This window comes from Phyllopteryx taeniolatus, chromosome 2 (assembly GCF_024500385.1).
Source record: "Phyllopteryx taeniolatus isolate TA_2022b chromosome 2, UOR_Ptae_1.2, whole genome shotgun sequence".
NCBI classification, from domain to species: domain Eukaryota; kingdom Metazoa; phylum Chordata; class Actinopteri; order Syngnathiformes; family Syngnathidae; genus Phyllopteryx; species Phyllopteryx taeniolatus.
The window spans coordinates 26,821,360-27,109,717 of record NC_084503.1 but is presented as its reverse complement, the minus strand read 5'-3'; the positions used below and the strand labels follow the sequence as shown (position 1 = coordinate 27,109,717).

The 288,358-nt window shown below is 40.9% G+C and overlaps 2 protein-coding genes and 2 long non-coding RNA genes across 5 annotated transcripts; 3 read left to right on the top strand and 1 right to left on the bottom strand.

Moving 5' to 3' along the window:
* Positions 1-69,171: 69,171 nt before the first annotated feature.
* tox3 (TOX high mobility group box family member 3) lies at positions 69,172-167,742 on the top strand. Of its 2 annotated transcripts, XM_061765568.1 has the most exons (7): positions 69,173-69,826; positions 132,777-132,842; positions 150,609-150,860; positions 161,837-162,100; positions 162,200-162,430; positions 163,128-163,208; positions 163,294-167,742. In XM_061765568.1, exons 1-7 carry the CDS (start codon positions 69,725-69,727, stop codon positions 164,050-164,052), a joined length of 1,755 nt encoding a protein of 584 aa, XP_061621552.1. In that variant the 5' UTR covers positions 69,173-69,724; the 3' UTR covers positions 164,053-167,742. The 2 variants fall into 2 exon arrangements, with proteins under 2 accessions (XP_061621553.1, XP_061621552.1); XM_061765569.1 differs by lacking the exon at positions 132,777-132,842 and having other exon boundaries at positions 69,172-69,826.
* On the bottom strand, positions 122,160-171,254 carry LOC133474165 (uncharacterized). The gene is made up of 3 exons (XR_009787378.1): positions 170,950-171,254; positions 122,393-122,504; positions 122,160-122,261 (listed from the first exon to the last, which is right to left on the bottom strand). It is a non-coding gene; the product is annotated as an uncharacterized LOC133474165 (long non-coding RNA).
* Positions 171,255-189,263: 18,009 nt separating this feature from the next.
* On the top strand, positions 189,264-202,153 carry LOC133466129 (uncharacterized). The gene is made up of 3 exons (XR_009784852.1): positions 189,264-189,546; positions 201,391-201,466; positions 201,670-202,153. It is a non-coding gene; the product is annotated as an uncharacterized LOC133466129 (long non-coding RNA).
* A 25,423-nt stretch (positions 202,154-227,576) lies between these two features.
* LOC133466125 (profilin-2-like) lies at positions 227,577-227,996 on the top strand. Its single transcript, XM_061749516.1, has one exon. The coding sequence runs from the start codon at positions 227,577-227,579 to the stop codon at positions 227,994-227,996; it is 420 nt and encodes a 139-aa protein (XP_061605500.1).
* The last annotated feature ends 60,362 nt before the right edge of the window (positions 227,997-288,358 follow it).

The window sequence follows — 288,358 nt, the reverse complement described above, 5'->3', positions numbered from 1 at the left end:
GATGTGAGAAAACATTTAAATGATTTGAAAGAAGCTGGAATAATTTCAGAGTCTAGAAGCCCCTATGCGTCACCTATCGTTGTGGTCTGCAAGAAAAATGGGACCATACGTATGTGCGTGGATTACAGGACATTAAATAGGAGAACAATTCCTGACCAGTATACAGTCCCACGTGTGGAGGATGCCCTGACATGCCTGAGTGGTAGCAAATGGTTCAGCGTGCTTGATCTCCGAAGTGGCTACTATCAGATCCCTTTATGTGATGCTGACAAAGAAAAAACGGCATTTACCTGTCCGGCAGGATTTTATCAATTTGAGAGAATGCCACAAGGCATCTGCGGAGCACCAGCCACGTTTCAGCGTATCATGGAAAGGACGGTTGGTGATATGAATCTGCTGGAAGTGTTAGTGTACCTTGATGATGTCATTGTTTTCGGGAGAACAATGGAGGAACATGAGCAGCGCCTTCTTAAAGTGCTTGACAGATTAAAGAAAGAAGGACTTAAATTATCTTTGGATAAATGTCAGTTCTGCTGTCCCTCTGTAACCTATCTTGGGCATGTCGTTTCTAGCAATGGCATTGCTACTGATCCTTCAAAGATCGAAGCTGTGAAGTCGTGGCCACGCCCAGAGAACATCACTGCTCTCCGTTCTTTTCTTGGGTTTTGCGGATACTACCGACGGTTTGTGAAAGATTTTTCCAGAGTCTGTCATCCGCTCAATCAGCTACTGCAGGGCTGCATTGTGACTGGAAGGCCAGGAGGAAAGACTAAAATGGAAAAGAACAACAAAGAGAAAGAGAACTCAAAAACAGAGTGGTACCACCCCTCAGAGCCGTTTGGGGCAAGGTGGAATGAAGACTGTGAGAAAGCTTTTGAGAAATTAAAGGTCAGTCTTACAGAATCACCTGTCCTAGCAATCGCAAACCCAAATCTGGCTTACGTTCTGCATGTTGATGCAAGTAGAGAAGGCTTAGGAGGTGTCCTCTATCAGGACCAAGGAGAAGGTTTGCGCCCGGTTGCATTTGTAAGTAGGAGCCTCTCTCCGTCAGAAAAAAATTATCCCACGCATAAACTTGAATTTCTGGCTTTAAAATGGGCTGTCACTACCAAGCTGCATGATTATCTCTACGGAGTCAAGTTTGAGGTTCACACAGACAACAACCCGTTAACATATGTCTTAACCACTGCTAAGTTGGACGCAACAGGACATAGATGGTTAGCGGAGCTATCAATGTATGATTTCAGCCTGAAATATCGCTCTGGAAAACAAAACATTGATGCAGATGCATTGTCACAGCGTCCTCATGCTGACAGCGATGTGTCTGGTGAAGAGGAAGTGTCCATGTCTCCTACCAGCGTCCAAGCTGTCTGTCACATGTCGTCAATTAGAACACCTCATCCTCACCGTTGCAGAGCTGTGGATCTCCTGGGCTCATCCAAGCATGCTGTACCCAGAGCTTATTGTAGTGTGTTATCTGTAAGCACTCAGCCACTGCCCCAAATGTCTTTAGCTGACATCTCACATTCTCAGCAGGAAGACCCATGCATCGGAGAAGTGTGGTGTGCTGTTGTGCAGAACTTTGCGGACCGGGCTAACAAACGAAAACATCCGGATGTGTCATTGTTGTTAAAAGAGTGGGAAAAGTTAAAGGTCAAGGACTCTGTACTGTACCGAATCAGTAAGCCTCCCAACAAACCAGTTCGACAACAACTCTTACTCCCACAGAAGTTCAGAGAAACTGTTCTTCAGTCTTTGCATGACCAGTCAGGTCACCTTGGGTTTGACAAAACCTATGGGTTGGTGCGAGAGAGATTTTACTGGCCTCGTATGAAAACACAGGTTGAGACGTATTGTAAAAATTGTCCAAGGTGTATTCAGAGAAAAACGCTGCCCAAGAGAGCTGCTGAGTTGTCACATCTTACCAGTGAGGGGCCGATGGATCTTGTCTGTATGGATTTCTTGACAATTGAGCCTGACTCCAGAAACATTTGTAATGTGCTTGTAGTTACAGATCACTACACACGTTATGCTCAAGCTTTTGCGACTAAGGATCAAAAGGCGTCAACAGTTGCTAAGGTCCTGTGGGAACAATATTTTGTCCACTATGGTCTACTGAAGCGAGTACACTCGGATCAAGGCAGAGATTTCGAGAGCAGCCTCATTCATGAACTGTTGAGTATGCTTGGTATAAAGAAGTCTAGAACCACACCCTACCACCCGCAGGGTTACCCGCAACCTGAGCGTTTCAATAGAACTCTTCTCAACATGCTCGATACTCTTGATGCACAGGACAAAAGTAAATGGAGTAAATAAATCAGTCAGCTGGTGCATGCATACAACTGCACGCTAAATGAGTCAACAGGCCACTCGCCATATTTTCTCAGGTTCGATCGAGAGGCTAGACTGCCAGTAGATGTGGCATTTGGAGTCTCAAGTGATGGTACATCCACCAAGTCCTATCTGAAATAAGTCAAAAACATGAAACGAGAATTACAGACTGCCTACCAGCTCGCCGAGAGCATGGCTAGAAAAAAAAATGAAGGGAACAAACAACGCTACGATCAGAGAGTTCGTTTCTGTCCATTAGTCTCTGGTGACAGGGTGTTAATCAGAAATCTTGGACTGCAAGGAAAACACAAGCTAGCTGATCGTTGGAAAGCTACACCATACGTTGTGGAGAGTCAACTCCCTGGTTTCCCTGTGTTCAAGTTGAAGCCAGAGAACGGACAAGGCTCTAACAAAGTATTGCACCGAAATCACATTCTGCCCATTGGACAGGAAGTGAAATTGAATGTGGAAAAGAACGAAGATACACTTCAACGCAAAAGGAGAGCCAGCAAAAGACTCAAAGCAAAGAGGGCTGAAAACTGTAATCTTTCTGGTGTACCAGCGCTTGATCATGTTGAAAAGATTGAGTCTGCATCTGACTCAGAAGAGGGTGAAATGGGTGTGTGGTATGATTATCACTCCATATGTGAGTCAAGACAACCGGAAGCTCAGGAAACTGTTCAATCAGAACCTGTCAGCATGGATTTGGATCAAGTTGTCCCTCCAATTAACCAAGAGATGGATGAGGTTGCAGTTGAGGCATCTGCTGCAACAGATGACGATGGATCCGTAGTGCAAGATGAGACTTTTGAAAGTACTGTTGATACTGGAAGGGACACTGAAGCACAGACATTCGATGTAACGACTGCGAGACAAGACAGTGTTACAGAGAGTTCAGACGAGGCACGACGGCCTCAAAGACTGAAAAGGGTTCCTACCCGACTAACCTATGACTTATTAGGGAGTCCAAGCTCTGTGGCAGTTAGTACTCATACTGTCTCTCTAGCTAAGGTTGATGATAAGACAGATGGCTTATCTCCATCACCTTTGAGGCACAAGAGCACTTTTTATAAGTGGATTGGTTTGAGAGGGGAGTGTTTATCCTGTTCATAAAAGGTTATGTTGTTATACATGTCATGAGGGCATGACAATTTTTTTTTGTGGGGGGAGAGTGTAGTGTACTGACTAAAATGTGTTGACAGTTCAACACATTTTGTTTGAATTGCTGTTGTGAAAACTAGTTAAAAGTTTGTTTGGTTCTTTGTGTGGATGGATACTGGGGTTTCCTGCGTTCCGAGGGGTCTGTGAACATTTCAGGGTTTTTTTTGTTTTAATGATTGATTGAAGGGGTGGTGCGTCCAATGGGATTGGGGGAAGGAGGTGGGTCGTGAGGAGGAAGAGCGGGAGATGCGGCGGGGAAAGAAGATTTTTTTTTGGGCGTCTGGACCTGGTTTTTCGACGCGAACGGATTTTTGACTGTTTTCAACGCGAACGGATTTACTCTTTCAAAGCCACGGGTCCTGCCTGCTCAATGCCACGGGTCCTGCCTGCTCAACGCCACCGGGCTGCCGCTTCGACGCTACGGGATCCAGTCGCTGTGCCTACTGAAGCGTTTTGAGGGCACGTTCCTACGACAATCGGTTTGGGTTTCTTTTCCCCAGTGAACTGAGGGTTCAACGGTTTTGTGAGTACTGCCTTTGAGGGCTACACATGTTCCAATAGTAGCCTCACGACTCACTCACGTAATCCTCATAATTGTAGTTCTATTTATTTCCACCATCCTAAATAATATCCATCCATCCATCCATTTTCTGAGCCGCTTCTCCTCACTAGGGTCACGGGCGTGCTGGAGCCTATCCCAGCTGTCATCGGGCAGGAAGCGGGGGACAGCCTGAACTGGTTGCCAGCAAATCGCAGGGCACATACAAACAAACAACCATTTGCACTCACAGTCACACCTATGGGCAATTTAGAGTCTCCAATTAATGCATGCTTTTGGAATGTGGGAGGAAACCGGAGTGCCCGGAGAAAACCCACGCAGGCACGGGGAGAACCCCGCTCCTCATAACTGTGAGGCTGACGCTCTAACCAGTCGTCCACCATGCCGCCTCTTAAATAATAACCAAACAATAATTTTAATTTATCAATTAATAATGTTCCAGTTGTTTTAATACATTGTTGTGACCAAAATAACTAGCACTTAAATTCTTTACCACTGTTGTTGTACGTGACCCCCCAAATCAAACTGTAAACATCCAATCAGGGATCTCGTTTGATGTGCATCCCATGTCTGAGACGCAAAAACAAACAAAAAAAAGACACCAAAGGCATGAAAAAGGTGACCCAAAAAAAAAAAAAAAAAACATTGTAGGGGGTGTCTGGAGGGATCCAGACATAAATAACAATTTGGAAGACTCTGAAGAGTACAATAAGGCAAAATAAACAAATGTTCTTCACGCAGAAAAACATTTATTTACAACACTCAAGTACATGTTGATGTACAAATCCATCCATCCATCCATTTTCTGAGCCGCTTCTCCTCACTAGGGTCGCGGGCGTGCTGGAGCCTATCCCAGCTGTCATCGGGCAGGAGGCGGGGTACACCCTGAACTGGTTGCCAGCCAATCGCAGGGCACATACAAACAAACAACCATTCGCACTAACAGTCATGCCTACGGGCAATTTAGAGTCTCCAATTAATGCATGTTTTTGGGTTGTGGGATGAAACCGGAGTGCCCGGAGAAAACCCACACAGGCACGGGGAGAACATGCAAACTCCACACAGGCGGGGCCGGGGATTGAACCCGGGTCCTTAGAACTGTGAGGCTGACGCTCTAACCAGATTGTAAGATTCTAACCAAATGTAAGATTAAAATAAAATTTGCCTCATTTCTTTGCTTTTTTGTTTTGGCCTCCAACTTGAGCCAGGCCCATCTCCACCTGCACCTGATGCCTGCTTCACCCTGTGCCACATGAATAGCATCCTCCTCTTTAAGCACTCATTCTGGAAAAGAATTGACTAAAATCATTGTCTGTTTCACTTCATTTTTCTCTATTACCAACTTCAAATCCCAAATCCATCCTCCAGGAAAATATGAAATACAATATTTTTCAGTTTTTATTGGCCATTGCTGAATTTGAAGTTAGTTCATTCTGTGTTGGGACATAATCCTTAACATCGCTCTTTCGCTTAATACATTTAACATTAACATCCGTAAACTAATTAGATAATTCTCGACGCGTTTTCTAATTAATACAAGATGTAGTAGCGGATCAACTCTTGTCGCCGATGTTACGTGTGCTTCACGGTTCCGCAGGGACCACAACCAGGGCCACGACCCGCAGCACCTCAACGCGAAAATACAAAAGACCAGTGCAACAAATACAACACTGGCTGATCTGATGACCAGAAATGTTGCTTAAACGTAAGAGTAGCAACAGAGGATGTCCACTCCAGAGGTCAGTAGAGTAGCCAAACATTGTACTCAAGTAAGAGTACTGTTACTTGACAATAATGTGTCTCAAGTAAAAGTAAAAGTAATCCTCCAAAAAATTACTTGAGTAAGAGTAAAAAGTACACAGTGAAATAATTACCCACGTACTGAGTAAATACTGAGTAACCACAGCATGAACATCAATAAAAAAATAAAATGTGAATGTGCAAATTCTGATGTTGCTGTGTGTCTGAGTGCGCGCGCGCGTGTGTGTGTGTGCACAGTAAAAACTAAAAAAAAAACATCTGCAATTTACTGCACAGTCTTTTCTCAAGTGAGAAGTGAGGTGAAATATCCACGTTTGGTCAGACAGTGCCAGAAAAATACTACAATACATGAAAGCTCTTGGTTTTGTTCGTCTAAATGTAAACACGAGTAAATGTAAACACGAGTAGCGTGTGAGGTCATGTGACTTTCTTGTGTCGTTTGATTGGTGAACTAGACTTAAACGTCAAATTGGATTGGCGCAAACAGCGCCTGACGCGGAAGTTAAAGTTGGAGTCTTGCGCACAAAATAGTTGATAAATCAGCAATAATTGATTAATAAAAGTTGCAAGCGACATTTAGATCATTGTAACGGAGTAAAAGTACCGTTACTTCTTAAAGCAGAAGCGGCGCAAGTGTTTTTTTCTGGTCTTGTCAACTCGTGTGACTTGTCCGAAGCAGGTCCCGAGGCAGAACCTTGCATATTAGTCCGCCGCAGAGTAATATTCACAATTACATCTGTGTGTGGATGGTGGATGTGTGGAATGGATCTAGCTGCCAGCGTTCAAGGAGTACGAAATAGCCTATGACCGTCAAAGACTTTTTTTCTGACGCTAAATTTTTATTGTTGTGGTAACACCTGGCGCGTCACTCACGACACAGCGAGTCCTTCCAGTCCATGCAGCCCTTTTTTATTTAGTAAATGAGACAACATTCCACAGTTGTGCTCATATGTTTGATTACCAGGCCAGAATTAGTAAGATGTGTACAATTCTTTATTATGCTCTAATATTATTGTATCAGTGGCATTAAAAAAAAACCTTCAGCGATACTATCGTTTATTTAAAGTTTTTGCGAAAATATATTGTTCTAAAAAAATTGCTATCGTGACAAGCAAGACAGATGGATAACAAAAATATTGTACAAACAGTATAAAAGATAGTGTAATGAAAATCAGCAATATAGTGTGACCGTGAAGCAAGTAACTTGATGTTGCGGAGGATTACTGTGTCTGCGTTCTGTGATGATAAATTGCAGGGACTCTGTTCCAGGGCTGGGACTCATTGTTTCCAATGTGCATGTGCATCCCGGGACTCACATCGTCTCAAGTGTAAAATGATCTATGCCAATAACTAGTTCTTTTTGTAATTGTGTTACGCTTTGGATTATGAGACATTCCAATTTTGTGTACTTCACCTTCATAACTGAAATAACCAGCTCTCTAAAGCTGCAACACTACGGCTTTACTTTTTCCACTAAAGCCAAGAACACTCTAAAAAAAATTCTCTTTTTTTTTTTTTGTGTGCTTTCGATCATGAGAAGCTCCAGTTAAAATATTTACTTTGTAATGTGACAGTAATGATTTGCATGTACAAACATTAACTGAAATCATGGGCAATCGCTGGTGCTGCTATAATGACTGAGGTGAGGCCTCCAAAGGCATTTATGACGAACAAAACTACTACTAGAAAGGCGGTACCTATATAGAGGTGCAAGCTGGGGCACAATACATGCTGACTGAAATATCCCCAAAATGTTTGTTATTCGTCATTTCCTCAGACTTGTTTTTCAATCATGTTTATTAAATAGAAACAATTGTCGACCGGGGTTATAAAATTGCTCAGGATTCTATTTCCCAGATCAGCATGTATTCTTCTGCTAGGTTATGACTTGGATTTCTGTTAAAGCCCCTGCACGCTTTGACAGTACAGTCATTGACGATGCTTTTTGAAGTACGCCATAAAAGTTTGTTAGCCAACATTTATTCTTACATTTTTAAATGAAGTTAAAGGCGTTTATACCTGTACATAGTCAAATCCGTAGGCATTTGGGTGCTGGCGTTGACATTCCTTAAGGGGGAGGCCTTTATTGGTAAAAATACATCTTTGGAATAATATTAAATGTTACATGACAGACATGAAAGACGACTTTAAAATAAAAAGAATTATTATAGGGAAATAGTGAAACAACAGCACACAAATGGACGCACACTACATTATGGAGTGACCACACGTTAGTCTACTGGAACACCAATCGCCACGTCGATGCCATCGACATGTAACACAGGGTATTTTTAATGCTGCGTTTAAGTCTCTATTTGATTCATCTGAGATTGTTTTAGTGTTGTTTTTGGTTAGCAAGAGGGTTGAAATGGGCTCCGCAGTTAACTCTTAAATGTGTGAATGATGAACTGAGATCTTAACCCCTTTTTTTGTCCCCCTGATCAGCGAAAAAGGGAGGGGTTTATGGGAGGGAAGTGTTTATTCGTCTTATGTGAAGCGAGTCATTGAGTCATGGCCCATTAGAGTAGGGGCTACTATCTGAGGAAATACCGTAATAAATTATTAATGAACCATTGACAGCCAATATAAGTAAGTTGATGTTGGCTAACGCATCATGTAATCAAGTACAGTAAAACGCATCGTATAGTCTTGGTTAAAAAGAAAAAAAAAGATATATATGCCAAATGTATTCGCTCACCTGCCTTGACTCAGATATGAACTTAAGTGACATCCCATTTCTAATTCATTGGGTTCAATATGACGTCAGCCCACCCTTTGCAGCTATAAGAGCTTCAACTCTTCTGGGAAGGCTGTCCACAAGATTTAGGAGTGTGTTTATGGGAATTTTTTACCATTCTTCCAGAAGCGCATTTGTGAGGTTACACACTGATGTTGGACGAGAAGGCCTGCCTCTCAGTCTCCGCTCTAATTCATCCCAAAGGTGTTATATCAGGTTGAGGTCCGGAGTCTGTGCAGGCCTGTCAATTTCACCAGACTAGTCTCTGTCATCCATGTCTTTATGGACCTTGCTTTGTGCACATGTTGGAAGAGGAAGAGGCCAGCTCCAAACTGTTCCCACAAAGTTGGGAGCATGGAATTGTCCAAAATCTCTTGGTATGCTGAAGCGTTCAGAGTTCCTTTTACTGGAACTAAAGGGAGTCCAGCTCCTGAAAATCAAACCCACACCATGAACCCCCCTCCACCAAACTTTACACTGCGCACAATGCAGTCAGACATGTATCGTTCTCCTGGCAACCGTCGAACCCAGACTCGGCCATCAGATTGCCAGATAGAGAAGCGTGATTCGTCACTCCAGAGAACACGCCTCCACTGCTCTAGTGTCCAGTGGAGGTGTGCTTTACACCACTGCATCACTACTTGGTGATGTATGGCTTGGATGCAGTTGCTCGGCAGTAGAAACCCATTCCATGAAGCTCTCTGGATACTCTTCTAGAGCTAATCTGAAGGTCACATGAAGTTTGGAGGTCGGTAGTGATTGACTCTGCAGAAAGTTGGCAACCTCTTCGTACTATGCGCCTCAGCATCCGCTGACCCCACTCCGTCAGTTTACGTGGCTTACCACTTCCTGGCTGAGTTGCTGTCATTCCCAAACCCTTCCACGTTCTTATAATACAGCTGACCGTCGACTGTGGAATATTTAGGAGAGAGGAAATTTCACAACTGGACTTGTTGCACAGATGGCATCCTATAAAACCGTTCTACGCTGGAATTCACTGAGCTCCAGAGAACAACTCATTCTTTCACAAATGTTTGTAAAAGCAATCTGCATACCTAGGTGGTTGATTTTATACACCTGTGGCCATGGAAGTGATTGCAACAGCTGATTCTGATTATTTGGATGGGTGAGTGAATACCTTTGGCAATATTGTACAAGTATCAGCCACTTATCAAGGGGCTAAGTGATGTATTAAAGTGACGTTCAACACCTCACTGTCGCCTTGTGACAAACACTTCACATTCGCTTTGTTACAACACGCCTTTTGCCAGCACTGAACTCATTTCCCTGGCACTTTCATAGGAGATTAATGAACCTCAGCTTCCTTGATATCGTCCACCTCTGATCACAGGATATAAAAGAAAGGTGCCTAAGAGCCAGTCGGTCATCAGGTTAAATTGATACGCTCACTGGCCAGAGATTAGACAAGATGTGAATTAAAGCAATTGATAGATTTATGCAAGATTCAAATTAACTGCTGCCTGAAAGGAGAATGTTTAATGACATCCAATTGTGGTGTTTTTCATGTACAATGCTTAACAAGTGTATTAGACCAGCACATAATATCAGGTTAATGGCACAGGTGATGGAAATTAACAGCTTTTAATGGCGTTTTAATTACTGTGATTATCATTCCTATGTCAAATGTATTAATTAACTTTTTGGAGAGGGCCTCATTATAACCGAAATCACATCACTTTTGCAAGTGTATGTATCCTAGTAAAGATGTATGTTATTTTGGGGGTCCTAAACACGACCCTGCAAAACTCAGTCAATAGCACCAGTAGCAATGTTAGAACAAAACAGCCCCAACACAAATTTCACCAATCAGCACTGAATAGGGTGGAGATGTCTATCATACCAGGATGCACGAAAACGCCTCAAAGACCCAAGCCCTTAGTGGAACATGAAGTCGTTCATTTTCTTTTGAAACAGCCATTTTGTGAGAATTCCAGGGCTTGTACTCGGGCAAACTCCAATTAGGGAATTCAGCCAAATAATCCCTAATCGGAATCAGGTGGAAGACAGATGGGCAACGCTAAATCGACATGATTTTTGCCTATTGCATTGAAATTGGGCGGAGCATTCCAACAAAGTTGAATTATAGTAATGAAAATTCTCAGACATTTTGAAAATATTTACCCCGACACCAGTTTCACCGATCAACACAAATCAGGGTGGATGTCTATCATAACAGGACACACGAAAACGCCTACAGGACCCATTTATGAAATTGAACAGGAAGTCAGCTATTTTGACACAGCCATTTTGGGCAAATGCCAGGGCTCACACTTTGGCGAATTCTTCGAGAATTCACCCAGGAGCTCTAATGGTAAGCAGGTATCCTAGACAGATGGGAGACACACGATAACAGCTTTTTAAAATTGTATTTATTTATTTATTTTTCCTACACCATCTAAGAAGAATGGATCTTGGCATCAAAGTTTAATGATCATTTTGAGGATTCTCAGAAAGGTTGAAAAGAAAGCCCCAGTTTCAACGATCAACAGGAAATTGGGTAGACGTGTATCAGAATAGGCATGAATTGTACTTCACAATGATAGTTGGACATCGGAGGATGCGACGTTGTGAATTCATGTTGCACGACCTATCTCTGAATCTGTTCTCAACCTTAGCATTAGCCCAAACATTGACTTTAAAACAGACCCCCTCACCCCTGCCCTTACTCTTGCTTTTGAGATGAATTCTCAGAATTTATTGCTGACTTGGTGTCCCACGTAGACAATATACAGCATTAATCAAGAGTTAACCTCTTAGTGCATTTCAGATAATAATGGATACCTTTGGTTTTGTGCAATTAATACATGAACCGACCCATAATTAAGGTAATACTTTAGATTTGGTCTTTACCCGGGGCATTGCAACGTAAAATGTAATGGTACTTCCCTAATACCGCTGCTTATAACAAGATGGCGCCGACCAGTGTGGTCGCCTCGGTCTCTCTAGTATTGTTTTTGTGTTTTTCGTTCGTCTTTGGAGACATTACACGACTCACCTACACAAGGGGAGACTTGCTAACCATCAAGGAGGCTACTCCGGACTTTCATTCACCAACTTTCGCAAATCCGCTCAGTTTTTCCCCCAAGTTACTCACCGGAGCAGCGACCGCGGTCCTCGGCCCACAGATGGAAGCGAGCCGGCATCCAGGTGAAACTCCGCAAGAGAGGATACAGATTGGCATTTCCGTCCATTCACCTCGAGAATGTACGCACCCTGCAGCCCGCATTTGGAGTCGCTGTTTTTGAACTGTAAGCCATTCTACTCGCCACGTGAGTTCGCATCATTCATTCTCGCTGGCGCCTATATTCCGCCACACTGCTGATTCTCGCCGAACAAGTCAACGAAAAACACCCGGACTCACCCCTCATTATTCTCAGGGACTTTAACAAACCTAAACTCAACCACGAACTCCCTAAATACAAGCAGCACATCGACTGTCCTACCAGGGAAAATAACATTTTGGGCCACTGCTATACTACGCTAAAAAACGCATACCGTCCCATTCCTCGTGCAGCTCTGAGCTCGTCTGATCACTACTTAATTCACTTAATACCAACATATAGGCAATAAATTAAATGCGCGAAGCCTATGGTGAAAACAGTGAAAAAGTGGACCAATGAAGCAAAGATGGAACTTCAAAGCTGTTGAGACGGCACAGACTGGAGTGTCTTTGAAAATTCAGTTGCCAGCCTGGATGAATATACGGACACTGTCACATCCTATATCAGTTTCTGTGACGAGGTATGTGTACCAACAAAGTCATTTCGCACATTCAACAAACAGCAAGCCGTGGTTCACTGCCAAACTTAAGCAGCTTCACCAAGCCAAGGAGGACGCATATCAAAGCGGGGACAGGGCCCTGTATAATCGCACTAGAAACCAGCTGACTAAAGAAATTAACATTGCAAAGAGGAACTATGCAGCAAAGTTGGAAAAACAGTTCAGCGCTAACGACTCTAAATCAGTCTGGCATGCATTCCAATCGCTGACAAATTACAAGCGACGATCCCCGCAAGCTGAGAACAATAGCACACTCGCCAACGACTTGAACACCTTCAACTGTAGATTTTAAAAGGACACTTTCACACCCCACTCCCACCCAGCCGCACCACCGACAACTATCACTCCACCGACTTCTGCGTTAACCATCCGTGAACAGGATGTGAGACAAAACAACAAAAGATTAACAAAGCGGGAGGTCCAGACCATGTGACCCCATCCTGCCTCAAAGTCTGCGTGGACCAGCTCGCTCCAGTCTTCACACAAATATTCAATAGATCTCTGGAACTGTGCGAAGTACCATCCTGTTTCAAACGCTCCACCATCATTCCAGTCCCCAAGAAACCTACAATCTCGCGTCTAAATGACTACAGGCCTGTCGCCTTGACATCTATGGTCATGAAGTCCTTTGAATGTCTTGTGCTGGACCACCTCAAGAGCGTCACAGGTCCCCTGCTGGACCCCCTGCAGTTTGCCTACCGAGCGAACAGGTCTGCGGATGATGCAGTCAACATGGGACTGCACTTCATCCTAGAACACCTCGACAGTGCAGGGACCTACGCGAGGATCCTGTTCGTGGACTTCAGCTCAGCGTTCAACACCATCATCCCTGAACTCCTTTCCTCCAAGCTTCTCCAGCTCAGCGTCTCACCTGCCATCTGCCAGTGGATTTACAGCTTCCTGACGGGCAGGACACAGCAGGTGAGGCTGGGGGAGGCCCTCTGCTCCAGTGTGTTCCACTAACGTGTATGTGTTCACTGTGAAGGGTTAAATCCAGCGAACAAATTTCGTGTACATGCACGATGGACGACTGGTTAGAGCATCTGCCTCACAGTTCTGAGGACCGGAGTTCAATCCCCGGCCCCGCTTGTGTGGAGTTTCCATGTTCTCCCCCTGCCTGCGTGGGTGTTCTCTGGGCGCTCCGGTTTCCTCCCACATCCCAAAAACATGCATGCGAGGTTAATTGACAACTCTAAATTGCGCATAGGTGTGAATGTGAGTGCGAATGGTTGTTTGTTTGTATGTGCCCTGCGATTGGCTAGCAACCAGTTCAGGGTGTACCCCGCCTCCTGCCCGATGATAGCTGGGATAGGTTCCAGCACGCCCGCGACCCTAGTGAGGAGAAGCGGCTCAGAAAATGGATGGATGGATGCATGTTCATGACAATAAAAGGTGATTCTTCTTCTTCTTCTAGAGCGGCTCCAACTACTGGAGACAAATTCCTTGTGTGTTTTTTTGGACATACTTGGCAAATAAAGATGATTCTGATTCTGAAAGGGAACCTTTCATCAATTCCAAATTCAATAGCGACACTACACTATGCAGTTAGTAAATCGTCTTTGCCGTCACAATTCACTGACCTTTTTTTTTTTTTTCAATGAGCATACACACACACAGGAGCTGCTGTCAATCAGAGCTCACAACCAAATACTCACAAGCAGCCCCGCCGATGTCAAATGCTACCTTATTAGGCCCAGCCTAATAAAGGCACATATCTAACACGCAGACACTACAATACATACAGTATTTTCTATCCATTATATGTTTGTATGTTTTCAAATATGTTTATAATGTCTTTAAAAAGTGCATTGAAACGTTTGAAATGCATTTAAAACATCGAGGAGGGTTAAAACTAGATAAAAAAAAGTGTTTCTATATATTTCTCTATTCACCTATGTTCACCACCTGGTTCTCTAACGTATTGTCGTGATGAACGGGTGTTCACTGTACTATTAATTACTGCTTAAGGTATCAGCATGAATGTCTGCATCATTCAGATGTAATATTGTCAAGTTGAGATGAGAACTGAGAAATGGTGCATAAAAGATTTCATCTTTTTCTGCATTCCGTGGTGATGTACTGTAAAGAGGCTTTAATGGCATCATCATGATATTCATGATGGGGAGAGTAATTAGGATGTGAAAGGGAGGCAAATGTAATAAGAAGACTGATTTAGACACATTCGTCATCGACAGCTGCTGTAATCACGCCGCCATGTTGGTGTGGGCCACGTCGTTATTAGATCCCTGTCGTGATAAATGTTATTTATTGTCGGTGTGAATGTTTCATTCCGAGGTTGTGCGGCACCGGCGAGCGGTCGCTTTGTGGCCAAAGGAATGAGAGTGAGTGGGCGCTGTCCAGTGTAACAGGTAGATGGGGATAATGTTTGTAATTTGCATGGGTTTTAAAAGCCTAATGAAGTAGTATGATGTGTATCTTTTGTGATGACTTTAATTTCTGCTTGGCAGGCACACATATTGCGGTCAAGAAAAGCTTTCCATTAAGCACAGACCTCCACCAAGGACAAACAATCCTAATTTGGATCAGCACCAAAACTGTAGACACCCTACTCCACACATGCCTGCATTTTGTAATGATAATTAATATATTATTGACAGAGTAATGAAAGAGAATGCGTGATCATCACCCCAATAAAGCTTTTATTCATTATCAGACTTCGTCTTGATTTATGAAAAAATACATACGATGACTGGAATAAGTGGAGAAATAAAAACAAATGCACGATTGTAAAAGTGAGTCAAACCATTCCAGCTTCAAACTGATCAACATTCTCAAACTGTCCTAATTTTTTTTAAAGAATTCCACATTTTTTAAAATTAATCTAATTATTAAATTGGCTCAATTTTGCCATTGCAGAAGCTAATCAAACTTCAAAATGTTCAACTTCCCAAAATCTTAATGTTTGAAAAGTTACACATTTTTTCATAACAATTTAATGGAAACCTTTTACAAATTGAGCTCATAAATCTCCATTTCCCAACTGATTTAAACAATTTCAACATCCCACAACCCCCCCCCAAATAAAGGATAAATTAAAAGGAAAATCACCTCAAATTCACCAACTGATACAAATCATTCTAACTTTAATGTTCAACATTAAAAGTAATCCTACTTTTGGAAGAATTACGCATTTTTATAATAAAATTCCAGAATTAATGGAGAATAAAAAAAAGAATCACCTCAAATGTACCATTGCTCAACCGATTCAAATTATTTTCATCCACTTAAAATTTTTTTTAAAAAATACTACTTTTGGGGAGGAAAAAAATCCCCAAATAATTTGACAATTACAACCAATACACCATTAATACTGCTATTTTCCCAAGCTAATAAAAAAACAGTTATTAAAAACTCAACCTGGACCCTTCAGCGCTAACCTAAGACACTTAAACTAATCAGATCGTCTTCAATCTCTGCACAAAGCAGGGCCCTCGCCATTTGTTGTTTGGTGACATGCTAAGCTAAAATTTCTTTACTTGTGCCCAAGATCCTGAAATAAAATAATGATGTAAAGAAGAATCAGCATAGTAATCTTTAATCCCAGAGTGAAGGCCTCATTCATTATGCAACACACTGCATTCATTTGAATTCAGGCCACAGTATACTGTATATGTGTATATATATATATATATATATATATATATACATTCGTACACAATCATTCTTCATGCAGACATTGGTCAGTCTACATGTCACTCAATCCACACCTCTGCGTTACCGTCTTCAATGTATTTCTTTTACTGGGTATTTTTGCTTATTGACAGTATCTCTCAGTACTCAAAGGCAATTGCCATTTCAGGTTTGTCTTGTTCACATGTTATAATTCCCCCCCTCGCCCCCCAAATCTTTACGCTGTCATTTATTCATAACATCACACGTGTAAACAAACCTTTACCAAAACACTTCCATAATCCCCTGTGTATCACAAAGGAGAAAAAGGAAAAGATGCTCCGTGCAAATACATCCAAACAGCAGCTCTCCAGAGGCAAATTACACATTGCTTCTTTAATTGACTTGGTTGGGGGGTAGAAGACAGCACCAGTCAAATGAACTGTGTGAATTTATATCGAGCCATACTGCATGCTTAAGATAAAATCAGTGCTGCACGAAGAAGAAGACAAAACTCCTCTTTTCTCCTCTTTCCACGTTGCTTTGATAAAGGTGCCTGACATCATCTACGCACAGTGAAGCCCATTTGTAACCAGGTTACTGGCTATCTCTCATCTGTAATTGAGAGCATGCATCTTGAGTCAGAAGTGTATCAACAATATAAAATGTTGTTAGCCTTCCATCAAGCAGCCTCTGAGGAGAATTAATAGCTATGGTCTGAGAGAGAGAGTGAGGGGAAAAGGGGGTCTGATATAGACTCGGAATGGAGGCTGCAGTGACAGTGAACGATGTTGTGCTGCATTCAGTTATTGTTATCGTCGCACCACAGTGAAGAAAATGTGAGAGTGCACACACACATGCGCAAAAGCAATTCATGTGCATAGACTGAAATTCAAAGATAGTGTATTTCTCCCCTGTTTATAATATATAAACAGTGTTTTGTTTAAATCCTTCTTTTCTAGGACATCCTCGCTTTTTGTAATCTCTTTGTGGCCATTTTTTTAATCACTGCTTTTTCCAATGTTGGCGGCTTTACAGTTGTAACGTCCCTCAATTTAAATGCAGACATTTGTTCGTCCACGTCAATCACTATATGATGCTAAATATTTTGAGCAGAATGGACAGATATTCTATTTTCTGAGGCCATGTCCTCCTTTTGTGGCTGGAAATAAGTGTCCCGATTTGAATTTTCAAATCCAGGATTTCATTACCCCAGTTACAGTATCATTCTGTGGCTTGGGTTTCTCGTTAGGTCTTTCCTTCCTGTACTCATTCACTGTCTGACTCTCTATCTATCTGTGAGCCTGCATGTCAATCATTACACACAGCAAATGCAATTGGTTGTGAACGGACTCAGATTTAATACAGACATTTGTCAGCGTACATGTCAGTCATTACAAGCAGTACTGGCTATTAGTCGTAAAGTCACTTGGGGCCCGATTTATTAAATTGATTTAAAAATGTATTATTAGGTAAAACGGGTTCAAATGTTCTTGCACATGCAAACAGATGTGGAAGCCGATCTACTAACTGGGCACAACCAGGACTGCGTGTGCCAAACATGCTAAATTGCCAAGTAGTTCATTTTACATGTTGTGGGAGGAGTATATGCAAATGCATGTATCCAGCATGAGCAATGTGATTTGTCAAACCTTAGCCATATTGCATTTGCTGTTTTTGCTTCTTAAAATAGCGCAGCTGAAAGGCAGGTGCAAACCAGTGCGCAATTTATGAAATGCCAGCAAAAATTATGGCGACACAATGTCTATTCACCAATACAATTTGGGTGATTGTGAATGGCTGACTTGGAGTCTAAAAATTGTACTGTCCCAAGTTTGAAATGCTGTGTTACACAGGGTGGGCGCAAACCTGCTACATCCAACTGCCATGCACCTGGGATGAGTTAAACAAAATATAGATTTCATGCGGTTTCTGGGTTCCACAAATTTATCAAAGCAGTTGATTTATTTTCTCTAACTCAGTAATATGTCTGTTTGCCTCTTCCACTTCCAATTATATGCGGAGCGTCACGTGACCAATGCAGAACACGGAATAGCTAACTTCCTGTGTATGCTTTGCTGACGATCAAAACTCGGATTGATTGCTTTAAGCCGAACTTCCTAAAATGTTGTTTTCTTTATGGCTGAAGTCTTTCAACAAAAGTTGAATACATGTATATGATTTATTTATACAAATATGATATCATACATGTACACATGAAAGAAGCCCTAACACCGTGTGCTGTCATCTTTGGTGGTTTTGTAGCAATATCTGTGTTTAAAAAAAAAAAGACATTGTAGACATTAAAGTTCCTACTGGTGCTTTGAAACGGTCCCCTTCCCTATTCATCCGAGCGAGGCGGAAGCGCTTTTACCTGGTTTGCCGAATGCGTAAGTAGTTTGCGCATATACCAGATTCCATCACTTCAAACACTTCACTTGCAGTGCTTTCCAAATTTTCCATGGTGAAAATCTGACTTAAATCCAAAACCTTCTTGTAAATCCGCCATCAGCATGAAATCCAACCTTGGTTTCTTCTCAGACAATATCACTCACACAGGGAGAAACCTCGGAGTCACTTTTGATTCAGATTTCACCCTCACAAGCCATATCAATAAAGTCGTCCATTCATGCTTCTTCCATATACGCACAATAGCCCCCCCAAAAAAAATCAATAATCACAAAACCAGATTGTGAGCGTTTAATCCATGGACTGATCTTCTCCAGGCTAAACTATTGCAATTAGTAAGAAATCACTCTCTCCCCTCCAGCTAGTTCAGAATCCAGCAGCTAGGCTACTCGTGGCATCGTAAAAGCACGCATGGCCCTGACTCCGAGCTACAGTATGTTACAGTATGTTTTAACCCCGCATGAGCCAGCTCGCAGTCTCAGCTCTTCGGGTGAGGGCCTTCTGGTTGTTCCAAAGTCGAGGCTTAAAACCAAAGATGATCGAGCATTCTCCATCAGAGTGCCTCGACTTTGAAGCGACCTGCCTGAGGACCTAGGGTCCTAGGGTCGCGGGCGTGCTGGAGCCTAATCCCAGCTATCTTTGGGCAGGAGACGGGGTACACCCTGAACTGGTCGCCAGCCAATCGCAGGGCACATAGAAACAAACAACCATTCGCACACACATTCACACCTATGGGCAATTTAGAGTCATCAATCAACCCACCATGCATGTTTTTGGGATGTGGGTGGAAACCGCAGTGCCCGGAGAAAACCCACGCAGGCACGGGGAGAACATGCAAACTCCACACTGGCGGGGCCTGTCTTAAGGTAGAGATTGGTCCGTGTACATGTCAGTCATTATACCCTGCACCATTTATTGATCAGTCATGTGACTAATTCATGGAGATATTGGTCAGCACTGAATATTTGCCATGAAGTCACTCAATTTGAAGATATTAGTCAGATATTAGTCAGTGTACATGTCAATCATTACACACTTCACCATATATACGGTATGTCAGTGACGTGACTCTTTCTTTTGTTTCGTTCAAGGTCTTCCATGTATCATTGGTGGATTTAGCAGTAATTAAGTCATAACTCTTTCTCTACACAGTCTATTTTATTACATAATGTACTGGAATACTCACAAATTTGAGAAGGTGTGGGACACATTTTTAGATCCACAAGCTTGCATTTCCCGTGATCTTTGGTTAGTATGAAAACATGTACAGTATGAACCACACAAGCATTGTAGTCCATGTATATTCACATACTGTGAAACATGTTTGCCATTTCTGCACACTTTGTTTTTGCAGGGGGCTTGAAATGAGATCCTGCCATGCTGTAAAGCTAAACAAATGGATTAGAATGTACTGTATGAAATGTTGCTTGCTGAAGGCAGTGGAGTGATTGTGTGCGTGTGTGTGTGTGTGTGCGCGCGTTTGCTGAAGGCACTCAGCACTTTGTCCTAATGGGAATTTCACTCCGGTCTTGTTTGCCTGCGAGTGGTCTCGCTGCTTGTGTGTGCTCTAATTACAGACAAGATTAGGGGGTAGGCAAATGAAAGTGCTCGCAGCCACTCCTTTGTAATTGCCACAAGCAAACGTTTGTAATTATGAACAGATTGCTTTACTATTGACAATTAAAACAACAGCGCAACTTATTTAACGACTGTTGGGAGAGTCTCTGAAGGTGCGGCGAAAAAATTACTTTCTCCAGCAGGGCTTCTGTTGACGCAAAGAAGCAAACAACCACTATAAAATGCAATTTTTATTTTGAAATTTAAAAAAGAGGGGGAATTCTCAAATATATGACAGCAGTAAATAAGTAAAATTTCTCCATTTGGGAATTTTCTGATGGAATTCTATCAAAAAGTAGGATTTTTATAAATGAATTTTTGAATTGAATTTTTAAGTTGGATATGTTTGACTCTGGTAAGAATTGGGAAATTGAAAAACTCTATTTTAGGAAGCTTCTCATGGATATCTTGGAATTCTTTAAAAACTGTTTTGGGGGACTGTTAAATATTTAAGTTCAAATGGTTTGAATTGATTGTGAAATTTCGATTATTTTTTTTTTACTTTTGTCTTTTAATTTCAATATTTTCTTTTTCAGTAAAATTAGGAATCATCGGGAAGTGAAAATCTGAGTAATATGAAAAATTAGTGGGACGGATGCTCTAAATGAGCTGAACATTTTGACTTTGGAATGGCTTGAATCAATTGAGAAGTGCTGCATTTGCTAAATTTCTCCACTGAATTAGGGATTTTTTTTAATGGAAAATGTGGAAGTTTCCAAAAAAAGTTTTGTCAATGCTGACCATGTTGCAACTGAAACAGTTTGAGTCAGTTCAGTGATGGTGAATTTGAGGTAATTAAAAAAAAAAAAAGTCACCAAAATGTCTTGTGGAAATGGGGAATTCTTGAAAAAATATGATTTTTGCAGGGAATGTTGAAGATTCTGAAGTTGGAAAGATTTGAATCAGTTGTGCAATTGTAAATCAGAGGGGATTTTTTTTTTTACATTTCTCCATTAAATTGGGAATATTTTCATGGAAAATGTGTCATTCTTCAAAAAGTATGATTTATTGGAATATTGAGTTTTTCGAGTTACAAACCCCAATTTCCGCTGAAATTGGGACGTTGAGTAAAATGAAAATAAAAACAATACAATGATTTGCAAATCCTTTTCAACCTATGTCACTTTGGATACACTACAAAGAGAAGATATTTAATGTTCAAAATGAATGAAAGATTTTATTGTTTTTTGCAAATATTCTCTCATTTTGAATTTGCTCCCTGCAAGACATTTGAACAAACTGCAATTCTTCCAAAAGTAGGGCTTTTTGGGAATACGGATCATTTTGAAGTTAGAATGGTTTTAATGGGTTGAGAAATGTGTGGTCAATTATTGAAAATTCTACGTTAATTCATGAATTTTCTCTTGTACAATGCGGTATACTTCAAAAAGCAGTAAATTAAGAATGTTTGGAATCTGATTAGAAATAGTGAATTTGTTAATTGTATGTTGTTGTTTTTATTTTACTTGTGGCGAATGTGGAATTATGGGAAAATCGAGCATTTGTTGTATGTGAAAAATAGTAGCAGGGATGTTTTAAACAAGCTGAACATTTTGATATAGGAATGGTTGGCATCGTTTTAGAAATGTGTTAAGAATAACATGCTCTTTAGCATTCACACAGCAAAACCAACGATGACAATAGTACTATGATTGTCCATTGTGTTTTGTGGTAAGTGATAAGCGTACGGCGTCAGTATTATTAGTAGCACAGCCATGACGGTAATCCCCTCACCTGTTGCCTATTGCCATTCGATACTGACACACGATATCAAAGTGAGGTGAGTGACCATGTTGCTATGCCGCTTACTAATGAGCTGCGTTATGAGGCAGCTGGGAGCAAGCTACGTTGTATTTCAGTGGAATGATGACAGTGTAACTGGCGTGGCCATTAACTCTTGACACTTGTCTACTGTTCGTTTGAAGACTGCATACAGTATGTGGATAGAATGTCCCTTTTGTCCAAGGATATGTCCTTTGTTTGTGGCTGAAATGAAACGTCCAATTTAAAATTGGACAATTAAATTCAATAATGAAAAAAAATACATCAGTCCTCATGCTTTTTCTGTGGCTTGAGTGGCACTGTCTTAATGGTCTGACTCACAACCATCCGTCCTATTTAGTCCCTGTTAAAGGAAGCCCTCTGTTCGTAACCAAATGAAGTCTCCAATTTGAACTGTAGTCATCATGCATTTTTCTGTGGTTTGAATTTCTCTTTAGTCCCGCCTTCGTGCACCATTTGCGACTGTCAGTCGCTACCATTCATCTTTAGCGTTTCTAGTCGTTGTTCACGCAGGTCCTTTGTTTGTGGCCTAAATAGTGTCCAGTACAAATTTAAGTCACCATGCATTTTTCCATGGCTTGAGTTTCTCTTTAGCCATCTCACACTGTCCCTGACTGACTCGCTACCATCCACTACTGGCTTTTGAGTCACTGTCCATGTTTGCATGCACACGCATAGTCCACAACTTGTGACCCAAATGAGACGTCCCATATGAACTTTAGTCCCGATACATTCTTCCGCGGCTTGAGTTTCTCTTTAGGTTCCATCTTCTTGCACTATCCCTGATTGTTTGACTCTCCACTGTCCACAATTAGCTTTGTAGTCATCGTTCACGCAAGTCCTCTGTTTGTGCCCCAAAGAAAGTATCCAAATTGAATTTCAATCAACATGCATTTATCCGTGGCTTGGGTTTCCCTTTACGTCCCGCTTTCTTGCACTCTTCTTGATTTTATTGCTGAAATTGGTTGGGCTATAGGTCAATTATTACATACTGCATTTTAACCAGGGTGACAAGATTCCTCTGTTACTGAATCTCGTTATTTTTTGTGACCCGAGAGAAACATCTAACTTAACTATAAAATTCACTATTTAGTCAGTACTCTGAGATTGGCTGGAGACCAATTTAGGGTCTACACCGCCTCTCGCCCGAAGATAGCTGGGATAGGCTCACCCTTGTGAGGAAAAGCGGAACAGAAAATGGATGGATGGATAGTCAGTACTCGAGCATTCTTCTGTTGCTTGGGTTTCTGTTTATGTCCTGCCTTCTGGCACCCGTCTGATTGTCTACCATTCTTCATTGTAATATTACAACTTCATCTTTACTTCTGGTGATTACAACTTTATTCTCATAATTTAGAATTTATTTTCATAATACGACTAGTACGATTTTACTTGGCAGGTTTTTTTTTTCAAGTTTTTCTCATAGTTTTACATTATTCTTGTTTTTACAACTTTTTTCTTAGATTCTTTTGATATTTCGCATCATATCACAACTATACAAGACATTTATGACTTTTCCCTTATATTATACATTAACTTTAATAATATTATTTTTAACAAATAATCATTAACTTTTCATTTTATGGCTGAAACACGTTCCCAAAAATCTGGTACAGGGTCATGTTTACCACTGTGTTACATCACCTTTTCTTTTAACAACATTCAATAAACGTTTGGGAACTGAGGACACTAATTGTTGAAGCTTTGTAGGTGGAATTCTTTCCCATTCTTGCTTGATGTAGAGCTTCAGCTCTTCAACAGTCCGGGCTCTCCATTGTCGTATTTTACGCTTCATAATGCGCCACACATTTTCAATGGGAGACAGGTCTGGACTGCAGGCAAGCCAGTCTAGTATCCACACTCTTTTACTACAAAGCCACGCTGTTGTAACACTTGCAGAATGTGGTTTGGCATTGTCTTGCTGAAATAAGCAGGGGCATCCATGAAAAAGACGTTGCTTGGATGGCAGCATATGTTTCTCCAAAACCTGTATGTACCTTTCAGCATCAATGGTGCCTGCACAGATGTGTAAGTTACCCATGCCATCGGCACTAACACAGCCCCATACCATCACAGATGCTGGCTTTTGAACTTTGCGTCCATAACAGTCCGGATGTTTCTTTTCCTCTTTGGCCCGGGGGACACGACGTCCACAATTTCAAGAAACAATTTGAATTGTGGACTCGTCGGACCACAGAAAACTTTTCCACTTTTCATCAGTCCATCTTAGATGAGCTCGGGCCCAGAGAAGCCGGGGGGCGTTTCTGGGTGTTGTTGATAAATGGCTTTTGCTTTGCATAGAGTTTCAAGTTGCACTTAGGGATGTAGCGTCAAACTCTATTTACTGACATTGGTTTTCTGAAGTGTTCCTGAGACCATGTGGTGATATCCTTTACACATTGATGTCGTTTTTTGATGCAGTGCCGCCTGAGGGTTCGAAGGTCACGGGCATTCAATGTTAGTTTTTCGGCCTTGCTTAAATGCAGTCATTTCTCCAGATTCTCTGAACCTTTTGATGATATTATGGTACGTAGACGATGAAATCCCTAAATTCCTTGCAATTGTACATCGAGGAACATTGTCCTTATACTGTTCGACTATTTTTTTCACGCACTTGTTCACAAAGAGGTGAACCTCGCCCCATCTTTGCTAGTGAATGACTGAGCAATTCAGGAAGCTCCTTTTATACCCAATCATGGCACCCACCTGTTCCCAATTAGCCTGTCCAAACAGGTGTTTAATGAGCATTCCTCAACTTTCTCAGTCTTTTTTGCCACCTGTCCCAGCTTTTTTGGAACGTGTTGCAACCATAAAATTCTAAGTTAATGATTATTTGCTAAAAACAATAAAGTTTATCAGTTTAAACATTAAATATCTTGTCTTTATAGTATATTCAATTAAATATAGGTTGAACATGATTTACAAATCATTGTATTCTGTTTTTATTTATGTTTAACACAACGTCCCAACTTCATTGGAATTGGGGTTGTACATATTTTTTTAGAATATTTAGGAATATGCAACTACTGAACTGTAGCACATCTGCAAGTGCTACTCAAACAGTTGTACTTCATCATACAGTACCTAATTAAAGTATAAAAATCACACAGTTACTGTATACAGTACTATTTTCGTTCAAACTTTAAATAAAAATGAAATGCAAGAAGATTTAATGGCATCATGGAAATACAATTAAAGGGAAAATTGTAAATCACATTTTAATAAAATGTAATCATATACCAACAATATTGGTCTTTTGTCAACACTAGTCTCAATTTACTCCACTTGAGTGACTAGAATGCTGATGAAACAATCATATCCCTTTTACACCACACTCCCCATTACCTCCCATTACCAAGAATATTTATTATGACTGTCCATTCATTCCCCTTATTTTATTCTGCTTGTGTGCTGGATCTTTATATCCTCATAGGGTGCTCTCGATGCCATAACAGATGGTGTTTCATTTTGTGGTCAAAGAGTGCCAGGAGTTGTGTTTGATTTTATTAGTAACTAGATTTAGCACATACATGCTACATTACAGCACAACACAAGTCCCATTTCTCATCTGCGGGAGAAAATGAAAGTGTGATGAAATGTAATACTGCAGGGACTGGGATTGCGGCACAATAAATCTAATGGCTATTACTGCACTCCAACACCATCCCCACTAGGTCTCTCCTTTATAATCACTCTCACTATGCCAAGGTTACCTTCCTTTATTCTCCGTACAATGTACATGTTTGCATCCCTCCTTTCTAACACTTAGCTTTCTCATCAGATCTGTTTTGCATGCACCTAATGGATTTCAACAAGAGACGGCAATGTGTGGCAATGTGAGCCTGGCAGCGTTTTAAAGCCAATGGAGGCGTACATATAAAAAGTCATTATGGAAGCACGTGATCATGACATAAAATGGAACGGTGGCTTCTTCGTTATTGTAACAATAGAAGCAGTCACCAAGCTTTATATATGCAGGACGCCAACATTTTTACTTTTTACAGTATAGCATAATCATGCAAAACTAGTTAAATCTAACCATGTGCTGTTTCAATTCATCAGGAGTGTGAGGGAAAATATACACTACGAGATAGTCATGCTCTTACTGCCATGAACTATCCTTGTAGTTCCTGTTTTGGAGCTTGGGTGGCGCTTTGCTTCCCTCTCTCTCACTCTCACTCTCTCTCTCTCTCTCTCTCTCTCTCTCTCTCCCTTCCCTGTAATCAGCACCACCTTGGCTGCGCACCTGTTTTCAATCAGCGGTCATCATCTGTGCCTGCATAAAAGCCTGCCAGATCCTGGAAATCCTCGCCAGAGTATTAACGTTCCACTGTGGTACACCGGCCTTGCACATTCACGTAAGCTACGCCTTATATGTATGATTCTGACCTCCATGTTCATCCTCGTCCTCAGTGCTCCTTTCCGTGTTCCCCACCTTGCTGACTTCTTCCACCACGCCGCCAAGCCATCCACCTGCTCACGCCACCGCCTGCCGCATGTTCCCCGTCTCGACGACCCGCCATTACACCTCAGAGATCCAATTCCCACTTCCTTTTCAATAAATTATTCACCACAAACTTCTCAGCCTCCGCTCGCTACTGGGTCCAGTGAAAAGAAATACCGTTGTATCGTGATACTTACATCAACCTTGTTTTTTAAAAAAATATTCACCACAAACTTCTCAGCCTCCGCTCGCTACTGGGTCCAGTGAAAAGAAATACCGTTGTATCGTGATACTTACAACATCAACCTTGTTTTTTAAAAAATCTATTTTCGATGAAAAGTCACAATTATTTTAAAAAAATGGACATATATTTTGAAGGAAAAATGTGTACAATTTCAAGAAAATTTTTTTTTGGTTTTAAGTTTTATACTGTATGTAAGAGGGAACTTTTATCATTTTGAGAAAAAAGTAACATTTTTAAGAAAAATTTAATAATTTTAGGAGTATGAAGTTCACACTGACAAGAATGAAAAAAATCACTTCAAGATTAAAGTCATAATGAGAAACAGTGTACATTTCTTTGGGGGGGAAAAATAATTATATGTTCAAAAAACGTTTTTGGAGAAAAGTACGTTGAATTTTTTTTCTGACAGTGTAGCATATCATGTAAAGCTCTTGCGATGAGCTAAATCCAACCATGTCTGTAAAAATGTCAACGAAAAAAGTTCAATATGACAGAAAAAAAATACTTATTCAGAACAAAAATTGGTTGTATATTTTTGAGAAAACATGCATATTTGAAAAAAAAAAATTATTTTCAGAAAAAAGTTTTTAAACAAAAAAAAAAATATATTTTGAGAAGACATTTTATATATTTCTGAGAAAGCATTACATATATATTTGGAAAGAAAAGGGTGTTTCTCTTAAATAAAAAGTTATATTTTGAGAAAAAAATTGTCTATATTTCAGAAAAAAGTTTGATATTTTCAAAATAAGATATATATTTTTGAGGAAAGAAATGTACATTTTCAAGAAAAAATGCATCTACACACACACCTATACTTATGTGTGTGTGTGTGTGTGAGTGTGAAATATTATAATAAGGTTTTACATTAACAACATATTACAACGGAAAGAGTTATGCTATGTGAACTGTTCAAAGCCTTAGTTTCAGGCACAAATTAAGCCAATTACATGAAATGTATTTCTATTTGTCTGCATTCAAAGGTCAAGATTTGCATCACAATAAATAGGATTTGCATAACAATGAAGAGTAAAGCAAGGATATGTAGACAAAACAAGAATAGTATGTATAGAAAGAAAACTAATAGGATTGAGTGTTGTCTCTATGGGTTTACAAACAAACATGTTGACCATTGGCAGTGACATGTCACACAAAAAAAAACTGTTATTAGTATTTAAGGTTGTGTGCAAAATGCATTTAGTAGTTATCTAAATGTGAGATTCTTTCTGAAGGACACTGCCCGATTAAGATTGGAGTGACATGAGCCAGTAGTGGAATACTGGACAAACCTCTTAGAATGATGTAACTGAACCATGCATATATGTTGTACATAAAATGTATTTAAATACTTTTAGTTATATATTTCTTGTTTTAAATATACATACCATGAACAAGCGTTATATAGGGAATTGATGTTTATGAACTGGAAGGAGAGCCGAAATGTAATACTTTGTTTTCTGAGTGGCAATTGTGAAGAAGGAACCATTCATTTTCAGTTCTTTATTTATAACAACTGAACAATATCAAAATGGTGGTATAATTTTTAAAAATAAGGTGTAAATGGATCTAAAAATATTTGTAAAGTAATATAACATGCCCATTTCTACTGAAGCAATGCTTTGAAAAATATTAAATGTGATTTTTCATTGTCTGCTGTCTACTGTATATAATGTCCTTGGGTATTTTCCACATTGCGTAGTGGCGATAGACGCCCTTGGCGAAATTGTTTGTTGTTCTCTCTAGGGTCATTCCACATGTGTCTGGCTCTGCGTAAAACTCCCTCGTTCAAGATTGTGTCCATGAGGTTTGTCATGTACCTACAGTTATGGCAGACACCAATCCATTGATCAAGGGTTGAAGAGTCGGAGGAGCTTCCCAAGGTGTCTCGTGTTGCACGGCAATACATGGAGCTGGGCTCACGTCGCAGAAATGTCTTTATCACAATATGTGATTACTATAAACTCAGTCTGTCAACTCTCTCCTGTAAAGCAAGACATCATGGTGATAAAATGTTGTGTTTGTGAAATTGGCTTTCCATTGTTACAAATATTGCATCTATTCTTTCTGACTTCCACTAATGCCATTTAAGCAAGTATTTAAAAAATTCCCTCATACCCCTCCCATCAACAAAAATTAATGATACAATACGGTACCACCTCACACAGGGGTGTTGAACAAATGTTTGCCACAGACCACATTGTAGTTACAATTTCCCTCAGATGGCCATTATGACTGGAAATATGTGTTTAATTGGCTCATCATATTGTCGATACATACACAACAAATTGATGGATAACTCGTTTTGAAAGCAGACGTCAAGGATAATAATTTGTTCAGCTATTTTTCAAGCTACTATAAGAATGGGTTTGGTAACAAAAAATGCTTTTGCAACATCTCAACATTTTTTATGCGACAATTTGCACGTTTTGGTATAAATCTTAACAAGAATCACGTTAGTTGAGACTATTTGCTTTAACCGGTGATTTACAGTTTCTAAAAACTACATGTGACTACAGTGTATAGCGTACCTCCAGAGATGTACTCGGCCACGGGTTGTAGGGAGTAGTGAATTGAGGCTACATTCAAATCTTGCTAGCAGTTTCAACACTACACATTTCCCCTTTAAAGGTCAGATGACAAAGATGTTATCGGGTCAGTTAAAATTCATATTTGCATTGCATATGTTATGTAATACATGCATGTAACTTCCAGCAAGTTTTCAACCACAGTTTAGCTAAAAATATGGTTTTTATGACGCATATTGAGTCCTCCCCGAACATACCGGGGTGTGGTTACTCTATCCACCACAAGGGCTACCAGAAGTGACGTTGCAATTGACAAACACAGCGCGCTACACACTATATATGGCGAGCAACGTGTGGGAATATGAGGAGGAGGAGGATTTCGACATACAGGAGCACCCAACTGAACTTGGCATCGTCAAACCATACATGTTTGAGTCGATCTGGAGGTCGGAACAGAGACGACAATGAGCAGCCAAGTAGAAGCTGTACAACAGAATAAGAGAGTGGCCACTGGCTCGATGTGACGGTATGTCAAAAGCATGTCTTTTTATACAGTCATGGCTTGAAATAATGGCACCCCAGGGTTGTCAATATTTTTAAGCACGACTATACGTATTATATATTCATATATGTTTCAGTGACACGGCACAAGCTTTTACATAGTATGCAGTATTGTGTGCCCCTCGCTCGAGTACCATTACAACACACCGCACAGAAAGTCTTTGCCGTGTGTCTGTTAGCTTGTCATATAGGCAAAAGTACAGACGACAGTACCGAAAAGTACTGCGTGGTTCTTTTTTTCCAACTCCCCAGTGCAAAGTAACCACAATAGTGTCGTAGGTATATACAAGGAAATCCTCACCTCTTGTCTGCGCCGCTTCGCTGCTGCACCATGGCGGCTGCGAGATTTAGTTCTCTTGCTGGCGGTTGAGGTCTCGATGGTCTTTGGAAAAATAGTTGGCCCCGCAGCTGATTTCAGCCTCTACCTCTGTATGCAATGCTTTCTGCTAAGTCTTTCTCAAAACACGCCGGTTCGAAGTGATCAGCACAGAGTTTGGAATGCTTGCTATGCACCCATAGCTGACCACGTTTCTTCTCCTGTCGATTGACTTTCACTATCCACTGGTCACGTATTCCTTTTTCACTTGGAAGACCAAAAAAAACCTCTTGCCACTGCTTGAACCATTTGTACAACCAAATGCCACACAATAAACCATCGTGACATCGTTAAATCATACGACAACAGCTATACGAGAACGGGAACAACAGCATGGAAAAATAGCATACAACGTCGAATGAACAGGCTGTTTGACTCGTGTGACGTCACAGCGCCGGATAGAGCCGAAGACCGTAATGCGCTAGATACAAAAAGCAGAAGGCACATTCTGCATCATATTTATCAATTTAACTGCTGTATATCCTACTATATAATCACTACGAAATGGCAGATGTGGTTTATAAAGGGGTTCTAGAGTTATCAAGAAGACATTTTAAATCTTTGTACTCTGACCTTTAATCAGCCTTTTTTATTGTCACATTTCTTTTTTCTCTCTCAATAGCATGACTTTATTTTCATAAAATGATGCATTTTTATGTAAATTACGTCTTTATTTTTGTAATATTATGATTCTTGTTAGAATTAATCTTAGAATTAAGAATATTATGATTCTTGTTAGAATTAATCTTGCAAAATTTCCGTTTTTTTTAAATAATACGACTTTCCGAACATTCTTTGGGGTAAAAAAACAGTTTTCAGACTTTTATTGACATATACTGTACTTTCTTTGCAGTGTGGTTGTACTTGTATCTCTACCATTAGCTATAATGCAGAAATTGTTTTTGATGTGTGTTTTGCCTGTGCATGGGGGCGGGCCTATGATGGAAAGGTTAATTGCCCGTTTGAAAAAAAAAACAAAAAGAAAACAGCCAAAAGTCGACAAACAAAAAGCCTTGAAAGATCCTTTCCTACGTTTCCCCCCATTAAAATAGTCAGATTCTCCTGTCAGCGTGCTTTTTGAAGTGAGTGCTGAGTGTACAGTTCTGAGTGACACCACCTCCTCCGTCTTTTGTGCTCGTCTTCATTGTTCATCGCTTTGCTGACCCCCGGTGCTTTCTGCCATAGAGCAACAACCCACACCTCCGATTAATGCCTCATTAGGCGCGACACTGGCTATGAGCAAAGGGCGGCATTTGGAGCGCCACTCCCACACCCGAGAATTGGAGAAATAATACCAATCCCTCCAACCCCAAAAAAGGCCTGCGGTTATCCTCAGTCTCTCCAAACTGCTCTATGCTACCTTCAATCAGACCACAAAAACTAATTGGACTCTTGAATGTGTCAAGCTTTTACCCAACACGAAGGCCAAACTGCTGCTTTTTTTTTTCTCATTTCCTGCAAACATGTCCATTCAAACAAACTTCAATATTAAATTCTCCTTCATTGTTATGTGTATAAGCTAAATAAATCTGCACAGGAAGACAGCTTTAATATTGTAAATGCTTTTCATCTCATGGCAACAGGAAGGAGAGGGAGGGAAAGAAAAAAACTCATTTAAGTTCAGCTAATTAGTAATTCCTTGCGCTCTTTTATACAAATATTCTGTTAAAGAATTGAGGAAATCACTTGACTAACTTGGCATTAGGGGACCTCAGTGTCCCATAAAACACTAATGTTTGCAAATGCGTGTATACAAGTGAAAATATATGTATTTTAGGGCTCCTGAACATGAACACCCAACGCTCACTCAGTAGAGCAGCCCGAGCACCTCTTGGAAAGTTGGAAAAAAAATGTTTCACTAATCAACACAAAATTGTGTGGACATGTCTACTTTAACTCCCAATTAAGAATTCGTTTAGATGAGCCCCAATTATGGGTGATAAATTGTGATGCTGTTTTGCTTACATCATCTAACGTAGGTAGAGTATAGTGTCAAAGTTTGACGATCATGTTCAAGACTCACCATGAGAAAGGGGCCTGGAAAGTTTGAAAAAAAAAATAGCCCCTGACATCAGTTTCACCCATAAACACAAAACTGGGTGGACATTGTCTACTATAACAGGACACTCAAAAAATGTCCAAGGGACAGGGAAAAGTATTTGGTCATTTTGTTTTGAGACAGCCAATTTTGGGGGCAAATTCCAGGGCTCGTACTTTGTTGAACTCCTACTTAAAGGTCCCCTCCCATTGAAATCCAATTTTTCCCACACTTGTATCCATAACATAGGTCAAAATGAGTCTGTGACATGGTTTAAGTTTGACATCTATGAGGTTTGTAGATTGAATGCAAAAGGCAATAAACGGCACAAGGTTCGCAAACAACCGGCTCACATTTCCGTGAGTTTTTGACGTAAGTAGTTACTAATTATTCAAATACATGCCCACTTCGTGGTTGGTTCCCACCCACTTAACTCAGCTGAACAGCAACACAGAATTTCTGGGTTTTAAGCAAGCAGGTCTCAGCCACTGCCAAGCCATACAAGTACAGTATATGAACTCCATATGTTGCGCTTTACAACTTAACTATAATCATAATTTATGACGTAACTGTGGATGAACTAGCGAAGCTTGCGGTGATTGTCGCCAAAATATGCGTGAGGGATGGTCATAATATTGAAGCGAATGGTAACGGAAGATGAGCCTCAACCTCAAAATACCCCCCCCCTCTGTTTTAATTTTCACCTGTGGGCGTTCTGTTCATCACAAATGTTTTCATATTCCAGACAGAAGCCTTTCACATAATCACTGAAAAAAAGGGAGGCTGGATTGTGTGTTGGAGTTGTTTCTATTCTAAATGGCTCTTTTATGATTAAAAAAAAAGTACCATGTCACAAATACTGATTTTGACATTCGGTTTACAGATGAGGATTTCGAAAAAGGTGGAGTTCAGGGCATGGACAACAGTACAGAGGACACGCTCCCGCAGTTGGACCCAAGGTATTCATTTTAGGGGGGAAAATGTAGTAGAGGTTTTAAACAACATTTTGTCACGGGCCACATTGTAGTTACGATTTCCCTCAGATGGCCGTTATGACTGAAAATAAATGTTTAACTGGCTCATCATATTGCCTATACCTGCACAACAAACTGATGGATAACTCCTTTTAGGATAATAGTTAATAGTTTGTTCAGCTATTTTTCAAGTTACTGTAAAAATGGGTTTGCAACAGCTCAACATTTTACAAATCATGTGACTATTATACAGTGCAAAGTGTAGCTCCTTGTCTGCTATCTAGAGATGTACTTGGCCAGGGGTTGTTGTCGGCCGGGGTCACCAATAGCCGTGCTCTCCTCTTGGTAACTCTGGACAACAAAGGATATAATAAATTCACCTGACATTTACTCGACTACAATGTGGAGTATTGATATTTATAGCTTTTCTAAAAGTTAGTTGTTGTGAAATAAGTTGCTAATCAATCAAATGTAACATACAATACACACATGCTGATAACATTTTAACAATAATGCAACAACTATAACACCACGTTTTTAAACTAATGCCACGACTTTTTACTTGCCGGTGAAAGAGACATGCTGGAAACAGCAAACTTGTTATAATGTGACCACGGGAAAGCGAGCTGTTGACTTGACGAGTCACCAGCGATGAGGTGCGTGGCTTCGGACTGAGACTCGGAGGGAAGAGGATGAGGCTACATTTAAATCTTGCTCGCATTTTGAATATGACATACTACACCTTTAATGCTCTTGTAAAAATGTTGGCTATTGGCTCATAATATTGTGACTTTATTTTGTAAAATTACAAATATTTTCTTGTAACACTGTGACTTTACCTTCATAAAATTACAACTCTGTCTTGTAAGATTTTCTCGTAAAATTACATCTTTCATCTAGTTAAATTACCTTTTCCCCATAATATTATGATTTCCATCTAGCGTAAAACTATACTTTTGTGTTTCTATGTGACTTAATTTAGTGAAATGTAAAAAAAAATGTAAAAATATATTACGACTATTCTTTTAAAAGTTTTTCCCCCCTACATAAATTACATCCATCCATCCATCCATTTTCTGAGCCGCTTCTCCTCACTCGGGTCGCGGGCGTGCTGGAGCCTATCCCAGCTGTCATCGGGCAGGAGGCAGGGTACACCCTGAACTGGTTGCCAGCCAATCACAGGGCACATACAAACAAACAACCATTCTCACTCACATTCACACCTACGGGCAATTTAGAGTCTTAAATTACATCTTTCTTTTTATAATATTGGAACTTTCCTACAGTATTATGACTTTCCAGTTGTAAAACCACAACCTATTGTCTTGGAATATAGCCTACTATAAATTTATTTTTGCTGAAATGTATTTTGTTGTAAAATTTCTTGTTTTTTCACGTAAATTAGGATAGATAGTATTATTTTAGTAAAATTAAAATTAATTATTGCACCATTACAACTTTATTCTTATAAAATTGTATAACCTAATTATCATCCTTTTACAACAGGAAGAGAGATTTGTCTGGCTTTCATCTCGTAAGCTCATTTAAATTGAAGAAGTAATTAGTAATTTTTTCCACTCTTAGACACATTTTATCAAGGAAGAAAAATCACAGGTGCTTCAGTCTATCTGATCTTGCTTTAAAATACCTCATCTGTAGCTTGTGAAATGTAAAAAAGAAAAAAAAATCATGACTTTTAATGGTAATTAAAAGTGCCACGATAATTGTTGTATCATTTCCCCTTCATTTTCAATCACATTCTGTGTCTGGTTGATTTGGTTTGGGGGAAAAAACTAATATAGAATGAATCAATATAAGTTAAAGTGGAGTTTAAAACTAAATGAAAGGACTATTATGTAGCTCACAGCACTGTGGCATTACCACATGCCCGAGTTTACTGGAATGCTAATCATCGCTTAAAACACGGTGTCCACTTGATGTAATATCACCAATCCTGCACAGAGAACTTGTTTACCGGTACATGTGGTAAGACTTCATGCTGACTATTTTAGTGTTTCTGTTTTGGTAATGCTATTTTTAGATTATTTTCCCAGCTGCCACAGCAATCTCATTTTCAGGCTACCGTGGACAAAAAAGGAAGCGAGTGACAAAACCGAGAGTAGGGGGTTTATTTGGGGGTGGCATGGCTCAGGTGGAAGAGTGGTCATCTACCAACCTGAAGGTTGTGGGTTTCGATCCTGAACCCGTGTGATCATGTTGAAGTGTCCTTGAGCAAGATATTCAACCCATGGTTTCTCCTGATGCTGCATTATCAGTAGGTGAATGAGGAAACATTGTTAAGGCACTTTGAGTACCTTGAAGGTAGAAGAGACAGATAAGTGAAAGACCATTTACTTGGGGAACATGATAGGCTGTGATTGCCGCGGATGCCTGGACAGATTTCTAAACTGGCAAAAAAATCTGTCATGGCAGTCACGGTGCGGATGACAAACCTAGTCGGCCATAGTAAAACAGGGTGAACACAACAGAACCTGACAATATGTAATAGGGCAAGCAGTAACTAAACTTGGAGGCAGTCTGTAGTGTGTGACGGGTATTAGAATCAGCTTTATTACAGGTAGTATGTGACATGACACAAGGAATTTGTCTCCGGTAGTTGGAGCCACTTCAGGATTAAAAACAAACAAATATACATTTAGGGCATAAAAAACACGTGTAATGAGTCAGTGAGCAATGAAAGTGTACCACTAGTGTGGTGATACTGATATAATGGAAAGTGTGCAAATGATGGAGTCCTCAAGCAATTTAGAGCAGTTAAAAGTGACTAATAGTGCAATTATCTGGTACAGTGATGATTGTGAAAATAGTGCAGAGAGTTCTCAAACAAGATTGACCAGTAGTAATCAATAACAGCATGCAAATAGTGCAGTGTGATAAAACAGTGTATGAATAATGTAGTGTCCCAACAGAGATGTGACCTATTGGCAGCATGTTGCAATGAAATTCTAAGTTAACTGTTCAATAAGAATCATTTCTATTTGCCAAGTATGTCCAAAAACACACAAGGAATTTGTCTCCGGTAGTTGGAGCCGCTCCAGTACGACAACAGACAGTCAATTTACAGAACACTTTGGAGACAGAAAGACATTGACAAAAAAAAACATTCACTGAGCAGTAAAGGGTTGCTAGTTATCTGGTAATGCCGGTAAAAAAATTTTTTTGACAATTGTGCAAAAAGATGCAGAGTCCTCTAGCACTCAGAGCAGTTCAAATGACTAATATTGCAAAAGTCCGGTGCAATGACCATTGTGCAAAGGGCGCTGAGACTTCAAGGAGTGTATGCGGTTTAAAGTGACGAGTAGTGCGATAATCTGGGACAATGTTGGTTGTGCAAATGTTACAGATACTCCTCAATCAGTGTGCAAATGGAGCAGATGCTACTCTGGCATGAGTGGCCAGTATATGCAAATAGTGCAGCATGGCGAGACAACTACAGTGAGTGCACGAGTAATACATAATTGGCCCCACAGAAATGTGACAACGAACTCAGGTAAAAAAATTGCCAGCATGTTGAAATGGAATTGTAGGTTAGGTGTTTAAGAAGTTGATCGCAAGAGGGAAGATGCTGTTGGAATGTCTGCTAGTTCTAGTTTGCATTGCTCGGTAGCGCCTACCTGAGGGAAGGAGCTGGAAGAGCTGGTGACCGGGGTGCGGAGGGTCAGAGAAGATTTTGCACGCCTTTGTCTTAGTTCTGGCAGCATGCAAGTCCTCAATGGTGGTAGGGGGGTACCGACAATCCTTTCAGCAGTTTTGATTGTCCGTTTTTGTAGCAGCACCAAACCAGACTGTGATGGAAGAACACAGGACTGATTCGATGCCCGCTGTATAGAACTGTCTCAGCAGCTCCGGTGGCAGGCCGTGCTTTCTCAGAAGCCGCAGGAAGTACATCCTCTGCTGGGCCTTTTTGAGGACGGAGTTGATGTTGGTCGCTCACTTCAGGTCCTGAGAGACTGTAATTCCCAGGAACTTGAAGGTCTCGACAGTTGACACAAGGCAGCTGGACAACGTGAGGGGCAGCTGTGGCGAAGGATGCCTCCTGAAGTCCACGATCATCTCTACGGTCTTGAGCATGTTCAGCTCCAGGTTGTGTCGGCCGCACCACAGCTCCAGCCGCTCCGCTTCCTGTTGATATGCAGACTCGTCACCGTCCTTGATGAGGCCGATGACAGTGGTGTCATCTGCAAACTTCAGGAGTTTGACAGTCGGGTGCGCTGAGGTGCAGTCATTCGTGTAGAGAGAGAAAAGCAGCGGAGAGAGGACACAACCTTGGGGCGCCTCAGTGCTGATACTGCGTGTGGATGAGGTGGCCTCCCCCAGCCTGACCTGCTGTGTCCTGCCCATCAGAAAGCTGTAAATCCACTGGCAGATGGCAGGTGAGACGCTGAGCTGGAGAAGCTTGGATGAATGGAGTTCAGGGATGATGGTGTTGAACACTGAGCTGAAGTCCACGAACAGGATCCTCGCGTAGGTCCCTGCACTGTCGAGGTGTTCTAGGATGAAGTGCAGTCCCATGTTGACTGCATCATCCGCAGACCTGTTCGCTTGGTAGGCAAACTGCAGGGGGTCCAGCAGGGGACCTGTGACACTCTCAAACTGTCCTTTTCAAATCTGCAGTAGAAGGTATTCAAGTCGTTGGCGAGTGTGCTATAGTTCTCTGCTTGGGGGGATCGTCGCTTGTAATTAGTCAGCGATTGGAATGCATGCCAGACTGATTTAGAGTCGTTAGCGCTAAACTGTTTTTCCAACTTTGCTGCATAGTTCCTCTTTGCAATGTTAATTTCTTTAGTTAGCTGGTTTCTAGCTCGATTATACAGGGCCCTGTCCCCGCTCTGATATGCATCCTCCTTAGCTTGGCGAAGCTGCTTAAGTTTAGCAGTGAACCACGGCTTGATTGATTTTGTTGGTACACACACATCTTCACAGAAACTGATATAGGATGTTACAATGTCCGTATATTCATCCAGGCTGCCAGCTGAATTTTCAAAGACACTCCAGTCTGTGCAGTCTAAGCAGCTCTCAAGTTCCATCTTTGCTTCATTGGTACACTTTTTCACTGTTTTCACTGTAGGCTTCGCGCATTTAAGTTCTTGCCTGTACGTCGGTATTAAGTGAATTAAGCAGTGATCAGACGAACCCAGGGCTGCACGAGGTATAGCACGGTATGCGTTTTTTACCGTAGTGTAGCAGTGGGCAAAAATATTATTTTCCCTGGTAGGACAATCGATGTGCTGCTTGTATTTAGGGAGTTTGTGGTTGAGTTTAGCTTTGTTAAAGTCCCCGAGAATAATGAGGGGTGAGTCCGGGTGTTTTTTTTCAATTTCGTTGACTTGTTCGGCGAGCGTTAGCAATGCGGTGTTCGTGTTAGCTTGTGGCGGAATGTAGACTCCAGCCAGGATGAATAATGCGAACTCTCGTGGCGAGTAGAATGGCTTACAGTTCAAAAACAGCGACTCCAAATGCGGGCTGCAGTGTGTGCTGAGCTCCGTGATGTCCGTACACCATTTTTCGTTGATATAGAGGCATATCCCAGGTGATGGCAGGTGAGACGTTGACCTGGAAAAGCTTGGAGTCGAGGAGTTTGGGGATGATGGTGTTGAACGCAAACCTGAAGTCCACAAACAAGATCCTCGCGTAGGTCCCTGCGCCGTCGAGGTGTTCCATGATGAAGTGCAGTCCCATGTTGACTGTATCATGCACAGACCTGTTTGCACAATTGGGAAACTGCAGGGGAGTCAGCAAGGGTCCTGTGACGCTCTTGAGGTGGTCCAGCACGAGGCGTTCAAAGGCGTCATATGACCACAGATGTAAGGATGACAGGTCTGTAGTCATTCAGTCGTGAAATTGCATGTTTCTTGGTGACTGGGATGATTGTGGAGTGTTTGAGGCAGGATGGGACAGTTCCAAAGATCTATTTAAAATCTGTGTGAAAACTGGTGTGAGCTGGTCCGTGCAGACTTTCAAGCAGCAAAGGGATGCACTGTTCGGGCCTGCCACTTTGTTGATCATTTTGTTGTTTAAAGACAGGTTTCACATCCTGTTCGTGAGTGGTCAATGCAGAAGGGGGAGTCGGAGGAGTGATGGTAGTTGTCTGTGGTGCAGGTGGGTGGGTGTGGGGTGTGAAGATGTAATTTTCAAATCTGCAGTAGAAGGTATTCAAGTATTGTTATCCGCTTGGGGGACGATGGCTTGTAGTTGGTCAGCGATTTTAATCCTCGCCAAACTGACACAGAGTCACCAGCAGTAAAGTGGCTTCCCAGCTCTTCTGCATAATTCCTCTTTACAATGTTGATTTCTTTTGTCAGCTTGTTTCTGGCCTGATTGTACAGGTCTCTGTCCCCACTCCAATAGGTCTCCTTCTTGGCCTGGCAGAGTTGGCGAAGTTTGCCAGTGACCCACAGCTTATTCTTACTGAACGCGTGAAATGTCTTAGTTGGTACACAAACGTTTTCACAGAAGCTGATGTAGGATGTAACAGTGTCAGTATATTCATCCAAGCTGCCAGTTGAAGTTTCTATGACACTCCAATCTGTGCAGTCTAAACAGTCTTGAAGTTCCATCTTAGCTTGCTTAGTCTACTTCTTCACTGTTTTCACCACAGGCTGTTGTATGAATGTTAGTATTAAGTGAATTAAACAGTGATCAAACAAGCGCAAAGCTGCATGGGGAATAGCACAGTACGAGTCCTTTAGCATGGTGTAGCAGTGGTCTAGAATGTTGTTTTCCCTGGTGGGACAGTCATTGTGCTGCTTGTATTTAGGGAGTTTGTGTTTGCTTTGTTAAAGTCGCCAAGAATAACGAGAGGTAAATCTGGGTACTTTTTTCAAGTTCGTTTACCTGGTTAGCCAGCGTTTGCAGTGCACGGTGAGTAGAATAACTTACAATTCAAAAACAGTCCATGTCGGCTGCAGTGTGTGCTGACATCCATACGCTATTTTTCACTGATGTAAAAGCATATTCCGCCACCTTTTGTGTCACGGTCCGCTCTGTGTAGTTGGAAGCCGGGCAGCAGTATGGCGCCATCAGGGATGCGTTCACAAAGCCAAGTCTCCGTGAAGCAGTGGGCGGCAGAATGTGCAAAATCTTTACTGGTCTTTGTGAGGAGATGAAGCTTGTCCATTTTGTTGGGTGGAGAGTGTAGATTTGTGAGGTGAATCAACGGAAGTGGCCTTCAAAATCCACGCTGTTGGAGCTGAACCTGCACTCCGGCACGCTTTCCTCTGTGGCGTCATCTTTTCCCTCTCCTCCATGTGGCACCATACGTGAGTAACTCTGCTAAAATCGTTTGTTGATTTGTGAAAGTTGTCAGAAAAAAGGTCTGACACGTACTACCCAGCGCTTAGAAAGTCTTCTCTCGTGTATCTAAGTTGCGTAATGTCTCCAAAGACGAATGAAAAAGACAAAAACATGGTCACTAGTAGAGAGATTGTTACCGAGGCATCCACCCTAGTAGGTGCCATCTTAGAATGGAATAGCCAAATATTGTACTCAAGTTAGTACTGTTACTTAATTTAAAGTAATATGACTCAAGTAAAAGTAAAAGTAGTCCTCCAAAGAATTACTTGAGTAAGAAAGTACTCAGTGAAAAAACTACTCAGGTAATGAGTAAATTGTAACTTGTGATTTCTCAGAGCATGAACGTCAAATAAAATACATCCAAAACTAAACTATAACTCAATAAAATGTGAATGTACAGTGTTTTTGTGTGCATCTGTGTGTGTATCTGTGCCTGCGTGGAGTGTGTGAACGAGATTAGCACGTAACCCAAATGTTTTACAGTTACTTATGACCATAAAATAGAGCTAATGTGGGCTAATAGGCACAGCAAAATCAACAACAACAAAACTGAAACTTACTGCAACCTTTTTTCTCAACTTTGAACTGAGCTGGAATATCCATATTTGCCAAGCAAATAATACAATGCATGAAAGCTGTTGTTTTTGTCGTCTGAAATGTAAACACAGCCGCGCACTGTTGCCTTCTATGGGAACGACAACCCTCCCAACATGGCCGCCACATCCATCATCCATTTTCTGAGCCGCTTCTCCTCACTAGGGTCGCGGGCGTGCTGGAGCCTATCCCAGCTGTCATCGGGCAGGAGGCGGGGTACACCCTGAACTGGTTGCCAGCCCAATCGCAGGGCACATAGGAACAAACAACCATTCGCACTCACAGTCATGCCTACGGGCAATTTAGAGTCTCCAATTCATGCATGTTTTTGGGATGTGGGAGGAAACTGGAGTGCTCGGAGAAAAAACCCACGCAGGCACGGGGAGAACATGCAAACTCCACACAGGCGGGGCCGGGGATTGAACCCGGGTCCTCAGAACTGTGAGGCTGACGCTCTAACCAGTCGCCCACCGTGCCGCTGGCCGCCACATACGCACCTCAATTAGCCGGGCTGGCGGATTTAGTGTTTATATGCCACTGAAGCGTTGTGTATGGTGATGTGACTGTCTTGTGTCATTTGATTGGTGAACTAGAGTTAAACGTCACTCGCGGTTACATTGTATTGGTGCAAACAGCGCCCAATGCGTAAGTCATAGTCTAAACAGATCGCGCATTAAAAAAAAAATTTGATAAATGTGCAATAATTGATAAATAAATCAAGAAAAGAAGTGAGCGGCACATAGATCAGTGTAAAATTAAAATTACCGTTTCTTAACACAAATACTTGAGTAAGAGTAAAATGTATGCTGCATTAAAACTATTCTGACAAGTACAATTTCTCCAAAATGCTACTTGAGTAAATGTAACGGAGTAAATGTAGTGTGTTCCTACCCACCTCTGTATAAAAGTATATGCATCTCACTGTCCTTTCAAGTTTTGTCCTGTTCTGCCATGTTTGGTGCGCATTTTGTCCTGTTTCTCCACGTTTTGTCATAGTTCTCAAAGAATGCTAGAGTCTATGGTGGTTTGTCACTTTCCATCTTCTACTATGGTCTAACATGGCACACGTAGTCTGGAAGGGAGTATACAGGGTGATTGAAAAGTAACTCCCTATTTTAAAATACTTATTATTTATTCATATGTTGTAATATTTTTCTCAATTTTGTGTCTATATTCCATGATTAAAGGAGCAAGTCTATTCTACGAAACCAACAACTTTGGAAGAACTTGAAGGGCGAATACGAGAAGTTATGTCTTGCATCCCACAAGACTTCCTTGTGAAATCAGTTAAAGCGGTTCCCAGGCAGCTTGAGAAACTGGTGGCTAATGCTGGCGCCCATAACGAATTTTAAATAAAACTCCATGCAATACACTTTCTTCTCATCTTCATTTCTTGTAAGAATTATAGTTCAGAAATAAATTACAAGTACTTAAAAATAGGGAGTTACTTTTCAATCACCCTGTATATCTGGTCCCAACAAGGGAGCTTCAGTCGAGTCTACCGTGGCAACAGCTTTGTTCCAAAGCCACGTTTCATCCAAAAGTAAGCCTTGAAAGAATATGAAAAACATATCAAAACTTGATCAGAATGTGAGAAATGTGAGGGACCCCATCAGAACGTGACAGGTTGGAGGGAATGTAATGGGATTGGAAGTAGACGGCTGGTCTTGCAGCCTTTGGGATTTAGCAGCTCCTTGCTCACATGACTCATATACCCCGATAGACATGAGAAAAGATAGCAAGACTTGAGTAGGGAATTCATTTACATGACTCTAAAACTCCACACTGACCGTGGCTTTTGGTGCCACTGTTCTTGTTAGTAACTTAGCAAATTGGCAAATGTGACACCTTTTAAAAACCCTAAGAAAAACCTTGACGAGGTCATTGTTTTTAAACATAGTGGAAACTGTATACTGTAAATAACTCTTTACTGCGCCTCACTGAGTAATAGAGGTGACTGTTTTTTTCCCCCGTGATGGATTCCCTTTCTCCGACCTACACAAAAGCCACACACACCACATAGTCAGAGTCAACTGGAAAGGTAATCATTGTTAATGCATCCATCCATCCATTTTCTGAGCCACCTATCCTCACAAGGGTCGTGGGAGAGCTGGAGTCTATCCCAGCTATCATCGGGCAGGAGGCGGGGTACACCCTGAACTGGTTGCCAGCCAATCGCAGGGCACATACAAACAAACAACATTCCGCACTCACATTCACACCTACGGGCAATTCAGAGTCTTCATTTAACCTACCATGCATGTTTTTGGGATGTGGGAGGAAACCGGAGTGCCCGGAGAAAACCCACGCAGGCACGGGGAAAACATGAAAACACAGGCAGGGCCGGGGATTGAACCCCAGTCTTCAGAACTGTGAGGCAGACGCGCTAACCAGTCGTACCGTGCCGCCTCATTGTTAATGCATGATAGTAAAACCATGTCTATTGATGCGCAGTCAATGATTTTCTTTCCTTTTTTTTTTTGATGGGTGGGGGCAGGTGCTGTGAAGCGCTGGTTCCTTTCCCGACTTTCACCGGTGGGGCGCGGGCTTCGTCTTTGGGGTGCTGTGGGCCAGCGTATGTGTGGGCTTTGTCCCGGTTCATTGTGGTGTGGGGCTGCTGCGGTGGGGTTTTGGCTTGGTGTTGAGTTTTTTTTTTTTTCTTCTGTCATCTGCGGTTACATTGGTTTGGGGACTGGAATGGATCGCTGGGGACCGTCGGTGTGGGGGTGCGGCTGGCCGTTTGCCTTGTAGGCTGTCTCGGTGTTGGGGATGGACGTTGTTTTGTGGTTTTGTGGTCGCCCCGTTGACTGGGGATTGGCTTCGCTGGGGCTCCGTGCGGTGTGGGCTGGGGCTAGGGGTGCGTCGGGAGATGTGTGTCGTGGGGGCCTCCTTTGCACGGTATGTTCTTGTTCCGGGTGTTGCGCTGGGGTGGCTGGTCATTGATTTTAGCGCGCTTTTGTTCGGTCCCATTGGGCACGGGTCAGTGGTTTACGATAGAAACACTATAGACTTTAATTACTTGTGCTGAGATCACTTGCAACAACATAGGTTATACTAACATATCAACTCAGAGGTTCTTACAAGTGTTCAGACACTGAAAAAGAATCCCACCGCACCACTCGACAGTAGCACTGCCTTGCTCATTTTCCCATATCATGTCCTACCCTTTTCTGTCCTCTCTTATCTGGTTCTCTTGGTTAGTTATTGCATGTCCTCAAAGGGTGTCCCCCCTCCAAGTCCTTCCCCCCACCACCCAATCTAAAAATAACTGTTGTAATGTTACTTGTGTTTAAATATATGGACTTTCTCACAATTGTTCTGCTGTGGCTCTCATCCCTAGTCCCCTTGTCCACTCTGTCCCCCTGTCTGTCCCATAAAACCCTTTTCTGTCCGGCTGCATTTTCAATAAACATCAGATTAATTAAAAAAATAATAATAATAATTTAGGAGAGGGAGTATTTCAAACTCTCCTGTTGCACGGCATAACTGTTCCAGCACAAAGGCATACAGATCCGCCATACAGCTGAACAGAACATCCATTTTCTTTTTTACCACTTATCCTCACTAGGGTCGCGGGATGCTGGAGCCTGTCCCAGCTATCTTCGGGCGGGAGGCGGGGTACACCCTGAACCGGTCACCAGCCAATCGCAGGGCACATAGAAACAAATAACCATTCAGACTCACATTCACACCTACAGGCAATCTAGAGTCTCCAGTCAACCTACCACGCATGTTTCTGGGATGTGGGAGGAAACCGGAGTGCCCGGAGAAAACCCACGCAGGCACGGGGAGAACATGTAAACTCCACACAGGAGGGGCCGGGATTTGAACCCCGGTCCCCATAAGTGTGAGGAAGATGTGCTAACCAGTCGACTACCGTGCCGGCACCTGAAAAGAACAGGTTTTTAAAAAAAACAATAACAGTTTTTCTCCCCTGATAAACTCCCCCTTTACCCCACCATGAACACAGAAGTACTACTTCAAAGAATCTACTGGTAAGCTAATTACCAGCTCGTTTACAACACGCAGCAACACTTACTTACTTACAACAACTTGCAATACTTGAATTGATCCCTGGTTAAGGGCTGGTGTTGGTGCTACTGTTTTGGTTAGCAACCATGGTAGCAGTTATCCAGTTATTTTGGTTGGTGGGTTGGTTGGTTCGTTAGTTAGTAGGAAACTTGACCTTTCAAAAACCCTCACCCTTACCTCGATTAGGTTGGTGTCTTTTAAACATACCATGAAAATGTGTTATTCTATAATTTACAGTGGACTACATCCCACACACACCCTTACTATGAGCTACTACACCGATCCTATTCACATGGACTTATTTCCCCTCCACCTTCCCAAACCTTATTACATCAAGGCACCTACTTTACTTTACATGACAAAAAATTCCACCACCAAACAAAAATGTTACAAAAAGTATATTTTCACAGAAATAATGCCGATCTTAATTTACTTACAAATTTATTTAGTGTGAAATCGGGGCCTGTTAAGTTAAACACAAAGCTATTATTCTGTTGTTTGAATGGCAACAGGTGGATATACAGGTTAATTGGACCTTCTGCCATCTAATGGAATTCAATTGTTCTTCCCTTCACTATGCATCATCGGCATAGAAAGAAATATTAAGTGAACATTTAAAATACAGTAATACTTTCAGATCAATTGAAGTGAAATTGGATAATTTTAATGTGCTGTGGACCGAGCACAGCGGTTGGAAATTACCGTGCTAAGCTAATACTTCCCGAAACGTTACTGTTAAGCCGGTCCACAAAGTCCAGGCTGAGGTAAAAGGGGGCTCCATGTACGGCCCTGTGTAGAGTCAGCGCAAGATTAGTCAGCTAAGGGGGAGGGGGGAATCAAAAACAGAATATGCATGCATTAAATTCAACACATTTGTTCCCATAGCAACCATTTAGCATGTCATTCACTTGTCAAGCCGCATCAGGGCTTGTGCACCAGGACTCTATTGTCTGGGTCCTGGTGGGCAAAGTTACTCAAAGGAAGGAGGGGTATCAGCCCCCCGTCTTTCCCCTTCTTCCTCTTCCCTGGCCCACATCCAGGTCATTCTGCATGCTGTTATTCCTCTTTAATTCAGATTTTTTTCTTTTATTCTAGTGCTAATCGCACGACAAATGACGAGCGCAGCTAAAAAAAAACCACCAGTAATGTGGTATCAAGGCATGGCTCTTATTAGAGTGGGGGGAGAAGGGGGGTTTGTCAGGATTAGAGGGACCAAACACCTCAAAGATTTCCTTGCTTCACTTTACAGATGCAGTGGACCCTCGATGACTGGCTGTCAAGATCTGTTAAACAGGCACAATGGCAGAAATGGACATTTGACTTTTCTTTTCTTATTCACAAATGCCCCGCTTTAAACTACACGTTGGGGTTTTCTCGCTTTTTCACACCGTTATTGCTCGGGACATCGAGTAATGCAGAACAAGCAGGTTGTTTGTTTGGCTAAAAGAGACCGATCTCCTTTGGCAGAACAAATGCATACTTCCTCTTTGCGGTTAATGATCAACCCCAACTTGTTAACAAGCTTAACATTTAAGTGAGTGTTGTGCACCGTGACGCAAACATTGATGAAGACTAACTTCCATCCCTCCATTTTCGAAAGAGCTTGTTCTCATTAGGGTGGCGAGTGAAATGGAGCCTATCCCAGTGTGGGGCGAGAGGCGGGGTAAACCCTGCATTGGTCACCAATCAATTGCAGAGCACATTTGGAGTAACAAATCATCCACACTCACACTCACGGAAAATATAGTGTCTTTAATGAACCTAACGTGTTTTTTGGGAGTATGGAAAGTAAGCTAGAATACCTAGCGTGGTTGCCAGACAATTGCAGGGCACTCTTTATACCCTACAGAAGTCAGAAATGACTCAAGCATTCAAACATCCATCCATTTTCTGAGCCGCTTCACCTCCCTAGGGTCGCGGAGCCTATCCCAGCTATCATCGGGCAGGAGGCAGGGTACACCCTGAACTGGTTGCCAGCCAATCGCAGGGCACATACAAACAAACAACCATTCACACTCACATTCACACCTACGGGCAATTTAGAGTTGTCAATTAACCTACCACGCATGTTTTTGGGATGTGGGAGGAAACCGGAGTGCCCAGAAAAAACCCACGCAGGCACGGGGAGAACATGCAAACTCCACACAGGCGGGCCGGGGATTGAACCCCGGTCCTCAGAACTGTGAGGCAGACACTCTAACCAGTCGTCCACCGTGCCGCCGCATTCAAACATTACACAACTAAAACTTATTTTTTTCAGTTCAGGAATGTGAGTAGGGCATGTGGTTAGTACAGTGTGTCTGCCTCACAATCAAGAGGTTCTGAGTTTAAATATTGGGCATGTGAAGTTGTAGTTTCTCTCTGTGCTAGCATGGTTTTTCTCCAAGTACCCTGACTTGTGAATTTGAGTGTGAATGGTTATTTGTCTACAATATACCGGGTGATTGATAAGTAACTCCCAATTTTTAAGAACTTGTAATTTATTTCTGAACTATAATTCTTACAAGATATGAACATGAGAAGAAAGTGTATTGCATGGAGTTTTATTTAAAATTCAGTATAGGCGCAAGCATTAGCCACCAGTTTCTCAAGCCGCCTGGGATCCGCATAAACTGATTTCACAAGGAACTCTTGTGGGATGGAAGACATAACTTCTCATATTCGCCCTTCAAGTTCTTCCAAAGTCGTTGATTTGGGAGAATAGACTTGCTCCTTTAATCATGGAGCATTTGTATGTGCCCTTGAATTGGCTGGCAACCAGTCCAGTGTTGTGCTCTGCCTCCTTCTCTAAATCAGCTGATTTCAGCTCCAGTTGCCCGTGACCCTAATAAGGGCAATTAAGTGTGTTCAGAAAAATGGATGGATATTATGCATTTTCTTTAAGAAATTCAAACAGTTCCCATTTCTAAATACTATGTCTGTTATATAGTTTTGTTAAAATACCTAAAGGTAAAAACATTTGGCACACTTTTTAGACCCTCATTTGGATTAGTCTCATGCAAATAAATCATTGCTCGCCCTGGCTCCCCATAAGTGGACCCAAAGCCGAGTACAGCTTTCATTACCATGGCAACCAAGGGGGGAGCAAGGGCTTTGTGATGAGGCGTGCGGCTACTTGTTCTCAAACAGCCCCAAGTATGAAGAGAAAGTGAGAGATGACGTAAAAACATAATTTGTATTTTCACTGGTGGAGGCAGCACTTCATCAAGTTGCTGAATTACAATTAGTGTGGGGAGCTGTGCATGTGGAGTATGCAGCTGATAGATGAAAAAGGCACGGCATGGTTTCCAAGTTACAGTATGAGCAGAGAAACTCCTTTGGGTGGTAGTATTATGCAAATTACATCACAATCCAGCAACATTCAGAATGGATCGGTTACAGACGTATTTTCAGACTTAGGCAGCAAATAAACAATTTACTTCAGTTGAGTGGTGGGCGGCATGGTGAACGACTGGTTAGAGCGTCTGCCTCACAGTTCTGAGGACCGGGGTTCAATCCCCGGCCCCGCCTGTGTGGGGTTTGCATGTTCTCCCCGTGCCTGCGTGGCTTTTCTCCAGGCACTCCGGTTTCCTCCCACATCCCAAAAACATGCATGGTAGGTTGATTGACAACTCTAAATTGCCCGTAGGTGTGAACGTGAGTGCGAATGGTTGTTTGTTTATGTGTACCCTGCGATTGGCTGGCAACCAGTTCAGGGCGTACCCCGCCTCCTGCCCGATGATAGCTGGGATAGGCTCCAGCACGCCCGCGACCCTAGTGAGGAGAAGCGGCTCAGAAAATGGATGGATGGATGATTGGTGGGGGAGGCATGCCAGGCAATTAAAATATATTTTTTCCACAATATGTCCCTTTAAAACCAGAAACAACATCAGTAGTGCTGCGAGAAACTATGTACTGCTGCAGTGTTTGACTTTTTAAGTAATAATGGACAAGAACATAGCATACATTGTGCCTTGAAAATGACAGGCGTGCTTGTCGGGTTAATAAGTAACGTATTTTGTCGCTTGTTATCAGCAGCAAGATAAAAATCTCAGTGTTTGCGATTTTTCATTCTCAGAAGTGATTTCCTGTCTGCTCAATGACAGCGGGCTAAATTGCGCGAAGGTGGGGGAAGGCATTTGCCAGAAAGAATGTTTGTATCATATTCGTCTTACGACAGATTACGTGACTTGTCGGCTTTTGTAAAACAGCCACTGATGAAAAGGTGAGAATCTTCAGCCTGACACAATGGTAGGGTGTGTGCTTATGTGTGTGTATTTGTGTGTGTGTGTGCGTGCGCGCGTGCATGTACGTTTGCATGTGTGTGTGAGTCCAACACCAACATCTGAAATATCCCCAGCACCAATTCATCATTTTCACACTCAGATAATAGAAAGCAATTTTCCTAGCCGTCCGGGCTCACACCTCTCCAAGAAATCATATTTCATGTAAGGAAAGACATGCTCTGCGGAATATCTAAAGTGCCAATCACAGAGTGTAAACATTGCAAAGCCAACAATGCAAAAGGATACATGTTGGTGTATCATGTGGCCTCAGGGGAGGGGCGGGATTAAATATGTCGTGTATAGGTCTGACCCCTAAAAATAAATTTCTGTTGATGCAAAGCACTTCACAGATATTATGACAAAGTTACAGCGCTTCATACAGGCCTCATACAAAGTGCTGGGACTCGAATGTTCCGTATTACCTTTAAAATGTGGATGACTGAACACACATTAATAGTTTCTGAATCCATTCAATTTTAACACGACGGGAGTGAAAATACTGTTGCAAGAAAAAGTATGTAAACTCTTTGGAATTACTTTTTGATTAAACCTAATCCTGAAACTAATACCACACCACACAAACATTTGTTTCCATGTTTTTTTGTTTTTACTGAACACAACGTAAGCGTCCCAGTGCAGGGTGGAAAAACTATGTGAACCTTTGGATTTAATAATAATTTCCTCAACCCAACATTTCGTGTAGTTGCAGATCAGACTTTGACAATGCTCAGGAGGAATTTTAGACCATTCCTCTTTAAAAATAATAATAATAAAATAACATTTTAAAACAAAACAAAACTCTGGTTAAGCAATATCATTGATATCTGGTGTGAATCACTCTCTTGGCACGGTGGGCGACTGGTTAGAGCGTCAGCCTCACAGTTCTGAGGACCCGGATTCAATTCCCGGCCCCGCCTGTGTGGAGTTTGGATGTTCTCTCCGTGCCTGCGTGGGTTTTCTCCGGGCACTCCGGTTTCCTCCCACATCAAAAAACTTGCATTGATTGGAGACTCTAAATTGCCCGTAGGCATGACTGTGAGTGCGAATGGTTGTTTGTTTCTATGTGCCCTGCGATTGGCTGGCAACCAGTTCAGGGTGTACCCCGCCTCCTGCCCGATGACAGCTGGGATAGGCTCCAGCACGCCCGCGACCCTAGTGAGGAGAAGCGGCTCAGAAAATGGATGGATGGATGGATCACTCTCTTGCGGTCATACGACTCAAAAGGGTTGAGGAGTTGAGTATTTCGGTCCTTTGGGTCAGGTGTACAAATGTCAAAACAGATGATCACATAGTCTCCAAAATTGATATAGCAACAGGAAAAAAAGCGAGGATTGTTCAACGACTTATAGTCCGAAAAATACGGTAGGAGAGCATAACCACTATCAATGGATAAGAAGTCATAGGTGCGTATTATACATAGGAAGAAGGGTTTTCTCGAGTTTTGAAGTCAATTTTGGGGATGCGCATTATACTCGAGAAATTAAGGTAAACCATTTTGCAGAACCAAAACAAGAAATTGTGGTCATTTTTAGTCTGTTTTTTTTTTTTGCATTCAATAATTTTTTTCATAGATTGTAAATTCTGTGGAAAAGTACACTTAACATTTTTTTTTATTTCAAATCATCATCCTGCAGGAAAGAGGAATCTTGCAAGACTTTAGAAGAGTGCAGGTAAGTGCAAAGAGAAGAGTAATGACAACCATATAACAGGCATTGTATTGACTCTGACATAGGAAAGCATCTAACTGCTCAGTATAAGACATACATATGCCACAGTATAATAAAAAAATCCACTATATGAGTTGAGCAGATTGTGTATGGCCTTTACATTTTAGATGTTTACATGCTGTGGCGGGTGCTGCTGTTTTGGTTAGTAACAGAGTTCAAACGAGCAGTTACCTATTTATCTACAGTATGTGATAACAAGAGTGTATATAAACTGACGTCTATACAGTTACTACCTGTATATTTGAGGGAGGTGTTCATTTATCTGAAGTGGATGACACACCACTATTTGTGGAAGTACACTAGGTCCACTTTGTATCAGCACCTTGTCACTACTAATATGCTATCAAGGTTCAGGGCATGTTTTGCTTTAAACACATTCATGCTCTCGTCCCTCAGCGTCTCTCTATATGTTTCTGCAGTCTGACTGTTTATGTTCTTATCCACTGCAGATGACACTGTGTTGTGATTGTACTGCTGAAAGGGGAGAGAGATAGAGAAAAGAGTGGGGGGATGGGTAGAAGGAGGAGGAAGAGGAGAGTACACGCCACTGTGTCCCAAGCCATTAGAACAAGGGATATTTCTGCTTGACTGAGCAATTCATTCTCTACATGTCACATTGAATTTCTTCCATTATAAAACACTGCTGCTTTTTCCACTCCAAAGGCAGATTGCCTGCACCTCTTTTGCCCGTTGAAATATTGCCTCGCTTACTCTCAAACTATCTTTTCTCATTGCAAAAACTTGGGAGAGGTGTTTGCAAACAGTGATTAGTCTATGCTCACTCTCAAGGTTGTGCTTTATGAGGTGAGCGCCACATGCAAATATGCACAGATGAAAAAGGTATTTAAATGTGCGTTTGTTTATGTAAATGCGGCAACCGACGAGTACAAAAATACTCTGAAGAGCAAGTACAAAAGCAAAAGTAGCAGCACAATGTGACTGGAAAAAAGACAAGATAAACATACCTCATTTCCTCAAACAATGGTCATCCTTCTAATAGATACCATGCCCCAATTAAGACTAATAAATGCCCCATTTTACCTGTCAGAAAAAAATAGGAAGTATTTTTAACTACCTCAGTTCAGAGACTATTATTTATAGACTAATGTTCACACTGGGATATTAAAGAGTTAAATACTGTCCCCATTTGAACTGTGTTGCGAACCAAAACAGCAGCACCAAAGCACATTACAGTCTTTTAGATGAAATAAAGTGTCATGAATGAGTTTCCTCTGCAGTATTAAATATAGATTCTAGGAGACCGAATCTATTATGCATTTTTTCCACAATTTAGAGTAATTCCCAGGTGTTATAAAAACAAGTCTGTTACATCCTTTCATCACTTTACATAACCTATTTTTTGTCATTCTGATATCAGCCCATTTGTATAGAACTGATGAAAAAGTCAGCCCATAATATGCCCCTTTGATGACAATTAAGGCTGTTTGCACAAGTGCAGTGTGAAAGGGCCTTGGGGCAGCGCGCAAGGACGACAGTGCCCCTGTGCAACCGTGGCCATATTTGCAAGTATTTATATAGCAGCCTTACCAGGAAGTAACAAGGGGTCTTTTCTTGCTGGTTGAGCTATTGCTGTTATCACTTAAATATCACTCCCCCAGCCCCTTTCCTATTGGTTGTGCTTTCTGACGTCACTGCGATGCCGCTCTCAAATAGAAAATTTTTCAGTGTGAGGCCAAGTCGCGTCGCGGCAAATGCCCACCTGCCATGTCACACTGTGACGTGACACGGCATTCTGTGGTCCCACCCACTCAGCACATACACAATGAATGGGTTCATCGACGGTGCGCTGCGTGTTGCTAAGTGCTAGTGCAGTGTCAAAAGGCCTTGAGCGTTTCAGTACTAACTGGTGTTTGTCTATAGGCCTACAGTAATCCCAGCGAATAGCGGACCAAGCCCTGCTGCCATTGAAAAAATGTTTTACGTAATTGACGCCTCACCTAAAGATATTTATAATTTCCTATATTAATAGTTTAAACCAAAATATAGGCAATATATTATACAAGCTATGATCCCAAAACACTTTCATATTATTTTGAACTCATCTTGTAACATTACTCATCAAAATAAAAGACTTATAAGTGACTGGATTTGAAAAATTGCACTAGAAGTGCCCATGTACATGCACATATGCCGAAGATTGCAAACCTCCACTAACAACCCAGTCTAAACTTAGACCTTCCCGATATACAAAGCGTGTTTCTCATTTGAGATGTATCACTTGAACATACTTGTACATACTTCCTTGATGCAATAACTGTACTACCTTCCTATTTTGACATGGCTTTGGCGCCATCTTGTGGCATCTTGGCATTTCAGAAAGCACACAAAAAATGCAAATAGGTAATTTTTCAGTGGATAGCTGGGGATAGATTCAGTAGAAATAAATTTGCGAAGAGTGAACAGCAAATATGCATAATCATGTTTGGACCCTGCAATTGACGCGCAAACGGTGCCATTTCACCAAATCTCAGCTGGGATAGGCTCTAACTACCTGCTACCTGTAATGGATGACAAGTGCTATTGAAAATGGATTAATGGATGGATATTTTTTAACTCTCTGAGGAGAATTACTGAGACTTTTGGGTTGGGTGTTGGGGTCCAAGACTCCTAAATTACATAAATTGATATATTTATAAAGCCCATTGTTAGTGTCAGCGTATGGTGGCAGGCGATGATGTAAAGAGGATGAGCAAGTGTTTATGCTGAGCCACTCGCATGGTACCTCATCCTCGCTCTGACACTTTCCCCAAAACCCAATACAGGAGATCTGACTTCACTCTGCGAGGCTCCCGACAGCTCTGACAAGAGCGGCAACAGAGATTGATGTTGCCCGGATAGAAAATGTAACGAGAGCAGGGCAATTATGTGCTGTGTAGCAGTAGACCAAACGGCACTGGCTGCATTGTTATCGTTCTCAATATCGCCAAGGTGTGTTGTGGGGAGTAAATGGATTGTCTGCGAGAACATTTCATCCCCTGCTCTTCAGCTCTGTTCAATCGCACTCCCATTTTTTTCTCTCGGCTCTTTCTGATACAACTGCATGTTGCCTGTTAGTTTAGACTGAGAAAAGAATATTGCTGGTTCTGTGCTCTTCACATGAGAAGGCTATTATAACTAAGGTGGATTCAATATCATCGCTGACATTGGCATGGAGGAATCATCTTGTTAGATAAATTAAACTAAGCAAAATATCATTCATTTTACATTAAAGTTTGTATTATGAATAATTGATATGTTAATATGTACTATATTCACTGTCATTGAGGCTGCCTTACTCTTGTAATGGCACACATTTCAGCAAATAGAATTGCTCATAAAAGTGGAAACAATGTCTATCTATCTATCTATCTATCTATCTATCTATCTATCTATCTATCTATCTATCTATCTATCTATCTATCTATCTATCTATCTATCTATCTATCTATCTATCTATCTATCTATCTATCTGTCTGTCTGTCTGTCTGTCTGTCTGTCTGTCTGTCTGGCTGTCTGTCTATCTGTCTGTCCAGTTTTTGGTTCAGCTCCAATAACTATGCATGCACCAAATCCAAATCAAAATTGGTGACTAGATATGTGAATTCTACCAAGTCAAGTTTTGATTCCATCAGCATACTCCTGAAACAGTATTCCACATGCCAATGAAAGAAAAAAAATGCACGACTATACAGTATACTGATTGCACTTACCAGCACAGCGAAGCCATTCACGCCTCAGAAAGCACTGTCATTTATGAAGACTTTAAAGACACAGAGGAATGCATGTCCAGTCGAAGCGAGTTGAGAGAGTTTGTCAGGGCACTCTTACACTAATGGAAATGACAGCTTTCGGAGAGTGATGGTAAAGGGGTCGAGGCTTCTATTCGTCTACACTGAGCTGTATCAAGTGATTTAATTCACAATATGAAGTAACCTGACTTTAAAATTACTTGAAATGAATCTAATTTGATTGGTATACTACTTGTATCTTCTCATAAGGAAAAGAACATGTCTGTGATTGAATTGCAGCCACACACTTAAGAGGTGGAAGTGTTAGCACTCGCTTACGTGCTACCGTTACTGTGCAGTGCTAAAACATAACTTAATTCCACAAAAAAGGGCCCGGGGCTACTTATTTACTCAATTGCGGATGGGAGGTGGCTTTTCTTAGTACACAGTATTACAACTTTTGTCATGTGAAACTGACCTTTAAAAGAAAATAATAAAGACTACTATGGATAAATGTAGCTAGGTTTGATATGTTTTTCTCTCAGTGATGCACCCGGCAGCTAACTGATAATGCACAACAGTGTCGAGCGATCACACCTCAGAGTCTACGGGAGCAGGACGACGTCCTTGTGCCCAACGGCGGCGAAAAAAAGTGCGTTTTAACTTTGTTAAAATGAATGACCAGTCGCTTCAGTGCAACACTTATAAGATTATATTGTGCAAAGGAGGCTTTCACGATGTGGAGCGTCTGACCCGCTCCGAGCCTCCGCCTACACCGCGCGAAGCTGCAGTGAAGTCAACTCTCTGGGTGAATGAAACATTACAATACGTCTATGTCAACATTGAGACAGCTAACAAGGTAAACGGTTAGTTGCACTTTTGCACTGACGCTTTTTAGCGTTTATTTTAGTCTTCAAACCAACGTAAGCGGCGATGAGAGAAAAAACAGCTTAACATTGAGCTAAAACTTCACAATGAATTCACATAAATGTTGTCTCACAGTATTACAAACACTAACCTTGTGCCTCATCGGTGAAAATCGGGAAAGGAATCACCGTTTTATAGCATATGGCATAAAAAACAATTTTAAAAATCACCAGTGCCATGTGAAGTTACTTTTCGTGCCAAAATGCGTACCCTTCAAAATAGTAGGCTTAAAACAGGAAATCAAGTTAAAACTCGCAAATATACACCAATTGACGTGATGAAACACTTCCAAATAGCTATTTTAACAATGCTATATTTAACTTTTAGCTGAAACATTAATTAATAAATATTAAGTCAATTGGGTTAATTCCACACACATTGCCTTTTAGTTGATATTGATACTGGTTATAAAGAACCCCGAGTCAAATGTTCATTTTAGTCGATGATGCAGGCTGCGAAGAAACTGCATCTTCATAATTTGGACACCCTTTATTTAAACCATGCAAACTTTTTTGACCCAGCCCCCTAAAAGAATCGGAATCGAGAATCGTTTGGAAGTGGACTCGGAACCGGAATTGCTCAAATTTAAACGATGCCCAACCCTACTGCCCACCCATCACGTATGAAATCAAACTACCAAGTAAATCTTGTGTCAACTTCCAAATGTTTGTCAGCGAGCCATTCTGAATTTTGCTTAATTGTTACATAACACTGCAGCTAATTTCCGTAATACCAGCCCCACAATAATCCACCAGTTTTTAGTGACGTCCAGAATTCACTGATTGGTGATTCAGTGCTGCCTCCACGAGTGAAACTACAATCCATCTTCAAATCTTTAATGGGTGCTTGCTTTTTCCTCCTCACTCTTGACTGGTAGTAGCTATCCTTGTCGTCATGTTAACGAAAACCATACTCATCATCAGCAAGACAAGGACTGCCTGTCAAAACAGGCTAATTTAAGCAAGGCCAGAAAAAGAGGGTGTAAAGTGTTCAGTAATTCTTGATCCTTAGGGTATTTTGATAAAAGCAAATCGCAGGCATGTTATCAAGACACCTGGGAAATGTTTTATATGTGTGGGCCCTGAAAAGACTTGCACACATTCTGGCCTAATTAAGCAGCAGAAATCAATTACATTTGAGAAATATTATCATCAGCGCCATCAGCAATTTGTTTTGACTCGTTAAATTAGGTTGATTTAAATTACGCTCTGCTGCCTTGATTATGGTTTGGCTTACATTAGCAAATAAGTTTCACTTATTAGATGTCGGCATATTACTTTTCTCCCTGAATGACCGTGAGGGGAGCGAGATGCCGTAAGGAATTATAGCATGGATTGAAATGAACTGTTTGCTGCAAATCAAAGATGTGTCACTCAAGTGTAGACACCCACTCTTATTAATTTATGAGCACGCAGATGAGCCCCACTCTCTCTGCGCTGGACATCTCATCTATATCAGCAGAGTGGCACATTTATATTCCGCCGGAGATGAGGTTACATTTAGTTTTACACCTTTGTTGACATTTAATTCAAAAGACAACATTCAAGAGGGCAAGGCTATTCTCTCAGCCATTTTAATGTTTCAACATTCAGCTGAAGTAAAAAAAGAAAAGAAAAAAGAGCCCCAATTTTATTGTGATAATGGAAAAGTAGACTGGAAAAGTGGATTTGGAATTGGTTTGCACATAATATCGGGCTGCTATAAAAATGAGATTTGCAGCCATGGGGGAAAACAAATCAACCTCCTTTCTTCAGTTATTGGAGCATGGAAGAGAAAATGCAGTTATTTTAATGTAGCTAGGAAAAGTGCACTGTGTTCATAGTGTCTGTCTCGATGCTCTGAGCCTGATGTGATTGCCAGCCAAGAAACATGATTGTCTGTAAATGTGCATTGGCAAAATGTCATTTTTTTGTTCTTTTTTGCCTGCCTATCTAAAATGTATTTTATTGTCACACAAACATAGAAACACAACAGATATAAAGTGTGCACATTCAAAATAACAAAACAAGCTATTTCTTAATATCTGATCAGACAGGTTGAAGGAGCCTGCAGATTCTGCCTGTATCCATTTGTATGCAACGGGCCATATGTAGATTCAGATTTGTCAAAGCAGAACACTATTTCATTTCATGCTGAGTGTTCAGTTACGCTGGAGGGCATACATATGCATGAGGAGTCCTCCTCCCATGATATAAACACAGGAATATGGCCGGTGACAGGCATTAGTGAGCCGGGCCACAGTGTATCAAATAGAATAACCTGTCTTTGATACTACAGAGGCGTTGGCATCATTACTGTGATTACAGAAAACGTACAAGGCATAAATAGGACTCATTAAAGCTGCTTTGCTGGCTTTTCTTATGCTGTAATGCACTGTGACGATTACATCACATCTACACTCCCCTCCAAAAGCATTGGAACAGTGTGGCCAATTCCTTTATTTTTGCTGTGGACTGAAAACATTTCAGTTTGACATCAACAGTTCAGCTTATATTTCAACAATTCATGCGAGGCAAAGTATTAAAACGTGACTAACTATACTGAATACATGTTGTACAAACAATAAATAGTGCTGAATCTATGCACACTTTCGCTTTTCATTTTTGGGTTTCGCCTGTAAAGAGTACATTCAAACTGAAGGTTGTAACTAACAAACCATTGAGCAATCAAACTGATAGGGAAAACCATCATGCAGCAAGATGATGACCCAAAGCACACTTCCAAAACAACAAAGCATTTCAGCAGGGGGAATAAGTGGACTGTTTTAAACAGGTCCAATCAATCTCCAGACTTAGAATGGAGCATGACTTTTACCTGCTAAAGGGGAGACTGAAGGGAAAAATATTTACAATGCTGGATGTCAATCATTATTATCATAATTTCTCCTTAGTGGCAGGATATTGTAGTTACTATGTGCAAGTTCCTGGAAAGAGATAATTAGATGCATGACATCAGCGCCAGTGTCTTGTGTAACATAAAATTTGAAAATTTGCTGGACAGGTCCTGGCCTTACATACAGGTCGCGTCTTGCTTGTTACAGCTCTGATACTATGGTATACCCCAGAAAATTGCAAGGTAGAGTCTGTCCCCCATTCTGTGCCGTTTATAACAAAAACTGACATGGAAAAAAAAAAAGCTGGAAAAAACTGCCTTTTACAGGGAGTTGAAAAGGGCTTCCGATATTACAGCAGAAGGCGGAAAATTGCTGAGTTGATTTTGTTTCATGTGCTATGTGCTGTTCCTACAGAACAATAATGCAGAAATATAGTATGCCAGGGACAGCTGGCTTTTACAGGTATTGGGATCTGAAGGTGTAAAACCGCCAGATCCAATACTGTATGACCCCTACTCAATGTCGGTGGCGTTTGTACAGAAAAGTACATAGTATAACATGGGAAAATCCCAGCTTTTACAGGCAATGTGAGGGTTTCTGATACTACCTCATAAGGCGGAAAACTGCTGGGTCGACTGTCTTATGTTGTTCATACAGAGCAGCGACACAGGTAAAAGCCAGGAAAGTGCATTTTTTTCACAGGCAGTGTGAAAGGGCCTTCTGATATGACCGTACCTCCGAAGGCAGAAAATTGCAGCATTAACTCCCCTGTCTCCCATTAAATGTAATTGCCATTTTTTCAGAACAGCGATGCAGAGAAAATGCTAGGGAAATGCTGGCTTATACAGACAGTGGGAAAGGGGCTTCTACTGCTACAGCAGAAGGCAGAAAATTGTTGAGTCGACTGCATCCTCCTATTCAGCATTAATTCTGTTTCAACACAACAGAAGAAGGCAAAAGGGCTGAAAAATGCAGGCTTCAACAGGGAAAGGGTTTCTGATACTACCTCAGGAGGCCGAAATTCAGGATTGACTGTGTCTACCGTTCCGTGCCATTTGTACCGAAAAATGTCATGGACAAAAATTCTGTAAAATGCATTCTTTTACAGAGAGCGTGAAAGTGTATACGGATTCTGAGCATTTCAGTCTCATCATGATCAGCCGTAGATGTAAGAAAAAACAAATCCTTCTTTCCTATAAAGTATACAAAGAAATGTTGGCTTGCAGAATAATTGACTGTTCTAGCTGAGAGCTATTAATCATCCCACAATGAAATTTCATTACTAAAAACTCATTACACCGCACCATTTAGAGTACGTACACAACCACAGGAGACGCATATAATGTTTTCTCACGAGCCAATGTATCCGCAATAACAGATGTCCTGTCAAAATGTAAGGTAATTAATGCTTGGTGGCTATGGAATAAATATTTAAGACATTCAGAGACTGTGTGTGTGCGTGCATGTGCTTCTAATTTAAGTCTGGAGAGTGAACTGCAGCTTCGAGGAGCCACTATAGACTGCTTTAAAATCAGCAAATCATTAAAATTACACACAATCCTTTCCCGACGCCAAAACTGCCACGCGGAATCAGAATCAGAATCAGAATCATCTTTATTTGCCAAGTATGTCCAAAACACACAAAGAATTTGTCTCCGGTAGTTGGAGCCGGAATAAAGACGTGCATCCAAGTAACTGTTCAACGCGGTGATTTCAATTTTACACTGTTATGAAAGGTAAACATATGCTGTTTGATTTAGATGAATGACTCAAAATAGCTGCACTTTGACAAAGAAGAAGTCAGTTTAAATCAAATGTAAGCAAAAAATAATGTATTTTTCAGTGTGTAATATCACAACTTGAACTCTTAAAAAAAGTGAAGCGCGTAACATAATACAATCCTCTCCTGTGTTTAAATGGTATGTCAATCAAAAGCTCTATCTTGGAAAGGCTTAATGGGATATTGAAATGTCCTGTTTCCAGCACAGGGCACACAAGACGAGCCCTAATTAGTAGGAATGGCGAGCGCTACGATGACTAACGTAGCTGAGCACAGATATTTAATTGGGAGTAATGTAATGAAATGTCCTGCACATTTGTTATTATGCAGTCCTTGCTCCTTTTTGGCCACCGACAAGCAAAATGGAAGTACTTTCATTGAACCACAACATAACTCCTTTAAATCCCTCTCTTAAGGTTTTGCATGTGAAAACTACATTTATTCTCAGGGTGTAACCAACATGAAAACCAGCAAACAACCAAACGTATTGCTAGAACCTTTCTGATGCAACGTGGGTCAACCCATGATTAATCGTGATTAATCAAAATTCAAAAGTGTGAGTAAGCCCAAGTCTAAATTTATGACATGCACCGTCAGTGAATGATGTGTCCTGTTTATTGGCCTGCCTCATGTTACTCTCTACTGCAAGTTAGGAGTGATTGTCTGCAATTGCCTAAGATGAAGTAAAATCTTACTCCACCAATGTTAATATACTTGCTATATTGACTGTTGCAATGCACAATGATATGAAATAGTAACTTTAATCTGATTAGTCATTTATAAATATTAACTCGTTACATTGCTCATTACCTCAAAAAGCTGTGCTATTTGTGCCCTACCGCCAACACTGGTCACTTCTCACTTGTCACTAAAGCACAGGCAAACAAATTTATAAACCTGTACACACACTATCTTCTACCAACTGCGTCGCAAGCTTCACTGCTCCAGCCAATTATCACCCACATACATGTGAACCGGACTGCTATAAAAAACCAATCAAACGCAAATGAACACTAAAAAAATGCTTGCGGTACCAAAAATTGAACCGAATTTTATTTTGATTTTTAAATTTAATCGATTAACCCTCTTTGGGTACTCATGAAACTACTTGCAAATGTAAAATTTGAGTGACTTTTTCTTTTTTACTTGAATACAATTCCTCTCGCTGCATATTTTTAGTTGTGTGGGTTTGGAGGACAAAAAAGTACAAATAACATAGGCTCAAGAAGTACACTTTACAAAGCAAATCTATCAAAACAATTGTAAACCAGCAACGTTCAAGAAACTAAAATAGCACTTCCGGTTTCTCAAAACTCAAAATTGCACCACTTCCGGAGGCGGACTGCAGATAACTACCTTGACGATCACCACAGGCACAAATCATTTATCATCCATTCTCTGCACCGCCCATCCTCACCAAGGTTGCGGGCATGCTGGAGCCTATCCCAGCTATCTTAGGGCGAGAGGCGGGGTACACCCTGAACTGGTTGCCAGCAAATCACAGGGCACACAGAGACAAACAACCATTCGCACTCACATTCACACCTATGGGCAATTTAGAGTCTTCAATGAACCTACCACGGATGTTTTGGGACGTGGGAGGAAACCGGAGTGCCCGGAGAAAACCCAGTCAGGCACGGGGAGAACATGCAAACTCCACACAGGCGGGGCCAGGATTTGAACCCCAGTCCCCAGAACTGTGAGCCAGATGTGCTAACCAGTCGTCCACCGTGCCGGCCCAGCACAAATCACATACTGTCAATTAGACTCCTCAAACAACATTATATTAGTGCATACAAAAGTAATTTTTTTTAAGGCCCTTAAATTGTAAAGATGAACATATTTCCTTAATAAATGACTTTGTGGCCATTTCTCCAGTCTCACTGCAGACAGTAGATCACTGACAGCGAGCATACAGCACGAAGCGGCGGGACAGTCTGACTTGAAGATGCTTGCGCGGACACACACAGGTATAGCCTATTACTGCAATAGCCTCCCGACTCAGCGCCCCCACCACCAATTCCTAGTGGACAACAAAGGTTGGAAATGTTGCTAAAAACAGCAACAACTTAACGGACATTATGGTAATGATACCCGTATTTGACATTTATATGAGACAAAACCTCCCCAGATGGAGTGATTTGAACCAGAGTGTGACAAGTGATGTTAAGTGTAATTATTCATCCTTCGTATATTTTGACCAAAGAACGTCATAAATAAATAAAAAGAAAAATCTAAAGCTTAATATGTCTCCTTTAAAAAAAACTGACCCAGGAATGTTATTGCTGTTCCTGAGAAACTAACAGGAGACTTAACATATATTTCCTGCATTGGTTTTAGGTGACCTCCCTTTTAAAAGGCCAATGAGTTTTTCATATGAATACTGAAAAGAGAAGCACTAACATTATTGGCTCGAAAAAGTCGTTACATATCTTTATTACAGTAATAACTTTTGACATTAGAAATTGCACCATCAATAAGACGGTGGGCGCACAGTAAGAAGGTGTGGTGGTTGGCTTAAAAATCCACTACAGGATTTTATATTATTATAAGATACATTGGAACCCGGCACGGTGATCGGTGGCGGGCATATCTGCCTCACAGTTCTGCGAACCGGGGTTCAAATCCCGGCCCACCTGTGTGGCGTTTGCATGTTCTCCCCGTGCCTGGGTGGGTTTTTTCATGGAACTCCGGTTTCCTCCCACATCCCAAAAACATGCGTGGTAGGTTGATTGAGGACTCGAAATTGCCCGTAGGTGTGAATGTGAGTGCGAATGGTTGTTTGTTTCTATGTGCCCTGCGATTGGCTGCCGACCAGTTCAGGGTGTACCCCGGCTCCCGCCTGAAGATAGCTGGGATATGCTCCAGCAGCCCGCGACCCTAGTGAGGATAAGCGGCAAAGAAAATGGATGGATGGATGGACATTGGAACCCTCTAATGTCATACAGTAAATGTTAAGTTTGAATTCGAAACAAAATATGTCTAATGTCACATGAGCCATCACATTTCTTGAGACTTCAGCACATCTCATGAGACTTGAAAGATTCTAAAGGTGAAAAATATGGTATCAACCATAGCAGAAATGGCATGTTGTAGATTTCATTTTGCCCCCCCGCCCCACCCCACTATATTTTTGGGGAAAGAAATGACGCACACAAAACGGTGAACCATCGTCGTAAGAGACGTCTTGTGATACAAAGCAAGACTGTCCTAGTCGATTCAATTTCTCGTTCTACGGTTATCACACTTCTTCTTTTTGACATTGCTGGTAATGTATGCTGATGGTTTGAAGTTTAGTATATCTTTTGTGGCTTTGCACCAATGTACACTTTTAACAAGATTTACTTAAAAGATTTACTTTGTGGTTAACAATAGGGTTCACAGTCACAGTTTGACTCTTGAGCAGATTATCTCAATTATAATTGAAGTCAATGGGAAATTTTTTTTGAAGACAATGGAAGTAAATCAAAATAACGGGGCTTGACTTTGGAGGTTCCACTGCAGGCTTTATACATTGACTATACAGTTAATAAGGGTTCTATAATGGTAACAATTCGACTCATTGTTTCAACTTTTCTTGATTGGAAGTCAATCAACATCACGTGACGGTTTGTGTTCAACTTCGGAGGTTCCAGTGTAGCTGTGTTATGCAACATGTCAAACACATTGGTTTACATTTATAGTAGCAATCCAAATTTTAGCTACCGCCATATTGTTTAGCTTTCAACGGCTTAAAAGGTCATAATAACCCTGATTTTTGTGGGCCGTTGTAATTAAAACCAGCATCAAATTGTCTTTATTGTCTTTGAAAAGCAATTGTGAGGTGTGATAATAAACAAGTGGCAGATGGTCGCTGTAAACAAAAGATTATTTGACTAATGAATTATTTTTGCATTTATTACTGTTTTTGTAAGTGGGGCTAATTGTGCTGTTCTGCTTTAATTGGAGGCAAGCAGGAGCCAGCAGACGATGATAATTTGTTTTCATGTCGCTGCAGTGTTTCCAGGTTGGGGAGGAAATGACATATGGTGGAGAAGCGTAACTCATCTTGGCTGCTCCCAAAAAGCAGAGGAGAGAAAAGGAAATGAATTCCACCAGCTGGCTGCACCACTAAACATCAATAAAAAAGATGGAATACAGTGAGAAAAAAAGACACACAATGATTGTGTCATGTGGCCAACAGAACATCCAATAACAGGCATTGGGTGCAAGCTTGCTTATCTGATATGTGCGGTGTAGGAGACGGTGTGGGATGTTTTGTGTTATTTGAATGGGATTTGATTTGGTGGGCGGATCTGCGAGTGTAGCACTGCTTGGTTATGCATGCGGGTGGGGGAAATAGGTGGAAACGATATCAAACAGAAAGCACGTTTTGCATGTAGGCCAACATCAATATGTCCGTAATTACAAAGCACATTTCTTGGCAAAGCTTCCGGATTGTTGACCATCTCCTGAGCAAGGAGGCTGGAGAGCGTTCAAATGGGGATTATCTGCCTTGAGCACAGCAGCACACTGTACAACACTGATTACGCTTGCACACAAATATGGCAACACGCACCGTGCTCACTTGCACTGACTTCTGTCTTGTACATGTTTGTACAATGTACTTAGAAAGGGACCAAAACTTTGACACTGAGTTTGTTTGATGGATGTAAATGTAAAATAAAGATTAAAATCTTCCATTTGTTCAATTTCATCTATATTGTGTGTGTGTGTGTGTGTATATATATATATATATATATATATATATATAGCGGCACGGTGGCCGACTGGGTTTTCTGCGGGCACTCCGGTTTCCTCCCACATCCCAAAAACATGCATGAATTGGAGACTCTAAATTGCCCGTAGGTGTAAAAGTGAGTGCGAATGGTTGTTTGTTTGTATGTGCCCTGTGATTGGCTGGCAACCAGTTCAGGGTGTACCCCGCTTCCTGCCCGATGATAGCTGGGATGGCTCCAGCACACACGCGACCCTAGTGAGGAGAAGCGGCTCAGAAAATGGATGGATATATATATATATATATATATATATATATATATATAAATATATATATATATATATATATATATATATATATAAATATATATATATATATATATATATATATATATATATATATATATATAAATATATATATATATATATATATATATATATATATAAATATATATATATATATATATATATATATATATATATATATATACACACACACACACACACACACACACACACACACACTTTATTACATTAATATTTTCAAGATAGCCAATTACTAGTTACTGGTTTAAATTTCAATACGGGGCAAATGTTTCAGGTCAAGTAACAGTAAAAACCAATGAAACTCAGTCTTTAATGGTGACGCTGAACGCAATAACAAGTGCAATAAGTTAACCACTGCTCATAGTAAAACGTAAAACCAATAAAACTGTTGCAACTTTAGTAACAAAGGCACAATGCCAAGCTGGTTCAAGTCACGTATGTACCTCACACATCAATTTTGTTTAAAAACATTCTTACATGTTTTACTTGTATAAGACTATGTTTACGCTGAAAGTAGAAAGTAAGAACATTAAACAGTCTTAGATTTAATGAAGAAGGGATCATGCTTTAAGTGTTTTGCAACTCTGCAGAAGTGGGGTGTGTAAGCATGTGAAAGGCTGAAACAAAAGAGAAGGGGGGTTGTGTCAACTCTGTTAGGATTTTGAACAGGGTGCGAGGATTATAAAGTTTGGGAAATGCTGCAATAAGACGGTGTGTGAGGGCAAGGGGCCAGTGGGGGACCACCAACTCTATTAGGGTGTTGAAGGAGGTATGTGGTTTAAAATGTTTGTTACAGGCTGTGATAAAAGCTTTTCTAACTATTTTGGAGGGTTTGTGACGGGGAGAGATGTTGAAGAGGGTGTGTGGTGTAACGTACTGTATTTAGTAAAGCTGCAATAAAAGGTTCTCTGGCTTTTTTAAGGGTGCATGTTGAGAAGTGGGGGTGTGCCCATTCTGTCAGGTTGTTTAAGAAAGTTATAGGAAGGTTGCAAGTTAAGCACATCTCCTTTTTGGGAGGTTGTGTGGGTAAAGAGAGGGTGCGCTTTAAACTGTCAGGGTGTTGAAGTGGGTGCATGACTTTAAAAATGTGGGAACAGCTGCAATAAAAGCTTTTTTGACTTGTTTTCGAGGGTGCGAGAGGAGGTGCGCTAACTCAGACGGGGGGTTGAAGAGTGTTGGTGACTTCCAAAATTTGGAAAAATACAATGATAAAAGGTTTTCTGACTTTTTTTGCAGGTTGTGTATTCGGGAGAAGGACCCATTCTTTCGGGAGTTTGAAAGAGGAGCATTGCTTAAAAACTTTGGGAAATCCTGCAATTAAAGGTTTTCTGACTCTTTTATGACAATGTGTGCAGGGAAAAGGTGGTGCACAATCTCTGTCACAGTTTTGAAGGAGGGTTGTGGATTACAAAGTAATAATAATAATAATAAAAGTGTTTCTGCCTTGGTTGAAAGTGGGTGGCAGGAAAACTCGGTGCCCCAACTCCCTGGGGAATATTGAAGGGGGTGCGTGGCTTGGAACATTTGTGAAAAGCTGCCAAAAAAAGCTTTGAGTGGTAACACAGATTCACAGGTCTCCCATATAGAGTTGGATAGATTTCCAAGAAGAGATTTGTTGTTTTGTATGTACAGAGACTTGTTACATTTTTCAGACAAACATGACACAAACACAAAGCTTTGCTCGTGTGTTGTACTCAAGGCCGACGGCATTGATTTCCATATTTATTCGCACCCCTTTTGCACAGAAAGACTCCTGTTAAAAAAACAGCACGTGGCAATAGGTAGCAGGGTATAAATCCACTATCTGAGTCAATTTATTTGACAAGTAGCACTGAGTGAAGATGTAGACTGCTACTGAATGTTAGCTTCTCTACAAGCTGCCAACTGGTTGTGTGAAAAAACAATATGCTGTACATTTTGTGTGTTTTATGACCTTCATCTCACATCAAATGTTAGATTACACTACTGTTGAAAAGCGGTGACCTATTTATTAAAACACCCAAGAAAGAAAAGTCTCCTCAGAGGAGTAACCTATTTCTTAACACAATGTATTATTAATGTTTGCAGAACTTTGTAGTTTGTATTGTGTATGACTTAATAGAAGAAATATTGTCATAGGCACAGAGATGCGTTGTTAGCATTGACTCGGGTTGTGTTAGCTTAAATAAAATGTAACCTAGTTCTAGTCTGAAGTAAAAGAACAGAAAAAACAACAACAACAAAAAAAGATATGATTACAAAGCCAAGCGCAGAGAGTCTCTGTTGCCGAAAATGCATGGTTGCAGTCAGTTAATGGGGCGATCGATCTTTGCCAACACCCTCTCAAAATAGCCACACTCTCTCCTTTACTGTGATCCGTTTCCTCTCTTTGTAGAAATCTGCTTCTTCTTCGACAATTATGGCATGTTTTTGTGGGGCAATGAAAATAAAACAGTACAGTATATTGTATGTGGCCTGAAAATCCAATGCATGGTCACAGTTTATCCATTGGAGCACTTTGATAGATGTACAGTGTTTAGTCGCTTGGTGTGGGGTGCAGAGTTGCCTACTGTGATTTTTTTGCGATGTCCACATTAGTCGCGTTTGCCCACGTCGCTCAGTGTGCAGCAGGCCTAAGTGAAAATGTAATATTGCACAGATACCAGTACATAGCAGTGTTGCATCACATGGATTTGAGATCGGCACAGCTTTTGAGTTTAAGCTAAAGATTAGCAGGTTGTCACGTCGATTATGAGGGAATGCCAACACATTCGAAGTCAGAAGACAAGTTTAGTCACCTAAAACTCGAACAGCGTAAGTACATGTATGGTAGAGAGTAGGCCTATATGTCACGGTAGTTTGTAGAAAGTGTGTGTTGTGCTTGTGAGAAATGATGCGAAGGGGTGACTGGCAAACGCCAAGTAATATAGCCACACACGAACCATGCGGAGAGTCAGCGTCACTCACGGCACGTGTCTTATATATATATATATATATATATATATATACTGGTTAGAGCGTAAGCCTCACAGTTCTGAGGAGCGGGGTTCAATCCCCGGCCCCGCCTGTGTGGAGTTTGCATGTTCTCCCCGTGCCTGCGTGGGTTTTCTCCAGGCACTCCGGTTTCCTCCCACATCCCAAAAACATGCATGAATTGGTGGTGCCCGTAGGTGTGAATGTGAGTGCGGATGGTTGTTTGTTTGTATGTGCCCTGCAATTGGCTGGCAACCAGTTCAGGGTGTACCCCGCCTAATGCCCGATGATAGCTGGGATAGGTTCCAGCACGCCCGCAACCCTAGTGAGGAGAAGTGGCTCAGAAAATGGATGGATATATCTATGAATAAATTAATATTTTTCTATCCAAAGCTCTTTCTCAGTCTTGTTTTTGTTGTTTTACAGTTTGAGGTCTCACAAAAGGAAATCCTATTAGCATCCAAGTCACTGTTCTGATTGAAAAGCTTTTCTCCACTTTTTAGTCCAGTATTTTTATCTGAAACCAACGCATCTTGCACTGCTGTTTACTAAAGAATGGAAAAATCTAGGAATCAATTTTGTGTTTCTGGCGTTAGAAGAGAGTCTCCGATTTTTTTTTTGGTAGTTCCGATGCTTACATTGTTGCAGAACACAATATTCTGTTGGTCTTTAAAGAGCAGTCAATATTCTCTAAAATAGCTAGCAATATGGGGTACTCTGCTTTGAAAGTGGCTGGCAGTGAATTATTTAATAACTTCACGAAAACTAAGTTCCTGTTTAGAACTTTTACACGCCAGCTAGATTTTAGGTGAATCTCCAAGGAGGGAAAGAGAGAAACACCCAATAAAGACATATAGGGCTACAGTGACAAAATGTGAGCTTTTATGTATTATTTGTTTCATAAATATATAGGTTAAACATCAATATATGTGTTAGCCACTTGGTTCAAAAGAGTTCTGCTGAGTTTACCAACTGCTATGATTAGCATCCTGTTAGCATGGGCGTGTCTCGCCGTGTATTCTCCTCGGCACTTCACCTTGTTCTCCTCTGGCGTGTGCAGTGCAGTCACAGCTTCAAGCTTGAACAACAACACCTAATTTCCACTCACCGCGTGTTCGTGGAGCCATAGCACAGTCTTGCTCGGCTACTTCCTCCACTAAGTTGTTTCAACTGGCGTTGAAATGCGTCGGGCGGACTAACTTTGAACTTTCAATCGGTGCGTTCGTGTGAGAAGGAGAAGTAAGAGGAGGAGGTGGACCCGCGCTCACTCGAGCCTCGCTCACTCACCCACTCGCTCGCTCCCTGCCAGTCTTTTGTATCCAGCAGCTGCGTGTACATGCTCGGCCACAGGCGTTCCATGAGGGGCACCTTCTTACAGCCTTCCTGCAGGGATTCCTTGCGCGTCGAAGAGGGATAACCCAAACTTCCACTACTACTACTGCTTGTACTGCTACCACCGCCGCCACCGCCACCACCACCAGGCTCCGCGGTGCGCTTTGGATTGTAAAGTCGCGAAAAGCACCCCGTACCCCGGTGCGCCACAGCCGCGCGACCCCACCTACTGGTTTTTTTTTTTGCCATGGATGTAGGTTTTTACCCCAACGCCGGTGGAAATGCTATTCCCGGAGAATCGCCGAACCTGGATTTCTCTCACTGTTTGGGATACTACAACTTCAACAAGGTGAGGGGGCTTGTTTGTTGATGATAACCCTAAAACACCAGCGTGCACCTCTTGCAAACTGATTTAAACATATTACTTTTCGGTTCTTCGGCTCTAACCCCACAGCACTGAAAGCTACTCAATTGATCTCATCTACCACTTATACGCAAACTTTTAACAAACTTTAGTGCAGTCATATTAAAATCTGGCAAGAGCAGCAAACATTTACCACCACGAATTTACCGGTAATGCAGTGGCATGCCATGACATCATGAATTAGGATTAAGAGCACAAGAGGCATGGGTTTATTGAAAGCCATAAACAATCAATAACAGCATTTTACAATCTGCACCCCAGTAAAAAAAAAAAACAACAACGACAAGCAGACACAGACAGTTTCATCTACCTTGGACTTGAAGACGTACCATGTTGCCATCAAATATAATGCAAAAAAATAAATAAAAATAAAGGCAAATCACCACAGTAGTAGTTTCAGTAGTAGTGCTACAGTTATTCCTTAAACAGGCATTAAATATGTAATTGTATTCAAACCTCATCCAAATACTGTAATTGAAAATATGAAATTATTTTCAGATATTGTTTAATTTGATCTTCCTACTTGAATATTTTTTTGCAAAACGTAATAGTAGTTCATTGAAGCAATACACAAATATATGCTTTTTTCCCCTTATATTTATTGCCAATATTTCAGTTATTGTCATTACCTTTCTTTGCTCATTGCTTTGACTGCTTTGCACAAGTTTAAGCAGACATTTTGGACTAAAATCATGAAAAAACAACATTTCCTGGTCACATTTGAAACAACAATAGCAAAATGCAAGGCTGTTGTTGCTCTTTTTTTCTCTTAACTCAATTTGTCAAGCTAAATAATTAAGCATACAGGGGTTCCTCGGTTTACGACGGTACCGACATAGACATTTCGAGGTTACGAATGGTGCTAAAACAACGATTTTCTGCAGTGGCGTTGTAATATGTAATCAGGCGACAAAAAAAGTTAACGTCGTAGATAATGTTTTTCATTTGAATGTTGTCTATTGATGGCCTACAAGTGTTTTTGTAAAAATATTTACTATAAGTATGACTACTAATACGATACTTTAAGTTGGCGATAGACTATGGAAGTTGGACTTACGTACAAATTCAGGTTACATCGCCACCCCCTGTACATTTGTATTAGTAAGACCTTTCTTCGCTGATTGCTTCAAATGGTTTGCCAATGTCTGAGCATCTGTTTTCAATTAAAATCATTTTTAAAAACTTCTGTTTTTGGTTACTCATTCATACGATAAACTTTTTGTGAAAACGTGTTATATAATTCCAGAGGCGGTCCTGGACCGATTGGCGCCCTATGCAACGGTCGTATGTGTAGCCGACGTGTATGCGCCCTGTGGGTCGGCCGTCGATTGTGGACCCCTGGCCGATCTTGAACGACAGCGGAATGATGCCCTGGGTGGCTGCCCATATCGCCCATATCAGAAACCACCCCTGTATAATTCTAGTGTAAATACTGAAAAGTGCAACCCTGCAATACATGATGGACATGCATGACTAAGACGAAGAAGACGACTTTATTGATCCCACAGTGGGAAAATTCACTGGACTACATCTCGTTCAAAACAACAATGGCGGAACGCAAGGCTTTTGTTAAGCTTTTTTCACATAAATCATTTTGTCCACATGAATTTAGGCGTCTTTTGTTTACGACCGTCTCGACATTTGAGGTTTTCAAGTTTTGAATGGGACACAATGAAGGCTCAGTTATTGCAGTATTCCCTTTTTTTTTTTATCTCATCGTTTTATATTTGTGACTTAGAAGTGTTTTCATTTGGCATGTAACGATATCTATATCTCGCGGTTCTGTTTTAATCGCGGTATTAATCTCACGGTACAATAATTATTGCAATATCGTGGGAAAGCTCACGGTATTGCAAGAAGACAGGATGAGGCGAAAGCAGGAGAACTGAAAAACCTCTCTTTTTCTTGCTCTACTTCACGCTTGCTGAGTCCTTCTCAATAGGTTTTAGTAGTTGTTGTCCATTTTCCCACAGGTTTTTATGAAAAAGACAGCTTCAAATCATATATTACTATGCACTTCTATCCCTGTCCATCCAATGTTTACATGCATATACTCTACCTCCAAAACAGTATTATTGCTGCAGCAATAATATATGCTCACAATAACAAAACTGTCCATCCATCCATCCATTTTCTGAGCCACTTCTCCTCACTAGGGTCGCGGGCGTGCTGGAGCCTATCCCAGCTGTCATCGGGCAGGAGGCGGGGTACACCCTGAACTGGTTGCCAGCCTATCGCAGGGCACATAGGAACAAACAACCATTTGCACTCACAGTCATGCCTACGGGCAATTTAGAGTCTCCAATGAATGCATGTTTTTGGGATGTGGGAGGAAACCGGAGTGCCCAGAGAAAACCCACGCAGGCACGGGGAGAACATGCAAACTCCACAGAGGCGGGGCCGGGGATTGAACCCGGGTCCTCAGAACTGTGAGGCTGATGCTCTAACCAGTCGGCCACCGTGCCGCCCAAAACTGTCCATAAAAAATCAATTTATAATATTAGAAATTGGATACTGTCTACAAACATTGTTTTCCTTGCTTTAGTCCAAAAATTCAAGTGACGTCAAAAACGCAGGAGCACTCTTAAAGGCATAAGAATCTTTTCCTCTGATTAGTGATATGGTAGGATGATTTATTTTTCTGAGCATCGTCTGTAATATGTTGTAATCTGAAATACGGACATTTCATTTGAAGAGATGGAAGTATGTCAGATTTATTTTTGCATTCCATCCATCCATCCATTTTCTTCCGCTTATCCGAGGTCGGATTGCGGGGCCAGTAGTGTTACCAGGGAAGCCCAGACTTCCCTCTCCCCAGCCACTTCCTCCAGCTCCTCCGAGGCAATCCTGAGGCGTTCCCAGGCAAGCCGTCAGACATAGTCTCTTCAGCGTATCCTGGGTCGTCCCCGGGGTCTCCTACCAGTGGGACGTGCCCGGAACACCTCACCAGGGAGGCGTCCAGAGGCGTCCTAATCAGATGCCCTAGCCACATCTCAATCTCAAGCGCTCATCTCAATGCGGAGGAGCAACGGCATTTTTGGGACTACTGTAATGTATTGGCGGAGGGATATGTTGTATTGGGGAGTCAGAATCGTTATTCTCTCTCTGTGTGATGTTCTTTCATCCCCAACTTCGACTTGAGATAAACACTCACAAGTATACCATTGAAGAGTGCTCCTGTAACAAAATGCTGAAATCAGTGGATCATCTCTTCGAAGGGGCGCAGTGGTGGCAGCTAGTGGGGCTCCCTGGTGTGGGATGCGGCTTCGCAAAGTGGCGGTCCACTAGCAGCCGATGCAGGCCCGTGGGCAGGGAAGGAGGCCGCCGCGAACAACAAGGCGTGTGTCACCCAATCAATTGCAACGCAACGCTCAGACTAGCATAGCGGCTACACTGTAGCCATTGGAGGGACTTGGGGCACCGAGTTGTTTCTGCATCCCTCCCAACGCAGCATTTGGTCACGTGGACCAGTCAGCCAATCACTATTTTTTGTGACGTACCTACATGGTCACATAGGTTACGTGTCCAATTGGGTGCATTCATACTCTTAATGAGGAAGTGGAGTGCTGTATTCTGTCTGTAGCAGCCTGGCTAAGTGGTGTGGCTGCGTATAGCCAACCCAAAACTACATTTTAAACACGACGGCCCATTATTTTATACAGAGACAAGACCACGACGATATCGAGGCACTTTTAATTTTGCGATATCGCGGTGTCGTGAATATTGTTACATCCCTAGTTTTCAGACAAATATTTACTGTAATATTAATTTACTACTGTGTTAGCGATAGCGTAGGTTAGCGACGGACTACAGCGCGTTCACACTGACATACAAAATTGTCCAAAGAGTTATGTCGCTGTTGAAGGAACGGAACTCTGTCGTAAAGTAAGAACCCATGGACAGAATTTTCAGTCATTTTAGTAGCTACGTGTGAAACTTTTCAAACCCACAAAGTATTTGAAGATTTTAGTAAATTGTGCTGTAGGTGTTAAAATGTGATTTATTTATTTATTTTCTTCTAAAGGCTTACCTGAGTAGCGGGTATTGTAGGGGTCAAAGCATGGGATAGGCATTTGGGTAAATATGCTTGATGGAACATGGGGAAAAATCTATTAGTATTTTTTAGGATGTTCTGAACTCCTGTTTCCTTGCAAGCAGAATAATGCTGGGGCCCAAGTGAAATGTATGCCTTAACTGATATCATGTTTCTTCTTCTTACGTAAAAGTTGAGTGACTCAACAGCATCACAACTGTTTGCAGCCAATAAGTGCACTCCAATTAAAAAAAAATAGGCCAAATTCTTCACAATCAATTAAATCGATTATTATGCCCACCCCTCATCCAAAGCACAGATCAAAAACCAATATTCCATCATCAGTGTTTGTTACTTTCAGGTGTAGACTATACAGTAATTATAAGAGACCATTGCCATTAACATTATTTCCAAGAGTCCTCACACTGCATTCTTGTTCAGCATCACGAGGGTGTTGTAGTATGTTTATTACTCCCACAATGTTTTGCAAGCCCCAAATTTTTGGGGAGGGGGCGATATGATGTCAGCATTGTAGTAGTGGTGATCCATCACACTGACGGAAAAATAACTCGTTGTAAAGTCCAAACAATGTTTTCCAACTTCTAGGTTATCAGGTCTATTTGGCCTCTGCCACTGCAAAAAACAGTTGCTGGCTTTGTCATAATGTTTCATCAGCTCTATTGTGGCCAACTTGTCATATGTGCCCAATTTCATCATGTCTTCATCAGCCCCCAGTAGGCTGCTTTGATTCGCCTTGATTTCTTGTTCTTCATTTGTGCCAAAATTCCCCAGGTCAAGTGTAATCATCTGCAACAGTTAATTGGCCATAATGCAAAAGGAGGCTTATCCTATATCTCTACCAGATATGATGGAAAGGGAAACGGAGGGTAGGTTAGAACAAGCACAAAGCACGTGTTCCATGCTAATGACTACCGTTTGCATGGCGGACACATGCTTTCCTTTGCATGCATCATTCAAACCGTCCCTCTTGTTTATTTCTCACTTCGCAGAGAGCTTACACTCAGTTGGTATTAAGCATTGCTCTTTTAAATCTATTAATACACCCTGGCAGGATCTTTAGTAACAGATAAAAAAAAAAAAAAACTCAACACAAAGGCACTTTTTGCGACATGAGAGGTTCCTTTTTTAAATTGACAGAAAAATCCACACGAATGACAGAGTTAATTAGGCGCTCTAGTCATGACTAATGGAGATGAGATGGAGGACAAACGAGCTGCGACTTCAGACAGAAGAATAATACTTCTGTAAAATGCTTTGGACTAGGAATTTCATCATTACATGGAATCTATAAAGTTCAATGTATCTTAAGTAGTACAATTTGGAATTTGATGAAAAACGTTTGAAATATATGGCTGTACAAAGGTTCAGAGTTCTTCTGGTCAACAGTACTGAAAAAAAAAACAGTTCGGAACATTCCAAGATTTTACTATCCCATGTAAATACTTGAATTTAATAATAAGATTCAATAATAGAATTTACACCGATCTGATCAGCTTGATCGGTATCGGCCGATAATTAGCATGTATGCTGATCAGCTGTCATAATTTGCCGATCTGATCAATGACGTCATTGAATGGCTCCGCAAATAACGTTTACCCCGCGTCGCCATCGTGTACAGTATATTTGAAGTCAAAAGCTACTTTATTGTTTTAGCCTTGTAGCGTGTCTTTTGACGTAAATATTGGACAGCCAATATAGTTATTTAAAAAATAAACATGTCGGCGGTGTGGGACAGACAACACGTCTGAGAGAGACAAGCACGTAATGCCTGGATCAGACTACAACACAAATTTGGTCTTTCATGATGTCTATGTCAGACTACTGCAATAAAATCTTTGCATCCCGTCTTTTACGATCACGGGGCTTTATCTTGTCAACTCAAACGTGACCAGATACACTCGTTACCATGGCGACGACATCGCGATACGTGTATTATAAGAACAAAATGGGGAAAAACGTGTGGTGGTGGTGGTCACCGGTGCTCGGCAGATTACGTTCAATTAAGGATTACTTGATGTATGTTCACGTACTTTTTATACGATACGGCTCGCAAGCAGGCAACAAAACGTTATGTTGCCTAGCAAGCCAGTGCTAGTACTAACGGTTGTACGTAAACATGCTGGTGTTATGTCGAATCATGCTCTAAAGTTTTGGTGTGTGTGTCGTAATTTAATGACAATAAAGTAATTCAGTTACAGTAAGTTAGCACCCATTATTTCTGTCATGTTGTAATGTTGGTTTGACCTGACTAGAGCAGTGATTTCCAACCTTTATGGAGCGAAGGCACATATTTTACAATTGGAAAAATTCACGGCACACCAACAAACAAAAATGCCACAAAAAGTAGATACACAGTACTTACAGACCCTTTCCAAAGAGTTAGAATATCATGGTAAAGTTTATTTATTTCCATAATTCCATTCAAAAAGTAAAACTACATAGATTGTAGATTCAGAGCCCACAATTTAACAATTAATTTTTTTATTTTTACATAATTTGGGCTTCCAATCATAAAACTTAGAAATTCAAAACATTTGAATACTGTGAAGCAATCACCATTTACTTCTCGGTGTTTGTAGAAAAAAAAGAAAGAAATTAGGGTCACATGAAATCAATCAAAATATGGTACTTTTAAAACGATATATTAATCCTCAATACTTGGTTGGGAATCCCTTTGCTTTAATCACTGACTCGATGCGCCGTGGCATTGAGGCAATCAGCCTGTGGCATTGCCTGGGAGTTATGGAAGCCCATATTTCCTTGATGCTTGCTGTCAGTTCTTCTTTGTTTTTGGGTCTGGTGCCCCTCATTTTCCTCTTGATAATACCCCATAGATTCTCAAAGGGGTTTAGATCCGGCGAGTTGGCTGGCCATTCAAGCACTGTGATGGCATGGGCATCAAACCAGGTCCTGGTCCTGCTGGAAAATGAAATCTGTATCTCCATACAGATCCTCAGCAGAAGGAATCATGAAGTCCTCTAAAACATTCTGGTAGACTGTTGCGAGGATCTTGGATTTAAGAAAGCCGTTTACCAACACCTGCACTGGACATTGCACCCCAAATCATGAATGTCTGTGGATATTTCACACTGGACCTCAAGCAGCTTGGGTTCTGTTCTTCACCCGTCTTTCTCCAAACCCTTAGACCTTGATTCCCGAATGAAAGACACACTTTCATTGGAAAAGAGGACCTTGGACCACTGGCCAACAGTCCAGTCCTTCTTCTTCTTGGCCCAGTTGAGATGCTTCCTATCTTTGGCTCAGGCTCAGAAGTGGCTTGACCTGAGGAACCCGACAGTTGTAGCCCATCTCCCAGATGCGTCTGAATGTGATGTTTTTTTAAGCTGTGACTTCCACCTCATTCCACTCTTTCTGGATCTCTGCTAGATTCTTGAATCTTCTCTCTTTAATAATCTGCTGAACCCCACGGTCATCTCTTTTGTTGGTGCATCTTCTCCTGCCAGATTTTGTCCTTCCATTAGACTTTCCATTGATATGCTTGGACACAGCACTCTGTGAATAGCCAGCCTCCTTAGCTTTGCACTTCTGTGGCTTACCCATCCTATGGAGGGTATCGATGATGGTCTTCTGGGCAGTTGTCAAGTCTGCAGTCTTCCCCATATTGAACCCAACTGAGACAATTGAACCAAACTGAAGCAATTTAATGACACCTGGGGAAACCTGTGCAGGTGCTTTGAGTTTAGGAGGTGATTAGTGTGTGACACTCAGTTTAAAACATTAATGGCCTGCAAATATTGGGCTAATTTCTTCACAGTATTCAAATTTTTTGAATTCCTGATTTTGTGGGTTTTATAAGCTGGAATCCCAAATTTTATAAAAATAAACAAGTAAATACTTGGAATTGTTTAAATTGTGGGCCATGAATCTATAATGAATGGAATTATGGAAATAAATAAACTTTTCCATGATATTATTTTTTTTGGGAAAGCGTCTTTACTGTATGTACTTCCTCCCATCTAATAGAAGAGCATATATTTGTTCTGTCTGTCACTATGCCTCACTGGCATAAATAGAGGAACAAAGATACATTATTTCTTGTAAATGAAGAAGATTTTGAGCAGTTAAGTAAAATTTTATACTTTCCCACGGCACACCTGAAGATTGCTCATGACACACTAATGTGCCACGGCACACTGGTTGCGAATCACTGGACTGGAGAATACTTTTGAAAATGAACAAGTCATTTAACTAGACACATCTTGTGATCGGATCGGTTATCGTTTTTTTAAACTCGCTGATTGCTGATCAGCCCCAAAAATCCTGATCGTGTAAAGCCTAGTAAATACTATTCAAACAATACTACCTAATCAATGAATGAATTAATAAATTTTTGGGAAAGGCACAAACGTTTTACAAAAAGTAACACTTGTATGACAGTAAGAATGTTAAAATGTAAAAAGAAAAAGAAAAAAAGAATGTATGGTTAATAAATGTCCGTAGAATAATATACTAACTTCATTTGTACAGCACCTTTACAAACAGGTCCACAAAGTGCTTTGACAGACAATAAAACACAGTACACACCAAGCATCACGATCGTGTATCATGAAGAACAAACCAGAACAACGAAGAGTGAATCCCCAGGCAATGAAGCCCCCAAACAAAGCAAGAACTCAGCTTGCCCAACTGAGACCAAGAGGGTTTATGTAGAGTGAAAAGATAAGTAAGTACATAAACCCATAAAAACAGCATGATAAAATAAAATCCATTAATAAATGAATGAATAAATAGATCGATAAGTATATCTAAAAACATGCAAACAACAAGATAATATAAAATCAATTCATAAATAAATTAATATAAATAGATCTACACAATAAAATAGAAATAAAAATGAGTAAATTAGGAAAAAATAAATAAAAATAAGAACGGGGGAGTAGACGACATCACATAAAAGCCAGTCCGTAAAAGTACGTTATAAGATTTAAAAGATCCCACCAAATTTGCAATTTCCTTAGGCAGGCCGTTTCAAAGTCGAGGCGCTCTGATGGAGAATGCTCGATCACCTTCAGTTTTAAGCCTCAACCTTGGAACAACCAGAATGGCCTCACCCGAAAATCTGAGACTGCGGGCTGGCTCATACGAGGTTAAAAGACTGGTAACATAGCCCATAGCCAGGCCGATACGTGCTTTAAAAGTAATCAGTAAGATCTTAGAATCATTCGATGCCATGAGTAGCCAAGCTGCTGCATTCTGAACTAGCTGGAGGCGAGAGAGTGATTTGTTATTAATACCAGAGAGGAGTGAGTTGCAATAGTCGAGCCTGAAAAAGATTAGTGCTTGAATTAATCGCTCACTGTCCGGTTTAGTGAATATTTATTTTATTTAGTAAGTTGATTAATCAGTCATTAAGAAGCCTGTCGATTGTGTGGCATTCATTGTTGAGTAATAATTTCTGTAAAGCTGTGTAGGGAAACTAGACAACACTACTTGGATGAAACCAGCCGAAGCGGTGTCAATTCAGTCTGAACTAGTTTTGACCTGAAGAACAACAACGTGAAATTAGCTATGGAGGTTTGCATCTTTTGACCCAACTCCTTTAAGCAACATGTGTGGCAGAGCCATATCATGAAAAAATGAATGCAAACTTCTCAGGTATCTCAGGTTTTATTATTTAGGTAAATCATCCCTTCATCCCTTTTCTACAGTATGGCACTTGTCCTCATTTGGGTCGCACGTGAGCTGCTGGAGCCTTTCCCAGGTGATGTTGGGCACATCCAAGGACTGTTCAGCAGCCATTTGCTGGTTATATAGAGACAAACAATTCACACTCATATTCACACCTGTGGACAACTTGGAGTCTTCAATCAACCTAACGTGCTTGTTTTTGGAAAGTGGGAGGACCTGGATAAAATCCCATGGGAGAACATGCAAACTCCATACAGGAAGCCAAAGCCAAAATTCAAACCCAGAATGTCAGAACTTTGAAGCAGACATGGTAACCACTAGGTGCTTAATTTCCTTATTTAAAAATATATTTTAGCCAAAGTCCCATCCCCTTGTGATATTAAGGGGGAAAAACAGATTGTGTTTTACCTCAAATGTTCCACTTTACCTAGATTTACAGTATCCTGTTGCATTTACTTTCAAGTGTTGACAATATTGCTCTTCACTGATTGGTTGATAGGTTGGTGACTCAGCATTGTGACTCACATTTTTTTATTGTCTCTTTGGATCACGTGAAGCAACACCTGGTTGCAGTCAGTAACAGAGCTGTTTCCATCATTTGGAAAACCTTTAAATGAGCACATTAGAGTTTATTTTCTGCACATCCAGTGTTGATTTGGCCGATTCCGTATTATACGCATGATGTGAGACAGCGAAGGTTATGTGTTTTAAGTCTCAGTGCTCAGCACACGGCAATGTCTGCCTTTTTGCTATTTGTAAAAACAGAATGTGATCAACTTAAATGCTGTCATGAAAGAGACCCAGTGTATCCCTCATATTTATGACCATCTGGTCTGCCTCCCCCCACTTTTTTTTCCTTAATAATGTTTCAGATACAGTATCCATTTAGTGTGTGGGGTTTCATTGCCTTCAGGCGCAGAGAGATTGAAATTACCAACAGATGTTTTTGCAAACTCTTCACCTGCTCTGGTGTGAATACTCAAACGAACAGGAATTCCACCATTGCAAAAACATATAGACTAAAATGTACCAACTTTCATGTGTTTGGGGGGGGGGTGACAAATGAAAGGAAAATCATTGAAAAAAATAGTTGTTGCATTATTATAATATTTGAGTCCACATGGATAGAAATGAAAAATATAAACACATAACATTAGCTTACCATGTTGGTATACATTAGCTCTGGATGCTGCAGTATTATATTCTCAATTTTGCGGCAGCGGTCTTTTTATTTGTTGTCCTCAATCTCCGAATGAAATTGGCATATCAGAACATTTGAGTACACATGGCTAAAACGACATATAAACACACGTTATAGTTAGCAAACCCTGTTGATGTGCCTTAGTTCTGGACTCCAAAGTACAGTACTATAATACACTCCACAGTCTCCACTTGTCCATAGCAAACCATTTTCTTGCTGCCCTCATTCTCCTTCAAATAAAATTTTCATACTGTAACATTTGAGTTACTGTTGCTAGAAATAACAAAACTAAACACACATGCTAATTTAAGGTTACCCATTTGCTGTGCTGAAGCTGTGGACATTGAAAAAATATACTCCGCAGTCTCCACTTGCTGCAGTGGCCCATTTTCTTGCTTTCTTCTGTCTCCTCTTGGATAAAATTGCAGCTCCATGGTAACATTTGAGTATAGACATTCAGCTGTAGCGCTCCATTTTCTCGCCACCCTTAATATTTTGTTGAATAAAATGTGAAATTGTAGAATTTGAGTTTACCATAGCTTTTGCTGTGCAGTATTTTACTTCACCATCTCCCCTTCGCCGCAGCAGTCAGTTTTTTTGCTTCCCTCAGTCTCCTCTTGAATAAATTGTCTCCCTGTGACAAGAGGTAGACGCTTGTTGTCCTCCATTGTTATTGTTTTTTAACATGCCTCATTTTGAGTAATGTGTTCAGTGTGGCATTTTTTTCGCTGTCTTGGAGGCACTATTTTGGAAACAAGGCATTAATGTGTCATTAGGTGGCGCTCTCCTCCAGGGGTGTTTTTGCTGCTAATTGAAGTAGTTTATACTGTATGTTCATGGTGGCTTTTTCTAGGACATTACTTGTGTAAAATACACTTTTACAATTGTGTATAATTGTTTGCATTTATTTTTTTAAGCCACCTATGATCCACTTGAGTCACTCATGTTTGTGCTGTGGAAAAAGTGGCAGTTGAAAGGTTGCAGCTGTAATTACCTGAGGCTTTTACTGGGTCTGTAAAAAGAAACCGATCCTGACACTGAATAGTTGCAAAAGCGCTCTTCCCCCTCCCCAGTTCCATTGTGTCCTTTGTCCCACCTTCTGCACGGTTAGCAGGGAAGGGGTTAAAGCTTCGCCTCCACGAGTGGGCCTTGTGCATCCCTCCAGTGTACACAGCTGGTGCCATTTCATCGCACACATTCTAAACATATCCAAACACAACTTAAACTGTGTGCCCGGGAAGAGTGTGCATGTGTGTGTGTGCGTGCGTGTGTGTGACCTCACAAGCTGTTTTTTTCAAGCTTCACACAGTTGACAGATCGGACTCCAGGGTGCGTGTAAATTGTAATTGTAATTGTACAAAACGTGAATAGCTGACGTGTTTTTTTTTCTTCTTTAAAAAAAAAAAAAAAAAAATATTTTTTTACAACTTTTTAATTGTAGCATGTCAGGAACTGCAGTTTGCCAGATTTATTAAACACCCAATTTTCTCACTGAGATTAGAGAGCGTTTATTTTTAGTGCGTTGTCATCGCTGCAGTACTGTCTCACTGAGCTCCTGTATCTGACAGTGATGTTGCCGACTGACTTGTCGATGATATCAAAAACTGACAAGTGCACAGTATTATCATACGCACAACCATTTTCTTCACGGTACAGGAAGTACGGAGAGAGTCAACACTGCTAACTATAGGTCCATGTTAACATTCTTAACAGTCATACAAAGGTACAAACATATTTTTGGTTCCTGAAAATGCTTCCCAATTAATTCAGTTAGGTTAGTTTGTTCGTTATTGGTCTGCAGGATTAGACCAACATTTCCAGGAACGTTTGCACAGTGGTGGAAGATGGGCCAGGGGAGGACCCTAATCCAAATGGAAATGCAGAACACTTTTGGTTATTACAGTCCGCTTGCAATGGGGACAAGTTGGACAGTGACTTGGGTATTCCAGCTTCCTCCCACATTCCCAAAACATGCATGGTAGGTTCACTGAAGATAGATTGATGTGAATGTGAGTGTGAATGGTTGTTTTTATTTATGTGCCCTGCGATTGACTGGTGAACTAATTAGGACAAGTGTAGAAAATTGATAAATATCAATATGACATCGGAAACCCCTACAAAAAAAAAATATATATATAATCATTTTCATATAGTTTGATCCAAGGGCGGTTTCTAGTTTGATCCAGGGCACGGCATGAAGGCATATTTATGTCTGTATGCTGGTCCATATTTATATTACAGTTACACTGTATATTACAGCACACCAGCATCGCAGCAGACCCTGCGATGTGACTATTGGGCACACATACATCACAATGACGATTCTCAAACAAAATAGCATGCAGCCGTACTGTTTGTCTTTACGGTCTGCACTATTTTGTCTTAATCATAAGTTTATTTCAGATGGTCACCACCATTTGCTCTGTCAGTGGGTTCTATCAACAAAGCTGGAGCAGAATTTAAGTCAGAATAAGAGTGATGCACAAGTTCATACATTCTAAAGGATGGGTGTTCTTTAAAGGTTCCATATTTTGGCAATTTAGACCTCCATAGAGTGACTCTAACATGTTTTGAGTATAAAAGTGTCAATTTCATTTAAAAGAAACACCTTGCTTTTGTCATAAGAATGTCCAGAAAAGGCCCCTCAGACAGCTACTTTTGTTTGACCCAGTTTTGTATACGCTTTGTCCATATTTGGCTAAGGCCGCCCCCTTTCCTCTGATTGGTTGCCTCCGTGTACAAGACCCACTTGTGAGAGCACATATGTTTATGTTGACAGCGCTTGCCTGATTTCAGGCCTCTCAGCAGAAAACCGTCTGGAGCCCAAGAATGCGTGGACAATTTTAATTCATATTTCACGTTTACTGAGGCACCATAGAGCCAATATTACATCCCAAATGCTAGAAAAAATTGGTTTGGTAAAATATCAATGTATTTCTAGTTTTCATAGCTAAATTATGCAATTACTTTGTCAGTTGTTCAAAATGGGGCTGTAACAATCAAATCTTTTTAGAATTGATTATCCTATAGATATTTCATCGAGAATTTGAGTAATTATTATTTAATTTTTTTTACTAATATGCATTTTATTCTCATTTCTGAGGGCTGGACTTCTATATTTAAACTGAATATGTTGGTACTAAGTGTATGGCATAAACACTGTACAGGATTTGAGACAGCAAAAATCACATTCACCATTAGCATTAGCAAGCTAGCGAAACAACCAAAAACGAAAAAAAAAAAAACACTAACTACCATTCAGCTCACTCATACATGTTACATGTGCATTACACATCTAATAGTGTCTTTAAAATCAGTTACAGACGTTCCTCTGTTGTTTCTGGCAAAGTGTCTCAGTGGTGCGACACTGCTACCGCCGTCTGCCATAAATGTCCGTGCTAAACCTTGGTTTCCGGCGAAGCTTTTTTTTTTTTGGGACCCAGTGGAGCTTTGAGGCAGAAATTCTGCGTCAAACTATTTTTGAAGTCGACTTAAGAGTTATTCGATTTCCCCCCCCCCCCCCCCAGCCCTAGTTCAAAGTATAATGTTATAAAGGTTTAACACCAATCGGTAAAAATTAGGCTGTAAGTTCACTACTGATTTGTTTTAGGATTGAATAAAGTTGTTCTTCATAAATAAAATGTGTCACTGTTTATGATTTGTTTTTCCCATAAAAGCTTAAGAAATCTTGTTGTTTGGATTATAACTGCACGGGACTGCCATGAAATCAGTGTACTGTACAGGGTTGCATTAGCTAGCGACAGTTACAGATATTTAACCAAAATTCTTTGGCTACGACGTCAAAAATAGAAAAAAAAAAATCCACAGAAAATCAGCATACGACCGCCAGTACTTGGTTGAATTACTATACAATCATCCAGTGACTTTGAGTTCGTAGTTAAGGGTAATCAGATTTATGAGTTTAGCCGCTGACAACCAGCAGCCTATGGCGTAGCAAACTCACTTAAGGGCCTATCTCACAGGCGGAGACGTCGCCGTGACTGCCAAGGTCTCCCGGGTCCTGGGAGACCAAAATATTGCCTGGACTCTCACCAGGAACATGTCTTGCAGACATTTCCAGTAGGGCTGCAACTAGGGGCACATTTGAATCTTTTTAGAATTGATTATCCTATAGATATCTCCCAAAAAAAAAAAAAATAAATAAAAAATAAATATATATATATATATATATATATAATCAGAATTGTAATTGTAACGCTACTTTAAGAAGTTCACATATATATATATATATATATATATATATATATATATATATATATATAATCAGAATTGTAATTTTAATGCTACTTTAAGAAGTTCACAATGAAAGCTTTTAATCTTTACTAAAATATTTTAAGCGTTTTAAACAAACCATTCCTAAAAACAGTATTTGAGTTGTGAAACGTGATTTTGTTTCATGAGTCCAGTACCCAAACCTCTCTTGAATTGTTTTATCGCATCTCATAAAAGAACCTCATTACAACTAACCTGTTGTTTACGCTGCGTTCAGGGTGGAGCAGATGCTGTGAAACATGCTCGATCACCTCCCAATCAAGTTTATTTGTCATCGTGTTGTCAGGTGGGATGGCTTTTTGTCGGTCGTCCTTTCCAATGTTGGCTCTGATTGGAGCAGTGGCATTGATGAAAGCGTCTTGCATCCTGAAGACTGAGCATCAAAATTATCTCTGCCAAGTAACTACGTAACTGATTTATACAAACGTTTGTAGGGTAGTGACTGCCCAAAGGAAAATGCATTTGCAAAATGTGTTCTTAAATTTGTCTCTCTGAGTCACTATGAGGTAAATGAAACAGTCCATGCAATGTGCAAAATGGCATTGTCCGTCCATAGTCTGCAAACTTACATTGGACAACCAAATGGATGTATGAACAGAAAAATATGGCTCTACTCATTTAGTTTACCTGTTGCGTAAACAGTAGTTAGGCCATGACAGAAGTTTTCACTTGACTGAGTGTAGCTCTAGTTCTTAAATACTACTGAAATGAGTTCTGTGAGTGTTTACTGTTCGCAAAAAAAGTTATTAAAAACAAAGTTACGACAGTGTCGTTGTCAACACAATGTCAGCTACCCTCCAAATCAGGTCTAATGACCCCATCATAAAATGATCAAACAATAACATAGTTCTTGTTTTTTTCCTCTTGTTTCAAACACTTCCTTAAATTCAATTTTTAAAGCCCCTAAATGATGTTTGCACATGTTGACTCAGTGCTATTAGCGACTGAGCCTCCGTGTGAACCCGTAGCTGTGCATTCAGTCCACAGCTCATATTATGTTGCTTATCTCCCTGATATGTGGTTGTACAATGTAGATATGCGGTTGTTAAATTGGCTGCCATGCATACTATTTCCCATCAGCGTAATGCTTTTAGTAACACCCGGCCTAAATCTAAAGATTGGTTTCAGGATTAAGGACAGGGAAGTATTGATTCAATGATACATTGCAAGCACTGACTGCGAATGTCACAGTTTGCAGTGGTTCTTCCGCATAAGAACTGACAATAAACTGTAACATCTTACAATTGGTGCTGTTATTAGCAACATAATTCCTTTTTGTTTCCTTATTTCAGTCAGGGTATTAGTTTAACAAGATTAACAAACCACAGAAGAAGAAAAACCTTGTAGTTTCAAGCCATAAAAGAAGTGCTATGCTGTGCAGCTATCTAACTGTTCTGTAAATATTTAACTTGTTGTTGTTGACTTGTTGATGTACATTTCTGTATTATATTATAATAATTTTGTAATCAGATTTAGACATCAAACAAGGTTAAAAGGGGTACAGGTACCTGTTTATTCTAACCTAATCACTACAGTGTTATAGTACTTGAGATCAGTCTTGGTCTCTACTTACTTATGCAACACAATTATCCATCCATCCATCCATTTTCTTTACCGCTTATCCTCACTAGGGTTGCGGGCTGCCGGAGCCTATCCCAGCTAACTTCGGGCTACACCCTGAACCGGTCGCCAGCCAATTTCAGGGCACATAGAAACAAACAACCATTCACATTTTCAATCAACCTACCACACATTCTTTTGGGATGTGGGAGGAAACCAGAGTGCTCGGAGAAAACCCACCCAGGCACGGGGAGAACATGCAAACTCCACACAGGCGGGGCCGGGATTTGAACCCCAGTCCCCAGAACTGTGAGGCAGATGTGCTAACCAGTCGTCCATCGTGCCGGCTACAACACAATTATATTTACTGTAAATATAATTTTCCTATTTCTAGAGAGCAAGGTTTATTGTTGAAGCAGACTTGAATTGCTTTTATTAGTTTAGCAGATTTTCAGATCTTGCTCCAAAAGTTCTTGTTCTTGACTTGGTCTCAACTTCTCAAGGTATTGGTCTTGACTTGGTCTCAATGGGCCTCTTTCACTAACCATGCATACGCGCTGATTTGTGCTTAAATCGTGCGTATGCACGTTTGATGCACAAATCTGTGATTCATCAATATGTTCGGACTTTTTTTTGTTCGTAGTCTGTTAACAAATTTAGAATCTTCTCAGACCATGCGTACATACAAATAATGCAGGATTAGCTTTCGAAAAAAAGCCATGCACAACGTATTAGAATTACATCACTTATACAACAATAAGAACCTAAACAAGGAATTTGCTAATTGGTTGACTGTCCTAAATAACAATGAAAAAGACACTTCTCATCATGTTTACCCTTGCTTTGTTCAAGTGTGTGTACAGTATGTGCATTTATATGTGTATGTCCCCCTGCGCCCCCTTAACAACATATGTAGTCTTTGTTCATTCCTGGTCTTAAATAGTTTTTTTTTTTGCATAGGTATACAGTATGTATATTTTCTACTAACATTCTCTAATTTAACTTCCTAATTAATTAAAAATGATTAACATGAGGCGGCACGGTGGTAGATTGGTTAGCACATCTGTCTTGAATGGTTGTTTGTTTATACGTGCCCTGCGATTGGCTGATTATTGATTGATTGATTATAGGATAAAGATTAAGAAAGCTATTAGCTTTGTATCAGCAATCTTAGGAACGGCCACTGGACGACTCCTTCCGCGGAGATCACTGTCTCGATGGAGGGCTACTTGCATAATGGATCCATGATCAGCTGATGATCAGCTTCAGGACTTGCTAGCTACTATACAACTGCGCATATGAGCATGCGCAGTAAGTCAAAATGGCGTCAGCTATAAACAAAGGTTAAACATCATGAAATATTTTGTATTATTATTATTATTTTTATTTTATTTTGTATTGTACTATGTATTTGTAAGTAAATGTGGCGTGGCAGCATTGCAGCTCGTCAGAATGAGATAAGTAGTATGTTATTCTTTAATTCGTTGTGATTCAAATCCGAAAATTCTGATTCGTTGTTCTTTTTTTCCCGGCAGGCTTGAATGCCAATTCGAGTCACCACCCATTTGTGCCCCAGTAGGAACATTGTTAACCTTACCTCTGGGAAGGCAGGAAGTCAGGGGTCAGCAGGAAGGGGAAGGGTGCATGACATTTAGGACTCTTTAGATAAGAGTCTTGACTCAAGTGCTGCATAACAACATGAAAAGTCACTGGTTTGGGTCACTTTATCATATAGCTCCAAGGGGAAAACAAACCTTCTGTCAAAGCAGATGTATTTACCGTAATTATACATTGAGTTACTTTGGCTTGCCACGTTTGACAGCCATGATCTTATTAAAAGGGGAGAAAACTCACTGTCCATCCCCAGAAGCTGCTTTTACCCTGAGTAAAGAAGCACTTCTCAATAGAACCAGTCAATCACTTCTAGTTGGCTGATTCAATAAGTGTTGAGTCCCTGCAGTGGTTAGGACACATCCATTTTTAAAGCTTTCCAGATGGGGCAGCACTCCTATGTTTCATAGCTCTAATATCCAATCCTCTTAATGGGCTCATGGGCCGTATTAAAACAGTTGTCTTTTAACTTGACATGCTTGATATAAGCTCGCCCCTCTTTATTATAGATGCCCTCCCCTCTCAATTCTCTTGGTTATATCTCTTGCATTCCTCTAAATGTTACTGCTGGTTATCTTCTAGTCAGCTTCTAATTAAGATAAACGAGTAATATCATAAATACGGCATATAAATATTGCCTGTCAAACCAGTTTAAAACAAATAATAGCTTCCTTTTCAACAACAGGGTTAGAATTTCTTCCTCCTGGGATGCAGGTGTGTGTTGCGTATGATTTATCTGCAAAACACAACCAACCCCTCTTCTCCTCCCCTCACATGCCACATTCCCATAATGCAATGTGTTACCAGGCTGCACTCAAAAGGACCGACAAAAGCAGCAGGTGTGCAAATATCTCTCAGAGCCATCGGACAAAGAGCTTCAATATTAGCTTTAAATAAGAATGCTCTCATTTTAATGGACAAATGAGTGCACAGCAGACCGCGTACCTTGTTTGTCAGTTTGTCACCGAGATGAAAAGATAGTGTGCCAGTGATATATGTTAAAGGTGCCATATTTTACCAAAGCAACTGTCTCTGGTATTTGGGATGTAATATTGCCTCAGTAAACAGTGGAGACATGAATTAAAATCATCCACGCATTCCTGAGTTCCAGACCTTTTTCTGCCGCGAGGCCTGAAATCAGGTCATTTAAATTTCTCGAGTTTATCTACGTCACAAGCGAAGCTCTCCGCCTACTTCGCCACCTCCGAGCCAGCGCTGTCAACATAAACACATGTGCTCTCACTAGGGCTGCAGCTATTGAATATTTTAGTGTTCGAGTATCCCACAAAAAATGTAATCGAATAATCAATCAATTATATTTTTGCTTGGTTAAAGACCAATTATGAATACACAAGTAAAAAATAAGCCATTTCACTTAAAATGAATGACCAATAGTTTTTCGTTTTTAAATAATCAACTGTTTATTTAAAAAAAAAATCAATTGTTTTATTTATTTTATTTGTTTTACGACTAACATGGATTTTTTTTCTCATTTATGAGGGCTTGTTATCTATCCTTAAACTGCATATGTTGGTATTGAGCGTATGGTATAAACTACAGAATTTGAGAAAACAAAAATAGCCTTTGCTGAATGCTAAGCATTCGTGATTAGCATTAGCGTGCTAGCGATAACCTTTTTAGGTAAAAAAAAACCGCCAACTCACTCAGCTCACTTATACATCATGTTATATGTACATTACACATCGAATAGTGTCTTAAAAGTCACTTACAGATGCGCCTCTGTCATTTTTGGCAATGTTTATCACTGGTCCAACAGTGCATCTGTCTCCAACAAAAGTCAGTGTGCTAAACATGTACAGTAGCTAAATAGTTCTGCGTGGCGCAGATTGGTTCCAGGCGGCGTATATATGCTTTTATTAATATTTTTTATTGCCTCGAGGCAGAAATTTTTGTGTTGACCAATTTTTGTGGTCAACTTAGCCGAATTAGCCGATTTTAATTTTTTACAGCATCTTTGGGTTGGGGATTTTTGTGTTTGTTTTCAACAAATGTTTTCAAACATTTGCATTTGTACCTCTCCAAAATGTAATTGTCGTATAAACAACTAGCTAAAATTGAAGTTTTTTTTATCTATTTGAAGAGATGTTCTCCACTCTGCCAAATACTTTGTACTTTGAGAAGCCAGACCTGCAAATGTGTATAAATATGAAATATCCATCTAGCCTTGCTAATGTCAGGCAAAGGGCAGACACCCTGGACTGGTCGGCAGTCAATCACAGGGCCAAACATGATCCATCCATCCATTTTCTGAGCCGCTTCTCCTCACTAGGGTCGCGGGCGCGCTGGAGCCTATACCAGCTATCATCGGGCAGGAGGCGGGGTACACCCTGAACTGGTTGCCAGCCAATCGCAGGGCACATACAAACAAACAACCATTCGCACTCACATTCATACCTACGGGCAATTTAGAGTCTCCAATTCATGCATGTTTTTGGGATGTGGGAGGAAACCGGAGTCCCCGGAGAAAACCCACGCAGCCTCAGGGAGAACATGCAAATTCCACACAAGCGGGGCCGGGGATTGAACCCCGGTCCTCAGAACTGTGAGGCTGACGCTCTAACCAGTCGTCCACCGTGCCGCCGGCCAAACATGAATTACCTGTATATGCTTCATCCATCAATCCATTTTCTATACCACTTGTCCACATTAGGGTCACGGATCAGTGGGAGTCTATCCCAGTTGAATGCTAAAACAATTCTTTGGGTCAGTCTCAACATCTTCAACAAAAGATAATAGTCTCTACATGGTAGAAGCTGACATGATTGCGCCAACAGCATGTACATTGTCATAACGCTAACCACTTAAATGAGCTTTGTTTTTTTCCCCTCTGGAGTTGTAGCCTTCCCAGGCTCCTACACTTTGATTCTGTCCTTTTATTCCCAAGCATCAGATTTCTGTAATGAGAATACCGTACTGATAACAGTGTTTGCTCTTTAGCCTTCTCAGTTTGAAAGACATGTTTCTATCTTACTTACTGTGATTGACACTTCAGTGTGAATGATTCAAATAGATAAATTAAATGGGGGTTGAAACAGCGGGTACTGAAGTGGCAATTGCCCTTTGAAAGATTGTACTCTTAGTTGTGGAATTACAGAAAATTGCACTGCAAACAAGTCTTAATGATCCTGGAGGGTAAAAAAACTACTTAGGTCTTTTGCCAAAAAAAATAAAATAAATCAAAAATCAAGATCAATCCTAAGCATGTCGGTCTGACTTGTGGGGTTGGAAAAATGTCCTGTAAGTTCACTGCCTTTCTCGGTCCCGATGCAAGTGGACTGTAACCGCGAAAAGGCAAAATACATTATTCTACATGCACCTCGGATCGTAAACAGAACTTGGTACCCCGCCACAAAGTTATCTGGCAGTCAGAAGTGTCGTTTTTGTTTAATCCAGCTAACAAGCTATTATTAGATGGTTTTCCTTTTCATTAACGTGTCAATAAAATGTCACATCTTTGAGAGGTGTTTCATCTACTGACATTACTTGCTAAAGGAAAGTGCAGCTGAAGGTCCAGTCCCTGAAACATCAAGATGACATTATGCTTCAAATGGGCTCCATGAAATGTGTGCTCCAATTCTGATAATTTTGAGAGTTTGCAGCGTGTCCTGGTTGTTTCTTCTGGCGGGTGAACTCCTCCATGAGGCAGAGTAGCAGATGAAGGTCTCGACTTTGGCAGTGTTTGCCTTCAACTACATGACTTTTTTTTTTTTTTTTTAAACTTAATGGCCACCGTGCCGCCATTCTGTAAGTTAAGTTTCCTAATACCTGTACGGCCGGTACAATTTTACATTTGATGTCTATTCCTGGCTGATAAACAAGGAGCAGGGCAGCCTGATTGCGCTGTTTGGAATGCATTAGTGGCAGCGTTAGGTCAAAGTTAGCCAAGGTTAACCGCCCATAATGAAACACTTTGAAAATAATGATACGCCGCATGGTTTTATGAAGTCCTGCTGTTGGCTGCTCCGCTCCACTGTGGTGACCTTCTGCAGCTCCACCGACTAATCGAAGCTAAGCGCTCCCTATAGCTGGGATACTCCTTTAGCTTCTGGGAACATGACCGTCAGACGTATTCTATTCTGCCATTAACCATTTTATGTGTGCTTCACCTTAAGGCTGGTCTTGCTTCTTCCCAACCAGAAATTTGTCTGAACGAAAAAGTTTCAGCTGATCGTCCTGAGAAAAAGAGCTAAAAAAAAACTATACGGCACATCTGTTCGGAGATTAACAACAGGACCAAATTGGAAAGCAGTAATCAGAAGCACATTGTGTTACTAGAGTTATTCCAGGGAATGTGGCCTGTTAAAACAGCTACATATTGAACACCTGGATTATATTAAATATGTTTCAAATCCAGGACTGGCCTCCGTCCATGATATGTTATATAGAAAGACAGAAACAACACTGTTAGCTTTGGCTGCAGTGGCAAAACAAAACAGTGCTATTGCAATATATTGAATTGTTAACTCTCACACTACAGTACCGCTACTAAGGGTGGGAAAATACCAATTATATTGATAGTATGACCATATAGCAATGCGTGATAACAGATATATTGAAAAAACCCACATCTAATACATTTAATTCAGTTTTAGCAATAATGTATCAAAAAAGATAACGATTTGATACATCATAATATCCATATTTAGTACCGCCTCTAATTGACATAGTCACCCAAATATTACAGCTAAATGGCAAATGAAGACATGTTTTATTATATTGTGATTTTAACTGAATATTTATCTGGTCCGTTCCAGTCTCCACTCTGTTCAATTTTGTTGAGATGAAGACCACATCAGTGTCAAGAACAGAAACAATTCACTTTAATTGTTATATATATGCTAAATGTGAAACAAGATTGCTTCTACAAGTTATAATTTATTCAGTTAACGGGGGTCCTCAGTTTACGACATTCTCTACGGACAAGTTTATGAACTGAATTACTGTAGCTGGCGTAAGAGTAGCTCGTCACACAGTACAAAAACGCTAGCTGAGTTACTGCAGGACTTTTCATTTAATTGTTTAATATTTATGGCCTAGAAATGTTGCTGTGATGAGGACTTCACAACTGCGCTAGAGCAGGTTAGCGGTAGACTATGCGCTCCGACTACTTCGCACACATTTGGGTTATGTTGCCACTATATGTACGGACCTCTGTTGTAATTCAAGGAGCCCCAGTTTATGGATATTGATAATATTATATTGTAGACTAGTCTATTAGATGCACCCTTATGAGACATCTATAAATAAAGAAGTTGCATTAAACATCGATACATATTCATATGCCCCTCCTTGAGCCGTCACCTTGTCGTGGTGGAGGGGTTTGTGTGTCCCGTGGAATGTCACCTCTCTCGCAGGGAAGGAACCCGAGCTGGTGTGTTAGGTCGAGAAGTTCCGACGAGATATAGTCGGGCTCGCCTCCACACACGGCTTGGGCTCTGGTACCAGTCCTCTTGAGAGGGGCTCTTTTCCACTCTGGAGTTGCCCACGGTGAGAGGCGCCGAGGAGGTGTGGGTATACTTATTGCCCCCCGGCTTGGCACCTGTACATTGGGGTTCACCCCGGTGGACGAGAGGGTAGCCTCCCTCTGCCTTTGTGTGGGGGAAGAGGTCCTGACTTTTGTTTGTGCCTATGCACCAAACAGCAGTTCAGAGTACCCACCCTTTTTGGAGTCCTCGGAGGGGGTGCTGGAGAGCGCTCTTGCTGGGGACTCCATCGGTCTGCTGGGGGACTTCAATGCTCACGTGGGCAATGACAGTGAGACCTGGAAGGGCGTGATTGGGAGGAACCGCCACCCCGATCAGAACCCGAATGGTGTTCTGTTATTAGACTTCTGTGCTCACCACGGATTGTACATAACGAACACCATGTTCAAGCATAAGGGGGACCACACGTGCACAGGACACCCTAGGTCGCAGTTCAATTATCGACTTTGTGGTCGTGTCATCGGACTTGTGGCCACATGTCTTGGACACTCGGGTGAAGAAAGGGGCGGAGCTGTCAACTGATCACCACCTGGTGGTGAGTTGGGCCACCGCTGAAAGTAGCCAGATGAGGTGGCTTGGGCATCTGTTTAGGATGCCTCCTGGACGCCTCCCTGGTGAGGTGTTCCGGGCACGTCCCGCCAGGAGGAGACCCCGGGGTCGACCCAGGAGACTACGTCGTTCGGCTTGCCTGGGAACGCCTCGGGATCCCCTCGGAAGAGCTGGAGGAAGTGGCTAGGGAGAGGAAGGTCTGAGCTTCCCTGCTGAAGCTACTGCCCCTGTGACCCGATCTCGGATAAGCTGAAGAAAATGGATGGATGGATGTACACTCGCCTGACTTTGGTGTGGGCAGCGTGGGTTCAGTTCTCACTCAGTGATGGTGTGAATGTGAGTGCGAATGGTTGTCCGTGTCTATATGTGCCCTGCGACTGACTGGCGACCAGTCCAGGGTGTAGTCCGCCTTTTGCCCGAAGTCAGCTGGGATAGGCTCCAGCGCCATGCGACCCTGAACAGGATAAGCAGTGTTGAGTATGGATGGATGGACATATTCAGATGTAGGAGTTGCTATAACAAAACTATTAAGATTAAGTGTCTCCAGAAACTCTGCTACACACTTGACTAATCATTATTTAGTTTCCTGCTGCAAATACTGGAAACTATTCTCTTGGTGTTGGTCCCACTCGGTAGCAGATTTTTGTAGCAAATGCTGCTGGTTACATTCAGTCTGACACTTCCATGTTCAATAGATATTCACACATTTTGAATTTTCAGAACTGACAGGAACTAATTAAGAAATAAGAAAGAAAATGGCCCGGGTTCTTTTATTCATCAGTGCAGCACTCGCATAAGAGGCGAGCTTCAAGTAGAAACAACAAAGTAGTAAATCAAAGTGGCTTCCTTTGCCAAGTCGGAGCCCCTTGGGAGCTACCTTGGTGCTTAATTAAAATCCAGAAGGATCATGTTTTAAGTGTAGGCGAATGAACACTGAATTACAATGACAAATCACACCCCAGAGCATAAGTGCCTTATTTTATTCATTTCTTGTTTTAAGAATGGCAGACTGTTATTTCTTTTGTGTTCCGTGAATTAGATTTGATATGACAGGAGCCATTTTCAAAGCATTGTGTTGCCTTTCCTGTCTGGAGAACATGCCAAAAAACAGTATTGACATACTGTATTAATCTCTTCATTACCGAAACAGGATTAGAAGGAATTATTCGACATTATTATGATGGTTTACTGTTTTCATTGCTTTGTACGTGGTGTTACAGAGTGTAGTCATAATTCTGTATGAATGTATATCAATATATATTGACAGATTTAGGCTAAAATAATGTTTGAAAAAGATTTACATTTTTGGGTTAGCATTGAAATTCATAGCCTGTTTTGGAATTCGAAAGTCTCATGAAAACAATTTTTTTTTCAATTTTCCCTGTTTAGAAGTGTATTAAAACCTTGCAATTAAATATTCTATTATTGTATTAGAAATTCCATTTCCATTCTCTCCTATGAGAAAAATATTTGCAGACTACCAACAAATTTATGGTTGACCAGCATCCCTAGAATGGATATTGTTCAACTGTAGAGTTTCTACTTTAGTGCAGTTTTTCAGAGACAATTTTGCTTATCATGCTTACATACGCAATGGATGTCAGAGGCCATGGTGGCCATCCTCTGAGCTATTCTTGTCCCCGATCTTTCAGTTTGTATGTATGACATTTCTGAAGTGACACTGACTTGTCTGGGGTCACAACATAGATATAAAAAAAACACAGCACGATATGGAGTCATATTTTCAATGGACGATGACAGAAATGGCCGACATACTGCTGTTTCTTAACCAAACATGATGTTATGTGAACTGTTACCTACCTAGCGGCCGTTCTACTGACGAATTACTCCAAGCAAAAACAGATTTTCGGAAGCCAGGATGAACCTAATAAATCTTTTTAGACCTAAGGGCCTGATTTACTCAAGGTTTGCATGTACAAAATGTATGTAAACTTGATTGAGCATGCAAATAGATGTTAAAGCTGATATGCTAACCGTGCACAACCAGGATTGCATCTGCCAAACTCGCTAAATTGTTGCACAATAATTTTGCATATTAAGGGAGGAGTATATGCAAATTAATAAATTTAGCGCATGCAATGTGATTTATCTAACCTGAGCTGAATTGCGCTGGCTGATTTTACATCTTTAAATAGTGCGTCTGAAAGGCAGGTGCATACCAGCCCACAAAGCGGTGCCAGTAAAACGCAAATGAGAGGCAGCAGGAAAAATTTTCCCGCTTGTGTAAACAATTTTGAAATACCGACAAAACTGATCACTACATACTGTCTATTCAGTAATGTAATTATGGAGCTTCTGAATGATGAAAGGGCTGACTCAGAGAGTTGCAAGAAGGAATCATGCCATGTCATTTGATAAAACTCCTTTCAACACTGAATTTTCGTGCATCTGGGTCATTTAGTTTCAGCACACTGTGACAATTGGTGCAGGCCTCTCCCAGAGCAGTTTTATAATAATAAAGGTGATTGAGACAATTTTTTGGGATGTCTCTTCATGATTACCGTAAATGATTTGTCCTAAATTTTAATTTCATTTTACGAATGAGTTTGACTTCCACAAAATACTTCAAAGTATTCATGTGCAAATATGAATATATTGTGTGTCTGTGTGCCTGTGAAATAAAAAAATTCTGGCCTAAGCTCTTCTGCAAATTGAAGTGTTATTTGAAATCCTGCACGTCAATTGGTTGAGAGATGAGCTTTCATGAACTTTATGCAGTGTGTATTCGTGCATGTACGTGCGTGTGTGGAGGGTCTGCCCCAAATAAAAAAAAAAGGTGTTTTTATTGATGTTTGAATTTCAACTCTTATTGGTCGGTTTGAATGTATCCCCTCCTATTGGTTTAGGGCATTCAAGTCCACTAAAAGCTCATCAGTTTGGTGAGCTCACTTTCACACCAGCAGCCATGCCTTTGATTTTTTATATATATATATGTACAGCATATTTAGAGTTAGTGCTCCCGCTGGGGATTGCATCGTTCTGCTGGGGGACTTCAATGCTCACGTGGGCAATGACAGTGAGACCTGGAAGGGTGTGATTGGGAGGAACGGCCCCCCTGATCAGAACCCCAGCGGTGTTCTGTTATTGGACTTCTGTGCTCGTCACGGATTATCCATCGACTTTGTGGTCATGTCATCGGACTTGCGGCCGCATGTCTTAGACACTCGGGTGAAAAGAGGGGCGGCGCTGTCAACTGATCACAACCTGGTGGTGAGTTGGCTCCGATGGTGGGGGAAGATGCTGGTCCGACGTGGCAGGAACCCTCACAAACGTATTGTGAGGGTCTGGTGGGAACGTCTGGCAGAATCCCCTGTCAGAAGGAGTTTCAACTCCCACCTCCGACAGAACTTTGCTCATGTTCCGGAGGAGGCGGGGGACATCGAGTCCGAGTGGACCATGTCCATTGCTGAGGCGGCCGACCGGAGCTGTGGCCGTAAGGTGGTCGGTGCCTGTCGTGGCGGCAATCCCCGAACCCGTTGGTGGACACCAACGGTAAGGGATGCCGTCAAGCTGAAGAAGGAGTCCTATCGGGCCTTTTTGTCCTGTGGGACTCCTGAGGCAGCTGATGGGTACCGGCATTCCAGAGCGGAATGCAGCTCTGGTGGTCGCTGAAGCAAAAACACGGGTATGGGAGGAGTTCAGTGAGGCCATGGAGAAAGACTTCCGGACGGCTTCGAGGAAATTCTGGTCCACCATCCGGTGTCTCAGAAGAGGAAAGCAGTGCACCACCAACACTGTGTATAGTGGGGATGGGGCGCTGCTGACCTCGACTCAGGACGCTGTGAATCGGTGGGGAGAATACTTTGAAGACCTCCTCAATTCCACATACACGCCTTCACATGTGGAAGCAGAGTGTGGGTTCTCTGAGGCGGGGTCTCCTGTCTCTGGGTTTGAGGTCACCGATGTAGTTAAAAAGCTCCTCGGTGGCAGGGCCCCGGGTGTGGATGAGATTCGCCCGGAGTTCCTAAAGGCTCTGGATGTTCTGGTGCTCTCCTGGTTGACATGCCTCTGCAACATCCCGTGGACATCGGGGACAGTGCCTCTGGATTGGCAGACTGGGGTGGTGGTCCCCCTTTTTAAGAAGGGGGACCGGAGGGTGTGTTCCAACTACAGGGGGATCACACTCCTCAGCCTCCCTGGTAAGGTCTATTCAGGGGTGCTGGAGAGGAGAGTCCGTCGGGAAGTCGAATCTCAGATTCAGGAGGAGCAGTGTGGTTTTCGTCCTGGCCGTGGAACAGTGGACCAGCTCTACACCCTCGGCAGAGTCCTCGAGGGTGCGTGGGAGTTCACCCAAACAGTCTACATGTGTTTCGTGGACTTGGAGAAGGCGTTCGACCGTGTCCCTCGGGGAGTCCTGTGGAGGGTGCTTCAGGAGTATGGGGTACCGAACCCCCTGATACGGGCAGTAAGTCGGACTCGTTCCCGGTGAGGGTTGGATTCCGCCAAGGCTGCCCTTTGTCACCGATTCTGTTCATAACTTTTATGGACAGAATTTCTAGGCGCAGCCGAGGCGTAGAGGGGGTCCGGTTTGGTGGCCTCAGTATTGCATCTCTGATTTTTGCAGATGATGTGGTTCTGTTGGCTTCATCAAGCCGTGACCTCCAACTCTCACTGGAGCAGTTCGCAGCCGAGTGTGAAGCGGGTGGGATGAGAATCAGCACCTCCAAATCTGAGACCATGGTCCTCAGTCGGAAAAGGGTGCCGTGCCCTCTCCAGGTCAGGGATGAGATCCTGCCCCAAGTGGGGTCTTGTTCACGAGTGAGGGAAGAATGGAACGGGAGATCGACAGGCGGATCGGTGCAGCGTCTGCAGTGATGCGGACTTTGTATCGGTCCGTTGTGGTATTGTGGTAAAGAAGGAGCTAAGCCGAAAGGCGAAGCTCTCAATTTACCGGTCGATCTACGTTCCTACCCTCACCTATGGTCACGAGCTGTGGTTCGTGACCGAAAGAACAAGATCCCGGATACAAGCGGCCGAAATGAGTTTCCTAAACAGGGTGTCTGGGCTCTCTCTTAGAGATAGGGTGAGAAGCTCGGTCATCCGGGAGGATCTCAGAGTAGAGTCGCCGCTCCTCCACATCGAGAGGAGCCAGATGAGGTGGCTGGGGCATCTGATTCGGATGCCTCCTGGAGGCCTCCCTGGTGAGGTGTTCCGGGCACGTCCCACCGGGAGGAGACCCCGGGGACGACCCAGGACACGCTGGAGAGACTACGTCCTTCGGCTGGCCAGGGAACGCCTCGGGATCCCCCCGGAAGAGCTGGATGAAGTGGCTGGGGAGAAGGAAGTCTGGGCATCCCTGCTAAAGCTACTGCCCCCGCGACCCGACCTGGATAAATGGTAGAAAATGGATGGATGGATATTTAGAGTTATAGTCATAACGCAATACTGCTTGTATTGCCCATAGATGCCATAAAAAAAACAACTATATATCTATGGATAGTTCTGATGCCATTGAACATTTTGAGGGGTTGAAAGTAAAAAAAATGTTTATGACTTATAAACATATATGTAAAAGCCTGAAGCATGTTTTGTCCCAAAATGACTCCTACGTATGTATTGTGATTATGATGCACGAGGGTTAAATTAAGAAAGACTTTACTTTGACTTGAACTGAAAGAAAGAAAGAAAGAAAAAGGTTTTGGGGGTCATCCGCGCCAACCTTGTGCCAAACTTGTTAGTATGAAGTAGCCAACTGCATGAACAACGATGGAAGGCGCTCCAAATTTATGGTTTGTAACCATACATGCAAATCAGTCGCCTTTTGGTGAAATTCGCCGTTTTGTGCTCAAAATAGGCCATTTACCTGAATCGTATAGATCGGATGAGTTTTTCCTGTGGGGGGGGGGGGGGGGTGTCGGTTGCTGTCGCCATCGCTGTCATCATAGGCTGTTTCGTACTCCTTGAACGCTGGCAGCTAGCGGTAACAGTACTTTTACGCTGTTACAATGATCTAAATGTCACTCGCTGCTTTTACCAATTATTGCTTATTTCGTGTGCGACACTATAACTTCGACTTCCTCATTGGGCGCTGTTTGCGTCATCTAATTTAAGTGCAAGTGACGTTTAAGTCTAGTTCACGAATGAAATGACAAAAGAAAGTCACATGACCTCACACAACGTCTTCTACTGGGCTTCCCAGGTATAGGTATTAGATAGACACTAGATAAACCAGCCCGGCTGATTGTCGTGCCAAAATGACCACCATTTTGGAAAGGTCGTCGTTACCATGAATGTTTACATTTAGATGAACAAAAACAACAGCTTTCATGTATTGTAGTATTCGTCTGACATGGTCTGCCCAAATGTGGATATTTCAGCTCACTTATAACTGGAGAAAACTGTGTAGTAAATTGCAAATGTTTTTTTTGTTTTTTGTTTTGTTTCAGTACTTGAATAATTAGTTCACTGTGTACTTTTTATTCTTATTCAAGTATTTTTTGGAGTACTACTTTTACTTGAGTCACATTATGGTCAAGTAACAGTACTCTTACTTGAGTACAATATTTGGCTACTCTATTTTTATTTTATCTATTTTCTCGTTGAGGTGCTGTGGGTCGTGGCCCTGGTTGCGGTCCCAGTGGAGCCACGAAGCACACGTAACATCGGCGACAAGACTTAGTCCACTAGTACATCTTGTATTAATTAGGAAGCACGCCTACAATTATCTGATTAATTTATGGATGTTAATGTTAAATGTATTAAGCGATGGCGCGATGTCAGGTATTATGACACAACACAGAATGAACTAACTTCAAATTCAGAAATGGCCAATAAAAATGGAAAAATACTGTACCTAATATTTTCCTGGAGGATGCATTTGGGATTAGCCTTTGAAGTTGGAAATAGTGAAAAATGAATTGAAACAGACAATGATGTTAGTAAATTATTTTCCAGAATGAGTGCTTAAAGAGGAGGATGCTATTCATGTTGCTCAGCTTGAAGTAGGCATCAGATGCAGGTGGAGATGGGCCTGGCTCAAGTTGGAGGCCAAAACAAAAAAGCTAAAAAAAAGAGCCAAATGTAATTTTAATCTTAAATTTGTACATCAACATGTACTTCAGCGGTGTAAATACATGTTTTTCTGCGTGAAGAAAATGTGTTGATTTAGCCTTATTAGCCTTATCTCTGCGGGGTTCCCGGGAACCCCCCCAGACCCAACTCACGCATTAAAGACACAAAACTCACAAAGACAGGAAAGCTAATTTAACAGGGTTACATTAAGGGTACGTTCAGAAATGTAATCTGATGCTCTCACTGCGCTCTGAGTGTGCAGTGTTCAGAGAGGCATAGTGCGCTCCATTTTATATGAATTTGCTAACAAGCATGTTGGCCATTGGCAGGGATATGTCAGTGTGTCCGCCATATTGAATGTGTCGGTTCTGCCTGAAAACATCTCGTCCTGCTTGACTGAGAAGACAGAGCGGCCGGAGTGTGCTCCAGTACTCCCAGAGTGTTATGCTCTGAATATCCGAACGGCACACTCCAACAACACTCTGAGTTTCCGAACATTCTGGAGTGTAGAAGAGCGCACTTGGAGTACATTTTCAAACATACCCTAAGTTTCATAGACTGGTTTGGGACAATTAAAAATAAAAAATTATGTGAATGTTGTAGTACAACTAAGTAATGGGGTGGAACAGTTTATGATAATTGTCCGAATCTATCGTTTCGGTTCATGGAGATGCAAAACTCGTTCTCTCTCATTTACTAATGAGGCGAAGTGTGCACTCTAGAGCAGAAAGTAGCAACTAAAATATAATGTCAACCGCTGAATGGAGAAGGAGTAAAGCGGCATTGTTAGTGGTGAGTTGTGGAGATTTAAAAAAAAAAGAAAAGTGTGGAGATGTTTGCGAGCATGACGGCGCTAGATGTTGTAGGGCTGTAGGGGATCACTTTGCATTACAATCACAGCGATTAAAAGAAAGTCGTTGACAAAAGTGTGTTCCACCATTAGTAAGTACAGTACAAATTGTGAGTAGCTACATATGAATATATTTTTCATAATATTGAACATGTTTATTAAAGTATCACCATTAAAATGTTATCTGTTGTGTCGGCCCTGTGATAAAGTTGTCTGCACTATGTTTTTAAAATTGAGACCATAACATATGAAACATAACCTTTAATCTAATGACAATTGTCAATTGTCCAGAGTTAGTGCTTCTCAATAAATAAACTTTACTTACACCGCTTATCCTCACTAGGGTCGCAGGTATGCTGGAGCCTATCCCAGCTAACTGTGGGCGAGGCTGAAATGGTTGCCAGCCCATCGCAGGGTACATATAAACAAACAATCATTCACACCTACAGGCAATTTAGAGTCTTCAATTAACCTACCGTGCATGTTTTTGGCATGTGGGAGGAAACCGGAGTACCCGGAGAAAACCCACACAGGTACAGGAAGAACATGCGAACTCCAAACAGGCGAGGCCGGATTTGAACCCAGGTCCTCAGAACTGTGAGGCAGAAGTGCTAACCAGTTGGTACACTGTGCCGCCATAAATAAACTTCACTGAGTGATTTAATTAAAGTAGAGAAAACAGGAGGAATGCAGATTTTGTTCACATTACTTTTTTTTTTAAGGATGGCAACATTTTTATGTCCTGTATTATTCCCTTAATTATGAATCTCTTTCATTCGTCGTTAGCCCATTAGCACATCTAATTATATTTGACCAACAGAAAACAGTCTGCTTTTTTTTAATGGTGTTCTCTTAAAAACCTTAGCAGTTACAAGGCTGTTATCACAAAGTACACAGCATAGCTTGTTCAGAAATAATGTTGACTTAAATTGAGTTTGAAAAACATAACAAAAAATTCAAATTAAATTTAAAACAATTCAGTGCAATAATTTAAATCAATCATAAATAATCTCAGTTGTTCATTTAAAGCAAGTAATCACATGACTCGACTTGCTAGAAAATTAGTGACGATTTGACTTGCTTGATTTGTTTTCCCACAGTGACTGATATTTAAAGGTTATGACTTGAGACTTGCTTATGAATTGCACATATTGTATGTGACTTACTCCCACCTTTGGATATTTTCACCAAAATACTTGGCCTACAACACAAAAAATCATCAATATCCAAAGTAATTCAGCATATGATTGCCAGCACTTGCTGAAATTGCGATCATCCAGTGATTTTGAGTTTGCCGCCGAGCTAACTAAGCTAGCTATCTTTAAACAACAAACAATGGTGGCGGGCGTTCGAGCCAGCTCATTTTCCTCAAATGGACGGGGTGCCTTATAATGCGGCGCGCCTTATGTGTGCACCGAGTTGCAAAATCTGTAAATGTTGTTGTGTGACTTTAATGAGCGCTCCGCTTGACTGACTGACGGAGCATTTCCTACCAACACGCTGCTTATATAGAGGAAAGGCGGACGTGACTGAGGACAGCATGCGGACGTAAAGGGGGAAGGGTGTGTGGTGTGTGAGGGAGCTAAAGAGATGCCCCCAGTAGGTATATAGTTCCGGTATGTGCATCGGTTTGGCTAAGGACCCCCGAAAATGGCACCTACGAAGAGACACGTTTACAAAGCACAGTTTAAACTGCAAGCTGTTAGTTACGTTGAGGAACATGGGAATCGAGCAGCCGCGAGAGAATCCAAGATCAGCAATCCATGGTTCGCAAGTGGAGGAAGCAGGAAAACGAGCTTCGCCAAGTCAAGAAGACGAAGCGGAGTTTCCGCGGAAACAAACTGCGGTCAAGCCAGCCTCCACTCGTAAAGTAGGAGTCAAGCCAGCCGCCCCTAATTTTGTTCATACTAGGCATTACGGTAATAAGTCACCAACTCGCGGCGAAAGCCACCTTCAAAATAAAAGCCTCCCAATAATACGAACGTCAATGACGAGAGGGAACCTGACCTGTTTGATTGAGAACTTGCCCAGCTGTTCATTTCGGATATAGAAGATGAGGACTTTGATGGATTTGTGGATGAGGATTGATCAAAAAATAACGTGAGTACATTGTTAAATACTTCAATAAAGTACAACCGAACACAGTTTTGCTCCCGCTGCCTTTTTAAAAACATTGTTTTAGCGTGCACGTATGCTACCGTGTGTTTTAAGCTTGCGTATGTTTTACCATGCTTGCGCCCAATAATATGGTGCACCTTATGTATGTGTTAAATACAGAAATAGACCCCGTAACTGAGACTGCACCTTTTAATACGGTGCGGCTTATGGTCGTGAAAATACGGTCTTTCTACTGTCCAAATCCTATAAACGTGTGATTTCCGACGCTGAATGTCAACGCTGACTTCAAATTGATCCTGGGCCCGGGAGCTTGACATGTCTGTTTTACAGTGAACTCGCAGTTTATTTTTTATTTTTAGTTTTAATTTTAGTGTCCGCTATATGGGATCTTAGTAAATCAGGTCATAAATGTTACAAGCATCAGGGCTGTCAGTCCCCGTGGTTATTGGTTTGATCACTTTCGCAAAGAAAAAGATTCTCTACCTGTTTCTGGTGAATCTGTCCTTCTGGCTGCCAGTAAATGAGTTGATGACAAGCTGACAGTGGGATTCCCATCTCCAAAAAATCTGTGGCTGCACACCACCCTGTTGAATGAACAGATTGTCCAATTGTTTTTACATTGATTAATTGTCTTAGTGCCATTTCGCTTCCGAGGCTTATTGACCATACACCTGGCTGACGCCGTTTTCACCATTTTAGGAAGGATTGACAAAATTCTGTCATAGCTGTAAATAAAAAGTGAAGTCCATAAATCATGAGCTGGCTGACCTCATTTATTTGAGTAGAGGAACTCACCTCCTGGTGCAACAGTGCAGGTCAAGGCTCAAGTACAGAAAATGTCAATGAACCCCTTTCTTTTTAAAGCTACTTGCAGGGGAGAAACAAGGGGGATGGGCAGAGGAGGGGGCTTGAACAGGGGGTGTAGATGGGGGAGGAAATCAATAGTGTTGGAAGGAGAGGGATCGAAATGTACAACATACAAGCTTGTTTCAGTGCATTGTAATACCAAAATAATTTATTATTATATTTTATATTAATTTATATTATGATGGTCCTGTTTGTGGGCGTGCAGCAAATGATCCTCATTCATAATCAGTAATTTAGTTGTGCTCTTTGTGTCAGTTGTATGTGACAAGTCCTCTGGATTAATTCCATGCTTGATCCAATCAATTGAGAAATCAATGGAAGAATAGTGGTTTACCACAAGCTTGTTAGTGTTGTCTGTTTTAGCATTCCATTTTGTCATTTCATTTCCAGTCTAGTTTAATCTCTCAGGACACCGTCCGTCTTCATATATTGTATACCCAGTAGGCCTAATTATTGGACTCCAAGTTACTACCAGTTTCTGGGCTGCAAATGTACAAGTATGTTCCCAAGTTGTAAAAGTAGAACTGTCGGCGTACCAAAATGCATTCATGGAGTTATTTCAAAGATTCTGTGCATTTGATCTTCATTTTAATTATTGCTACTTGGTCATATGCCCTCCAGTGCTGAAGCCAAAGACAAGGCTCCTGGTTCCCCAAAAGGTGCTGCTCGGATTCAAACCCAGAATCTCCTGTTTACTAGACAAGCACTTTAAACAACAAAGCACCTTGAAACAATGCCATATTACACTCAAAAGATAGAGTAACAGGTTGCAGTGCAGAGTGGACACACCAGAACAAATGAAGGATGTAATGTAATACCGAGTTGAATCTAGAATTTGTCCTGGCTGTGGCTTTGACAGCAATTTGACGTAATATGGAAACCTGATTTAACATTGTTAGTCACTTGTATCGAGGTAGATGGTCATCAGATTGATAGGCACTCCCACCCTCTGACTCCAAAGCAAAGTATTCACTGAAGGAGCTGCCACCTTAAGATTTGCTGTTTACTAGACAGGCACTTTCACCAACTAAGGCACAGCACCACATAAGATGAGCACAAACGGATAATGCAGCCACAAAACTGCTGGGATTTGAAGACCAACTAAGACATAGTACCACATTACTCTGTGGGTTGATGTAACTACTATATCAGATCAAACCAAATTTACACCAACACGATTAGAAACGGATCATGCGGTCTCAAACTGCACTGCTGGGATTCTAACAGGATCTCTTGTATTCTAGAAAAGCCCTTCAAGACAAGTGCGACGTTAACTTCTTCAGCTATTACAACACAAAAATAAAGTGCAGGCTGGGGAGAGCAGGAAGATCTGATCCAAATTGCACCAGGATTTGAAATGCAACATGGACATCCAATTTTGCATTTTCGGTTGTTGAGTCACTCAGATTTGATCAGATGGCTATAGATATATCGTAGATATATAGCAAGATTAATTGTGACCCTTCGGTTCGAAAGCCAAGTACTTACAATCAGCGCTATCATATCATAGAACACATACTCAAAAGGCACAGCTCACATGCTATAACACAAGCGCAGTGCAGCGTGGGCAGAGCAGGCCTGGTTTAATCAGGATCTGATCCAGACTGAGCCAACAATTTAACGTTCAGTCGCATAGATGGATGGATGGATGGATGGATACTTTATTTATCCTGTGAGGGAAATTGGGGAAATTATATCAGTTAATTATACTGCATCAAATTCTATCATATATTATACATTGATATAGATACACAGATATAAATACACAACAGGATTAATTCTGTAGTACCTTATAAATCATATTCAGAGACCTAAAAGACAGCAGGATTAATCCCTAACCTTGCTCCCATCCATCCCAAAATTCTTGAGGGAGAGGGAGTTACCACAGCCTCAAAATAAAATAAAAAAACTGAGCGCTCCTGTTTACTACGCAGGCTCTTAATCAATTAAGCTACACTAACATATATTCCTTTTGATACATTAGTTCAAGTTTTGTAGAAAGTGGTTTTAATCCCAAACATTCTACCCATCGGTCCCAGTCACCTCTTTACGAACGGAGCTACTCCAGCCTCAATAGGCAATAGGAGAAAGACTACAATAGAAGGTGAAACTAGATTGCATCTTTGACCAGCACAAGAACTGACTACTGTATTTATATAATACTTTAAATAATATTGAAATGCTAATAATGACTGGACCCAAGAGCAGGCGGAGGGTAAGAGGTTGTGATGAACAGTTTATTGAAAGGGAAATGGGGATGGTCCTTGGGATGCGCTGGCGGGTTGTTGAGGCAGAAAATACGTGGCAGGCAGTGACGAGGACGGGTGGCTGGCTTGATGGAGAGGTGGCAGAGATCCACTTGACGAGGGACACGGAGGATACGCGCTGTAGAAGCTGCAATACTCTGGCGAGAGTTTCCGGGATCTGGTCAGGCTTTTATGCAGGTGGTAACGAGGGCTGATTGGTGACAGGTGCGCGGCCGAGGAAGATGCTGGAAAGAGAGTGAGGGGAGGGGAGAGAGAGAGGGCGAGATGGCGCAAGGCGCCACCTAGGCTCCAACCGTAGTACTGCAGGATGGATCATGACAAATAAGAGAGTACCGATTTTGTAAATCCAATATAAAGGTCTTAAATAATACTACTGTATTATCTAACAATAGATTGCATACACTTATCTGAAAGTTACATCCACATAAAGTCACTGTTCTTGTATCATGCTGCCCTGGTCAGGATACATTCTCCTGCTCGGTCTGTCTTTACAATGTCCCTCTCCTCCCAAATCACATTACCTTGCAAGCTGAATTTGAAAGCTCGCATGACCATGTGAGAAACCTGAAATTGTGTGCAATAATGTGAAACTAGAGCTCCCACTTGGGAACACCAGTACTCAAATCTCTGAACGTTAATTCTGTGGCACAGCATATATAATAACAGACATGCAGGATTGTCTTCTTTAATGCCATTTGGAAGGGTATACTAATCTCCTATTAAAATCAAGTACTTTGATTTGTTTCTAGATATTCAAAGCATAAGGAAACCTTGAGGTGACAGTTGGGAGTACGACTACACAAAACAGTACGAGCGAGACACTTAGCCTAATGGCTCCTGTCATGGGAAAAACAATATCTGTAACTTAGTGTGTCAGGTTTGCTAATAATGTCCGAACATTCTGTCAGTCTTCCAGATGAACATAAAATAGTACGCCGCGGAGAAAATGCTTGTAGAAGCTAATTGCCTCTAAAAGCCCACTCAGCCGTTATGCCACTGCTACATTTTCGCAGATGTTTTTTTCCATGTTTTTTATGCAACTTGGCATCAACATCAAGAGAGAAGAAACAGTATGCGAAGTTCATGAGTATCATGACTAAAATGATCACGTACAGGGTCCGATGTTAAGTCGTTTTGAGTGGTGGCCTGAGCCAAGTTGTGGTGTCCCTGTCAGAACTTGTACTGGACCCATATATTCATGATATATGATGTTAAGTTTAAGTGGTTATTTCATATTTAACATCTTTATATTGTATTATTTAAGCCCCTTTAAGAAATTATTAGTACAGTTGCCAAATTACTTCATGACCACAGATGTCAAGGCGACAGGCCTGAAGTCATTTAGACCCGAGATTGTAGGTTTCTTTGGGGACTGAAATGATGGTGGAGTGTTTGAATCAGGATGGTACTTCGCACAGTTCCAGAGATCTGTTGAAGATCTGAGTGAAGACTGGAGCAAGCTGGTCCGCGCAGACTTTGAGGCAGGATGGCGACACATGGTCTGGGCATGCCGCTTTGTTAATCTTTTGTTGTTTGAAGTTGGCCACTCACGCCAGAGTAGCATCTGCTCCATTTGCACACTGACTGAGGAGTATCTGCAACATTTGCACAATCAACATTGTCCCAGACTATCGTACTACTTGCTTGAAGTCTCAGCGCCCTTTGCACAATGGTCATTGCACCGGACTATTGCAATATTAGTCATTTGAACTGCTCTAAGTGCTAGAGGACACTGCATCTTTTTGCACAATTGTCAAAAAAAATAATAATAAATGTACCGGCAATACAAGATAACTAGCAACCATTTATTGCTCAGTGACTGTTTTTCTCAATCTCTTTATGTCTCAAAAATGTTCTCTGTCAATTGACTGTCTGTTGTCGTACTAGAGCGGCTCCAATTACCGAAGACAAATTCCTTGTCTGTATTTTGGACATCCTTGGCAAATAAAGATGATTCTGATTCTGATGACTCTGTACTAACCTCACTAAAATCAAGTGATTACAATTGCACAAATTCATAATAATGCTTTGAAGAATATATCAATTACAAAATTATTAAAATATTTACTTAGCATTGACATTGCAACAATGCTTTATCTTGTGTCTTGATGTTGTGCAAACTATGTATAATTAGTAGGGTTATCCCGATCCAACATTTTCACTTCCGATCCGATACCGATATTGCAGCCTTCAGTTTTCGCTAATACCGATATTGGTCCGATCCCATATCAGCAATAATCACACATAATTTACTTATTCTGCAGTATGGAATGTTAGAAAAAGGCTTGATATTGTGATATTAAAGAGAGAGCAGTAATCAGGAAGAGTAGTGCATAGATCTGAGGGGCATTGTGGTGCACGCAACGAGATTCACAGTTGTAGTAACAAAGAAAGTAGAAGTCAAGATCGAATATTGTTAAATTGACTTGTTTTTCAAACATCCATCCATCCATCTATTGTCTGAGCCGCTTATCCTCACTAGGGTCGCGGTCGTGGTGGAGCCTATCCCAGCTATCTTCGGTACACCCTGAACTGGATGCCAGCCAATTGCAGGGCACATACAAACAAACAACCATTCGCACTCACATTCATACCTACGGGCAATTTAGACTCTCCAATTCATGCATGTTTTTGGGATGTGGGAGGAAACCGGAGTGCCCGGAGAAAACCCACGCAGGTTCAGGGAGAACATGCAAATTCCACACAGGCGGGGCCGGGGATTGAACCCCAGTCCTCAGAACTGTGAGGCAGACGCTCTAACCAGTCACTCACCGTGCCACCTGTTTTTCAAACAATTTAAAGGCTATATGCCTGACAGTATTGTTATATTGCCTGTTTATATGTGTTTATACAGCATTTATGTACCAATATTCATTAAAGAGAGAGAGAATTTGAGAGCTATAAGTGCCGTGAGTTTGATGCATATTTTCATTGGCACGTCAGTGATGCTTTTCAGTCATTGTGTATTAGGTTTGAGCTAGCGATTTTTGTAAATAAAAACAAAGAAACAAAGTCTGTGATGTATTTGATCGTTCAATAGGTGTAATTATTTTGTGTGTTTAGTTTTACAGTGAACTTCAAATGGAGTCTCAATAAACTACTTTAAAGAACCAACAGTCACTCTTAAGGCCTCTTTATACTCCCATGCTCGCACGGCCGACAACGCCCGCATTGCATCACGTGACTGACGCATTGGCCCGCGCGTCCCCTCTGCGTCACTTGACGCGCACACGGCAAAAATTGTTGCTGCGCGTAGAATGCCACGGAGATCATCTCTTGTGATTGGTCCGTTTTAGTCACATGGTGTGATGACGTTCTCAGCCTTCCCCTTGGTTCAACATACCACCAACGCCTTCTTGATCGATTTTGCAGCATAATTAAACGTATCATCTGGTCATCTAGGTCCATTTGTTCTAGCAGACACTGTACCACGGTCGCCATTGTTGTTGCTTTGTTCCTTGTTACGGAAAGGGAAGGAAAAACGGCAACCAGAAATGACTAAAAAATGCAGAGGAAATTACACCTTGTAGTGTCCTAGCCAATACCAACTGTAGCGACACCCCGGCTTGGAGAGAAACTGCAGTACATTTTCAAAACTGTGTGCGTGGGTGGCGCTCGAGTATAAAGGCAAACTGCGTGCGGGATATCCGCAGTGACGTCAGCGCGGTCACCGCCCACGCGAGCATAAAGTAGCCTTCACTCTTGTTACTGTAGTAGCACTGAGCAACCTGTTGCTTTGATCACATGGACTCTGCATGGTGTCCGGGCACTGCTGGATTGAAGTGCTGTAGCGGAGCATGGAACAGACTGCTTGTATGAGTGGTAAAATCGGTCCTTTTAGATCCAGTCCGATCTAATTCGATACTGCCGATACCGGTTCATATGATCATATAGATTAGCTGTAAATGTTTCAATTAATTTATGGTAAGTGGTATCAGAATCAGAATCATCTTTATTTGCCAAGTATGTCCAAAAAACACACAAGGAATTTGTCTCCGGTAGTTGGAGACGCTCTAGTACGACAACAGACAGTCAATTTACAGAACACTTTGGAGACAGAAAGACATTGAGAAAAAAAAAAACAGTCACTGAGCAGTAAAGGGTCGCTAGTTATCTGGTAATGCCGGTACATTTTTTTTTTCTTTTTTTTTTTTTTTTTGACAATTGTGCAAAAAGATGCAGTCCTCTAGCACTTAGAGCAGTTCGAATGACTAATATTGCAATAGTCCGGTGCAATGACCATTGTGCAAAGGGCGCTGAGACTTGAAGGAGTGTATGCGGTTTAAAGTGACGAGTAGTGCGATAATCTGGGACAATGTTGGTTGTGCAAATGTTACAGATACTCCTTAATCAGTGTGCAAATGGAGCAGATGCTACTCTGGCATGAGTGGCCAGTATATGCAAATAGTGCAGCATGGCGAGACAACTACAGTGAGTGCACGAGTAATACATAATTGGCCCCACAGAAATGTGACAACGAACTCAAGTCAAAAAATTGCCAGCATGTTGTAATGGAATTGTAGGTCAGGTGTTTAAGAAGTTGATCGCAAGAGGGAAAAAGCTGTTGGAATGTCTGCTACTTCTAGTTTGCATTGATCGGTAGCGCCTACCTGAGGGAAGGAGCTGGAAGAGCTGGTGACCGGGGTGCGGAGGGTCCGAGAGGATTTTGCACGCCCTTGTCTTAGTTCTGGCAGTGTGCAAGTCCTCAATGGTGGGTAGGGGGGAACCGACAATCCTTTCAGCAGTTTTGATTGTCCGTTGCAGTCGGAGTTTGTCCTTTTTTGTAGCTATTGGTTATATGATCTGACATGTTTGTTTGGGTTTGCTTTGCAGCTCCTGCGCGCCTCCGCAGTGTGAAGGGGGAGGTTACGGTACACTAGTGCTGTATATAAATAATCACGATCATTTTAATTGTTATGAGTAATAAACACGATTATATATGTATTTAAAACATTTTTACTTATTCAACTTCCAAAACTCAATGTTAACATAACTTTAAAGAAAAACTATAAAATAAATTAGTAACAAGTAAAATAATAATATATTAAAACAATATGAATTGAAGAAAAAAAACAAAGAAAATAAGTACTTTCATGGCTAAAAATGTGCATATGCTTTTAGCCATGGCTGTATTGTCTAAACAAATTATTTCATTATTCTGGCATTTAGCAAATAAAAATATTTTTGGTAATGCTAATTGACCTAAAACAAGAAATGGTTTGTGTAATTTCATGTCAAAGTCAAGAAAAAAAGCCATGTCTTTTTATACAGTCAATGTATCTGCTGTTCCTGCTGTGTGCGCCTTGGCCTTTTAGGGGCAGTGTGGTGTGATCCATGCATGGAGCTACTCATTTTCTGTAAGATAAAAATGAGTAGAAGAAGAAAGTCGCAATATAATGTTAGTAAACTCGTTTTTCACAGATTAAGAAGAATATTTACCCGTGAGTATTGTTATATTACATGTCTGTATGTGTTACTACGGCATTTGTGTGTCAATATTCGTTATTTAAAGGTAAATCCCTCCCGTGACCAAAAGCTAATACTAGCTAGCCCGTCAATAGGATTTTTCATTGACTGTTAGCGTTAATCTGGCGATTTCTAAAACGATGTCTGTATTTATGTATAAAATGAGGGTCATTATTTTTATTGTGCGCTTAATTTTACAGTAAACTTCAACTGGGGTGGGGGTGTGTCAATAAAAAGATTAAAGCACACTCAGGTAGGGCAGATTATCATTCTACAGGCTGCAGAGTACGAGCTGCTGTATGTGGCTAGCGGCGTTAGCTTCGGCTATCGTCTTGAGACTAACCCGAGTGTGTTCCCGTTTATCCAGTCAGGCGGCGCTTGTTGCTGCTTCTCCTTACGTCATCACAACATGATGTCTTGGACGGGATGTTTCGTTGATAAAATAATTTCAGACCAACACTGAAAACTCAGTTCTGGGCCATTTTCGGCAGGCGAAATTTTTCAGTGACTTAGAAATTTGTACTGGCCTGAGCGGGCCAGTGTCTATACGTAGGTAGGTGGTGGTCGCCCCGGGCCACTGGACCACTGTTAATGTCGGACCCTGATGTATATTTGTATTATCATAGTTTTGCTAAAATTAACTTGGGGAAAAAAAGAAAAAAAACAGGTACACGCTCCAAAAACATTGCAACACTTTTTATTTTGAAAACAAAAGTATAAAATTGGCTACACCAAGTACTTTTTGACATTAAACGCTAAATAACAGCAACAAAAGGAAATTTTGACGCATACAAGACCCCAAGAAATGTACCTTAAATTCATTATTATTATTATTTTTTTTTTTTAAACAGCCTGTTCAGCTGCATGGCCTTGCAGAATGGTGGATCTGTATGCCTTTGTGCTTGAACAGTTTTGCTGTTCAACATGGGAGTTTGAAATACTCCCTCTGCTTATTTAAAAATATACATATATTATTATGATGTTTATTGAAAATGCAGCTGGACAGAAAACGGTTTTAGGGGACAGACAGAGAGATAGAGTTGACAAGGGGACAAGGGGTGAGAACCACATCAGAACAACAGTGAGACTGTCTCGATATTTGAACATAAGTAACATTACAACAGTCATTTGTAGATTGGGGGGGGGGGGGGGGGGCTCCCGGTGAGGACATGCAATAAGAAAACCAAGAGAACAAGATAAGAGAGGACAGAAAAGGTCAGGACAAGATGTGGGAAAATGAGAGCGGTATTGCTATTGACGAGTGTTGTGGTGGGATTCTTTTTTTAGTGTCTAATCACCTGTAAGAACCTGTGAGTTGATATGTTAGTATAACCTGTGTTGTTGTTAGTGATCCCAGCACAAATAATTAAAGCTTATAGTGTGTCTATCAAATTTATGAGTGAGTAAACACCATATCACATACATGTTAGTCAACTGTTGTACGGAGTTGCTGAGCCGGCACATCGAGGAAGGGTGGGGGGCCGAGTCAGCGAGCCCGTCCAGCAGGGAACCCAACCAGGGGAACGCCACCGACCCCTCAGGACCCAGGGAGGTCCCGAGCCCGACCGAAGCTCCCCAACCAGTCCCAAAGGGAGGGGCGCGGGCACCGGACCACCGGCGCCCGCGCCACCACCCCCCACCCAGCGAGCCCCCGTGCCGCCACCGCCCCAACCACCCCCGTAGAGCATGGGGACCCCAACCACCAACAGGGCCCAACGCAGGAGCCAGCGGCCACCCACAAACAGTTATAGCCCGCCAAAGCGAGCCCATGTTAAGCGCCCGTCGTGAGCAAGGACGGGCAAGGGCGCCAAGATAGGGGAGAGGGTGGGGGGGTCTGACCCCCACCCCTCCGCGGCCCAACAACCAGAGGTGTGGAGGGGGGTTTGCAGGCCACGGGAGTCAAGCCAAGAGAAATGTGAAAACCCACCACCCAGCCTATTACTATGGTTACCAGGTCTCCGACTAGCAACCATTAACCTAAAATTTCTAGACGACAGTAATATATTGAATATGAAACAATTTAAATATTTTGAGGCATTGTTATTGTCCATTTACCACACCGCTTATCCTCACTGGGGTTGCGAGTGTGCTGGCGCCCATCTCAGCTGACTCTGGGCGAGAGGCAAGGTACGCCCTGAACAAGTCGCCAGCCAATCACAGGGCACACATAGACAAACAATCACTCACACTCACATGCACACCTATGGGCAATTTAGAGTCTTCTATCAACCTACCATGCATGTTTTTGGAATGTGGGAGGAAACCCGGAGAACCTTGAGAAAACCCACGCAGGCACGGGGAGAACATGCAAACTCCACACTGGCGGGGCCGCATTTGAACCCGGGACCTCAGAACTGTGAGACAGATGAGCTAACCAGTCGCCCACTGTGTCGCCACATTGTTATTAAGTATTCTCATTTTAATCAAATTTTTCAGCAATCGAGATGGATCACCTCAACATACTTCCTTGACACTAATTACTACTTTTCTATTAACCAGGGCAATTTGTGGTGTTATAGAAAGTGCACAAAAGATGTGAGTAGGCGAGTATTTCAGCGGATATAGCTGGGGATACGTTCCACAGAAAGGCACAAATGGGTGAATTTGGGACTATGTTGGGGTTCACTGCATTTACAATAATGCAAATTTGGAACTGTAAATACTAACGTTTGAAATTTTATCAAGGTATCACTGGCTGGAACGATGCAGCGATTGTTATCCAACCAGTTGCAGTAAAAGCAGTGTCACACAGTCTGCATGTTGTACATTGTCGTGATTTCACTTTAATTTGGCCCGGCTGTTGACGTTTATTTCCTGCCAACTTGTTGATTGTCAGTTTTTGGAAGACACATTTCTGGAGAGCGGCCCGAGAGTATTTGCAGTGCCGGACCACTGTTGGGGAGTGCCAAGCAACACAGCCACAAATTGGAATGTGGTGCAGCTCTGGGAACGCTGCCAGGATTTAAATTAGACAATAACCTCTGCTCTCTCCATATTGCTTCTCTATTCCAGCTGCAGGCCCGGGCCATTTGTTTAATACAGTTGAGCTCCGTGCTATATAATAGACTGATATACGAGTCGTCGCTCAGCAGTTTACGGTGCAGATTTATAGAGAATGAACAACTGGTCATGCTTACGGTATATGTTTGCTGCTGGTTTTTGCTATGAATACCAGAGAGGACAGAGACGTCACTGGGGCTTTGTCTCACTAAAGGAAAGAGAAACAGATGAGAACTGACTGCTTTTATTGGTATTCTGTTTTTCCCCCACCCTGCATCCTTATGATACGCGGAATCATTCAAAGCAAACACAGTAGCCCACTTCATAAGAAACGAGTTTAACTTTAACTAATTGAACATGACTTTGCATTCCAAATGAGCATGTACTAAACATAGGTTGACAAAAATCAGCTTCTTTATTACTTCCTACTTTGCAGGCTTTGAAAATAGTGGACTGTGTTTATTTCACATTCCCTACCCCTGTTATAAAAGGTGTATTAGCCAATAATAGCACAGTGGGGCGAGAGAAATATGTGAGCATATGTGTGTGTGGTGGTGTGCGTGCGTGCATGTGTGGGTGCTGCTCCAGCAATAGGACCTTTATCTGAATCCATAACTTGCTGCCCAGTGAACCAGCAGAAGTAGAACTACTGTCACCATTAGTATTATAGCATTTTAAGCAGAAAGGTGCAGTTATCAATAGGGCATTTGACCACCGTATTTTCACGACCATAAGGCGCACTTAAAAGTCTTAGCTTTTCTCCAAAATGGATGGGGCGCCTTATAATGCGGCGCGCCTTATGTGTGCACCGAATTCCAAAATCTGTAAATATTGTTGTGTGACTTTAATGAGCGCTCCGCTTGACTGACTGGAAGTATTTCCTGCCAACACGCTGCTTATATAGAGGAAGGCGGACGTGACTGAGGACAGCATGCAGACGTTCAGGGGAAAGGGTGGGCGTGACAGAGGACGCTAAAGACACGCCCCCAGTAGGTATATAGCTCCGGTATTCGCATCGGTTTGCCTAAGGACCCCCGAAAATGGCACCTACGAAGAGACACGCTTACGAAGCACAGTTTAAACTGCAAGCTATTATTTATGCGGAGGAACATGGATCAACGAATCCATGGTTCGCAAGTGGAGGAAGCAGGAAAACGAGCTTCGCCAAGTCAAGAAGACGAAGCTGAGTTACCGCGGAAACAAACTGCGGTCAAGCCAGCCTCCACTCGTAAAGTAGCAGTCAAGCCAGCCGCCCCTAATTTTGTTCATACTAGGCATTACGGTAATAAGTCGCCAACTTGCGGCGAAAGCCACCTTCAAAATAAAAGCCTCCCAATAATACGGACGTCAATGCTTTCGTTTAAGGAATGCAACCAGCAAGGTTAATTTGAATCTTGAGATGGATTAAAAAATTTAGTTTATCTGATATCTTATGAAAAATAAATTGTAACTGGACTACGCTTATATAGCGCTTTATCTACACGATCACAGTACCCAAAGTGCTTTACAAAGCCTCACATTCACACACACATTCATAAACCAATGGGCGACTGCTGCCATGCAAGGCACTGCTAGACTCACTGGGAGCAAATAAGTGCAGTCCATTTACCGTTTTTTTTCCTAAGATATCAAATAAACTAAATTTTTTAATGTATCTCAAGATTCAAATTAACTTTGCTGGTAGCATTCCTTAACCGAAGAGCACTGACGTACGTATTATTGGGAAGCTTTTATTTTGAAGGTGGCTTTCGCTGCGAGTTGGCGACCTATTACCGTATTGTGATCTCTGGAGAGACCTGGAAAAAATTAACTTAAATGATTTTCGCAAATAATATATAATGCAATATAACAAAGAGTGAAAATTTTTAGGGGGTCTGAATCCTTTCCGTACCCACTGTATATGCAGTCATACGTACCCCTGTCATATTGAAATGAAAGTGTAAGCTACACCTTTTTCATAACCTCTAGGTGACGGTGGCATATTGGAATGAAAGTGGACAGTTTTTTTTTTCATTTTCCCCTATACCCATGTATAATGCGCACATTGCACACGCACAGAAACACAACGCACCATGTTAACGGAAGTAAATATGGCCTCTCGCGCAGGTCTCGTCATGACGCATCATGATGCAAAAAAATCGGATTTGACCTACATTGTAAACATGGCCTAAAATACCATCTTAAACTACTGTAAATTAAAACGAAATTTACGCAGCAGCCTCAAAGCCACAACTGGGATTCAAATTGAGGATCTTCTGCTTTCGAGACATGCACTTTGAGCAATTAGCCACAGAACTACATTGAGTTTTGTGACACTAAAATACACGATCAAACAAAGTTGAAACCGACTCAACTAAAATTTGATCAAAATTTAGCACTATGATTTTTGAGTGCCGGATCTCCTGCTTACAACACAGGCACTTTATAATTACAGAAAGACAGTAAAGGTGCCAAATAATTCTACTGTGTTTAACTTTATCCATCCATCCATCCATTTTCTGAGCCGCTTCTCCTCACTAGGGTCGCGGGGTGTTTAACATTATTATTATTATTATTTAGGGTTAACACAATCAGGATTTTTGGGGCCGATCAGCGAGTTTAAAAAAACGATAACCGATCACCGATCCGATCACAAGATGGAGCAATGTGTCTATATAAATGACTTTATTATTTACTGTTATTATTATTATTTACTGTATATACTTGTGTACTTAATTGCTCAAAAAATTATAGTTACAATAAATAATGTATCTTAGTTCATCTATTTATGCCAGTGAGGTATAGTGACAGACAGAACAAATGAATGGTCTTCTATTAGATGGCAGGAAATACATATAGTAATTAATGTGTCCACTTTTTGTGACATGTTTGTTTGTTGGTGTGCCGTGAGATTTTTTAATTGTAAAATATGTGCCTTGGCTCCATAAAGGTTGGAAATCACTGCTCTTGTCAGATCATGTATTCTGAGGTCAGGTCAAACCAACATCACAACATGACAGAAATAATGGATGTTAACTTACTTAAATTTAACTTAAATTACTTTATTGTAATAAAATTACTTCACACACACCAAAACCTTCGAGCATGATTCGACAGAACGCCTGCATGTTCGCTTACAACTGTTAGTCCTAGCACTAGCTTGCAAGGCTACATAACATTTTGTTGCCTGCTTGCGAGCGGTATCGTATTAAAAGTATGTGAACATACCTCAAGGAAGCCTTAAACGAACGTCATCTCCCGAGCACGGGTGATCACCAGCATGTTTTTCCCCATTTTGCTCTTATAAACACACAGCGGGATGCATTATTGTTGTCGTCGCCGTGGTAACGAATGTATCCGGTCGCGTTTGATTTGACAAGACGAAGCCCTGTGATCGTAAAAGACGGGATGTGGTGGTATCAAAATACAAGATTTTATTGCAGTAGTCTGACATAGTGCAATCGTGAAAGCCAAAATGTGTCTGTTGTCTGTCTCAGACGTGTTGTCTGTTCCACACCGCCGACATGTTTTTTGTTAAATAACTTTATTGGTGGTCAGATATTTACAGTACTACGACAAAAGACACGCGACAAGGCTAAAAATAAACTAGCGTTTGGATTCAAATATACTGTACAAAATGGCGACGCGGAGTAAATGTCTTTTGCGGAGTCATTGATCGGATCGGCGAATTATGACATTAAACCCCATCAGCCAATCAGCATAAAATGCTAATTATCGGCCGATACCGATCAGGCCGATCAGATTGGTGTAAAGTATATTATTATTATTATTATTACATTATATTACATTCGTTTAGTTGGTGTTTAGTGATTGGATGTTTTTTGTTAGTCGCTACAATAGCAGGTCAAACCAGAATTAGAGGTACAAAATGGATCGATAGACTGTTTTGCCCGAGCCTTTGGCAGGTATTGAAAGTCCAAAAATGGATAGTCATTTTACGAAATATTGTTGACCAACTGGGGAACATTATTGATGTTAATTTATTTTTCTCAAATATGATTATGCAATGTCCTGAACTCTTAATTTTCATGCTAATCATATTGTCATATTTAGTGGAAAATGCTAATTGTTTGAGTTTTGCCATCATGGAATAGTGTAGATGTAGGGCTTAGCTGGCATCATGTTGTTCTTCTTTTAACTACTTGGGAGTGACTCCCGAGCGCATCTGCTGGTTTCAGTGTAGCAGCACACTCCAGTTTGTCTACAGTGCTTCAAGACATGACTAATAACTTTCATTGGACCAACAGAATTTGCAACAATAATTTATTGTACCCAGTTTCGTTCCACGTGGCATGCTAAGCAATTATTTGTTAAGATGTGGAGGATACTTTACATTGCGGTACTGGTACAGTATCTTGAGTGATCCACGGGTGGTATTGGACACACTGCAGTCTGTTGATTGGTTAGGAGAGTAGCCTCACATCAGTGTGACAACAGGAAGGGAATAGAATCCACAGTCACAATATGGAAATTCATTGCAACACTTTCAAAGCAAAAACTGCAGCAGTGGTCATGTGAACTGATCTACTGTACCTGTATATCACTAATTAATTGTTGTATTCTTGGTGGTTCGCTCCGCTCAACCTCACAGCAAAGTGAGCTTAGTACAAATACACTGAGAGCATCTTGGAGTTTCTTCAAAGCTTCGAGGAACAAACAGTCTTACGGCGACATGGGGGCTCAAGCTGTGACAACAAGAGCCCACCATCGGGCCTCTCATGTTGTTGCCTCCCAAGCCTGTGTTCATGCACTTGCACCAGCCATTGTGAGAAGACTACACTATATTTCTGAGGCCCTCTTCATCTCCTAAGCTTCTTTTGTGGCCGCCGGCCAATGGCTGCGCACCCTGCAAGATCAAAGATGGCGCCCCATTTAGCTGGTAGCTTTCTTGTAGGATTGTCTCATCTCAAGGACGCGAGGCTGCTCGAAACAAAAGGGATGTTGGATGTTGACCTACACTACCGCAGTGTGGACATACTGAGCTCAGGCTATAGGTCCAACACAAACAACACTGAGCTTAACCTTCTTGTTGTGGTGTGTTTTTTAAATTTTATTCGATGTATGATTCCAGTTAATGAGTCAGCCATGCCAACAACAGTCAGTGGAACCTTGTTGGCCAAACAATTGGGAATTTGAATATAACCAGTCTTTAAAGTTGCCAAAACACTTTGGAATTTTGAAAAGCTGTTACTGTATGGATGACACGTGCAAAACATCAGTTCGAGAATCTAAGGATTAACTCGGGACGTTTATGCTTTTTTTTTTTTTTTTTTACTTTTTACTATAGGGGTTTGCAAACTTTTGGGGTCCAGCAACCCCTTACAAGGGGAGATACTTTCCAAGGACCCCCTCATAATCCTAATGCCAATCAAACATAACAACAGTGTGTATCCGTAAATGCCGTAGAAATGAAAAAGTTGCCTATTTTTTGAGGAAAAAAGTAAAGGTTTTTATAAGAAATGAATATTTTTAGTGAAAAAAGTTGCAAACTTACAACAATAAAGTGGTTATAGTATTCAGTTTTACCTTGAGATACGAGTTTAATTTGTTCCTTGACCATGTATGTGACTCAAACCATATCGCAAATCGTCTTTCATGCATTCAGCTAGCGGAGGATATGTGGTTGCATTATATAAACATGTACAATAATTCTCTTTGTTTTATATTTAATTTGACAATAACCTTCAGCTGAGACTGGTAATAAACAGCTTGAAGCCTCTTTAAGATTGTTGTATTGGCACCATAAATGATATGACATCATAATTTGTTGCAAATTATTTTTGCCGTCCCAGAAGCTACCGCTTGAAGACCCATTGAGGTCTGGGTATCCCAGTTTAAGAAACTGTCTTCCAGTACTTATTCACAAGCATACGACACTGCTGTCCTGCATGACATGACACAAGTAAGTGGATTTCGAATAATTACCGTAGGTGTCATTCCTTATCAAAGTTGAGGTAGAGAGTTTAATTGTTTTTAGACTTCAAACTTGCATCAGAACTCACAATTTTAAAGTCAGATTCAACATGACTTGCCTTTGCATTACACCTTTGTCAATTGTCAACAACAGTGTTTCATTCCTAACAGTGGTTTATTTTAAAACCTTTTAAGAATGTTAAAATATGTCTTAAAAACATTGCCTTTATGGCTTCCAAATGATGTCAAAAAAGCAGTCTATGTCACGATGCGATGGTATTAATTTTAACTGGACCCAGAAGCAGGCAGAGGGTAAAGAAGTTTGTGGAGAATGGTTTATTGTGAAGGGAGTCAGAGGGGGATCCTTGAGGCATACTGGTGGGTCGTCGATACAGGAAGCGGGCGGTGGCGTGAGCAGGTCGATGGCTGGGCGGCGTGGTGGAAGAGGTCAGCAAGGCGGGGAACACGGAAGGAGCAGTGGGGACAAGGAAGAACATGGAGGTCAGAAATATTGCGAGGACTGGCGTAGCTTACGTGTAGGTTGAGAGCTGTTGTACCACGGGTGAACGTTAATACTCTGACAGTGCAGTCTTGGATCTGGCAGGCTTAAATGCAGGTGATGATGGAGGCTGATTGCCAACAGGTGCGCACCCTAGGTAGTGCTGATTACTGGGAAGAGCAAGAGAGAGGGTGAGAGGGGCGCAAAAGCGCCACCCAAGCTCCAACCAAGGAACTCCAGAGCACAGCTCATGACAGTCTATTTATATTACTTACTATATATTACTACAGGAAAAATTGTTTCCCAGTACCAACACATTGTAAAAGGTTGATGCTCCCTGCATCTACCGTTAGCTATCTTAACGAATTTTGACATGTTAATTTATTATTAAAAAATACACAAGTATAATGTACTTTACGTTGGACCCAGGTTGTGCTGAACAGTGTTTACAGTACATATACAGTATCGACAATTGGAGAATAAGCTCAGTGGCATAAACTGTTGTTGTCTACAATCACTTATTTGCATGCCGGCTCTCCCTGTCCTTTACTCAGTATGTTTAGTTCAGCCTGTTGGCAAGGAAACCACACACGGCATTTAATATGTTGTCTTGTTTTATGGCCCATGGGGTTCTAAATTATTGTGCCCTGCGAACTTTGCCTCGCAATAGCAATGTGTGACGTGTGTCGTAGATGTATCGTCTGTAAGGAAAGACAAGTAGCCGTTTGTCAAAACCTATTGTACAATGCAGTAAATAAAATGGAAAATATAATTGCATTGTCCCCTTTCAAATAAACTGATTTAAAAAAAATTAAAAATTAAATAAACAACCCCGTCCCCCTGGTCTGTTTGTCTCAATAATCTCATATGCCGTGTCTACTGAATATCAGTTCAGCCCTAAGGAATATACTGAAGCTACCAATAGCTTGTCCTCAACAATACCGTAAAGAATGAGTACCTTAAAAAAATGCATTTGTTTTGTTAGTCAAGCTTGAAGAAGAAGAAACGCATGGCAATCGCCATCTTGGTTTTGATGCATCTGAGGAGTGGATTTCATTGACACCTGGATGGCAAGTGGATTTACAGTATAGCAGGAGCTTAAACTCTAGGCTGCTATAACGCTCGCTGGTCAATGTGCTCGCTGAGATAATGCACAAGAACTGAAGTACACATTTGCCGTTCTGAGTCTGAGACCCACCACTGAGATGACATTTAGTGATACTCGGAACAAACATCCCCTCAGCGCTGCCTTTCTTGAGGACTGGTGGTCCTAATAGTCGAAGACAGTGCTGGGCCGAGGGAGTAATGATTTTAGCTTTAAACTGAATTAACTATTGATTTAGCAGCAGCTCGTCACAGAGCCCACTGTGTGGACGTGCTGTTCTGTGGTCTTGCTTTTCCAAATGTAGCCCTCCACACACACGCACACATATGAGGATATACATCCATATACTGTATGTCAGCTCAGCACTGTCTCTGCGGCAGCCTGCTGGGCGTAAATGGGCCCTGTGAGGGCTACAGAAGCAGCTGCACAGTGTTTATGCTGAATGAGCTTGTAGATGATGAAATCTGGTATTGTAACCCACCAAGATTTGTTGTTGTTTTTCAAATTTTTTCAAAATTTTATTTTTTTTCCATGTACAATAGTCACTGTTTTATTTGGAACAAGTCCATAAATCCACATTTCCACCAAGCGGTTTGTATCAGTTAAATCCTGCAGAGTTTGTTGGCGGGATAACGATAGCTGCTTTGACTATGTATATAGCATGACAGAAAAGTATACCAGCACCTACCAATAGCCTAATTATCAATAAATTAGTTCATGTTTACACATAAGATAAGTAGTTTTATGTCTTGCAGTTGAAATCGTAGTTCGTGCTACGATTTGTTTTATTGCCCCTAATTTTGCCTTTTTTTTAGTTTGAGTGTGGGGGAGAGGTATGGCACAATCTTTGGGGTACATCTGTGTGTGTGTCTGTGTGTTTTAAACTGTTATCTGTGCTGTAGAACATAGTAGCATAAGTGTCTTGTTTCAGAGGATTCGGCTCAACTGTAAAATCGCTTGTCAGCACTTCATGTGATGGCGGGTGTTTAATTAGTTTAGTGGTTTTTAATTAGCTAACCTGTTATGGCTTTTGAATAGTACCTTACAAAAACTGCTAAAGCTAATAAATAAATTCTAATAAGCCCTGCCGTGTGTTTTTTGTTGTTGTCATTTTCTATTTCACGTACACCGTTGACAAGACAGTTGATCTACAGATCATCTTAATGCATGCAGACATCGATCGTCTTCAGCCACAGATCTTAGCATTCCTTGCTCATGTTTGCTGATGTGTGGTTACTCCATCAGATCCGGGGTGAGGCGGAGTCATATCGGTGCAATATTGTGTTCACCCCAAAGGTTGAAATAATTTTGTGCTGGATAATAGCTGCAAAACGCCTTATTTCCCACTGGACTTTCTTTCTTTCACACAAATATTCCTGCGCTGGGATTTAAAGAAAAGGTGAGAAAAGGGGAGAAAACAAATCAAAATTGACAGACAAAGGAATGTATACTTATATTCATGCAGTCTGCTAGGTTTAAATAGACAGTGGGGTCTGTTTACATTGAGCTCAGCATCTGTGTAGAGCTCTTAATACACTCTTATTGAAGAAATATGCTCTTTGTGCACAAAGAGGAATAAAAACATTGTGGATTTCTCTTGATGCTGCTGAATTTCATCAACCGCATCTGCCATAAGCCACCATTTTCTATTAAAACTGTAATACATTTGTAATAAAATGCACTTAACATCATTGCCACTTGACATTTCAGTCGATTGAGGTTAAGGAGTGCCGACGTTCTAAAATAAATCAACTTTCCTCAGTGCTTCATTCACCTTAAACTGGTACCTCAAAATTCGAATGCATTGAAAGGACGACATTTGTCCGATTTTGGGGGGGGGGGGGGTATTAGCCTATAAATTGCATAAATATTTTTTGTTTTGATGAGCAGATCTTTAAAGTATCTTCAGCCAGTTACACACATTTTTAATGTCTTAACCAATGTTTTTATGTAAGACAGCCCACACGATGAGGAAAAAAACATCAAGTTTGATTACTGCTCTTATAGTGTGTGGTGTACTCCAGATGATAAACACAGCACACCAGGGATGATATTTCTACTCCCCCAAACCAGATCAGAATCAGAATCATCTTTATTTCCCAAGTATGTCCAAAAACACACGAGGAATTTGTCTCCGGTAGTCTGAGTCGCTCTAGTACGACATCAGACAGTCAATTGACAGAGAACACTTTGGAGACATAAAAACATTGACAAAAAAAAACAGTCACTGAGCAGTAAAGGGTTGCTAGTTATCTGGTAATGCGGGTACATTTTTTATTTATTTTATTTATTTTTTGACAATTGTGCAAAAAGATGCAGAGTCCTCTAGCACTAGCACAGTTCGAATGCCTGACGTTGTACCAAGACTGACCTGTGAGTTTAAACTACAAAGAAGAAGCTAGGCTGACTGTTATGTACTTATCTGGTATCTACATTCCGCTTGCGAACTCTTCTCTCTGTCATTTTTATTATGGCAAATGGCTTGTGAGACATAGGCACGGTGGCCGACTGGTTAGAGCGTCAGCCTCACAGTTCTGAGGTGCGGGGTTCAATCCCCGTCCCCGCCTGTGTGGAGTTTGCATGTTCTCCCCGTGCCTGCGTGGGTTTTCTCCGGGCACTCCGGTTTCCTCCCACATCCCAAAAACATGCATTAATTAGAGACTCTAAATTGCCCGTAGGCATGACTGTGAGTGCGAATGGTTGTTTGTTTCTATGTGTCCTGCGATTGGCTGGCAACCAGTTCAGGGTGTACCCCGTCCCCTGCCCGATGACAGCTGGGATAGGCTCCAGCACGCCCGCGACCCTAGTGAGGAGAAGCGGCTCAGAAAATGGATGGATGGATGGACTTGTGAGACACATTATACTGTACAAGCATTCAACACAACCAGTTGCTCCTCTATTTGTGTCAGGCAACAGTGCAAGCTTCAGGTCGTTTCCTGATTGCCTATCATTTTGTTTAAAATCACAATCTGTGGCTCGGAGGAACTCGGTGTTGACCACACACACACACACACACACATATAAGGGATCTTAAGTATTGAACAGGTTTATCATTTACGATTGTTGCCCTCCGACTGTTTTCCAAGCAGATCAGGGAGGAAAAATCTCTCTTAACACACCCTACACCACATGATAATCATGCACGATAGTCTTTTTTAGAGACATCCGGTAAAAGGATGTTTGCTAAGTTTGATCGGAAAGTGGGAAAATGTTAAAATAAGGACAGACTATCATATTCTTTTTTATGCACAATATGTGCCATGGGGCGGCATGGTGGACACCTGGTTAGAACGTCTGCCGCAAAGTTATGAAGACCCCTGTTCAAATCCGGCCTCGCCTCTGTGGAGTTTGCATGTTCTCCCCGTGCCTGCGTGGGTTTTCTCCGGGTACTCCAGTTTCCTCCCACTACCCCAAAAACATGCATGGTAGGTTAACTGATAAATAAATAAACATGGTTTTACTATCACGCATTAACAATGAGGCGGCACGGTACGACTGGTTAGAGCGTCTGCCTCACAGTTCTGAAGACCGGGGTTCAATCCCCGGCCCCGCCTGTGTGGAGTTTGCATGTTCTCCCCGTGCCTGCGTGGGTTTTCTCCGGGCACTCCGGTTTCCTCCCACATCCCAAAAACATACATGAATTGGTGACTCTAAATTGTCCGTAGGTATGAATGTGAGTGTGAATGGTTGTTCGATTATTTGTGCCCTGCGATTGGCTCGCAACCAGTTCAGGGTGTACCCCGCCTCCTGACTGCAGTTAGCTGCGATAGGCTCCAGCATACCCGTGACCCTAGTAAGGATAAGCAGTGCAGAGAATGGATGGATGGATGGATGGATGTGCCATGGCTCAATACAGGTTGGGGAACACTGACGTAGACGACAGTATATGTTGCCCCTGCAGTTAATTGCCTTGACGTTGGAAAAGGAAGTGGAAGCAATAAAAAGCTGAGATAGAACAGAGAGAACAAACTGTTTTCCACTCTACATACATAGAGACGCACATTCATTCGTCCGATCATTTTTAATTACAGGGCCTTCATTGTCTGCGCTGACCCATTTTACCGTCAGCTGCGCAGCCCCTCCAATCACACTTAATTTCATCTGGCATTGAACTCCAAGAACACCAAGTAGCTCCTCCTCCTCTTTAAGAAAAAAAAAATCAAATAGGGAATAACAATCCCAATCTCCATTGAGGCCTTTCGGCCCCCACTGCTCAGAGACACGAAACAGCTTTCAGCTGTGAAGATTGATACATGTGGCAGGGGATGATTTCTCAGGATGTTCACCGAGGAGATTAGTAAACGCTCTTAAAGGGTCCCCTTGAAAGCTAATAGAAACACATAGCCCCGCGGGGATGTCACACCACTAATTATCACTTCGACGATTGGCTTTTCCCCCTAATGAAAATCCTGATCAATGTCCGCACTTTCGCTGTGCATCTCAACCGGACCCGTCGGTTGATGTACAGTTGCATGCTCATGAAGTTGTCATCCTATTTAACCGGTCATGTATGACATTTCGAGTGATTGTGTTGACTACGGATGACACCTCAAAATGTGCACAGAACCAGCAACTAGGGATCTTGGAGCTGTGTCATTCTGTTCCTCTTTAAGCTTATTTTACACCGTAAAAGAAGATTTGTCCAGGCTTCACCTTTTACACAGAACCCAGTGAAGGCAGGGATATTGCTGCAATTGTGCACTTTCACACAGTTACACAGTTTCCCGTAATCACACAATTATGGCGACTACACCCTTCCATCCATCCATTATCTGAGCCGCTTCTCTTCACTAGGGTCGCGGGCGTGCTGGAGCCTATCCCAGCTGTCATCAGGCAGGAGGCGGGGTACACCCTGAACTGGTTGCCAGCCAATCGCAGGGCACATAGAAACAAACAACCATTCGCACTCACAGTCATGCCTACGGGCAATTTAGAGTCTCTAATTAATGCATGTTTTTGGGATGTGGGAGGAAACCGGAGTGCCCGGAGAAAACCCACGCAGGCACGGGGAGAACATGCAAACTCCACACAGGCGGGGACGGGGATTGAACCCAGCACCTCAGAACTGTGAGGCTGACGCTCTAACCAGTCGGCCACCGTGCCGCGCGACTACACCCCTTTCACAGTATTCACAGATTTCAGAATTCCCCTCCGACTTTAACGCTATCTTTATCTAGATTCACTTTGTCTCTCCATTCCAGGGTCATTGCCGTTTAGGCAAAAGAACATGGTGTAAAAATGACAGCTTTTACACAATGTTTAAAAGTGGTTTCTGATACCACTGATACTAAATTGTCGGGTCGACTTTGTCCCCCCGTTCCGTATAAATATCGTTCATACAAAACAGCAACATTGGAAAAAGGTGGATGCATGCTGGAGTTTAAAGGCATTGTGAAAGAGGCTTCTGATGCAACCCCCAAAAGTAAAAAAAAATAATGCCAGCTCCATTTTAACACCCCCTGCTTCCTGTGTGATGAAGCAAGGAGAAACTGCGACCAGTACCGCCTGACTGGATAAATGGGCACGAATTCCATTTATCATCAAGACGATAGCCGAAGACAATGCCGCTAGCCTCATACAGCAGCTCATACTCTGCACTCTGTAGAATATTATTCTGCCCTCCCTGAGCGTGCTTAAAGCTGTTTACTGAAACCCCAGTTGGAGTTTATTGTAAAACTAAGCGCATAAAAAATTATTCCCCTCATTTTATATTTAAATAATAGGCACACATCGTTTCAGAAATGGCCAGCTTAATGTTAACAGTCGATGGAACACCCTATTGACGGGCTAGCTAATATTAGCATCTGATTATGGCCTGATTTAAGTCAAGTGTGATTTACCTTCAAATAACAAATATTCACACACAAACGCTGTAGTAACACATACAGACAGGTAATATATGTCAGCACATATAGCCAATAGCACTCACCATAAATAAAATTGATAAAATTTACAGCCAATCTATATGATCTGATCGGCAGATCTCACTCACAGATTATCGGTACCGGAATCGGCAGCACAAAACCCTTATCAGAGTAATTATACATCGTGTGCACAACATCAAGAAACAGGATAAAGCATTGTTGAAATGTCAGTGCTAAGTCAATATTTTAATAATTTTGTAATTGATTTATTCTTTGAAGCATTATTATTAATTTGTAAAATTGCAATGCCTTGATTTTAGTGAAGTAAGTACAGAGTCCATTAATCCAATTGTACTAATAATTTCTTCATATTATATCATGAATATACGGGGCTAATAGAAGTTCAGGGCCACCACAACTTGGGTCATGGCCGATAAGGCCAGTACTCAAAAAGGCTCAACGTCAGACCCTGGTGTATGCAAGTTCCTGCATTGTAAAAGCACTCTGAATGCACCTGTGTTGCTTGCTTTACCGTAACAAGAGTGCATTCTGCCCTCTCTGAGCGTACTATAAGCTATTTATTGAAACCCCAGTTTACTGTGAAACTAAACTAACAACAAAAATAATTACACACATTGTATTTTTAAATAGGACACATAGTTCGTTTTATAAACATCACCAGCTTAATGCTAACACACAATGGAAAACCCTATTGACCGGATACCAAAAATTAGCATTAGAAGTCACGGGAGGGATTCACCTTCAAATGAATATTCACACACAAACCTTGTAGTAACACATACAGACAGGTAATATAACAGTACTCACATACATATATTCTTCCTAATCTGTAAAAAATCAGTATCTTAATAAAGTTAAAGCTCAACTTTCTTCTTGTCCTCTTTTTATCATAAGTGTGTAGCTCCATGCATGCACGACACTGCCCCTAAGAGGCCAAGGCGTGCACAGCAGGAATAGCAGGTATTTATGTTTTTAATTGCTATTATTTTAAAATATATTATTATTTTACTTGTTACTAATTTATTTTAAAGATGAGTTTTGGTAGTTAGGGTTATTATTAAATGTGATTTCAATATCAATCAAAATAATTGTGATTATCAGTATTTTCTTTAATCGCCCAGTCTAATTCATCACCTCATTTTGTGTAAATACAGTTTTTAAGCAGCACAATTTAAAAGGCAGGGAAAACATTTTTTTTTAAAGCAGTGTGAAAAGGGCTTATACTTCTTTTTGCTTCAGTGATGATACAAGGCTGTATAAAAGCTGTGTGAAAGTGGTTTCTGATACTATTTCTCTCCCGTCATCCACTTCCAGCTGCCATAATCATACAAATGTTCCTCCTGCCTGTGGACATCTCTGAGACTGCAATTTGCAATTGAAGTGACAGAATAACACTTTACAAGATAAGTTCAGCTTTTGGGTTAATTACCAGTTTGGTAAGTGAGGCCGAATCATAAGTGCGACAACTCTGGCAACCAGGGTTGAGCAGGACATCTTCAGGTGTGATGGCACCAGAAGCTGTGAACCACCTCCTTCGATAACCCCTTCTCGTTGCTGCAGAACACTGTTAACATAGCTCCCCCACCCCATCCTCCCCTCCCTCTCGCTCTCCCTCCAGGGCACAGACCAATTAATGGATAGCATTCCTAGTTGATTAGCCCAAGTCCTCTCTGTAATTATATTCGCATACTAACCCATCAGAATCAAAGGAGATGGGGATAAAAGGGGACAAAAGGGTTGAAAATATTTCTGATCTTAATTTGTTTCTGCTATTGTTTCGCCCCCGCAAAGATAAGACACTGGTTTATTTCTTCTTCTTCTCATCAACTGGAGTTCTTAATGATGTTTTAAGACACACACACAAAAAAGACAGATGGAAAATAAGAAGTTTAACGAAGAAACCGGGATTCTTATACCACCCCCAACCCAAATTGGGTCTTGCGTGGGTCGGGCCCACTCCACACAGAGTGCATTGTGCTGCCAGAACCAGCTGCTAGCTCATAATTCTTCATTCTGTGTCCTATTGTTCCGACCTTTCACCACGCTTGCATCCCCAAAGAAAGGAAGTTGCTGCCATTTTTCCAGCAGGCAGTGCACGGGTCAGGAAGGGGGGGTTCAGAGGTTGTGAAAACATAGTATTTCTTTGCAGAGTGTATGATTTTAGTAGCTTAAGCATGCATGTGGAACTTACCACCGTCATTACTTTAATACAGCAATTCCCAAACTATGACGTAATGGTCGTCCCGTAAAAATAATTGGCCGTCCGGTAAAAATTATTACATCTTTACCAACCGATACCAACTCTGTCGTGATGTTGAAGGAGGTGCATGACTGAACAAGGTTGGGAAAGGTTTTTTAAAATGTTTAGAAAGGCAGCAATTAAAGTTGTTTTGGGAGTGTGCCGCGAGGCAGGTGGGGGGTTCGGGTGTGTTTGGGGTAGACAGGGATGCACCGAATCTGTTGGATGTTAAAAGGTGTGCGTGGCTTAGAAAGTTTGCATCAAAAGCTTTTCTGAATTTTATGAGGGTGTGGAGAGAGGGGTGCACTAACCGTCAGGATGTAGAAGAGGTTGCATAACATAAGTTTGCAATAAATGCTATTAGGAATTTTTTTGCGAGTCAGTGCGACGGGTAGGGGTGCGCCAATTCCATTGGGATGTTGAAGGAGATGTGTGGCTTAAATCATTTGCAGTTAAAGCTTTTCTGACATTTTTGAGGGTTTTTAGGGAATAAAGGGCTGTGTCAACTCTGCTGGGATGTTGAAGGGTGTGCATGGCTTAAAAAGTTAGCATTAAAAGCTATTCTGACTTTATTAAGGGTCTGTGCAGGGGGAGGGGGTGCACCATCTCTGGCAGGATGTTGAAGGGGGTGTGTGGCTTAAAAAGTTTGCTATTAAAAGCTTTTTTTTTCTCTTTTTTTTGAGAGTGCAAGAGAGACTGGGGTTCGCCAAATGCTGAAGGGGGTGCGTGGCTTGTGGGTGTTTGGGAAAGGCTGCTCTAATACCAACAGCTATGACTGCCAACACTCACATTAGCTCCCTCTGATTACCCAGTGTCACACTACCCCCCCCCCCCCTCGCCCTTATGTACAACACACTCGACCTCCTGTGGTATCACTACTCATCCACAGGTTATGTGAAGTTAATAAACTGCTAGTGCATCTTGATACTTGTCTTTGTCATGCAAACGCACTTAATTGTCACCCCCGAAAGGGCTGAATAGGCAGAGCGGCGTCTCATTACTTCCCACTTTGAATTGGCCCAGGCCTCTCCGAGTGACACAATCATCGGGGGGCCAAAGTGGCAGCGTGTCCTTGTGCGAGCAGCAGAAAAAAAAAGTGGGTCAGGGCCAGTGTGAAAACACTGGGCGGGGAGTGCATTTGAGTGACAGCTGTCCACTGTGAGGAGAGCAGAAAGTTGATTGTGTTTTTGCTGTTTTTTTCATCCCTTTTCAGTTCCAGAACAACAACAACTACATGAACATGTCAGAAGCGAACACCGCCCTGCTGACTGCTGGTGATGTGAGTATACATGTCTTTGAGCAATAATTTTGATTAATTGTTAAGTACATGGCGGCATGGTAGCCGACTGGTGAGCACGTCTGCCTCACAGTTATGAGGACCCGGGTTCTCGCCTGTGTAGAGTTTGTATTTTCTCCCCCTGCCTGTGTGGGTTTTCTCCGGGTACTCCGGTTTCCTCCCACATCCCAAAAACATGCATGGTAGGTTAATTGAAGACTCTAAATTGCCTGTAGGTGTGAATGTGAGTGCGACTGGTTGTTCATTTATATGTGCCCTGCAATTGGCTGGCGACCAGTGCAGAGTGTACACCAGTACACCAGTGGGCTCCAGCACGCCCGTAGCCCTAGTGAGGATAAGCGGTACGGAAGATGAATGAATGATAAGTACATTTCCTTTTAAGGATACAATGCTCCCCCGCAGTTCATCCTTCACACCCCTACTATATTTCAGATTTTTACACACAGACAGATATCTATCTGTCTGCAGTGGAAACCTGCAGTTTATAGAGATATTTTTTTGTGGGTTTTTACTGTATACTGTTCTTATTTACTATAATGCATATGGGAAAGGAGAGGCACATGGTCTCTGATGCACTTTTTAGCCATTTATTGAACACTAGCAGAACAGTAAAACACCAACACAATGAGTATGCTCACGCAGGAGCTGCTGTTAGCAACAGCTCATATCCAGACGCTCACATGCAGACTTGCCAACGTCACACGTCACCCCACCAGGCCCTGCCTCTTAAAGGTACCCAGTGTATCTTACACAGAATTTTGTGTGTTTTAAATACATTTACAAGTGTGTTTTAATACATTTAGTGTTTAAAGCGTGTTTCACTGTACACTGATTACCGTAAAATTCAATCTACTGAGTGCACTGCTGGTACAGCATATACACTACCACCATCAGTGACGTGTGGTAGTGTCATGGCGTGGGCATGTGTGGCTTCCAATGGAACTGGTTCCCTTGTATTTATTGATAATGTGAATGCTGACAAAAACAGCAGGATGAATTCTGAAGTGTTTCAGGCAATAATATCTGCTCATATTTAGCCAAATGCTGCAGAACTTATTGGACGGCGCTTCATAGTGCAGATGGACAATGACCCAAAGCATACTGCGAAAGCAACCAGTTTTTTGTTTTTTTTTTTTTGGGCAAATAAGCGGAATGTTATGCAATGGCCAAGCCAATCACCTGACCTGGATTCAATTGAGCATGCATTTCACTTCCTGAAGACAAAACTGAAGGGAAAACGCCCCAAGAACAATCAGAAAGTTAAGACAGTTGGAGTAGAGGCCTGGCAGAAAATCATCAGGAATTAAATGCAGCCGCTGGTAATGTCGATACGTTCCAGACTTCAGGCTGTATTTGACTGCAAAGCTTTTGTAACCAAGTATTAAAAAGTGAAAGCTTGATTTATGATTCTTAATTAGTTCCATTACATTTGCTCCCCTAAAAAGTGGGAGGCATATATACAAACTGTTGTAATTCCCACACACTTCACCTGAATTGAATGTAAATACCCTCAAATTAAAGCTGAAAGTCTGCAGTTCAAGCACATCCAAATCCATTGTGGTGGTTAGCATGTTAGCAAGCTATAGACCCATCTCAAATCTCCCTTTCATAGCCAAGATTGTTGAGAAAGTTATTTTTAATCAACTCAGCAATTTCTTGAACTTAAATGGACTTTTTGACAAATTTCAATCAGGTTTCTGAACTCATCACAGTACAGAATCTGCTGTTATCAAAGTGCTTAATGATATAAGGTTGAATATATACTCGGGAAACGTGTCAATTGTGGTCTTGTTGGATCTCAGTGCGGCTTTTGATAGGGTGGATCATAATATACTGCTGAACAGGTTGGAAACGTGGGTAGGACTAAATGGAACAGTCCTTAAATGGTTCAGGTCCTACCTGCAGGTAAGAAACTATTTTGTAACCATTGGAAATGTTCAGTCTCACCGAATGCCAATGACCTATGGAGTCCCTCAAGGGTCAGTTTTTGGACCCCTCCTGTTCAGTCTGTATATGCTACCCTTCGGTCAAATTCTTCAGAACTTTAATTTTGACTATCATAGCTATGCAGATGACACACAGTTATATCTAGCAGTGTCTCCAGATGAGTCACTGTCTAAAACAGATAAATAACTCCATGAGCCAAAATTTTCTTCAATTAAACCACAACAAAACTGAGATCATTGTTTTTGGCAATAAAGAAAAGAGGATTGCTGTAAGTAAATACCTGGAGTCACTCTCTTTAAAAACCAAAGACCAAGTCCGAAACCTTGGTGTTCTGATAGATTCCGACCTGACTTTCAACAGTCATATCAAATCAATGACTAAAACTGCCTTCTACCAACTGAAGAACATATCCAGAGTGAAGGCTTGCATGTGTCAAGCAGACCAGAAGAAGCTCATCCATGCTCTTATCTCAAGTAGACTAGACTATTGTAATGGTCTTCTGACTGGACTCCCCAAAAAGAGCATTAAACATCTGTAGCTCATTCAGAATGCTGCAGCTCGGGTTCTGACCAGAACAAAGAGGTCAGAGCATATTACTCCAGTTCTAAAGTCTTTACACTGGCTTCCAGTCAGCTTGAGAATATATTTTAAAGTTCTCCTCCTGGTCTACAAATCACTGGTTTAGGTCCTGAATACATGAAAGAAATGCTAATGATATATAAACCCAGTAGGGCTCTGAGATCGACAGACTCAAGTAAAATAGGCGAGCACAGAGTCCAAAGCAAACATGGTAAAGCAGCGTTTAGCTATTATGCTGCACACAAATGGAATAAGTTGCCAACAGAAGTGACATCAGCCCCAAGTGTGAATGTTTTTAAGTCCAGGTAAAAACTCTTCCTTTTCCCATGCTTTTTAGAGTATTTCCACTTTTAAATGATATTTCTTGCACTGTACGCTGTTTTAATTGTACCTTTAGTTTATTTTTTTCTCTTTGTTTTAAATGTTTATAATCCTGTAAAGCACATTGAGTTACCTTGTGTATGAAATGTGCTATATAAATACATTTGCTTTGCTTTGCTTTGGTGTTTAGATCCAAAAAGATGACAATTTTGTCGATGTCCCAATATTTATGGCGCTGACTGTAAGTCGCACCCACTGAATAAAAAACAATTTGAGCTTTTTTCACACATGAGCCACACCAGTTTATATGTCACGCCCTCTGGTGTGTAGACCTTAGCAGTAGTGTGACACAGGTAGAGCAAACTACAGTTAATAAGTTGTAATTGTTTCCACAGCGCTGAAAGAATATGAGCCTGTGGGGGTTATTGGATGTTCTATATGTGTGCATGATTGCGGGGTTTATCCTAAAGTAACATCCATCCATCCATTTTCTGAGCCGCTTAAAACTTTGCCAAACAAATGTGAGCGTTCATCTAAAGAATTCCATATCGGATCGGTCGTGGCCTGGGTTAACAACGTTCGCCTCGGGGTGTTATGTATAATGTTATTAGCGGCTATGCCCCACAGGTAGGATGTGACCGAGAGGTGAAAGAGAAATTCTGGAAGGAGCTAGATGATGTAGTTCTGAGCATCCCAGACAGAGAGAGAGTCGTAATTGGTGCAGATTGTAATGGACATGTTGGTGAAGGTAATAAGGGTGATGAAGAAGTGATGGGTAAGTACGGTATCCAGGAAAGGAACTTGGAGGGACAGATGGTGGTAGACGTTGCAAGAAGGATGGAAGTGGCTGTAGTGAACACGTTTTTTTCCAGAAGAGGCAAGTACAATACATAGGGTGACCGACAAGAGCGGAGGTAGAAGCACGCAGGTGGATTACATCTTGTGCAGACGATATAATCTGAAGGAGGTTACCTTACTGACTGTAAGGTAGTAGTAGGAGAGAGTGGGGCTAGACAGCATAGAATGTGGTGTGTAAGATGACTGGTGGTGGGGAGGAAGATTAAGAAGACAAAGGCAGAGCAGAGAACCATGTTGTGCAAGCTGAGAAAGGACGAGTGTTGTGCGGCTCTCGGTGGACGGGAGAAGCTTCCACAAGACTGGACCACTACAGCCAAGGTGATCAGAGAGACAGGCAGGAGAGTACTTGGTGTATCTTCTGGCAGGAAAGGGGAGAAGGAGACTTGGTGGTGGAACCTCAAAGTACAGGAAATCATACAAGGAAAGAGGTTAGCTAAGAAGAAGTGGGACACTGAGAGGACCAAGAAGAGGCGAAAGGAATACATTGAGATGTGACGTAGGGCAAAGGTAGAGGTGGCAAGGGCCAAACAAGAGGCATATGATGACATGTATGCCAGGTTGGACACTAAAGAAGGAGAAAAAGATCAATACAGGTTGGCCAGACAGAGGGATAGAGATTGGAAAGATGTGCAGCAGGTTAGGGTGATTAAGGATAGAGATGGAAATGTATTGACTGGTGCCAGTTGTGTGCTGGATAGATGGAAAGAATACTTTGAGGAGTTGATCAATGAGGAAAATGAGAGAGAAGGAAGAGTAGAAGAGGCAAATGTGGTGGATCAGGAAGTGGCAATGATTAGTAAGAGGGAAGTTAGAAAGGCATTAAAGAGGATGAAAAATGGAAAGGCAGTTGGTCCTGATGACATTCCTGTGGAGGTACAGAAGCATCTAGGAGAGGTGGCTGTGGAGTTTTTGACCAGCTTGTTTAACAGAATTCTAGCGGGTGAGAAGATGACTGAGGAATGGAGGAAAAGTGTGCGTGTGCCCATTTTTAAGAACAAGAGTGATGTGCAGAGCTGTCTCGTCGTGACTAATCGACTCATCGTGGCAGCCCTAGTTGGTATTCAGAAGCAAGTTTTCCCATCGGAACTCACAAAAATATATAAACAGAAATATTCCAGGGTAAAAAGTATCCCTGTAAATAAAGCTATATTAACTATTTGGGTAATATTTTAAGTAATGCCCGTCACTGTCATGCAAATGTAAAAGAAGAAAAGAACCCCACCACCCCTGAAAGAAAAGAATCACTTTTACATATTCTTGACTGTTAGTGTAAAAAATAATTCTTGACGTGTATGTAGCCAAAGTGCAGAGCGAGACGAGTGCTTGAGAGCCAAGTCTCTTTATATATTGACCAAATGCAGCTGACTTTCCACTGTAGATGCTTGGTTAGTGTTGAATTCTCGTTATTGTTACTACTGAGCAGCTAGTAACCAAACGCATGTACAGCTTGGTCATCACATTTTTTCTTTGTTCTATAACTGGGATCCTACTGTGGTGGTCTTTAAAACAATGCACTAAAAGCAAAGCAGACTCGTGGCGTTAATCCGTCAAATGCCCAATGATCTGAACTCTCAGGAGATTTGATGACGGCAGTTCGTTCTCTATTTTTTGTGTTTCTTTCCAGACACGTTTCCTGATTTTCATACTTAATCTTTATTTGGAAATGTATCTCTTTTGGTTGCGTGAAGTGTCTATAAAATTGAAAAAACTAATCTTATTTAAACAGAAATAACAAGGAACATAGTGTAGCTTCCTTCCTTGGTAATCCTTCACTATCATTTCCATTCAGTTGATTCTTTTCATTGGCCCCATTCCATGAATAATAGAGCTCTTTTTCATTTCTTTATGCCTCATAATTCACTAATTCTAAGCACCAATTCCAATATAATAAGCCCAATACACCATGAACCCCTCTCTACTTTTAATATTGATGAATGCCTGTTACTCAATTCCGCTCTGTTATTTTTATTGCCTGAAACATTTCTGCCTCATCTTTTGTCACGAGACCCAGAGACAACACAGGTAGCTTAGTGCTCACATCTTGCATTGCTGCTGACGTCCAAAGAGTTTACGGCGATGTGATGTGTCTGCACTCAGTAAGAGATGTTCTGATAACCTGGAAATATGATAATGTACATGCCTGCTTTACTTCTCAAAGACATATTGGAGAAGCTAAAAAGCTACTCTACAGTTCTGTCTGCTGACATAAAAACAGAAATTGCATTTGGTTTTGAAGCGTCTTTCACACAGAGATCACTTAAAAAATGTTCTTGCTTTCTTCCTTATTTCCTCTCTACTGACTTTTTGTCCTTTGAATTTACTTAATTCGAACATGGTTGCACATGTTGAAAATGTGTGAAACTAACATACATTATTTTATTATTTTCAAGAAAAATAGGGGGAAATTACATCAGTTTACCACGTTTTAATCATGTGCAACCGAAAATGAAGTACTTTTGGCCCCAACTTCCGGAGATAAATTTCTTGTGCATCTTAACATACTTGGCCAAGAAAGATATTTCTGATTCTGGCTTTCTGCCTCATTTCACCTCTGATACTACGTTCAAAGCCAGAACATTGCCAGCAGACTTGGCCCCCATGATTCTGTGACAGGGCCATTCACACCAAAGAGCAACATGAGAAAAAGCTGGCATCTTTCTACCTTTTTGTGGTCTCTCTTCTGCCAAAACAACAAATATTCTGTCATTCTTTCTTATATCTACACAGCTACTACCCAAGCAGGGGGGGAAAAAAATGTTCCCACTTTTTCCTGTCGCTGTCCTGTATAAATAGCACTGACACAGAATCGGGGGTGGGGCTTCCCATTTTTTTTTGTCTTTGATCATACATACGACAGCAAAATATTGCTGACTTGACCTCGCGCCCGCCCCCTCTTCCATGTCCGTGCCGTTCATACAGAACTGCCAAACCGCGTGTTTCTGTGTTTCAACATTTTTATCCCGGCTTTGCTACTAACTCTGAAGTGTTTAACTGTTTCAGTGGTGCTGCTTTGATTAGCAGCAGTCTTCCAATATGTTAATTCATTAAGGTCTGTGTGTGAAGGATAAGGTCTATGTATGATTGGAGAAAGTTCTTTTTTTTTTTTCTTAATGGGAAATGGGACACATCTATCTGAGGGTCAGGCAATGAAGCGTTCCATTTACCGCAATTCGTTGACAATGTATTGCATATATTTAGAGTGCTTTTGCATTGGCTGTGGCGTTTTGATTGCGAGTGTATCATTTACCTTATGCACTTAGAGGATGAGATAAGATGACCTGGTCGTGGCTGCAAAAGCACACAACCTCGCAGGGAAAAAGCTTTGACTGCTTGCCTCGGAGTAAAAGATACAGTCAACTAAGATTGTCTTCCACTCAGACGTATCACTTTACTTAGCCAATCACATTAGATATGGCTAATGAACTATAAATATGTAGAAATGGACTACAAATTTGGAATAATGTTGATTAGAGCTTTCATTGGCTGATGTTGTCATTTGAGCAGTTGCACTCTGGCCGTCTGCTGATTTGAAACTGGATCCTTAATCCTGCCTGCCATTGATTCTCAGGCCGGCTACATTCAGTAATTACATGCTGCTGCCTTCAACATGTCTTGGTTATTGCATCTGCGAATCACATTAGGACATTTATTGAAGGGCTGGGAGTATTGCCTGAAAAGCTTTTTGTTCTCTCTCTTCCTGAAAGAGCAGCCTGATGGCACTCAGATAAAAAAAAAAAAACCTGCAAGAGAAAATAATTTCTCTGATAACAATTTAACCTGCTTGTTTTTATATTTGTTTCTGTGAGCATTTTTGTAATCTTATTGCTCTTTAAACAATGTGCATTATACTGGATATGCCCCAATCGCATAGTAGTGTCAGTGAGTCAGTGATATATATATATAGTCAGTGATATATATATATATATATATATATATATATATATATATATATATATATATATATATATATATATATATATATGTATGTATGTATGTGTGTATATATATATATATATATATATATATATATACGTACATACATACATATATACATATATATATATATACATACATACATACATACATACATATATATATATATGTCTATCTGTTCCTGTACTTTTGCTCATCTAAGAACTAAGAAAATGCAGTTTTTCTTAGATGAAAACGTACAATTACTGTAAAAATTACTTTGTAATGTTATTCATCCATGTCTGAATGCGATCTGTCCTTCCTCACTCCTCACTCATATATAGTGTATACATGCAAATCAGTCGCCTTTCGGAGAATTTTGAATATTATGCTGCGGCGGACTAATATGCAACCTGAGGTTCCGCCTGTGCGCTCGAAGTCACAGGAGTTGAGGAGACCAGAAAAAACGTCCGCTGCTGTTAATAAGTTACAATACTTTTACTCCCTTACAATTTTACAATGTTATAAGAGGAGTTTGAAATGATATATAAATTGTTTTGAGCTTATAGTTTGTGGTGTATATGTTTAAACGATTAATATAAACAATTATAAGCTTTATGGCAATTATAAGCTTTATGGCAACTCGCTCGTTGCCATAATTCACCCGTCACATAGCATTGATCAGCATGGCTCATTTAAATATGTGTGGTGCTTTGGATTGGCCATACTGTATATGGTTTAATTGGGGTGTGTAGAGGGCAGAATATGAAAATTGTTGTTGTGTACACTTTTCTAAGTGGACTGTGACTTATCAAGGTAAGATTTCATACTGACAGGTTTTTTGTCGCACGGCATTTTCAGCTTGTGTGCGTGCATGTATTTTTAGTAACAATCTTGCGCACCCTCTTCACATGTATTTAGTGCAACCTAATGAAAGGCATCATAATCTGTGCTATAACTGAACACCATGGCTTTATTAGAAATGACTTGCGGTGATGTTAGGAACACCGTGACACTCGCCGACATCCAGCAGGATCTGACACCTCTCCCCCCCTAAACACCCCGGAGAGGGTCTTTCCTCATGGACAGGAGACATATTTCAACCGCCCTTGTTCCAAATGAGATCTGAAAGCACTGAAGGCCTCTGGTGCAGATGTTAATGTCTCATCATTAACATGCCGAGGAGATGGCCCAGCAGTGATACTGCCGCCCGTTTCCATCAGTGCATGTCATCAACATCCTTGTTGTTCATTAAAAATTAAACCATTGCTGATAGTCAAGTACGATTCTGGTCCCCTTTAAGTAGAGCTCACCATGGCCAACCTTCTTACTTATTTGTTTTGTTGGACTCCAATTTCCTGTTCCACCCTACTGCAAGGCAATATTTTTACTTTACTTTTTTTAAACACAGAAAAACAACATGTTAGTCTTGCAAGAAAGTGGAGATCTTGTACAAACCAAAGTGTAAAGGGGTTCCATTCCAACAGCATCAACGTAACCCAGCATCAACGTATGACAGACACTAACCCAGTAGTAAAGTCATAATTACAATAACTATTTGGATGGAAAAGTCCAATAAAACAAGGCGATGAAAACGTTCTCAGGGTCTGGGGGCTTATATATATATATATATATATAAACATATACAACCCCAATTCCAATGAAGTTGGGATGTTGTGTTAAACATAAATAAAAACAGAATACAATGATTTGCAAATCATGTTCAACCTATATTTAATTGAATACACTAAAAAGACAGGATATTTAATGTTCAAACTGATAAGCTTCATTGTTTAAAGCAAATAATCATTAACTTAACTGCAACACGTTCCAAAAAAGCTGGGACTGCGTCATGCTTACCACTGTGTTACGTCACCTTTTCTTTACACAACATTCAATAAACATTTGGGAACTGAGGACAGTTATTGTTGAAGCTTTTTAGGTGGAATTCTTTCCCATTCCTGCTTGATGTACAGCTTCAGCTGTTCAACAGTACGGGGTCTCCGTTGTCGTATTTTACGCTTCATAATGCGCCGCACATTTTGAATGGGAGACAGGTCTGGACTGCAGGCAGGCCAATCTCGTACCCGCACTCTTTTACTACGAAGCCACGCTGTTGTAACACTTGCAGAATGTGGTTTGGCATTGTCTTGCTGAAATAAACAGGGGCGTCCATGAAAAAGACGTCGCTTGGATAGCAGCATATGTTTCTCCAAAACCTGTATGTACCTTTCAGCATTCATGGTGCCTTCACAGATGTGTAAGTTACCCATGCCATTGGCACTAACACAGCCCCATACCATCACAGATGTTGGCTGTTGAACTTTGCGTCCATAGCAGTCCGGATGGTTCTTTTCCTCTTTGGCCCGGAGGATACGACGTCCACAATTTCCAAAAACAATTTGAAATGTGGACTCGTCGGATCACAGAACACTTTTCCACTTTGCATCATACTACAAAGTCAAGATATTTAATGTTCAAACTGATCAGCTTTATTGTTTTTAGCAAATAATCATTAACTTAGAATTTTATGGCTGCAACGCATTCCAAAACAGCTGAGACACGTGGCAAAAAAGACGGAGAAAGTTGAGGAATGCTCATCAAACACCTGTTTGGAACATCCCACAGGTGAACAGGCTAATTGGGAACAGGTGGGTGCCATGATTGGGTATAAAAGGAGCTTCCCTGAATTGCTCAGTCATTCACAAGCAAAGCTGGGGTGAAGTTCACCTCTTCGTGAACAAGTGCGTGGGTAAACAGTCGAACAGTTTAAGGACAATGTTCCTCAATGAACAATTGCAAGGAATTTAGGGATTTCATCATCTACGGTCCATAATATCATAGAAGGTTTAGAGAATCTGGAGAAATCACTGCATGTAAGCGGCAATGCCGAAAACCAACGTTGAATGCCCATGACCTTCGATCCCTCAGGCGGCACTGCATCAAAAACCGACATCAATGTGTAAAGGATATCACCACATGGGCTCAAGAACACTTCAGAAAACCAATGTCAGTAAATACAGTTCGGCACTACATCCATAAGTGCAACTTGAAACTCTCCTATGCAAAGCAAAAGCCATTTATCAACAACACCCAGAAACGCCGCCGGCTTCTCTGGGCCCGAGCTCATCTAAGATGGACTGATGCAAAGTGGAAAAGTGTTCTGTGGTCCGACGAGTCCACATTTCAAATTGTTTTTGGAAATTGTGGACATCGTGTCTTCTCCGGGCCAAAGAGGAAAAGAATCATCCGGACTGTTATGGATACATACAGGTTTTGGAGAAACATATGCTGCCATCCAAGCACGTCTTTTTCATGGACGACCCTGCTTATTTCAGCCAGACAATGCCAGACCACATTCTGCACGTGTTACAACAATGTGGTTTCATAGTAAAAGAGTGCGGGTACTAGACTGGCCTGCCTGCAGTTCAGACCTGTCTTCCATTGAAAATGCGTGGCGCATTATGAAGCGTAAAATACGACAACGGACACCCCGGACTGTTGAACTGCTGAAGCTGTACATCAAGCAAGAATGGGAAAGAATTCCACCTAAAAAGCTTCAACAATTAGTGTCCTCAGTTCCCAACCGTTTATTGAATGTTGTTAAAAGAAAAGGGGATGTAACACAATGGTAAACATGACCCTGTCCCAGCTTTTTTGGAATGTGTTGCAGCCATAAAATTCTAAGTTAATGATTATTTGTTAAAAACAATAAAGTTTATCAGTTTGAACATTATATATCTTGTCTTTGTAGTGTATTCAATTAAATACAGGTCGAACATGATTTGCAAATCATTGTATTCTGTTTTTATGTTTAACACAACGTCCCAACTTCATTGGAATTGGGGTTGTAAGAGGAGATGAGATTTGAACCCCAAATTTCAGAACAGTATGGTAGATGTGCTAACCACTCATCCACCGTGCTTGCACAGTAAACTTTAGAAGCTTAAAAATATGATAGCACCATGTAACATTAGCAGGTACCATGCAGGGGAAAAGAGGCATAGGCCTTGGATTTACTGTAAGCACTGCATCTACTCGCCTTCTGCATGTTCCATTCTCTAAATTCGTCTATTTCAGGAAGAGAGCTGCAAAATGTGACGCCATTTGTAATTACTCTTTAAAAACTAGAAACACACACACAGCCGGTGTGCTGACGCAGTGTGAGGACTGATGCAAAGTGGAAAAGTGTTCTGTGATCCGACGAGTCCACATTTCAAATTGTTTTTTGGAAATTGTGGACGTCGTGTCCTCCGGGCCAAAGAGGAAACAAACCATCCGGACTGTTATGGACGCAAAGTTCAACAGCCAGCATCTGTGATGGTATGGGGCTGTGTTAGTGCCAATGGCATGGGTAACTTACACATCTGTGAATGCACCATTAATGCTGAAAGGTACATACAGGTTTTGGAGAAACATATGCTGCTATCCAAGCGATGTCTTTTTCATGGAAGCCCCTGCTTATTTCAGCAAGACAATGCCAAACCACATTCTGCAAGTGTTACAACAGCGTGGCTTCGTAGTAAAAGAGTGCGGGTACTAGACTGGCCTGCCTGCTGTCCAGCCCTGTCTCCCATTCAAAATGTGCGGCGCATTATGAAGTGTAAAATACGACAACGGAGACCCCGAACTGTTGAACAGCTGAAGCTGTACATCAAGCAAAAATGGGAAAGAATTCCACCTAAAAAGCTTCAATAATTACTGTCCTCAGTTCCCAAGCGTTTATTGAATGTTGTTATAAGAAAAGGTGACGTAACACAGTAGTAAACATGACCCTGTCCCAGCTTTTTTGGAACGTGTTGCAGTTAAGTTAATGATTATTTGCTTTAAACAATAAAGTTTATCAGTTTGAACATTAAATATCCTGTCTCTTTAGTGTATTCAATTAAATATAGGTCGAACATGATTTGCAAATCGTTGTATTCTGTTTTTATTTGTTTAACACAACGTCCCAACTTCATTGGATTGGGGTTGTGTGCATGTGTGTGTGTGTGTGTGTGTGTGTGTGTGTGTGTGTGTGTGTGTGTATATATATATATATATATATATATATATATATATATATATATATATATGCCGTCACAGTGACCGAATGGTTAGCACATCTGCCTTACAGTTTTGGGGACCTGGGTTTGAATCCCGGCCCCGCCTGTGTGGAGTTTGCATGTTCTCCCCGTGCCTGCGGGGTTTTCTCCGGGCACTCCGGTTTCCTCCCACATCCCAAAAACATGATGCATGGTAGGTTAATTGAAGACTCTAAATTGCCCGAAGGTGTGAATGTGAGTGTGAATGGTTGTTTCTGTGTGCCCTGCGATTGGCTGGCGAACGGTTGAGGGTTTATAGCTGATAGCTGGGATAGGCTCCAGCAGCCCGCTACCCTAATGAGGATAATCGGTAAAGAAAATGGATGGATGGATTGATGGATGGATGGACATATAAATATATATATATATATATATATATATATATATATATATATATATATATATACACACACATACATAATGTAAACTGAGGACCGCCTGTAATACAAATACTAAACATTGCATATTGTATCATGTAACATTTAATCACAAGCCATGGTCTAGACTATCCTGTTCATTGAAACACAAGGAAAGTTTCATAAGCCGCTTACTACTTCTGCTAATACTGCTATTACTACCCAAAGCTGTCTCTTCTGTGCATTGTGCCTCACTGTCAAAGCAACTCTAGATTGCTACATTATATGATACAGATGAGACTGGGACCACAAGGTCTCCACGCCGGCATACAGCTTGACCCGGCTCGGCAGAGGAAGTCCGACAAGATGAACGCAGCAAGGATGGAGGATCTCTGGAGCTCCCGCCCGATTCTTGGCAGTTCAGTTGATTAACTTTTGGAGAGTTTTTTTTGTTTTGTTATTCGCATGTTGACATCACTGGGACTTTTTGAGTGGAATGAAGCTTATGACAGCAGAGGGCTCATAGCAGACAGTTCTTAGTGGAAGTGCTTGTAATCTATTCTGCACTCAGGCAGCCCGTGGCTGGCATTTTGACAAATTGGACTTTAGCTCCCTGTGAACTGAAGGTGAACTGGTTCTGTTTTCTAAATGAAAATTTCAGTGTTTCTGCCACTGGATGGTTATTGTTTATTCGTGCTGATTTAGATGCCCTTAGAAGTTAATGGATGTCAAGTAGTGGTGGTAATACAATATCACAATATTTGGTCAATAATAATGGTAGTATGATGCTACAGCAATCACGCAATAATTGGAAAGTATTGTGAAAAAAACATCTGATAGACCACAGTATCTATTAGAGATGGGCATTTATTAAAATTAGCTCCCCCAATACAGCAATTATGTGAGACTCATATCCATCCATCCATTTTCTTTACCGCTTATCCTTACTAGGGTCACGGGCTGCTGGAGCCTATCCCAGCTATCTTTGGGCGAGAGACGGGGTACACCCTGAACCGGTCGCCAGTCAATCGCAGGCCAAGAATCATATTATGTGTGATAAAGAACATTTACAAGATTCTGTACATTTTAAAATGTAATCAAATAATGTAAAATTGTAAATACAAATACATTTTTAATTGCATGGATGAATGATCTGAACTCCTGATTCCATTCCAGAATAATACTGCCCATATTGGATGTAGCTCAACTTCCCATAGCGACTGTCACAGCGTCTCTGCAGGTTGCGGCCAAGTACTGCATCCATTTTTGCCTAAATAAAGCACACAATTAATCAGCAATCGATCAAGTTCTTATTGAGCAAATAGGTCAAATTCACCGTTGGCCAAAATTAAAAACTCGGACAAAGTCACAAACTTTATTGAAAATTGACTGCAATTGTTTTATAGCAGGCGGCACGGTGGCCGACTGGTTAGAGCGTCAGCCTCACAGTTCTGAGGACGCGGGTTCAATCCCCGGCCCCGCCTGTGTGGAGTTTGCATGTTCTCCCCGTGCCTGCGTGGGTTTTCTCCGGGCACTCCGGTTTCCTCCCACATCCCAAAAACATGCATGAATTGGAGACTCTAAATTGCCCGTAGGCATGACTGTGAGTGTGAATGGTTGTTTGTTCCTATGTGCCCTGCGATTGGCTGGCAACCAGTTCAGGGTTCCCTCCTGCCCGATGACAGCTGGGATAGGCTCCAGCACGCCCGCGACCCTAGTGAGGAGAAGCGGCTCAGAAAATGGATGGATGGATGTTTTATAGCATTTGGTTCCATCCATAAGCGAGAGAAGGGGGAAAAAATTAAATAAAATACAATATTTCACCGGTGCCATGTGAAGTTACTTTTTGTGCCAAAATGCTGAGTTCCGGTGCGTACCCATCCAAGATTCAGTCACACAAGACCCTGAAACAGCGCCACGGGAGCTGCAGATGGAACTGATTGATCGCCAATGTGATATTGTTACAGCTGCGTCAAATATAATATATATATATATATATATATATATATATATATATATATATATATATATATATATATATATATATATATATATTTGGACCCCAAAGAAAAACAACAGAAAATGCATGTTTACAGACTTTATTCAACAAAGGGAGCACCCTTACGTGAAAAGACGACTATAAACAGAAAGTGACGTGACAGAAGGTCAACGTGAAAACCATCTAGCGGACCAGTACTTAAATAAGGACGGTGAATGGGGAGCCACAGGAGGAAAACATTAAAGGAAACTAGGAGAACAAACTCTAACCTAAACAAGAACAGAAAAACACAGTAGTACTGACTAGAAAAATAAACAAAAATAGCTACTGGCAGGACAGAATGAACGTGGGAATGCACGAGAATGTAACAAAGCTGGCAAGGCAATGGCAAGAAGTGAAGTCCAATGCGTCTCCCATGCTTAAATACACTGCTGATGACAACTCACCAGCAGCTGCATCGCGGGAGACGCCACCCACTGACCTGCACCCAGGGACTGCAACACAACAGAAAACAGACAAGCAAACAAAACAGGATATGACAGTTACTGTCTGAAAAGAGAAATTCAATTCTCGAAGTGGATAAGTTTCATGCTTCATTAAGTGCAGACAAATTTCCAAAAATCCAGAAGATGGCACAGAAGATGCTGGTGGTGTTTGGATCTACATGTGTGTGTGAACAGATTTTTAGTGTGATGAACACCAACAAAACATCCTACAGATCCCAGCTGCGTGATGAACACCTCAGATGTGTTCTGAGAATTGCCACAACAAAACTAACACCAGATTTTGATGCACTGGCAAAAAAAGGTGATCAACAAAACTACACTGCTCCCATTAAAAGTAAATTTAAGTATTAGCACTACAATGCCTTTTTTGTTGTTGTTTATTTTTTATTTGTAAGCATCTGGTCCTGGCTTGGCCCACCTTTCAAATTTTAAAAGTTAATGTGGCCCCTGAACCAAAAAGTTTTCCCACACACATTGCCTTTTAGTTCATAGGTTTGATATTGATACAGGTTATCAAATGAGTGAGTCAAATGAGTCTATGCTGCAGGCTGCTGAGAAAATGCTTGTTCATAATTTGGACACCCTTTATTTAATCCCACGTTTTTGACCCAGCCCCATAAAAGAATCGGAATCGAGAATTGTTTGGAAACGGAATCGCTCAAATTCAAACGATCCCCAACCCTAGCACCAACACACGAGCAAACCATTCTAGGATTTGTAGTAGTAGCAGTACATACACCGGCAGGCCAGCTCGAATACAAATATGCTATGGTCCCACGGGCCTGAGTTCAACATATGAATTAAGTGATTAGTATTTAGGTTGTTGAAGAACTTCGGTTATGATTAGGGCTAACCAGGATCCTTTATAATGGAATGAAAGGTTATGTTTCCTCAGAATTGTCCCATAACTTCAAAGATTTCAATAATTTAAAGTTTTGTGAATTTATTTTCATTGAAACACATTATTTGTTGTTGTACTAATACAGTTCAATATGGCATAATATCAATATTTTGTCCCTTCTCTGAAGCTACATTGGTATCTTTCTGCTCATTTAATTGGAATACAAATCATGTTTTTAGATTTTCGGGGAGGTTTTACACCAGAGAAAAGGATGCAAGGTTGTCATGGTGTTGTAGGTTGTGAGCATGTCATGGACTCTCAGTTCTATAAAGATTCAACTGTGTTTGAAAAGAGACTCAAGTGTGCCTTCATTATTATCATAAATGCCTTATTTTGGCTTTCAAGCTAGTTTTTGTCATGTCAAGGATTTCCTTAAATGGAACAGTCCTGTAAAAGTGATCCCAATTGCTTTTGGAAGGTTACTTCATAAGATCATTTTGAGTTTTTCAATCAGTTCAGAGACTCCAAGATTTCTTTCATTATTTTGCAAAATCACCTATAAGCATCTTTGACACAATGTCCTTTAGTGTTTGTGTGGTCATTTGGAGCTTATGAATATACCCAAATTCCTCAGTGGCTTAACGCAACATTGCGCATATAAACAAGACCGAAGTGAACATTCCCATCTCCGAGAAGGCACATAAGCAAATTAGGCGTGTCATAAAGCTTTAATTCCAAAGGCAGAAGGATTACGCTGTTTGATGAGCAGATTTAAGGGTGCAGGCAAGGGGAACAAAAAAGAAATACTCCTGGGCGAGTGTAATCATCTTTGAAAATGCTTTTAAAACCATCTAGTCAGTTACGTATATTTTCAGTGCACTTCAACCCAACATCTTGCAGTGAGATTAAGTGCCTTTATTGCATATCATCTCGCTCTCCTGTGATTGCTGCTTGATCTTTTTATTTATTTATTTATTTTTTGCTTTGGATGCTATGGAGCCCCTAAAGGGACATGGGCGTATGTTTCTCGTTAGAACGAGAAAGGCTGTCGTGAGGACGAGAAAGTAGTCCATTGCATGCATGTTTTAACTACATCTCGATTTGCATTTCTGTGTGAAAATGAAATAAAAATGAAAGAAAGTTTCCACTCCTAATGAGAAATAAGTTGCTTTTTTTTGCCCATGACTCATTAGGGGCTCCATAGAATGGCTTGCTGGACATTAATAGCTTCCGGAAATGGTACATTTTAATGCACTTAGAAGACAAGTGTATTAGCTCGCTCCTGAAACTCTTAAACAACTTCAGTCAGATCAACCAATGTTTCCTCTTCTCTCCTTCCTTGTAGACCTTTCACACACCCAGTCTGGGGGACGAGGAGTTTGAGATTCCTCCCATCACACCTCCACCGGAAATGGAGTCCGGCCTTGGCCTGTCTGACGGTGATTCTCCTTTCCATACCATGCCGGAGCCTCCGGCCCACCACAGGGGCTCCCTGATCCCTCAGTTTCCCCCTCAGAGCTTGGATCTGCCCTCCATCACCATCTCACGCAACATGATGGAGCAGGAAGGGATGGGGATCAGCAACAGCCAACCGATGGTAAATGTAATTGCCCTTCTACTTCCGTGCGTGGGTAAGAACGGCATTTAATCCACCAGAGTGCGTCGCTCTGAATACATTTTTTTCTGACACACAAAGAAAACAAAGATTTTTGAAGCAAAACAGGGCGACAGTCGAGGAACAACCAGGGGTCCACCCGAGAGCAGCGCCCCCCGAGGCGCCCCGACAACTGGCCACCCGGTGGAGGCCGCAGGGAGCCAATGCCTCGGGCTGGAGAGTGTCGAGGAGATATTAATAAATGCAAAATTTGAGACAGATAGCAGTTGACGATTGTCTGTCAAGTCCGTAAACACGTCAACCGCCATTTTTGGAAATTAGTTGTTTATCTCGACCCCCCTGTCCCAGTGCCTGTTGTTGAAGTGAAATTCCTGGGATACTGGAAACTTTCCATGAGACATAATACATGGGAAATTGCATCAATTTTCTATACCGCTTGTCCTCATTAGGATCTTGGGTGAGCTGGAGCCTATCCCAGCTGACTTTGGGAGAGAGGTAACTCGACTGGTCCCCAACCCGTCGCAGCATATTTGAAAAGAAATAAACAAAATATTTATTAAAATGTAGTGTACCCTATGACTGAATTGCTGTTTATGTTACTAGCAGGGGAAACAGTTGATTGAATTCATATACAGTTAGTGAAAGCCAATTAATTTTCATGATAAAAGGTAAAAAAATGTCAGCTTTCACAGGAGGTGTGAAAGGGGCTGCTGCTATTGTCTCCAAGGGCAGAAAATTGCCAAGTCGACCTCAACTCGCCATTCAGTGTCGTTGCCATTCATACAGAACAATGACGATATTAAAAAGATGGAAAAATTATTCTTTGCCAGGCAGTGTGACAGAGGCTTCTGATCCTACTTGTTACAAAATATAAATTTCATATTTGTTTTTATACATTCATCCAAATTGACCAATTCCAATTACAATACATTTCTAACTTTGTCCAACTTTGAATAAATTGCCCATTTGCAAAAGTAGTCAGGAGAACAATGAAAATATTGTTTCATTAAATGACGTCTTCAGTGCACTTTTTTTTTCATCAAGTCATTGTACCGTTCCGATAAACCCGCTGCTATTGCAACATACGTACTAATCTCTTGAGGCAAAACCCAGATTGTTAGAGGTGAACTAAAGCTATGTATTTTTTTCAAACATCCTTTTCCTTGACATGAGATGCTCAATCGCAGAGTAACGGGCAGGCCTGTGAGATTGTTGTCTCAGGTTGGAAAAAGGTGTTCTTAAATGCCACGGCGGGTAGAAGCACTGAGGAGGAAAAATGGAAAATGTCAGCTGGATGACTGCTTGACTATTGGGAAAAAAACGGACAAAAGCATGATTGGTCCAGATAATGATGATACTGAGGTGCCGCGAACCATTTTAATGTCTTTCCTAAGTATCCGAAATGGGTTGAAGGGAAGCCTGTAGAGGTATGCACACACATTTGTTGAATCTCATTACCATTAAGCGTACAGTTAAACCTTTAATATCAATTTTCCCTTCTGAAAGTGAATTCATTTATCAAAGAAAAACTTTATTTAATTGTACAGGCAATGTTAAAAAGTAACTTGTTAACATTTGTAGTTGTCATACAAGTATAAAGACAAATTAACCACTGTATAATAAAACTAAAATACAAACAACTTAATCCTTTAGTTTAGGGAAATTTTACCGAGCAGCAATAAGGGTCATTTTTTGTTCTATGGTTATCATCACACTATTCCTTGTTGTTAGACTTCTGTGGTGACATCACAAAAAAAGACAATTCAAAAGCCAAACTACCTAATCCCTCAAATGCTGAAGTCCTCAAGATTTGCCAGTTTCAACTACAAGATTTGTTTGACTATCAAGGCATATTTTTTCCAGGTTCCATTGCATTTATTTACATTCCATAAGGGGAGAAGGGCTATAAACTCTTAACAGCTCCTTTTCCCTGCCTCCGTGCTCCAGGACCCACAAGATAATTGCTGCTTTTTTAAAACATCCAGTACAGTAAGCGAGGGCCCCACAAGGCTTGTGCCTAAAGAATTTTCATTTCATGGTCAGTTAAGCTTGGTACATCTGGAGGAACCTTGACACAATTACATTCCAGACCGTTCTCACAACTTGCTGGAGAATTAGATTTTGATTCCCCAGCATTTATTCCTCCTTTGAGACCATTTGCATGGCTCATGTGTCTGATTGGACTCTTATTTCAAAGCTGAGAAAGTAGGTTGCTGCTCGTTATCGGTCATCACACATTCTTTTGCAGGAAAAAGAATTGGCGAGGGTCCTCCTTTTTCTCCTGAAATGGGATTGATTCCCCAAAAGTCTTTCCACAATAGGTATCGTCACTCCTTTCACCTGTTTTTTTTTTTTAAATCTCCAAGAGGAAACTTTTTAAATGAGATAAGCGCTGTTCTCAGTTTGCAGACAGTGATTTACGAGGGCCTGAGAGGGGTGTTTTGTCATTCTTGTCAGCACGCTGATAAAGGAATGACAAGCTTATGTACATGATTACAACATCACTTCTTTGTTATGGCTGTAGGGACCAACAAACAAATAGCACAATATTGTAATTACATTTTTCATTTGTCTTCTTTGCTTCCTGCTCAGTTATGTCCAGAAATCCTGCAAAATTGCACAATCAGAGCTATAACACGATATGTCATTTATCCACGTGCCCTTCACACAGAATACAGCAAAGGTGGTATATTACTGCAATAGTGTGCGCTTTCACGAAGCGACATGGCGTCCCGCAATTAGATAATTAGATGACATTATCACCAGTTTCTGGTGGGATGTATGAAATACCTGAAAGCAAAAACTACTTTCGACGCGTCGTTTATGAATTAACACGGAAGTAGGTACGCTGTCGTCATGCGGAATTTTTGCAAAATGAGTGGTAAAGAGTCACAATGCTCCTAAGAAAAGAGAAACTACTAAAGATAGTGTTAGGGAAGCACTTGTCAGAGATGAACGGAAAGATCTGTGTTGTGCTTCTTCTCGCATTGTGTAACCCGTATTTGGCTCTGTGCGTCACGCAATGCAAGTAAGGTAGGCTACTGTATCATTGTTGCTATGCTAGTGTGGATAAGCAGTTCAGAAAATGGATGGATGGATGTACCAGATTACAATAGATTTTTTTTAATCCTAATCCTGTCTGTGGGTTGTGTGTGATAGAGTGAGTGACATCCTGGTCAGTCCTGCCGTATGCTAAGTGTAACTAAGCTAATAGTTATCAGGTGACTTTCGGCTGTGATTGATACAAGAGTGTAAATAACAAGACACGTCTACACAAAAGACATCATAAAAATCTATTGTGTAAAAATACTGAACATAACAATGTGGCGGCAGGGTAGGGTAATTGAATACTTTAAATTGCCCGTAGGTGTGAATGTGAGTGTGAATGGTTGTTTGTATGTATGTGCCCTGCGATTGGCTGGCGACCAGTTCAGGGTGTACCCGGCCTCTCGTCCGAAGTTGACTGGGATGGGCTACAGCGCGTCCGCAACCCTGGTGAGGACAGGTGGAACGGAAGATGAATGAATGAACAATGTGGCACCATTGTTGTATATGTATAAGTATATGCTTCTATTGTATACACGTGGTATTCACAGTATGTTTTCATTGGAGGAAGCTCATTGCAGAGGTCAAAAGACAGGAGCCCCAGTTGCTTTCACAGAGTGTCACCTGATTCAAGTAAGCTAACCAACAGCAACTACTGCTCAATACTTGGAATGAGATGCGGCTTTTGGATAGGTACAACGTATGAAGTGGCGCATAACTCCAGAATCCAATTCTGACTTCTCTCTTCCCAGTTTTGTAAGTGATTTTTCTTTACAGTAACTTATTGCCAACACTGTTGCCTGTTACTGTAAAAACCCTATGAAATGTCTAACAATGTAGGTTATCTGGGGTTGCCATGGCAATTACTTTTTATCCTCCTTATTATAATCCTGTCTAGCATCTACATCTATATATAATTTATCGATTTTTATAGTTTTTAAATATATTTCTATTGTGTAATTACTCATTTGTTATGTAATTACATATTTGTCTTTTTATTTTATATTACCTGTATTTACTTATTATTTATTTTAGCTTTTTATACTTGTTTAAATATAAAAAATATATATTTATGTATGCCAATATAATATATACTATATATACAGTGTGTGTATGTATATATATACCGTATTTTCACGACCAGGGCGCACCGTATTAAAAGGTGCGGTCTCAGTTACAGGGTCTATTTCTGTATTTAACACATACATAAGGCGTACCGTATTATTGGGCGCAGGCATGGTAAAACATACGCTAGCTTAAAACATACGGTAGCATGCATGCACGCTAAAACAATGTTTTAAAAAGGCAGCGGGAGCAAAACTGACTTCGGTTGTACTTTATTGAAGTATTTAACACTCACGTTATTTTTTTATCAATCCTCATCCACAAATTCATCAAAGTCCTCATCTCCTGTATCCGAAATGAACAGCTGGGCAAGTTCTCAATCAAACACGCCAAGTTCGAGTCAGTCTCATTGCTGTGCGAAAGCTTGAACAAGCGTCCACAATCCATTCCCAAATTGTGGCGTAACCCGCCCGGCGCTGCCTCCTCGTCTTAGTAATGCTGTGTTCGCCATCTGTCATCCATGGCTCCCACGCCGCTCACTTCACTTTGAACGCCCTGTTTACACGGATGTCCGGCGGTTCGTCAAGCCTCCCGGAATGATGGCAAGCCCCGAGTTATTGCACTCAGTCGAATGGTGACTTGAGAGGCTTCTCCCGGCTGTTCTTTGCTCATTAATCCATTGCTCGAGTTGGTCTTCCAACTCGGGCCACCTCGCCTTGTTTCCGCGTTTTGTTTTTCTTTTTTTTCCGCGGACACTCAGCTTCGTCTTCTTGACTTGGCGAAGCTCGTTTACCTGCTTCCTCCACTTGCGAACCATGGATTCATTGATCTTGAATTCTCTCGCGGCTGCTCGATTCCCATGTTCCTCCGCGTAACTGATAGCTTGCAGTTTAAACTGTGCTTCGTAAGCGTGTCTCTTCGTAGGTGACATTTTCGGAGGTCTTTAGCCACACCGATGTTGTTTTGCACAATGCACACCCCGGAAATGCTCCCAGTCAGTCAAGCGGTAAACATTTTTTAAAAAACACCCCGGCGCGGGGGCATGGCTTTAGCGTCCTCCTTCACGCACCCTCCCCTGTCCTCAGCCACGTCCGCTTTTCCTCTGTGTAAGCAGTGTGTCGGCAGTAAATGCTTAAAAAAAAAAAGTCAAGCGGCGCGCTCATCACACAACAACATTTATAGATGTTGGAAATCGGTGCACACATAAGGCGCGCCACATTCTAAGGCGGCCCGTCCATTTTGGAGAAAATTTTAAGTGCGCCTTATGGTCGTGAAAATACGGTGTGTGTATATATATAGAGAGAGAGAGAGAGAGATTTTTTCAATGTGTTGTAATTTCCAAATGTTAAAAATTGCATTAACTTGAACCAACCCAATATGGTTCCTTGCTTTAAAATGACAACAATGAAAGTTGTCAGTAATGCCAAAATTTTGTCAGCGTGTTGTTTGCGATTTGATGCCATGTGGACACTATAATAGTGTCACTATTCACCAGTCAACCATGAGCTTTGTAGCAGAAAGCATAACATCAGCCTACCATGAAGATTTGACATGGCCTGTACATCAATTTAAAAGAGTGGATTTTTTTTTCTTTTTCTTTGGTTCCCTTGACAGAGAGCTTGAGTGAAACGTGGGCTCAGTCAGAAATTATAGATATTCATACGGCCGTGCAATACTTGTAATGAATGAATCTCGGCCTGACCTTCTGTGTGATTTACCACACAATCACAATAAAATGTTTAAATGCCTATAATGCATCTGGAAGATTAGGGGGAGTGGATAGTTGGCGGATATAATTCTTAGAAATTATGTTCATACACAACAGCAATACAGAAAATAGGTTGAAAATGATTACTCTTATGGGCAGCCCGGAGGGGCTCTTCTAATACTCCTTCTGAAGGCAGAAAGTCACCAGATCAACTTTGTTCTCCTTGTCCATGTTGTGGCAGGCAACATTGGAAAAGGATGAGGAGATTTGAGCGCAACACAAGATGATTTGTTCCCTCTGGTTGAGTCCATCTGGTATAAGGTACAATGTGAAAGGGGCTTCTGATACTACCGAAGAAGGTGGATAATTGCTGGGTTGACTTTGTCCCCCCCCCCCCATTTTGTTTTGTTAATGTTCATACAGAAACAAATGTCAAGCCCCTTTCACACTGTCTGTAAAAGAAAGGGGTTTGATAGTACAAAAAAAGGTGAAAAATTCATCATCATGGTGACACAGGAAAAAGCCTGGAAAATGCCTTGCTTTTTACCGGTAATGTGAAAGGGGCTTTTGATACTAACTCAAAGGGAGAAAAACACCGGGTTGACCTTGCTCCCCACATTACAGTGCGTTTCAGGGTTGATTACACAAAACAGGGTCACAGAAAAAAGGCTAAAAATGGCAGCTTTTACAGGCAGTGTAAAAGGGGCTTCTGGCACTTCTTCAGAAGGCATAAAACTGCCATCTTATCTTTGTTTCCCCCTTTCAATTTTTGTGACATTTGTACATTACCACAATACAGGTAAAAGATTAAATGTCAGCATTCACAGTCAGTGTAAAAAGGTTTCTTATACTACCTCAGAAGTTGGAAAATTGCCGGGTCGAATTCGTTTCTCTATTTTGTGTCGGGTCATGACACAGTGAATAAATTATGCTGCCTGGAGTAGTTTCAGATTTTAATGGCATTTTTTACAGGCAATCTGAAAGGGGCTTCTGATATTACCTCCAAAGGCAGGAAAATCCAGGGTTGACTGTTCCGCCCATTCCATTTTGGTGTTGTGTATACAGAAGAAATTGGAAAAAAGTGGAAAGTTCCAGCTTTTACAGACAGTGTGAAAGGGGCTTTAGATATTTGCGGGCTTACTTTGTCCCAACTTTTCGTTTTAGTGCCGTTTATACAAATGAGAAAAGTGATACGGAAAAGTGGCTTCTGTTACTTCTTTCACTTCATTCCCCTAGTCAGTGTCGGTGCCGTTTATAGCTATTCAGGCAATAATAATTTATTATGTTTGATTGTTATGTCATAATTTTTGATAAATTTAGTATGGCCTTTGGAGGACTTACAGTAAATGACCCCACCCCTGCACTGTAGCCTTTACCACTATTCACTATTGCATTTTTCTCATTTGGCTAAAGCACAGTTGCTGAAAATGGAAGGGGAGGGGACGTGTGTGTGTGTGTGTGTGTGTGTGTGTAGTGTGTGTGTAAAAATAAAAATTATGTTGCCATTTAGAAGCCAAGTAAAGGAATATGTGCAGAGCCCTGATAAACTATCTTTAATAGGACTGACCTTTCATGCTGGCGAAAGTTACTGGGGGATTCATCCGCCCATAATTACCATATAGATGATTTCTAGCCCTCTGCCGCCAAAGAACATTTCCAAGAGCTCTGTCCATTGATTGAATGGAAATTGAACTTGTTAACATTCTTTTCAGTGCTCTTACAGCTTAGTGCATGTGGCCACTGTTCATAAACTCTCCACCAATTCTGATTTTCTTTTTTATTTTTGTGATATCTTTGTTGGAAGCATATCTATCGCACGAGTGTCATCCAAGCCCAGAAAAAAATGGATTTCATTTTATTGCTTTCATTCGGCAACAGAAATGCACCAAATAAGTCATTTTTACCCCTTCATTTCATTAATGTGTGGAATATTACAAATTGAATTAACATTTATTGATTTGAGACATTGCCGCTTGTTTGGCTGCTGAAAGCTGGAGATAAGGACTTATTTGCAGATTTACGAGGGCTATCAAAACATCTTGTTGGGACTTCTAACAATCCCACAATCAAAATGCAAACGAGAAGCGACGGGCCACATAAAACGACAGCGTTCCATTTACGCACACTCGAGGCGACTGCTAGCCGAGATGATTTGTTAGCTGTTATCGTTACATGTTGATAGCAAACACCCTGCATTCATTGTTTTTGCTACCATCTGCGGGCAAGTAACGCACATGCAATACAGTAAGTACATCTTTTCCAATTTGTTGTAATTTCGAGACCTTTTTTTTCCCCAATAGAAATCCATTGTAATAGAATTGATCTGCTCCAGAGCCCTGCTATTGGCTGGCGACCAGGCCAGGGTGTACCCCGCCTCTCGCCCCAAGTCAGCTGAGATAGGCTCTGGCTTATCCATGACCCTATTGAAGATAGGCTGTATAAAAAGTGGATGTTCCAGAGCCAAACTGATGCCATCATGAATGCCTTAAAATACCCCTTCCACATACTTTAATCACACTGAAACTTAAACAGACTTTTTAAACGTCCTGTCAATGTATTTGAACAAAAGAAAAGACATTGCAAGCATGAGAAAAAAATTCCAAGCATGAAAATTTATAGAAAATATTTAATAAAAACTAAAAACATTTTAAAATACCCCTGCCACACGCTGTAATCAAATTGAAACATATTCAAACACACTTTTAACAAATATTCTAAACTATTTCAACACAAAAAAATGCAATTACAAATACATTATTTTGTTATTAATAGTTTAGAATAGAAAAAAATATCTCCACGTAAAAACCAATAAAAATACAGTACGATCGCTATAAACTAACAATTTTTGACATATAGCGAAAATTTCTGCGATAGAATATTAGATAAGATGTGCATAAACTGTAATTAAATAGTATAATTCAGGACGTTTTTCTTTTTCTCTGTTTTTTTTTCCATAATGCCATAACAGAAGGGTACAAGTGATGGCAACAAGGTGTGATGATAATCATAGAACACAAAATGGACCATACTGAAACATGCATGGTAAAGTTCACATCCTACGCCAGTGATGAATTCGTACGTAGGACGGATCTAACTAACCTATGCTAAGGTCATAGGAAAGTCATAATTACAGTTCTTTAATCCGGCTCAGTGAGCTACCATTTACATTATAAAGAGTCCTGTTTTTATTTATTTATTTATTTTAAATCGGTTAATTAAAATGTATTTATTTATGTTTTATTCATTTCCATTCAATAAATGGTTAATTCATTTATTGTAAATTTTAAAAAATGTCAAATAGACAATTTTACATATACATCAAACTTTTTTTATTAAATACAATCAATGATCAAACAATCGGCTAAGTAATTAATTAATAATAATTAAATTAATAGTACATTTTACAATTTAAAACGAGTGAATTTTGATTTTATAAGTAAAATTAAGTATTTTATATAAATATTGTAACTGTTTTCTCCACTTCATCTACAAATAACCTGGGCCATCTGTCCATGTTAAAAAAACAAATGTGGCCCTTGAGGGCAAAAGTTTGCCGATTCCAGTTTAAGAGCGTTTGACTTTAGAGGTTCCACTGTATTGGTTAGCGTTTAAAAAAAACAATTCTCAATGTTTAAGGAGCATTTTGAGGTAATCAGCATATTCCAAACAAACAGTGCAACGGCCCATTGCCCAGCCTGCATCACTGCCATACAGATGGCCGCGACTAATGAGCTCAGCATGTGTGTTTTTACGGCACCAACGGCAACCCATCATGTTTTCAGTAAAGTAAGCACTTGGAAGCGAGGTGTATATGCAAGTATGCTCTCAAGCTTGCGTGTGTATTTTTTTTTTTTTTCACAGCATTTTCCTGTCATATATAAATAGACACTTTCCACCTTCCTTCACTCCACAGATTGTAGTCATGATAAGAAAGAAGTGACAACAAAATGTCTGTGTCTTTAAAAGGTGTTACAATATTCCTGCACGATGGGTGAGTTCAATAAAGCCTCATGTGTTGCTTTATGATGTGTTGATTTAGGCAGAGATTGAGTTTGTGCTGCTGAATACCAGATGGACTCAGCCAAAGGGAACAAATCATCTTCTTGTGTTGCGCTCAAATTTCCTCTTCTGTTCCACATGTCAGCTCTCTGATCAAGCAGCCCTTTGGGAAGGCTGCTGTTTTCAACTTAGCTGCAATCAATGCTAACCTGTGCAAACATGTACCTTGCACAAGGCACTTCAAAAATGTGTTGTCCCTTCTCAAAGAATTGTTCAAAACCCTGTCGTTCCGTCTCAAAGACTCTTTCAAGAATCTGTAGTTCCTTCTCAAAACCCAGTTCCATTTCAAAGATCAAAGACTTTCAAGAGCCCGTTGTTCCTTCTCAATGGCTTTTTCAAGACCCAGTTCAGGCTAAAGACTTTCAAGAACCTGTTGTTGCTTTTAAAGGCTCTTTCAAAACCCAGTTATTCCTTCAGATAAACATTTCCAATAGCGAGATTTCCCTACTGGCTCTCTCCATCTCAAAGACTCTTTCAAAAACCAGTTGTTCCTTCTCCAAGGCTTCCAAGAAACACACGGTTCTTTGCAAAGATTATTTCAAGAAGGCTCATTCAAGAACAGTTGTTCCTTCTCATAGACTATTTCAGGAACCTCTTTTCTTTCTCCAAGTCTTTCAAGACTTTCCTTCTTTTGGATTACTGTGATTGGTAATGAATATATCAGTGTGGAGAGAATGGCTTTCAATTGTCATTAATTGTACTATATTGTTAGAGGTATAAACAGTCGTCATCATTTTGTACATGTTATGAAGAAGCACATTGAGGAAATAGACTCTTGAGTCTCCTTAATAATGTACTAAACAGCTTTGTTACAGATTTGAATACAAAAATACTTCACGTAAGAAGCGTGTCTGATCTGTCACTGGCTTGAGTCATAATAATTCATCATGTCATAATAACCAAGCACATTGCGACACTTGACCTATCACATAAAAATCCACAATCCATTTCCTCTCTTGAACAGAGATGCGGATGATTGAGCTGCATGCACGGCAACATCCAAATTAACACGAAAACGGAGGATCAATACTGCATTACCCTATTAATTATGCCTCCCTTTCCTTTGGTGTCACGCTCACAGAATGTTGGACCAGCCCATCTCCGCCACTACGCGGCTAACCCAGCCATGCTGATGAAGTCCATCGCCAATATGAGCGGCCCCAACGGCATGATCTCGCGGAATCAGCTGACCACCATCAACCAGTCACACCTCAACACACAATTGAACCTGAACATGGGCGGACCCAGCATTGTCCACACTTCGCCGTCGCCACCGGCCAGCAAGTCCGCTACACCGTCACCCTCCAGCTCCATTAACGAAGATGACCAAGACGACAGCAACAGGGTGAGGAAGTGGTCAGATGTCTGCTAAAAAGCTTAAATTGTAGACATTTCTGTAAATATGTATATGTATCTGAGCAAGATCCATCATCCATAATTGCAGGTGGTCGGCGAAAAGCGACCGGCACCCGTCGATCCCACTAAAAAGCCCAAGACGCCCAAAAAGAAAAAGAAGAAGGATCCCAACGAGCCTCAGAAGCCGGTGTCGGCTTACGCTCTATTCTTCCGAGACACGCAGGCCGCCATCAAGGGTCAGAACCCCAACGCCACCTTTGGCGAAGTATCCAAGATCGTAGCGTCCATGTGGGACGGTCTTGGGGAGGAGCAAAAACAGGTACATCCAGCAGATTATGACTAATGACAGGTTGTCATTGACGGAGAAAGCAATGATCTTCCTTAGTATTTCTGTCCTATAGTATATAAACTCCAACGTTCAAATCATTTTTAGGGTTTGTCAGTCTCCCTTCTGTGCTTGGCTGATCAGTACTCTATAGATCCTGTTGTTTCTTTCTCGAAGGTTGTTTGTGGTTTGTTGCCACTAAAAAAGTCTCTTGGGAATGAAATGTTTATTTAAAAAAAAAAAAAAGTTCCTTTCAAAGACTTAAAGACATTAATTTGGTCCCCCTGAAAGAGCCCATTGTTCCTTCCAAAAGATCTTTGAAGAACCAGTTGTTCCTTATGAGATATTTGAAGAACCAAATTTTCCCTATCAAGTCTCATTCAGGAACCAGCCTGAATGAGACTGTTGAGCCAAGGACTGTTCCTTCTTTCTTTTTGAAGACGCATTCAAGAACCAGTTGTTCCGTTAATGGTTCGTGCATGGCGGTATGCGTATATGAACTACATACATTGGTAACATAGAGGTGTGTTTAGCGCCAGAAGAAAGAGCTTTTTGAGGAGATGGTACGGGTTGTCCATTCTGGGACTCTTAACAATGACTGTACTGCTTGGTGGAAATGAACTTTTGGCATCCCTCTTACGTGATGTCCCAATCTGGTCGCTCATTGATCTCTGTTGTTGTGTCATTGCAGGTGTACAAAAGCAAAACAGAAGCTGCCAAGAAGGAGTACTTGAAGGCCCTGGCAGCATATCGCGCTAGTCTGGTCTCCAAGGTGAGATATTTCTTTCTTTACTCTAAAAAATGCTGCACTGTGACACCTCAATTGTTTGATTAGTACTTGTTTTTCTTGGGTTCAGGCTGCGGCGGAATCCGCAGAGGCGCAGACGATCCGGTCTGTGCAGCAGACCCTGGCCTCCACCAGCCTCTCTCCGGGCCTGGTAATGCCCTCGCCTCTCAATCAGCACCCCTCCATGCCTTCGGCCTCCCAGGCCCTCCAGCAAGCCCTACCCCGAGCCATCGCCCCCAAACCCCTACAGATGAGACAAGGAGGCAGTCAAATCGTCACCTCAGTCACTGTTTCCCACCAGAACATGTCCCCGGGGATGCCCCAAATGCTCGGCCAGATGGGCTCCGCCGTGACCATGCCGCATCCTCCACCCGTGTCGCAGATGAGCCCGCCCATGCAACATCAGCAGCAGCATACCATGCAGCAGCAAATGCAGCAGCACCTCCAGCACCACCAGATGCAGCAGCAGCAGATGCACCACCAACAGATCCAGCAGCAGATGCAGCATCAGCACTTCCAGCACCACCTCCAGCAGCAGCTCCAACAGCACCACATCCACCACCAACAACAACAACAGCAGCAGCAGCACTTGCAAATGCAGCACATGCAAATGCAGCAGCAAATGCATCAGCAGCAAATCCAACATCTCCAACAACACCAGTCCCAGTGTTCCCCACCGCAGCACTCGCCCAGTACGCCCCTTTCTGTGGGCTCTGCGTCACTCGGCAGCCCCCAGCCGGCCCCCCAGCAGCAGAACCCTCCACCGCCGCAACACCCCTCTCAGATCCAGACCCACGCCCAGGTCCTTTCCCAAGTCAGTATTTTCTGAGCCAAAATCCTCCAAGGACATTAGAATAAAAACATCAGTCCTTGTTGCTTTTCAGCGTTGCACTTAACAAGTGTGTCACGTTTTAGAATGTTATACCAAGAAGAACTTATGTCCATTGGTATAGGCAGATATGCACTTGCATGTAAACGTGAGGCCAATGGGGGAGAGGGGTTAATAGGGTGTTGTCCAAGGGCATTTACAGATACTCCCTAACTTACAAACAAGTTACGTTCGAGTTCATAAATTGGAATTTTGCCATTTTTCAATTGTTACTATGTATTCCTTAGCTTACCTTGTTCATTGAAAACAAAGTCAATACAATCTCAGGAGTGTGTGGTTCTTAATACTACAACACATTTTGATATCAAATACAATACCTTGACTTACGAGTTGAAGTTGTTCAATGACTCGGCTCGTAACTCAGTTTAATCGTGTCTCCAATTGTGAGTCGCAGGATGCTGGGCAGATGTGGCATTCACGTATCTTGTTCGTACTTCAAATTTTGTCGCGCAACACTGAGCAAAATAATTGACTGAGCGATGACTCAAAGTTTGGACAACTCGTAGATTGATGGACTCGTAAGTCAAGGTACCACACCATGCACTGTTATAAAATCGTCTTACCTTTGATGTGACTACTGGGGGAGAGTGTTGGCAACTTCATACTCTTTGTCATCCAGCGTTTAGTCAGTCAGGGTTTCTTCAGTGTGGGTTTCTTTAACAGCCGAGGTTTTTCTTTAGGTCGACCGGACTATACAGAAGAATTTATCCAAGGCAGTTTGCACCATTTTTCTCTTTTTCCCGTCGTAAATACATTAGTTGTTACAGTCATGAACACTAGTTGAAACCTTTGAGAATCTTTCAGTGTTGGAGTCCTGAAGCGCAAACGTACGGAGATAAGTCTGTAAGACAAATATCATTCTTATCTCAAACTTCTTGGATGGAACACGTTCCTCTTCTTCATGCTCTTCATTTAATTGCATCTTTTACAATAGAGCTGGGTGCTGCTCAGCATGGGTTGGGGCAAAACGTGGTACACTTAAGGTACGCAACTCAAAATTTAGACTTGCAGTATATAGTAGTGTGTTTGTATATATATATATATATATATATATATATATATATATATATATATAATTTTATTTTTTTTAACTAACACAGAAGTTTTTGGATGTCCGTAATGTATATTAAGTTTGATGTTCGTAAGTAAGGGAGTGTCTGTACTCGTTTGTTTGTGACATTTTAAATTTGTCAACGGGTACGCCTGCGTCTGTCACTGTTTTTATTTAACTCTGAAGCTTTATTTATGAGGACCAGAGGTGACAACAAAGGGACAAATGGGAGAGGCTCATTCCAATTGGACTGGTCCAGGTTGGGGGAGGACATTTTAAGACCGAAAAGATCATTTTTGTGTCACCATGTTGTCCAAGTGTACCTGTTATCTGCTGTAAGTGTTTTTGTAGAGGCGGGGCTGGTAGTGCCCCACCACACCCTCAAAATGTCCTCCATTATTACTTTTAACATCAGTTGTTTAAACAATTAAATTATGTTTTTGTTTTATTGGCTAACAAAAAAGGGGATATTTTATGATCCATCTCTCAACGTGGACACTTTCGAGGTGAGTGATGTATTTTTGCTGTGAAAAAACAAATAAATGAATAATAAAAAGAAAGCAGAGCCAGTCTGCTGTTGCACTGCCAAAGCCAACTGAAAATCAATGAAAGATTTATAAAAGGCATTGGAAGTATTTTTGCCAGCTGTACAGTAGACCCTAAAGTAAGTTACAAACACACACAAAAAAAAAAGAAAGAAAATGTTGTACATTTTTCATATCACTTGTAAAGTTTTAATATGTGAGGCTTTAATGAAAACATTGTTCAAATGGCCTGTGGATTGCTATATCACATAATGCATTTTCTGCTCTTTTTCTACTTTTTTTTATGAGTTACAATAGCAGCAGTCAGTCTTTCTTTGTACCTTCGCTTTGCCATTCAAGTAGACAAGTCATCAAAGCATCCAGAGACATTCCATCACATCTAATATGACAGTAGCCATAATTTTTTGTATGAAGTATTATATATTTCTGTGTGTTCAAAATTAAACTATCAATCGCAAATATTTATTTGAAGGGATCCCTTTTGTTTCAGGAGCTATTATACCTTTTATCTTATTGTTAGCTACTGAAAATAAACACTGATGAAATGAATGAAACCCAAATGTGTTTGTTTGACCCATTTTCAAATGTTTGCGATAAATGGCCAAACAACAGTTTATTCATGTTTTCAGTTGAAAACCTTCCTGAAGACATCATATTGCAAAGTACTAGGTACTACTTCTCTTCCCTCACCACCAAAAATCACGGCTTATGTACCTTGCTTTTAAGTCATGGTTCAGTCCATATTGGGTACAGTAAGGGAACTAAATAAAGACAAAAATGCATACAGTATATTTTATTTAATAACAATATTTAACAATATAGAGAATAATCTTTTCTTTTTAGGAAAGTGTAAAGTCAGCAGTATGTCATCTTTTTTGGGAAATGAAAAGTGCAGACAAGTGCAGAGCATCTCACCACCAGCTATGATGTCCCTAACCTGAGGCTGAGCTCCACTGTGTTGGTGAACGACATCAACATGACATTAGAGAGCGAGGCAGTCGCACTTCCATTCCCTTACTTAATAGATGTTACGTGGGGGAACTCAGTCTGAACCATACAAGAAAAATCGGACTAAGACTAAATCTGCCGTTAAACGGCTGTAATGTTTGCTTTATAACAACAGTTTATCTTAGACAGAAGCAAAAACTTTCTAAATGTTTTGGTCTCCCGCTAAATACTGTTGTCAGGTAATACCAGAAAAAAAAATGCATTTTATCTCTGTATTCACCAGGGATTTGGAGGGCGGTTTGTTTGAAAAATTCCATGCGTGCCCAGGCGAGTAGTTGGCAATGACACTTTGTAAATAAACTCTACCCGTGTGGTCAACAACTGCTTTTGCTCTCAAGTTCATACAAAAGCATATTTTTCATAATCTTGATGTTGATTTCAATATGAAGTACTCAGGAATGCGCACATCTTTTGTTTTTTAAAAAGTACTATAAATAAAATCACCTTCAACAGCCTTAAGTTCAAAGAAATATTGGTCTGACTGTATTTGATGAGGGCGGCACGGTGGACGACTGGTTAGCACATCCGTCTCACAGTTCTGAGGACCCCACCTTTTGCCCAGAGTTAGCTGGGATAGGCTCCAGCACACCCGCGACCCTAGTTAGGATAAGCGGTATGGAAGATTAATGAATGTATTTGATGAATTCCGAGCAGTGCATATAGGAAAGTATGAATATTATCGACATTAGGATCAAACTGTTGACCTCTAATTTTAATACTCTACTTGCTGTTGCTTGTTGAGTTGAGTGTTACATACTCGCATATCATTGGCATGCAAAGGGGGTAGCGGACGGAGCGGTGGCCCCAGGTATCCACGTTGGGGGGGAATCCAAACTGGTTCGGGTGGGCATCCAAGCAACACAACCCCAGTCAACGATCGGTTTTCAAGGGATAAAAACTTCAATCAGCATTTGAGAGGCTCTCTCTCCTAAATGTTCACCTATTGCGGGTGGAGCTGGAACGTATCCCCACGATAAAGTTTTTCACTGTATTTTTACAGTCTTCAATAGTCTTGTGAAAAACATTTTGCATCATTCCCAAAAAGCTTCATGGCTGCATTAGCTCAAAAGGGTGCTTCTACTAAATGCTGAGCAAAGGGTCTGAATACTTATGGCTGTGTGATATTTCAGTTTTTCTTTTTGAATAAATCTGGAAAAATGTCAACAATTCAGCTTTTTTTCTGTCAATATGGGGTGCTGTGTGTACATTAATGAGGAAAAAAATTAACTTACATGTTTTGAGCAAATGGCTGCAATATAACAAAGAGTGACAATTTTAAGGGGGTCTGACTACTTTCCGTACCCACTATATATTCATGTTTTTGGAATGTGGGCGGAAGCTGGAGTACCCAGAATCTCGAGACTTCGAGGCACATGTGCTAACCGCTAGGCTAACGTGCTGCCCTACTCTGTTTTTATCAAAACTTTGATTGATGTTCATGTTCTTATCGGTTTCCGTTTTGTGTACGGACGTCCTTTGTGTTTGTTCCTGGACAAGGTCAGCATGTAACTGCTACTTGTCTTCATCATAACAATAACAACACAGCCCCCCTCCTCCACTTTAATACTGCCTTCAGAATAGCTTCATTTCCAACATGTCCCCAAGGCTTGGACGAGAGCGAGAGGGGGGTGGGCATCGAGGTCTTGGTAAACAATAATTATCATATCTTCACAATAGGCTGCCCAGAAAGGGCCTTCCCCCCCCCCCCCCCCCCCACCCCACCCCTTTCTTTTTACTTCTTCTAAAGGCAATTGAGAGGATTTCAACTTACAAATCAGCAGTGTGAATTGACTCTGACTTCAATATGTTTCTAATTTGTTTTCCTGTGAGTATGTGTGGTGGGGGGGAGAAAAATCAAATAAAAAGGCCAATTTCTTTTGCCACGATTAGTGAAGAAGCAAGCAAAGAAGAAAAAAAAGCCTTATGATGTGATGAAAATTAAAAGAGCCAGGGTGTGTGAGTTGAATATTAATGCAAGCGAGAGAGAGAGAGAGGATGGAAGAGCCCTGGTGTCCATGGTGACCGAACACACGCTTTTAAAAAACACAATAATGAGCCTCTGGGAAATGGCTGTTATTATTATTCCGAGCGGATTCACATCCGAGTCTGTATAAATAATGCATGGAAGAGCTCCTAGTTGCTCCTGGAAGCCCTCAGAGCCTAGCAGGTCAGTGTGTGGACAAATAGCTCACAGCCGCCCGAATCAAAAGGTTACGACTCAGTTTCAAAACACATCATTTAGCGGAGAAATAAATTAACTTCCTTCACAATGCCTGACTCGGGCTACATACATATTTAAAAAATCCCCATCACTTATGCTCTCCATGCACAAAAGGGTGTTTGTTATAAGAATGGTTCCCCAAAGGAGTGGCCTCCACTCCAGTTGATGTCATGCCTCCATGAATGGCCAGGTGCCTAGCTCACTATAAAAATATTTTATTTTCTATTCACTCATTCGAGCCCCACAATTTATATCATGGTACATCAATTCCAATGATCATGATTTAATTATTATATTTATTATTGCACCATAGTTTTTTGCTTTTTTTTTTTTTTCAAATTGTTATACTAATTAATAGTTATAGTTTATTAATTATAGCTCATTTTGTATTTGTTGACGTACTGTATGTGCAAGTATATAACAATGGATACTATCATGTAAAACACATTCATTACTTTAAAATCTGAGACCCCTTCTCTCCCCTTTGAACTATTTGTGCTAACTTTTATAATAAGTCAAATCACTTTACATTTATTATTAAGAATATGTTGGCAGCTTGGTGGACGACTGGTTAGCACATCTGCCTCACAGTTCTGAGGACCCGGGTTCAAATCCGGCCTCGCCTGTGTGGAGTTTGCATGTTCTCCCCGTGCCTGCGTGGGTTTTCTCCGGGTACTCCGGTTTCCTCCCACATTCCCCAAACATGCATTGTAGGTTAATTGAAGACTCTAAATTGTCCGTAGGTGTGAATGTGAGTGCAAATGGTTGTTTGTTTATATGTGCCCTGCGATTGGCTGGCAAGCAGTTCAGGGTGGACCCCGCCTCCTGCCCGATGATAGCTGGGATAGGCTCCAGCACGCCCGCGACCCCTGTGAGGAGAAGCGGTTCAGAAAATGGATGGATGGATGGATAGATAGTTAGACAAAGCTATAGTGGGCTTCAAAAGTCTACACACCCCTGTTTCAGGTTTGTGTGACATTACCCCGAGTTAAATAATTTCTTTTTTTTTTAACCATTAATGTGACCTGTAACTTGTGCAACTCAATTGAAGAAAAAATCTTTTTAAGAGTGGAAGTAAAAACTGAGATCCTGTAGTTGTGCAAGTGTGCACACCCTCTTAACTGGGGATATGGCTGTGTTCAGAATCCTATCACTTTCTCACTCATGTTAAATAGGAGTCAGCCCATACCTGCCACCATTTTAAGTGCCTCTGACTACCCCCAAATGAGGTTCAGCTATTCTAGGAGGCTTTTCATGACATTTTATCACCAGCTCATCCTGTATTTAATTGGGATGTCTTTTGGCACACCGGCCAAGTGACAGTGCAGATTGCTCTCGCCATTCATGTGAGACCGCCATTGCGCCTCACTTAAAGGGAATGAATGAATAAGCCGATTAATTGGTGGCGAAAGAAGTCAGCTGTGTTTACTCCCATAGGCGTAGAGAGCCTCTTTTGTTAAATACGCCGGCTGAGATTACAACAACCCAGTCTAACCCGGCCTGTTGCAGAGCTATGCCAGATTTGCGCTAGTGAGGAAAATAGAGGCCTTAGTCTCTCCAGAGTTTCCTGGGTCATCCCCGGGGGCTCCTCCCGGTGGGACGTTCCAGGAACACCTCACCAGGGAGGCATCCAAGGGGCATCCTAACCAGATGCCTGAGCCACCTCATCGGGTTACTCTGAGCCCTATCCGGATGACCGAGCTTCTCACCTTTATCTCTCAGGGAGAAGCTCGGACACCCTGTGGAGAAAACTCGTTTTAGCCATTCGCGATTTTGTTCTTTCGGTCATGACCCACAGCTCGTGACCATGGGTGAGGGTGGACGCGTAGATCGACCTGTAAATCGAGAGCTTCGCCTTCCGGCTTAGCTCCTTCTTCACCATGACAGACTCCACCCTTTTCTATCTGAGGACCATGGTCTCAGATTTGGAGGTGCTGATTCTCATCCCAACCGCTTCACACTTAGCCACGAACAGCGCAAGAAAAGAAAAAAAAACCTAGCAAACACCTTACCTTCAATTGACACCTCATCGCTCTGTAGTCAACTATTCATGTCATACTTTAGCAGTCCTCTTGGTAGACCTTAAGAATAAAAGCCTTACCCTTAATTGACACCTGATATTCTCTGGAGTCAACTATTTATGTCAGAGTTGTCCCAATGTCCCATTGGTGAAGCTCATCACTTTTCGACTTACGGGGTCAATTGGCTTGCGCACATCCTCCAGCACAACAAACAAGCAACAAGAAAAAAAACGCTGAGTTAGAGATGTTGTGATGAAGCAGGGCGGCCGGTGGGCGTGGGCCTGGCGGTCAGATGGTCAGTGTTGGCAGCGCTTTTGTTGCGCTCGCATTGTTTGTGTGCGCCGGACGGGAAAGCGACAAAAGAGTCAAATAAATCATTAAAATACAAAATCCCTTTGCCTGCACATCTGACTCTGCACTTACTCTCCAGTGTGAGGAGGAGGGGCACAATTAGGTCATCCTGTGATTGTATTACTTACAATGACAGACTCCATTCTGTCAAATGGCATCTGGGTGTGTGGAGGGGGGTTTATTTACTCAACTACCGTAATTACTAGGCATTTATTAGCGGTAAGAGTGGAGATGTGCAAATCATCTTTTCACTGTATGAAATTATATTTCTTGAATCACTTTTTGACACATAAACAAAATCATACACTTTATAATTTAACATACAGTATATGTAATCACTGAACACGGCACCTTATAAGACTTGAGGCTACTATTTGAGGAAATACAGTTGTAGTAAAGATAGAGGTGTGCAAAAAAAATAAAAATAAAGGGTGGCATCTTAAGAATCAGGCATCTATTCGTAAGGTTTCTATTGTGGAGAGGCCTTTATTTTCTTTTTCAAATGCATTTTTAAAACAGATACATACAGTATGCTGCCATGTGAAATTGGAGGAGAGGTATTTAGTTGTTTCGAGTGGCACCCGGCGATTAATTAAGGCAACCCATCTATTACAGTGGAGGCCTATTTGAGGAAATACAGCTATTGGGCCGCTACAGTTAGCAGGATTGTACGACAAACGATATTCATGAAATGTTGTAGCGGGATGGCACATGACATCAATGACACCAGGTGTCTGGGAATTATTGAGGCATTTATTTCAGGGGAGGCTTTTATTTGTCCAAATGCACTTTTGACAAAGTTTGCTCAAGCATAGAGTGGAGGCAACTGTTTGAGGAAAGTGTGAAAGAGGATGCCATCATCTGTGCTTTTGTTGACTTGATTTTAATAACATGTAGTTTGTTTCATGTTTTGTAAAGTTCTGTTGTGTTCCATGTTCATGTCTCGTCTTTGTTTTTTGTCTCCACTTATTCTCGTCAGCCCTTTACCTCGTGTCAACCAGTCTGCTCCCTCCAGTCACTTGTGTCTTGTCCAGGTGTGCCTCGTTGTCTCGTCAATTTGCATTTAGTTCCCTGGGTTTGTTCAGTTGGTATAGGATCATTGTTTCTGCAAGTCATGTTTCTAGTTTTGTCATGTTTTCCTGTTGTGGTGAGTGTTTTGTGTCCTTGTGTTTCTTTGTTACTTTCAATCCGGATTTTTGGGACTTCCATAATGTAGTTATTTAGATTTTGATATGTGCCTTTGTTGCATTTTTGTGTTTTTGAAAATAAATCATTTTCTTGAGATTCATCCTGCCTTGCCTCCCTGCGCTAAGGTTCTCCTCTTTTGCCATCATCACCACAAATAGTGACAGAGCAGGCCATTACATTTTGGCGAGGGTCTGAATAGGTGCAGATACAGTATAGGTATTTATTTTCAGAGTCACTATACTATCAGGCGTTGTTCAATAGTGAGACATTTATTCAAAACGAGGATCAAGATGGCAGACACCAGGAAAGGCGTTTGAGAACAACCAGGCCAAGATTCTGTGGAACTTCCAGATCCAGACTGGTGATGAGCTAACAAGCCGGACATGGTGGTGGTGGATACCTATCAGCAGACAGCGGTCGTGATGGATGTAGAAAGTGATAGAAAAAAGGAGCACGAAAAGCTGTAGAAATACCGAGGACTGAAAAAAGAACTCGAGAAAATGTGGATGGTGAAGGCAAAAGCGGTTCCCGTAGAGATCGGGCCACTGGGGGCAGTAGCCCCCAAGTTGGGAGGATGGCTCCAGCAGATACCAGGAACAACATCTGACATCTCCGTCCAGAAGAGCGCAATACTTAAAAACAGTTAAGATCCTGCGCAGAACCCTCAAGCTCGCAGGCTTTCTGGCAGAGGACCCGAGCTTCAAGGAGATACCGGTGAGGAGGTAGGACAGACAAACAGCAAGATAAGGCAAACAAATGATTTCCCCGACATTTTATAGAGGTGTGACATATGGGTGGAAGAGTAGCCGCACACCACAACTACACCAAAATGGCGCTGCCCAGCCCATCAGTTCGTCATCCTCCCCAAACAAGGAACTAGCCGGTGACCTAACAATAACAAATGTACAAGGTTTGATGATGTTGTTGCTGACGATGACAATGATGTCACCAGTCATTGGAGCTGCTCTGACGTTGTGTTCAGCTTTCTGCTTCATGCAGAGCAAAGCCGCCACGTGGGAACACAGCAGTGCGGTGATTGATAGTGCTCTAATATGCTTCATCCTGCTGTTAAGGAGAGCAAGCTGAAGGGAAACACATTTTATTGATCTCAGCAGAAAAAAACAGGTGCGCTGCAGCCAAGTGGAGACTGTGGAGTGTAATATGCCCAGAGTTAAGTAACGGTATGCTAACTTTAGCCATGTTTCATCAAATGGTAAAATAATGGTACACTTTTATCCCAGAGGAGATTAAGGGCAGCGATAAAACGTAAAAAAGTGCTGCAGCCAAGTGAAGACTGTGGTTTATAACAATGCAACAACAACAGGGTAAGCAAAATGTGTTTAATTTTGCAGTGTATCCTTAAAGGGTACAGTGATGCAGCAATTTTATCCAAGAGGAGACTGAGGGCAGTGACTGTGGACTATAATACTGCATCATCCAGAGTTAAGATGCACCTACAGGGACAGCTAATGTTTTTATTTTTGTCATTTCTAGCCATGCATCCTCAAATGTTACAATTTTAACCAAGAGGAGACTGAGGGCTGCAATTGGCTGGCAACCAGTTCAGGGTGTACCCCGCCTCCTGCCCGATGATAGCTGGGATAGGCTCCAGCACGCCCGCGAGCCTAGTGAGGAGAAGCGGCTCAGAAAATGGATGGATGGATGGATGGATGGATGGATGGAGACTGAGGGCAGCAAGGGAAAGGAGTGGACAGGGAAGTGGACACAACATCCAGAGTTAAAGCACAGCAACAGGGCAAGCTAAAATTAAAACTTGTGTCTATTGTTATCATTTCAAGCCATGTATCCTCGAATGTTACTCAACTCAATTTGTAGCGCATGTAAAAGAGCAAACACAGTATGCTCCCTGTATGAGGGCTGAAATCGTAATCTCACGATCACAGCGTGCATGATGTCGTGATGTAATGTATCTCTTGTACACACAATACAGCGTTTTACCATGACGCTTCAATTTCATTCAGGGGAGACTAAGGGCAGCAAGAAAACATTTTAACAAATTAATCAAGACAGAGTAAACAAAACAAAAATAAAAATGACAAAAAAAGTTCATGAAAAATTATTCAGATCCACCTAACTGAAGATGCTTTTCATCCCACATAAATACTAAATAAGTATCAAGGCGAGCGATATTTGCCATGTAATTACTTGGTATCGTATTGATACCAAATGCTGCAGTATCAAACACCATTAACAAAGTCTGTTGTTTTGTTAAATGAAAATTCATTCAGATTTATCATTTTGATGATGGAGCCACCAGTTTTGGAATGATATCAATCTTGCAGTATCACACACCAAAAACACAAACCCTCCATAATTTCATCTGGATTTTTTTTTTTTTTTGTAATCTAGCCCTCTAACTAACCAGGAATCGTCATCTATATTTTCCAGTAGCACAAACTTTCCATAATGTTTTGTGAAAAATGTTTAGTTTTGCAGACATTTTGCTAACAAACAAACTGAGAAATCATGCGTTTTCAAGCTGTCCTGCATATGAATTAATTAATAATATAAAGGGGTTTAAAAAAAAGAAAAAATCACTTTTTAGCAATTTAATGATGTATCCACTTTTAAGTTATATAAAAAAAAAAAAACCTAACCCTAACCAGAATAAGCGTTGTTGAAAATGGATGGATGGAAAAAAATATAGATATTGATATTGGCGGTACTGCCCTGTATCTACTTGATATTATATCGATCCCAGATCTTGCAGTATTGCACAACACTAGTGCACAACCTCCATTGTATCTGTACGTTATCATCCCTTCCCTTTTAATGCAGCTCACTTGGACTGGTAATCATAAAAGCCATTAACTTGGCCAGCATGTTTCTATGGCAACTCAACTGATTAAGCGCGGCCGCGGTTGATAGATGACACAAAAGCGCGCCATGTCACATCCAATTACGTCAAAGACTGGCGTACTTGCCATTACGCCACCACTCGCCGTGATAATCGATACGTATGGACGGTGCCCGGCGAGCGTTTCTCTTTTCCCTCCGTGTCGTGCCACAAGAGGCAGGTGGCGCGTAGACACCATTGAAAAGTTGCCCCTATTCAAGGCAAACTCCTCCAACGCTCCATTCATGCATAGCAAAACACCATCTGCTCCTGTTTTGCCCCCCAGCAATCGCAGCTGACCGAGAAAAAAAGAAAGAAGAAGAAGAAAAAAAAGAAATCCATGATAACAGCTGTTGTCAAACAAAAGGTGGCGGGGGTAGGAAAAGGTTAGAGATGAGCAATAATGACTCATTTACTCTGTATGCTCTATAAACATTTACTGTTGCGCCATAGGAGGGAAGCTTATAGGGGCTGTCTCAAGGTGATAATTCAATCTTTTTCATGGTGCACACACACAATTGTCGCGGTCCAATGAAAATTTGACTCCAATAAAAAAGACATAATAAATAATAAATGAAAATAAAGAAAATAATTTCAAGTGAAAATAAAAACAATTCTAACTATTATTTTTAAAAAAACTGTAAATGTACTGTACACATACACCATTCAAAAGGTTGCGATAACTTAGAAATGTCCCTATTCCTGAAAGACTAATGGAACATAAAAGTAATCAGAAATACAGTCCAGACATTGTTAATGTTGTTAAACACACACACACACACCCTATATATATACAGTATAACATGTTTTTTGTTTTAGAGCCATTAAGACTAGATGTAAAAGTATAAATAACTATAATTATATTATAAATATAATAAATTGCTAACCTTTCCCAAATGAGTCACACAATCCAAGTGTGATAACAACGATAATATGAATTTACAATACAATTAAGAAAATGTATATCCGCAAATATTTAATGAATGTATTTGAATTTAAAAGTAACTTATTAATTATAGTTATTCACTTTAATTTAACACAGTGGCATTCAGGCTTGAGGCTTTGTAGGCTCTGATTAGAATACATTAGGTCGCTAGACTTGCACACATTTGAATACATCATAATAGAAAAAGATATGCTGCATCTCAAATCCTTTTTTGAATTATCTGGTTATGATTAAAAATATTAAATATATTATAATATAATAATAAAATGGTTTTTTTCTGATACTGTGGCACTGCAATAAATAATATCTAACATGCCACGGCAATGAATGATTCTAATATCCAGATACTGTACATAATAAACTGCTTATAATATGGAGCTCCCTGACACTATGTAACTAAAAAAATGACAATTGAATCATAATCATGGTAATAGTAATTAACATCATCATATTTATGTGTAAATGTACACTTTTGTAAATGTACATTTTATTTTTATGATAATTTTGATAATTATATTTAATTCATACTGTAAACGGCGGCACGGTGGACGACTGGTTAGAGCGTCTGCCTCACAGTTCTGAGGACCCGGGTTCAATCCCCGGCCCCGCCTGTGTGGAGTTTGCATGTTCTCCCCCGTGTCTGTGTGGGTTTTCTCCGAGTACTCCGGTTTCCTCCCACATCCCAAAAACATGCATACTAGGTTAATTGATAAGTCTAAATTGCCCGTAGGTGTGAATGTGAGTGTGAATGGTTGTTTGTTTTTATGTGCCCTGAGATTGGCTGGCAACCAGTTCAGGGTGTACCCGATGGTAGCTGGGATAGGCTCTAGCGCGCCCGCAACCCTAGTGAGGAGAAGCGGCTCAGAAAATGGATGGATGGATCATACTCTAAATTGTATTCGATTTTAAGATAATGGAATGGAATAAATAAATAACGTTCATGCTGGAGCTGAGCCAAAACAGGTGAACGAGCAAACAACTTGCATGCCTGCAGACCAAAACCGAGTCGTAAAACCCCCCAAAACCAAACCATGTGGAAGTGTCATGGCGGCAGGAAGAGAAAACAAGCGATGATCTCACTTATCGGTATGATAAAGAAGAAGAGCCTCCATTTCACTGCATGCTCACACCATCTATAAATCTGCAAGCTCACATATGGTAGGGTGTTTGAACCTGTAAAACAAGACAAAACCTGACAAAAAAGCAATACATGCAAAATACCTTATGCTCTTTATTTACTACTGGGCATGCAGTATTGAAATATAGCGGCATATAATGCACTGTTGTGACTATTCCAGTGTACAGTGAAAATCTACGAGTAATTGACGGTCACTCTCCCCCAATTTTTTTCTTCTAATTGTTTTAAGTATGGTGTTTGATCCACCCAAAATTTCCAAGGACGTCCACTTCTATGCCTGTAACATTTTCCATAAACTGTACTTGTCAGAGTACTTTAAATGCACTGTACTTTTTACTTTTACTTGAGTATTTATGTGAAGAAGGATCGATACTTTTACTCTGTTACAATAATCGACATGCCATTCGCTACTTTTATTTATTCATTTGTGCGTGTGCGCGTCTATTTTCAGACTCCATCTTCAACTTCCGCATAGGACGCCCGTCGCGCCAATCCAACGTGATCACTCATGTCATTTGACTCCAATTCACCAATCAGATGACACAAGGCGGTCACATGACCACGCACGTAGCCTTCGCGAGCCAATCAAAGTGACTCATTTGGGGGGGGAACGGCCGCGTCTTATTTTACAAACTCGAAAAAACAACAGCTTTGTCATGGAGCTCTTAAATTTTGACTGTCCAAACTTGGATATTTCAGCCCACTTCTAACTTGAGAAAACAGTAAATTGCAGATGTTTCTATTGTTGTTTTGGCAGTAGATACGGCAAAATTAGCACTATCCCTCTGGTGTCGCACACGCACGTACGATCACTAATAAGCAGTGTTGCCACAGTTACCTTGAAAAAAGTAACTTAGTTACTTTACTGATTACTTTAAAAAAAAAGGAAATTTTTTGTTACTTTCAGCAGCTGTCAAGTGGCAGGAATATCACATATCCACAGTACAAAAAAAGGCATTAGCTTAACCGTACCCATTACTTGGTAATGTACGCCACACAAGTTACAGAATGATGTCATCAACATGAAAAAAATCACTTAAATATGAGTGTAGTTAAAGCCACGTTAAATGAGCAACTTAGAGCAGACTTGACATGCCAAATAGCCACCTAAATATAAACAAGCACACCATTCTCAGTACACTTCTTTAAAGACCCTTAACTGATAGATAGATAGATAGATAGATAGAGAGAGAGAGAGAGAGAGAGAGAGAGAGAGAGAGAGAGAGAGAGAGAGAGAGAGAGAGAGAGAGAGAGAGAGAGAGAGTTAGATAGATAGATAGATAGATAGATAGAGAGATAGATAGAGAGATAGAAGTCCAGTGTCCTGGTTATTATCTTGCCTCATGTTCCAAAGCAATACAGTTTGTTAATGATAAATATCTGTTGCCTAACGATAAATAGGATAGTATGCAAAACTCTTAAACTCTGGTTCTCGTGAACAAAAAATGTAACTATTGGTAGCTAAAGCAAAGTAACTGTAATCTGACTACGCTATTATAAAAAGTAAGGCATTCGATTACTTGTGACATCGCTGTACCACATTTTTTTGAGTAACGCGTTACTTTGTAACCGACTTACTTTGTAACTCGTTACTGGCATCACTGCTAATAATTCAATTCTTCATGAAGTCATTTAAGCAAATAAAGCAAATAATTTTTCTGTAGGGCCCAATGTATGTGTTGCTGTTTTTTTGGGAGTTAATAATTGAAATGGTGGCAGGTGTGTGTCGACTCCCATATCTTATTATTTCTTTTTGTTTTAATGATGTTCAAATAAATAATCAGAAATTACAAGTTACTTTTAGTATTTTTTTCCCATTAAGTACGTTCTTACTCTTAAGTAAATATTTGGATACTTTTTACTTTTACTTGAGTCATATTATTCTAAAGTAACAGCACTCTTACGTGAGTGCAATATTTGGCTACTCTACCCACCTCTGCTGTCTGTGACTCTTCCAGTCTCCAGTTCACTGCATCTCTGTTGGGACCTGCTGATGACACTAAGCTCACTGGCCACTTTCATCTGAAAACATCCTATTTGAAGCCTCATGATGGTCATCAATTGTTCAGAGTCGTCTTGATCTCATAATGTCAAAATGTGCACAGCTTGTTGAGAGGACTGTTTTCACACCAATTAGAATTGAAGCAGAAAATCTGTCAGTTGGTACATGGATGAAACGCCTGTTGAATATTTTGCTCTTTGTTAGAGAACAGCAAAGTGTGCAAAAAGTAATGAACCATCGAACAATTGTGAATGTGAATTGAGAAGCTTCAAATGAAGTTCACCTTTAAAGGTTATAGTGCATTTTAGGTTCATCCTGAAATTTTCTCCAGAAGCCGCATATCCCTTACTTTTTGAGAGTAGCGCACGTCTCTTTAACTTGTAATGCAAAAATGTCTTTCATTTGCATTGTTTCTAAGGGAATTGCAAAAAACGTTACTAGTTTGCCAGCGTGTTTTCCAGACATGCAAATATAATACGATGAGCGGGTTTGCCTAAGAAATTGCGAGCCGACACCAGCTCCAAATGCACATGAGCGGCTTGTTTCAGGGGGTCAGAGTGGACAGCTGCGCTGCGAGGCCTCAGAGCTACCGCGGATGCCTGGACAGTGTACAGTTGACGACACAAGACTCCTGCCACTCGCTATTAGAGAGAATTTGTCTGAGAAACCTCTTCCAGTCTGTTTTTTTTTTTTTTTTTTTTTTAAATCGGTTCACTGCCCAGCCTGCCTTCATTAGTTCTTCACTGGGTAGAACAAGTATGTTTCTGTCAAAAGCGTGAGGGAATTGAAGGGGGGTTGGGTTATAGTGCTCTATCCGTATTCAGCTCTCAGAGTGATCCATTGTTTGAGTCCTCTCTTTGTTCGGGGAGAGGGGGCCAACCAAAGGGTAGCTCGAGCTAGCGGCCTTCTTGTCTTGGAAGTCCACATACGTATCCTCATGTTTGTTATTACTATGTGGCTTTTTGACAGTACTTTCAAGCACTAAGCTTAAACCAATTGGCCGATTCATTTTTGAGTCAGGGTGGCTCTCAGGTCTGTTCGGTCACTCGGAAAGATTGTCAGTTGTCAGTTCGCAGAGGGTTCTCAATTTCCGGCAGCTCGCAGCAGCCTAAGCATATAAGGCACACTCAGTTACCAGGTAGTTTTTTGTTTAATAGTCTTATATTTAAGAAATACATTTCTTTTTCATTGAAATACATATTATAATTATGACTTTACTGCTGCGTTAGCATAGCTTAGTGATAGACTACAGTGTTTTCAGACTCCTGTACGAATCTGGGAAATCTCAGTGTAGGACAGGAATTCTCGGAACTTATAACCACATTTTCATTCATTCAAATGATAAAATACAAAAAAATACAAGCATGTAACAATAAGTTCGACAGTAAATCAGATTCTAAAATATGCACAAATGTGTATGTGTAAAATTAAAGTCAATATTTAACCTTTTATATACAACTTAGGTGGGCGTCTGGTTAGCACATTTGCCTCACAGTTCTGAGGAACCGGGTTCAAATCCGGCCTCGCTTGTGTGGAGTTTGCGTGTTCTCCCCGTGCCTGGGTGGGTTTTCTCCGGGCACTCCGGTTTCCTCCCACATCCCAAAAACATGCGTGGTAGGTTAATTGAAGACTCTAAATTGCCCATAGGTGTGAATGTGAGTACTAATAATATTAGTTACAGTAAAATTAAAGTAAATATTTAATCATTTCCAACAGGCGACATTTTTTTTTCTAGGAAAGTGGAACACTAACAGTTTGTCTTCTTTTTAGGAAACACAGACAAGTGCAACGGGAACAGTTTATTTTCTCAAACAATCCAACTAATGTACACAATAAAATCAATATTTAATAATATATATAATGGCTTGTATCTTTTCTTTTTTAAGAAAGTGGAAAATCAATAGTTTGTATTCGTTTTTGGAACTCGCCTCTTGTCCAAAGTCAGCTGGGACATACTAAACTCACCCATTTCCCTAATGAGAACAAATGCTATGAAAAATGGCCAAACTGGCATCAAGAAGATTGTAAGTAAGTAGTAATTACACCGTAGATTGCTACATTGTAAATGTGCAACATTTCCTCAGGCCCCCCCGCCACCGACTGTTTGCTCAATGATTCGTCCGTCTTCATTCGAGGGTGGGTGGCTGACGCTTGCTTTATTCATCACCCACGTTCTAATGTGCTAATTTGGTGTTCCCAATCAGAATTAGCGTCATCCATCAACATTGTTTTGACGAGCCACCAATAGCAACACCCCCAACCCGCCATCTAAGGGGGTCACTTGTTCACATGTCCTAAATCTCGGCTTCCGCTGTGCAAACGAGCTGGTTGCCATTGGTGATTAATGGAAATGCACATCTTCTCCTTCTCCTCTTTGGTTATTAACGGACCGTGTGTTTGTGATGAATGGAGTTTGTTCAAGAGAGGCCTCCGTTCACTTTTTTATCAGTTAATCTAAACGGTAAAATCGAATTATTTTAAATCATTTTGAAGGACAAAGCACTTATAGTCAAAGTCTTTAGTTGGCACCTTAACAAAACGCAAAAAAAAAAAAAGATAAAAAATAGTCAGATAGATTGCATGTTTTTTGTTCATTTTCAAAATATTCAACATCAGGTAGCAGGAGCCTCAAGAAGCCTCTTTACTTATTCCCTTTCAATTCATTGCATTGACGGTACACATTGGAATTACGAGATGCGATTGTGGCAATATTAAAAGTGGAATTTAGCTAATTTGGTTGGATGATGACAGACACTTGCAGTCATTTGAACCTTTCCTACGATGACAAGAGCAGAAGTGCTCGCAAAGGGAAGCATTTGGAAAATAAATGAAGACGCGGTCTCGTTGGAAAAGGTCAAGACACAGTTAGTGTGATGTGGCTTTGAAAAACACTTCATGTGACATCAAGATTTAAAACATATAGTTAAACCTCACATGAGTGAGTTATCATTTTACATGTTTCTCGTGTGATTAGACTTAAGTGGATTTCTTTCATTCAAAGTTGCCAGGTGGGTAGTGACCCTTTGCACTTGTTTTTTTTTGGGCTTTGCTAGCTTACGATTCGCTCACAGCTTGTTTACATGAAAGTATCATTGCCATCTGGTATAATAAGGGGGATATTTCCTTTTACATGATTTCCTATATAAAATGACATTGTTTTTGGGGGGGACAGGGTTGTTTGCCGAGGTTTGGGATGCACCAATTCAGTCGGGATATTTGAAGGAGGTGTGTGGCTTAAAAAAAAAGAGAAAAAAATTGACATAGATTGTCATGCACGAGTAATATTGTTTAATTTTATTCCAAAAATGTACCAAAAGGGCCACCCCCAGCTACAGTTCAAACTCTGACATGTGGTGGCACCAGTGCTGTGTTCATCCATGTTTATGTTTCAACTAGCTACTGTATGTGTATGTTGTCCAAAAATGTACGAAAAAAGCATTTCCCCCCCCTCCAGTTTTGTAAATAAATGCAATATGGAAGGAAAGGAAAACCCCCCAATTGTATGTTCCTAATGCAGCAACAGTAACATATTTGTTTTCTGTTTTCTTGTCTTTCAGTAGACTCTGTGCTGGTTCAACAATATTGTACCAGTCGATGGTAATGTTCCGGGGTAAGTATCCTGTGTCTTATTTGATTTTGTTGACATAAATTGCAAAACACCATTAATATTCTGTCATGCTATTCCATAAATGTGTTTGCAACCAAAAGACACCTCCCCCTCCCCCCACTTGCAGTTCAGTAAATAAAGGTCTTGTGCAAATGTAGTATAGTCTAGTATAGGGCAGTCAATTGATGTTCCTTCAGCTGTATGATTCGTAATACTGAAAAATACATAATGGTAAGTTTGTCTTTGTCACCCGGGAAGCTAATATATCGGACAAAATGGTAAACATTAATGGTGTCGGTCACCTGGCGCAAACAAACCACCGAGCAACTCCACAGTGAGTTCTAAAGATGATGGATGTGTGCAGAGTAGCAAATCTCCAGAGAAGGAAAGGTCACGGCAGCTATAAACCCACTGCCTCTGTTAAAACAAAAACAAAAAAACAAGATGGATTCCTTCAATTGTTGCCTGCTTTTTCCCCATTTTTCCTCCTCCTCCGTCACAAATAGTCACTCTCAGCTCCAATTGCGTATGCGCCAGATGAGTTTAAAGTTCTAGTTTTGCGAGTAATAAACATTGACATGACAATGAGCCCCGGGCAAGAACTCTAATGAGAAAATGAAATTAGTTTTTCAGCTGACTGATCAGAAACATTTCATACATTATAATCAAGCATTTATTTGATGTGATTTGTTTTTGTGTGTTTTTGCCATTAATATGTGCCGGTGGCTGTGTGTGTGTGTGTGTGTTGTGTGTGTGCGCAAATACATTATTCATGCATCTCTTTGCCATGCTACCTTCTTGTTATTGCTAGAACACGCTGCAGCTCATGACATTTTACAACCTTTTCTACGACAACTAGCTCACTCGCTATATGTGAGCTTTTATATGGCTTGTATTTTCTTGTTGTGTCAGCCAATTACAGCCAGCGACGTAAGGCAGTGATGGCTATGTCTACGACATGACAAAAAACATATAAGTCATATTACATGATGTCCAAAAAAGTATATGAATAGCCTGTGATAAGAAGATTGCTCTTTCCTCCGCTGCAAATCAGGTTGAGAACAATGCTTCTATAATGACTGACATTTAAGATCGCCCAATGACTGCACAAAAAGCAAGTGGGAAAATGACCAATCACAGAACAGTCAGACAGAAATGCGAGTGGAATGGAAAACAGAAAGAACTTTTCTAACTTGGAAGAACTTTTCTAACTTGCGCTGCAAATTGAGTTGCACCACAATTGTGACCGATCCCTAGCGCTGGTATCATGATTGGCATGTAAGATGTACAATATGCTCTTTACCGGTAACATGATGACAAGATATCAGATTACTTATGGCACAGCAAGAATGTGCAGATTTATTCCAAGACAATTTATTTTAACATTTTTCTCACTACGAGTCACCACACTACAAAATTGCTTCCATTCAGCTTCCCTAATTAATAAAAAAACGGAACAAAATGTCAAGTATTGCCTTCACAGTTTGATCATTTAATCTTGTAAGGCTTAATTGTTGCCTGGCCTTTGAAAAAGTCGTTTTTCTTTGTGCCGCCCCGAGTCTGAAGCATCATGTTCATTAGTGCTGCTTGTTGATGTTACTCATGTTTGGATAAGAGCTCAGATGACTGCAATCTGCCTCACATCTCCCTCCGCTAGCACAGAAAGAAGGAGAAATATTGCTTTTACGTAAGATCACTCACTTGATCAGTTCGAGAGAGCATTGGGTTTTATCATTTGGCCGGAAGGTGAGAGTTATTTAGCAGCTGTTTGATTACTAAAGACAAAGGAGATGGTTTAAAATCATATAATGTAAAAATGTTCACAAGCTTAACAATTCTGAAGTTAGAAGTGAACAGTCAAACTAAACCTAAAGGAGCCTGGCATAGGCGCAGTTTCTAACTGATATGCTAATTTAATAAGTTTACTGGTGGACATCGCTGACCATATAAGGCAGGGGTGTCAAACTAATTTTTGTCTCGGGCCCCACTGCCGTTATGATTTCCCTCAGAAGGCCATTACAACAGTGAAACCATATCAAGGTTTAATCACCAAATCATATCATTACCATTACACAACAAGAGGGATAACTAGTTTTGAAATCAGAAGACAAGGATAATAGTTTGTTCAAGTGTTGTTTAAGTTACTGAAGAACAAGGGTTTGCGGTACAGATTTGAGCAAAAATTACGGAAGTTGACGAGCATGATTTGCTTTCGCGGGCCACATAAAATGATGTGACGGGCCGCATCTGGCCCCCGGGCCTTGAGTTTGACATCGATCTAAGGGTACGTTCAGAAATTCAATTACACCCTGAACTGGTCGCCAGCCAATCGCAGGGCACATATAAACAAACAACCATTCGCACTCACTACGGGCAATTTAGAGTCTTCAATTAACCTCCTATGCATGGGATTTTTGGGATGTGGGAGGAGACTGGAGTGTCCGGAGAAAACCCACGCAGGTAACATGCAAACTCCACACAGGCGGGGCCAGCGATTGAACCCCAGTCCTCAGAACTGTGAGGCAGATGCTCTAACCAGTCGTCCACCGTGTTGCAAGTGAACAAATTGAATAAACAAATGAATAAAGAGCACACAAAAAACCCTAAATAAATGAAATAAAGCATTCAACAGATTCCATGAAATACAACTACAGTGTACATACAAAGGAGGTGAAGGCAACATGGTTGTTCTGCTACTTCACAAGCGCTCCATTTCTTGGAAGGTCATAACCTCTCTGGTAAAACCGAGTTTTGGCCAGGATGCTTTAATGATAAACAACACTCAACACTATTTTGAGATCTACCTGACATTCTACTGCAAAATGTTTGAGGTCAAGTCATGCTCTTTTTCATGAGGCTTTTACGGCAAAATAATTTAAAAAGTACTATTTTAAAGGGATGAAACAAGAGAATCTTGTTTGTAACACAAATGACACTCATGTCGTCATTGGACAGAATTCAATCATCATCTGAATGTGAAAAGCTGGATTTAATATTCCAATATAACAAACATAAAGCACAAGACATTGAGAGGGATATAGACCTGGAAAATAATTTTCTTGGTGACACTCAGTGTTTTTTTGAATACGACACAGAATCGCAATTCAATAGAATTTCAACAAAAGAAGATTCATTATCAATTAAGCACTTTAACAGCTGGAGCCTCAATGCGAACCTCTCAAAAGTAAGAAGTTGCTTTGTGGAGTCTAAATGAGTGGAGTCTAAATTCACTGCAATAGCAATATCTGAGACTTGGCTGAGTGAGGATGGGACAAACATGGTTGAAATTGAGGGCTATGAATTGTTTTCCATGAATAGAACTCAGTCCAACGGTGGTGGAGCAGCATTATTATATTTACAAGGGTTATACAAGTACATGTGTTAAACCCACGTCATTTTCAATGGATAACATGACAACCCATGATCCCCTACTTATTGTTCTTTTCCTTTGCTTACTGAATTTATTATGGATTATTTATTTTCGATGTCTTACAAGATCAGCATTGATTATTTATTTTCTTTCTTTGTTTTATGTTGACTTGAAACATAGCAGAAATTAATTTAAAAATTGCAGACCTTTTTATGCTGTGAGCGATGAATGCAATTGTAAGGGGTACAACTACTTGTCCCTTTTGAACATGATTGTTGTTAAGGATTTATTATATCTGTTTATATTCTTTCTTATATTTGTTTATATTCTTTTTTTTTTTTTTATTAATCCAATGAGTCTTTTTTTTTTTTGTCAAAATGCTAAAAAAAAAAAAAAAAGTATATTTGCACCAAACAATGTCAGGGATTGCACAAACATGATCATGACCCTTTTGTCTGATGCTGTGGGTCAGCAGAGACCTGCAGGCCGGCGGCTGGCACTCTGCACTGTGAGTTAAGTGAAGGAAGGGGAGGTGGAAGAGGCAAGTCTCGTGGGCGCCGCCGATCAGCGAGGGGGACAATTCTCACAAGAACTCAAATGAATGCCCATCAGATATCGAAACACTTTGATCCTAATTGGGATTGGCCCATAGTGTCACTCATCTGTATAAGATAACTGCTCATTTAGGTGAATTCCCTACTAGGAGTTTGTCTAAGTATGAATTCTGGCATACGCCTCAAAATGGCTGCTTCAAACTAAAATGGTTGACTTTTGTTCAAATTCGGGCATGGTTCCTTAAGACTTTTTCCTACACAATTTTGCATTGATCAGTGAAACTGGCGCACGGAAGGCTAATGTTGTTTTTTAACTTTCTAGAGTGCACTACTGTCCAAGTTTTGGGGGGGGTCATGTTCTATACGCCTAAAACACTGGACATACACTTTTACGAGGGTACAATACATTTAGCAAAATTTGTGAGCTTTTGGGCATGGTGATGCCACCAAAATGGTAAATCATTCGTCGGAATAATAATAATAATAATAATAATAACAGCAATTTCAAGAGTGCCTTTGCACTCCCTGCTGCTTAGGCCCTAATCATGACTAAAATTACTCAACTTACAGTAAATAACTTGAATCTGTGACCGTGTGAATGTATTTGCGTATCGTATCTTTCACACTTTTTAAAACACACACACGGTGCTTATTGTGTCAGCCCACACAGTCACAGCTTGTTCCCACAAAATGAGAATTTATTATTTTTTTTTTCATATCCCAGAATAGAAATGAATAGATTTGAGCCTTTTGGTCGAGAAATGGAAAGGTATGATGTGTGCTAGGGGGTGCAATGTAATAAAGTTCCCCTTATATTTCGCTTAAGAAAGATATTTGATGTCATTGTGCTCAAATACTGGCGTTATAGTCAGAGGTGGGTAGGAACACATGACATTTACTCAAGTAGCATTTTGGACAAATTAGAGTTGTTAGAGTAGTTTTAATGCATCACATTTTTTACTTTTACCTTGTTATTTATGTAAACAAGAAACAGTACTTTTACTCCATTACAGTGATCTACATGCCACTCGCTACTTTTCTTCTTCTTTTTTTTTTTTTTTTATCAATTATTGCAATCTATTTTTAGACTTTATCTTCCACTTTCGCATAGGGCGTGTTCATCGTGTTCAACAATCAAGCCACCTGACCACACACAAAGCCTTGGCGAGCCAATCAAATTGAGTCATATTGGGGTAAAAAGCCACCGGGTGACTTGGGTTTACATTAAAGACTTTGAAATACAACAGCTTTGTCATGCAGCTTGTCTTAAGTTGTGATCGTCCAAACTTGTATATTTCAGCCCACATTTGAGAAGAAACCTTGCGGTAAGTTACGTTTGGCTGTGCAACATTAGCTCTATTGTATGGTCATAAGCAACTGTAAAACAGTGCATGATTGATTCACTTAAGAGGATAGTCCTGGACATGGTTAAAAATTCATTTTTAAGGTCACTTTTTTTTTTTTTTTTCAAACTCGACTTTGTAAGGCTAGCTCAACCAACATATTACTGTCTGGCTTCTCAGCACGGAAAATGATTTTAGGGCACTTTTAGAGCAGCATGAATGAGCTAGCCTACACAGACAGCCAGGAGAAATGAAGTGGTCTGCTGCGTCTCCATCAGCATCTTCGGTGAGTACGATGTATTTTATTTAAGTTTTGACATTTTGTTATGAGATAACTTTTGATTGTGAACCGCTATATTGTAGTTCATACAATACAATGACTATAGAGGTTTGGAGTTGTTTGGAGGTGATGTATTGGAAGATAAAGTTAACTGTGTTTCTTGCTTTAGTAATAATGGCATTTATCCTCAAATATGAGGAATGCCTCTGTCTCTTCTTTTCTTTTCTTCTTCTTCTTTTTTTGTCCATCATTTTTGCAATGTGATGGTGTTATGAAGATGTGGATTAGGTCACTGTAGGCCCAGGTCCCAAACTCATTGCCTGTCACTGGTGAAACTTCGATTTACCGGATCCTGATTTAACGGATATTGGAAGTAATGGATTATCTGGACATTACCTATGTCCAAAAATAGTTTCCAGTTGTCACTTAAACCAGTGTTGACAAAGTCTGTTAGTTCCAGAATTGGCCGCTGTTGTTTACTGGCGCTGTAAGACTGGGACACACGTATTTCTGGATCACTGATATACATTATGACTAGATTAAAACCAACAGCCGAGTCTCCTGTGCCTACGTGGTGGCCATCTTGGATGTGGCAACATTCCATCAAAGGCAATCAATTGACATTTAACGGCCATGTTGAACGTGGCAATATTTCCAGACCATCCATTGACGTGGCGGCCATGATGGTAGGAGTTCTATCTATTGTCGCGTCGTGCTCCGCGCAGGGAGAGCGCACATGGCTGCGGTGTTAACTTCCAGAGGAATACGAAAAACAAGTCTCTGGAGTCTGGAACATGCTAATTCTGGCACAGTAGCAGGTCAAGCTGTTCTTCTATGGCAACGGATTTGGAAGTAGCGAGCACACTAATTCCTCGCGGCTCCTGAAAGTGACCATTTTTGACTTGCCAATGAGTACGTCATCATGAATGTCAACGTCAAGCACACCAATGAGGTAAGTTTGGATCAAATTTACAACTTTTCAAACGTTTTAAAGTTAAAAAAAAATATTTATTTACAATAACTTTGTGCTTTATTGGGCATTTTAGGGAATGAAAAAAATTAAAAAACAATAATTTTGTATTTTACAGAAATATGGGTGCATATGGCCACAAAAAAGTGTTTCAATATAACAAACAATCGGCAATAACGGATGATCCCCCGCAACTATTAGTCTGTTAAAACACTGCGGGCAAGCCAGTCTTCACTCGTAAAGTAGCAGTCAAGCCAGCCGCCCCTAATTTTGTTCATACCAGGCATTACGGTAATAGGTCGCCAAATCGCGGCGAAGCCATCTTCAAAATAAAAGCTTCCCAATAATACTGACGTCAGTGCTCTTCGGTTTAAGAATGCAACCAGCAAAGTTAATTTGATTCTTGAAATACATTACATACATACATACATTAAAAATGTCCTTTATTTGATATCTTCTATCTATCGAACCTGTTCTACCTACTGAGCCAAAGCCCAGTTCTCCAACAAAAGAGGTCCCATCCAAATCTGATGTGGCATTTCAAAATAAAAGTCCACTGAAATTGGTATATTTCACTGTCATTACCACGGATTTAAAAAAATCATTAAAAAAAAAATCTGTGAGTTATTGCAACACCAGTCCAGTTCTGGGGGACACTACACCACCCTAGGTATCCAACAAAAGTGGTCCCACCCAAATCTCAAAACCAGAGTTTTTGCTTCAGGGACCACCAAAGCTGCATTCCGCTTGGCCAGCCGGTACCCATCAGCTGCCTCAGGAGTCCCACAGGCCAAAAAGGCCCGATAGGACTCCTTCTTCAGCTTGACGGCATCCCTCACCGTTGGTGTCCACCAACGGGTTCGGGGATTGCCATCACAGCAGGCAACGACCACCTTACGGCCACAGCTCCGATCGGTCGCTTCAGCAATGGAGGCGCGAAACATGGTCCACTCGGACTCGATTTCTCCCGCCTCCCCCGGACGGAACATGAGCAAAGTTCTGTCGTAGGTGGGAGTTGAAACTCTTTCTGACAGGGGATTCTGCCAGACGTTCCCAGCAGACCCTCACAATACGTTTGGGCCTGCCACGTCGGATTGGCATCTTCCCCCACCATCGGAGCCAACTCACCACCAGGTGGTGATCAGTTGACGGCTCTGCCTCTCTCTTCACCAGAGTGTCCAAGACATGCGGCCGCAAGTCCGATGACACGACCACAAAGTCGATCATCGAACTGCGACCTCGGGTGTCCTGGTGCCAAGTGCACGTGTGCACCCTTTTACTTGAACATGGTGTTCGTTGTGGACAATCCGTGATGAGCACAGAAGTCCAGTAACAGAACACCGCTCGGGTTATGCTTGGGGGGGCCGTTTCTCCCAATCACGCCCTTCCAGGTCTCAGTGTCATTGCCCACGTGAGCATTGAAGTCCCCCAGCAGAACAAAGGAGTCCCCAGCAGGAGCGCTCTCCAGCCCCCCCTCCAAGGACTCCAAAAAGGGTGGGTACTCTGAACTGCTGTTTGGTGCATAGGCACAAACAACAGTCAGGACACTTCCCCCCCACCCGAAGGCGGAGGGAGGCTACCCTCTCGTCCGCAGAGGTGAACCCCAACGTACAGGCGCCCAGCCAGGGGGCAATAAGTATACCCACACCTGCTCGGCGCCTCTCACCGTTGGCAACACCAGAGTGGAAGAGAGTCCAACCCCTCTCGAGAGGACTGGTACCAGAGCTCAAGCCGTGTGTGGAGGCGAGCCCGACTATATCTTTTTTTAATGAATATTTTAAATCAGTGGGAGTGATAGTGAAATATACCAATTTCAGGGGACATTTATTTTGAAATGCCAAATCAGATTTGGATGGGACCTCTTTCGTTGGAGACCTGGGGAGGTGTAGTGTCCCCCAGACCTGGACTGGTGTTGCGATAACTCAGATTTTTTTTTAATGACTATTTTAAATCAGTGGTAGTGATAGTGAAATATACCAATTTCAGGGGACTTTTATTTTGAAATGCCACATCAGATTTGGATGGGTCCTCTTTTGTTGGAGACCTAGGGTGGTGTAGTGTCCCCCAGAACTGGACTGGTGTTGCAATAGCTCACAGATTTTTTTAAATGATTTTTTTAAATCCGTGGTAATGACAGTGAAATATACCAATTTCAGTGGACTTTTATTTTGAAATGCCACATCAGATTTGGATGGGACCTCTTATGTTGGAGACCTGGGGAGGTGCAGTGTCCCCCAGAAACTGGACCGGTGTTGCGATATCTCATTAAAAATATTTAACAGATTTTTTTCAGTCAGGGGTAATGACAGCAAAATTGCAGTTTTCAGAGATTTTTATTTTGAAATACAATATCAGATCTTCATCAAACCTCTTTTCATGGAGTCCTTGGTGGTCTGTCACACAGATCTGGACTTTTCTTGCGATACCAATGGGATTATGTTGGGGTGGCTTTGGCTCAGTAGGTAGAACAGGTTCGAATCCCTGCTACGACTGTCCGCATGTCGAAGTGTCCCTAGGCAAGACACTGAACCCTAATTTGCTCCCAGTGGGCCTGGCAGTGCCTTGCATGGCAGCAGTCGCCCATTGGTTTATGAATGTGTGTGTGAATGTGAGGCTTTGTAAAGTGCTTTGGGCACTGTGATGATGTAGATAAAGTGCTATATAAGTGCATTACCATTTATTTTTCCGAAGATATCAAATAAAGGAATTTTTTAATATATCTCAAGATTCAAATGAACTTTGCTGGTTGCATTCCTTAACCGAAGAGTACTGACGTCCGTATTATTGGTAAGCTTTTATTTTGAAGGTGCCTTCGCCACAAGTTGGCGACTTGTTACCGTAATGCGTAGTATGAACAAAATTAGGGGCGGCTGGCTTGACTGCTACTTTACGAGGGGAGGCTGGTTTGACCGCAGTGTTAAAACAAGGTTCCACTGTACTTGAATTTTTGGCAGTTATTAGTCAAAAGGTAATAATTGTTTCTAAGAAAAAAAGTATGAATTTATATTTTTTCAGAGTTTTCATGCCAACATGTCTTTAACTTTATGTGTCCCAAATGAAATTTCATGATTTGCAACATGTTTTGTGCAGATGCTAAATCGATTTTTGGATATATAAGATTCAGCAAAATAGGTGGTGTTATTTCTGAGGACTGTATGAATTTGTGAAAGTGTCAGAACAATTGCATGACTTTACCATTATTTTGAATGTATGAAGTGTAATGGGTTTAATGAGTAGTTCGGATCATTAATTGACTTGGATACGCATAGTTTGAAGGGCAACATTTAAAACTGTGCAACTCACCCCATTTTTTTATGAAGCTGTTTATATCGTTACCGTTATGCAGTTTTATCTTCATGTTATGCAAGAAGTGTGTTTCAGTGGGCCACCCCCATTTGCTCTGTCAGGTTCTGGACACGTGAATACAATTGTTGTTACCTCTGTGTTAATAAAAGAAAAACCCACACTGGTCACAGAAATAACTTGAATCGAACAAAAGTAATAATAAACAAAAATGTCATGAAAATTAACCAATGAAAATCAGACATTGCTTTAGAATTATGGGTCAACAGAATTGTTTTAAAACGCAAACTCGTGAAACATCTTGAAAGTATCACATATTGGCAGTAAATTGCATATATGAAATGTATGTAATAATATAAGGAATTGGTCGCTACTTTGCAGATTTCATTTATTGAGGGGGTTTTCTGGAATGTAACCCTGCGATAAATGAGGGTTTACTGTATTTCTAGCCATTGGTTGAACTCAGCTTCAGTTTAAGCTATAATTTCCTTTTGAGGCCTCTAATGTCCATGCTTTTAGCGTGGGGAAAGCTGATTTATTCTTGTAATTGGCATACTATTTCATAAAAAATAATTGGTTCATTTGAGCTAGTTGAAGGATGACAGGAAAACACATCCCTTTCAAGAAGATCCATTGTGTTCTTCAGGGACTAATCTACAAGGCTGTCCTATTTATTGTGTGTGTGCTCACATGCACGAACATGGATTTGCTTGTCTCACTTGTCATGGCTATGAAAGAAGAAGGGGATGATTAATGATGCAAGTTCCTCTTTAAAGTGCCCTTATGGGGCATCATTCAGCGTGGCTTTGACTGCCAGCCAACAACATCACCGTCGTTTTTACTCGGTCTGTACAGAAGATTAAATTCTCTCTTTTCTTCTCATGTGAAGAACATTTGGAAATTTCATGACTGCTTTTTCATAAGCTATTGTTGTGCAGTTGTTTGACAGCCAGGCAAAATATTCCTTTTAAATAGCTATTCTAATGCATTTTTGTACTCAGATTCAAAATATGCAGTGTCCATCAAATACAACCGGCACCCAGGGTGAGTTGTATGCCACAGCTGCCCTAAATGCACAGAAGCATTGGCAATTAGCAAAATCGTTTTTTTCTGAATTGGTTAATACACAAGTATGTAGAAGCTCTTTGACCCAAATGATATTTGCATTCTAAAATATCAGAATTGTTAGCCATGAATTTTCAAATCTACGTTTTAAAAAAAAAAAAAACATTTTGAAAAACGTTTTATCACTTTTTTACTGTGTCAGTTAGTTACGTACTGAATCGGTTAGTCAGTTGGTCAGTAAGTCAATTAGTTGCTCATTCAGCTATTCAGAATGTCCATCCATCTGTTTATGCGGTCAAGTAGTTACTCAGTCAGTTAGTTTGCCTGTCAGTTAGCCAGTTAATTAATTATAAAGTTAGGCATATTGTTCCACAGTCAATTAGTAAATCAGTCAATTAATTCAGGTAGTCAGTTACTTATTTACTTTCCTCCCTAATCGGTTAGCCAGTTGGTCAGGCTGTTAGTTGGTTTGTCCGTCAATCAGCAAGTTAGTTGATTAAAAAGTCAGTCAGTTTGTCTTGCAGTAACCACCTCCAACTACCGGAGACAAATTTCTTGTGTGTTTTTTGGACATACTTGGCAAATAAAGATGATTCTGATTCTGAAACTAGTTAGTCAGTCGTTCAGTTAGTTTTTCCCATCATTTAGCGAGTTAGTTAACGACAAAATCAGTCAGTTTGTTATGCTGTCATTTACTGTAGTCAGTCAGTCAGTCAGTTTCTAACTTAAATAGTAAGTGGTAGAGGACTCTGCATCTTTATGCACAATTGTCAAAAAAATAAAATAAAAATAATGTACCGGCATTACCAGATAACTAGCAACCCTTTACTGCTCAGTTTTTTTTTTTTGTCAATGTCTTTCTGTCTCCAAAGTGTTCTGTAAATTGACTGTCTGTTGTCGTACTAGAGCGGCTCCAACTACCGGAGACAAATTCCTTGTGTGTTTTTTGGACATACTTGGCAAATAAAGATGATTCTGATTCTGAAGTCAGTTAGTCTATCAGTTAGTTACCCAGTCAGTTTGTCCCTCAGTCTGCAAGTTGGTTCGTTACAGTCAGTCTGTTTGTCAATCAGTCAATCAATCATTAACATTTGCAGTCAATCAGTTAGTTAGTTTGCTATTTAGTCAGTATATTAGTTACTGTATTTTGTCAGTCAGTCAGTTAGTTAGTTGGGTACCCAGATCTAGAGATCTGGATTAAGGTGCTCAAAGAATTAATTTAATCTTTTAGCCGTTACAGTAACCTTGCATCAGGGGCCAAGTGGGACAGTAACCCACCAGATGATGCTTCAGTGAAAGTGGCAGTTAGGACCTACTTTCAATGTCCATTACCGCCACCTACAGGACTGGGGTGGGACCATATTACCTACTCTGTCATAATTCTTCAATTTCAACAACTCATTCGTGCGTGTTTTGGATTGTTCGGCCAAGGTGGAGGTCTGTTCCATTCTGTTTTATAGATGCAACACTTGAACAGTTTGTTATTTTCACTCTTATTTCGGAGTCATAGTTGTTGCCTGAGCATCAGGTGAAGAATTAAATCTCCTTCCTTTGCCTCATCTTTATTTGTGGTTGTGTTTTTTGCTGGCTGAGAGGCTCATTTCTCCCCTCCACAGTGTTCCATCATGAGTAAGCGTCCTCTCTCGGGAGTTGATGTTTATCCTTGGATCTCAAATTCCAACCTTCCCAAACAGGGCATGGCTTACCTGGAAGAGTACAGATGCCTTCTTTATTCCCGCAGCTCCGATCTCACAGGACTTCTATATACACGCCACTGAAGCAGCTTGAAGAGATTGCAGGGTTGTTTTTTTTTTCTGCAGGGAGAGGTGTTGAGATGCTGTTTGCATCTTAATAACATGCCCACTTTATCCTCTCTACTGTATCCAATTGATTCCATTGATTTCTTGTTGACTGCTTTAAATTAGGGGATGGCTTTGTAGACTACATGTGCTTGGCTGGAGGCCCAATTTGTCTCTCTTTGAATGTGTAAAGGTTTGCTTTAAAACTGTAATACAAGTTTCTGTTCACAACGGTTGACAAAAAAAGCAGTAAAACGTGTACACCATTTTTGTTAATGTAGCCATATTGTACTGAGGACAGCAACGCGTGTATCACTTTCCTACATCGCAATAAGAAAAGCACTATATACCTTAGTGTATCCAATTCACTTTAATAGAGTTCTTGTTCACTACTTTAAATCGGCTTTGTACACTAAACGTGTTTCTCTTGTGTCTGTGCACGTGTGAACGTGTTTAAAGGTGTGCTTTTGAAAAGAAAGGCAAGCAGATGATGTCATGCAGTTTAATGATCAATCCAAACACATTACACATAAGCATGACTAACTGTCACTGTGGTTGGGGGGGTGGGGGTGCAGTAAATTCTTCAGTCTTTTGTGTGCTTTTTATTGACTGAAATGTGTCACTGTAGCACACAAAGCTTTTGGGGCAAACACAAAGCCAACAAAGGGGCAGGTGCAACTTCTTCCCCTCATTCAAAGGTGACACGATGTGCTGGTATAAAATCATTTTGTCTTATTGAAGGTGACTCGCTGAGCGGTAGGCCGGCGCCCTAGGAACTTCTACTGACCAGCTGCCACTGATAGATCGATAGCTAAATGGCTAGGAACTGTATATTGATACATGGCTTTGTAGGAGCCAATATGATAGCCTCGAACATAGCTAGCCAGTTAGCCACACAGACACTGCATTCGTCCCGGGAGTGAAATGAAATAACTTGCGCACTTAACTCTGCGAACTTACTTTGCCAATTTGGAACAGCGGAAGCGTTGCTAAATTGTAATTTCTAGTTTGTGATCATTGCGACAACTCATTTCCTAAAATAATGTGAGCTTGTTCTGGGTTAAGACGGATCGCAGCTGAACGACTCAATTAAGCGACTCGACTTTCTCCTACAACACAGCTGGTTGGCCCTGAAAAGAACAAGAGGCAACAAGTCAGTAAGTGTGGTTATGACTCTTCATCCATTATTGACGGTGCGCGGCTGCCTTTGTGTGGACCCACGCTAAGGCTGGATCTTCCCCACTTGTTTTGTTAAAAATGCAGCAGGTGGCTTGCATCCCTGGTCTATTTTTTGATTGTTGGTTGTGAACTTGAACCCTATTTTGGCACAGCAGTGGATTCCCAGGAGACTCAGAAGATGAGCTTCAGGTTTCTGTGTTCTGATCTGGTTGCTTGTTTGTAGTTGGAAAACTCAAACCTTTTTAGCCATACACACTCCATCTCCAATGCAAACGTCATCCAAAAAGTCTGCAAACCTTTGATTGCAGATTTTTATATTGCACGTTCTTTAATCTTCAACATCACAACACAGTTGGTACACGCCCTGTCCCCTGCACACAACCTCAGGAAGTCAGAAACGCTTTTATTTCAGATTTTTTTTAAGTCACGCATTAGCTTTAACATCACATTTGTGCACCCCCTGTTCCCTTCACACCTCCCCAAAAAGACAGAAAAAGGATTTATTGAGAATTCTTCAAACGACTCACCAACGCCAGTGTAGGCCCTCCTTACCCCTCCACACCCCAGGAAAAATCAAAAAGGTTTTGTTTTTATTCCACATAACAGCAGTTTGAGCACCCCCCAAACTCTTTAAAGATGTAATTTGCAAACTTTTTTTTAGCCACACATGGCTTTCAACATACCATCAGTGTGAGAAAATCTTTTATTGCAGGCACACTCAAAAAAGAAAAAAAAGTCAGAAATGCTATAATGGCAAATTTGGGGGACTGCAGCTGTTTCACAATGCAAGTCAACTCTCAAGTTCTATAACACTTTGCAGCTTGGTATCACAGATTTTTTTTTTCACTTGACAAGCAAAATCACCTCATTTACTTCAAGTATGCTTGTTACGGCGCTGCCCAGGTTCCGCCTTAACAGCTGCAGTAAAAATGCAAACATCTGGTCATTCAGGATTTATTCTGGAAGCCTTTAAGATCTTTGGCAGGTAGCTAAATTACAGGTTTGCCTGAGAAACTTTTAAATTTAAATATACTGCGCAGTACACGTCGCACCACCTTTATTTTCTATACAATAAGTAATTCTACGGCCGGGATAAGCCTCTTTGCCTCTAAATGTGTCACTGAATGGCCGTTGTAAAGGTTGCATTATTTATCACTGTGAGGGCATTTGCACATTTCTACAGTACTGCTGGGAAAATATTGTTTTCTATAATGGAGGACTAAGCCATTCTACTCGCCGCGTGAATTTGCAGCATTCATTCTGGTTGGCGTGTACATTCCGCCTCAAGCTTACACAAATGCCGCACTGCTAACGCTCTCCAAACAAGTAAACAAAATAAAAAAAAACCCCACCCGGACTCACCCCTCATTATTCTCGGGGACTTTAACAAAGCTAAACTCAACCATGAACTCCCTAAATACAAGCAGCACATCGACTGTCCTACCAGGGAAAATAACATTTTGGACCACTGCTATACTATGCTAAAAAACGCATACCGTGCCAAACCTCGAGCAGCACTGGGCTCCTCTGATCACTGCTTAATTCACTTAATACCGACATATAGGCAAGAACGTAAATGCGCGGAGCCTATGGTGAAAACAGTGAAAAAGTGGACCAATAAAGCAAAGATGGAACTTCAAAGCTGCTAGCCAATGACTTGAACACCTTCTACTGCAGATTTGAAAAGGACACTTTCACACCCCACACCCACCCAGCCACACCACCGACCACTATCACACCACCGACTTCTGCGTTAACCATCCGCGAACAAAATGTGAGACGCATCTTCAAACAACAAAAGATTAACAAAGCGGGAGGCCCAGACAATGTGTCCCCATCCGGCCTCAAAGTCTGCGCTGACCAGCTCGCTCCAGTCTACACACAGATCTTCAATAGATCTCTGGAACTGTGCGAAGTACTATCCTGTTTCAAACGCTCCACCATCATTCCAGTCCCCTAGAAACCTACAATCTCGGGTCTAAATGACTACAGGCCTGTCTCCTTGACATCCTTCGCCACAGCTTGGTTGATAGTTACACTAATTAATCAAAAACTTCACTCAACATGCAAACTCATATGTAAATCAGAAACATAACATAAACTAATTTCGCTGTAATCCTGGCTAGAAACCATAACTTTGCTTTTTGAAACCCTAAACCAGGACGAAAGCTTAAGGCTGGGTAAAAACCCTAACTTGAAAGCACAGGTAGAGACAAACATTCATTTGAAAGCTTGTCAGTAATGTCTCATATGAAACCCTCGTCTTTGCTTAAAACTGTTATTTGAAACGCTTGAAACTCTAACTCTGGTTTGAAACACAAACTTGAAACCCCAAACCAGGTTTGAAACTTTTACCCCAGCTTGAAACCTTAAGCCTGGCTTGAAACTAATTGAAGTCTGTACCTTTTCTTAAAAATTTACCGGTACATTTTTAATCTTAATCCTTTTTTAAAACCCTAATTTGAGACAAACCTTAACTCGAAACCCTAATCCAGGCATTAAACCCTAATTAGAAACTCCCTTTGCTGAAAACCCTAACCCAGGCTTGAAACCCTGATTTAAAACTGAAACCTTTTCACTTTAAGCGCTAACCCATGCTTGAAACTAACCTTAACCTTTGCTTGCCTGAAACTGTAATTTTCATGCCAAACTCAGATTATTCAAAACTTGAAGCCCTAATTTGATATGATCATTAACTTGAAACTCTAATTCGATCTTTAAACCTTGATTTGAAAAGACTGACCTTTGCTTGAAACCCTAATTAGAAATAAACCTTATCTTGAATGCCGCAATCCAGTTGAACCCCTTATTTGAACCCACAACCCTTGGTTGAAACCTACCTGTTCTATTATATACAGTATATTCTCTTGTTTTATGTAGCTAAATAAGGTGACCAGGATATTAGAAACAATATAATGCAAGGCAGTTGTACACCACTGCAAACTACAACCACAATAATGTGTTGTCAAATAAATGCCGTTTGACACTGATAGAGTCAATCAAAACTGAGCGTTATCATCTTTTGTAAAGGCAGAATTTTACATCCAGCTCTTCTTATTATGACTATATGATTAGATTGTGCTGCAGTGCAGATGAATGTCGCTGTCAAGTGTGGTAAAAGTGTCTCCATTCTAGCCAGGGCTACTTTTCTACAGCCTGCAGTCATCATTCCTCCATTTTTATGGTCCACGCATACACTGAAATTCATGACCTCATCATAATGCAGGAATTGATTTGACATGCTACGATTTCCTTTTTTTTTTTTTTTCCTCTCCACTTCCCAAACCCATTTTGATTTTTTTTATCTTCATGCCAGTGAGAATATGATGTGCACCTTCCCATTCCATTTGATGTTTAGAAATCACATTTGATGGTGCTCGCAGAATATAAGCTGCTGGTTCCACATGAAACAATATTGTTCAGCCATGACTGCAGAACTGTGTGTTTTAAAGTGTCACTCTGTCTGCACGCCATAAAAAAATGACAGCCAGATAATAAACCGAGATGACTCTGGCGTTAATTGAGTGTGTGATGTTGTCAGGAGATGACAGGTTGGGGTTATTTGATAGGTGGCTTTTGCAAATGGAAGTGAAAGGTGTCATTAATCCGCTCATCTGTATGCTGTGCGGCGTCAGGACGAAGGTAGCGGGGGAAATTGTTCGTCATCCTCGGTGGCTGTTAATTGTTTTCCTGATGAGTTCGGCGTGGGAATCTGTCTATTTACCCAAATGTTAACAAGGACAGCGGTGACCCACTTTATGCCCCCCCCTCCCCCCGGCCTCCTCCTCCTTCTCACCCTGCATTCTGAATGAAGGATGAGAAGAATCCCTTTGAGCTCCATGAAGAAAGAGCATTATAGGACTTTAAGCAGTTTAAGCATGTTTTTATTTCTGATAAGACTGCTTTTTTAAAAAAATGTAAAAACAAACAACAAGTTCAAGAAAATATGCATTTCTCCACAATTTAAAACAGTTCCCAGGTTTCTTAAAAAGGGACAAATGATACAAAAAATGACTAAGTGCTTTTTTACAGATCCAAGTTTAAACAAACACAATTGTGAAAAAAACCCGCATGTTTCCTCTCAAGTCTACAGGTCCCACATCATTTTATGTGGCCGGCCAAAGCAAATCATGTGAAGCTTCCAAAAGTTTCCCGCTAAAATTGATACAAAAATTGCAAAAGGGTTTCACTTTTGACGTTGAGGGATTGCAAAAGTTGCTTGGTACCAAACCCCTTTTTAGTTAAACTATTTTGCTTGACCTGGCATTTCAAAACCAGTTATCCATCAATTTGTTGTGTATATGTAGTCATATGATGAGGCAATTATTCATTGACAACGAATAGTGAAAGAATGCATGGAGGTTAATAGAGGCCCCCTCCCCCCAAAAGATAATACCGTACTGTAATTGCCTATGGATGCCACAAGATGGTGGCAAAGGACTACTATTGTCTAAATTAAGCTCTCAACTGACTTCAACAGTTTCTTGGCACCAAGATGACACCAGATGGCACCAAAACTGTTACTGCTTTGGCCTGAGCACAAAAACAGCAAATAGGTGAGTTTTCAGTGAATAATAGATGATCCCCCAAAAATCTGGGGGAAAATGCATTTCTTTAAGGGAAACTCTAAGTACATTGCCCGCAACACAAATGAGTTGGACACTCCTGGTTTATAGTTGTACTTTTTGTAACATACTAATTGCAAGAAAAACAATTCTCAATGGGGGATGTTGATAATATTTTTGTACGTGTGCATTAGGGGTTGAACCGATGAGACGACGAGTTGACTTTACTACTCCACATTGACATTTAAAGTTGAGTAATCACTAATTACGTGTTTTTGGCATCTTGTCTTCCGATTGCCCAAATTATACAGGAGTTACGACTCGCCTGTCTGCTGCCCTCGCAGGACTATAACACTCTTTAGAGCAGCGAAATGTCCGCTCGACATAGTCTTCATATGTATGCGCCAGTACGAACATAAGCTGGTTGTGGCACCGGCAGGACCAATCGGAGCAAGGGCAGCGTCATGAAGTGAATCTCCATCTTTGTAACCAACATTTTATGTCCAATAATGCGTGGACAGCAACGGTGCGATTACGAGAACTTCATTTGTATCACAACACGCACTCACCAACATCACACAACACATGTCACAGGACGGCATACGGCCATACAAGTGTGTGGAAATATTTTGCCAAAAAATAAGCCCAGTAGCATGGTGAAAAATATATAAGTCTATCAAATGCAATAAAAAGTACAATTGAAATGGAAATTGTCAAAAAGAGAAATGCTTGATTTTTTTTTTTTTTTTTTTTTTTCTTCTTCTTCTTCTTTCTTTTTTTTTGGGAGCCGTCTTACAACATGCTATGCTATGAAGACAAGATGAGACCAGCCAGCTCGTTGAAGAGAAACATGTCCAGAACTCCCACTAATTAAAACAACTGCAGTACATTCTCCGTAATAGTGAGTTGTATTTGTAATTGTTTTTTTTTTTTTTTTCCAATGTCTGTCTGTCTATATATGTCGCTATGTGAAACCTGTCCGTGGCGCAAAAAAGGTCGACTTCAACTCGACTAACATTATAGTCAACTACAAAAATCTTTAGTCATTCAACACCTAGTGTGCATGTCTTGTTTTTATATGGAATTAACATACACAGAAAAATCCACAACAGTAACGGAGGACAACTCCTGAAAGTCATTTCTCCGCAGTGAGCCACGCTGTCACCTTGAAGCGCTTAACACAAACACGGCGGTAACCTGAAATTATCTGCAAATACCACACCAAATACACAGTACATTGTTTTATTCCTGAGCATGCAATCACACACAAACGCATTACTTTTATCACGTGTGTTGTTTCAGCTGAAACAGCAGGAGTTATGCTGGCCTCCTGCACATGCCTAAATAACAGCCTTTGTGTCCTCTTGTTTTAGTCATTTTGGTGGGAAAAAAAAAACAACAACCCCAAACTCCTCAAGTAATATTTTTGGAAAATAGTGGTGCCATGTCAATTCTACTCACATCCCATCCATCCATTTTCTATAGTACTTATCCTCATTAGGGGTGGGTGTGTGAGGGTGGGGATTTGGATTGGAGTGGAGATGACAATATATTATCTGAATTGTGGCAAGAGACTGGGTACACCCTGGACTGGTGGTCAGCCGATCGCAGGGCACATATAGACAAACAAACTTTGACACTCAAATTCACACCCGTGGACAAAAAACTCATTTACATTGCCGACCTCATCAAAGTTATAGTTTCCCTCAAGGTCCGTTATGATTTTGGAAATCATATAAATATATAGGGCGGCACCGTGTTACGTCTTTTTGTTTGCACATTAAGGACAAAAGTCCTGTTTTTCAATTTATTCAAGCAATACGTTTTCCCTCATGTTTTTGAGATTGTAGGGTGAAAGCTGCAGCTGGCTAATAATGTGGACTGAATGTATGGCAACAATGGTAAAATGAAATGCCAGTATTTTAAGAGGACTAGCCAGTCAGCAACATAGTAAGAAAAAAACAAAAAATAACCATGAACGAGTTCATTTTTGGAACAGTGAACTGAAATTTGAACTAGTTTGTGTAGAAAAGGAATTTTCCCAACACTGTAAATCAGTGCATTCGTCACGCTTTAGAGGACAAAAATGTACTGTACATATTATGCACAGAGAAGACTGATGATTTGAAAGCATGTTGTTAACTGGCAGAGGCCTCTCATCACTGTACCTTCACAACTATTGTTTTTCACTCAAAAAGAGTGAAAACCATTCTTGGTTGGAGTGTGCCTCAACCCTCGAGGATACATATTTGGATCGGTCACAATCCCCTCAAACTAGCGCTATACCAGCTAGTCTTTCAGTATGAACTGATGAAGGCTGCTCAGATGAGAGGCAAAACGTATTCGAAGATAATCACTGAGTCCATGGCTTGGCCGAACTCGGTTTTAACCACACACATAAGGATTTGCTATTGTGATTATTGAACAGGTTTAACATTTGCAGTTGTCGGTCTTGACCAGATCGTGGAGGGAAAAATCTCTCAACACACTTTACACCACAGGATAATCGCTAAGAGTAATCTTTTACAGACAGCCTTTGCTGATTTTGATTGGAAGGTAGCGGCAAGCTCAAATTATCAATATGTGGGAACCTCACTTTAGCTGACGTCATGTTATTCTTCAGAAAGCAAACTATTACACCAAGACACGATTAGACCCCCCCCCCCCCCCAAAAAAATAAAATAAACTGATCTTCAATTCCTCATTTAAAAAAAAGACCATTCAAACAATACTTTGTTGATGTTCGTATCTAGTGGGATTAAGTACTAAATTCAGACAAACAGCAGTCAGATCTGTTGGTTCTAAAGCTGCTTTTAAGGCTATATATTACACTATTTGAATTCAGTGTATTAGAAGGTAAATGCGAATGATCAAATCAGAATGTATCAGTGCTGTCCGTCCATTTGAAATGCGTTTGCTGAAAACCAACCCAGGAGACAATTTCCTTGTGAAGAAGAAATAGGTCACAGATTCAATTACAGCCACTGAAGCATGGACTCAATCTATCATGCCAAATTAAGTGCATTTTAGCAACCTATATTTCTCTCGTCATTTTATAGACACATTCACTCGAGTGGAGAGATTGAGTTGAAACGGAAAATTATTATGATCAGCCCCTCCTTGCGCTCATTTTTCTTCACTTAAAAATGGTCTAAACATTGTAAATAAATGGCTATCCTCATAGAAAGCTATTAAATTAACTGCATTGGAAAACTGTCTGAGTCTAGTTTGTTTGTTTTATGTGGTTGAGGTTGTTAAAATAAGGTCACACATTTTGACCATGGGTATACGGTATCATTTCATGTACAGTCATGGAAAACTAAATATTAAACCACCCTTGTTTCTTCAGTTTCTTGTCCGTTTTTAATGCCTGATACAACTAAATGTGGGCTATTTGTTTGGACAAATATAATGATGACAACAAAAATAGATCATAAGAGTTTCATTTAAGAGCTGATATCTTGCCATTGTCCATGGCTTTCTTGATAGCAGCCAAAATGACTGAAAATAGGACATTAAGTATTATGGAGTCACCTGCATTTTTGTTGTTCATTGTATTCTTTGGGTAATACACCTTTAGTGGCACTAGGCATTAAAATGAACAAGAAATTGAAGAAATTAGGGTTTTTTCCCCATGACTATAACATTTAAAATAGCTATTGTCTGCATGTTTTGAATTTGTCATTCACAAAACCTATAATACATTACCATACATTAGCATTAAAGGCTTTTTTTTTTTTTTAAGAACCACAAACAATAAGATAGATTGTAAATATTTATGTTAAAACATCTTTGTGGAGTTAAGACTTCCTTGTTGTATTTTATTTGCTTTACTTCTTCGGGTAGCCTAGCTAATCATGTCTGTATGGAGAATCTGTGTGTGTGGGGGGGGCAGTTATTATGTAAATTAGTTTAATTGTTATGAAATAGTGAGGAGGAACTGCAGAACAATTTGCTAGAAGAGGTTTTATATTGGCAGAAAAAGGAAAAAAAAAGCTTGGTTATTTCTTTTGACACTTTGGTGAAAACAAAGTGTTCAAACGTGCAATGGAATCCAGTCCTTTTCCCCTGAGGTAGACTTTTACAAATCAAAGCAAATTAGCCACATGCTTTGAGTAGCTAAGTACACATTTTAATAAAGCGTCACTGAAGCTACCTTAGTTATGATCAAATGGATGAAAGTCACATAAAAAGAGACTTATGTTTAGCTTGCTTGCAGACTCTAGGCTGTAATGCCACTAAGACTTGAATAGAAAAGATAAACTGTCACATATAAATGCTGCTCAGGCACACAAAAGCAATTTTGCGAAAGGCGATTCATCGTCTTCTGACACTTATTATTGTGTGCTGATATTCGTGCGAGGTAAATCTGTGCTTGTCATCTAATAAGGTACGCCAGGTTCTCTCATTTCCCCCGCTCGCCTACAAATTCCGGTTGCCATGGCGAAGACAGACACTGACCATCAGAAGAACCTCTCTGCCGCTTGTTATGGACTGTTCTGATGTTTAGCACGAAAGCCGCCATTATTTTGCAGTGCAGAGAATATGGTTGGAATCTTCAGATCATTGCACTTCTCTGTAGAAAAACTCTATGAAGTGAGCTTTCATAATTTATAATGCACAGTACAAATTAGATGATGAACTGCCGAGAATCACAAAATTCTTTGCCACCGAGCAGCATGTCAGTGGATCATGTTTAATAATTATGATGATATGATGGAAATACAAGATAATTAAACCCATAGCAATTACTGATTTACAGAGCGCCTTTCATGAAACTCAATGATAATGTTCATTCGTCATATGCAGTACAACAATTTGTATTTCTTGCAGCAATTGAGAACAGTAAAGTCTCCAAAACTGAACACAACTCTGGTTAACTTTAAAGTTGTTCCCCTTTCAAAGCAACTTTTCCCATTGGGAATAATGGGATGGAATTAACTTTGTTCCAGGGTCAAACTGTCATAAACCATTTATTGTACATACTGTACAAGTATTTTTGTGTTCCTGCTGTAAAAGTCCAAGATGTTCACCACTGTTCAGATCAACTATAAAAGGCAAAACTACTCACGCTTTGAAGATGTCCTGCCAGACACAGAATGGAGAGAGAAGATCAGCTAATGGTATTTAATATACAATGTTGTATATTGCTGGAATTAATAGGTGTTGTGTATACAGCACATGCGGTGTTAGCATTTGCTAATTACTATTGAATTACTGTATGTACTTGATAATACAAGTTATTCTTCTTCTTTTCCTTTCGGCTTGTCCCTTTGGGGGTCGCCACAGCGTGAGATCCTTGTCCATGTAAGCATCCTCCTCTCTAACACCAACTACCCTCATGTCTTCCCTCACGACATCCATCAACCTTCTCTTTGGTCTTCCTCGAGCTCTCTTGCCTGGCAGCTCCATCCTCATCATTCTTCTACCAATATACTCACTATTTCTCCTCTGGACGTGTCCGAACCATCGAAGTCTGCTCTCTCTAACTTTGTCTCCAAAACATCAAACCTTGGCTGTCCCTCTGATGAGCTCATTTCTAATTTTATCCAACGCTGGTCACTCCCAGAGCAAACCTCAACATTTTCATTTCCGCCACCTCCAGCTCGGCTTCCTGTTGTCGCTTCAGTGCCACTGTCTCTAATCCTTACATCATGGCTGGTCTCACCACTGTCTTATAAAATTTGCCCTTCATCATAGCAGAGACTCTTCTGTCACATAACACACTTAACACCTTCCTCCACCTGTTCTAACCTGCTTGGACTTGTTTCTTCACTTCCTGACCACACTCACCATTGCTCTGGACTGTTGACCCCAAGTATTTAAAGTCCTCCACCCTTGCTATCTCTTCTCCCTATAGCCTCACTCTTTCCCCGCCAACCCTCTCATTCATGCACGTATATTCTCTTACCTCAGCTAATCTTCATTCCTTTGCTTTCCAGTGCATGCCTCCATCTTTCTAACTGTTCCTCCACCTGCTCCCTGCTATCACTGGATCACAATGTCATCTGCAAACATCATGGTCCACAGGGATTCCAGTCTAACCTAATCTGTCAGAAAGACGCATAGTAGCTCCTTCTGACCTCTCTGTACTTTTCCATCAACATCATCAAGGCAAATAATGCATCTGTAATGCAACTCTTTCTAGGCAGGAAACCATACTGTTGCTCGCAAATACTCACTTCTGTCCCGAGTCTAGCCTCCACTACTCTTTCCCATAACTTCATTGTGTGGCTCATCAACTTTATTCCTTTATAGTTCCCACAGCTCTGCACATCACCCTTGTTCTTAAAAATGGCCACCAGCACACTTTTCCTCCATTCCTCAGGCATCTTCTCACCCGCTAGAATTCTGTTGAACAAGTGGGTCAAAAACTCCACAGCCACCTCTCCTATATGCTTCCATACCTCCACAGGAATGTCATCTGGACCAACTGCCTTTCCATTTTTTGTCCTCTTTAATGCATTTCTAACTTCCCTCTTACTAATCATTGCCACTTCCTGGTCCACCACACTTGCCTCTTCTACTCTTCCTTCTCTCTCATTTTCCTCATTCATCAACTCCTTAAAGTATTCTTTCCATCTATTCAGCACATTACTGGCACCAGTCAACACATTTCCATCTCTATCCGTATTCACCCTAACCTGCTGCACATTTTTCCCATCTCTATCCCTCTGTCTGGCAAACCTGTATAGATTTGTTTCTCCTCCTTTTGTGTCCGACCTGGCGTACATGCCATCATCTATGCCTTTCCACCTGGTCTCCTGGACACACAATATACAACCCCAATTCCAATGAAGTTGGGACGTTGTGTGAAACATAAATAAAAACACAATACAATGATTTGCAAATCATGTTCGACCTATATTTTCAATGGGAGACAGGTCTGGACTGCAGGCAGGCCAGTCTAGTACCTGCACTCTTTTACTACAAAGCCACGCTGTTGTAACACGTGCAGAATGTGGTTTGGCATTGTCTTGCTGAAATAAGCAGGGGCGTCCATGAAAAAGACGTTGCTTGGATGGCAGCATGTGTTTCTCCCAAACCTGTATGTACCTTTCAGCATTAATGGTGCCTTCACAGATGTGTAAGTTACCCATGCCATTGGCACTAACAGAGCCCCATACCATCACAGATGTTGTCTTTTGAACTTTGCGTCCATAACAGTCCAGATGGTTTTTCCTCTTTGGCCCGGAGGACACAATTTCCAAAAACAATTTGCAATGTGGACTCGTCGGACCACAGAACACTTTTCCACTTTGCGTCAGTCCATCTTCGATGAGCTCGGGCCCAGAGAAGCCGGCGGCGTTTCTGGGTGTTGTTGATTAAATGGCTTTTGCTTTGCATTGTAGAGTTTCAAGTTGCACTTACGGATGTAGTGTCAAACTTTATTTACTAGCATTGGTTTTCTGAAGTGTTCCTGAGCCCATGTGGTAATATCCTTTACAGATTGATGTTGGTTTTTGATGCAGTGCCGCCTGAGGGCTCGAAGGTCACAGGCATTCACTGTTGGTTTTCGGCCTTGCCGCTTACATGCAGTGATTTCTCCATATTCTCTGAACCTTTTGATGATATTATGGACCGTCCATCCATCCATCCATTTTCAACACCGCTTATCCTGGTTAGGGTCGCGGGGCGCTGGAGCCTATCTCAGCTGACTTCGGGCGAAAGGCGGACTACACCCTGAACTGGTCACCAGTCAGTCGCAGGGCACATATAGACACGGACAACCATTCACACTCACGTTCACATCGTCACTGAGTGGGAACTGAACCCACGCTGCCTGCACCAAAGTCAGGCGACTGTACCACTACACAGTCAGTCACCTATATTATAGACCGTAGATGATGAAATCCCTAAATTCCTTGCAATTACACGTTGAGGAACATTGTCCTTAATCTGTTCGACTATTTTCTCACGCACTTACCCAATCTTTGCTTTTGAATGACTGATCAATTCAGGGAAGCTCCTTTTATACCCAATCATGGCACCCACCTGTTCCCAATTAGCCTGTTCACCTGTGGGATGTTCCAAACAGGTGTTTGATGAGCATTTCTCAACTTGCTCAGTCTTTTTTGCCACCTGACCCAGCATTTTTGGAACGTGTTGCAGCCATAAAATTCCAAGTTAATTATTATTTGCTAAAAACAATAAAGTTGATCAGTTTGAACATTAAATATCTTGTAGTTGTAGTGTATTCAATTAAATATAGGTTGAACATGATTTGCAAATCATTGTATTTTGTTTTTATTTATGTTTAACACAACATCCCAATTTCATTGGAAATGGGGTTGTATCAACCTTTCTCCTAATCATCACGTCAACAAACTCCCGAGATTTTCCTGTCATAGTCCCAACATTCAAAGTCCCCACATTCAATTCTAGGCTCTGTGCTTTCCTCTTCTCTTTCTGCCTAAGAACCCGCTTTGCACCTCTCCTTCGTCTTCGACCCACAGTAGCTGAATTTCCACCGGCGCCCTGCGGGTTAACGGTGCCGGGGGCGGACGTTGTTAACCCGGGCCACGACAGATCTGGTATGGAATTCTTTACATGAACGCTTATATTTGTTTGGCAAAGTTCTAAGCCGGTGTCCTTTCTGACGCAACCCTCTGGATTTATCCGGGCTTCGGACCGGCCTACAGTTTGCAGTGGCTTGTGCCCCACATAGGGCTCCATTTGCTTGATCATACAGGTTGTGGCCAAAAAAATGACATTGATTTGTTGTTATGAAGCACTTCTCGCACAAATGATCTCAAATTTTAATGCGATGTTTAAAAACTAAGTTTCATGTGAAACATGGTTTTAAGGTTAATGTTTTACTTTGGGCGATTTGTGTCTGAGAATATACTCGACCAAATTCAAATGGGGCGTGTTACTGTTTTGAAGAAATTCAGTCAAAATACATCAAATGGAAAGCGGATTTTGACATGGCACAAAGTATTCATAGAGTAAGGGGGGTGGGGAAGAGTCATATATCAGGGGGGGAGGGGGGGGGGGGTGCTCATATTGAACATTTTCCAAGCTTTGTGCAATTGGTTATGAAATCAAAATCCATTTTAATGTTGTTGGAATTTTGATAAATACAATTTATTGACAACATGAAACCTATTTAATTTTGTGTGCCTTGATAGAACATGTAGATGTTCATATTTCAAATTATGTTAGAAGTGATGCCGCTGTGTATCACCATCACATTGTATCAGGCAACCAGAACCTACCTTTGTCGTCATGTTTTTTTTTCATTTCTTGTACTATGGGCTGCATCACACTTTCTCTCGTGCAGATCACAAACCTCACAACAAAAGCCCCAAAGAACAAGCAAAACATACTTTTGGAGTTCTAGTTGACTTTTGAGGCACATTTTTAGAGAACATTTTGGTTGAACTCCAAATTGTATCACTTAGCATTTTGTGACCTAGTTTTCCTACAGTGCACAGCAACCACACTGTCCTTTTATCTTAGTCAGTGCCATGTTTGATCACGTTAAAACATTTAGTGCACTTTGCTTTAAACGAGTCATTATGAACTTGCTTTACGTGTGTCTGGCATGGAGGAGTCAGATGACTGCTTCGAGCGCTTGTCGCAGTTAAAATGAAGCACAAATATTTTGCTGGGAATAATGTATGTTTACACATGCATCATGCATTCAGCCTGTGTGCGCTTTCCTCTGCATGCAAAGTGTCAGGCAGGCAATTGATTTTACAAGCTTCATTAGCTGCAATTTGTATATCAGATGGGCTGGAAAAGAGAGTTGTTGATTACTCAGATCTTGCATTCGGAAATTACTTTTTTCCCCATCTTATCGCTGCGACGCTAACAATGTTGATTTATAATGTTTATTCTCAGCAACTTTTGGTGTATTCGGTCTTACTTTCTTGTGTGTTTGCGTGCGCCCTCATAAATACAAGAATTAATGTGCTGTGTTATCAAATGAAGAATGTGCTCCGGCTTTTTAATACACAGCATGCATAATGAGCGTGCACACTTTGTATTAACTTACAACAGATTATCTCTTTTTCGCTCTTTTCCAAATCAAATTACACAAGCGCTGAAAGTCTGCAGCTGACCATTTTCCTGTTTATGTACTGCATTGTATCACTATTCACATTTTCTTGAATGAGCTGCAGATTCGCACAACTAAAAGGACCTCTTCTAAAATGTAAAAAAAAAAAAAAATCTTGTACTCTCCTTTGACATGGCGTTAGAGATGCGGAGCGAATCTGTACAGCTTTTGTCGCTACGCTACTGCTACATCGCAATAACTTACATTTAGTAGCATCAAGAAGAAAAAAAAAAAACACAAACAAAAGATAAATATTTATGGGGTTAATCCTTGATAATACCAAATGTCTGTGTGACATTGTGCATGACAGCTGTTTTTATGTGTGAATGTGGGTGTGAATAGTTGTTTGTTCATGTGTGCCCTGCGATTGGCTGGCGAACGGTTCAGGGTGTACACCGCCTCTCGCCCGAAAATAGCTGGGATGGGCTCCAGCACGGCTGCGACCCTGGTGAGGAAAAGTGGTACAGAAAATGGATGGATGCTTAGAGTGTAGTGATTTGCCTATGCTTTCCATTGCACATCCAGCCATTTTCTGTCCCGCTTATCCTCACTCGGGTTGCGAGCGTGCTGGAGCCTATCCCAGCTATCTACGGCCGAGAGGCGGGGTACACCCTGAACTGGTCGCCAGCCAATTGCAGGGCACACATGAACAAACAACCAGTTCCACTCACATTCGCACCTACGGGCAATTTAGAGTATTCGATTAACTTACCACGCATGTATTTGGAATGTGGGAGGAAACCTGAGTACATGGAGAAAAACCCATACAGGCGGGGCTGGATTTGAACCCCGGTCCTCACAACTGTGAGGCAGATGTGCTAACCAGTCATCCACCGTGCCGCTTTCCATTGCCATTTTAACAAATTGCAATGGTTACACATTGTGTTTTCAGTGCATTTAGATGGCTCAAACCCAACACGGTTTGTTTGCAAGAGGGCAAAGACTGACATTTTCTTACTTGGTTCCATCACAGTTCAATTGATAGCATTTAACTTGATTGAAGAAATGGTGCAATCAGAAATTGAGTAATTTTTGGGGTAAATTCACCCTTTGGTATGCTTGGCAGATCAAAGAATTAGGTTATGTTTTACACGTGCATCAGTTCGGTGCCCACCAGGGTTCGGCACGATAAATTTTTTTACTTGATCCAACAAATTGCACCATCAGAATTTTTTGTATTTTTAACTGAACCAAACCTAACAGCTGTGAAGACACACTTAAAAGAAGAACCAAGAATCGTTGATTTCTTTGCCAATGGAAGAATAAAAATCAGGGGTCCTCTGTTTATGGCATAGTTCCTTTCCTTCGAGTGCAAAATAACGTAAATTTAAAAGTCTGAACATAGTCTGTAGTCTACCACTTGAGTTTGTTTTAACTGAACCAAAGAGGTCCACAGTGAACTGTTGAGCTTACAGCACATGACATATTATGTAGGGTTCTTTCTGTGACTGACTATACTTAAAATGAAAAAAACAACAAAAAAAACCATACAAATCTTCGAGGCATAATTCAAGTACTCTTAAAATAAGTTCAAAAGACAAAAAAACCTGATAATATTAACCAACACTGAACATACTGTATTTCCAGATGTATGAGATACTCTGCTTTTGGGTCCAGTACTTATTTTCCATTAAATAAAATGAGACCTAATCATCTGAACATGTTTCAGGGAAAGTTTTGCTTCCACTGCTCTGTCCATATGCCATGTTGAATGTTATTTAGTGGAACTTTTTTTCTCCCTAGTAACCAATTTATCTGTCAATTCAACCCCCTCCCCCTTATCCCCCCTAAAGGGCCTCTCAAACCACTTGATAGTCCTCGGCTGACGTTTGCAAAAAGCATTAGTGCTTCCACAGTGCACCTGCTGGTTTTATACTTCTGCTCTTCACCACAAGATTGGAGGTGTCGCCTTTTTTTTTTTTCGTAGGACATGAGCTATCCTTTTTTTGTTTCATTTTTAAAAGGCTACCCACAATTATTATTAAGGGTTTTTACTGTAGTCTGTATGTTGCATTCTTGTCTTTCTTTCTGGTCATCTTAATGACCTATTTTTGTGACACTTTAGTACTCTCAAGCTCAATTTGCTGCCATAATATTCTTTCTCCTCCTCTTATAAATAATACAGTCGCCTCGCTGTCCCTCTGGCTTCACTTTGTACAACGCGACAGACTCAGCATATGAGAACAGTGCTGTTTTTTAAATGAGGAAGAAGTAGAAAAGCAATGTGAGAATTTGTAAGTGGTGTAGATATTTTCCATATATTTGTGCAGCATCTGCAAAAATAGCTGATGGCATGTTTGTTTATTCAAGGCAGCTCAGGAATATATTAACAATATAAGGTTTATGGAGAGGGCAAGAATTGGATGAAGTCGTACTTGTAAATGAAAGGAAAGTCAAGATTTACCAGCCTAATAAAATGCTAAATCTAAGGCCCAACCGTAAACAAATACAGTAGGAATCCTAAGTTATTCTTAAAATACAATGTAAAAATATGAATACAAATGTCCTCACTGAAATAAATAAGTACCTGTAGGCTTATGTTTGTATAAAAGTCTCCAATATAGCTATAAGTGCAACAATGCACCGAAACCAAGAGGAGAAATTCACTGTCTTATTGGCTTGCGTTTCAACATTTGTAAAGTACAAGGGCCATGCCAACAATTGTAGCATTTGTCCAGTAATCCCCACATATTTGCAACTCACGATTCATGAATTCACCTATTCCCGTTTTTTTATGTGGAGCCTTCCTCAGGTATTTGGTGAAAAACTAATCTAATCACAATTTGTATGCTCTTTCTGAGACACCACCAAAGCCCTGTCTAAATAGGAAAGTATTACACTAATTGGTGTCAAGGAAGTGTGTTGAAGTGGCACATCTCAACTATGCACGAGAAGACTATGTTGGGGAGGAGGTAACTTTAGTTAGGGTCGTATGTGGAAGTTACAGAGAGCTTTCGCCACTTGTGCATATTATACTGTATTTTATCGAAACTCAAATCATCTGTAATTATTTTTATGGGTAATGTAAGATTACTTTGAAATGATATTTAACTGTTCTGGGATCATAGTATGTGGTATATTTAAGATTTAAACTACTAAAACAGTGGCACTTTAACTTATGTTTAAACGTATTAATTAAACTTAAGTTTAATACGTTCCGTGACGAAGCTGTTAAATCAAATTACTTGAATATTTACTGTATATTTAAGGCATTGAAATGAATCAAAATACCGATTACTCATTCCAGTCCCATAAATAAAAATAGCACTGTATTATACAACATAAATATTGAAAAATAATAAAAAGAATATAAACATTTTATAAATTATCCAAATGTCTCTCATGCACGCGCACACACACACACACACACACACACACACACACACACGCGCACGCACGTGACTGTTGCGCTTGCTTTTTAAAAAAAATAAAATATTTATTTATTTTTACTTCACTCAAGCGTATCTGATCCTCACTCGTAATTCCAATTTTGGCTTGCAACACAAAGCAAAAAAAAAAAAAAAAAAGAACAACTTGTAAGTTGGGGGACTTGTAAGTCAAGCCACCACTGTAGGCAATCACAAACATTTATGGAGGCAGCGTCATTTACTAAAAGTTTTTTTTGTCATCTGCAGGGCTCAGTCCTTATGAATCGCAAATAGCAGGCTTTTACTGTATGATAGTGGTTCTAACACAATTGTTTTTTTTTGTGTGACTATTAGGTGTATTACAGGTAAAATCTTGGTAGGTACGACTTCCAATGTACAGTATTTACAAATAGCATACAGTGTAAACAAATTATTATTAATTATATAAGCAGTACTAATATTTCAATCACCCAGCAATTGGTGATTTGTGGTTGTTAAGAAGGGAAACCACCACCCGTATGCTGTTTCTTTATACATCACGATGTAAACCACAGCGAGTTCCTGAGCTGGGGCGATGAAGCCCTCAGCCCTCCTGATCAAAACCACATAAACATGCAACTTGACATCATTTTCATTATCCCTTATCCCGAGTTTCACCAGCTGATGCAACTCAAAAGAGGACATGATTAAAAATGCCAATGCTAATTTCCTCTGAGGCTACCGAGGTGAACATGCAGGCGGTGCCGCTCGTGACTATTTATAAGCAAGGTTATTAGAATAGCGAAACAAATTAAGCAGGTGTCACTCTGGATTATGTTAACACGACAAAACTGCCGCGATGCGTGGATGCGTTTGAAAGCTGTGCGACGAGTTACAGTACGCTCGGGTCAAAGCGACACAGCAAAAACCAGTTGACCTCACTGCGCTCCGTGCTAATCCATTAGCGGGATCAGGACATGCACACACTACACAGCAGACCGCTCTTGATTTGTGCGCTGGGAATAATGGTTTCATTGTATGGCAATGTGCCGTCACTGTCTGGTGGCTAATGTCAGCTAATGATTGTCACTGCAGTGCCACTGGCTGTACAGTAATTGCCTGGCGTTGTACAGTGTGATACAGTGCTATGCGCTTACTGAAAATGCTAATTACATTTGGCAGAGAGTGATTGCTTCTGTCATTTGAACTGGCAAATTGGGATCATGATTCTGGAGATTTTGTTCATCATCAATCACCGGTCACACACAGAAGCATTGATGCTAACCAACGCGTAAGACGACAGAAACAATGTCTTGGATGAGTATCAACTGCCACAAATGTTCGCTTAATGCAAAATGTCAGTCTTGCCACTTCAACATGTGACTATTTGTTTCACAAAATGTCCTCCCAAACTTTTCTATTGCTGTACTTGACATTTGAACTTGAAGCTTCCGTCACATTTAGCTAATGAATAATTTGATACAAGTATCAATAACTGAAAAAAATGCAACACTAATAGGAAGGTCCGCCTGCATTTCATGATTGTCTCGACATACAAAGTTTTGAGGTTACGAACAGTGTGCATAAGTTTACATCATCACGTGACACAAGAAGGCACGCTTAGTTACTATTGTATTCACTGTTTTTCATAGGATTGTTTTATATTTATGGGCTGGAGGTGCTTTTCACACATTTACTGTAATTATGACTTTCCTACTACATCAGCGTAGGTTAGGAATAGACTACGACGCCTTCTGACTTAATTCACCATTGTAGCAGCAGAACTCCGTCATTTAAATCTTGTCGAGCAATGCCATCTAAAAGATCTTCATTAACTATAGAGCAACATTTTAACATTGTAAAATAATACACAAGGTTTTTCCACTTTTAAACATTCAAATGTATCCATCTATCCATCCATTTTCTGAGCTGCTTCTCCTCACTAGGGTCGCGGGCGTGTTGGAGCCCATCCCAGCTATGATTGGGCAGGAGGCAGGGTACACCCTGAACTAGTTGCCAGCCAATCGCAGGGCACATACAAACAAACAACCATTCGCCCTCACATTCACACCTGCGGGCAATTGAGAGTTGTCAATTAACCTACCATGCATGTTTTTGGGATGTGGGAGGGAAACCACGCAAGCACGGGGAGAACATGCAAACTCCACACAGGCGGGGCCGGGGATTGAACCCCGGTCCTCAGAACTAACCAGTCGTCCACCGTTCCAATTCAAATGAAAAACCTGAAAAACAAAAAGTATTCTGTAATTTTAGGTAAAACCTTGTAGGATTTTAGAGGAAAGGATTTTAGAGTTACAGGGTGTCCTTGGTTTACAACATATTTCTGTTCCTTCGGCGGTGACATAACCCAAATCCCATAAATCGGAAAGCGTCCTATTCCTCCTATTCCATTACTAAGCTCATGATTACAGTAAGTCTTTGTATGAAAAACACTTCTAGCCAATAAATCTAAACCAATCAATGACAAACTATAAGTATGGCAGTAACTGCAAAAGTGTTGGTGGCCAGTGTAGTAGGTTACCTTTGTACATGGAATGCACACTGAACGCTGTGTAGCATTCAATATTTGTATTATTTATGTATTTTTCTGTGCCCGGTGTTGAGGGTTGTATCATAAATGACATGCAATTTGGGCGTCTGTGCATGTGTACCATCTGTGTACAGTAAATCCCCCTCCATCACGGGGTTTACATCACCGCCCACACACACACGTGAAAGTGAAAATCCGCGATATAGCAATACCTATAGAAATATGAAAACAAAATATTTTTGGAAAATTTTTTTTTTTTTTTTTTTACTTGAAATTGTTTTAGGGTCTTCAAACACACTTAAAACAACACTCATTTAAACTGAGAATATATTGAGAGTGTAAGAGCAATGGATAGAAAAATGGCAAAATATCAAGATTAATAACATATGCAGTACAAAAAATAAGGTGTTTGCTTCCTGCCAATCTTAACTGGTTTAAAAACAAACAAACAAAAAAAGTATTGTACAATTTAAAAAAATAAATAAATAATAATAATAATAATAATAATAAAAATTTAAAAAATACGTGAAATAGCGGAACCGCGAAGCGTGAACCACGATATAGTGGGGTACGCAGTCATATCAGATGTGTATAGTATGTGTGACTGGGAATTGAATATAGGCATTATATCGGAAATGGGCACTTGGACCTTCCAGCCCTAGACAGATGTACTGTATTGATATAAAGAAATTCTCCATAGTTGTGAATGCTTCAATTAGAGTTTAAAGCAATGATAGCATGCAGTGAATTTGTTCATACAGTAGTATATTACCTGTGTAGAAGGCTAGCTCCCTAAAAGTTTATTTCATGGTGCACTTCACCCTCAGTAAATAGCTAGTACTTCTCTCTGACCTTTCTCAGACTTTCTTATACACAGAAAGGCTACAGGTATGCTCATTGGCAAACAGTTATTTATATTTATGAGCTCCAACACTTGCTTTGACACTTTGTTTTTTCAGTGTTATTTTATTTATTTTTTTATACCACCTTCCCGTTTCCCACACTGATAGTGTTTCTCAGTCACGCCAAGCCCAACACCGCATCTTCGTTAAATGGTCTCGCGGAAATGAGCCGGGGTCACTGTTAGGTCACAGCCAATTTATCTCAGCAATGCGCCGCGAGGCAGGCCGCATATGAAAAGCATCTTTACATTGATTTGATCGTTTGGCTGTACGGAAGGAAAGGAGTGCAGTAGTAGTAACAGCAGTAGAGGCAGTGTGAAGGGAATGGAAGTTATAATGCAGAGTCCTGTTCTCCTGATAGAATGTCATTTGTTTAATGTGTGGAACTCATTCTCACGGTCCTTAAAGCTAAAAAACAAACAAAGAAAAAAAAACCAAAACATACTTTAGTCGAACTACTGCTGCTACACAGTTCCGATTACAATGGCGATGCAAGTAAAGAGGATCTTCTGTTTACAGCAACATCGATAAATAACGTTTCGAGGGGACGAACAGTGCACAATTTGTACTTTGCACAGTGGTGTAAAAATACGCTGTCACACTCACTTATTTACCACTGTTTTTCAGGTGATTGTTTTACATTCATGGTCTAGAAGTGTTTTTAAAAAAAAAAAAAAAAAAATAGCAGCATTAGCCAAGGTTAGTCACTGACTACGTGCGACTTGCGTACAAATTCGGGTTTGGTCGCTGCCAAAGGAACAGAACTCTGTCATAAACCAAACCCCTGTATTTCATAAATGTTGAAATCATACTTCAATCTACTTACTTTGGTAATACCACATGCACACATGCACAGATCCGTACACAAATATGTGCCATTTGGGGACTTGCTCATGGAAGACTGTTTCACAGCCCGCCGTACAAGGTGAGACTAGACCACCCCCTCACGTTAAGCCCACTGGGAATTGTTTCAATTCGTTAAAAAAAAAAAAAAAAAAAAAACATTTGACAGGAAAAAAATGGATGGGCAGTTTTCTGTAAAACCTTAAGCGGCGTGGTGCATAGGGCAACGAGCACATCGATATTAAAGGTGTGGACTGACTAATTTGTCACTTAGCTGTTACAGTCTTCTTGAATTTGGCCCAGTGGGCCAGTGGATCAACTTATCGTGCAGAAAAGAGATTGCAGTGTGTGACACTTGGCTTTCAAGTGCAAGTTTATTTGTATATCACTGTTTCTTAAAAAGGAAAATCCATTGTGCTTTGCAGAGGCAAAGAAAGAATAATTTTGAAAAAAATTGTTCCCCCGCTATTCGTGACCAAGCCCTGCCACGAATAGTGTAAATCCACGAGTAACTGACACCCCCTGAAAGGTTTATAATTGCCTATAGATGCCGCAAGATGGTGGCAAAGCACTTCTTTTGTCTAAATAAAGCTCCTAAACTTGCTTCAATATAGTTCCTTGGCACCAAGATGGTGGCAAAGCACTGCTTTTGTCTAAAGGAAGGTCCTCAACTCACTTCAACACTACAACCCATGTTGCACACATTTATTGCAGACGGACGCAGTGTTGGGCCAATGATAAACTTTGCCAAAAACGACAAAGGAGTGTCCCAAATGTTTTTTTAAGACAGATTAGATTTGTAATGTACATATAACATGGTAAACATGAGTGAGATGAATGGTAGTGTTTTTTTAACCTAAAATGGTAATCGCTAGCGCGGTAATGCATATCGCGATTGCTAACCATTTAGCATTTTGCTGTCTGAAATTCTGTATACCAAATTTATTCCATACACTCAGTACCAGCATATGCAGTTTAACGATTGCGGCCCATCCCTCATAGATGAGAATAAAATGGATGTTAGTCGTACAATGGAATAGTGGGGGGTGATTATTATCCATCCATTCATTTTCTTTACTGCTTATCCTCACTAGGGTTGCGGGCTGCTGGAGCCTATCCCAGCTATCTTCGGGCGAGAGGCGGGGTACACCCTGAACTGGTTGCCAGCCAATCGCAGGGCACATAGAAACAAACGGCCATTCGCACTCACATTCACACCTACAGGCAATTTGAGTCTTCAATCAACCTACCAAGCTTGATTTTGGGATGTGGGAGGAAACCGGAATGCCCGGAGAAAACCCATCCAGGGACGGGGAGAACGTGCAAACTCCACACAGGCGGGGCCGGGATTTGAACCCCGGTCCCCAGAACTGTGAGGCAGATGTGCTAACCAGTCGGTCACCGTGCAGGCGTGATTATGATTTGATTATTTAATCAATAGGAGAATCGATTCTTAAAAGATTTGATAGTGACAGCCCTAATTGAGTCCCGTTGTCATATTATACCTTCATTACCCACGCCAAGGACTTAATGTTTTTGTTAGCAGCTGTTTTGTGCAGGGGTGTAGCATTGACCAAAAAACAAACTTCTGCAGGTCCTGAAATGTATTAGTTTATCATCATTGGGAAAGTCTGTAACACGAACAACATGAGACATTATAGGTCTGCGCTCTTCTTTTTGTTTTGCATGTAAATTAGTAATGCTCCTGGCTACAGTTTTTTAAATTAGCAATCTTGATTATTCCCCACCCCACCCCAAAAAGAAACTGAAACTGTCTGAAGAATCCTCGCATTTCTGAAATCGTAAAAATGCCTACCATTTATAGCAGGACAAACGTTTTAAAGAAAATGCGAACGACTGGGCTGGCATACAGTATTATAGCAGGTCCATTGGAAGGCCAACATTGCTTTTGAAAAAGGTATTTTTCAAGGTTGTTATCATGTAAACAAACCCCAAGTGTTATTCTTTAATTGCGACTATTGCGGTATGGTGTTTTGTACGCCTTAGTATGCTTTAGTTTGCATAGCCAGTGGCTTCTTTTTCCCACATGACAAGCAGCTCCATTGTTTATTGCTCTGTTCACATGCTTTGTCTGTGGGCCAATCTTATCTCACATTTGGACCCCAGCCAGCTGCGGATATTCATGAGGAATGGAATTGCATTAATTAACTTCTAGTAAACCGATATGTGGAAATGCAATATGTCAGAATCAACCGCTGGCATTTCCAGTATGTGCTCCTCGACTTTGGAGGCTCAACATATTATTCAGTAAAAGCATTTGGGGAATCATCCCTGTCGGAAAGAGTTGAGGCCTTTTTTTTGTGGTGTGGACTGTGTTTCTGGTTCTATAATGACTCCTCATATCTACCCGTGAATGCATTACCATCTGTGAAATGCCAAACAAATTACATGTAACGTACACCGATTGGATCCAGCAGCGCTCCTCGTGATGTCCATTAGAGGCCAATGAGCTATTGCAAATATTTTACTGGCAAATCATAACGGCTCTCATTAGGAATTTTTCGACACACTCACACACACAAACACACACAGCTCAAGACTGTAATGAAGCCCTTTCAGCATTGATCAAGCCAGTGGCGGTCCTAGCTTGAATGGTACCCTGTGCGAGACCCCCCTTTTGGTGCACCCGCCTACCCCACCACCAGCACACACACAAACGATGAAAAAACACACGGTGAGCCTTATATGCTTATATATTTGTGGAAAAAAAGCAAATAAGAATACACCATACATTAAGGAAACATTACATTAAAAAAAGAACAAATTCAACATTTCACAAATGGGGGGGAAAAAAAAAAAACTCAAGGGGACGTTATTGCAATCATATGGCTTTGTTTCCCAGTGTGCTTTCTTTCTTTTATGTTAAGGATAGGCATGTTAAATGATGGCTTCTTAATGCAAAATTGTCTGTGAAATCCTTGTATAATATCTGCTCCCCAACAGTGTGGTTGATTCTTATGATATCGAGACCTGTTCTGGGTTCTGGTTGACCTCAAGTGGGTTTTTATTAACTTATTATTATTATTATTATTATTTTTTAAGCTTTGAAAAGGCAGATCTTCCACACTAGTCAGCGACTCCACAAGGGGGCGCAAATTCCAGCTCAAAACACCAATGAGTGTGACATGCCATGCATTTCACAATTGCTTTACTTGAGAACAGAGTTAGAAAAAGTACTCACACTGTACTTCCTGATTCAACTCCTTGAGCAAAAGAAAAAGTGGACTTCAAAATGTACTTAAGTACAAAAGAAAAAAAGTACTGTAAATTATATACAATACCCATTTTGATAACTGCACAAAAGGAAAAAAAAAAAGGTCCCTCTTTAATTAACTTTCATAGTGTTCGAAGAGAAAACAAAAGCTAGCGTTGGCTCAAGCTTTTATGCAATCAAAACAACATGTTCCCATAGCGTTGCTGACCTGGCTGACAAAAAAAAAAAAAAAAAAGCTACACTAGTTAACTGAAAAAAAAAATATACCTTACCTGTTACCTGGATGTTGTTTTTAAAAAAAAATTATTTTATTTTTTTAGATTAAAATTTTTTCTAAACACCAGTAGCTCATAGGTTTTAAGCAGGCACAAGCCACAACACATTTGCCACGTATCATTCTTGGAGCCAACAACATTAAAAATTCTTTTAAATAAGGCCCTGGATGGAGAAGATCTTGCTTCTCTGAATCTGTTGCACCATCGTGGCTCCTTGGTTGATCTCCCCCATTTCACTACTGTCACAGTTTTTTTCCGCCTGGTGAGTCCCCAAGATCTCAATGACTCAATCCAGATCCCAACCGCAGTGACTTTCTATTTATGTTGACTGTATTTATGTCTTTTTAACGTTGTCAAGGTTGAAAACAAGTATTTATTTGACTATGTTAGGAGAAGAAATTACAGGGAGTACAAAAAAAAATCGACATAAAAAAAAAAAAAGAATCTACTTAAGTGCAGTAATGGAGTATTTGTACTTCCTTACTTAGCACCACTGCTGGAGATAAAAACAATCTGAGTTTGGTCACTTGAAGCATGAAGTGTAATTCCAGCCTTATTCTCTTACCTACCACTGTGGGCAAGTAAGATACACATGCACAGAGTTAATCCTTTGATGCTGTCTCAAATAAGGTCTTGGAGTGCGCCGATGGCGCACATGATATCGTACATTGATGGACTGCAGCGATGAAGGTAGTCATATACAAGTCTCTTATCTACAGTAAATGGCCACATTTCAACATGCCTTATTGAGTTGCATATGTGATGCACACATGATTATGAAAGCGGTGAGTGATAATCATTCATAATTTAGCTGTCTACTTGCGAGTGCTGCCACATGCTCGCATAATTGATTTGTGATGAATCATAACTGCACATGAGGACAAGGTTGTGCTGCCTTCAACAATGGTAAAAGTAGCTGCTGTGGTGGAGTGCTGCACTACTGCCATCTAGTGGAACTAGGGCGACGTGTGGCTATAGGAGATGGGCTCATTTTACAGTGACTGTATAGTTGACAAGTGACTTAAAATAAGAGCTTATTAGAATACTCGAATGAGTAAAGAATATATAAACACACACATACATGTGTGTGTGTGTATATATCTATAAGCGTTTAAAAAAAGGCATGCAAAAAGCTGCATACATTCAATGAACCTTGATTGGACTTGGGTTGCTTCCCGATGAGTCTAACAAAACGTATCACGGGATAATACCACCATCGGGTGGTCATGTTAAAGAGATACAATTTTGTAGAAAGTACACTAACGATATCCAAAGATATCCCAAGTTAATCTTATAAATTATTGGCCCAGTATAATTAAGTCTTTAATTAAGTAATTAAGTATAAGTATACTAATATGCATTTAATAGTCTAAGCAAGCTATTCTAAAAGACACGTGACAAGTACTGTTTATCATTGTATGTACTCAAATATATTTTATTTTGTAAGTATACTTATGTATACTTTAATTTTTTAAATTTTAAATAAATTAAATTAGATTACAGTGCTTTATAAATTATCCTACAGTACACTTGAGGATGACTGTGTAGATTCTTAAAATTTAATTTGAAATATATTTTAAAAAAGTATTCAAATGATAAATGTATTGATGCAAGTAAGTTTTAGTAGCTGGTTATTAAAATCATTGCATGAACAAAATGGACAATACATAGAATAATTTACACAATTTCTATACAAAAGTATATACAGTAAATGAACAGGTCATTTAAATAGACACATTCCTCCATCATGTGATCGGTTATCGTTTTTTTAAACTCGTTGATTGGCCCCCAAAATCCTGATCGTGTAAAGCCTATCTACTATGGCCTACAGAGGATTTGAAATTCAGTTCCTGTCAACAAAGAGGTACAGTAAACAGTAATGTAGGTTTGTACAGAGTGCTATAGTAAATCTACTGCCCCTGAAGCACAGAATGTGGCACAATATTTATTGACTGTTACTGTTGAATTGTCAGAGGTAAAATGCTGGCCACGAAAAATCGGTCATTACTCTTAATTACCTCTGCAGTAAGGTTGGTATTATGTAGACAGTTGTTTTCTCCACAGAGGTCTATGAAGAAGGAACAATGTAGGAACAGTGTTCTTTTCTTTCTCAACTGTCAGTGTTTAATTGAACATTTAGATGTGTGGCTGTGTACGTAGTTAGGAAATAGTCTTTTAGTAACGATAATTCATTTTTTGCATCTTTCCATAGTTACACTGTCCATGAAGTTATTATTATTATTTTTTTTTTACTCTGACATTTAAACTTAAATCAACATAATTTGTTTTACTATGTTGTGTTTTACGTGAACACTACCAGGGTTGGTATACCGATATCTATCAATGTCTTTATCTCACATGAAACGGTAAAACAACAACTGGTATCGATAGCTACTATTCCTGTCTGACGTCGAAAATAGGTGGTTACGTGCTTGCTTTTGTTAACAAGGTATTGTATATTAACCATTTAAAACAAATATTTTAGTGAAAAGCAAAGACTTACAGCGGCGTCCAGAATGGAAGTTGCTGTCATTTGTCAATAAATCAAACGCCACCAACCTTGAGATTTCACCTTTAGACTAAAAATCTTAATGAATATAAAGGAAGTGGTTGTTACTTTGGTTTGATAAACCACATGCAGAAAACCTTAATCTCAAGGATGTATGCCCAGTTTGATTTAATATTTACAGTAAAGCTTTTATCACATCATGAACTCTGTATAATTTTTTTATTTTTTATTTTTGGGGGGCGTAAGACAACAGCGCCAAAAAGGGACTGTTATTTTATTTGAATAAACCAAGGGCAGGCGGCACGGTGCATGACTGATCGGAGCGTCTGCCTCACAGTTCTGAGGAGCGGGGTTCAATCCCCGGCCCCGCCTGTGTGGAGTTTGCATGTTCTCCCCGTGCGTGCGTGGGTTTTCTCCGGGCACTCCGGTTTCCTCCCACATCCCAAAAAACATGCATGGTAGGTTAATTGACAACTCTAAATTGCCCGTAGCTGTGAATGTGAGTGCGAATGATTGTTTGTTTGTATGTGCCCTGCGATTGGCTGGCAACCAGTTCAGGGTGTACCCCGCCTCCTGCCCGATGATAGCTGGGATAGGCTCCAGCACGCCCGCGACCCTAGTGAGGATACGCGGCTCAGAAAATGGATGGATGGATAAACCAAGTGCCGACAACTTTTGAAAATACGCCATTAGACTATAAATTTTGCTGGTCGTTTTGTACTACTACTTTTATAACTGGAAAATAATCTAATGATGTGTGAAGCTTTCCCCTAATTAGAACTCTACACCTGTGTTGCTTTTTTTTTTTTAAACCAAGTGACAACCTTGAAAATTTTACCATTAAACTATGAACTTTTCAAAATTGAAAGTAAAATCTAAAAACAGTGCTTTTAAAACATGAGCTTCTTGTAAAATAAATTATTCTTTATTATGTTGAAGCGCAAAAACTCAAAATGACGTCAAGAAGGGTGCTGATCAATGTCACTTTGTTTTAACAAACCAAATACTGACAACCTTGAAAATTTGTCTTCAGACTAAGAATTTTGCTAAGTGTGGTATAAAAAAAGAAAAACAGCAATTTTATAACATCAAATTTGTGCACAATGAGGTTTTAATGAAAAGCGAAGACTCAAAAGAGTGCCAAGAATGGAGCTGAGAAACTTTGTTTTAGAAAATCATATGCCAACAACTTTGAAAATTTACAATTATCGTAAAATTTTTCTAAATTTGATGGAAAATATTAAGGCAGATTATATAACACTATGATCTTTGTGTAATATGTACATTGCTATCTTGTGATAATTTTTTTATGACAATATTTCACAATCAAGATACTGTATTATCAAGATCGTTAGCGTTGGATTCCCACCCCTATTTACATTACATGCAATGATAGCTTACACCATTAGTAATTAAAATACTCATTAAATCCAATAGTGCACCCTTATTGTTCAGTTAGATCACATAAGTTGAAATTTCTGCGCTTACTCTTCAAGAAGAAAGAAAAGTTTGAAACTTGCATCATCTGTAAAATGCTGTCGTGGCTTGTACATTTCACCAAATGAAACATTGATGTTCCCCGCCAAGCCTCCATCCTTCTTGCTGCACCTTTTCACAGACAATTGCGCTTTTGCTTGGCAATTTGTTCAGAGCCAAGATGTATGGGCAGCGTGATTAATATTTAAAATCAAATTTGGCAAAAAGACATAGATGGATGCGCCGCCCTGGGGCTGTCGTGGGAACTCCGGTACAGGTACATCCGTGTGAAACTCTCTAGGCTCCATTAATACTACAGTTACAATTTACTGGCTGTACTCTGTTGTTTGATCGAAAGAGAATTGTCACTTCTGTGTTATTAAGGCACTATGTGAATGATGTGTTGGATTATGACAGAGAAAAGGTATGGATAATGTCAGGTTGAAGCACTGCTACACACCCCACAGTGAACACAAGCTTAATCACGGTCTACCTGATCAAGCATGTTGTGCAGGCGAACCAAGGTGAACTGGAACGCTAGGTGGAAAAATGTGGCTTTCGATGCTGGTAAGTAAGCGACACAATGACAACATACAGCCCTGCGATGCCACATGACCTCATAGGCGGGTGATGTCACACAATGTGACATAATTCCTTCCATGCAATGAGGAATGCATTTAAAAGCAATTGGTCGTTCGCAGAGGGATTTAGTCAGGACTGCACTCAAGCCTTTGTCTGGCCGCAGTGCCTTCTCTTGGTTGGTGAGTTCACAAGAAAGCTGGGGACTTGACGAAGCCGGGTTTCCCCCCCCCCCCCCTCCCCGCTGCCACGACAACTACACTTGGAGAGAAGTCTATAAACTTTCTTCTTTTTTTTATCTTGGACTCATCGTCAGTAAACATGTCCTGGCAAAGCTATGTGGAGAGACTGATGGCGGAAGGCACCTGTCAGGACGCGGCCATTGTTGGTTACGGTGACGCCAAATACGTCTGGGCATCATTAAGCGGCGGCACGTTTGCCAACATCACGCCCGCCGAAATTGATGTGATGGTGGCAAAGGAACGTGCCTCTTTCTTCATCCAGGGGCTGACTTTAGGCAATAAAAAATGTTCTGTACTCAGAGATAGCCTCCATGTTGATGGTGACTGGACAATGGACTTCCGGACGAAGAACCAAGACGGAGGGCCAACATACAATATTTCTGTAGCCAGAACTGACAAAGTATTGGTTATGGTCATGGGGAAGGCAAGTATCCATGGAGGAGTGCTCAACAAGCAAGCATATGTGATGGCTGACTACCTGAGAAGGTCTGGATACTGAAGCGGCCCGTTACCACCCACCTACCCGTTGACATATCAACCACATCATGTCCTCGTTGGAAGTTATTTTTCTCCTTATTCCTCTCCCGAACCATCTTAGCACGTTACGTTGATCCATAGCCAAGAGGAGCTGACGACAAAGCAAGTCACTTAACAAAGACCAGCAAAATAAAAGCAATTGAACATTTTTCTTTCGTGCCCACTGACACAAGTCCCACAACGGATACCCTCCCCTGGAGAACGGCCATTGCCTTTTTTTGATTGTAGAACTTCTGAAGCAGGAGCTCATCTCATCTTCCACCTTTCCCGACAACAACAACAACTTCCTGGATGAGCGACTGATCTATTGACTGTCTTACTCTTCACACAACACATCCTGCCCCTCTCAGATCTGCACATGTATGTCACCCTCTCTAGGTGTAATAGTTTCATCAAGCAGAATGTTACTGTTCCTATATACACACCAAAAACCAATGGACATTGCACAGTTAGCAGCTTGGGCACTTGTTACTGTTATTCTTTTGCCAGCTTCTGTAATGTATCTCATTTATAAAAGGCTTTCATTTTGTTGGAGAATATAATATCTCTGCTTTCAAACAATCTGAAGTGTCTTTTTTTGCAGCAAAAGCTTGTGTGTTGATACAAATGTGTTAAATGTGTGCGGAAACGCCAACTACAATTTAAATTACAGTGTCAGTTTACTGTGACTTACCACTTTTGGGAAAGTTGAGTTCAATTTCACTGGCCATACTGAGGCCTGTTTCCCGACAGATTTGTTGAACCAAGAAATCACTTAAGTAGCACCTCATTAGTTACATAAACAGCATCGCCTTCTGCAAAGTTTTAGCTAACTGACACAGGTTATAAGTATATCCATCCATCCATCCATTTTCTTATCCGAGGTCGGATCGCGGGGGCAGTAGCTTTAAAAGGGAAGCCCAGACTTCCCTCTCCCCAGCCACTGCAACCAGCTCTTTCAGGGGGATCACAAGGCATTCCCAGGCCAGCCGAGAGATGTAGTCTCTCCAGCATGTCCTGGGTCGTCCCCGGGGTCTCCTCCCGGTGGGACATGCCCGAAACACCTCACCAGGGAGGCGTCCAGGAGGCATCCTAATCAGATGCCCAAGCCACCTCATCTGGCTCCTCTCAATGCTGAGGAGCACCGGCTCGACTCTGAGCCCCTCCCAGATGACCAAGGTTGTGACCCTATCTCTAAGGGAGATCCCAGACACTCTGCGGAGGAAACTCATTTCGGCCGCTCGTACCCAGGGTCTTGTTCTCTCAGTCACAACCCACAGCTCGTGCTCATAGGTGAGGGTAGGAACGTAGATCGACTGGTAAATAGAGAGCTTCGCCTTTTGGCTTAGCTCCTTTTTCACCACAACGGACCGATACAAAGTCAGCATCACTGCAGATCCGCCTGTCGATCTCCCATTCCATTCTTCCCTCACTCGTGAACAATACCCTCAAGATACTTGAACTCCACATGGGGCAGGATCTCATGCCTTACCTGGAGAGGGCACTCCATCCTTTCCCGACGAGGTCACGGCTTGATGACGCCAACAGAACCACATCATCTGCAAAAAGCAGAGATGCAATACTGAGGCCACCAAACCGGACCCCCTCTATGCCTCTATTGCACCTAGAAATTCTGTTGTTAAAAGTTATGAACATAATCAGTGACAGAAGGCAGCCTTGGCGGGGTCCAACAATAACCGGAAACAGACTTATTGCCAGCAATGCAGACCAAACTCTGACACTGGTCATACAGGGACCGAAAGCCCGTATCAGGGGGTTCAGTACCCCATACTCCCGAAGCACCCCCCACAGACACGCTTGAATGCCTTCTCCAAGTACACAAATCACATGTACACTGGTTGAGCGAACTCCCATGCACCCTCGAGGACCCTGCCCAGGGTTTAGAGCTGATCCACTGTTCCACGGCCAGGTTGAATAGACCTTACCAGGGAGGCTGAGAAGTGTGATCCCCTGGAGTTTGAACACACCCTCTGGTCCCCCTTCTTAAAAAGGGGGACCACTGCCCCAATCTGTCAATACAGAGGCACTGTCTCCGATGTCCACAGAATCTTGCAGAGGCGTGTCAACCAGGACAGGCCCACAACATCCAGACCCTTTAGGAACTCCAGGCGAATCTCATACACCTCCGGGGCCTTGCCATCGAGGAGCTTTTTAACCACCTCGGTGACCTCAACCACAGAGATAAGACAGCTCGCCTCAGAGACCCCAGACTCTGCTTCCTCCTGGGAAGGCGTGTCAGTGGAATTGAGGAGGTCTTCGAAGCATACTTCCCACCGACTCACAACGTCCCGAGTCGAGGTCAGCAGCGCCCCATCCCCACTATACAGAGTGTTGATGGTGCACTGCTTCCGGATGGTAGACCAGAATTTCGAAGCCGTCCGGAAGCCTTTCTCATTGGCCTCACCGAACTCCTACCACACCCAGGTTTGTGCTTCAGCGACCACCAAAGCTGCACCCTCTCCAAGGACTCCAAAAAGTGTGGGTTCTTTGAACTGCTGTTTATCACGTGCAAAAATCTATGTATTTGATAGAGAGGATGTAAACGAACAAGTACCAAAGAGAGAGTACTTGAACCACACAGAGAGATCACGGCATATATTACACTGCTGATATATGAACAAATACTCGATACCTTTATACAGTATGACTTTTCAATAAAAAAAGATCAACAAAAGGCAAGAGACCCATAAAACAGTCGCATAGTAGTGTCTCCGTCGTACACAGTGTCAAGTTCTTTCGATTTATCGCCATTAATGATACAGAGGCAATGCTGACGCCGGTGCCATTTACATTTTTAGAATATGACTTAATGATAAAAATTTAGAAACTGATGTAGCGGAATGCCTATTTCAACTGTGTCGAGTTACCACTCTTAGTCAGTGTCAGCAATAAGGAGGTGGAAATATCAGAACTGGTGGCACTGCTACAATCACATTAAGAGATCCAGTTACCTGATAGGGAAGAATAATCTAGAGTGCTACTGTAGAGTGTTAGATGAAGAGACTACTGTATTTGATGCAGATTCGGTGCCAGATACAGAGGCCATATGTGGACCAGCACCATTGCCACACAGTGAACTGGTGCAGCCTGAGTACAAAGATACCATCAAATAAACTTCACTGCCTGATATTGATAACATACTGTATCTAGAGCTTTGCCTGTAAAACCACTTGAAGACGGAAAACCTATGACAAATAGATGAGATTCCAAAGGCTCCAAAATTACAAGACATAAAAACCACTGCCGATACAAGGATTATAAAGGATACAAAATGATCTTAAAACACTGTAAAATTGGTCATCCTCACTGTCCTATGCTAAGCTAATGCTGAAGGACTTTAAAACAAGTGGACTCTCAGAGGAGGAAAGAAAAGGCCTTCGGCCGTCTAAACAGCTATGGCAACTCTCATCTGCCCCATAAAATGATGCTCTCCAGGGACCAAAGAAAGAGAGTCTAAGGGCCAATCCTAAGTCTACGTCGCCCTTTGTTTGGAGGGCCATGATGAAAAGTTAAGAGCTTGACCCTAAGGAATTAGGACGACACTTAAATATCGCTATGTCATCACCCCTCGCTTCTTGCTGGCTGTGTCGTAGGCAGACGTGACAATTGTTTACATTTCTTAGATGCCATCTTGTGTCAAATGAATGTTACTAATGTTGTAAATGGATTTTCCATCATCTATTTTCTTTACCGCTTATCCTCACTAGGGTTGCGGGCTGCTGGAGCCAATCCCAGCTATCTTCGGGCGGGAGGCAGGGTACACCCTGAACCGGTCGCTAGCCAATCGTACACCCTGAACCGGTCGCCAGCAAATCGCAGGGCACATAGAAACAAACAACCATTCGCACTCACATTTTTTAACATTTAAATTGATCTGGCAGTTCATGAGGTATATGCTGTTTCTAAAGGTGACTGGTATTTTGAAATTATTTGTAATAAATGTTACCTACCAGATGGTAAGCTGCATACATTTCTATACTGTATCTCATTTTTAGTCACACATTTTTATAGAAGGAACACATTTTGACAAACTTGACATTTATAGTCTAACGTCAGGCAATAAATAACAGCAACAACAACCAGCGCAATACGTGCATAACCAAACATTTGTAAAAAAAAAAAAAAAAAAATTGTAAAAAAAAGAAACAGAAAACATAACATTTCAAACTGAATAGAATAGAAAATAACTTTATTGTCACTGTCACAGGAACAATAAAAATCAGTTAGGCATCTCACAATTGGCAGCGTTAAGGTAAAAAATATGAGTATGCAATTATCAAAAAGACACTTATTCACCGAACAATAGTTTTTCACCTTTGGCAAAACTTCCATATTATGATATGGTAGAAGTGTATTTACATTCAGGTATTGTGAAGATTTTCAATTTGAAAAATTTAAAATATGTATGACAAATGGGAAACGTATCAAATATACATATGAAATAGAAATAGTATCTACATTTTAGCTGGAAATCTGGTTTTGCCTCAGTGTCATCTCGTTTTGCCCATATTCCTCGAAAAGTATCTCTAATTTTGTGTCCATTGTCTTTTTTGCACTAGCTAAGCTTGTAGTTCTGGAGTGCTGTGTGCTGTTGTAGAGGTTGGTTGTTCTGTGGTGTCCTTGTGGAGGAAACTGTGTTACGTTGGCCTTATTTGTGTGTTTCCATAAAGTAAATCGATGTCAGATGAGAATATTCACAGCTAACGCCTTCATGACGATGAAATATTGCATTACATGAGTGATTATAGGCTACAGCTATACTAGATGGAAAGTGAACATCACAGTACTTTGAATCAGGGACGTCGCACAGGGTGGGAAAAAATGTCAATGGGCCCTGACCATTTGGGGGACCCCCCGGCTGTCCAACAGGGGGCCCAACAGCCCCCTGCCGGCCAACAATTAATAAAAGGAAATCTCCGTCTGAAAAATCAGAAGAGATACAGGTACAGACCAATTTATTGACTGCCACACAAAAAGCAGAACAACAACAGAAATGGTCAAGGCATTCAAAAGCTCAAAGCCTTCAAAACATTTTTCAGAAAACACCAAAAACAAATACTGCCTGTGTAATAATTATTTTTCTCACTTTTATGCTTTGTCCATGCAAGAATCTTACTAATTATAAATCATTTCAGCTACAGCGGCTTCCTTTGACATTCTCAAAACATGTTTCTTAGGGTAATTAAAGAGTCTAAATTGTCCGTAGGTGTGAATGTGACTATGCATGGTTGTTGAACGATGTGCCCTGCGATTGGCTGGCTGGCAACCAGTTTAGGGTGCTCAACAAGATGGTTACAATTCTCTAATTCAATGTTTGTCCTGTGGTCAAGAAGTGCTATGGTAATACAGTCATTATTATTATTCTATTATTATGAAAAGTTTAATTCAACTATTGAAGAAAATATAAGCATATAGCCAATAGTGTGTTAGCTGAGCATGGTATAAAGGATGGGAACTGGACTGAGCGCTCTTCTCCCGAGAGAGATTTATGATGGACGAGCAGTGATGTGCTGCTCACTTCATCACCATCGAACACAGAATGCTCTCGTCATGTGTACTGTGATGATGAATAGCTATAGTTCACACATATTCCTCGCGATGCCCCATAGCAACACCAGCACACTTGCAGGACTGGGACCTCCCCTGAGTGACTTGTGAGCCATTAAAAGACATCGCAAAAGTTTCCGCTTTGAGGCTGCTATGAAAAATATAACCCACACTGAGTCATTCATCTACTTACGGTAGATGTGACATCACATGCTTTGTTTATTGAGGAACTTATTTCTTGTAGTGAACTTTTAAAATGTTTTATTGGTAGACAAAACTAAAGTTTAAACATGATCTATTTACTTATTAATTTTGCTGTCATTCAGTATCATCAATAGTTGATTTGTAGGAAGTTGGGTACAGGATTGGTGCGGAATTGATTGTTGATTAATCATGTCTTGAGGCAGTTGTGACAAAATGGACCAGCAGATGCATTATTGATTCAGTCTCAGCTAATTTTCTTCGTAACGCTGCACACCGAGCAACTCGGCCGAACGCGATTGAACTGGACAATCGAGAGAGGAAAAAAAAGTCGGTGACTCAAACCTGCACACCAGGCAGCTGCATCGGAGAAACTGCTAGCTGTGATGTTCTTATTGGGAAACATTTTAGGTGCCACATCGTTTATACTGTAACCTACTGTATTCTTTTTTTACTGAACCACAAATAACTTTGCACTACTGTCAAAGAAGAAGTGGATTGCCCGGGCTGCTGTAGCTATTTTATAAAAGAAAGAGAGGAAACAGGCAAGAAATAAAAGGAGATTATGTGGATATTTTGAGAAGCTGTTGGCTCCAATCATTGATGGCACTTTCTGCGTTTCTGTGACAGAGACTCCAGGCTGAGCTTTTTCATATACAGGTACAGAACATGTTAAATCATATAGTTAGTAATTATTATAAAACAGAATACATAGTCTGTCTGTACTATATTGTACAACTTGGGATGGCTGGATGTCGTATGGACAAACGTACAGTAATTTTTGAAAGCTCACATGCATTTCGGAGATACTCCACGCTTGGCTTTTCAGCCATAGGTACAATACATATGAAATTATAAATATAAATAATTCATCCTCCCATCTTCACTTCAGTAAATAAATTCCTGTTGCCACTATTTGCAGATGTATGATGCTGAACCTGGTTTCGTGTATGTTTTAAAGGCCAAACTCCAGGAAGCACACTTTGGGAAACATGTTGAGCTTCATTGAGGTGGAAATCAGGAAATGATGACACACATGCTGGAAAAATTAAAACAAAATTATAATGTCTTGAAATAACTTTCAACGGGTCCAAAACCTACACAAAAGAGAACTATTAAGCAGCTGCACCCTCGAACTGTGACGGACATTTTAATGATGCCACAAAGTTGTGTGTCCCCAAATCATCCTTTTGACTTCTTTATGTCCTGTAATAATAATAATAAAAATACTCCATCTCGAGAGCTCCACTTTCGTGTGGCCTTCTATTACAAACATTGCTTCCATGACCAATATGAATATGGCCAACTCTGTACTATAAATGCTGGTTGCCATGGAAATGTGCACCCTTCACCATTTGGACATTTTTTTGTGTTGCCTGGCAAAACTCGGCTGTAATTAATCACATTGATGACTTAAACAGCAATTACTGTATTATTACTGTGTTATAAGTTCAGCTCTTACGCTTGCTGGCTAATTGTCGTGTCTAAATCTGACAGGACCATAATTAGTGTTATTACATGATGACATTTTTTTGTTTTTGTTTCTGCAGACCTCTGTAGAATTGGAAAAATAAATTTTAAATGGGCAACTTTAATACAAAACTTGTAATGCCCATTGTACAATTCGGAATTAGAAATTTACCCCCCCCCCCAAAAAAAAACACTTTTTATCATATTTGTTTAAACCTGACAGTAATACATTCGTTAAATGATCATTGAAAAAAAAATCATCACTCGATCTTGTACCTCTCATTTGATTTGTCCACACTCAAGGAAACATTTGTGAAGCGAGGGTACATTCAAATCTTGATAGCAGTTTAAAAACCACAAACTTCCCCTTTAAGAGAAGACCAATATACAGTACATAGGAAGTTGCGTGAAGTTTGCATTCAAAGCACTTCTTTTAACCATGGTTAACTTCATTTTCTTTTCACTTGTAATCCATTTGGAGTATTAAAAACACATTTTCATGACTCATTACATCTTTACATTGAAAATTGTGTTTTATTGCTTTCACGTCTATATTTATAAAGTCACAAAAAACATGCCTGTACTACTGTAACTTTAATGACGGTAACAGTTTGACCCAGCAGCAAATTATTATTCTTTTCATCATTTCAGATGGGAATTTATTTTTTCGAAATGTGAACACAATTCATTTGGAATGCTCGACAACCTTCCAGGTTCTACTGTATGTTTTATATGCAATACACACAAACACAACTAGTGTAGTAGATATGATTAAGTTTAGTAATACAAAAGGTCAGCTGGGATAGGCTCCAGCTCCCCTGCAACATGAATGACAACAAGCACTATATAAAATTAATGATGTATTTATTATTATGGTGATTTTTAGATACAGCTCTTATGCATATTGAATCTCAGTTGACGATGCATGCAGGTGTACCTAATAAAGTGTCTGGTGAGTGGACATAATTAAAATGGGCCTCGATTCACACCGTGGGGTGTTTGCCAAACACTGACCAGCACAGGAGGACTTTCTTTTCCTTTTTACATCGACTAAACTAAACGCCTGACTTATTTTTAGCCTAGCCCAGTTGGAGGCGAAAACAGTAGCTGGAGGAGCTTAGAACTGCCGCAGCACATCTTCCCTCTTATCTTAATAAGTAATGAGGCTGCCATGGGCTGACAATGAAGTATTCTGAAAATACTAGTAATGTATGGCTGCAAAAGGAGAGGTGGGGCATTGATGTATGGCACAAACAGGCTTGAAAACAGGTGAAATATTAATGGAATGCTCCCCCCACCCCCTGGAGTTAATGCGTCTGATTGCCTTGAAGAGTGAGGGAATGAAGAGATGAGTGTGGACTGATGGACGGCAAGGCCTGAAAGTAACATATAAATACTTTTTTGGGTAAACATGACTACAAAAGGTGCTTCCGTTTTTTCCTGAGAATTTAGTGGGAGCACAATGGGGCTGATTAGCTTATTAATTTTTATTATTATTTTTTTTTTAATACTGCAGTTTTTCCTTTCGCTTTTCAGTGACTAGTGTATTGATGACAAATGTCAGACATTCTGTAAGCAAGAGGGCTAAATGCCATTCTTACAAAGTAGTATCAGGGCCACACTAAAAAGTGTCATATAATATAACTTTACAAAAGAAAAAAGTGATGGGAAAAATATTTCGGCAAAAAAGACGTAGAAATATTATTATATTATAATTGAGATTTTACCAGGATAACGTAAGGAGAGTTTCAGTTTTACCCCCACAAAAAGTAATAATTGCGATAGTAAAGTCAAAATATTGTCATAATAGTCATACATATGTAAGATTAAAGTTGTGATTTACACAACAATAATCATAGTTTGTGGAATTGTTCCCATGTTTTACAAGACTAATGGTGCCACAATAAGAGAAATTCATAACTTAGTTGCAAACGTCTGATAGGTTATGAGAAAAAAAAGTCTTATTCACAAGAATCAAGTTGTGATTGTAAGGAAAAAGCCATCATATTGCAAGAAAAAAAAAAAAACTGCGACCGGTGCTTATGTTTGTGAGGGTCAACTCTTGTTGATTGCTATATAACTATCCATGGAATCTGTTCAAATTTGCAACGATTCAGATTTTTTGTTAAAACTATGCAAAAACCAATCATTATTTCATAAGTTATTGGGAAAAATACAGCGATCTTACTGACAAAATGCAGGCTTATCGATGTGTTTGTCATCAAATTAGGATTGCTTGGGCTTGATGGAGGTCTGTGTAGCAATAATGCAAATGACCCATTAAAAAAGAATTATAAACTCATCCATTCAAATCACAGACAACTCAATGATCAACATCTGTATTTTGAGTTTTCTTGCCAATTGTAAACAAATGCACCTTCCTCTGGTTGATACAGTGTATCATATATGAAAAGACCACAAGGGTGCAGCAGTGTAAAAGGAAGAGGCTCTGCACATATCACAGAGCACATGAGAATAATAGTAAATTCCATAGACCAAAATGGCAAAGAGTTTTTTCATTACAATTACATGATTTCAGCACCCCTCAAGTGAGTTTTTTTGAGACTGCACCAATCATAATGTTTTGGGGAATTGCTGCTGCAAGACATAGCAATGTTGCATGGAAATAACGTGCTAAAACGATGTGGTGTAAAGCGGTCGAAGAGCCATGCCCAGGAGACGAGGCCTAAAACAACAACGCTGACGAGGAGAATTAAAACGTTCCGTTTTGCGAGTGGCGGTGGCATCCAGAAATGCCATTCAACTCCCGGAAAGGTCAATAGTTAAAATAACTTTTGTCAAGAGGAAAAGGAAAACTTGGTGGGAGTGTGGCAAATTGCTTCCAGATTGCTGGTTTTCTCTGTGAGCCAGTTATTAGCCAAATTGAGTGCAGACACTGACAACACTTAAAGCTGAATTTTCAGTGTTGTTTGAAGTGCTGCTCGGAATCGTGACCTTATTTTTTCCCCCGATTTTTTTTCATGTGCAAAATACAAGCCTGGCTACGATTTCACTTTACAGAAGATTAGAAAGGATTTCTGATTGACGTAAAATGGCCCGATAACGATGCTAGGATGCTAAGAGCAACCGCAGCGTCTTTGGAGCGCTTGCTCCAATTACCTTTTTATTGTTTCATGAGCACCATCTGTGACCATAGCACTACACTTTCCATCCTGCATATGTTTTGTTTCAGGATGACACTTTATTTTCCCTGCAAACGTGGTTTATTTCCCTTTTTCCACAGGACTAGGATTAAAATGTATGTTTTACCAGTAAAAAAAAAAAAAAAAAAAAGGAACTCATCATCATACATGGTTAAAGTTAGCATGTATACAACCACTCAACAAGGGATTCATCTTCATTCATTCATTAATTTTCGGTCGCGGAGCCTAGCTCAGCTAACTCTGTGCGAGAGGCGGGGTACACCCGGGACTGGTCGCCAGTCAATCGCAGGGCACATATAAACAAACAACCATTCACACCTACGGGCAATTTAGAGACTTCACTCAACCTACCACACCGTGTTTTTGGGATGTGGGAGGAAACCGGAGTGTCTGGAGAAAACCCACCCAGGCACGAGGAGAACATGCAAACTCCACACAGGAAAGGCCAGATTTGAACCCGGGTCCTCAGAACTGCGAGGCAGATGTGCTAGCCAGTCACCACTATGCCGGGATTCATCTTACCTAAGGAAAAAAATGTTTTTCTTGTAAGTGGCAATATATATATATTTTCAAGCCAAGTGACAAGAACAGCCATGATATCACAAGAAACAGTCGTACATTTACGAGGGAGTTGTATAACCGTGAGGAGAAAAGGAATTATATATTGAGGAAAGTACTTTTAAAGAATAGTTATGTTATTGCGAGAAAGTTGTCGTATGAGAAAATAGTCATTGCTTTTACAAAAATAAAGCTGTGACTACGAGAACGGTGTCAATTTACGATAATTCTAATTTTATTTCTACAAAAAAGGAACTTCATGAGTTCTGTCGTGACAATAAGATCAGTAAAATAAATTAATCATACTTTGTTACTTCAGTGGAGGCACGGTGGGCACATCTGCCTCACAGTTCTGAGGAACCGGGTTCAAATCCGGCCTCACCTGTGTGGAGTTTCTATGTTCTCCTCGTGCCTGCTTGGGTTTTCTCCGGTTACTCCGGTTTCCTCCCACATACCAAAAATGTGCATGGTAGGTTGATTGACAACTCTAAATTGCCCGTAGGTGTGAATGTGAGTGCGAATGGTTGTTTGTTTATACTGTCTGTGCCCTGCGATTGGCTGCCGACCAGTTCAGGGTGCACCCCGCCTCTCGCCCAGAGTCGGCTGGAACAGGTTCCAGCACGCCCGTGACCCTAGTAAGGATTAAGCGCTGCGGAAAATGGATGAACGAATGTTACCTCAGTAAGGACACAAATTCTCAAAACAGGATTCCTCTTGAGGAAGAATTGTCTTGCTCTTAAGAGTCCGTTTGTAGTGTTAAAACTGCTATCAAGATTTGAATGTACTCTTGCTTCACTAATCCCTCCGCCCTTGAGTTTCCGACAAAGTCACACCCCTCGCTAAGTCACTCAATTTTCAAACATGGCCATTCATATGCATATGTGTTTATGAAATTGCGTAGTCATGATAGTCACAGAGAATACATATCCAGCTTCATCAGTGCAGCGCTAGCATCACTAAGCTAGCATTAGCGCTGTAAACAAGCTGACCTTAACCACGACTGCTACGTTGGTGGCATGACTCTATTTTTTAAAGGTGTATTATTATAACACTAGATGTTTCCAGTTTGAAGTTTTCTTTTTTTTTTGTAATGTACCATCTTAAAAAAAGTGATAAACGTATCTAGCAAACATGTTGCTAATTTTGCATTGCTTCTGAATCCTCTCAGGTGCCTTCGCTCTGCGTCTCTTTGCTAGTCTTATGCCTAGTTGCTGGCAAATGAGGAATGGACATTCTTTTTTTCCCCAGAGTTGGATATTCTGCCATAGTTTCAGCGAAGCTCCTGAAGCCCAAAGTAACAGCTCTGTGCGAGACCGTATTTTTGTTCAGTTCTACTGACACTTAACAAACATGTCAAAAAGAGATTTTTTTTAATTTTTAATTTAAACTGAAGAAACTGAAAAAGGAAGAGAAAAAAAGAATTTTAAAAAGATTATTGTAAACTCTCTTTAAATACGAATGGCAAGAAATATGAATAAAGACGTTTTAAAAAAGAAAAACAATGTTGTGTTAAAGAAAATAATGTAATTTTGCCAAAGTAAATTGTCAGAGATTAACAAGAATTAAAGTCATGATTATTTGAAATTTGTTGATTCACAAGAATAGTTGTAATATTGCAATATTACAAGAAAAGTCTATCATATTACAATCAATCATCTATCGATTAGTCTATCATAAGGAAAAATGTCTCTCGCTTTTAATAAGAAATACATTTGTTGGAAGTGACAAGAATCGTCATGAGATTACGATAGATTAGATAGATTTAAAATCATAATATTTTGACAAAAGATAATTTGACACGAATAACTTTGTGATCAGTGTGGTACCTAAACAAGTTGAATGAAGGAAAGTCAATGAACTCATTCATATTGTGGGCGAACGTGAACTGAACATTGTATTTGTGTGTATTTCTGCCTGATAAACATTGTGAACTCGCAAGATGGCATCTGTAGACGATATTTGAACGGCAGTTCATTTTCGTTCCCTAGAGTGCATTTTACTTGGACTTCCTGGAGAAAACCTGGGTAAACGCACTAAAAACAAGCCTTCATATGTAAGGGGATAAATGCCTTATTTGGCAACCTCAGCCACCAACAGTTGCATGGCCGCATGCGTAATCAAGGAAGAAGCACTTTTAATGCGACTCACAGCAGCACTTTGAGTAGCACCACTCCCTCTGCCTCCACAAATACTGGATGGTAAAATTCTAAAGTGACTTAAACATGATTTACCTGTTCTTTAAGTGTTTTGCACGTTGAATATTGCACTTTGAGGCACATCTTGTTTTCTACCTTTGATTGTGTTTGCACATTAAGGACTACAGTCCTGCTTTTTAAATTTTTTTTTTAAATTTCTCAAAGAGAAAAAAGACCATTCAACCAACCAAGTTTTTCCTCGTGGTGAAAGCTACAGCTGGCTACTACTGTGGACTGAATGGGTGGCAACATTGGGGAAATGCTAGTATATGTAGGGTAAGCAACAACTCACAGCAACATATTTGAAAAAACAACAACTATGAAGTAGTACATTTTTGGAGTGGTGAATTTTGTTCAAAATTTTGAATTATTAGCTATGAACTGAATTAGGTCATTTTAAAGGTTGTGAATTGAACTCTAAACTAGTTCGCGTAGAAAAAAAGCACTTACTTGATTTTCAATACTTGTAATATGGCAAGACTAAAGTAAAATAAAAATTTTATACAGCTAAAGTCAGAATAATCATGTTATGTCAGCATGGAGACAAACGGTCAAAAAATAATTCAATTTAGAGTGGTACCTGGATTTATGAGTGGACCGACTTAGAAGTTTTTTGTGATACGAGCTGTCGCTTGGCCGTTTTTTTTGCTTTGACTTGCGAGCAAATATTTTCGATACAAGCGTTAGATGGTGGCAGCAAACTCAACTTAAGTCACTTCACAACAAGCAGCAGTACAGCAGATAGTGAACAGTTCTTCAAAAAAATGTGTCTTCAAGCTGGCCACTCCTAGTTGATGTTTACTGTCAAACCAAACATAAAACAAAGAGTTAAGGCCTCTTTATACTCCCGTGGTTGCACAGCCGACAACACCCGCATTGCATCACGTGACTGACGAATTGGCCCGCGCGGCCCCTTTGCGTAGCATGACGCGCACACGCCAAAAATTGTTTCTGCCTGTAGAATGCCCCGGTGATCATCTCTCGTGATTGGTGATCGTTTTAGTCACATGCTGTGATGATGTAATCAGCGTTCCTCCCGGTTCCACATAGCACCTCTGTCACCGCCTTCTCGATCGATTTTGCAGCATAATTAAACGTATCATTTGGGCATCTAGGTCCATTTGTTCTAGCAGACTCTGTTCCACGGTCGCCATTGTTGTTGTTTTGTTCCTTGTTACGGAAAGAGAAGTAAAAACACCTACCGGAAATGGCCACAAAATACAGGGGAAACTCCACCCTGTGGCGTCCTAGCCGATACCAGCCGTAGCGACACCCCCGGCTTGGAGGAGAACTGCAGCACACTTACAAAACAGCGCGCGTGGGTTGAGTATAAAGGCAAACTGCGTGCGGGATAGCCGCAGTGACGTCAGCGCAGTCGCCGTTTGCGCGAGTATAAAGAAGCTTGAGGAAATTCTGTTAGCTTAAGGCTAACGCACAATGTAAAATACCATTGACAGGCTAACGAATAGCATCAGTGTTGCCGTGTCATAACACAGATATGAAGTGAAGCCCAGAAAAGCCAGCATGCTACCACATGCCTACGTGGCGGCCATGTTGGTAAGGGTGACGTTCCCATCAAAGGCAATGCATGGATGTTGAAGTCTGCTCATTTCTCAACCGATTTTCATGAGGTATTCCAGAGCGGCACGGTGGACAACTGGTTAGAGCGTCTTCCTCACAGTTCTGAGGACCGGGGTTCAATCCCCGGCCCCGCCTGTGTGGAGTTTGCATGTTCTCCCTGTGCCTGCGTGGGTTTTCTCCGGGCACTCCGGTTTCCTCCCACATCCCAAAAACATGCATGAATTGGAGACTCTAAATTGCCCGTAGGTGTGACTGTGAGTGCGAATGGTTGTTTGTTTGTATGTGCCCTGCGATTGGCTGGCAACCAGTTCAGGGTGTACCCCGCCTCCTGCCCGAAGATAGCTGGGATAGGCTCCAGCACGCCCGCGACCCTAGTGAGGAGAAGCGGCTCAGATAATGGCTGGATGGATGGATGCATGTTTTTTACAGTATAATACTACAGAACGCATTTTTTTTTCAGGAAAAAACACATTACACTTTAAAAAAAATAATAATAATTTTGTGAGGCAAGAACGTGATTAATGGAATATCAATTCATTTGAATGGGGAAAGATTTGAGTTACGAGTGTTTGGAGTTATGAGCAGGGTCACGGAGCGACTAAAACATGCCTTTTTTGTTTATTTTATATTGTTTATGTTTGTATTTTTTTTGTGTTCAATTACGACCTTTCCTGTACCAGGACGCTCTTGTAAAGGAGACTTTTAATCTTAAAGAAGCTTTTCTGGTTAAACAATTTCACATAAAGAAATAAAATGTAAGTCAAGGCACTACTGCTAAGGGAAATTACATCTTGCTTTTAAGGAGCAATACATACATTTCTTTGGAAAAATGTAACCAGATCAGTTAATAAGTAATAAAAAGTAAGTTTATGATCAATTGATATTATATAAAGGTTTTAGCTTTACGAGAAAAGTGGTAAGAATTACAAAAATAAAGTAATAATTTCCAAAATGTTGAAATACATTACCATACTCCTATTTGGAGGAAAGCAAAAGTTAAAATCTCATGAGTTGTAAAACTTGTCTTGGGAATACATTTTGAAAAGAATAATCACTACTTGGAGAATTTTAATTTTGTTAGAATAACGTGATACTATTTTTTATATTCTGAGAAGAAAATCATATTTTGAGGTAAATCTTTTTAAGTTTTAGCAATCATTTAATAGTATGAGAACATACAGTAGATAAAAGAGAATGAAGTCAAGACTGAGAAAAAGTCAGTGACTTATCAGGATAAAGTAGTATTGGGAGAATGAAGTACAGAATTTCTATCTTAAGAAAGGACTTTGGCGTTATCATACGTGTCATCACTTGTTATCAAAGTTAGGGTGCTCCATTTTGTTATGTGGCTGATTACTCAGATTGTGTTTTACATTGTGCATTCAATATTTGGAAAAAGTAGTAAACACCAATGTGTTGCTGTAGTAAACTTGTATTTTTAAACAGTATCTGTCACGCATTGGCCAAACTTAAGGTTCACTTCATTTCAATCTTCTTGACTAGCGCCGAGTCGCACTGCTCCCTAAAATGAAAAGCAAATATTAATATTAACTGGTGTTAGTGTGGAATGTGAAATATGGGAGGCCCTTGGAGGTGTTGTACATTCCTCGTTTAATGACACATTTACGCTCATGTTTTTCTTCAGCCACATAAATGCCTCATTCAGCATTCAACATCATTGTACACTTGGTGCCTGATTCGGTTTTTCCTTACTGCAAAGTTTAGGTTTGAATTCGGATACATGTAAATAGGATATTAAACAAATATTGCAGTCATAAGGTTTTGCAATAGTGATGCTAATTGGCATTTCCAATATTTATTAGATTTTTATTAGCGTAAGAAGATAGGCCACCATGTCTTTGCTAAATATAACGTGAGAAATAGTAACACACAATGCACCTATAACTGAGTCCAAAGAAAATAGCTTTGCTAAAAGTAATGTGACAACTCAATGACGACTGGTCCGTTAATGTTTTTTCTGTTCAAAATAATCCATTCAGCGATGCTAACTGATGTGTTTGGTTTATATTGCAAAAATAATATCGGTAATCAGCAATAATCCTAATACGGGAGGTGTTTGGTTTATGAGTGATTCCTACATATGAGGCTTTTTACGAATAGCGTGCAATGAACTTGTTTGTGCAGCAGTGTAAGAACATGTTGTCAAGCACTTACCCCCGTAATTTATTGTTTTTCATTTGGTTGTTTTATATTCCTTGCCTAGAAATGTTTTTCATTCAAATATTTACTGTAATTATGACTCAACTACTGAGTTAGTGTACACTACGAGGAAATGAGGAAATTCGCCACAATAGGAACAGAACTTGATTGTTAACAGATGACCCTTGTCAAACAATTTTTGGCCATCTAAAGAATCTTAATTTACTGTAGAGCAGGGGTGTCCAAACCTTTTGGAAAAGATTAGGCCAGATGAAAATTACCATTGTAAAATTAACATGTAAATATGTAACTATATCACTTTGCTGTCTGCAGCTAGGTCGATATTGCAAATGAGAATCTGTTTTCAATTGCATTACCAGGATTGTTAAAGGTTAAAATAATAATCAATTAAATACAAATGAACCATTTTATGAAAGTTGACTGAATTTTTTTAGAAACATTTATTGATTTTGTTTTAACAAATCACATCCCAGTGCATTTTGACAAAGAATAGTATAGTGACTATACTATTCTGTGGTTTGATCATCACAAAAAATAAATTTACTGAGACTCGTAGCTCGCCTTTGTAGAATTTTCATTTGAGTCACGGGCTCTTGTAAAAAGCGCTGCTGTGCTATCAAAACAGCTTCCAGTGGCTTCAGTTTTTCCGCGCGTTTGTTCACCGTTAGCTTGTCGTAGTTAGCATGTTTCGTCTGGTAATGCCTCTTAATATTAAATTATTTGAAAACAGCCACAGTCTCTTGGCAAATTAGGCAGACACAGTTGTTTCGTATGTCAGTGAAAAAATCCACTTGTCCTGGACACGGCGGCCTTCGCTGTCAACTTTCCTCTTTTTAGTTTCAGTTGCCATTTTAGAAATGGGCTAAAAACATACCACAGGGGTAAATGTTCACACAGGGGTCACGCGAAGAGAGTGCGGCCACAGGTCTACTGCCACCCTCTGGTGAAATATAAAATGGCTTTTTTTTGTATGTGTGTATTGTTTACTGTGGTAAACTGTGCTGGCGGGCCACATATTATTGATTTTATGACATGATGCTTCGGGCCGCAGGAGATTTGGACACGGGCCGGATTTGACCCGCGGGCCGGACTTTGGGCATGGCTGCTGTAGAGCAACATTTTAATGCGTTTAACTGACATGAAACTGAAGGAATACTGCTAAATGTTTAATGGGAAGGTTGTTCCACCTTTTTAACATTCTAAATGTAAAATCAATGGCAGTTCTAACTCCAAAGTCTTCTGTGACTTTCATCAAAAAATGTAGTTTGGATTGTTCAAAGTCTGGAGCGTTCGACTTTAGAGTTACAGAAGGTTCTTCGTTTATGCCGGAGTTCCGTTGGTAGCGACGAAATCCAAAGTTGTAACGTGACCCAGGCCCCAGTCTATAACTAACCTACGTTAACGCAGTAATGAAGTCATGCTTACAGGAAATAAATAAAATAATCAAAGGAAAAAGAGTAATTGTGGAAGCACCTGAACTTGTGCCGCATGACGACATATTCTTTCATTATGCACCATTTGTAACCTCGCAAACTTGAATGTCGGTACTGTCGTAAACCGAGGGCCCCGAGAATTCATTAATGTACTGTGTGATGATGTAGTTCATAGGGGCTTTAAATTTTATTTTAATCAGGAAAATTATCTTAAATTGTCATTGTTTATCACAGTTCCCCGTGACGATGCTTCCGGTGGCACTTTAGTTTTGTTTTGGTTATTTTTCCCAGAAAAACGGGCCATACATGTATTTGTACAAATGTTTGGGAACAGATGCTGCAAGCTACAGTACAACGCGCCCTTGTGCAAAGCTGATTAGTATTGAAGCATCTTTTATGAGATGAAGGGCGAGCGTGTAGTGTAATTTCAGTCCGATGGATGGCCCATGCCATCAGTGCGCCCAGCTCGCATTAGGGGACCAATTACGGCACGGGGAGATGAAAGAGTCTTTGTAAATATGAAATGGCCGCTCCGAGGTGACATTAATGGAGTTAACCCGGGAAAAGGGTGGGGCGGGGGCGATTAAATTGGCCTCGACCATATTAACTAATCCATCTGTGTCGCCCTAGCAACAGCTGATCGAAGAAAATGAGTGGGTGTCATCAAAGCACAATGAATGCTGACCAACGGCAATGCTCTTGTCTTACGCTATTTTTATGACTTCTTTCCTTGTCCGTTTTTGTTGCCAAGTTTGGTATACAGGTTTCAGTGGTGACAGGTGCAACCTGGCATAGTAATTTTAAACTTAACAAAAAAAAAAAAAAACCCACTTCATTCTTCACTTTTCAACTTGCAATTTTGTTGGGTTTTGAATAATTTGAAACAGTTTTTAGCTTATCGGAAAGAATCGAAATATATTCCAGGATCTATTGCTATTATAAAACTTTTATTTGTCAATTTAAGCAAACTTTCCAAAAATGAACTGTCATCCAAATGTTAAAATGGCTTACCAGTCATACACAAAGACACTTGGTAGTTTAAAATGTACCTTTCAGATGCACCCTGCGTGCCTTGTTGAACATTTTTGTTGTACTAGTGTAAACAGAAGTTAATCACAGCTGAGAAAATGTAAACACATTTTTTAAAACTAATTCTTTTTAACTTCAAATTTTTAAAAAATGACTTTCTTTGTTTAAGTCAAAGTAACAGGATTAACGTCATATCACAAGAGGGAAAAACGGGGGGAAAAAAGGAGAGAAAAAAACCTTGAGGATAATGTAGCTCTATTTTAAGAAACAAATGTGATGCTACTTCATGTGTGACAACATTTCATCTTTTTGAATAAGTGCTCTACAAAAATCACAGTAAGACAAAAATAAGCACAATTAAAAAGTAAAGCACTATCCTTTGATTCTTGCTGTACCGCCTTGGCCTTGTGATATTCTGACATCTTGCAGGACATCGTTCCATCTTTTGGCATGAGTGTTGAAGCAAAGCCACTGTAAGCTCAATTAAAAAAAAAAAAAAAAAAAAAAAAAAAAAGGCAGTATCCTATGCTTGCTGTACAGCAGAGATCTTGCGATTTGCTGACGCTTTATGTAATTAGATTCCATCTTTTTGAATAAGTGTCGCAAAAGCCACAATAAACGCATGAAAAAGCAAAAAGGATTGCTCTTTTGATGGTTACTTTATGGCTGAGGTCTTAAGTTGCGACATGATATCTTGCGTGACATTGTATTGTCTTCTGTTGTGTCCTACATATTGCTGGCGTCAGGCCGAAACTAAATTTGGTCAATTTCATATTTTTTCACAAATGAATATTATTATTGGGTCCCCACGTGAGTGTGTTATTTTTACAAATTATTGACCAATATAAAATGTTGAAAATGGCCTGCCCTCTTTGACGATGCAATGTTAATAGCTCAACAATCGTATTTTTAATTATTTTTTTTGGCTTCTTGAAAGTGATGATTTTGGAGATGCAAGGTTTCCGCCGACGGCAATGATAAGGTCCTGTGTGACAATGTTCCATTTTGGAAAAAGTTTTAAAAAAAGTAACAATACGCCAAAGAAAAAGCAAAATGAGTATCCCTTGTATTTTTTGTTCAGCTGAGGTCTTGCAAGATGCAAGACATTAGCATCTTGCAAGACCTCAGCTGACATCTTGTGTGATGACGTTCCAGGGACTGTAAATGTCTCAAAAACATCACAACAAGCCAGAGACAAAGCTAAAACATCATCCTTTAATGGTTGCGCTATGACTGAGGTCTTGAGAGATTCTGACTTTCACTACGACATTGTCTTTTGGAACGTGTGTCACAAAAAAAACAAAATTAAAAACCAAACAAAGAAAAACCAAAATGCCCATGGTGTGCTTTACTGCTTGCCCAACTCAGGTTATGGCTGACGTAATAACGTAATGGAACATAACGTAACACAGTTACACTCTTTTGTAACACGTCTTTGGGGAAAAAAGTAAGTAAAAGCAAAATATATGCCTATGGTAATTGTTTTGATGTTCCAAAAATTAGGTATTGTCTGATATGCTGACATCATGCTTCACAGCTGTTCATATGGATCCAGTAGCTGATTTGTCCTGGCTGTGTTTTGAATTGTTGGGCCGAAGAAAACATTGGACTTTTCAGGTTCCATGTAGTCACGGCAAGTCCAGATGGAGCACAGGGAAAGGTGTGAGGTCTTTTAATTTGATTCATCGGAGAACATGTTGCTCACCCTCAGCCTCAGAACGACATTGAAATTGGGTGACATTTGTTCGTCGGCCAACCCCGCGTTTAAAAGCATATTGGGCTTTACGCAGACAGCCCTATAATGATCCAACATAGCATGTGGACCGGGGGGGCCGAGCCCTCAGCTCCACATAAATAAGCAGCAATTTGGCCATCTGGTCGGATTCTTTCCATCTCCCCGGAGACCCCCATCTGCCTTTACATTATCAATTACAGTTCAAGCATGCTGCCCCCCCCCCACCATGCTCTCCTCACCAACTCCTGAACTGGTTCAACCCTCTAAGCAGCCCTGAGAGTAAACATAACAAGCCCGATTTGAGCACAACTCAAGACCTCAACCTCTCAGACTACCTTTAAACTGACACATGATCAAAGGCTGGATTTAAACTGCAGGTCCAAATGCCCAATTCTGATTTAATTGCTATTTACTCAATTTGTATTTATTTTTTTGACGGTACATTTGAAGTGAGACATATCAGATATGGTTGGTTCCACTGACCGAACAAAGCCTTACTTGGCAATAAAACATCAATAAAACAAATACTGTATGTTGGTTGCTGTTTAGTTGGACTGGGTTGGCTCCTCCCCATTGATTACTCCACTGGCTTATTTAATGATGGACATGCCTCTACTGTAGCATATGAACATACTTAAGTGTGTATGCTTTTTCTGTAGTTTCCTTTAATGTGTTTGTTTTGTTTGTGCAAATGTGGGTGTGTATATGTCGAGTACAGTATTCCAATGACGTCAACATCACAACAATGGGGTATACCTGATCTGTGCGTTTAAGATGCACTTGCCTTGGCAGATATCCAATATGTATCAGATTTCTAGTCACATTTGGAAGAGGCTAATATCTTACATTTCCCAAATGTGCAACTCGAGGGCAAAAAATCGGAATTGTGTCACTTGCAGTGTACAGTGTAAATCTAAGATGTCTCTTATAACATGTATCCACACCTCCTGTGGTCACTTTGCTTTCAAGACAAGCAAAGACTCAAACAACGAAAGGCAAATGTTGCTGATTTCAGTGGAAAGTAATAATGCATATTAGAATTGTGTAAACCCTGCTATCCATCGTAGTATCCACCTGCCATAGATGTATAGTTAATTAATCCCGTGAGCAAATTTAAGGAATGTAGTTGGTGACACAAGTGGATTAAGAGGAAAACAGATTAAATCCATACATTTGGTTTCAGACCTTCCGGACAAGTGTGCTGTACAGTATTTTTAAAGCTTTTGAAAGTTTGCAGCAATTTCATTTGCAGCCAATCCAAATACACTGTTATCATATTGCAACCATATGGGGGAAAAAATGCTCAACGTAACACAAATTATTATTATTTTTTTTTTTGTATCGATTGTTGATTGGAAATTATTTTTACAAAAGAATCCTGGTCTGACCACCATGAATAAATAAATTGCATGGCAGCAAATGGAAATTCATTAACCAATAACAAATACACCAAACTGTAAGATTTAGTCTAGATACAGTCTTTGTCTTTAGACTTGGTGTAGCAGCATGTGGCTCATTTTATTTTTGTGCACCTTGTCCAAGTAGCCACAAACAATTGTATGTTTGTGATCCCACAGCTCAACGTTAAGTATAAGTGGGACAGGAGACCTTGGATACTGCATTCTGAGTATCTGCTCTCTTTCTCGCAAGAAATAAACTCTCCAGGGATTACCAGGAAATAGTCTCATGTGACGTTAAATACACAGCATTGTCTGAAGTGTTGTAGCATGTGATCTTTCTAATGGTAGTCTCCAACTCCACCTTGTTGCAGATGATCCTGCAAGTTTGTTCCTCCGAGGAGATGCTAGAGGATGAGATTTCCAGGAAAAGAGGTGATGCTCTCGTGGGTGGGTAGGGGGTGGAGCACAGGTATGTGTGGGAAGAGGACCCTTGTCAAGTACCCCGTGCCTCATTAATATGCTCTTTTGATGGGTTCATAAGCAGTTCAGCAGCAGCCGGAAGGCAGTGCACTTTGCAAGGCTTCTGGAAGATCTTGAGCTGACGAAGCCAATAATCCTACTTTCAGGAATGAGAGTCTTTCCTCTCGCGATCAATCCCGGATCGAAAACATCAAATAGACTATATAGAACCCCCTTCCTCTTAGAAAAAAAATCACTTACTAGATTGTATTAGACAAGCAAGCAAAGGTGTCATCACCGTTGGGATGAGAGGATGGATGGATTTTCCTCAAATTGCAGATTATTTTCCTGTAGTCTAAACCAATGGTTGCTTATTGATAAGGTGGTGCACCAGGGAGAAGCAATCCACAGAAGTGCTCTTTCATGTTGTCTATGTACAAGAACAAAGCAAGGATTAAGAGTGGGCCTGTTACCCACAACGCAGGAAGAGTATTTTCATCATTTCTTCACACTCCCCTCGGGAAGATGGTCCTGTCGCCTGTGGCAGGTGGTACCATCCCCCCAACTTGGGGTGTTTGCCTGGCACCCGAGTGTGGGAAATTCCCGCCTCCTGTATGGCAGCTGGCAACCACATTTACAATATGCCCATTTAGACTGGCATGTGCAATGGATAGAAGTGAACAGTGTCACATTGTCTGAAAGTTGAAAACTAATTGTAAGAATAGAGTGTTGACCGCTTAGTTGAGACACACCTACAGAACAAAAAATGTTAGGCTTGCTGAGATTCCCAAATACATGTAAATCCCTTTCCGCATTTCATTGACACACAGACGTGACCGTTTTATGCAAAGAATCTTATTTTCTCAGCGTAGTGCCCTGATTTTTCCAAAGGAAATCAAGGAAATTTGTCGGCAAATGACTGCAAATTTAAGGTCCAATGTTGTCTTTCCCCCACCATCTTCCTGTGCTCAGCTATGCATTGTAGCATGTCCTGCACAGTCTTAAATCCATCCAGCCATCCATTTTCCATACTGCTTATCCTCACTAGGGTCACGGGCGTGCTGGAGCCTATTCTTGCTGACTCTGGGCGAGTGGCGGGGTGCACCCTGAACTGTTCACCAACCAATCGCAGGGCACCTATAAATAAACAACCATTTGCACTCGTATTCACACCTACGGGCAATTTAGAGTCTTCAATTAACCTACCATGCATGTTTTTGGGATGTGGGAGGAAACCCATGAGGCACGGGGAGATCGTGCAAACTCCAGACAGCGGAGGCCGGATTTGAACCCGTGAACTCAGAACTGTGACGCAGATGCGCTAACCAGTCGTTCACTGTGGCGCCCAGTCTAAAATCAGGACGCATATTTTTTTGACAAGCGGATCACATTACAACAGCATTTTGCCACCTATTTGTCTACAAATTTTAGGTTCAGCGCTGTCTCTTTTCCTTCTCTCTCTGCAGCATGTAACATGTCATGCATTTTCTTGACTGATAGATTCTTATTTCATCATTACTTAATGCAGCCGATCACGTGACATCTCTATTTGTTGGCAAATTACTGCAAATTTGGTGGTTGATGTCGTTCATCTTCCTGAGCTCAGCAAGGCACAGCAGGATTTTTGAAGGGAACATTTTGACTTTTCAAGGTGAAGCGCATCTCAGCTTTAATTGAGGATCAGCTGTGTGAATGATATGCTGTAAATATAGGAATTTAAAAGACAGCGAGCAGCACTTGTAGAGGTTGTTTTGTTACCTTTTCAAACCTTAACAAGCTAGGGTAAATACTTTTTTCCCTTGCACAGTTTGATCACATACAAGTAAAGTGTCTGTTTATTTGTCAGATTTTGGGATGCTTGCATAGGGTCTAGGTTGTCAGATTTTGGCAAATGTTTGGTCGCTGCCATTCACCGCGATCCTTAACAATAAAGTTTTTTTTAGGCATCATTACAACTTGATAGGAACATTATGGGAACATTTAGATTTTTCAAGATGATGTCCATAATATATTTAATTGAGGATCGGCTGTGTGAATGATATACTGTAAATATATGAACTTAAAATACAGCGAGCAGCACTTTTGGAGGTTGTTTCGTTACCTTCTCTAACCTTCCCGCAGGACACAAATGTCCTTTTTTTAAAAGATTCGTCTTTGTTGAATTGAATCCAGGTATCCTTGCTATTAATTACAACTGAATAAATAATGTGGGCTGGGTTTATTTTATTCTGGAGACACTGAGGGCCATTTATTACCGGGGTCAATGTGAGAGGGCGAGATAAGCAAGCATTGCATTGATGATGGGCCAAACAGGGAGAACACCAATTAAACCACAAGACAATCGCAACATAAATCACAACTTGAGAGAAACTATTGATCAGTCCTTTAACAAAAGCTACATAAAAAAAATATGAAACAAACAAGTACAACATTTTTCTTACTTTGTTTTTGAGTGTCTGGGGAAGCAGATGAAATCTGCCCTTATTACGAATGTCAGAGATTCAATTAAGCACAAGAGAAGCAAATGATCTCAATGAACTAATGATTAATCCGGCAGGTCTATTTACTAATGTACCAGAATGCATTAGAGGCATAAGTTAATGGGGACAGGACATCAATTCAAATACAAATGAACCGCATTTGCATCTGATGCTTATTGACTGGTGTAACAAAACGAATTACAAAAGGTAATCTACTTATAAACCTTGGGAGACGGATGAAACATGATTGCCGACATATCTCCTATCTTCTCTAGGAGTCGCCTGGAGAAATGACGACGTCAATACAAACATATCGAGCGCTTTGTTGTCAAAATAAAACATCTGTTCAAATTACGACAGGAGTCGAGGATCAGTTAAGGTGATTTCGTGTCAGCCTTTAAGGACTCTTACTGTGGGGGAAACTTGTGTGTGATGTGTTTTTTATAACCTATGTTTTCACACTTTGGTCATCCAAACTAATACCCAAGGATGAGTCAGACTGTTTTATACAAACATCCAAAGAAACTCTCAGAATTTCACTGAATTGAGATCACCTACGAAGTTTGTATTAAAAAGCTAAACTGGTGAAGTGGAAAAGTGTGGCAATAAGCATAAAACAGGAACTCACTGTTTATCATAACAGGAATCACAAAAACGTCTCAAGGACCCATGCCCAGGAATGAATAGAAAGTCAGCCATTTTGGTTTAAATGGACTGTGTTCCACTTTTGGAGATTTGGAGACATCGCATATTTGTGGTTTTCATTGATTAAACCTCTACTGGTGCTTTGAACATTGAGTAGCATAATATGACAAGACCAAAGCAGTTAGTGTAGTTGCAGGAAGGAAGCAGGCCATTGCTTTATTGGTTAGCACGTTCAGGGATGCATTATCACGCCTTTACTTTGCCATCTTCAGAGATGAATCAATTAGAACAATGTATGCGTGACCCGTGCTGGAGCTGCAAAGAACTACCAGGGCGACTTGTTATGAATTTGTTTAGGACTGAGCAAGTGCAAGTGATGTTTTTCAAACAGTCCACCACGCCGGTGATTCATTTGGTGCGTGAGGTGTCCATCTTTAATGCGTCGCAGTACACCGTTTGTGACTGTTTTGGAGTTTTGAGATGTGCCTTGAATAAATTGGCGTGAGAGACATGACTGGGAATACCAATCCGGTGCGAGAGTACACTTCCTAGTTCTGCACTGTGAATTGGCAGAACTATATTAATTTGAAGTAGGCTAATCCCTGTATGGAAAACGGAGGGAAAAGATGTAAAAAAGTGTCTCCTTTAAAAAGGTCTAACAAATTCTGTGGTCATTGCTGTATCATTTATACCAATAAATCTATAGTGCAAGGGTCCTCAATTTAAATGTTTGTAAGGCATTCTTAAACCTGATTCTTATCCATCCATCCATCCATTTTCTGAGCCGCTTCTCCTCACTAGGGTCGCGGGCGTGCTGGAGCCTATCCCAGCTGTCATCGGGCAGGAGGCGGGGTACACCCTGAACTGGTTGCCAGCCAATCGCAGGGCACAGAGGAACAAACAACCATTCGCACTCACAGTCATGCCTACGGGCAATTTAGAGTCTCCAATTCATGCATGTTTTTGGGATGTGGGAGGAAACCGGAGTACCCGGAGAAAACCCACGCAGGCACGGGGAGAACATGCAAACTCCACACAGGCGGGGCCGGGGATAGAACCCGGGTCCTCAGAACTGTGAGGCTGACGCTCTAACCAGTCGGCCACCGTGCCGCCAACCTGATTCTTATCAGAAGTATATTGAATGAGTAATTGCAAAACCAAGTACAGGAGGTCCTTGGTTTTTGATGCTCAATGATTTTGTCACTCAGCATAAAACGTCACGCTTAGTCATATTTAGTGTTTTTCATTTGATTGTTGTATATTTATGTCTTAGAAGTATTTTTCATAGAAATATCCTGGAATTATGACTGTACTACAGTACTACCTTAACATAGGTGGTGGTGGTGGTAGTGGTAGAGTATGGCTCCGACTTATGGACAAATTCGGGTTACTTTGCTGCTGTAGGAAACCAAGGACCCCTTTTAACTCTAAACGTGTTCATTGTTCGCCATTCTTAACCTCAAAACGTCGTATGTCAGGACCGTCGTAATGTGCCATCCTGCACTGTGAAGTGGTTTATTACAGACTTCCAGTTATTTCAGCATAACATGCAAAATCCAACAAATGTTTTGGTGATAATTACCAATGGTTATTAATGGCGGGCAGCTATGGCAAGGACCTTGTACAAGGTGATGGTCTATTACATTTGTTAAGCACTGTATGTCCACATGACCTGCACAGCAAAAGAAAGTAACTGTACAGTAATCGCCCACATAGTGGCACTTTGATCAAGTATTCCTAATTTTTGGCCTCTTTCTGAAACACCTAAAACTGCCACTAGATGCCGCCAAAGCCCTGTCTAAATAGGAAAGTAGTCCAGTTGTTTTCAAGTTGGTACACTATTTTGCCAAAAGTGTTCGCCTTGACTCACATATGATTTTAAGTGATATCCCATTCTAAATCTTTATGGTTTGTTATGATGTTACTCTTCCCTTTGCAGCTATAACAGCTTCAACTTTTGTGGGAAGGCTTTCAACAAGGTTTAGATGTGAGTTTATGGCAATTTTTGCCCCTTCTTCCAGGAGCATATTTGTGAGATCGCACAAAGATGTTGGACGAGAAGGCCTCACTTTCCACTTGAAATCAACACTTTAAATAAACCCAAAGCTGTTGGATAGGGTTGTGAATGAACTTGATTGGCCTGCACAATCATGACCTCAACCCTATAAGACACTTTAGGATTAATTAGAGCAGAGACTGAGAGCCAGGCCTTCTCGTCCAACATCAGTGTATCACCTCACTTCTGGAAAAATGGTTATACATTTCCATAAACACACCCCTAAACCTTATAGAAAGCCTTTCCAGAATAGTTGAAGATGTTACAATTGCAGAGGGTGGACCGATATCATATTAAACCCTGTGGATTAAGAATGGAATGTCACTTAAATTCCGATATGAGTTAAGGCAGCTGAGCAAATACTTCTGGCAATATAGTGTACGTTGGAGTGATAATGCTCGACTGAGAGACAAGCTCTGTATATTGGGGAGATAAGTTTAGCCTGGGTTATTAGTGGAAGTTATGGAGTGTCTTTGCCACATGAGCACTTTCAGTGCATTTCTTTGAAATCAAATCCTCTGTAAGCCATTTATTTTTCAGGGTACTGTTGTAAGATGAGTTTGAAATGACAGACTCTTTTGGGATCATAGTACAATATGTGGTATATACACCGTTTAAACTATTAAAATAGGCAAAATAAATATTTTTATTTTACTTATTATTACTTTTTCGTGGTTCCTGCATGTTTGTAGGATCTGTGCAGAAACCAAACACAAAGATTCCGGCTCATTGGGAAACTGCAAACGTCTTTAAGGTGAGTTATTTGCCGGCGCATCTGATCGATCGCCTCCCCGCCGTGATTTGTGTGCTTTGCGGCAATTTCATTTTCCGGTGCCTCAGAGAAGTTATCTAAATGGATTGCACAATCAACCGCCGTGCCCTGTAACCATAAGGAAAATAATTATTGTGTGTTCCGATGTTTGACAGGAAAAATTAGCAACAATCACCAAGAGAGCAGGTGTTTTTCTTTTTCTCATCCCCCTCTTCTGCTTACTTTAATTTCACCAAATGCCTCCAGCAGTAACGGTTGTGCACAAGACTCGTATTGATTTTAAAACCATTTGACAAAGAATAAATAAGACTGGAGAGGAGGGAGGCCTTAGCCATGAGCTTTTTGATCAATCAACATGTCGCAGCTGGAACTAAATTCAATTCTTATTTATCAAAATGCCCCCCACATCCTCGTTTAGAATGCTACACGACGGCGCTCTGCAGAGACTCTTAACAGGCCTTTGAGCTGTGAGCATCACCGTCACCGCCATGGATTTCTTAACAGGAATACTTTGTTGTGAAATTCTTATCACGTGCATTAGAATTGCATGAGGTCGGGAATTCACACAGATGTGAGGTAAATTAAGGCCAGGAGCGGGCGACGAACGGTCCGCGTGGGGCTTGGGAAATTTGGGAGGTTCGCAAGACAGGGAGCTGGCTACTCAATGCGAGTATACGGGAGCAGCTCGGTTTATGACTAAAGGTATAAACTACTATTACTACTATTTGAAGACACTAAATTACTGTACATTTTTGACAGTAGGGGGCGCCTATGAATCTCTTCAATGTGGGACCATCACACACACAAATGTTTGGTCAATAGTTTTTAAAAAGGTTATATTTTCTCATCATTATTCTTCTTAGGAATGCAATCACCATTTTGAGTACTTTCCAAATGCTTTTAGCCATGTATAGCACCTTGATTGGCATTTTGTGTATGAAAAGCGCTTTCTGAATAAACTTTAATTGATTGATTGAGTGAACCCCTGTTATTTGTGGGGGGCAGGGACTGAATAGCGAAAATCCACGAGTAATTGACGCCCCCGTACAAAGTTTTTACTGAACTGTAATTGGCTATATATGCGTCAAGATGGTATTTTATCTCAATGAAGCTTCTCAACTCACTTCAGCACCAAGATCTTGGCGGCCAGATGCCGCCAAAACTTTAATGGTATTAAAATGGCCTGTGCACAAAAACAGCAAATAAGAGAGTTTTTCCACAAATAACGAAGGATAGGTTCCCCCCCAAAATATGCTAATAGGGCGGTTTGTAAATGCAGAGCCACAAACATGCGGGGGTTCACTGTTCTTGAAAATTCATCACATATTTGAGGCTTGTTCCCCGAAAATTGCCATCGTAATTTATTTTTAAAATGTAACCCTAAAAGTAAGTTTTTGCAACATCAAAATTTGTAGGAATGATCATATCACGAGTAGATCCACAAAAGTCTCAACAATCCATGCCTGAAAAGACCAAAAAAGTCTGCCATTTTGTTTCAAAGCGGCTATTTAGGGTATCTTTGGCCAATTCCAGGTGTCCTTCAAAGCACGTCTGTTGTATAGCTGGGCAACACTAAATTTCATATATTTTTAGTTTTCGTCACTGCATGTAGGTGGACCATGGAATTAAAGTTTGATTACTTGCAATTAAACAAGAACTAGTTTTTTGAAAATTCTGTCCCCAAGCCAGTTTCACTAAGCAACATGACAATTTGGTAGGCATGTCTTTCATCATGAGTAGACCTGCAAATTTGAACCACGTGTACTCGACAAATGGGCAGTGCTAAATTGCAAAGATTTTTAGTTTTTGTCAGTGAAACATGAACATGAAACGTCACATTTTTCACAATTTAAAATTTCCCATCTGTCTAATGCACACGGTTGAAATTTGGTAGCTATCAGACAAACTCTCAAGGTCAAGTCCACCTTTTAAGGAGTCCTGGAAATGACTGAACTGACCATAAAATGGACAATTCAAACCAAAATGGCAGACTCCCTGTCTTTGCAGACTTGGGTTTATCCAGCCTTTTTTTGTGGGTCTACTTGTGATAGACATGCCTACCAAGTCTCGAGTTTCACTTTCCTAAGTAAATCGGGCTGCGGGGGCTGAATTTAAAAAATATTCTGGGGGGTGTGTGTGTGTGGGGGAGGGGGCGGGGGAGTCAATTATTGGCAATCTTAATGACTAAGAATCGAAGCAATTTCAAGAGAGCCTTTACACCGCATGCTAGGGCCATAATTACATCTCGCATTTGCACAAAAGGCAATGACGTGCGCTGTAAGATGCTTGTTTGATGTTTATGTTGAACACACTGCTGTGTCCACAGCCGCAGATGGCCTGCTATTTCTTTACATCCCCCTCGGATCAGCTGCACACCCTGTAATTTATGACAGCATCAGCGTATGTTCAGAGATCAGCGGTCACGATCCAAGGCAGTCATTTGACGACAATACGTTGTGATAATCAACCAAGACCCCTGAACACTTTGGTTGAAAACACGCCTGATTAGGAAATCCATTTTCAATCATGCGCCACCAAGTACGATAAAACCTTTCTTGACTTGTCTTGTTGTGGAGGAGAAATACAATGAAGCTCATCATTTTAGAGCAGGAAGACCACGCCTCCTCATCCACCTCTGCTCGAACACCCTAATGATTGCTTGTTTAGTGCACATGCTATTGTACAGTTCAGAAACATGTCATCATCTTAGCAAAAGAATGAATGACTGTAACAAACCAACATGTACGTTGGGACACATTCAACTCCGCCCAATAAGGTCTTAAAAGGGTAAACATTAAGCTTAATTTCCTATCAAACATGAATCAGTTCTTTGTGTAATTACGACAAAGGCTCTTCTGATTATAATTGCAGGTTATTGCTGTGGATTCTTGAAGATAATTCCAGCCCCGGAGTAGTATAACGACGATGTAAAGACAAATAATGCCTTTAGACACCTTTGCTGACCTTCAACTGTGACCCATGTAAAAATAAAACATGTATTTGTACATTTATACTAAATTAATAGCTTAAAATCAGCGAATAGCCTCTTTGTCACTGCCATGGCTACCCCTCAATCACCTAGGGTACTGGTCATTAATATTGGTGGAGCGAACAAATAGTTTTATGTTAATGTTTGCATTGTTGCTTGCATGTTTGTGTTGTCACACAAACACATTTTATTGAATTCTATAGCTGTGGAATATTATAAAGTATTCGATCCATATTGAGAAAAAAAGAGGAAAAATCTTTTAGAAAAAAGTCAGAATAGCGTTGTAATGTTATAAAGAAAAAACAGTTTTTTTTATTTACAAGTACATACCCTATGATTGGCTGGTGACAAGTGTGGTCTGCTTTTCCCCATAAGTAAGCTGGGATGGGCTCCATCTCCCCATGACCCAGAATAGGATAAGTGGTATAGAAAAAGGTGAATATTACCGGTGGCGGCACGTTGGACGACTGGTTAGAGCATCTGCCTCACAGTTCTGAGGAGCGGGGCTCAATCCCCGGCCCCGCCTGTGTGGAGTTTGCATGTTCTCCCCGTGCCTGCGTGGGTTTTCTCCGGGCACTCCGGTTTCCTCCCACATCCCAAAAACATGCATGGTAGGTTGATTGACAACTCTAAATTGCCCGTAGGTGTGAATGTGAGTGCGAATGGTTGTTTGTTTGTATGTGCCCTGCGATTGGCTGGCAACCAGTTCAGGGTGTTCAGGCCTCCTGGCTGGAATAGGCTCCAGCACGCCCGCGACCCTGGTGAGTAGAAGCAGCTCAGAAAATGGATGGATGGATGGATATTACCGGTTATAAATTTGTATTTCAGGAGTGGAAAGTCATATTGAGGAAATAAATGCATAATTTTAATGACTGACTCTCAAAATAGCCACAAAAAAGTGAGGAAAATAACCTGTAACATAACGAAAGGTTGCATATTTTTTTGAGGATAAAGTTTTAATCTTGCAGGAATAAACTTGTATTTTATTTTGGGGAAAAGGTCATCATTTTACGTACATAGTCATATTTTTTTTCAAGAAAAAGTTATTTTCTCATGAGAAAAAGTAAATCTGAAAAGAATCCCCCACCCCCTGAAAAAAAGAACACTTACAATTATGATGCATGAATGTCCAAATTCTCACACTTACCAGTGCCTAAACTCAACAGTCTAAGAGTAGGAGTCGCAGTCCCTCCTTCGACCAGGCATATATTCACTGAGTAATATTATTATATATTTAATTATAAAAAATTTTCATGCTACTTAATTCTAGTCAAACGACAGCTTTTTTTCCTTACTTTAATTTATGCCTTTATTCTCATATATGTACATTGTTATTTGCAATTCTGTTTCATGTCTTTTTGCTGCCATTGTCTGTACATGTACATCGTAAATTACACTTCAAAACTGGCAAGGACAAAAAGCGCAAGTGAAACAACTACAACCAAAGTGGAGAATCTTAGCTAAGAGACTAATTTGAAAAAGAAAAAAACAAGATAAATGGAGGCTTATTCCCAGTTGTGCGACTAATTTGAAATTCTTTTGGAAATTAACAGTATGCGATGCGATGAGAACAGAGTGTTTTGACAGCGTAGATTTGGATTAAATCCATCTTGAGTGGGTCATTTCCCACAAAGGAAACTCCTTCAAACAGGGTGGGGTGGGGGGGGGACCATTATTATGAATTAAACATGTGATGAATGAAGTGTTTAATGTCATTAATATGTCTCATTCTTTTCATGGCCCCATTCTCCACCCCTATCAGAGTATTTGCATTGACTCGAGGAGCCGACGCTGTGTCAATGTCAAACGGAGCGTTTGTAATGTTGCTGAGCGCTGTTCGTTTCGCATATTTTCAGCGATGCATTAGTGTCAGGATGTGTCGTTTCCATTTCTTAGACACGAGCAGGAGGCCCGACAGCCCGGGCGGATGTGTAAATACAAGAGAAAACACTTAACTATGACATCACATGTGCCGGGTTATTACTCTCCCTTTTTAAAAGGAATTATGTTTATGAGTATGATTCCTCCCCTACCGTTGCTATATTCCCAAGCTTTGAGGAAACTATCCATTAGGAAGACTGATGTATTTTGAAGAAACTAAATCAAAAAACGCTGATTGGATAGGGGGCTGAAACCAAAATCAGGTCCATGCAAATCTGGATGCTGCCATATTTTACTCCACAGTCTCCAGTTGGCTTTACCCACAAGTTTTCCAGTGGCCCTCTTGAATAAAACTGCTGCGTCTTTTTTCACTTTTTAGGGTACGCTGCTAAAAATGACAAAAATCACAATATCAAACACACATGCTTGTGTTTTTTTTTATCCTGTCACTGTGCCTTCACACTGCATGCTGCTATATTATGGCCCAGAGTCTCCACTTGGCTGTAGCAGTCTGGTTTCTTCCTGCCTTCAGTCACCTCTGGAATAAAATTACTGTTATCATTTTAGCATTTGAAGTTAAATGACTAGAAATGACAAAATCATCCAACCATCCATTTTCGACACCGCTTATCCCCACTAGGGTCGCGGGTATGCTCGAGCCTCCATCCATCCATCCATCCATCCATTTTCTGAGCTCACTAGGGTCGCGGGCGTGGTGGAGCCTATCCCAGCTAACTGCAGGCAGGTTAGAGCGTCTGCCTCACAGTTCTGAGATCTTGGGTTCAATCCCCGACCCCACCTGTGTTGAGTTTGCATGTTCTCCCCGTGCCTGCGTGGGTTTTCTCCGGGCAATGGTCAATTTTCTTACTGACCTAATTCTCCCCTTGAATGAAATTGGTGTGTCATTTCAGTATTAGAAGATAAGCAGCATTCTCACATTAATTTACTGTGTTGCTGTGCCATATAGCTCTAAGTGCTTCACTGCTATATTGTGCTCTATAGTCTCCACTTGGGTGCAGGAATAAGTTTTCTCACCGCCCTCTTGAATGAAATCACCGCATCTACATAACTTTTTAGGATATGCGGGTAGAAATAACAAAATCAAACACACATTCTAACATTGGTTTACCCTGCACTGCACTATACTGTCTTATTTTCAACAGTCTCCACTTGGCTGCAGTGGGCCGTTTTCTTACTGCCCTCTGCCTCTTCTGAAACAAAATTACTCTCATTGCATGAGTCCACCATGCAAGATACACAGCTATAAATAACAAAATCAAACACACATGCCTATGTTAGCTTGGCCTGTTGCTGTGCCTTAGCTGGGGATGTTATGCTCCACAGTCTGCACTTGGCTGCTGCTATAGGTTTTCTATATGCCATCACTCAAATAGCTGTCACCTGCTTCCTTTCTTTTGATCATATGAGGGCAATGAAGAGAGGTATCTGAACATGAGTCGATATTAAACTCTACAACCACATTCAGTGAACCCATATCAATTTTGAATCCATACATAAATGAATCCTGATTGGCGACCGGCTTGGCCATTGAAGCAAAGAATCACTGCTTGGCAACATGGCCTGTGTCATATTCAAAAGCTCATTAGCTTCAAAGCCATTAAGAGCGACTGTAAATAGTTACCCGAGAGAGCCTCCGATGCCGACACTCTGACATCTTGTTTTATGCTGTTTATTTCTCTGTAATCCATTCAAATACAAAGCCATGAGACCCCAGGCCGGATAAATGGCTTCCATCCATCCAAATGGCATCCTTTCTGAGCCGCTTCTCCTCACTAGGGTCGCGGGCGTGCTGGAGCCTATCCCAGCTGTCATCGGGCAGGAGGCGGGGTACACCCTGAACTGGTTGCCAGCCAAACGCAGGGCACATAGGAACAAACAACCATTCGCACTCACAGTCATGCCTACGGGCAATTTAGCGTCTCCAATTCATGCATGTTTTTGGGATGTGGGAGGAAACCGGAGTGCCCGGAGGAAACCCACGCAGGCACGGGGAGAACATGCAAACTCCACACAGGCGGGTCCGGGGATTGAACCCGGGTCCTCAGAACTGTGAGGCTGACGCTCTAACCAGTCGTCCACCGTGCCGCATGGCTGAACTTGAGTTTAAAAGCCTTTTACAAGACACTTGGAGTGGAATGACTGGTTTCAAATTTTAATGAGTTTATTGAAATTGAAGTTGAGGACGTGGCGTGATATGGGGTCTGGGAGAGTGTTTGTCGGACAAGGCTAAACGCAAACCTAGGTCCACCATGGCACACGCATGTTCTAGTCTTGTGTGTCACATGATTTAAACCGTGTATGTGTACATTCTTTTTAAGCGATTTAGGGAATACAATGTGGAGCCTCTATGGTCGAACACAATCTATTCATTGACACCGTTTAACCTGTGGTTTGTAAACAATTTTCTCCATTGGATATAATGAACGCAGCACGGTGAACCTAGTGGTTAGCATGTCTGCCTCACAGTTATGGAGTTTGGGATTTTAATCTCGGCTCCAGCCTTCTTGATGTGGAGATTGCATTTTCTCCCTGTGCTTGCTAGGTTTAATTTAATTACAGTAAGTTAGCACCCATTATTTCTGTCATGTTGTAATGTTGGTTTGACCTGACTAATTAGAATACATGACCTGACAAGATATATTTGAAGATTCTCAGTATACAGTACACTAGTGTATACACAACACATTTAAATAGACACATTGCTCCACCTTGTGATCGGTTATCGTTTTTTTTTAAACTCTCTGATCGCCGCTCAGAGTTTGATTCGCATTGCCGTCAGTAAGTCGGATTTGTTTCCGGTGAGGGTTGGACTCCACCAGGGCTGCCCTTTGTCACCGATAATGTTCATAACTTTTATGGAGAGAATTTCTAGGCGCAGCCGAGGCATACAGGGGGTCCGGGTTAGTGGCCTCAGTATTGAATCTCTGCTTTTTGCAGACGATGTGTTTTTGTTGGCTTCATCAAACCGTGATCTCAAACTCTCACTGTAGCGGTTCGGTCATCAGTCAGAAAAGGGTGGAGTGCCCTCTCCAGGTCGGGGATGAGATCCTGCCCCAAGTGGAGTATGTTGGGGTCTTGTTCACAAGTGAGGGAAGAATGGAACGGGAGATCGACAGGCGGATTGGTGCATCGTCTGCAGTAATGCGGCCTCCCCGGCCAGGTGTTCCGGGCACTTTCTACCGGGAGGAGGCCCCGGGGACGACCCAGGACAGGCTGGGAGAGACTTTGTCTCTCGGCTGGCTTGGGAACACCTCGGGATCCCCCTGGACGAGGTGGACTAAGTGGCTGGGGAGAGGGAAGTCTGGGCTTCTCTGCTTAAGCTGCTGCCCCTGCGACCTGACCTCAGATAACCGGAGGAAAATGGATGGATGAAATAGAGTTTTGTCACTACAGCACATACTGCCATACAAATTTGGTTGGGACACTGCAGAAAGAAATGTAGTTTATGGCGTTCTTTATGTCTTGTCAACGTTTACTTGTGTTGTCAGATTGTATGTGTTTGCTAAATGACTCGGCGAGGATTTTCTGAGGTGTTGTGCAGATGTACTTATCTTTTCTTTAGCAGTCGTTCTGTTTGAGGAATCACAATTTTTTACGTATTCTTCATTCTCAGGGATGGAAGGGTTACTTTTCAAAGGTGTTCCAATACGGTTACTAGTTACCTGTGACGATGACAATAAGTGATGTCATGACCGCGGAATATTTTTTTTATTCCCGGTGACAAGTTTAGCAGCTGGTATTGGTAATAGTGTTTAAATAAGTAAAGCAGTGAGTGATTGGGACGGAATAGTGAGATATTTACTTGGGGTACAGCTGTAGGGCTATGCTAGCTAGCTCCTCTATTAGCCTCACCAGCAGTCGGGATGACTTTGACAGTGCACAGTTTTCTTTGTAGCTGTTATTCATAATGAATAAATCCTCCAGTGAATAGACCATGGAAATAGCACCGTCCTTTCTCCATGCTCTTCGTTTCACTTTTAAACTGGCCGCGTTTGGGAAGCCAGCACGTCCATTCAGTGGACTGCTGTGTCATTTTCCTGTTGGCCAAAAAAAACTATACATGCGTTCCATTGAGGTTCATTGTTTCAATTCACCCACTTGTTAAGCTGCTAAACTCCTGAAAAGGTTGCTCGGCCCGCTAGTTTGAAAGCGAGAGTTTATTTTGCATTCCACCAAGTCACATGACTGAATCATGTCAGGTGATTCAGCGAATGAGAACTTTATGTACTTCCTCCTTTCTCTCTCCCTCCTATGAAGTCCATACACCCGTTTGGTTGTTTTCTTTTCGAGATGATTAGTCAGGATGGAGGGATGGGAGGTCTGGACAGACCTTCCACCTGGTCAGCTTATGTAATTATTTTGTAGTGTTAGTAAATCATTAGAGTCCATATGATGAAGTTTAAGAGTTTATTTTGGAAAGGCTATTGCGGATTGACAGTAAAAGAGAATTTTATACACTCTAAGTAGGCCATAATCACATTCGTGTTGGTGTTTGTTTTTATGTTCGTCAATGGTTGTATGGATGAGTGTAGCATCAAGTGAGGAGGAGGTACCTGTTAAATGCATTTGTTTAACTCAAAACTCACAATTTAAAGCACATCTGCTTTCATTGAAATATCCCATGATGAAGGATTACAGCACAAAACTCTTTTTAGATCTCCTGAAACTTGGCCTGTTTTAAGGGGGCAACCTCAGTGCTGCCTGGCATGTTGCGGCACAATGTGGTACTCGACTGCAAGTTTAAATTCTGGCTTTCCTGTACGGGATACTCTAAAAAACAAGTGCTTAAAAATCTGCAGTATAATTATAATAATTTAAGTCCATCCAGAATGGTTTGCCTACAGATACCACAACATGACTGCAAAGCACTTTTTTCTATGAGACAAAGCTATAGCCTGACTAAATTACGCTCCTTCCCTTAGTTCAACATAGTTGCTTGGCACCAAGATGCCACCAGTTTGCGCCAAAGCCATATTTTATATAGTTTTCATCTGAGGGTTTTTCAGCAAATAACAGCAGATGGGTCGCCCCCCAAAAAATCTGTGAATAGGCAAATTCATGAATGTGGAACCACAAATATGCAGGGGTTCATTGTACATGGTTTGTTGCTTTTATTAGGAAATTATCACTGCAACCTCACGACATCTTTTCAAGTCAAACCTAGTGACTAAATCAAAAAGATATTCTGTTCAATTAGCACAGTTGATTAATCATTTGGAGGCCATCGATTATACAGGGGGTTGCGCTGTCAGCTTCCTCATTATTCCCCTCGTAAGTAGCAGAGTGCTTCGTCAAGATGCGCGGCGACGAGTGGATGATGCCTACCTCTTAGCGGCCTGACATTTTCATCCATCACGCACATTTTGGATCTCTCAATCTGCTTGCCGCTCCATCATCGCACCGCCACTGTAACTTGCGGCCAGGGAGTTTTCCATTAATGAAAAAATAACATATCACAGCCATATAAATGGGCTGTGGGAGAAGTGAGAGCACTTCAGAAAATGCTCAGATAATTGGAATGTCTGGCAGCAGATTGATGGATGCCCTATAATTACCTTTGTGTTATTATTTCAGGGCCAGACAAAAAAAAAAAGATGGAAGGGAAAAAGCTCGCCTTCATTAATCTCATTAATGTGCGGAATTAATATCATTTTATCAGACATTCCAGAGCTGCTGGTGGTGCCTGGTTCTCGAGTCATGATTCAGCGCTGTCAGCAGGAGGTGCATCAATCTAAGTCGCAGGAAAGCGTAGCAACAAATATGGAGGCCCTTTTGTTTTTTTGTCATTGTTCACCGTCACAATTTCTTTTCTAAGACAGGAAAAACACTCAAATATTGCTCATTTGTAGCTATAACATTTTTGAAAAAAATCCTTGTAATAATTATGTTTCAATTCCAGTTTAAAATGGTAAAACATGGAGAGCTCACTGAAATTGGAAAGGCCCGCAGTAAAGCACTTCACATTAGAGACATTTTACGAGATTCCCACCAGGTCCCGTGGGTCACGTGGGATGCCCACGGGATGCGAGTGGATTTCACTTTTAATCATGGGATTGGATAGGAGCAGTAGTGAATGTCACCGGGAGCGGGCAGGAGCAGAACTATGACAAACAAATCACTGGGAGTGGAAACCATGACGGGAGTGGAAACCATGTTTTTTGCGGGTTTCTGTAAAATTTTGGCTCGGGATTGGGAGGGAATACCTGTGGGAGTGGGAGTGAGCGGCTCAAATGACATTCCAGTTCATTCCCGTTTCAGCCTCGACTTCACAATGCTGGATGGTCTCTCCTCATCTTTTGCATGATGTCTGAAACATTTGTTAAGCACTGTATATATAATGGATATAATTAAAAATAATTCCAACTGCCTAGATATCAGTATTACAGTATTATCAAACTTGAAGGCAATTAATGTAATTTAAAATGTAACTATAAAATATATAGTTATAATAACACTAACATCAACATTGTAATACATTTAACTGAATGAAAATAACGTAATGTTATAAATTTTAAAAAAGGGAAAAAAATAAGTAAATAAAAAACCTTAATACACCTTTTAGTAGTAGTAGTAGTAGGAGCAGTGATTTTTACTCCAAACAAACAAATGTTAAACAACATATATAGACAAGTAAAACATAATAATAGTGCAAAATGGGCAATAAGAACAATCGTAGAAAAGAAAACCGCACAATAATTAATAAAAACATAAAAAAGACAAAACAATAAATAAAACATTTTCATAAAATATAAAATAAAAAGTAGTGCAATGTCAAAAATTATAAACAAAATAGAATGTATTCATGACATATTTGGTAGTTTCTAATAATATTTTTAAATAAAAATTATGTAATGTATGTAAATAATTGTTAGAAAAGTAAACAAAAATGCAATGCAATAAATCCATAGAAAAATTAAAAGTAATAAATTATGCAAAGTTTTGCAAAAAAAACTCTGAACAATAAAAATTTAACTTAGTAGTAGTAGTAGTAATAATAATAATAATAAAACAACGCTGCCGTCGGGCAGAATCATTGCATCTTGAAAACCATCACTTTTCAGGGAAACAAAAAACGTCATGTTTATTGAGCCATTAACATTGCAGCATCAGAAAGAGCAAGCCATTTTCAAACCTGTAGGTTGGTCACTAATCTGTAAAAATAATAGACCTGGGTGTGGACTCACCAATAGTATCGATTTGTGAAAAGAAAACTAAGTTGATCAAATTTGGACATAGGCTAGGAGGAGGTTTCCATTTCATAAATACTGGGCCACACAGGGCTCAGAAACAATTTAACAGTTTTACACAACAGCTCTACCTACAGATTTGATTTGTATTTTTTTTAAAGACCACCCAAAAAGAAAAAAGTTATTCAAAAAGCCAATACAGTATTTGACAAACCCTATCATGCACCAAAATGAGTAATATAAGGACTCATTCATTTGTCTGCAGCAGACGTGGACATTTGGCCGCTAAATATACAGTAATTGAATTAACGTGGATTGAGGTCATGGTTGATTGCTGTGTGTCCTCATGGTCTGCGTGAACAGCTGTTTTCTGCTTCCCTTCCTTAGACGGCATCAGGAATAACACCCCACCCACCCGACTTCCATCGCATGGTTTAATTATGAACGATGTAGGCACGCGCCTAACGAGGTAAACATGATCTTCTTTGCTTAACATGGAATCTCTGTCATTCATGAACTCAATGAGACGTAAAGATTGTCAGCGGATCGTCTTTTTAACGGGAGGCCCGTCACTGGGATGCACATGAGCCAGACCACCTGCAGTCTGGAAGTCATTACGGCGGAGTCACGGGATAACCTACATGTAAACTCAGTCACTTCACCTCAAATTGGGTGTAAAGATCCCATTTCCTCTCCAAGCTGAACCATCTGCAGGACGACCACGATATGATGTACTTCCCACCCTCGCTGCTATTCTGTCATAGCAACGCAAAAGCTGATTGTGAGGGAACTGGATGGACTGCAACTGACTTTTACTATCGTTGTGGTTTTGCTGATTCGTTTGGAGATGCAGTAACAACAAATGCAACTTCACATTCTCTTCTTAGCTCCAGTGCTCTGTTTTCTTGCTGCCCTTAGGCCCCTCTTGAACAGATGAGTCTCTTTACATTCCAACAAGTAAATACAGGAGACCCTCGTTCTTATCCATTGTTGTTGTTTAATTGTGAGTCCTGTTTTCTCACTACCCTCAATCTCCTCTAACAGATAAAATAGTCGTGTCATTGTAACATTAGAAGAGACGCGGCTAGAAATGACAAAAATGAACACATGCTAATATTAGCTGACCCTGTTGCTGTCTCAAAGTTCTGGACGATGTAGTATTTTCGTCCACAGTCTCCACTTTACGGCAGTACTGTTTTATACGGCATGTAGTCTTCTCTTAAATAAGATGAGTCTCTTTACATACCAAAAAGTAAATACAGGAGACTCTTCTTCTTATCTATTGTTGTTGTTTAATCGTGGGTCTCATTTTCTTGCCACCCTCAGTCTCGGATAAAATAGTTGCGTCATTGTAACATTTGAGGATACCCTGCTAGAAATGACATAAAAATAAGGACACTTGAGCACACTTGGGAAGGAGAGTACGCTGGCACATTTTGTCTGCAGCTTTTCTGTCAGATATGTTTTCGTTTTGGTTAAAGGTTTACTTTCATTCGGATTAATTGCCGTACTGTGGCCGTAGGTGGAATCTGGGCAGGCTTTCGCTTGTCTCGGTGTGGCTGGCTCTCGCTAGGTGGGACTGGTACCCCTTTTTTGAGCCCAAGGACAGTTGTACCCCCTGTCCCGTTCTGCTCTCCTGTTTCTGTAATACAATTTTAGAATGAAACCGTAACAGGAGTTAGTCTGAACTAACAAAAGGAATTGGATGTGTGGCTTTTTTATTATTTTTCCAGGCTAAGTCTTGTTGATGTTTGTAGTTTTAAAAAAGCAGCAGGTAATTAACATGGTGAAACAACCAACTTAAAAACGAGCATAACACTGGGTGGACAGTGAAGTGCCTTTTCATGCTTTGGGGTGCTGTTTGTGGGCAAGTTTGAAGTATTCCTGAGGGAGATATATGACGGTAGTAGGCGGCGTGGGCCGTAGAAAGCCATGAAACCCACCGTCCACGTCCTAATTGGAACTCATTAATCATGCGAAGCAAAGAACAACCCAATGTTTCTTTCTGCCGTCATGTTGAGGTCTCTTCTGTGGATAAGGACTCCGAGTCATTTTGGCCACATGTGGACCAGACGATGATCACACTGTAAATCTTCAACATAAGCAGCAGTTAGCATTTACTTGCTTTAGTTTTCTCTGAAAATATAAAACTTTATTCTCACAATATTATGAATTTTTCATGCAGAAGTACAACTTTATTTTGGTAACGTGACTTTTTATTTATTTTTTTATGGCTTTCTCACAAATACTTTTAAAATGGGGGAAATGGGACTTCATCTATTAATCACTGAAAAAAATCCATTGTTTGTATTCTTTTTTTATCTTTTAAAAATATGACTTTCTTCTTGTGATATTGCTTCATGTCTTGGAAAATATACCACTTCATGTTGTAATTGTATGGATAAAAAAAATTACAACTTTGTTCTCATTAGTTTTTGTCTTTGAAAAAACTGCACCTTCGTGTCATAATTATGAAATTTTCTTGGGACAAAAAATTATGATTTATTTGAAATTCTAAGATTGTATTTTTTGGGGGGAAAAAAAAATCTTGACTTTATCTCATTATTTTGTTCTTGAAACAATAAAAATTATTCTCATATACTTATGACTTGAAAATGTCTTAAAAATGCAACTTTTTTCTCATTGTCGGGTAATGGTAAAAATGTAGCTTAAAAAAACAACTCTGAGATCCTCCCGGATGACCGAGCTTCTCATCCTATCTCTAAGGGAGAGCCCGGACACCCTGCGGAGGAAACTCATTTCGGCCGCTTGTATCCGGGATCTTGTTCACGACCCACAGCTCGTGACCATAGGTGAGGGTAGGAACGTAGATCGACCGGTAAATCGAGAGCTTTGCCTTTCGGCTTAGCTCCTTCTTTACCACAACAGATCGATACAAAGTCCGCATCGCTGCAGACGCTGCACCGATCCACCTGTCGATCTCCCGTTCCATTCTTCCCTCACTCGTGAACAAGACCCCAAGATACTTGAACTCCTCCACTTGGGGCAGGATGTCATCCCCGACCTGGAGAGGGCACGCCATCCTTTTCCGACTGAGAACCATGGTCTCAGATTTGGAGGTGCTGACTCTCATCCCAGCCGCTTCAGACTCAGCTGCGAACTGCTCCAGTGAGAATTGGAGGTCACGGCTTGATGAAGCCAACAGAACCACATCATCTGCAAAAAGCAGAGATGCAATACTGAGGCCACCAAACCGGACCCCCTCTCAAGGTCAGCAGCGCCCCATCCCCACTATACACAGTGTTGATGGTGCACTGCTTCCCCCTCCTGAGACACCGGATGGTGGACCAGAATTTCCTCAAAGCCGTCCTGAAGTCTTTCTCCATGCCCTCACCGAACTCCTCCCATGCCCGACTTTTTGCTTCAGCGACCACCAAAGCTGCATTCCGCTTGGCCAGCCGGTACCCATCAGCTGCCTCAGGAGTCCCACAGGCCAAAAAGGCCCGATAAAGCTCCTTCTTCAGCTTGACGGCATCCCTCACCGTTTGTGTCCACCAATGGGTTCGGGGATTGCCGCCACGACAGGCACCGACCACCTTACGGCCACAGCTCCGGTCAGCCGCCTCAGCAATGGAGGCGCGGAACATGGTCCACTCGGACTCGATGTCCCCCGCCTCCCCCGGAACATGAGCAAAGTTCTGTCGGAGGTGGGAGTTGAAACTCCTTCTGACAGGGGATTCTGCCAGACGTTCCCAGCAGACCCTCACAATACTTTTGGGCCTGCCACGTCGGACTGGCATCTTCCCCCACCATCGGAACCAACTCGCCACCAGGTGGTGATAAGTTGACAGCTCCGCCCCTCTCTTCACCCGAGTGTCCAAGACATGCGACCGCAAGTCCGATGACACGACCACAAAGTCGATCATCGAACTGCAACCTAGGGTGTCCTGGTGCCAAGTGCACGTGTGGACACCCTTATGCTTGAACAAGGTGTTCGTTATGGACAATCTGTGATAAGCACAGAAGTCCAATACCAGAACACCGCTCGGGTTCTGATCGGGGGGGGCGTTCCTCCCAATCACGTCCTTCTAGGTCTCACTGTCATTGCCCACGTGAGCATTGAAGTCCCCCAGCAGAACGATGGAGTGCCCAGTGGGAGCGCTCTCCAGCACCCCCTCCAAGGACTCCAAAAAGGGTGGGTACTCTGAACTACTGTTTGGTGCATAGGCACAAACAACAGTCAGGACCCGTCCCCCCACCCGAAGGCGAAGGGAGGCTAACCTCTCGTCCACCGGGGTGAACCATAATGTACAGGCGCCGAGCCGGGGGGCAATAAGTATACCCACACCTGCTTGGCGCCTCTCACCGTGGGCAACTCCAGAGTGGAAGAGAGTCCAACCCCTCTCGAGAGGATTGGTACCAGAGCCCAAGCTGTGTGTGGAGGGGGGTCCGACTATATCTAGTAGGAACTTCTCGACCTCACACACCAGCTCGGGCTCCTTCCCTGCCAGAGAGGTGACGTTTCACGTCCCTAGAGCCAGGGGATCGGATTGCCTTTGGCCACCGCCCAGCTCGCACTGCACCCGACCCCTATGGCCCCTCCCACAGGTGGTGAGCCCATGGGAAGGGGGACCCACGTTACCCTTTCCCTGTCCCATGGGTGCACCAGGTGCCTTCGAGCCCCACCTCCAGGCCTAGCTCCAGAGGGGGGACCCGGTGACCCGCGTCCGGGCAAGGGAGACCTAGACCCATTAATAGTTTTCATAGGGGTCTTTTAGCCGTGCTTTGTCTGGTCCCTCACCTCGGACCTGTTTGCCATGTGTGACCCTACCAGGGGCGTGAAGCCCCAGACAACTTAGCTCCTAGGATCATTGGGACACACAAACCCCTCCACCACTATATGGTGACGGCTTCCAGGTGGGGGCAAGAACTTGATTATATGCAATATCTACTTTTAAAGTTAGATAGTTTTTCTGTGGACAAAAAGAAAACAATTACAGATAAAGACAGCTTTCCTTTCTATAATCTTAGTTTATTTCAATATTAAGTTTGTATTTATAGCAAATGTTTTCTCCTCTTTGAATCCCGGACCTCAGAACTGTGAGGCAGACGCTCTAACCAGTCGTCCACCGTGCCGCCGATTTATGGTTCCCTTTTATGCTAATTCCGTCTGTAAGCCGTACTGGTTGTAAGTTTTGAATTCTATTTAGTAATGTAATCATCATAAGATTATAAAGAAATGTGGCCCATGGCCATATAGCAAACAGTACGGACGTGTCAGTATGGTAGCTAATGTCAGCAATATAGCTAACGGTATTTAGCTGCTAAATTGCTGCAGCCTCCCTAAAATAGGCCTAACGTCGCCACTGATTGGTACTTTTCAAAAAGTACAGTTTCAAAAATTCAACTTTTACAAATTTTTCTTTACACCACTTTATTCGCATTATATTCTGATTTTTTTTTCTTCATGAAAAAATATTGACTTTACTCTTATATTATACATTTCTCAAATTTAGTATTTTTTTTAATTGAAAATAAAATGCCATTTCTTGAAATATTACCATGTTTCCTTAAAAGAACATAACATTATGACTCTTCATGGAAAACACAACTTCTGATAACATTATTTCAATTTTTTTTGCTTGAAGAAATCTGCCTTTCTCCTTGTAATATTGTTGCCACCTTCTTGTTTTGTCAACAACATGAAATTATTCTGACTCCCCCAGCTGACTGATATGAATTAGGCATGGAAGTACAGCTGAAAGATGGAAATTATCACCCCCTTCCAACAGCAATCAATTGGGGAAGCAGAAAATCCATAGCAGCTGATTTGTGAACCATTACGTTTTGAAGGCAAAGCTCATAATGTTCATATTCAACAGCTTTACTGTGTGTCCGGCGAGGGTGCGGTAAAGAGGCAGTGGGGAGTTAGCGCGTTATGACGCCGAGTGTTTGCAGGCAGACCGTTGGAGGGATTGAAGATCATTAAACAAATCAATGCAAGTCTATCTGCAAGATTGCCCACACATGCAATAAGACAATGAGAGGAAATGTACTGTGGGGGATGTGTTATCATCATATTTACAAGTTGTCTTTGGATTCAGTGAAGCGTAGCAACAACAGTGCAGCCTCAACAGTATCATCGCTCAGCTCTAGTCCTTGTGTTTATACAACATATTAAACATACATCCTGGTAGGTGGTAGTCGTTATGTGAAAACACAAAACAGACCAATTGATATTTGGCTCTTTATCCCTGCAGTGCTAGTCAGCCCGTCAAGTGTGAAATTATACAACCGAGAACACCTTTTGTGAGCTGCCTACTTCTGAAAATGTGTACGTGAACAAGACGTTCTGCACGTCTACCCTGCTGGAAGTTCCAGAGCCACTTAGCCGGGTAGCCGATGCATTATCATGTCAAAGTCCAAATGTAAGTACAGCTACAGCTACAGTATAAGCACAGGTTCATGTGAGATAGGGGAGACTGGTAAAAATTGAGCATACGGGTAGGTTGAGCCACCGCTTGTTGCTAAGAAATCAAAATTGAACGTGACTAATGTTTGAAGCGTGAAGGTAAGACCCACTGCCAGAAGTGGTGAGACGATTGTGTAAAAAAGGTTTTTCACTCATGAAAGTAAATTTAGTGTATCATAAAGTTAATGATGATTGTGTAAAGACCAAAGTACATTGTTTTGAATGTGTTTAATACATCAGTTAGGATATCTATGAGCTGCAAAATTGGATATTATAGCCAGCATAAAAGTGCACCATAATCACTGTGGGAATAATAAATTTAATATAGTAGCCATGGGCAAGTTGAGCACGTTGATCTGGTGGCAGGGGTGCAAATAGATCTATGGACAAAACCTTTTAATATGATGTGCATCCAGATTAGGCTACATTCACACTGCGTATGATGCCCAATTCACAGTTTTTGTTAAATCCGATCTTATTCTGTAGTTGTACACATTACAAAAACAAAACGTGAACTAACTGTGTGTGTCCGTGAAGTGACACACATACGCATAAAGTGTGACGTCAGTAATCTCTTTTCGCCACTGACTATTTTCTGGTCCTTTGTCTGCCATTGCTTTTCGCACCTGTCTGATTAGTTGAACAATTGTGCCATTTTTTGATAGGTTGGATGAGTGCAATCTGAGGGTCCAGACTGCAATCATATTAGATACAGACAACAAAAAGACGAAAACCTGGCCGATTTTTGCCCATAAAATCAGCAGGCTGATTAATCGGTTTGGCCCTACTTTAATTGTACTGTTGTTGTTATACTTGTGCTGTTGTTACACTTTACTTTAGTTACGCTGTTATTCGTGTCGTACTTCTATATCATATCACTCACAAAATGGTCTGGTTGGGTACAGAAAATGGATCGACGGTTGCTCTGATGTAATCGTAGCAATAAGGGGGGATATTTGCATAGGTAATTTTTTTAGTGCTATGACATATTCATCAGCGTACTGGTGCTCTATTCCTTTAGCATTATGACTTGGCATGGCTCTACCTTCCCACATAGTTAGTGAAGGAAACACAATATGGTTTGTGACATTCCACTCAGGCAACTAGCACATTTTTACAATGTTTTGTGAACAGGTTTTTATTTTCTACCCAGAATGGGAGATGAAACTGAAAGCATTCTGTCTGAGGGATGCTTTAACAGCTTCATCCAGTGGATTGTTATCCTCTGATAAATGCCCAGTGACACGTGTAGCACACTTACACACCTGGGAGTGGTTTCATATCTCACAATGACGTGTGGTGATAAAGCATCAGAGTCTGAGTCAAAGGTCGCCTGAACCGTTTAGCCTTTGAGCGGTTGCTAGGCTCTAAAAGAGCGAGCTCCCCGGGTGAATGATTCACTCGCGGCAAGGCCGCTCCATCTGGGGATGGAGAGATCTCAGGTCTACGGGCCACCATGGGACTAATTCATCTTTCTTTGCATTCTGAATGCTAATTGCATGAAACAGTAAACACCATTGTGCCGTTTTTCCCCACAACACGCCCCCTGTCCGCTTCCATTGGCTGCCATGCTTACTGTGCTGCTGTGAAGAGGATCAGCACAGCACACCGCACGCATAACGATATCTCTACTGACAATAGTGACTCTCCTCCTCCAAACCAGATGTCTGTCAAAGTACAGTATCAAGACTGCTGGCTTTGTTCACTGTCTTGTTTTGTATTGTGTAATGTAAGTTGATCCGACACACGTGTTGCCAACTGTACTTTTTATTTTCACTCCTTAAAGAACAACATTTTACATCTCTTACTGAGATAAACACAGAGATTACCCACACTTCACATGTACCATTCACATTCATGTGCACTTTGGGGACCGGTCAAAAAACATATTCTCTTAGAAAATTACAACCACTGGGGTGGAAAGGCTCAACTTTGGCTCGATTATTTGTACGTGTATACCACTTAAGCCACATGTGTGCCACATTTTACTGTCACCTCCATGACACATAGGGTCAACGATAGGTCATCCAACTATCATCCACATAAAATGCTGCCTTTTAGATTAACCAAAATCTAGTTGTTTGAAAAACTACAATTTGAAAGCAAGACTTGTGTTAACTTGTTTTGTCTGGACAAAATGATTTACCTTTTTTAACTTTCTGACATCAGAATGTATACCTTTTGATCATCATACTCGCAAATTTACACAAAAAACATTAGCGATTGTCATGAAACTTTGTGGAGGTATGTGTACAGACATCTATCATTTTGAAAACTCTACTGCCACCTTTAGGAAACAAATGTTGGATTTTGGTGGTGGTTTCTATATTGTTTTCAACAGATTTTTTAAAGGAAATTTTGCATTTTAGTTAACTGAAAACTCCAGTTTGAAGACATTGTCTGCAATTCACCACTGCTACCTCCATCCAGTGTGAAAACGAGATTTAACATTTTAAATGCCGTTTGATAACAAAAACTATACAACCGATTTGCATAAAACTTTCCAGAGCGCTGGCATGTGCTGTGCAAAAGTCCATTCAATTCATATGGATGGATCGATAGATAGCTAGATAGCTAGATAGATAGATAGATAGATAGATACAGTAGATAGAAATATAAAGTAGATAGATACATTAGATGATAACAGAACCTCAGTGTCGAGTAATTGGTTAAAAAAGAGTGCAGTAGCAGGTGAAGGCAGGCTGAGATGTCCCCCCCTCGGTGCACAGGAGTCAGGATCATTGATCGAGGCTGGCGAGCGGTGGAAGCCGCCATTTAGGCTGCGGGAACACAACTCTGCTCTTATTGATTGATGAGCCCGCTGCCGTTAATATCATTTATCGAAGCTGCGGTCGACACAACTCTATGACAGTTGGCCCACCTCTATAATAAGTAGTAATTGATGGAGGCCTCCCCTCTCGCCACTCAAGCGGTGACCCCATCGCAGTGAAAGTCAGGTGGATTGCCTCCAACGGCGTTATGATTGATATCATCAGATTACATAACCCCTCTGCAGAAGCCTCGTGGCCCCACTCAAGTGTGTGCATTGATTTTTGATTAGGACACCACTCAACACATCTCGCAGAAAAGCTGGGGAGATATATCCAGCAGATAAGGCCATATTTGTTATTACCTCTGCCAAGGAGGTTATGTTGTCATCCATGCATTTTTTCAGTAACCCTGCTTACTGAAAAAATACAGTACTGTGAGGAAGTAACAAATTTTATCCGAGAGGAGACTGAGGGCAGAAACAAAATGTTTGTATTATTCAATATTGTTTATTTTTATTTCCAGATGTATCCCAAAGGGAAGGTCTAAAACCCTTAACGTAAGCGTAAAATGTTTTTAAATCGATCAGTGTCAGAAAATTGCAATCATTCATGTCCAAAATGTGGACATCTATACTTACGCCCACTTTAACCTTTGAAAATATCAAAATGATCGCCCCAGTATTTTGGATTTTATGGACATTGTTTTCCTCTCGTTTTAGCCACAGCGCTCACTAATAGAGAAAAAGCTTAATGTCGCTTAAGGTCAGAAAACCTGGACCAATCGTCACCAAAATTCAAGATGAGTGTTTTCCTGAATAAGCAATGTTAAGCTTTTTCTCTATAGTGAACTACTATGGAGAGAAAAACTCTTAACATCCATGAAATCCAAATTATTGGGGTGATCATTGTAATGTTTTCCAAGGTTGACGTGGGCATAAGGCGAGATGTCCACATACATTTTTCAGACATTAAGGCACATTAAGATTGTTTTACGTTAAGATTTTTGAAGAGGCAGTATTATTCGAGATTGAGGGGGGCAAAAGCAACGTTGTAGCGAATTACTGTGGCGTATAATAGTGCAGTATCCGCAGGTAAGGCACATCCGCAGGCTAAGCTAATGTTGGCAGGTTTGTTTATTTTTTTTATTTTGACTTATTATTTTTGTGATTTTAAATGAAGTATACTTGCATGGTACTATTACTGGAACTTTATTAAAGAGACTGAGGGTAGTGAGAAATCGCTGCAAACTGGAGACTGTGGCGTATAATGCCAATAGGGTAATCTAACATTAGCATGTGAGATTATTTTGGTCAGTTAATATTTTTGGAAAGTCACAATTACGTGGGAATGCCATTTAACAGGAGATTCAGGGCAGCAAGAAAACCGTTCCTGCAAAGTGGAGACAGCGATATCCAGTGCTGAAGCACATAACCGGGGTAAGCTAACATTAGCACGTGTGATTATTTTTGTCATTTCTAGCCGTGTATCTTCAAAGGTTAGGGTGCGGGAATGTTATTCGAGGAGGTTGAGGGCAGCAAAAAAAAAAGACTGTTGTTTCAAAGTGGAGATTGTGGAGTATAGTACTGCATTTTTCAGAGCTAAGGCACATCAACAGGATAAGCTAACCTGGGCATTTGTGTCTATTTTTGTAATTGCAAATCATGTATCCTCAAACATTATAATGATTATAAAATTGTACTCAAGTCGAGACTGAGGACAGTGAGAAAAATTTGGAGACTGTGGTATTTAATACTACAGTGTCCAAAGCAAAGGCATATATATACACGGTAAACTAATGTTAGCCTGTGTGATTATTTTTGGCATATCCAGCCATGTGTACTCAAAAGTTACAATGACATGAGACTTGAAATTGCCCATAGGTGTGAATGTGAGTTCAAATGGTTGTTTGTTTATATGTGCCCTGCGATTGGCTGGTGACCAGTTCAAGGTGTACCCCGCCTGTCGCCCAAAGTTAGCTGGCTGGGATAGAATCCAGCACGCTTTGCGACGCTAGTGAGGATAAGCTGTACGGAAAATGGATAGAATGGATGTCAAATTTAAATAAAATCATCATCACTATAGTTTGTCAGTTTTTCCACATTTATACAAAACATTTATTTTAGCCTGTTTTCAAATAAAAATAAAAAAAATCACAAAATTGGGAGATACATGTTTTCTTGGACAATGAATATTGCAAGTTCGGCTTTTTATTGCATGTTTTGATTGTATCTTCCATCCATCCATTCATTTTCTGAGCCGCTTATCCTCACAAGGGTCGGAGGAGTGCTGGAGCCTATCCCAGCTATCATCGGGCAGGAGGCGGGGTACACCCTAAACTGGTTGCCAGCCAATCGCAGTGTTTGTATCTTTTACTTTTTAAATTTACTACTTTCACCGGTGAATAAATTATGAAAATGTAATCCCCCCGAAATCAATTATTTTTGTCAGTTTGTGGAAAATTATATAAAATAACAGAATTTAGAGATTTATTTATTTTTTTGTGTGCAAAATTTATCAGAAACTTGGACATATATGCTTTTTGTTAGGCAGTGACAATATGCAATAAAAAGAAATACAGAGAACTACCGCAATTTGTCACGTATAATGTGCACCCATGTATAATACGCACCCCCAAAGTTGACCTCTAAATTCTGGAAAACCCTTCTACCTATGTATGATGCATTCTTACAATGCATGATTTTGCTTCTACCCATTTGACCAAAACATGAAGTATTATCTGTATTTTTGTCAAAGAATTATTCTGGAGTTAAGCACTTTATTTGAACATGCAATATTTTACTTTTGAAATTTACAGCCGTATTTATATTTTGTAAATGAGAAAACACACAGTTGTGCTCATATGTTTGATTACCCAGGCAGAATTTGTAAGATGTGTACAATTCTTTAAAGAAAACATGAAGGACCAGGCGAAAAAAAATTCATTTTATTTTAATGGGATTCAAATTAAGCATTTCAGAAAAGCATTATCATTAAACAAAACATAACCACAAAAAAATTAATGATGGTTGTTGTTCAGTCATCAGTCATAAAAAAAACAAAAAACTATTTCACGAGTTCTGCCAGGGTATGAGCACAACTGTACATACAGTATATGCAGTCATATGTAGCCCTATCATATTGGAATCCAAGTGTAGGCTACACCTTTTTCATAACTTCTAGGTGGCGGTGGCGAACTAGAATGAAAATGTAGACATTTTTCATAACCTCTTGGTGGCGATGGTATGTTGGAATGAAAGTGTACAGCTTTTTCATAACCTCTAGATGGTGGCATACATTTCTATAATGTTCAAGTTTGTTTCCCCCATTTCCCCCTATACCTATGTAAAATGCACACTATTGACTTTTGACATTTTTTCTGTGAAAGAAATGTGCATTATACACGAGAAATTTTGTTTTTTCTAAATGAACGCTTTCACTTTTATTCAAAGCAAAGAACAACTTATTTGTAATTTTGAGTGTTTTTAAAAAACATTTTTTCTTTTAAGAACTGAATTTGGAGATACAGTGGTGCCTAGACTTGCAAGTTTACAGTAATTCGTTCTATGACCACAGTCGTTACTCAAAATACTCGTATCAAATCGTCTTTCCCCATAATAATGAATGGGAATGCTATCATTGCGTTCCAGCCTCACTTTGTGCTCTTTGTAGCGTATGCGCCTTGGCCCACCAACCAGGGGCAGAATAATGCAGACATACTGTATAGACACAACGAAGAACAGTTTCACAACTACAGTAACTGAATCAATAAGCTGCAGTAAAACTAGTTTTTTTTGCAGAGGATAAAGTGTATATGCCTGTGACTATTGTTATACTGTATTGTCTTTCTCCATGTGTTGCTACCGTTTGTGTTCAAATATCCATTGCTTAAAGGTTTATAACACCACAACACCAATGCTATTCATTATCCTGTCTATGGCGTTTTGTGTATTTGCATTTAGCTAGCAGATTTTAGGCAGTTATGTGGTTGTTTTAAATGCACAAGGCGTAATTCTCTTTGTTTAGTGTTTAGTTTGAAAATACATTTTAACGGGAAAAGGAAGCCTCTTTTTTGAGGAATTGTTCACTATGTGCCGAACTGCTGCTTGTTGTAAAACGAGTTGAGTTGACTTCACTGCTGCCATACAGTGTTCGTATCTCAAATTTTTGTTTGAAAGTCAAAAAATCAGCCGAACTACGGCTTGTATCCCTAAAAACTTGTAAGTCAGGTCACTTGCATCTCAAGGCACCATTATACATGTATTTTGTTGGACAATGACATTCAAAATAACTCAATTTGTAAACTCATCATTGTTATTAAAAAAAATTAAATAATTGTCTGTCCAAACCCACAAACATCTAACCCACGGATGCTATAATATACATTAAACACATTTGTTGCAGCATATTTTTTCATAAGTTTAGATTGGCCTCTGGTGGGAAAAACATTTGTCTACATAATGCAGATTGCTGTGAGAGTCTCTTTAATGTATTCTGCAGTGAAATCACAATGTGTATGAAAAACATGAGTATGGGGTGCTTGTAAGTCAGAGGTGGGTAACGCGCTACATTTACTTCGTTACATTTACTCAAGTAGCATTTTCCATAAACTGTACTTGTCAGAGTACTTTAAATGCACCATACTTTTTACTTGAGTATTTATGTGAAGAAGGATCGATACTTTTACTCCGTTACAATGATTGACATGCCGTTCACTACTTTTATTTATTCATTCTTGCGTGTGCGCGTCTATTTGTAACTCCATCTTCGACTTCCGCATAGGGTGTGCCACTCAAACGGGATCACTAATGTCATTTGACTGCAATTCACCAATCAGACGACACAATGCAGTCACATGACCGCGCACGTAGCCTTTGCGCACCAATCACAATGACTAATTTTTCACTAATCAGACAACACAAGGCAGTCACATGACCACGCACGTAGCCTTCGCGTGGCAATCAAAATGACTCATTTTGGGGAGGAAAAAAATGGCCGCGAGACCGTGTTTATTTTACAGACTCGAAAAAACAACAGCTGGTCATGCAGCTCTTAAATTGTGACTGCCCAAACGTGGCTATTTCAGCCCACTTATAACTTGAGAAAACACCTTGCGGTAAGTTGCACGTTTCTATTGTTGTTTTGGCAGTGGATACGGCAAAATTAGCACTATGCCTATGGTGTCGCACACAGACACACAATCAATAAGTCTGTTCAGCAAACAGCTTCTTCATGAATAAAGAAAATAATGTTTCTGTAGGGACCAATGTATGTGTTGTTAGTTTTTGGGCACTTAAAAATTTAAATCGTGGCAGGTTTGTGTCGACTCCCATATAGTATAATTTTATTTTATTTTATTTGATGTTCATGCTCTGATTACAAAAAATAAATAATCAGATTTTACTCACAAATTACTCTTTAGTTGAGTATTTTTTTCATTGAGTACTTTCTTACTCAAGTAAATATTTGGATCACTACTTTTTACTTTTACTTTAGTCATATTATTCTAAAGTAATAGTACTCTTACTTGAGTATAATATTTGGCTACTCTACCCACCTCTATTGTGCAATGGGTGTTAAGGTGGTGAGACACACTTGTGTAATGCAAAAACTGAGATTTATGTGCCTGCATGACTTTTTTGACACCTGCCGCTTTTTTTTTTTAGAAATGTTTTTTTTTTATCGTTTCATTTCACATCTTGATGTCGTTGGACAACAGACAGAGTCAAAAATACAGATTCAGCAATATGTCTGCGTGTGTGTGTGTGCGTGCGCGTGTGTGTGTGTGTGTGTGTGGTGTGTGGTGTGTGGTGTGTGGTGTGTGGTGTGTGTGTGTGGTGTGTGGTGTGTGTGTGTGTGTGTGTGTGGTGTGTGACCCCTGGCTGACCAGGAGCCGTAGGAACAAGGCTGGAGTTATGAAACTGAAAAAGACATCTTAAGCCTGATCGGGCTGCACTGTGAACAGGAGCTCTTATTCAAAGTATTTCTGGCTTGTGCAGAGATGATGTCAAATACAAACCACTTAAAAAATGACACCTGGTCAAATGTTTGAGCTCAGGCCGCAGTCGCACGTAGCCTGTTTACCTAGAAATGCTATAAATGGGGTAAAGTACTAATTAAATAATAGGTAGCATATGGTAATTAAAAAATTATTAAATAATTAATTAAATAATAGGTAGCATACGGTAATTGTACAATGAGCGTGAAAAAATGCAGAAACGATTGAACTTGTAAAACATTTAGTAAAAGAAAAAATAACCCATGTTAATATTGTACAGTAATGGTATGTGCAGCTTTATGGAGGTCAAATAAGAGCTTTAAGGACACTGATCAAATTTAAGATCTCTCATCCACAAAATATGACCAATGGAATGGATAGTATCTTTTTCAACATTATTATTATTATTATTATTATTATTACTATTATTATTGCATCAGTACCAGCCTCGGGAGACCATCTGTCGCGCAAAACAAGAAGGACATTATATTTACAAAAATAGACGATTTCTTCAAGAAAAAAAAGTTATGAGAATGCAGCTGTAATTTTGCAATGATAAATATGAAACATTACATGATTAAAGTCAAGTTAAAAAAAAGTAATTAAATTATGGGAATAAAGTAAACGTAAAACATAAACGTACAATTACAATAAAGTATTTTTTACAGAAAAAATGAATGAAGTCAAGATGCCCGCAACCCTAGTGAGGAGAAGCAGTAAAGCAAATGGATGGAAGTCAAGATTAGTTCAAGAAAATGAATCTGAATGAGAATGATAATGAGGTAGCTTGTTTTTCCAAGACAAACTTAAAATTACAAGAATAATGTTGCACTTTGCCTTCCCCCAAATTTTGTAACATTACAATATTATACCATATTATATTATAACATATATTCTAATTATATTATATATTATAAAATATACATGATATATGTTATACATAACATATCCTCACTAGGGTCACGGGAGTGCTGGAGCCTATCCCAGCTAACTCTGGGCAAAAGGCGTTCAATTAACCTACCATGCATGTTTTTGGAATGTGGGAGGAAACTGGAGTACCCGGAGAAAACACATGCGAGCACGAGGAGAACATGCAAACTCCACTCAGGCGAGGCCGGATTTGAACCCTGGTCCTTAGAACTGCGAGGCAGTTGTTCACTGTGCCGCCCGATTACACTGTCTTAAAATGTTAAAATTAAAAGGGCCATATTACAAGGCATTTTTTTTTACATGTCGCTTGACAGGAGCTACCTCTGGTAACACTGTTAGGTTAACCAAAACACACACAACATTAACATCCTTATTACTGCAATAACTCAACACTGGCACAATGCATAATAGGAATCATGTAGCCTCACTATCATTATGCTTATAGCAAGTGGGAGGGACCCCCCATTGCGCACCCCAAACCCCTCCTCACCACCTCAATTCCCCCACATGAATCGGCTGATTAATCATCCATCCATCCATTATCTGTACCGCTTATCCTCACTAGGGTTGCGGGCGTGGTGAGGCCTTCCCAGCTATCTTCGGGCGAGAGGCAGGGTACACCCTGAACTGGTCGGCAGCCAATCGCAGGGCACATATAAACAAACAACCATTCGCGCACACATTCACACCGACGGGCAATTTGGTGTCTTCAATCAACCTACCATGCATGTTTTTGGATGTGGGAGGAAACCGGAGTACCTGGAGAAAAAACACGCAGGCATAGGGAGAACATGCAAACTCCGCACAGGCGAGGCCAGGATTTGAACCCCTGTTCTCAGAACTGTGAGGCAGATGTGCTAACCAGTCGGTCACCGTGCCGCCCCGATTAATCAGTTATCTGATTAAATTTTCTGCCAGATATCAGAATTGGCCTAAAAAATTCCGTATTGGTCGGGCCCTAATTATAGGAACAACAAAGGCACAACTATAACAACAAACCAACTCAAGATTGCTTTGTTATTACTGGTATGTTAAACATTTCAAAGAAGCAAAGAGAAAAACAGTCCCATTTTTATTTCTGTGTGTACATCAAACTCAAAATATAAATATCTGAGTCATCTGATGCAGTCAAATGAGATATGAGGACAACAAAACGCAAACTAAGTGCCATTTGTTTGTTTTGGAAAACACACATCATATATTGAATTGTCGGCTTTGCTTCTCCAGTCCTGTTCCAGTGTTGACAGATAAGCATCTCTCAGCTGGCCTCCACCATTACTAGCATTCAGATGATCAAGTCATATGATTAAACTTAAAATTCTGCTGATTCTAATCAGCTCACATCAAACTACGGTTATGGAGTAAATTAGCGAAAATGGAAGGCATTATGTATTTCTCTCTCGGCTGGAATGTCTCGTTCCTTCCCAATCAGCCTGCTTTGATGACCTCAGTGGTGAGTTTAAATTCTCACCTCCAGCTGACCTTCAGACTACAAAGCATCTCAGCAGACAATTAGCTATGTGGTACTAGCAATTTGTCGGAACGGGACAGAGAGGTCAGTGTCATTTGGGCAGTGCAGCAGCCTCCCGACTAACCCAGAGCTCAGGGATCCACCGCCGCTGTCAAAACCTTTTAATGCAGCAGCTTACGTGACTTTTATTTTTCCCACAGAAGACTGTGTTGTCTCATTGGCACAACATTCTTGTTTCACACCAACTTCCACGCCTTCAGCATACTTCCTGAGGCAGAATTCTGCACTTTGTGTTATTACCTTATTACCCTCAGTAAATGAAAGATATTACTTCAGTTTTACAACACATGCAAGTTGATTGCTTGTGTACAATGTACAAGAATCCAACCAAAATGTTCTAGAAAATTATGCCCCTAAATGCCTCAGTAATATGGGAAGCCATTTGAGTATTTTATTCTATATCCTTAATATACAGTTCAAGGTCCATGTACTAGTACACTCTTAGTTCTCACTAGTAAGACAATTTAGCACACTATAGCCGAATGACAAGGTCGCACTTGTTGAACCTTTCTTAGTAGTAATGTTTTTTCCACTAGTGCCTTCCACTAGTGTATGACATTTCTACGCACTAGTAGGCTAAACTTTGGCATAGCACTAGCACAACCTAATTTTTCCAGTGCGGCAAAAGTTGACATCACCACCGGTTGACATCTGTGCACTACTAATATTGGAAGTGAACCGCTAGATATTAACAAGTAGAATTTGAAATAATTGTCAACTAATGCACAGTTTTGCCTCACTGGTGACATGTCATTGTCCTTCTACTATGCCAAAGCTGTCTTACTAGCATGAAGAAATCTCATAGTGTAAATAATGTTATTATAAAGACACAATCATTCTACTAGTTCAACCCAGTCATTTTACTAGCGTGCTGAATTTTCTTACTAGTAAGGCCAAAAAGCCTAGTAGTACATGGACCCTGTGCTAGATATCTACTAATATGCCGAAGTTGTCCTAGTAGTGTGTCGAAATGTCATACAGTAGTGAAAGGCGGTAGTGGAAAAATGTTGCTAGTTAAGACACAGTTGTTAGACTAGTCATGTGGTTAATGTAAAAAAGTGCTTTTCAAAGTGCTTTCTCTTTGGGTTGCATTGTATGTATGAGAAGTGTTTGATTGATTGATAGTCTGACCTAGTCATTCTACTAGTGCACTGAATTGACTTCCGAATGAGGAAAAGGAGCCTACTAATATGTAGACCTTAAGCTGCATGTTAAGGATATTGAATAAAAGCTCAAATGGCTTCATAGAAAGTTGACATCTGCGCGCTGCTAGTATGGAAAGCTGTCTGCTCATTTATTCGATATCCGTGATATTCGGCTTGAGTTCCATGTACTAGTATGCGCTTTGTCCTCATTGTGCTAGTAGAACGCCAAGGGCACTAATATTTGAAAAAAAAAAAAAAAAAAGGTTACTAGCGAGACACAATTGTTCTCCTAGGCTTGCAGATTATATTATTTAAAAGCGATGCACATGAAGGGCTTGTGTACATGCTCATACGGTGAAGACTCTCCTTAACTTTCACTAACAACCCAGACTAAATTTAGCTCCTCTCCGACATACAAAGATGTTAGTCCCTCAGTTGAGATGTATCACTTTAACATACTTCCTTGACACCAATTAATAATTCCAGTACTTTAACACCATCTTGTACCATTTTAGAGTTATAGAAAGAGCACAAA

What these genes read in the sequence shown, in the direction of transcription:
- LOC133466125 (XM_061749516.1), top strand. Translation starts at nt 227,577, where the DNA reads ATGTCCTGGCAAAGCTATGTGGAGAGACTGATGGCGGAAGGCACCTGT.
- tox3 (XM_061765568.1), top strand. Translation starts at nt 69,725, where the DNA reads ATGGATGTAGGTTTTTACCCCAACGCCGGTGGAAATGCTATTCCCGGA. An exon ending in GATACTACAACTTCAACAAG is followed by an intron (nt 69,827 to 132,776) that starts GTGAGGGGGCTT and finishes ATCCCTTTTCAG; the next exon opens with TTCCAGAACAACAACAACTA. An exon ending in TCAGCAACAGCCAACCGATG is followed by an intron (nt 150,861 to 161,836) that starts GTAAATGTAATT and finishes TCACGCTCACAG; the next exon opens with AATGTTGGACCAGCCCATCT.